Below are 288,358 nucleotides of genomic sequence, written 5' to 3'. Positions count from 1 at the left end.
TCAACAGGATAAAAATCTGGGCCAAGTTAGAGTAAATCTTGTACTCTTATCACCAAATATGGGAAGCGTTGAAGTTCAGTACAGAATTCATCCATTAACTCCTGAAGGTTCATTGGCTACTCATAATAATAATAATAATAATAATAATAATAATAATGTCATTCAGCAATAGCATGCATAATAATACCATAGTTACCTTGTGGTCTGGAATTGAGTGTCAGAAATTAAATATGATGAGGGGGTACACACTCTAAAAAGTTGTGCCCCCAGGGAGCGATGAACTGAAATAATTTGTAAAAGTGAGACCGTGGAGGGATGGAGTTAAGAGGTATATGAGGGAGGGGGGAGTGAATTGGGGGAAGGATAGTCAAATGGTGGGTGACAGAGCGACTTGGAGGTGTTTTGTCTGCGGCCACCCTTTGCGGGATTAGGGCGTCGGGCTATAGATAGATAGATAGATGGATAGAGAGATAGATAGAGGCCGTGTTCAATTGGTACCGGTAGTTGTTGAGAATCCTTGGTCCCTGTGTCATATTGTATCATATCACAAAAGGTACTGAATATTTTTTTAGTGGGTATACAAGGAGAGTTCTGTAAGGGGGTAATTCCTGTAGATATATGATGTTGCCTTTAGGGTGCCCAGTACCAACCTTGCCAACAGAGGAGGCGAGAGGGTGGGATGATTTTGTTCAGTTGGTGGGTGGGTGTGGTACAACTGAGGCAGAAAAAAAAACAGGTTAGTGTGGTATAGAGGTGGTGACAAGCTTGAGGCTTGAGGATGGGTGTGTATGGTGGATTTGTGGCAGAGAGAACAGATGATGAGGCAGAAGAGTGGGTCCGTGTGGAAAGAGATGGTAAGGGAAACTTTTGGGATGTTGTGGAACTGTGGCAGAGAAAATAGATAAGATGAAAGGGTGGGGAAGTGTGGTATAGATGAGACAGAAGAAGCAGATGGTGAGGCAGAAGAGTGGGTCAGTGTGATACATATAGTGTGGGAAATGTTAGGCTGATGTGTGTGTGTGTGTGTGTGTGTGTGTGTGTGTGTGTGTGTGTGTGTGTGTGTGTGTGTGTGTGTGGTAGATACAAGGCAGAGAAACAGATAAATAAGGAGGTGAAAGGGTGGGTTGTTGTTGTAGCTCCAGGATCATTTGGATGTTAAGTGTTGGCTAGGTCAGTGTATTGCCATTGATTTCACCTGATGGAACTGGGCCACTTCCACACCTCACATTCCAAGTTGTGGATGTGTGATTTGCCTCAGTTATGGGGTAGAAATTAGTCCCCTTTTTTTACTAGCAAAATTTTTGCTCCAGTCTGACGAGGCCATCAACTAAGCTGAAATTCGGTTACGGATCTTTGTCCAATGGGGTGGGGTGGTGTGGTACATATGTGGAAGAGGTAACAGAAGGGGAGGTGGGTAATGCGTGGATCTTTGTGGAACAGTTGAGGTGGATAAGAGTGTAATAAAAAATGCAGGAGCAGTAGGTGTGAGGTATGAGGTGGGTCTCTGTAGTGAAAGGGAAAGTCAGTGTAGCAGAGTTGAAGCAGAGGAAACATAAGAGGAAAGGGTGGGTTGGCTTGGTACAGATGGGTGGGTAAAGAAGGCAGTGTGGTGGGTCAGTCTGATGCTGTGACGAGTGGGTGAGTCAGTGTGGTACCAGTGAGGCTGAGGAAATGTAAGACAGTAGGGTGAGTCATGTTGGTGCAGACACATAGGTTGTTGGTGTTTGTTTGAAAATGTCAGAGAGTTTATAGAGTGGGTTAATGTGGTGAAAGGATGGATTATTTTGGTACATGTGGGTGGGTTGGTGTGGTACAGGTGGGTGCATTTTTGTGGTGGAAATGGATGAGTTAGCATGGTGTAGGTTGGTTGGTCTGTCTACAGGAGAAGAGGACCAGGTGTAGTAGTTAATATAAGATGTGTGTTTGTTGGGTGATACAGATGGGTGGGTTATTGTGGTGAGAGGGAGGGTCAGCTTGATGGAAATACAGTGGTTGGATCTAGTATAGTCAGCCAAAAAAGTCGTGTCTCCGTTCCGAACCCCGTAAATATTCGAACAGATAAGTGGAAGCAGCAGAGATAGCTTCACAAGTCTGGTAACTGTGTCAGACCAGACGGTGGTGGGGGTGAGTGGATTGGGGGTGGAAGTGGGATTGTGGTGTGTGTGTGTGTGTGTGTGTGTGTGTGTGTGTGTGTGTGTGTGTGTGTGTGCTGTAATTACTGTTGGCAGTGTAATCTGTAGTTTTTGTTGGCAGTGTAGTCTAGCGATGCACCGCACAGTAAAGGCGCTAAGTGTGATATTACACCTGATTTAATACCTGTAAATAGTGAAATGTATCGTTAACGTGAAATAATGCCCACAACTTGTAGCCAAACAAACGTTAGCAGAAATGACGAGGTGCTACCCCTTCCTGCCACACCCCCTCCGCCGGGCATCAGTTAACCACATAACATGGGAATACAGAACAAACAGCTGTTGTTTTACTGTATGTTTACCTTCTGAACATGACAGGATATATTATATGCCATTACCATGTGTGGTGTGGCACAGAGGCATGCGGTGCCTTCACAGTAATAACGAGAAAAGCATTTGTTTCCACAAGTGGTTAATGTTTTGGTACAGGGGTAAGGGAAACCTGGCCACAGGTATTACGCACGGTGATGACACCCAGATATACACCCACCAGCATGTATTCATAGCTTCACAGTCATTCAGTTATCTATATTGGGCGATAGGAAAATTAGAGGGGAGATTCATGTTGTCACTAATATATGTTTTATATTATCACAATCATGACGTTCCATTAAATTCCCAACACTCGTTATGAAACGTATTCCACAGTTATTCCGTCCTCTGAAGTATTCCTTTTTTTTTTTTTTTTTGCCTATCGACCATTGAGGCCGGAGCCCCTGGTCATTAAGGCAAAATATATAAATGTATATACATTTACACATATATACATATATATATGAACATATATATATACATACATACATACATACACACATCCATGCATATGAACATACACACTTTCATGCACACGTACAGTCATCAGCATAAATTCTCTGCAAGTCTGCTCGTGTGATGTGAGTCCTTTTGTCTGGCAACAGTGTAAGGGGACTAGTTGCCACGTAGACTTTTATACACTTTAACGACGTGTTTTTTAGAAGTGGTACTAGAGGCTGGCTAGAGTACAATATTATGTATACCGTATTTAATTAGTATAAAAAAAAAAGTGCAAGAGTTGACAGAATGTTATGAAACGACGTGCGAGCGTAATACTCTGACATTCCTCATAACCGTGTCTAAACTCCCTTCCCCTCTCTCACCCTTTCTCCCCCTGATGTCCCCCCACCCCTCCTTCCCCCTCCTACTCCCCACTTACGTTCATGCCTCTCCACTTTCTCCTCTCCCCACTCTCTCTACCCTCATTCATTTATCCACGGCACTAACCCGACTGGTGCATCACAATTCTCTCTTGACTGTTTACTAAACTAACACTGTCCTGTTCTCAAATGCTCGAAATGCTTTAATAAAATGTATCCAAGGCTAATTACCAATATTCCTTCCTGTCCTAATCCCATTCTCACCCTCCCCGTCTGATTCCCACCCTTTTTATTCCAGTTGTCATTCTTTTCTCCACCCCTTGTCACCACCGACAGCCGCTAGATACAGAAAATTTGAGGTCTCGTTCTTGTGATGTATTTCTTACTGTGTGTGTGTGTGTGTGTGTTTAGTGAGCCTGGCAGTTGGTGGCTATCATTTCAGTAGGCGAAATTAAACAAACATTTGTGCCCATTCCTCCTACTTCCTCTCTCTCTCGTTCCAAGGAAAATGTTCCAATCCTCCTCATACTGTTTACTGATTCATGAAGCAGGATCAGAACCCATCATGTTTAGAACTATTGCATCACGTTTGGAGTAAAGAGTGGGTGAAAAAGACTGAGGCATGGCAAGATACTCTAGAATGTAAGGAGCTAAAAGGTTACAGAAATACACAAGAAATGGAGAAGAGTGCAGTTCATTGTGTAGATCTGCGCCGTGGTTAAGGTAGACAGGGTGCGGAGAGAGGGGAGTGGAAATGAAGGAGTACGGGGAGGAGGGTTGAGAGGTAGGGTGGTGAGGGACATTGGGTGGGTACGGGGGAGAGAGCAGAAGTTTTATCACGCTACAACATTCTTCTGTCGTCTTTTGCTGATTTTTATGTTAATCAGATATAAAGACTACTGCATTCTGGGCGATTTACTCCTCTAATTCTTACAAACACGTCTTTAAAGCGTATTAAGCCTGTGTGGCAACTAGTTCCCATACACTATTGCCAGACAAAACAACCACATCACACGAGCAGGCTTGCAGCGAATTTGTGCTGACGACTGTACATATATATATAATAATTTTTATTTTATTAATTTTTTGTAATTTTATTTTTATTATTTTTTTTTAACCCTACATTACTTATAAACTAAAATGCCTAATGTAAAGACCCTAAAACTAATCACCTAACAGACAAATCGCTAGCCTATACTAAATCCTAAGAGACAAATAACTAGACCTACACTAATGGTAAAAAAGCCTCGACCAAGAGATCACCATCGACTGCAGATATGTAATGCCTTTCTACATTACATACCTGCACTCATCACCTGGTGACTGTCAGTCGAGGCACAACCTAATATAGGGGACATCAATATATGAAAGGGAACCAGAGGAGTCAGGAACATTTCCATATACGTCAGCTGTCGTCCCTAATTAGAATAACTTAAGCAAGATGGTATAATGTATTTACATAAATTGTACAAAAAGTGAAGAACCTCGGCCAGCAGACCACCATCGACTGCAAGTGCCCAATACCTTTCTATATTGCACACTTGCACTCATCAGCTGGTGACTGTCAGGCGAGGAACTTGGCTTAATGTAGGGGACATCTATATTAGAAATAGATCAGTGAGAGGAGGAACTATTTCAAATATGTCAACTGTCAACCCTAATTAATATTACAATATATACATATTTACCGTTGATAAAAACCATAACCACACAGTAAAAAAGTCACATCACTCTGATCAGTCCGGTCTCTCTCATGAAAGCCATCAATTTATCAGTCATAACAATGTCCCCATCACCCAGGATGGTGGAATGGGTGAAGGGGACGTCTGCTGCGCCGCAGTAATTTATAAGTGGAGCACGTTCACGAATAAATCGCCGACAGTGCAGGATGATATGACTGATAGATAACACCGCATCACAGATGTCACAGTGCGGTGGGAAGCGTCTTTCCATATAAGGTTTCATATGTGTTAAAACGGTGGCATTAAGCCGTAATCGTGCCAACACTTTTTCTTCCAGGCGACTGGGGCGGTTGGCGGTGTCCCAGTCGCCCAGGTACGGCTTACAGGTTGGAATATTTAGTCTGGTCCACTGACCTTGCCACAGAAGATTTATTGATTTCTTTCCGAGAGAGAGACTCAACCGTAGATCACGAGGAACGTCCCAAGTCTCCTCGAGCTCTACAGCCGACTTTGCAAGTAAGTCAGCCTGCTCATTGCCGTAGATACGACAATGACCAGGCACCCAGATCAGCGTGAATGACTTGTTGCATGAATGCAACTTATTAACGATGCGGCCCTGGATCTCGTGAGAGTCCGTAGTACAAGATGCAATTGCCTGAAGGGCTGATTTTGAATCTGAAAATATGACAAATGAGTCATGCCTAGAATTGAGAGCATAGTCTATGGCTTTGTCAATAGCAAAAAGTTCTGAGGTAAACACAGATGTATGAGTTGGCAACCGATACCTGAGGGCACATTCAGTCGACAACACACTTGCACCCACACATTCACTCGATTTGGAGCCGTCGGTGTACAAGTGGTGGGACCCCAAGTGACGAATGATAATGTTGCGAAACAAGTGGTGGACCTCCGCCTCCGGCGCCTTGGCCTTTGGTGCTGGGAGCCATGTAACATCAACAGTAAAGGCAGGTGGCTCCCAAGGCGCTATATTTTTTAACACCAACTTGTCACAGTCACTGGGGTCCACACCAAGCTCCTGAGTCAGTAAGTGGAGGCGAACGGCAAGTGGCCGACGCACCCCCCACAGAAGGTGGTGGTATTGACGCAGGGGGGTACAGGCCACATTGCCGATATTACTTTTCCTAAATGTCCTTACACTATAGGACAAGGCCAGGTGGTCACGGCGAATACGGAGGGGAGGCACATTCGCCTCCACTTCCATACGAGTCACATGGGTACACCGGACGGCTCCAAGACACATTCGCAAACATTTATTCTGTAGCACATCCAATCCTTTCAGCGTGGCATCGGATGCCGAGCCATACACCTGTGCGCCATAGTCTAGCTTTGATCGAATAAGGGACTTATACACCATTAATAAAGATTTTCTGTCGGCACCCCAGGTAGTACCCACTAGGTACTTGAGGACATTTAACGATTTATCACAACGAGCAAGCAAAGTATTATCGTGAAGTTTAAAATTCATTCTTTGATCAAAATGTATTCCTAAAAATTTTACAGAATTTTGAAAAGGTACTGCCTGATTATCCAAAGTTAAGCACAAATTAGGTACGTTACGATTAGTGAAGACTATAGCGGCACACTTACGGACGGAAAACTTAAATCCCACTGCAAGGCCCATTGGTGGACGGAGTCAAGGGCTGCTTGAATCTGCCCAGCCGAAAATTGTGCATTACAGTAAGAGTGCCATATTGCACAATCGTCAGCGTAAAGTGAGTATTTAAGATTCCTCGGGATGGGAGCTGATGACAGAATATCATTGATCATAATGCTAAATAAAGTAGGACTAAGCACACTTCCCTGTGGCACCCCGTTTTCCTGGATAAATATATCTGATGTTACGTTACGGGTCAATTTGACAGAGAAAGTTCTGTCCCTTAAGAAATTTGAAATAAAAACAGGCAAATTTCCATAAGCATAGAGCTTATACCATAAGCATAGAGCTTCATTAGTATACTGTGTCGCCAGGTCATGTCATAGGCTTTATGGATGTCCAAGAACACCCCTATCATGAATTCTTTATTGGCAAATGCCTCTGCAATACAATGCTCCAAATTCATTAAATGATCTAGTGAACTTCTGTATTTACGGAAGCCACATTGTTGATCATTTAACAAATTCTTCGACTCTAAAACAAAAAGAAGCCTATTGTTAACCATACGTTCCATGACCTTACATAGACAAGAAGTCAACACAATAGGACGAAATGAAGTGGGATTCATAAGACGACCAGCCTCTTTGGGTATCGGTATGACGTGCGCAAAGTGCCATGAGTTTGGGAACGTTCGAGACGACCAAATCTCATTGTACAATGCTAACATCTTAATCAGGTTGTCCTGATTAAGATGCTGGATCATACCGTACATGATGGTGTCTGGTCCAGGGCTGGTGTCTTTACAGGATTTAAGGGCAAGGAGCAGTTCATCTAGCGTAAACTCTTGGTTGTACGGGGAGTCTACGTCTTCTGTGGCAAAGTCTAATATCTGTAGCTCAGCCGTGCGTTTATGATGTTGGAAACGCGGGTCATAATTGGCTGAGCTACTTACATGAGAAAAACTCCTGGCGAGGATGTTAGCAACGTCCACGGGCTCGTCAGAGGTGGTGTTATTCACCTGCAAGGTGGTGACAGGGAAGTATGGGCGTTTATTATTTAATAATCTTATAGTGGACCAGACTTTATGTAATGGTGTTGTACGAGTCACCGTGGACACAAAGGACCGCCAGGAGTCACGTTTAGCCCTTCTTATTATTCTCCTTGCCTCAGCCCATGCCAGTTTGTATGCAATAAAATTTTCCTCAGTGGGCTGACTATCAAAAATCCTGTATCTCCTATTGCGTTTTCTTAATGCTTGTCGGCAATCCGGCGTCCACCAATGTGCTCTATGCTTCGCATGAACTGTAGAAGTCTTGGGAATAGCAGCCTCAGCTGCGTGTAATATGGAAGTAGTTATATTTTCGACCTTAACATCTATGGTCTCCCCAGATATATCTAAATTGACGATCCTTGAGAAGGATCCCCAATCTGCTTTCTTATAGTTAAATTTTGGAGGTGGAGGGTCCGAAATGATGTCGCGTGTATAAGAAAGACAGATGGGTAAATGATCACTTCCCAAGGAGTCGTCGTAAGGGTCCCATGAGAAATCTTGATGTATACCAGGGGAGGCCAAAGATAAGTCAATGGCCGAAAAGTTACCAGTACGATCATCTACACGAGTCGCTCTACCATCGATCAGAAGACAGAGGTTGGACCGTAGTATTAGGTCGGCTACTTGCTCCCCACGACCATCAATCCTCAAGCTACCCCATTGATAGTGATGGGCGTTAAAATCGCCCAACACTAACATATTGCCAGGGAGATTTTCAAAAAGTGAATTTAAAGCATCACTATCAATGGGGCCATGTGGAGGACAGTACAGAGAGCAAATAGACAGATACGTGTTATTACATTTTACTCTGCACGCGACAGCTTCCAGAGTAGAATTTAGAATCACTTCCGTTTGTGGGTGTGATTTGTGGGTGTATATGGCAACTCCGTGACCTTCATATCTTCTATACGAGTGATAGTGTTTGAACTGTGGAGGATCAGGATGATCCTCCAGGCGCGTCTTCTGTAAACAAACAACATCTGGCCTGTGTATTGACAGCAAGATTGCTATATTGTGTAACTTATTCCCGACACCTCTACAATTCCACTGTAATAGAGTGAATGCGGCAGTTTAAGATTTACGAGGGTGGCCAGTATGCTTAGTTTTTTTATGCCCCCCGCGTCCAGGCGAGTGGCTACCGGGGGACCTTTCCCAGTTCTTGTTCATGGAGACTTCCATATTGTCGTCAATGATAAGGCTCCCAGACTTCACCGAGGAAGAGCTATTCTTTCTCTCCCTCGTTGGACCAGGAGTGGGAAGGACATGAGGACGTGACTGCTTAGTGAGGGTGGTCAAATTAATTTTGTCAGACTTGTCAGGCTTCTGTTTTGGCCGCACTGACTGCGAAGGAGCAGCAGCAGCCTGAGAGTATGATGTAGCAACAGGGATATCCGTAAGAGAGTTGGAACGTACAGGAGGCTTAGACTGAGAGGTAGGGCGTGGGGCACGAGGAGCACATCACGGGACGGGACACAACCACCGATGCATAGGAGATATTAGGCTTGGGAGTTGAATGCAACTCCTTCACCTTCTTCCTTGCATCGTAAAAGGAAATGCCCTCAGTTGCCTTCACTGTGCAGACCTCTTTCTCCTCCTTCCACTTGGGACAAACCCTCGAGGAAGTGGAGTGAGCATCCTTGCAGGGAAAGCAGCACTCAGTCTCGGATGTACAGTTGTCAGCAGAGTGACCCACAGCCGCGCACTTGCCACACACGATGTTGGAAGCCCAACAAACCTTTTCATGGTGTCCATAGAGCTGACATTTTGAACAACGAAGGGGATTGGGGATGTACGGTCTTACATTTGCAATTTCATATCCTACTTTGACATTTGTAGGTAGAGAAACTTTGCCAAAAGTGAGGACAACAGTGGCTGTCTTCATCCTTACGCCTTCCTGAAACCGAGTGATGAATCTGGCATCAATGATATCCTGCTGAGCAAGTTCCTGTATGATCTCTTCCTCACTCATCACCATGAGATCCCTGCAAGTGATAACACCCTTGCAGGAATTCATGGATGTTGGGATCTTGGCCTCGATATCATGGCAGTGAAACTTACGCAGCTTCAGCAAGTCTTTAACTTGAGAGGAGTTGAATGTCTTAACCAGGAGGTCTCCATTTCCAAGTTTTTTTTACTTGTTCCACCTCTCCCGCACAGTGGTCAATCACCTTCTTGACAATGAAGGGATTGAGTCTGGACAGGGGAGTGGAACCTAAAGCATGAAGTGTCACGTAGGTCGCATTCTCAAGGGGAACGTCAAGTGGGGATCGAGTATGGCGTCCGTCAGTCTGGGGCCGGTCTGTCACGGTAAGGTGATTATCGTCAGGACTACCTCCCCCCCTGAAGGGGGGGAGGCAGTAGGGGCGTCCTCCATAGGTACCACTTCCCCCTCGCGGGGGAAGTGGGAAGAAAGAGAAAAACGAGCAAGGGACAGAGCACCTGGGGAAGACACACCTAGTCCGAGATTACCCTCTCAAACCACTCTCGGGAGGACGCGCCTGTGTGTCACTCACACCCCAGAGCCATCAGTGGGGGGTACATTCCAGAGGTGAGTAAGCAGAGGCAATCTCAGGAAACAGATATAGACACTTACTATATCTCTAAAGGGCTGGGAGGAAAATTAGTACTAGCTAACTTAACTCTTAATCGCTTTATTTACAAAACTAATGCCGGTGGGGCAGCCCTGAAAGCTAGAGGAGAGCCAGAAAAACACGTCCGAACTCCCCATGACCATGCATCAAAGTCCCCGAAGTATTCCAAATATCAAAGATGAATTAAACATAACAGCCCATGTATATGAAACTGCAGTATATTTTGATATGTAAATTCATGATGATGCATATGTAGACATTTAGCGACATATTAGTGATAAAAATTGACTATAACCCTATTACCCAGTATCTTATTCCCAACAGCTTCCACCCTTCGGTAATGCATGGTATAAACATGACTGTTACTGACAGAGTTGCTGTGAATTCCACACTGGCTGTGACGTCATTATTTCACACGTTCTCGTTTAGTAACCAGGATAAAAGAGGATGTGTTGTTGGTATAACTACCATAAAATTTGGTATACTGTACTGTTAATAATGAAGGACAGGGTATTAATAATCTATCTATCTATTTTTTGCCAAAAGCCTTAACATTGATGTCAGAAATACTATGATTTAAGTGTAAGAACGTTAAAAGATTAAGTTAGTTAATAATTCAGCAAATGTTGATTAATAACCAATCAAGAGACGAGAAAGTTTATCCACGTCCAAGTTTTCTAGTAGGTGAACTGTACACGATTCACAGCATTCTTTACTAGTACAAAGTAAGTGTGAAATGCTACTGTTTGGCATGTATCTTGTAAATATTTGTTAGGTAATTTTTTCAGTAAGAAGTAATGACATCTCCGGATGGGTGCAGGTAGCCTGTGTTCCACGACGTATTATTCCTTATTTATAATGACAGTATTACAGACAAATACTACATATTCTTTGGTTTAACAGTGAAAGGTCTGAATAACAATACGTTAATGTCTACCAACCATGATAAAATCCCCCATATTGCTAAAAAAATCACGAACGAGTAGTGTGGAAAAAAAATCCACACTAGTGTGGAATGACGTCCACCTGTCCATATCGATGCTCGTCTTTCATTTGTTTTTCCACATTAGCAGACGAAATTCTACAAAACGGCAACACTCCCCCAATCCACTCACCCCCACCACCGTCTGGTCTGACACAGTTACCAGACTTGTGAAGCTATCCCTGCTGCTTCCACTTATCTGTTCGAATATTTACGGGGCTCGGAACGAAGACACGACTTTTTTGGCTGACTATACCAGCGAAACTGAGACAGCAGAAGGAGAAACGGACAAGGAGACGTACCAGTTAATATAGGGTGTGTACGTTTGTTGATTGGCTTCACTGGTGGTCTACAGGTGTACCCCTCCTCCCACGACCCCCCCTGATCCAGCCCCCCCAGATCGTGAATGTGTGGAGAGGCCGCCGCGCCGCTTTGTGAAGGCCACAAACGCTGCCCACACCCACCCTGCACTCGGCTGTCTCACGCACCTCGCTCGATGACCTCACATGTAACATACATTATAGTGCGTTTGCCTCACATCACCTGTTACTTATTTACCTTACTTGACCTGTTAGAGCTTAGAATTTTTCCCAATGATCGTATGTTATTTTGTCTATCCGAGCTGTTATAGCATAGAGTGCAGAACCCTTAGAGCATTCATTTATCTCTCCTTACTCGACCTGTTAGAATTTATGGAGCATTTGCCGTAGGTCACCCACATCTCCGTTACCTTACTTGACGTGTTAAAGTGTTTCCCTTTGATTATATGTTATTATGTCGACCTAAGCTGTTACAGTTTACAGTACAAAATGCTGAGATCATCCTTTTCTCTGTTTACTGGAGTTGTTGTAGTTACCCTTCTCCTGCTTCTCCATGTGTTGTGGATCCTGCCTTAATCAGTCCTTAGGCAGGGGAAAAAAGTCAGGGAAATGAGCTGGTATTGCCAGCCATCATTCCAACTCATGTTTATAGGGTCGGTCAGCCAAACCAGGTATGAAATTGGTCTGTACGAGGTCACATCAAAATCAGTCGTATAGTTTTTATTATAGTTGTCAGGAGATCATTAGTCTAATCAGTAATAGGTCTGTAGAATATGTATTAAATTGTCTAAAAGAATTGTTTATTAAATTGGCTAAAAGATGAAAACCAAATGCCTGACCAACTTCGTACACTAAAAGGAAAATATAAAGGGTAGACATGGACCTTAATTTCACTAGCTTATGAGGCTCGCTAGCACCTGTACCATAGCAAATTATATTGTTACTTAACATTATTATTTTCATTATTTATAGTGAGCTAACTTTACTTCGGCTAATGCTGCTACCTTCAGATGCTTTTTATTTGATTTAGAGAGACCTTGTACTGAAGAGAGGATTAAAGATAGTTTTCAGTCCCATGACTTTAAGATCTCTCTCTTAAGATGAGTAAAAATCTAATGGAAGCAAGAATAATATTTAAGAGACGCCATTATTCACAATGGGTTTACACTCTCATGTATATTATTTGTTTTCTTATATTGATCAAGGTTGTATAAATTATGTACAGGGGAATATTTTTGTGCCTTATGCAGAGATAAACCAATAGGGAAGAGGTGTTAAGAACCTTTTAAGCTTATGGTACTGTCACGAATCAAATTCGCGACATTTTCCTTTTGTGAGAAACCACGAACTTTAGTGGAAAACTCACTGTGTATCGTTCAGTTAACCGTTTCTCTCTCCATTTCGATGGTATACTTTTTTCAAAACATTCGTCACTGTTTCAAAAGTGACCGTTCTAATGCACGTCATTAAGTGCTCTACTGAGCGATATTATTGTTTCTATATTGTTCGCCCCTGCTTGCCTCAACCGTTGGCCACGCCCTTCTTTCGACTGGCCTGGGCATCCTACCCCACGCATCGAATTTGGATCAGTCTTTGATATGTCGCGACGGAGTGTGGTTCTGTGTTCCAATAGTGAGAGTGAGAGAGGTCTTCCAGCACCCAGACTCCACTAGATCTACAGTTCTCCAGGCTCCCACCCTTCCTTGGTGATACGCTACATTGACCAGTATTTCTTTAGTTTTTTTTTTAGTTTTAAAATAATTATTTTAGCTGGCTTTGTGAAAGAGTGAGTGAGTGCATTCCGTTTAATATTTGAATTCAGCTTGCTCTATGTAACGTAAATTTATTTATTGTAATCAATAAATTTACAGTTCTTTCCTTTGAGCTTAATTGTTATTCGTGTTTTATTTCACCACGAGCTTCTTTAGTCTGCTTATCTTAGCTCGCACAACTTACTTATTTATCATAACTGTACTTAAAGCAGTTCTTTCATATTACCTCTGAAATCCGTTGTGCTAGCTAGGGGTTAAGCTTCAGCAAGAACCTGTCTGTTATTAATATTAAATATTGATTGCAGGGGGTAAAAACTCTCAGGGGCCTGCAGTACCGACTGTACAACATTTGTGAGTAATTAATCTCCGCTGTGTACTGTAGAGAGAGACAGCGTTAATTCTCATCTTTTGAGAATCGGCAGTCAGCCGGAATAAAATGGCGATCTATTTGCCATAAATTTATTAATCATTAAACTTCCATTAAATTTTGGATTACACACATTCATAAATTACAAAACCCCGTTGACAGGTACCCTGGATCCAGACATAGGATTAGTTTTGTGTTAGTTCCTCTTTTGGTGCCTGCAAGTGTTTTTATTTTGTTCATTTAGTTGTTTTCCTTGTGATTTATGTTGAAATATGCAGTGTGGTTCTTGTATGGTACCCCTCTAGCTTGTGTGTTGTGGTGATGGCTCAGTCTGCTGGTGTGGGGAAGACGGACATTTTAGATGCGTGTGAAAATAGTAATCAACCATGCAATCGGGGGGAATGAAGAAGAAGCAAACACTACATTATTAAGAATGAAGAGAGCAGTATGAACAATAAATAAACATGCAATCAGTGCCTGTAAAAATGCAAACACTATAAAGCATGAAATGGGTTATGGGCAGTTGAAAATGATGCAAAGTAGGTACAGATAATGCTGACTAAGTTGTTTGAGTCATGCTTGCAACAAAAAAATTCTGATGTAGTAGAAAGGGGTGTGGAATATATGGACAACCCTGTATATAATGAGAAGCGATGACAGAGACCAGGAGATTGAAAGGATGTGAGTTAGTGTGTGGGAAACTGGTGACATTGGAGCTCTTGGCTGAAATCACAAACTACCTTAACTTCTTCCAATCCGTGGACAGACATTATTTCATTCCTGCTGCTGTTGAGTGTTTTTATTCAGTTTAGAAGAGTACCCAAGCAGTGAAGGGGTTAGTGAAGGCTGTATCTAACCCCGTCAGTTGATAAAGTCAGTCCTGAGCTGAATAAAGTCACCTCAGTAGCAAGACATGAAAAATACATCATTGGATTCAAAGAGTTACTCATAATTTGTGAAACTCAGCCCTGGTTACTGGGGAACTTCCTAACCCAGACACAGTACCACGATACAATACACCATTCTCATAGCCTGATTTACCAGGAGTGTTGTGGCAGGGTTGTCTTGTAGAGGAAAGAAAAAAAAATCATCCTGATAGCTATAGCAGTGTTAAAATTAAATCAGTTTATATATGTGTAGTACAGTATTTAGCTTGGGGAGATAGGAAAGGTATGGTACTCCACTTTCTTCACCCCAGCATGGCAGTGTGGCCATGCCTCTCGAAAGGGGTTTGGTGCATATTAGTGAACAGTAGATTTGGAGGTGCCACAAATCTGAAATTGTCTGTGGTATTTTGATGCCTTACTTTCAAAATCTTTTTTTTTTTTTTTTGTTAAGAATGAGATGCCTAGTTATTGCAGTCTTTCAGCTGTGGATTTTTTGCTATCTTCAGGTTATCAGAATGACAGCACAGTAAATAAAGAAAGTTTAGAACCTGAAGTGTATGATATAAGTGTAAGGCTTGAATCTCTTTTCTTTTTACAATTTACCAAGGAATTTTGAATACATTGAAGGATCATAACGATTCTTGAAGTAGTTAACCCCTCCACTATGATAGCTTTTTTTTATTTCTATTTTATTGTTGGGATTTTCGGATGATACGGTTTGGGTTAGGAGGGTTCTTGAACAGGTATTGTTATACGAAAGACTGCATCAGCCACGTCTTATAAATCCTTCGTAATATCAGTCTAATCATCTGGTGGTGGCATCAGTAAAATTAAGATTGTCATATTAGTTGTTGCTTAACCCTGGTCTGTTTGGCTGAACAGACGTCGAAATCGCAAGTAAGCAACTGTTTCTGTGGGGTCATCTAACAGGTATAGTACAATACCAACACCGTGCAGGGATCCAGTCCCACCTTATGATAGACAGCACCTCACCAGGGTAGGACCAGGGTCCTTCCCCATGGAAAGGTGCAGGGAAATATGAGAAGGTTTGGCTCCTGGGTGGATGCCACAGCACACCTTTTTACATAGCTACAACTGGTACAAGAACTGTAAATTGGGAGAAAGTAGCATGCCAGCTTTTTAGGTGGCTACCAGTGGAGATTCATAGCATAAAAGGCAACATATAAGTGAATTACTATATGGCATTGTAAGCTTACATTTTATACACAGGTCTGTGAAAATCATCCATTTGGTGAACAAGGGACAATTGAGGAAGGCATGTTGCAGATAGGCCAGGACAAGGTGCGGATGGAGTGTGGTGTCACTGGGCTAGTTTGTACTGTACTCTGCTTCCTTTCCATTTACTAGATAAAAGAATTTAATGCCTGCAGTGTTGTGTTTCTGTTCAGTGCCAATATGAGGGTCCCCTGTCTCCTAATCACTGTTGTCAAAATCACATTGATGTCGATTAACTACATTACCCAGACACTTACAATACCCTTGGAGTGAACATTGCCAATCATCAGAGCATCCATGTAAGCTAGACTTACCAGTGCAACTTGTATATCATCTGCTTCTGAATCACTTCATCTCTAGTTTACCTTTAGAATGTGGATTCATGATTTGGGAAAAATTTCTTTCAGGGGGAAATTTGGGCATTCTCTGGAGGTTGTTGTGTGTATTATGATCAAAGTGAAAAGGGAAAAATCATTAGAACATTTGCTCAAAACGAAGAGAATCTTCCGTCTCTCCTGTGTTGTGAGTCAGCATAATAAACATCTGTAGTAAGACTTTGTAACACTGAGGAGTTTGTAATGGTGCTTGAGCTGTTAGGTATAGTACCAGTGCCATTACCATCCCTGGCCTCAGTTGTGCAAGTGTATTCATGAATAAAAGCTAGTAGTTCCTTGTGTCTCTGATATTCACATTGGGAGTGAGAAATGTCATGAGCAGATGGACTGGATGAAACTGGCCAGTTTTAGAATAAAACATTATGTATTGGCACAAAGAGTGTCGTGCTGTATGCCTGAGCATGGCCTAGAATATTGTAAGCTTTCTGTACTTTACATCGCTCAGCAGGGAAGAGAATTGTCAGTGTAAAATCGTTGGCAATTCATATACTTCCTTGCCATTAACCTCCTCTGGGATGGTCTTGTGCATTCCAGCACAGCCATGAACTGTAGGTGCATAGCATTGTTCACTTATATGTTGTGTTTGCATCTAGTCCTCCTGCCATTGTTCTTTTCCATTTTTTTTTTTTTTTTCAGATCCATTTCTTGGTGGGTTTCTTAGTTTTTTTCTTGTGTTAGGATATGCCTGACATTTCAGAGCTTTCTTTTATCTTTTTTTTTTTTTTTTTTTTTAAATAGAAATAGGACAGACTGCTTGCCCTTGCTGATTTAGCCCATACACTATGCTACCTCATTTACTTTTGTCGGGTTGGTCTCCCATTCAGTGATTTCTTTTCCTTTGTATTTTGTTATATTTTCTGGTTGTTTTCCATGTGTTTGCCTTGTTTTTCTTGCATCACCCTTAGTGATGTTAGTTTTGCTGCTTTCACTTGGGTTTTAGTTTTGCCATCAGTGTCCTTTTCCAAAGACTGTCTGTTAGAGAAATGGACGCCAGTTGTAGATTCTCCATGCTTCTTTCCCCGTGTGTGTTTTGGGTTAAGTCACATCTTCCTGTGTCATCTCCCTGGTGTAGGTCTCCTTAGATGTCGGTCTCCAAAACACCTCGGTTACCCTCAGAAGGATTCTTAAATCCCAAACTGGTGTAGGACATACCAATTGAGAGGAAGAACTGCTCTCTCACAAATATTAGGGATTCATTACACTAGTACGTCCCTGGTGACTTGACTCACTCATTGGCCTGACAGGTTGGCAAGAAACTCCGCTTTGAGTTTTTTTTTTTTCGTTAGGTACATCATGTCAATTAGGAGGCAGCATCGCAGTTGGCACATTATGGACTTATGGCACAAGTCACCATGAGGTGTCACATAGCATCCTGTCGGCAGCTGCCTGAAGCTTTCTTTCATTTCTCTTTGATTTCTTGAGGCATGCTCAGCTTTTCTGGTGTGTTTTGTTGGAATACAGTGCCTATTATGAGGAAGGCAACATCATGTATAGTGTATCACTGACACCTCACACTGGCCTCAGTTCTTATGATGTGTCACATCTTACCAAGCATGCCTGGTGCTCTCCTTCACTTCTTGAATTCCAGAGCTGTTTTTTTTTTTTTTTTTTTTTTTTTTTTTTTTTTGCCTCCCTTTGACAGATTGCAGCGTCACTTCCGCAGAACCTATTGTCACACGTGCTACATTATGGTCACCTCACTCTAGCCTTGATGTATATCAGTGTGACATGAGTTACCACAAGGGTCCTAAGCAGAAGACAGAATGAGGGAACTTGGTTGGTAATATTTATGAATGTCTGCTCCAGAAAGAGAGATGGGATGCATAGGAAGGAGGGTAGACTAAAATGGGCTGTAGAGGCATAAAAAAGACATTAAATCTGATGAGCTAGTGAATGGAGGATTTTATCATAGTATCCACCAATTTACTGGCCACTCAGGATTTTGTGCTCGTAAACCTGTGAGACCCAGTTGATGGACGAGGTTCACAGCCAAAGGGACATGAGTTCCTAGAAACCACTGTAGTGAAACTATGCATTTCTGCATAATACAAAAAGTAATTAGCTGAAAACAGTAAAACTGAAATATGTAACATGCTGCTTTTCATAAGACCACCATAAGTAGCTCCAGTCAACATAGGTATCGTATCAAAAGGCGCTACAGAATAGTACAGTTTAGTCTGCATTGTCCACGTGTTCCCATGGTTCACAGACTCTCTCCATATGTATGTACAAAATGAGACCGACCACACAAGTGTCCTCTTCATCTTTTCTGGGATTTTATATGCTTTCTTCAGATTAAGTTGATAGTTGGCTTATTCTTGCATGTGTGAGATGGTGTTTTGAGAAGTTACCACGCGTATTTTGTACCGTATTATTTTCCACTAAGTCTCCCCCATGCCCAGGCTTTGCTAACGCAAGTAATGTAGCTTTAATGCTTGTCAGTGAATGTTCTTCTCTGATGGGGTTGTAGTGGTGTCACATATGTTATTTATTTATTATTATTTATTTTTTTATAACCTGTTAGCTGTTACTGGGAAGATGAAAAGCCTTTATGGTCATTTTTTTCATAATTTTATGTAAAAATGTTACAGGGAAGATGAAAATTGTTTAAGGTCACTTTTTTCATAACACTGTAGAATAATGCCTAACCACTTGGCCACAATGGCTTAGTGGTTAGCTTTTGTAGCTATGAAGCTGATGGCCCAATGGCACCAACGTTCAAATCCTGGTGTGAGCAGTTGGTGCCACTCAACACAGGTGTCCATTCACCCATTCTGGGTTGGTAGGTAAAACAAGTACCATCCATCCATCCGTCATCTACTCCTGTGTTGCCCCATGAGGGGCGTAGGAGCCTGGGGCTAGGCAAGTTGGTCCTGACATTTAAGATGAGAGAAAAAAATAAGTACCCAGGGAAGATAACTGTGGTAACCTGAACGGTGCAGTGGACTTGAATCCCAGGATAATAGGTGAATAACATGTCACAGGCTGAGAGGCACAAGTTACTGAGATGAGCAGTGCAGATAAGTGCCTCACTGCAATTACTCCCACTTACAGTAGCGATATAATTTAAGAAGATGGAAGTCTGCAGAGATAATGACGGTGTAGTACCTCCCAGTGTTGATGTTATCCAGACACACAGCTTACATGTTGTTAGCTGATTGCTTACAGTATTATGTTTGTATTATGTCAGTGACCTTACTGCATTAAGCGCATAGTTTCTGGTTAAATCAATGAAGTTATTGTTGGGTCTGGTTAGTACATTACTTGGATTGGTGTCTGCTTGGAAGTTTAGGAACAGCAGATACTGTTGGCATTCCTATATGCTCATGATGGAGTAATACAGGATTGAATGATGGATTTTTGCCATTACCAGAATGTTTTTATTCAGGTTAGGGGAGACCCAGCGTATTAAAGTCTTGTATTTAGAAACCATTTGCATTGACTAGTTGAGGAGTCTGGTTTTCCCTTTGCAAAATGAAATAACCTGATGTGAGGTTCAGTGTAATAATTAAAAAATTGTAACACTACTGCTGAATGATAACTGCGTGAGTAGAAGGACGTTATTAAATTTGGGTAGTCAGATTTATTAAGCTTAGGGGAGACCCTTTGTAATAGGGAATTCAGTTATTTGATGGGATCATTTTTCGGCACAAAATTAACGAGTTGTTTCATGAAAAAAAAAAAAAAAAAAATTGGTATTGCATGTACAGAGGATGAGAGAGGTGAAAAGCTTAGTAAGAGAGAGGAAGAAGAGAGTGGATGAGGAATTTGTGAGGAATTTGAGTGTAAAGTGGAAGGAATGTAAGAAAATATTCTGAAAAGAGGTAAACAGTGTAAGACAGGGTGATAAAGAAGTAAGCTGGGGAGTGAAAGATAATAATGGTGGATTGCTAGTGGAGAAGGGAGAAAAAGTGAGCAGAGGGAGAGAACACTTTAATTAAGAAATTGATGAACACAGAGAATGAAAGTAATGGGAGTACAAGTGGCTGGGAGAAGGAGGGAGGTGAGAAGAGAGGAAGAAATCAGTAGGATGGAAGTAGTGGAAGCAATGAAGAAAGTCAAAATGAGGAAAGTCCCAGGAATTGATGGAGTGTGTGGTGAAATGCTGAAGCATGGGGGAGAGGTAGTACAGTAGTTGAATGGATATGGAAGATGTGCAGATTGGCCTGGGAGGAAGGTATAGTCCCAGAGGATTGGAAGTCTAGTATAATTATTCCCCTGTACAAAGGAAAGGGGGAAAAGGATGTGAGTGGTAATCATAGGGGCATTTGTCTTCATAGTTAATAGGAAAAGTATATGGTAGGAGACTTATTGTCAGAGTTAGGGAAATAACAGAGGAATTAATTGGAGAAGAACAAAGGGGCTTTAAGAAGGGAAGAGGTTGTGTAGTTCAGATTTTCATACTTAGGTTTTAGTAGAAAAGTTTCTATAGAAGGGAAAGAAGTTGTTTGCAAACTTCATGGATTGGGAGACAGCATATGACAGAGCAAATAGACAAGGATGTGGAAAGTATTAATATATGGAGTAAATGGGAAGTTGTTGAATGCTGTGAAGAACATGTATGAGGGTGCTGAGGCTGCAGTGTGTGTGGACAGTGAACTGAGTGAATTTTTCTATTTGAAGGTTGGATTAAAACAAGGATGTGTCATGTCCCTGTGGTTGTTCAATCTGTATATGGATGGGATTATTAAGAGGTACCAGGTAGAGCAGTGGATGTTGGTGGCAGTCCTGGCCCTAGTGAGAGAGGGTAGTATTTGGAAACTCCCTGTACTGTCGTTTGCAAATGATATTGTATTGTTAAATGAAGACGAAGGGGAACTGCAAGGCTTGATGAACAAGTTTGGGAGTGTGTATAAGAAACGGAATCTAAAGGTGAATGTAGGAAAGAATAAAGTTATGGTCTTCGAGAGACTGTAGTCAGTGAATGTACAGTGAGGCTGGATGAGGAGGATATTGAAAATGTGTGTTTAAGTATTTGGTTAGTTTGATGGGTAAGGATGGAAGTTTAAAGGATGAAGTGCTTGAAAGGGTACAACAAGGAAAGAAGGTTGCTGGTTCCTTGAAAGCAGTGATACGAAACAAGGAAGTGATCATGGAAGTAAAAGAGTCACTGCATGACAGTATTGTGATACCAACTCTAACGTATGGAAGTGAAATTTGGACCTTGTTGGAGGGACACAAGAGTGAGAACAGTGGAAATTAGTTATTTGAGAGGAGCATGTGTGGTTACATGGAGAGACAGACTGACAAATGAGGAATTAAAGGAGTTTTGTGTTGTGAATGTGGATGTGATAGAAAGCATTCGGTGAAATACACTGAGGTGGTTTGACCATGTGGAGAGGATGGAGAGCGAGAGACTATATTGAGAAGGGTGTATGTGAGTGAGATGGAAAGGGGGAATGGGAGGGGGAGCCCAAGGATGAGATGAAGGGATGGATTGGAGAGGAGTATGTGGGCAGGGAGCGGGGCAGTGAAATGGCAGGGAACTGGATGACATGGAGGCGATTTGTTTGTGGCCACCCTTTATGGGATTAAGGCGTCTGGCAGTAGGTAGATAGGAAATGGTGTTTGTCTGCATTAGGTACGATCTTGTGAAATTTCGGTGTATGCCTGTCTTTGTTGGTGATGGGTATGCTGTTTATTGTGCTGAAGTGTTGTTCTGTTTCTTTTGTGAAATTTGTCCAGTTTCTGTTCTTGTAGTTTGTGTAAAAAAATGTGTGATTGCTATGGCTTGGAGCGTATTCCTTTGGTAATAATGATAGGGAGGTAATGTGAGGGGAATTTGTGTTCTTTCAGCCTGATAGTGGTGAGTGAATCGTGGGCAAAGAGAATATGATGTCTACGGAAGAGGGAGAGTGATGTGCTTGGTATGGTAGGTGCATTTGAGGTGTCACGGATTATTTACATGTTAGGGAAGGTTGAGGCCTTGGTGGTTATTTCCATTGTTGTTGTCATTATTAGTCCTTTGAGATGCTGCTGCATCATCCCTCACCAAAGTTGTAAGTTGTAACTTTGATGGCCTCTTTATTTCCATTCTGCTTATTACGATGATTGGGTGAACTGAGGTAACCACCATTTGTTTGTGGTGACTGCCCCCGACTCTACTATTCCCATTCCCTTTTCACTTGACGCTTTGAGGTGCTGTCCTCGTGGCCACTGTTGTCAAGAGCGTTGATTGTAAACCCTGTCACTTGGGGGTATTAAACTTTTGGCAACTTTTTTTTTTTTAATAACAGAACAGAGGAAGGAAAAACAAATGAGTAAAAAAAATAATCCATACACCAGGTTACTGGTGTCCTTCATTTATAATATACCTGTGACAGTTGGACTTCAACCGCTGTTGGTTGAAGTTTGGAAGGAAACGACTCTGGAGAAATGAGTTCCAGAGAGATGCAGTTCGAGGAATGAAAGGATTCTAATAGGCAGAAGTTCTGCAGTATGGCTGAGTGATGTTCTGGTCATGAGCGCTGCCAGATGCCCGTGTAGCACGAGGGAAGGCATGGAGAGGTGGCACAGTGGACGCAACTCCGTCTGAGCATTTGCTATGAAAATACATGTAAAATAATGCAGGGGAGACAATATGCCTTCTTACTTGTAGAGGAGGTACTTCATTTATAATGGCATGGTTATTAATAATTTCAGAAGCATTGTTCTGAATTTTGTCTGGTTGTTTTAGTGCAACCTCTCCACATCCATTCCACAAGGGTGGGCAATATTCAAGCTGAGAGCGCACATGACTCTTATAAATTATAGCTCACTGCTCGTCAGTGAAGAAGTCACAGACTATTTACAATAATCCAAGTTTCTTTGAGGCGGTTTTAGCAAGTGATCTGACATGAGAGGTCCAGCTGAGGGCATTGTTAAGTGAGACACCGAGAACTTCAATACTTTTGGAGATAAGAATATTTGTAGCACTGAAGATAATATACGAATCTGGCAGTACCTGTCTATTAGTAAATTGTATATATTTAGTTTTACTAGCATTAAATGAGACAAGGTTGTTTTGTCCCCATTCGCTGATCGTAGATAAGTCTTGATTTATGGAGATGGCTGTACTGAGTTGAGAGTTAGAGATATCTAATTTTGTAAATGGGTGTCTGAATATGAATGAACTATGAAGTGTTGAGTCATCTGCATATGAATGGATGGGACTGTGGGTGTCAGAAGAGATCATTAATATGAATAAGGAACAGGGTTGGTGCCAGAACTGATCCATGTGGCACGGTAGCTTTAACTAAGTGGAAATTGGAATATACATAATCTACTTTTACTCTTATTTTTCTGTCGCTGAGATATGAGGAAAGCAGAGGAACAAAAGACGTTAGTCCATAACAGGGGAGTTTGGACAGCAGGGAACGGTGCCATACTCTGTCGAAAGCTTTAGAATATCAAGGGCTACTGCATGAGTTTCTCCATGTAGGTCGATTGATTGATGCATGGTATGAGTCAAGTGATTAAGTATGTCAATGGTGGATCTTTCGTGGCGAAAACCATATTGTCTATCACTGGTTAAGTTGTTGGATTCAAGACGTTTAACTATGTGCTTATTAATTAAAGTTTCAAATACCTTACTAAGAGAAGATGTGACAGCTATTGGTTTGTTATGAGAGGGGTCAGAGGAACTTCCTTTCTTTGGAATTGGGTGGATATTGGCTTCTTTCCTTAAATTTGGGAATGAAGAAGTACACATGCATAGTCTGAATAATTTAGCTAGAACAGTAGCAAGTTCAGGGGAACACTTTTTCAGAACAGTTGGAGGAATTCCATCTGGGCCTAGAGCTTTATTGGTAGGTATATTGTCTAGGATGGATTTTACGTGTCTTGTCTGAATTTTAAGTGGAACAGTTTCGGGAGAGTCATGTTCTAGTACTGGGACATTCTGGCTGGCTTCCTCTATGGTAGAATTTCTGGCAAATGTACTGGTAAAAATATCTGCTTTCCCATGCGGGTCATTTCTAACGTCTTAAGATTTTAGTGGGGGAATGGATGATGCCATGTTAAAGTTATTATTAAAAGAATTGAGAGTTGACCAGAATATTCTATTGTCATTAGGGTTGTTAAGTAGTTTTGATGCTTGATTTTGAAGAAAGTTTGACTTAGCAAGATTTATTACAGCTTTTGCATGGTTTCTAACAATTTTAAATTGGGAGAGTGATTCAGCTGTTTTTGATTTTCTGTAAGAGTTATATGCTAATGACTTTTGGGCTGTTGCTCTGGCACAGTTGCTATCAAACCACTTTGGAGAGTTTGATCTTTTAATGAACTGTTGACTTGGTATGAATAAATCCATACCAGCTAGTATAAAGTCGCAAATGTGGGACTGGGTGGAATTGGAATCTCTAGAGAAGAAAGACTGCCATGGAATGTCAGCAAGATAATTTATAAATCAATCCCAATTTGCCCTACTAAAGTGCCATCGGGTCACCCTGACAGGTTCAGAATGTGGAGGTCTGGGGGAAATGACTAATGTGGCTTTGATGAGATTGTGGTCAGAGGATCCAAGTGGTGACAGTACTTTTATCCTGTATTAACCCGCCCCGTCCCGACCACTTTTTGACCACTGGTACCCCCCAATCCCGACCATTTTTCGACCCTTTTTTTTTTTTGCTAAATCTTTCGCTTTTGGTGAGAAACATCGAAAATTCATAGAGAAATCGCTCACTTGAGGTTTAAAATACTCATTACAGGTAGGAGAGCCTCCTTACCTTACTGGGTTTTCTATCAGGCTGGCACCAAAGAAAACGAGTTCTATGGGAGGATAACTATTTCACACCACTCATAAACGGTATTTATTTATTTACTGTTACGAATTTATATGTAGTACAAGAGTATATTGGTTTTCAAGCAGTAATATAGGCATTATAAGCATTGTTTCACTCACTAATACCTGACCTTTTTTTGCCACATTACCTGATGATCATTTCTAACTGTTTCTTCCTCTAATGCTATGTAAAGTTTGTCCTCCACATTGTCATTGATTGGGGAATCACTCTGGCCCTGAATTTCGTACCGTGGCATGACATGGCTATACTGGCCAGGTCACTGATAACAGGTGAATTGCTGAGAAAAGGGCATGCAGGGGGGGGGAGGAGGTCATGCTGGGTAAGGCATTGTCTCTGCCTGGCATCTTGTTGAGGCAGGTGTCCCGTGTATACGTACCAAAAATGACTCGCGAAAATTGAAAATTGTGGAAATTATGAACCTTGCAATTGCAGGACGTTGAAGTACGTCCTCGGGATTAGCTGTGACAAAACGTGAGGACGTGGAAGTACGTCCTCAGGACGGCGCGGGTTAAGCTGGATTAGTAGTCAGGAATAGATCCAAAAGATAGGTGTTATGGTCTGGGTTATCTGGTATTTTGGTTGGTTACCATACTAATTGTGTGTGATTAAACGATTCTGCAATCAGCTCGCACTCTAGACCGTTATCGGCAGTCCTGGCAGAATGCAATAACCATTTTATACATTATCCATCCATCCATCCATCATCCAATCCTACGTTGCCTCATGAGGAGCATAGGAGCCTGGGGCTAGGCAGTTGGTCCTGACATTTAAGATGAATTCCTGAGTGAGCAATAAACCCCAACCATCCCTTGGATACAAACCTTCATGGGCTCAATCCGATTGGAGCACAACGATTACCCACTCAACCACCAGGCGCCCAAAATTTGGTTATATGGTTACCACCCAGTGTAGTAAATGGTTTCCTGGTGTACAGGAAACCATTTGGCATGTCACTCAGTCCAGAGTCACCCACATGAACGTTAAAATCATCCAAAATGGTAATTTCAATGGTAAGGGCGAGGTTAAGGTTAGCCAACTGTGTGGATATGGAGTCAAATACACTGGGATCTGAAAAGCATTGGAGGAGCGATAGAGTACACAGATATATTTGGTAATATTTTGACAATTTAGTGTATACAGTGAATAATCAAAAATTATTTGAAGTGAAGTTCAAAACAGTGTCAACTGCAAATTCAGTTTTGATATAACAACAGGTGCCACCCTTGTTGCGGAAGTTTGTGAGATGGTAACCAGGAAAACAAAACGGGGATATTTCGGTAGAGGAAGAGAGTAACTTTATTAGAAAGCTAATCCACTGATGTTAACAAGTCATGCTGAGTGATGATGAACATTTCAGTTATCTTGACCTGTTCAACATATTGCCTGTAATAATAGAAGTCTAAATCATTTCCTAGGTCATGAAAATGCCTTGTTATGGTAAATGCTGAATTAGTTGCACCTACAGAATGTTTATCTGTTTGGGATGTGATAGTAAATTATTTATTCCGATATGTGATAATTTTTATCTGTTTATTTTCACTGTATGTACTAGGCCTTTTGGTCATATCTGACGTTTTATAATTGCAGGAAATATTTTTTTGAAATCCTTTTTAAATGATCAATATGAATTTGTATCTTTTCGTCACTCGATAGTGACTTAATCAATAGCTTATTGGCTGTTCTCTTAATTACACTGTATGGGCCTTCAAATTCCGGTAACGGTTTATTGTCTCAGTGTGAATTATATATCCCTTAGACAGTGTCGCCTGTGTTCATATTTGATTCGTTTGCCTTCTCATTAAATGATTCCCTGATTTTTTCCTTGTACCTCGTTAATTATTTTTTTAACTTTGTGTGTACTTGTTGGAAATCACATAAACAAAGTTTAGAATAATCATCATAATTATAGGCATTTGCTCGCTCCAGCATCTCGTATGGGAGACGTTTGTCTGTCCCGTATATAATAAAATGAGGTGTGTCTCCTATAGACTTATTAATTGAACAGTTAATTAATGATTCAACTCTGGGGATCCAATCATCTCAATTAGCATAATTCGCACTGAGAGTGTGACGTAGTACATGTAACAGTTTAATAATGTGTCTCCACCAATCTATTGGATGTTGGATGGTAGACTAAGACATTAACCTTCTTTATATTGTATTGTTTACATATATCTCGTAAAATTTCAGAGTTAAATTCTCCTCCATTGTCACTTACTAGCACCTTTGGTGTGATGAACCTACAGATAATATTATCTCTAATTGCTCGCATGACTGTTTCTGCTGTCTTATCCTTAATTGGGACCAAAATCACGTGTCGTGAGAAATGATCGTGTAGCAACAAAAAGCTATTGATTATGATTGTTAGTTAAGGGTAGCTTATGTCAACCACGACAACGTCGCATGGTTGGTTTGGCACAGGATATTTTCCTATGAGTGCAGGCATTGACGTGTGACCTTTGTGTTTGCCACATGATCCACATCTGTCAATGTGATCATGTATATCTTTGCGTAACAATGGCCAATAATGTGATTGTACATTTTCATCGTACTTTCCCCTCAGAGAGAAGTTTTTCCTGAATGTTGCCCAATAGAGGCATATGATCAGTATAGAGGTGAATTTCGTAACCATATATCAGATCACAAAAATTTTTATAGAGCTGATATTACTGCTAGAACTTCTAAGTCTGTAGTACAAATATTTTTCTCTGTTCCTTTTGTCTGTTTACTGGCAAATGCAATTGGATGGTACTTTCCATGTTTATCTTCTTGCATCAATATAGTACCTAAGCCTTTAAGAGAGGCATGTGTGCAAATTATGAAAGGTTTATTAAAGTTTGGACATGTCAAGGAAGGTGCACATATAAGCTTGTCATTTAAATAATTAAATGCTAACTTTTATTCCCCTCCACACTGAAAAAAAAAAGCTCTTTTCAGTAGGTGGAATAATGGCTCTGCTAAATTGGAAAATCCTTGTATAAAAGATCTGTATTAACCTTCTAGTCCTAGAAACTCATATTTCATCCACATTTGTGGGTTCAGGGAAATCCCTTACTGCTCTTGTTTTCGCGTCAGAGGTGTGGATACCCTTTGCATCAAGCCTGTGGCCAGGAAATTTCACCATGATTGTGTATTAGCATAGTAGACAGGTGACTGGAAACAATCTTCTTGCACACTGGCTGCCTTGGATCCTTGATATTTTTTGTCGGTGCTATCAATCAGCCTTTGGATTCCCTCTGGCCAACCCACCCACAGTAAAATTTCTGGTTGTACGATTTGGCGCTCTTTGGAGCAGGTGAAGGTTCCTTATCACTGGATGAAGTTTGTTGTGAAAGCTGCTATGCTGCCATGGCATCCTCATAACAGCCTAATCAGGCATCAACCCATGTAAACATAAATAACAGACTTAGCAAACATAATCAGATCCAGCCTTAGGTTTTGTTTTCATATAACATTGGTCTACAAATGTTTAAAAGTTATCTGCTGTGGAGATAAAATTTCCTATATCTTATGGATTTTAATGCACTGAATTCATATACAGGTATGACAGTAAAAGCAGCTTCTGTTTCTAAATTATTTCAATGCAGACAGTACAGTATTAATCAAATGTTAAAACCAGTGTATTTCCATCTGTTTTTGATAGTTTTTCATGAATATATTTGAAATCCCATGTAGTTAAACACTTATGTATCAGTACAAAATTCAATCATTACTTAACATCCACACTGGCCTTATGGCTTTGTCTCTTGTATTCATGAAATGGAGCATCTCCGGTCACTGCCTGGCAATAGTCTGCAAGCACTGATGGGTTCCATTTGTCCTGATTCCGTTTATCCACCAATGTCTCAGTGAAATCACTCGCCATGCCCGTCGCTCACAGCCCCGTAGTTTTGTGGAAAGAAATCTAGATGAGAGTGCAAAAAATGTATCTTAAGCAAAGTCCTGCAACCATGCTTATTGTGTGCCGTAAGGTGGTTGTCCACCACCTCCCTGTAGTTGTATGCTGTGCTGTTTCCGAGAAACTACTGTGCTGAAAGCTTGCCATACATCGTTTTCTTTGCCACACAGTGCTTTGTCAAATGCATCATCTTGAAGAAGTTCACGAACCTGAGGACCAACAACAACCCCTTCATTATTATTGCTTGACTTAACCAGGGGAATTTCACACAGAGATACTTGGAGGGTTCTTAGGGTTTGTCCATTACTTTAACAAAGTTCTTCATCATACCTAGCCTGATGTGCAGGGGTGGCAACAAAGTCTTACTTGATTCCACAAGTGATGAATGATGAACATTTTTTCTCTCTGACTCTAGGACTGTTGAAGCAGCCAATCTCTCTTGGTGTTGCGAGACTCATTTGCACGACTGTCCCATTCATAGACCAAGTCCCAAAGGGGGGGGGGGCCTTGACCTGGTGGCGGGGCTTGAAGCATGGGTGGCCTTGCCACTTATTTAGGAGGCCTGCCTATCTTTGTAGAGTTCGGCATTTGTAGGCCTCATGGACCAAGCACCCTCCCCTCCACATCGATGGTAGAAAAGGCCTGCTGGTGATGTTGTTCATCTCTGCTCATTTTCCATCTTGGGTGGGGTTTTTGTCTCCCCACGTATTTATCGTGCATGGCATCCTGTGCTGCTGGGAAACTGGAGTCCTGCGGGTTGAACGATGCTGCACGACACGCCCTGCAAGTAGCAAAACACCTCTTTCGTCCCCTATTCAGGCTAAATGGGTGGCCTGGTTGGGCCCGACCAGGTCGATCAGATGGTCACTTGTTGGCTAGGATCAGATGGGCACTGAGGGGCCTGGTGGCTCCTATCGTCCTTAAGTCACCCTTGTCTGGGGCCCCCCCTGGTCACCAGTGTATACTCCCTCGTTACCTCTGGGGTCGCCAGCAATGTTGTCCCTGGCATATAACCTCCCCTTGTTGGGCTTTGTGGTGGGTGGAGGGGTGAGGGAATGAAGCATAGTTTGCTGTACATGGCACTGGAAAATTTTTCTGTTGACAGCTGTGCATCTGTCCCTGGCTGTGCCGACACTCTTATTGCCACTATGGAGTCTTACCAAACCCATAGGGACTATCCTACTTTGCCCCAGCGTCGAACTGGGACTGCAAGGAGTACCCGTAGGGCTGGTGCAGCTTTGGGATCAGTCTTGAATGAGAAAGGACCTGATAGTAATGTAAAATACAGTATCTTGTGGTGAAATCCTCTATTGGCAGGTCAATATTAAATATCGACATTTTTGAACGGTACTATGCCATCGTTTCTGCTTGTGGTCGGGAACTTAAAATCTGTTCCCGAGTTCATGGAAGTATCCTTGTTGAGGCGTCCCTTCCAGAAAAAAGCACCCAATTAATGGCTTTGACCTCTGTTTTTAGTGCAGATGTTTCATGCATTCCTCATGCAGCTTTTAACTGATGTAACAATGTCATTTTTCTCATGATCTCCTCCAGTATTCAGAGGCACAGTTGCTAGAGGAAATGCTTTCTTCTGGTGTGGTGACTGTTGAGTGCCGGCAGAAGAAAATAGATAATGTTTTAACTCCTACCATGACCTCGTTTTTGACATTTGACAAGTTAACCTTACCTACTTCTGTAAAGCTGGCATGTGAAGCCATACATGCCAACCCCAAAGAGATGTTTCCACTGCCCTGGCTATGGACGTGTTAGCCAATTTTGCTGCCGTGCACAGGCTGGCCTTCCTGTGCCGGACCAAGTCATACCAGAAACTGTCCAGGACCCAGTAAATGCTATCACAGTGGGGATCCTCATGCTGTAAATTACCGAGACTCTCCTCAATACTGGTGGAGAAGATTTTGTCCATTCAGACACATGAGAAGGTTTACTTTCCTGAACATAAGAAGAGAGCCCAGACTTGCTTCTTCCAGCCCGGGGTATTTATGGTGCTCTCCTTTCTGGAGTGCCTGTGTGCTGCCCTGTGTCTCAGAAGTTGTCTCGACCCATTCCAGTCCCAGTTCTCGATCTGGTGATTTGCCAGATGCAGTCCACAAGGTTTGTACTGCTTGTGAGATTGATGTTTCCCCACTCTTTACATCAACTATTTCTGTCCCCACTTCGGTGGCTGAGGGTTTTGCTCACTTCCATGGTCATGGTGGATGTCCACGTTGACGTGTCTCCTTGTTCTGTATTGTCCAGCATGCCAGAAGCTCCGTCTGTACCTGACAAACGTCACCGTTGTTCTCCAGAGTTCTCTGAGCCTGAAAACCTTCCACCTAAGGTCTCTGTTGTGGAACCTTTTGTCGACCTCTCTTCTGTTCCCTATGCCCTAGAGGCTGTGGGGTCTAGCCAGGAGATGGCTGAAGTTGACAGTTCACCAATGGTCCAGTCCTTAACTAGGGGGGATGGTGCTGCATTGACCATTGGAGCTTCAGTTATGTCGCATAGCATATAATCCTCACAAGGTTCTGGTCCTGTGGACTCTGCTCCTACATCTGGGGCTTCTGGTGAGTGGTGGTGGCACTGGCAATCGTACATCACCCAGGGTGGCCTCCAAACCACCCTCCAAGCAAACTGTTTTTCTAACTCAGAGGAGTGTTGTAAAACATTCTTCTTCTTCGTCTTCATGTTTGCCTTTGGATGTTTGGTATAGGTTGTGGGTTCCTGGTGCTGGGCAGTCTCTCCTAGAGCCCTTTCTAAGCATCAGTCCAAACCCACTCACTTGCCAGGAGTTGTATAGTCCCGCACCTTATCCTGATCCTTCCTCCACTATGGGCTCTATCATTCAGTGGCATTGTCGGGGTTTGGGTGCTAGCTATGAGGAACTGTGTCATCTTGTTTCACAATTTACTCCTATATGTATGTGCATCCAGGAGACTATGGTTTGTGATTCTGTCCTCTCAGGTTCTCCTGGCTACCATGCCTTTTATTCTGAACCTGTGCCAGGCCAGGGTCGACAAGGAGGTGCTGCTATCTTCCTTCGCTAGGATATTCCATAAACTTGTCGGGAGATCTCCATTCCCCTGCAGGCTGTTGGTGTCCAGATGTTTTTACATCGTAATTGTACAGTTTGTAGTCCTAATCTTCCTCCTAGTGCTACTGTCAAAACGGCAGATCTGGAACACCTTAGTTGTCGCCTTCCTGCTCCTTTCCTGTTACTAGGAAATAGGATTGGTCATCATCCACTGTGGGATGACAGTGAGGCCAACCTTCGGGGTGTTGTGCTGGCATCTTTAGTGGAAAATGAGGATTTGAGCAATTTAAACTGTAACATGATGATTTATTGCCATAGCCAGGCGGAACTTTTACTGCCATTGATTTGTCCTTGTGCTTAGCTGATGCTGTTTTAGATGTTAACTGGGATGTGTTGCCAGGCCTGTATAGCAGCGACCATTTCCCATTACTCTCAACAGCAACTAAACGTGGACCTCAGCCTTGTTTTCCTCTCTGGCATATGGGAAAGGCTGATTGGCCACTTTTCATGGAACTGAGTTCTGTTGCTCGTTCTGTTAGTGAGTTTGGCTGTCATACTGAGGCGGTGTCATATTTCACTGACATGTTGCACTCAGCGGCCATATAATTTTTTCCAAGAAAAAGGGGTCAATCTCCTAAACATCCGGTTCTTTGGTGGAACTCTGAGTGCAGTTCCACAGTGAGGGTAAACGAGTTGCCTTCTGTCGACTTCATGGCCACCGTGGGGATCATCAGTTTTTGGTGTCGTATCGGAGAGCATGAGCTCATATGAGGCAGGTTTTAAAGGAGGCCAGGTACTCATCCTGGAAGAGTTATATTTCCTCCATCGGTTTGAGGATTTCCCTCACTCAGGTGTGGAACCGTGTAAGGAAAATTTCAGGAAGCAGGTGGAACCGTGGCTGATCCTTTTGCTGTTGCAGAGCTGCTTGTTGATCATTTTGCCAGTGTGTGACAGAAGGATACAGAGTCGCCTTCGGTTTGCCACTGTCGGTGCCTGGCGTCTCATGGTCTCAGTTTTGTCTTTATGCGGGAGAGCCTAATAATGTCCCCTTTTCTATTTGTGAACTCCAGGCGGCTCTGTTGCAGTGCCATGATTGCACTCCCGGCTGTGATGATACTCCTTATGCCATTTTACGTCACCTGTCTGATGAGTCCCTTTTGTTTTTCTGTCATTGTTTAATAAGATCTGGTGTACTTGTTTCCAGCTTGTTGGGATATTGCTGTAGTTATTCCCGTCCAAAAGCCAGGTAAGGACCCCCTACTGGCGACGAATTATCGGCCCATTTCTCTGAATTTTTGTATGTGTAAGGTCTTGGAAAAGATGGTCAGTGTTTTGCTTGTGTGGTTTTTGGAGAGAGGTGACTTCTTATTCCCTGTCCAGTATGGTTTTCCTAAAATGCGATCTACTTCTGGCATCATGTCATTTTCTCTTCATGAGTATGGTCTTCGTGAGCGCCTGCCTATTTTTATTCAGCAGTTTTTATGTAACTGTTTTTTAAGAGTCCGAGTGGGAAGAGTGCTTTCTAATGCCTGCACACTTGCCAATGTGGTACCACAGCGGAGTATCCTTAATGTTACTGTCTTTGCTGTGGCCATCAACAATTTAGTCAGTGCACTTCCTGATGGCTTTATATGTAGATGACCTCTCAATTTCCATCACTGCATCTAGAATGTCTCTGATAGAGAGGAAGTTGCAGCTGACTCTTAATGGACTTTCTGAGTGGGCTGAGCCTCGTGCGTTCTGTTCTTCTTCAATGAAGACAGTGGCTATGCATTTTCATCATCTTTGGGGGGTTCACCCAGACCCTGACTTTCATCTCTATGGTCAGAGAATATTCTAGGTGGAAGAGACTCGGTTTCTGGGTCTTCTGTCTTATAGGCGACTAACTTCGGTCCCTCATATTTGTTATATTACGGCAGCTTGTAATAAAACTTAGAGTCTTTTGAGAGTTTTAGCTCATACCTCTTGGGGTGCTTGCCGTCAGATCCTCCTCCTCTTACATAGTTCCCTTATCCTTCCTCAACATGAATATGGGTGTGAGATCTACTCCTCTGCAACAGATGCCCGTCTCCAGACGTTAGATTCAGTGCATCATGCTGGTGTACATCTGGCGACTGGGACATTCAGGTCACCCCTGATTTTGAGTTTGTTGGTGGATGCTGATGCCCTCCCTTTGAATTTACATCGCCAGTTGTTGATGATGAGGTGTTGGTGTCGACTTGACTACCTTCCGCACTCAGTTCCTTGTGCCATGGTCTCTCAGGATTTGTCATCTTCTGTTTATGACACTTGCCCTATTTTCCATAAGCCCTATGGCCACAGGGTCTGGTCTATTATGTTAGTCCTCTCTGTTCCAAGTCTTGCAGTTTGTCCACACCGGATCCCAAGGGTGGGTTTTTGGCTACTTCCTCATGTGACATTTTGTAGGTCCATTGTTGGTAAAAAGGGCACACTTCCCTCTCAGGTATTCTTCTCTCTCTTTATAGAACATGCTACAGCTCATGAGGGCTTTGTCCCTGTCTATATTGATGGATGCAAGACTGAAACGAAAGTAGGCTTTGGTGTAGTCTTCTCTCCTGGCTCTGTCTGATACACCAAAAACATTCACCATGTTCTGTAGCTTCACATAAACGTATCCGATAGAGTCAGTCAGGACGCTGTCACGTTTAAAAGGGGTGCCAAATCCCTGGTCATGCACTTATCCTCACAGTATTCATCCAGCCAGCTCGATCTTTTGTCAGTCCCCTAGCCTCACCGACCTCCATACCTCTCTTCCTCACACATTCATCCACCATATCCCTCCACCTTCTCCTTGGCCTACCTCGCCTCCTCCCTCCTTCAAATTCGCTCAGGTATACCTTTTTCACCACTCTATTGTTATCCATTCTCTCCACATGACCATACCATCACAGTACACTCTCTTCGATTCTGGTGTCCAGAAACTTCCTCACTCCACATCTTTCATGAATCACATTATTTCATATCCTCTCCACCCTCTGTACTCGACATACATTCCTCAGCAGTTCCATCTCCACTGCTCTTACTCTTGACTTTTCATTTTCATGCCACACCACAGTCTCACATCCATATGCTAATGTTGGCACTAACGCTCCTTCATGTAAGCCTCGTGCAGCTGCAACACTGAAGCCTCTGTTTCTTATGAAGGCCTTTGCAGCACCAGCTACTTTCCTTCTTTGTACCACTCTACTTTCCACTTTTGCACATTTTCCTCTCTTCTTTATCACTGTACCCGGGTATTTGAACTCTTTCACCAATTCCAGTCTCTCTCCATTCACTGTAACATCGCACTGGGAGTCACCTTCGCTCTCAATAACCATCACTTTACTCTTTTCTGCATTTACCCTCGAGGCTCGACACTCACAGACATCAGCAAAACTCTGCACTAGCCTACGAAGTTCTTGTCCGGTAGTACTGCATCATCAGCATACAGTAAATTGGAGATATTATCTATCACCATTCATTGCCATCGCCATCCCCCTCTCCATTACTCGTGCTTTTACTTCTCTCATCACCCCATCCATGTACAGTATATATTGAACAACCATGGGGACATCACACAGGTTTGTCGTCCGTCCACGCCAGTCGTGAGCCATTCGCTTAGATGTCCATTAACCCTTCCACATGCTTCACTATACCTCATACCAATTAATCTGGCCAGGCATGTATGGCAACACTGTTCCTGCCGAGATTCTGATTGGCTGGAGGTGTTTGTTCGATTTCCTTGTCGCTTAAACCGATACTGTCTTTATTATCAGATAAGATACTGAGTTTGTCGACAATACAATCGTCAAAAGCAATAAGATATCCGTTATATACTTAACAATGATGAAATTTTCATAGGAAGATAGAGATATGAGTCAACAAAGTATTATAACCGTCCAAGTCAAGGTCAGCATTCAAACAATTCCTTTATGTCTCCAACACTCCGTAATATAACAGAAAACTAAGGAACCCTGCTTAATCTAAGCGGTGGGTGAACACACATTTAAATCATAAGATCAGTCCGCACCCTGAAATCGTGCCACAACTCCGAATAGTTAAAAATTCTAATGAAAAGACGAGTTCTGTGGGGAGGGAGGTTTGAAAAAATCGCGGAAATCAAAGTAGGCTAAAGGAAAACTATATCATAATATCTCCTCTATTATCACAGCACTAACTGATCTTAAAATTTAAATGTGTTATACCTATGCTTAGATTAAGCAGGTTTCCTTAATTTTCTGTTGTATTACGGAGTGTTGGAGATATAAAGGAATTCGTTCGAATGCTGACCTTGACTTGGACGGTTATAATACTTTGTTGACACATATCTCTGTCTTACTATGGAAATTTCATTGTTGTTAAGTATATAACGGATTTCTTATTGGTTTTTGACGATTGTATTGTCGACAAACTCAGTATCACATCTGATAATAAAGAGAGTATCGGTTTAAGCGACAACGAAATCGAACAAACACCTCCAGCCTATCAGAATCTCGGCAGGAACAGTGTTGCCATACATGCCTGGCCAGATTAATTGGTATGAGGTATACCGTCATAAAAACTCTTGACAGCACCTAGCAGCTTACCATCTACGCTGTAGATAATAGTAACAATAATGATAACAATAATAAATAAAATAATAATAATAATAATAATAATACACCTCTGCCCCAATATTCGACAGGGATGCATGTCTTAGAATGTGGTTGAATAACGAATTGGTCAAATAATGAGCCTATTTTTTCCCGTAAGATTGTTATGAAACAGGGGGGTAAGGTCCCTGACCACCTTTGTCATTCAAAAAATATTCAATAAAGATGGAAAAAATGCCGGTAGATATGAACGAAAGTGACACAGAGATTTGAGGTGTTTTCTTATAGACCTGTGTCATCAAGGAAAATTATTTTAGTACTACATATATCTCCTGTGATTGGCATTTGATTTTTGGTCAGAAAAATATTGGAGAAAAAATGAAATATACCTACTTGGCGATATCAAGGAAAGCCGCCTGGACGCCTTAGCCTGTGACTGCACTTGACAGGGGTAATAGTAGGGGTGTTGGGTGGAGCCCTGGTGGTGCTGTAGTAATCCACATAGTCAGATAGCAATGCAGACGGATGAAGAGGCAACCAATCAGCAGGGCAGAGCGCAATAAACTGAGACAGCTGATCTGGTCTGTCTGGCAGTTTGAATTGTCAAAATGATGGGGATAACCATGTCGAACAATGAAAAAGGGTATAGATTTATAAATGTGGAGACAACGAATTGTTGAATAAGGATTGGTCGAAAAACGGGGGCTTCGTGTAATAACACCGTAATAATAATAATACTGTAATCATCATCATCATTATTATTACTATTATTATTATTATTATTATTATTATTATTAATGGTGGGTGAGAACGCTCACCATCCGCTCACTGAATGTAGTGCTGCTGTCGGGTGTATGCCCTTGCCTCTCCTCCATCCATCTTTCCTTCCATCCTCTTCTGTCTATCTTTCTTTCATTCTTTCCCTATGCTTCTGCCTACAGGGGACTTTACATTCCCTCTTCTTTCTTTTCTTCATTCTTTCCCCTTCCATCGTGCCTGTGGGTGACTCTACATTGAGTGACAAGCCAAATGGTTTCCTGTACACCAGGAAACCATTTACTATGCTGGGTGGTAACCATATAACCAAATTATGGAACTTTTTTTTTTTTTTTTTTTTAATAACAGAACGGAGGAAGGAAAAACAAATGAGTAAAAAAAATAATCCATACACCAGATTACTGGTGTCCTCTGTTCATAAAGTACTTGTAACAGTTAAACTTGAATAGCTGTGGGTTGAAATTTGGAGGAAAACAACTCTGGGGAAGTGAGTTCCAGAGAGATGCAGTTCGGGGAATGAAAGAATTCTGATAGGCAGAAGTTCTGCAATATGGCTGAGTGACATTCCAGTCATGAGCGCTACCAGATGCCCGTGTAGCACGAGGGAAGGGATGGAAAGGTGGCACCATGGACGCAACTTCGTCTGAGCATTTGCCAAAAAAAATCTGTAATATAATGCAAGGGAGGCAACATTCCTTCTTACTTGCAGGAGAGGTAGTTTATATGTAATGGCAGGGTTATTAATGATTCTAACAGCTTTATTCTGAATTTTGTCTAGTTGTCTTAATGCAACCTCTCCACAACCATTCCACAAGGGTGAGCAATATTCAAGCTGAGAGCGCACATGACTCTTATAAATTATAGCTAACTGCTCATTGGCGAAGAAGTTACGGACTCTGTACAATAATCCAAGTTTCTTTGAGGCGGTTTTAGCAAGTGATCTGACATGAGAGGTCCAGCTGAGGGCACTTACTGTAAGTGAGACACCAAGAATTTCAATACTTTTGGAGATGGGAATATTAGTAGCACTGAAGGTAATGTACGAATCTGGCAATATCTGTCTATTAGTAAACTCTATACATTTAGTTTTATTATCATTAAAGGAGACAAGGTTGTTTTGTCCCCATTCACTGATTGTAGATAGATCTTGATTTATGGAGATGGCTGTACTGAGTTGAGAGGTAGAGATATTAGACTTTGTAAATGGATGTCTGAGTGTGAATGAACTATGTAGTGTTGAATCATCTGCATATGAATGAATGGGATTGTGGGTGACAGATAAGAGATCATTTATATGAACCAGAAATAGGGTTGGCGCCAGAACTGATCCCTGCGGCACGCCGGCATTAATTGAGTGGAAATTGGAATATACATCATCTACTTTTACTCTTATTTTCCTGTCACTAAGATATGAAGAAATAAGAGGAACAAAAGACGTTAGTCCATAGCAAGGGAGTTTGGACAGCAGGGAACGGTGCCATACTCTGGTGGTTTAGTGGGTAATTGTAGGGCTCCAATCGGATTGAGCCGGTGAAGGTTTATATCCAAGGGATGGTTGGGGTGTATTGCTTACGTAATGCCACTCAGGGATGAGTGAGGCTGGTCACTGTCATCTCAAATGTTAGGACCAACTTGCCTAACCCTGGGCTTCCACACTTCTCATGGGGCAACACGATTAAATGATGATGATGATATAATTATTGTCTTCGAGAGAAGTGAAGTCAGTGAATGTACAGTGAGGTTGGATGAGGAGGAAATGGAAAAGGTACGTGCATTTAAGTACTTGGGGAGTGTGATGAGTAAGGATGGAAGTTTAGAGGGTGAAGTGCTTGAAAGGGTGCAGCAGGGAAGAAAGGTTGCTGGTTCCTTGAAAGCTGTGATAAGAAACAGGGAAGTGAGTATGGAAGTGAGAAAGTCACTGCATGACAGTATTATGATGCCAACTCTAACGTATGGAAGTGAAGCTTGGACCTTGCTGGGGGACAGAAGTCAAGAGCGAGAGCAGTGGAAATGAATTATTTGAGAGGAGCCTGTGGAGTCACGTCGAGAGACAGACTGACAAACGAGGAAGTGAAGGAGCATTGTAATGTGGATGTGGATGTGATAGAAAGTGTCAGGAGAAATACACTGAGGTGGTTTGACCATGTGGAAAGGATGGAGAGTGAGTGACTAATGAGGAGAATGTGTATGAGTGAGGTGGAGGGGAGGAGAGGGAGGGGGAGGCCAAGGATGAGATGGAGGGTTGGAGTGGAGAGGTACATGAGAGAGGGAGGTGTGAGCTGGGGGGAGGACAGTGAAATGGCTGGGGACAGGGTGACATGGACGGGATTTGTTTGTGGCCACCCCTCGCAGGATTACGACGTCTGGCGATAGATAGATACATTAATATTATTATGATTATTGTTATTATTATTATTACTATCATTTTCATAACATCTATCTACAGCCAGGCACCATAATCCCATAAGGGGTGGCCAGTTGTCTATGAGTTAGTTGTTTTACAAGGAAGGGCACTAACCCTCCGCCAAGCCACGTTTTGACACGTAGGGAACTCGTATTGGTTGGTTATATGGTTACCACCCAACATTATAAATGGCTTCCTGGCTTACAGGAAACCATTAAGCTTGTCACTGAATGTAGAGCCACCTGGAAAGGAAATATGAGCAATAAAAAGTGACAGGAAAGATGGGAGAAATAGGAAGAAAGGAGGGCAGGCACAGAAAAAGAACGACAAAGGTGAAAGAAGTAGGCAACACTACATGAAGTAAGTGGATGATGATATTATTGGTATTATATATTTTATAATATATTAAATTGACTAAGTTGTTTATTATTATTCTTATTATTATTATTATTATTATTGTTATTATTATTATTATTAATTATTATTATTATTACTACTACTTCTCTTAAAAGATATTGTATCTTATTTATTTATATATTTATTGTTATGCCTGGGAGGTGTAGTCAGGGTTCTGGGTGCCTGCCTGATGGGTGAACGATTGTGTGGCCCATTTCACTATGTAGCCTGTTATAATTATCCTACCTTTGTACACACACACACACACACACACTCTCTCTCTCTCTCTCTCTCTCTCTCTCTCTCTCTCTCTCATGACTGTATCATAGGATGCCGTGGTGTTGATATGGATGTGGTGGAAAGCATTAGGAGCAATACTTTGAGGTGGTTTGGACATGAGGAGAGCATGCAGAATGAGAGACTGACAAGGAGAGTGCGAGTGAGTGAGGTGGAGGGGGAGGGGAAGGCTGAGGATGAGACAGGGTGACATGAAAGCAATTTGTTTTTGGCCAACTGTTACAGATTTTTGTTACGAGTGGAGGACACCTGTAATCTGGTGTATGGAGTATTTTTTTCCTTATTCATTTGTTTTTCCTTCCTCTCTTCTATTATAAAAAAAAAAAAAAAGAATTTAGGCATCTGGCAGGAGAGAGAGAGAGAGAGAGAGAGAGAGAGAGAGAGAGATAGGCATCAGAGATGATGATGACAATGACAGTAATGATCATAATGATCATGGTGATGACAATGATGACTATGATGATGGTGATGACAGTATCATTGATGATGATCATGGTAACTATGGCGATGTTGCTGATTATCATCAGTCATTGTGGTGATGACCATAGATGATGAGGATGGTGGTGGTGGTGATGGTGATGATGACCATAGATGATGAGGATGGTGGTGGTGGTGATGGTGATGGTGACCACAGATGATGAGGATGGTGGTGATGGTGATGATGACCATAGATGATGAGGATGGTGGTGGTGGTGATGGTGATGGTGACCACAGATGATGAGGATGAGGATGGTGGTGATGGTGATGATGACCATAGATGATGAGGATGGTGGTGGTGGTGATGGTGATGGTGACCACAGATGATGAGGATGAGGATGGTGGTGATGGTGATGATGACCATAGATGATGAGGATGGTGGTGGTGGTGATGGTGATGGTGACCACAGATGATGAGGATGAGGATGGTGGTGATGGTGATGATGACCATAGATGATGAGGATGAGGATGGTGGTGATGGTGATGATGACCATAGATGATGAGGATGGTGGTGGTGGTGGTGATGACCATACATGATGAGGATGGTGGTGGTGGTAATGGTGATGATGACCATAGATAATGAGGATGGTGGTGGTGGTGATGATGATGATGACCATAGATGATGAGGATGGTGGTGATGGTGATGATGACTGATGATGAGGATGGCTATGACAGTGATGATGATGATGTACTATGGTATTTCCCTTATAAAACTTTTTGTACATAACTTCACTGTATGTGTGCAGGGTGGTGGCTGCGTGCCGGGGCAGCACTGACGTAGCCTGGCAGGTGCCGAGGGTTATGCAGCAGAGACGACATCCGGACATACGCAAGAGCCTCTCTGAGCTGCTGCCAATCCCTGATGTGGAGTAAGTATATCAGCACTGATTTTTACTTAACACTTATTAACCGTTTCATGTGTAATGGTTGCGGTGCAAATTTCACCCACTCATCACCATTCGACGCAGGCTGCGTCTGTGCACGTATCAACCACTCGTCACCATTCAACGCCGGTCGTGTGGAATGGAATGGCCCCATTTATTTTGGGGTGTTATGGAATGATTATGCATCTATTTCTGGGCAAGAACAAAGCACTACTGGTGTGCCCATGTATTCCTTCGCCGCGCTCAACCCACACCGCACCCAGTGTCGCCCCACTGCCCCAGTCTGTGTGCTACCAGCATTGCTCCGGTTTAAGATAATTTCCTTTTGTGTTCCATAAAACTGGCCCTAATTGACCTACGGTAATTCGTTATACACCAAATAAATTCCCTATAACTCTTTCTGTGTAACATTTACCATAAAAATTATATTTCAATGAGAAAACTGAAGTAAAAAAAAAAAAATTAATTAAGGCTTAGTTAACTTTCGGCTGATCTTTTTTACATCACTAGAAGCAAGTACACTTATTCATAATTACGGTAAAAAAAAAAAATTACGATTATTGAAACATAAATAAGGGTGTGAGGATAAATTGTTTATGAACTATCAAGTGCACGGGAATAGTGCGGTGACAGGGGGGGGGGTCTCTCAGTGTGTGGCCTTCGGCGTCAAGGCCTTATTCCCGAGTACTCGGTCACAGTAGGATGCAGCCTGCGTCGAATGGTAATGCAAGGGTTAACTGTAGGTAGTATTACCATGTAACTGCGTCTGGATGTAGTTAGATATAGAGAGAGATGTGGAGAAGATGGATGATGAAAGTTGGATGAGGAAGGTGAGAAGTATGAACATCGGGGGTAGGGTTGTGAAAGATAGATGTTACATAGCCTATGATTTCATCATCCCTTGTTTAATTCTAACTTATCATACAGTTTTGTTCATGATTGCATCATCCTTTGTATGATCCTAATGTACAGTATGCTGCATGTTTGTTCACGATTCGCCACGTGGCTTCCATAGTGACCAGGCTTGCATGTTCTACCTCACTCCCCTCTTCTCCCCTTATAGTAGAGTAAGTCGTTCTTTCTGTTGTTCAGAGCAGGATTGTCAACTCTTCGTTCCCTATGCCTTCATTTGCGCGTCCTTCTTACAAGTTGAATCAAGCTCTGCCGGCCCCTATATAATGAGCTCAGTCTCTGCATTAGTTGCCACTTAGATCTACTCCTCATTCTGTTCACATCTCTGTCTTCCCCTGTACAGTATATTATTATTTTTGTGAGTGCTCAGGAAGTCTCCAGCCATCTAACTGCTGTATAATTTGAGTATAAGTGTTATTACCATTTTTCTTGTACTGTATAGCCTAAGGCGTTAATTCGTAAGCCTGGTAAAGTTTTTATGATTCATATTGGTTCCATACTGTCAGCCAGCATTAGTAAAATTTTGTATCTGTACTAATATTATATCTTGCTTTAACTCAGCATTATCCGGTTTTCTCATTTTATCAGGGCTGACTTAGATAAATTTGCTCTTGCTAAATTCGTGTTAATAGAGGCTATTGCAGTTAACCATATATGTAACCTGTTTTGCCATTACATTATCCTTATGAGTCCTGAATGTTTAGTTGTTAGTTTGAGCATTAAACTTTAACTTGTAATTTTACCTAAACCTGGAATTTTGCGGGACAGTAGTGATTTTAGTATTCTCACTTGAAGTGTTCATTATCTCTCTCTGTTCTGTAACATTAATTTGGCGACCTCTTATCAGGATATTCAGGATATTATCATAAGGATATTGCTTGATATTTTGTGACTGTGATTTTTTCATGATGTCTACTATTACTACTCTTGATGAAGCCAAAGATTTTTTGTCAAATGTGCAAACAGTGTGTGAAGTAGAAAACAGAACAAAGAATGAACTTAAGCTTGTTGCTCAACAACTGGGAATTGATGTTCACTCTCATCATTCTAAAGATCAAATTGTTGGCATGATTAATAAAAGCTTGTTTAATGTAACTCCTCCAGATGAGCAAACGCAGATTGAAATAGCTAAGTTTCAGCTAGCCCTGCAGGAGGCTCGTGCTAAGGAGGCTGAGTTTCAGGCACGTGCTAAGGAGGCTGAGTCTCAGGCTTGTATTCAGGAGGCACAGGCACAGGCTCAGGCACAAATTGAACTTGCTAGGATTCAGGCAGACCATGAGTATCGCATGAAACAAGGTGGAACTGGATCATCTAGCTCTGATGATTTTGATGTGGCTAAAAATGTTAAACTTGTCCCTCCTTTTAATGAATCTGATTTGACAAAGTATTTTCAGTTGTTTGAGATGGTAGCTACAGGTTTTAATTGGCCCAAAAATTATTGTCCAGTACTCCTTCAGAGTGTTCTCACCGGTAAAGCTCAAGTAACTTATGCATCTTTGCCTCAGGATCAATCTGATAATTATGATGTAGTTAAGAGCTTGATTCTTAAGGCCTATGAGCTTGTTCCTGAAGCCTATAGAGTAAAATTTAGGACAACTTATAAGCAAGATAAGCAATCCCATGTTGAGTATGCAAAAATCAAAGAAGATCTGTCAGAGCAGTGGTTAATTCTAAGAATGTAAATTCTGATTTTGATAAATTTAAGCAGATGATTTTGCTGGAAGACTTCAAAAGGTGTATTAATAAAGATGTAAGCCTATATCATTGATGAGAAAAGAATAGATAATTTGTCTGATGCTGCACTTTTAGCTGATGAATATGTTCTCACTCACAAGACATATTCTAAAGAAAAAAGAAAAGCTGAGAGTAAGTACGTTGCCTCTACTCAGAGTACAGGTAACAGGAAAGAGAATAAAGATGATGTTTCTCAGGAAGTAAATACCAGCTCCACTTCTAGATTTCAGAAAAGTAAATGTACTTACTGTAGTAAGCTTGGTCATACTACGGAGAAAAGTTTCAGGAGACAGCGTGATGTGAACAAAAAGGAGTCTTTAAATATTCAGTCAATTGGTCTAGTGTCCACCCTTGAGAGTTCCCAGAATTCTTTAACCGAGTTAACTGAACCTGCTTTGAGGGGTAAATTAAATTCTCATGATGAAGCTCCTCTTTTGAGCAGTAACGTGGCTGACACTCTCAAGAGTTCATGTGCTAATTTCCTGTCTGATGGTTTTGTCAGTCCTCTGGACAGTAATGACAGGAAATCAGTTAAAATATATCGTGATACAGGTGCTTGCCAATCCCTTATGCTGACCAGTGTTCTAGGCTCTAATGTTAATTCCTCTGATGAAACTGTAATCTTACAAGGTGTAGGGAATAATTACTTCGCTGTCCCTCTGTGCAGAGTGAATTTAGAGTCTGGTTTTGTTAATGGTCGGTTATGGTTGGGTTGGTTGAGACACTCCCAATGTCAGGTGTAACATTCTTACTTGGAAATAATATTGGTGGAAGTCAAGTGCATCCAGCTCCTCAGTTGTCTAGTCAACCAGTGACTGCGACCCTGGATTTCATGTCCCTGATGTGTTCTCTGCATGTGCGGTCACTAGGGCTAAGTCTAAAGTTACTGGTGACTTAGAGGATAATGATGATGATGATGTTATCCTAGCTGACACTTTTCTTGCTAATTTGGACCACTCACCAGATGAGGCAGTACCCCGTAGTGTTGATAATTTGTCTCGTCAAGAGTTGGTTGAGTTTCAGGTTGCTGACCCTGAGTTGAAAGGTCTAGTTAACTCTGCTTGCAGTGAGGAAGAGTCACCTGGTGCTTCTACTTGTTATTATATAAAGTCAGGAGTACTTATGAGGAAGTGGAGACCCCCAACAGCATCAGCCGACTGTGAATGGGAGGTTGTACATCAAGTTGTCATCCCTCGTGTTTGTAGGCAGGATATCATTAGAGTGGCTCATGATTCCCGTTTGTCAGGACACCTTGGAGTGAGGAAGACTGTGGCACGCATTTTGAAACACTTGTACTGGCCAGGTATCTTCAAGATGTTTCCTGGTATTGTAAGTCTTGTCACACCTGTCAAGTTGTGGGGAAGTGTAATCAGACTGAAAAGGTTGCACCTCTAGTTCCCATTCCTCCTTTTGAGATGCCATTCACCCGTGTGTTGGTGGATATTGTGGGCCCTCTTCCTAAGACTTCTTCAGGATTTCCTTATGTGTTGACCCTGATTGATATGGCTACTCGTTATCCTGAAGCCATTCCACTTAGAAATATCTCAGCAAAGAACGTGGTTAAGGAAATGCTAGGGTTCTTCACCAAGTTTGGTCTGCCCAAGGAGGTACAATCAGACTGGGGAAGTAATTTCATGTCAAATGTTTTCAAGCAGTCTCTGAAAGAGTTGGGCATCACCCAGATCACGTCTTCAGCTTACCATCCCCAGACCCAAGGAGCGTTGGAGAGATATCATCAAACACTCAAATCGATGCTCAAGAAATACTGTTTGGAACATCAGAAAGATTGGGATAAAGGTCTTCCATTCGTTGTATTTGCCGCAAGAGAATCTCCAAATGAATCACTGGGCTTCTCACCCCTTGAACTACTGTTTGGCCATGAAGTAAGAGGACCCCTTAAGCTACCCAAGGAATGCTGGCTGTCGGAGGAAGATGATGTCAACTTGCTGGAGTATGTGATGAAGTTCAAAGAACGGCTGTCCACTGCTTTACAGCTGGCGAGAGAGAATTTAGGAGCTGCTCAGGAGAAGATGAAGACTTGGTATGATCAGAAGTCCAGGTTACGCCACTTTCAGCCAGGAGATCAGGTTTTGATTCTGCTACCGGTGCATGGGCAACCTCTTCAAGCCAAGTTTAGTGGTCCTTATTTCGTGAAGAAGAAACTCAGTGATGTCAACTATGTCATCGCCACACCAGATCGTAGAAAGAACAAGCAACTTTGTCACATCAACATGCTAAAGTTATATCACAGGCGGGACGACAATAACCCAGTCTGCACTGTAGCTATTCCACCCGAGTCTGGAAGTGAAGCTCTCCCATGCAGTATGAGCCTGAGTGATAGTTTGGGGAAGAATCCTGATATCATGAATGATCTCCAGACTAAGCTTTCTCATCTACCTCCCGAGGAAAGGTAGGAGTTTTTGGCATTATTGCAGGAGTACCCACTAGTGTTCCGTGACACTCCAGGAAGAACCACTGAGTTGATGCATGATGTCGATGTTGGAGACGCAAAGCCAATTAAACTGCCTTCTTACCGTGTGAACCCGGTGAAAGTTCCTCTCATCCAGAAGGAACTTGGCTACCTGTTGGACCACAAGATGATTGAGCCCTGTCAGAGCGAGTGGAGTTCTCCTGTCACTCTAGTCCCTAAGCCAGGTGGGTCACAGCGGCTTTGCATCAACTACAGACGTGTTAATCAGATAACCAAAACAGACACTTACCCTCTCCCTCGTGTGGAAGATTGCATAGACAAGATTGGAAAGGTTAGGTACATAAGTAAGTTTGATTTGTTAAAGGGATACTGGCAAGTACCTATGACTGAACGTGCTAGGGAGATCTCATGTTTTGTAACACTAGGAAAGACTTTTGCATGTTCTATAATGCCATATGGTATGAAGAATGCACCAGCCACTTTTCAGAAGCTCATGAATGTTGGAACAGAGGGTTTGGCAGGGTGTGTTGTTTATATTGATGATGTATTAATCTTCAGTGACAACTGGAAAGATCACCTATGCCATGTCAGTAAATTTCTTGACCGTTTGGTTCAGGCTAATCTTGTAGCTAATTTATCAAAGTGTGAGTTTGGTCAAGCTAAAGTTTAGTAACTTGGGTAAGTAATTGGTGATGGACACGTTGCACCACCAGGAGCTAAGGTTCAGTTTATAAGTGATCTTCCCAGACCTAAAAGTAGGAAAGAGCTACAAAGATTTTTGGGAATGGTAGGTTATTACAGGAGATTTGTTCTTAACTTTTCAATTCTTGTATCACCACTTACAGACCTACTGAAAAAGGGAGTTAAATTTGTCTGGACCGATAACTGTGAATCCTCTTTCAGCAAACTTAAAGCTATCCTATTAAGTCAGCCAGTGCTCGCTACTCCAAATTTTGCTAAGCCTTTTAAGATGGCTGTTGACGCAAGTGATACAGGAGCTGGGGCTGTTTTGCTGCAAGAGAATGATCAGGGTATTGAACACCCTGTATCTTATTACAGTAAGAAGTTCACTCCACCTCAAAAGAACTACTCAACTATTGAGAAAGAGCTTTTGGCCTTGATTTTGGGTTAACAGCATTTTTCATTTTATTTGTGTTCTGTGTTTTGACCCCATAGTCATTTATACCGATCATAACCCACTGAAATTCCTTAGTAAGTTTAAAGATAAAAATCAGAGATTGACAAGATGGAGTCTACTTCTTCAGGAGTATTCATTAGACATACAACATGTCAAAGGGAAAGAAAATGTTATTGCAGATTGCTTATCTAGACTTTAGACAGATTGTTTTAGAGTAATAAGAAATTTCCTTTGTTAATTTTTTTTTCTTTGTGGGGAGGTTTTACATAGCCTATAATTTCATCATCTCTTGTATAATTCTAACTTATGATACAGTTTTGGTCATGACTGCATCATCCTTTGTATAATTCTAATGTACAGTATGCTGCATGTTTGTTCACGATTCGCCACGTGGCTTCCATAGTGACCAGGCTTGCATGTTCTACCTCACTCCCCCCTTCTCCCCTTATAGTAGAGTAAGTCGTTCTTTCTGTTGTTCAGAGCAGGATTGTCAACTCTTCATCCCCTATGCCTTCATTTGTGCGTCCTTCTTACAAGTTGAATCAAGCTCTGCCAGCCCCTATATAATGAGCTCAGTCTCTGCATTAGTTGCCACTTAGATCTACTCCTCATTCTGTTCACATCTCTGTCTTCCCCTGTACAGTATATTATTATTTTTGTGAGTGCTCAGGAAGTCTCCAGCCATCTAGCTGCTGTATAATTTGAATATAAGTATTATTACCATTTTTCTTGTACTGTATAGCCTAAGGCGTTAATTCGTAAGCCTGGTAAAGTTTTTATGATTCATATTGGTTCCATACTGTCAGCCAGTATTAGTAAAATTTTTTATCTGTAATAATATTATATCTTGCTTTAACTCAGCATTATCCAATTTTCTCATTTTATTAGGGATGACTTAGATAAATTTGCTCGTGCTAAATTCGTGTTAATAGAGGCTATTGCAGTTAACCATATATGTAACCTGTTTTGCCATTACATTATCCTTATGAGTCCTGAATGTTTAGATGTTAGTTTGAGCATTGAACTTTAACTTGTAATTTTACCTAAGTCTTTTGTTTTGAACCTGGAACTTTGAGGGACAGTAGTGATTTTAGTATTCTCACTTGAAGTGTTCATTATCTCTCTCTGTTCCGTAACACAGACCAAAAAAGACCCGGGACAAGATCATAAAGTGTGGCCTCAGGGATAAGAGACTGAATAGGGAGGCTGCCAGAGATCGAGCAGTGTGGAGAGCCACCGTTAGGTGAACAAGGCTGACATATGCACGCATGTTGGAGCCATTATAAACAATACAGTAGATAAATTGATTGATTGATTTTCCTTGCATACAGTTTATTATGTTTATTATGGTACTTGAAGCCCTCTCACGTGACTTCACAAACGGACTTTCGTGGGAGATGTTGTATGCTGATGATTTGTTGTAGACTGCGGAGAATGAAAGGGAGACGGAGGAATGATTTAGGAAGTGGAGAGATGGTTTGGGGCACAAGGGCTTAAGAGTAAATGCAGGTAAAACAGTGATGGTATCTGGGGCTGGAGGCAGTATGGCTACTGTCCAAGAAGAGGGAAAATGGCCATGTGCAATTTGACACAAGGGCGTGGGAAGTAATTCGGTCTCGTGCAATGTTTGTGGTAAGTGGTTGCATAAGAGATGTAATGGTATTAGAGGTAGACTGTGAGATAATGCTGATTTCATGTGTGTGGTGTGTCGGGGAGAGCAGGTGGAGATTGTCATGCGTGAAAGGATTGAACTTTCTGGTGAGTCTCTTGAGTGTGTGGATGAGTTTTGTTATTTGGGAGACATGTTGTGTGCTGCAGGTGGGACTGGAGCAGGTCTGTGGCTAGAGTGAGGAGTGGTTGGAAGAAGTTCAGGGAACTGTTGCCTTTCCTGACATTGAGAGGACTCTCTCTTGGTGGTAAGGAATCTCTTTCTCTCTTGGTGGTAAGGAATCACTGTATGAAGCATGTTAGGAATGTAATGCTGTATGGTAGTTGTTAGTGCATATTGCTGTTAGTGTGTGTGTGTGTGTGTGTGTGTGTGTGTGTGTGTGTGTGTGTGCGTGTGTGCACGCACTTGTTACGGTCCGAGTGGTGACGTCATCGGAAGGGTCTTACGGTATGCAGGCGGAGCCCGTGCACTTGGAAGTGTGAGGCCGGTGAGTTCGGTTTTTTCCCATCCTAATAGTAGTGAGACCTGGACAGTAAGGGAAGAGGATATTCGCAGGCTTAAACATACAGAAATGACATTGATTAGAAAGATGTGCAGTGCGTCTCTGAGTGCAAGGCCTGGGGGGGCTAGATTTATGATGGAAGAATTGAGAGGTAGGATGGGACTGGAGTGTATTGGTGTTGTGTTGAGAAGTAGATTTGGGCTAGTTTGGGCATGTGAAGAGGATGGGGGATGATAATTTGGTGCAGAAAGTAAGAAGCGTTAATGTTAGCGGTAGGGCATCGAGAGGTAGACTGACATCACTCGGTAGAGAGGTGGCCTGCAGTCCTAACGGACCCACGTTCGCATCCCGGCTGGGGCAGGGAACAGTTTAAGGATTTGAATTTCATTACATCAGACTTTACTGATCTACCAGGAGACCCGCCAACATGTCGCAAAAATACCCCCGCTAATACCAATACACCAGTCCTGTATGAAACAGCCCTAGCATGTATTCAGTATGGACGGTGGGTGTTAGCGCCGAAGTGGTGACATGAAGAGGTGTATGGTATATAGGAGGACTGCTGGGCCTTGATAGCAGGCTGTGAAGCCTATGCTCAGAGTCGGACACATAAAAAAAAAAAAAAAAAAAAACTGTGATGTCAGGGATAAGGGACTACACAGGGAAGCTGCCAGAGATCAAGCAGCATGGAGAGCAGGGGCGTACCTAGAGATCTGGGGGCCCGGGGGGCTAGGTTCTTTGCGGGGCTAGCCCCCTCATTCTCAAAACTTATCTAATATCTCAGCCGGGATTGTCGGGATGATAAATAAATATATTTTTAAATATTAATAAAAAAGCTTATAAATTATTAAGGCTTTTTTGGTCCCCCCCCCCTCAATTGGGGGCCCTGGGGGCAGTTTCAAACAGCCCCCTCCGTCCCCCCCTTCATGTACGCCACTGATGGGGAGTCGCCATAAGGCTGACACATGCAAGCATGTTGGACCCTTCAAAAACGAAATGAAGCAATCCACCCTCACTCTGACCTACCTCAACTGCCTGATCATGTGTAATTACTGAAGAGGCATCTTATCAGTATGTATCTTGCTTGATGCAACTCGTATGAACAGTGCGAGTAGGTAGTATTAATGTATAGATGCATCTCACTGTAGATAGATAGGTAGATAGATTTTCCATGCACACAGTGCAACCCCACTCTGATGTTCTTCCACTGGCTGACCATAAGTAAGTGTAGTTTTGTTATTTACCTTATTTTGCATCACAGTTATAGCACTGAAGAGATGCCTACATGTGGTGGTGCTGTGTACCCTGGGTGGAGCAAGGCAGCTGCAGCATCCACCTAGGAGCCAAACCTCCTCATATTTCCTTGCACCTCACCCTGGCAAGGACCCTGGTATGACCCTAGTGAGGCACTGTCTGGCACAAGGGGGCTCCGGATCCCTACACAGTGTATGTACTGTACTGTACCTGTAGGACGGCCCCACAGAACCAGTTGCTTACCTGTGCGTGATGGGTCTGCTTGGCTAGACAGACTGGGATGAAGCAACAACAGCAGCATGGCAGTTATGAACAGTACATTATCTTATAGTTTCCTTGCATGCAGTCTATCTATCTATCTGTCAATTACCAGACGCCTTAATCCCATACCGGGTGGCCACAAACAAATCGCCTCCACGTTTCCCTGTCCCCCGCCGTTTCACTGCCCTGCTCCCAATTCACACACCCCCTCTCTCATATACCTCTCCACTCCATCCCTCCGTCTCATCCTTGGATACAGTATAAATCACTTTTTCTGATCCTTCCACTGCCTAATTATGAATAAATGAAGTCTCGTTAGTAACCAAATGTAGTACTGTATTACATGATGCAGGTGGGTCCCATCATACCAGCATCCGCAGTACAAGAAACCAGCAATACAAGAATGGACAGTCTACACCCAAGTTCAGTGATGCCAGCAGGGTCAGTGAACCTAACCTTGTGTTCCCCATAAGTTATATACTTTGTTATATGAGTGTAGTAATCCTCCCCCCTCCCATATACAAGTACTGTACAGTATAGGCTATTCAAGCAGTCCTCTGTTAACCCATCCCACTTGTATAATGGAACTCTCCTGTACTTATGAAGAAATGCTGTATATCATCTGTCTCTTTTCTCACATACAGTGTAACTCCTCCTACAGTCTTGCACATTCCCTTTGATTCCAGGCAGTTATCATACATGATTGATGTGCACCAGAATACAGTAAAACCTCAATTTAACCTAGACTGGAAACGAGATTTAACAGTCACTACAAAGTTACTGGACTTCCTTTGGATATAACGAACAATGTCTGTCAAATGGGGCGGAATGGATCACAATACTGTACTGTACTTGTGTTTTATGAAGAAGTGCCATGACAAGAATGTGAAATAAACTGCAAAAAGGTGAAATTATCAGCCAAGTTAGTGTGAAGTGGGTATAGTTTTCATTTTTAAACGTTAAGATGCTGTTGTACTCATTTATTTTCAAACCTGTACTTGAAATCCCATCTCGGGGGACCATGAGACATACGGATTGTCAGTCAGGCCTCCCCCCCAAATTATTCCTTCACAGAGAGGTTCTTCTGAGGTGGCCTGTGGTCCTAATGGTCCCAGGATCGAATCCCGGCTGGGGCAGGGAACAGTTTAAGGATTTGAATTTCCTTAAAAAAGCAGACTTTCGCGATCTACCAGATGACCTGCCGAAATGTCGTAAAAATACCCCCGCTAATACCAATACACCAATCCTGTATGAGACAGCCCTAGCATGTATTCAGTATGGATGGTGGGTGTTAATGCCGAAGTGGTGACATGTGGAGGTGTAGGAGGGCTACTGGGCCTCGGAATGGGCCACTGCCCCCGAGAAATAGGCCCTGAAGCCTTTGCCCAGAGTCGGACACGTAAAAAAAAAAAATCATACTGATAGTACTAGAAGTGCGACAGAGCAGAGAGGTATATGAGAGAGGGGGGTGTGAGCTGGGGGGAGGACAACGAAATGGCTGGGGGTGGGGCAACATGGATGCGATTTGTTTGTGGCCACCTCTTACGAGATTAAAGCGTCTGGCTATAGACAGATAGTACTAGAAACTGAGGGACCTAGGAACTAATGGGTTGCATTCTCAAGCATATGTGCAGTTGATTCCCTACCAAAACTTATATTTGTTTTATAGAAATTACTAGACTATCTATCTGTCTATTGCCAGACGCCTTAATGCCATACGGGGTGGCCACAAACAAATCTCCTCCACGTCGCCCTGTCCCCTGCCATTTCACTGCCCTGATCCCAGCTCACACCCCGCTCTCTCATATACCTCTCCACTCCATCTCATCCTTGACCTCCCTCTCCCTCTCCCCCCTCCACCTCACTCACATACACTCTCCTCGTCAGTCTTTCACTGTCCATCCTCTCCACATGGCCAAACCACCTTAATGTGTTTCTCCTTACGCTTCTCATCACATCCACACCCACACCACATCCTGCAAATCAAAACCTGAGTTACAACATGGAATGGAGTGTGTGTTTGTGTAGCTCAGTATTGCTTTACTGGAACATTCATAGTCATTTTTATGCAATTTACTGAGGACATACAGGAGAAAAATAACATAAAAATGGGGGACATAAAGGGCCAGTAATTAGTGGTAGGTGGTGGCAACCATCGTCCACTCACTTGATGTGGTGCTGCCTACTTTTTTCTTCACCTTCATCATTCTTTTTCTGGCTAGTCCTCCTCTCTTCCTATTTCTCCCATCTCTCCTGTCACTTTTTATTACTCTTCTTTCCTTTTCAGGTGGCATTACACTGAGTGACAAGCCAGATGGTTTCCTGTAAGCCAGGAAACCATTTACAATGCTGGGTGGTAACCATATAACCAACTCATACGTGTTCCCTACGTGTCAACAAGTGGGTTGGCGGGGGGTTAGTGCCCCTCCCTGTAAAACAACTAACTAATGCAAATGGCCACCCCTTACAGGATTATGGTGCCTGGCAATAGATAGATAGATTTGAGGGAAAGTCAAAAATTACCCGCACTCTTGTTTCAGTAACTTATTAAAACAAAAGCAGAGGTTGAAAAATTACATTTTTCTACATAGGCTCCTTACTTTTCTATGCACTTCTTCCAGCGGTACACAAGCTTGCTTATTCCATCGGAGAAGGTTTTCGGCTGGTCGTGCAGCCATTTATGCACCACTTCCTGCACTTCTTCGTTCGTAGCAAATCGACGACCTCGTAAAGCATCTTTAAGCGGTCCAAAGAGGTGATAGTCGGAAGGGGCGAGATCTGGACTGTATGCAGGGTGTTCCAGAACCTCGAAAACCAATTTTTCAATGGTTTCAACGGTATGGGCGGCCGTATGTGGGCGTGCATTGTCGTGCAACAGCAACACTTGCGTTGACAATAGGTCTCAGCGTTTGGTGCGAATTGTTGGTTTCAGTTTGTTGGCCAGTATTTCACTGTAGCCTACACTGGTGACTGTAGACCCATTTTCCGGGTAATGTTTCAGTATAGGCCCTTTTGAGTCCCAAGAACGGTTAACATCACTTTTCCTGAAGAAGGTTGAGTCTTGAATTTCTTCGTCGTTGGCGATCCCGGCTGTTTCTACTCCATACTCTGCCTTTTGGATTCTGGCTCAAAGTGATGGACCCAGGTCTCATTTCCTGTGACTATTCTCTCCAAAATAGTTTCACCTTCATCGCTGTAGCGGTCGAGTAAGCGTTGACAGATCTCCACACGATTGCGCTTATGCGCTTCAGTAAGCTCTCTTGGCACCCATCTCGCACGGACTTTATGGAAGCAAAGCTTGTCGTGGATGATTTCGTATGCGGAACCATGACTAATGTGAGAGAACATGCCACCTCATTGATGGTCACTCGTCGGTTCACCAGAATCATCTCTCGTGCTTGTTGAATCTTAACGTCAGTGCTGGAGGTTGATGGTCGTCCTGCTCCCTCTACCAGCTTCACGCTTGTCCGGCCGTTTTTGAACTTCTCGATCCATTCATACACACTTTTACGCGATAGAGCGCTGTCCCCATATTGCACTGAAAGCCTGCGATGAATTTCAGTCCCGACACACCTTCAGACCAGAGGAATCGAATCACTGATCTCTGTTCTTCCTTGGTGCACACTGCCAGCGGAGCGGCCATGTTTACTCTGTAACAGAAACAAGAAAAATGGAGCGATTAACATCAAACCTCGGTTACCTAACCACAATAGTACCAACTTTTAGCACGCAAGCGCTGAAGGCTGTGCAGCCAACCTAAAGAAACTTACGGCGAAAGTGCGGACAATTTTTTACTTTCCCTCGTAGATAGGTAGTCTTGTTGGTTAAGGAAGCTCCTTAACACCTTTCCTAAGTGATTTATTTTGCTTATGACACCATACTGTACTTTTCTGTGTTGTATAAATCATTCCAGTATCACCATACTCAGCATAAATAGCATTCTACTTTATATTAACCAGCCTTATCCAAAAATGAATAGCTAAGGAAGAGGTGCTAGAGAGCTTCCTTAACCAGAGGGGATGTGAACTGAAGTGTTGCTGTAGTGAGAAGTAGCATTCGATATCCAAAGAGAAAGACTCAGGCTGGACCAAAGGCAGAAGTCATATACCTCATCAGTTGAAGAAGGATAGCGAGGTGTATAGTTCTTTGGCCCAGATTTTTGTCTTGATCCAGCTTATTTCACAGCTGCTCATTCATATCATTTGTAAAGGCTCCAAGCTGCTTGCATGCGTCAGCCTTGGTCACCTAATGGCGGCTCCCCACACTGCTCGATCTCTGGCAGCCTCTCTATTCAGTGCCTTGTCCCTGAGGTCACACACTATAACCTCACTCTAGGTCTTTTTCAGTCATCCTCTCACAACCCCACCCCTGACGTTCGCACTTCTCACTGGCAGAATAAGACAATACGGTAAAAGCTTGATTAAACGACATCCGATGCATCGCCACATATTTATAACCGGAACGCAAATTCGATGCAGCATGGGGTCGAAAATATTCCGGATACCGGTCGACGCCGATTCAAATCGCCCGTGTTCTGCTATCTTTTCACCTCCTGCCACTACGCAAGCTCAATAATGGTGACAAAAGCTCAGAATGTGATAATGAAATAGAAAATCTAGAACATTTTATATTATTCAGTCCTGCCTACAGTGAAATAAGAAACAGAAATGAAATATTTGAAGAAAATATATTGAGAGACTTACTATTTGGAAAAGAAGACCAAAGAGAACACATAAAGTTGATAATATATGATATGTATATAAAGAGAGAAAAACTTAAAAGGGAAAGAGAGAAAAGAGCTCAGTCACAAAGAAACAATTACAGACACAATAAAGGAGGGGCCGTAGCTAAGGTATTCCCTCCGAATAAGCACCGAACCAAACCGCCACAACACCAGCTCCCAATTTCCCCAGTCATTCGCCGACGCCATTTTCTGTATGAGTGGGCTGCCTGTTCTGGTTAGAAAGAAGGTCCATTCTCTATCTGATATGTCTCAACCAGCTGCAAAACTTAAAAGAGTTGTGTTGAATCTTTGCCAGAAGCTCGAGATACGTGAGCGTATGGCAAAAAGTGAAAGCAGGCATATTTTAATGCGTGAATTTGGAGTGGGGTCTTCAACACTGTGTGACATGAAGAACCAACACGAAGCCCTCAAGAAATTCCACAACCAGAGTGCGACAAAGCGTGCACCGGAAGGGAGGAGGACATTGAAAGCACCGAATCTACAGGAGGTGGACACTGCTTTCGACGAGTGGTTTCTCCAAAAGCGGTCTTCAGGGACTCCTATGTCTGGGCCCCTGTTGTGTTGAGAAAGCCAGGGAGATCCACAAAAAGATGGAGATCAACGAGCCTTGTTGCTTCAATGACGGATGGCTTGCAAGATTTAAAACGGCATGGTAAGCAGTAGTGAAAACAATTTTTGGTTTTTGGTTGGTAACTTCAGGATGCCAGCATAGTCTGTGATACTGTACAATTTTTTTGTTGCCTGTTTGCTGCACCTCATTTTTTTATGGTGATATGCTAGTGTATTGATTCTGACGTGTTTGTATGCATGTGGTAAGGTTAATTTGGTCACGCTGTGATGCTAGCATAATACACAAAAAATTACCTGTACAGTATTTGTGGTTAGTTTGCTTCATTTTTGAAATGCGTGAACTGCATCATAGTGCCGCCGGAAACTCCCCGACACCCTCACCAGGATCCCACAGAGGAGCCGCAGCCAAACCGCAAGACTCAGTGCAACAACAGCACGAGTCAGCCCAGGCCATACGTCCCTACGATACGCAGCCACCTCACCGTCGCCATAGCAGGAATCCGACACTACCTTCGGGGAGAGGTACCGCCGGATCAGATTGGGGTGGAGCTGTCTATCCAGTTCCGATCAGTGCCCCTCAGGAGTTGGCCTGTAGCCACTCCCGCCTTCAACAGGAGTGTGCCTGTAGCCTCTCCGAAGGTGTCTTCCCCTTTGGGACGGCTGGTAGCCGCCCGCCCCTCGTAAAGGAATCGGTACACCACCAACCTGAGGGTAATCAGGAGATGGCCTATAGTCGCTCCCACCTTCGTCAGAAGGTGTCCTTCCAGGAACGGCCGGTAGCTGCCCTACACCCCCTCCTGCAGGAGTCGGCCTGTAGCCGCTCCCACCTTCGTCAGACGGCCGGTAGCCGCTCCGAAGGTGTCCAGAGGCATGCTGATTCCCCCTCCCAGGCCACGGCCAGTACCCGGGCCTTGGCCCCTCATGGTCACGCCCTTGGGAAGCCACGGCCAGTAGCTGGGCCTCACAGCCGGAGGCAGGCGAGAGCAGTCACGCCGCCCCAGCGTGAGACGAGGATCCAGACCCCTGACGCAGAGGACGCAGAAGAATTCCAGAGAGGCCCTAACGCCTCCCCTGGCCTCTGCTCCCTACGCCTGGCCCTGGAGAAGACCCACCTGATGGACCCTGATTCAGGTTGGTGCCGCAGCCCCTCGCTGACAGCGCCGCTTGGCTCTGGGGGTCGCAGCCCTCGGGTACTCCAGGCCCTCCCCAGGACGCCCGGGCGGGACCTCCCTACGCCCTGACAGCAGAGGACCTCCACCTCCGGCCGAGACCTGAGTCAGAGATTTCTGGACTTGTTTGGCCCCATTCCTGAGGGCCACATCCCTGTTCCTAGCCCGGAAAGTACGGGCCCCTCCGCCACCTGCAGCCCCGGACGAGAGAAGACGCCCCTGCGAGTCGTCCCGTGCCCTCTCGGCACGCCCTCCCCTGGCGGTGCCCCAGTCCCAGCAGAATTGTCGCCGGCGTGTCTTCCCGCCGCCCCCCACCGTATTGTGACCATGATAGTGTGATATTGCCCTAAGTTATAGTGTAACAGTGATGAAGTGACATAGTGCGCCCCGAATATCAGGTCAAGAGTTTACGAGTTGGAATGGGAATGAAATATACTACGGGGCGGAATAGTAATAACAAGTGCAGAGTCTGAGTGTTGGTGAACCAGACTCATGGTGTGACGCCCTTATATTTGATCAGTAAGACACTCAAACCGTGGGATTCATATTAGTAAAATATCCAAATGCCCCTTGCTACCAGGAAATAGCAAAGAGAAAGTGTAATTAATACCCTCCACCTTATATTACTATAAACATAACGAGACTCTCAGTGCCTTACACCCTCCCTTACTGAATCTCCTCTCGGCATTCCCCAATTACGTGAAAACCTAGAATCGGGTTATACTAAATTACCAAAACCCCTTGCTATCAGAAAATAATAAGTCGAACTCTCTAACATTAACTCCCACTTTATATTACTATAAGTATAATCGGACCCTCAGCGCGTCGCCACTTCCCCCTCCTTGTGAGACCTACCCCAACTTCCCCACGTGCACGGCGACCCTGTGTGCTAAGTAAACCTGTACACTACACCTAGAGTGTTATCATCAGTGCCTGTTGAACTATTATCCTGCGAGATACTGATTATCTAGTTGTAAGGATTATAATTCACCAAATACTGTGTGGTATTATCTGCTGTTTGTCTTGTGTCTGACTAAGGAATACACGTGTAGAGGTTATTGCCTGGAGTTTTTGTGTTCTGCCTTTATCTTATTTGCACTAAGCCCCGGTCTTGAAAGAGGACCCCGCTACACGTTAGGTGTTCTAGGACCGAGTAGTCGGGCCTTAAACACCTAGCATTACAATTTTATTTATTTTTTATTTTTTTAAAATGAAATGTCGTGGTACAGTGTGAGTGAAAACAGTTTTTTGTTTGTGGTTGGTAACCTGGGATACTGTTCTGTACTGTACAGCCTTTTTTTTTTTTTTTTGCTGCAACTCCTTAAATAATGATATGCTGGCGTACTGATTTTTGGTGTGTTTTGTGTGCTTGAGGTAAGTTTAGATTATCTGGTGTACAGATTTTTAGTGTTTTGTATGCTTATGGTAAGTTTTGGTCATCTAGTGTACAGATTTTTGGTGTGTTTTGTATGCTTGTGGTAAGTTTAGGTCATCTGGTGTACAGATTTTTGGTGTGTTTTGCATGCTTGTAGGGAGCGCGGTAGTTCGGTGGTAGGGTGTCGGGCTCGTAATCATAAGGTTGCGAGTTCGCGCCCCGCCCGGTGGCTGTCGTGCTGGGAGGGGTAGCGCGCTCCTGTAACCCTAGCAGGGCTATATGATCTGATGAGGTCTAGCTCGGGGATTAATCCCCACCCTTTTTTATATGCTTGTGGTAAGTTTAGGGCGTCTGGTGTACAGATTTTTGGTGTGTTGTGTATGCTTGTGGTAAGTTTAGGTCATCTGGTGTACAGATTTTTGGTGTGTTTTATACAGTATGCATCAAATCATTTACAGTACAGTACTGTAACTTCTGATGCATTATTCTCGAATGAGATACAGTACGTGTCAAGTGGGGTTGGTGAAGGATTAGTGCCCCTCCCTGTAAAACAATTAACTCTAAGCCCTTTGCCACCCCGTTTGGGATACATGGCGTCTGGCAATGAATGAATGAATGAGATACAGTACTGTTTGTAGGTATCCGTAAGCTTGATATCTGTGGAGAGCAGAGATCAGCAAACCCAGCTTCTGCTTAGGAGTTCAGCGATGAGTTCACACTACAGGAGAATAACCTCACTGCGGGACAAATATACAATGCTGATGAGACTGGGCTGTTTTGGTGTTGTCTCCCCAGTCTACCCTTGTTGGACCGAAGGAGAAGGTGACACTTGGATTCAAACAAAATAAGGAAAGGGCCACTGTTCTCTGTTGTGCCAATGCTGCTGGAACACAGACTGAAACCATTAGTCATTGGAAAATACAAGAAACCCAGGTGTTTCAAGGGTGTGGACAATAAGCCTGTTCTCTACAAGTCTCAAAGAAATGCCATGGTTGGTGAAATTTTCGAGTGATGGTTTCATAACTGTTTTGTTCCAGCAGTAAAGAAACGTCTTGCCAAGCTGGGGATGTATGAGAACACCAAGATTCTCCTCATTGTGGATGGTTTGCAAGGCTCACCCTCCTGAGGATGTTTTCCATAGTGGGAATATCTTCACAGCTTTTCTGCCACCTAACGTCACGTCCCTGATTCAACCTATGGATCAGGGCATGATTCAGAACTTTAAGTTATCATACAGGAGGAACTTCCTGAGGGATTTGGTGCAGGCAGAATGCAGCGTATTGGATTCCAGAAAAATTATAACCTCCTTCAAGCCATACAACACATTACTGGAATGTGGAATGGGGTTAAGACCCAAACTCTAGTTAGGAGCTGGAGAAAGTTGTGGCCTGCGATTTTGTTCCAAGATGAGGATGAAAAGGAAGAATTCTTAGGCTTTGGGCAACGTGGGAGGAGGGGTACGGATACAGCACAGGTCATAATGACAGAGATTGAGGAAATGGTAAAAGATTCCAGCAAAGTGAATATAGCATCTGGGGAGGTGAAGGAATGGGTGGATGTTGATAAAGATGTGCCTGTGACTTTTACCTTCACCACAGAGGAGATCACTGAAAAAGTGATCCACCCAGAAGGGTTACAGCCAGAGGATCATGAGGAGGAGGAGCCAGAGTTGCAGGTAAATAAAGTGATGTGGAAGGATGCTTCATGTTATTTATCCGAGCTGATGCGATTCGTTGAATGCAGCACCTACTTTGAGTCGTTTTATTTAATTCAGAGAATAAAATGTTAGATGAAAACCAAACAATTGTTGAAACAGGCTGGTATAAAAGATTTGTTCAAAAAAATTATGGTAAAGCAAGGAGAGAAAATTAATCCCTCCGCTTCATCTCCTGACCCAGTTCCTTCCATTTCAGCTTCTGACCCAGTTCCTTGCACTTCTTCAGCTCCTGACCTTATTCCTTCCATTTCTTCTTCTCCAATGTCTGAATCTTCATCTCATGATCCTGATGATCCCCCTGTAATTCTTGGTTAGTTCTATACAGTACAGGATAAAGTAGTGTACGCAGCAAAGTTTTCAAAATCATTTTGGCCTGTAACGTATGCTAAATTTTTCTGTAAATAATTTTTAGTAATGTTTGCTGGTTTGTATTCAGTCCTGTACAATTTCTCTTGCTGTCTTTTTTTTTGTGTGTGTGTGTGTATTGTAGTGTACATATACTGTATCTTACCTGTACTGCATCTAATACTGAATAATGTACTTATGAAATGAAGTCCCAAGTTTGGTTCTATTTCATTTGTTTGACCTCCCAGAAAATTTCTGAGAGTAACAGTCGGTTATCCAGAAAATTCCATATCCGGAATGGAAGCATCCCCGTGCATTCCGGTTAATCGAGCTTTTACTGTGCTATGGTTCCCTATCCCTTCTGTAGCATTTCTTCATGACTAGCATCATATCCAGGCATTAATCTCTTATTACAACTCCATGTTCAAGATGGAGGGATGCCCTTTTTAGGCCCGGTCAGAGTGAAAAGGTTGCAGTTTGTTTTTTCTGATTGTTATTAACTTTGTCAGGCATAACAAATGGCACTTCGATATTTGATGAAGAAATAGTAAAATGATGAAGCTAGATAATGGTGATGGTGATGATAATAATAATGATAATCATCACTTGTAATCCAGTGTTGCCTCACGAGAAGCCTGGGGCTTAGCAAGTTGGTCATGACATTTAAGATGAGAGTGACCAGCTCACTTATCCCTGAGTGAGCAGTAAACCCCAACCATCCCTTTGATATAAACCTGCACCAGCTAAATCTGATTGGAGCGCCTTAACCCACTAAAACAACAGGTGCCATAAATTGGTTATATGGTTACCACACAGCGTAATAAATGGTTTCCTGGTGTACAGGAAACCATTTGGTTTGTCACTTAGTGTAGAGTCACCCATAGGCAGAAGGAAGAGGATAGCATGAAGTTTAAAAAAAAAAAAAAAAGAGGAAGAAAGGAAACAAGGAGGGAAGAGAGGAAAAGACAGGCACCCAAGAACTGCACTACATCAAGTGAGTGGAGGGTGAACATCCCCAAATGTTGATGACAATAACGATGGTGTTGATGATGACGACAATGATAATGATGATGATGCTGTTTACTGTATTCTATGGATATTGCTGGTCTGGACACAGAAAGGACAGCACACAGAGGGCTATAGAAGGAGCATCAAGGATTCCACATGTTACCCTCCGCCCAGACCACATCCACACCCACGCACTTGCTCACCTCCACACGATGATACCTCAGGGTAATCCACTGCCTCACCTCGCCTACCACAACTACCACACATCCACCACAACCCACCAAAACCACTCTACCCACCACAGCTACAACTATGAACACGTCCACAACCCATCACAGCCACAACTACCCGAGTCTTGCACCACACACACACACACACACACACACACACACACACACACACACACAAAATGAGTTCCAGGTTCTGCTACGTAAAGTCCTAATACTGACGAATGAAGGCTTTTGTGTGTGGGAGGGGAGGAGGTGGGGGTGCTTACCATCCACTCACTCGATGTAGTGCTGCTCTCGGGTGTCTGCCCTTTCCTTTCCTCTATCCTCTTCTTTCTTTCCTTCATTCTTTCCTTCTCCTACTGCCTACAGGTGACTTTACACTCCCTCTTCTGTCGTTCTTTCCTTCTTTCTTTCCTCTTCCTTCTACCTGTGGATGACTCTACACTGAGTGACAAGCCAAATGGTTTCCTGTACACCAGGAAACCATTTACTGCACTGGATGATAACCATATAACCACATTTTGGCGCCTGGTAGTTTGGTGGATAATTATGGTGCACCAGTTGGACTGAGCAGGTGAAGGTTTATATCCAAGGAATGGTTGCTCACGTAATGCCACTCAGGGATGAGTGAGGCTGGTCACTCTCATCTTAAATGTCAGGACCAACTTGCCTGGCCCCGGGCTCCTACGCTCCACATGGGGCAATGTAGGATTGGATGATGGATGGATGGATGGATTATTATTACTATTACTATTATTATTATTATTATTATTATTGTTATTATTATTATTATTGTTATGCTGGTGTTTTTAAGGCGACTTCTCGTCGTAAAAACACTAGCTACTGAAGCGGGGTCCTCTTTCTAGACCGGAAGTAAAGCACCAACCAAGGAACAGGACATAAAAACCAGGCAGTATACCTTAACACATCTTTTACCTTAATTCTAACCGTAACAATAAACGTAGAGTGATATTTGAGATACAGGGGAACAGAGACACAGAATTAATATTCAGCACCACAAAATAGAGTTACACTTAGCACACACTACAATGCTCATACAGGGAGATCGTGAATTATTTATAGTATTGTTTATGTGTCACTTTTAGGCAGGATTTAAATAGAATGGTTCACATAGGGAATAAACAAGATTGGGAGTCTGTATGGGAAATATTACTATAAATGAGGTAGGGTGCGGATAGCGACACTTGACATCGTCACCTTGTCACGTCGACACTCACGCTCAGGCTTTTGGCGGGCCCGCGCACCCTCACCTCAGGTGTTCATAGAAAGTTCTCTTATATGGGGGGGGGGGACTGGTATAATTACAATAAAGTTCATTCTCTGCCCTGCCAACACTGAGTTCTTGTGGGCTACTATCAACTACACTGTTCTTCACTTAGTCATTGTTCACTGTTCTTTTTTCGACTTGTTCTTCACACGGGGGGGGGGGGAAGTCACTGTTTTCCTATATCTCCTAGGTAACGTTCACTCTGGGTCACACTCGTAGGTGGGGTTCAGGGAGGCTCTCCCATCTGGGGCCTCGACCTGATAGGCGGCCCTTGTGCTGGGGCCGCGTCGGAGTGGTGCAGGGAAGCCCTCTGGTCTGGGGGCCTCGACCTGATAGGTGGCCCTTGGGACTGGGACCAAACAGCCGGAGTAGTCGGGCCTGTCGTCTTTGGCTCCGTGGAGTGAGGGAGCCCGGATCGCCTTTGTCAGGAGCTGGAGAGTCTGGCCTGGGTGTCCTGGGACTGCGGGCACCAAGGGGTAGAGGCGCTGTCAGGACTGGGCTGCGGCAGCGTCTCCTTCAGGGCTCGGGCAGGAACAAGGAACTCCCGCGCTTAGGCGGTAAGTCCGATATTGGGCCTTGCCACCACTCTAGCGTCTCCTCCGGGGCTAAATTCCCGGGTGGTGACGAAGGGCTTCCACAAGGGAAAGAGGCTGGAGAAGGACTCACGTCACTCGTGTCCTCTCTAGTACGTCCTGAGGCCGGAGCCTTGGTCGCCTTACCCTGGTACATACTCTGGCTGTAGCCGTGAACTTGCCCGGCATACAAGGAACAACTGAAGGGCGTACTAGGCCGTCCCTTCCCCGCCACGTGTATAGACCGTTGGCGCGGTGTTGCTCTCGTAGCAAGGGACAAGCCGGAGCGAGGGGCACAGAGGCCACACTCTCTCCAGTACGAACTGTAACTACCTTCAGGGACTTCTCTACCCTGGTATGTGCCCCGTCCGGAGCCAAGTGCCTACCTGTTTTACTGAGAACAACTGAAGGGCGTACTAGGCTGTCCCCTCCCCGCCGCATATATAGACCGTCGGCGCGGTGTTGCTCCCATAATATGGAAGGGCTACATGTATGGTAGCAGGGGCTCTTTACCCTGGTCCGTACTCTGGCCATAGCCGGAAGCTGATCTGTCCGATCAGGAACAACTGAAGGGCGTACTAGGCCGTCCCTTCCCCACCGCGTATATAGACTGTCAGCGTGGTGTTGCTCCTGAAGGGGAGAACAGCAAGAGAGGGATGCACTGGGGCAACTCTCTCTCTCTGGTGTACTAAGGCCGGAGCCTTGGGTCGCCTTACCCTTTGTACACTTTGTTAGGCCGTAGCCTTGGGCCTCCTGCCCTTGGGCCTCCTGCCATAGAGGGCGTAACAAAGCCGTCAATACGGTGCTACCTGGGACTGAAACTTGTTCAGTCCCACCCTTATTCTGACGACCATTGCTCCGCCCGCAATGTAGTTTCCTTTCCCTGGTCACCTGGGGTTGGGGCAATTGCGGGGAACAAGGGCCCAGGATCGTGATGTCCTGGTGACCCTCTTGATCAGGGTCACTAACCCTACTGTTGTGTCCTCCTGGGGTGGTGGTGCGGTGGCGGCCCGGTGGTGGGGTGGGGGGCGGTGAGGTGGGAGGTCCGACGGTGGTCACAGAGGGCATTTTACCACCCTCCGCGTTGTAGAAGTCACGACCCCGTGACTGGAGGTGGTAGGTGGTGGAGGTGGATGTCTGGTGGACCGGGGTGAGGTGTTGGATGAGGCTGACCCAGTGGGTGGTGAAGGTGTTGGGCTCCTGATGGGGGTTGAGAGTGAGCCGGAGGGAGGATAGATGGTCGGTCCGGCGTAGGAGTTGGAGCAGGTGGTGGGTGTTCCCGATTCTGGCATGTGGGCGGTCGTGGGGTCGCCAATGCACTCTCGTCACCTTCATTTCGGGGAATGGTGCCTTGTGGAGAGATGAAAGCTGAATGCTGGAGAGTGACGGGAGGTTGGTGGTTTTATGGGGGATGATTCGGTGGGAGGAGCGTTGTCCTTTGGGGAATTGGGACTTGGGAAGATTCTATCGTGCTTGGTGGAGGGGGAGGGTTATGGAGGTGTTTGGGGCGGGGGGGGTATGTGGAGGTGGTGGGTGCCGGGATAGGCGTGTGATGGGCGGAGGTGTTGGGGTGTACCTCAAGGGTGGGCGTGAAAGGCGTCCTGATCTGGTGGTGGTGGTAGTGATGGTGGGCGTGGGTGGCGATGGTGGTTGTGCACGTGGTGGTGGTGAGGGCGTGAGGCTGTTGGGGGGTGCGGGGGGGGTGCGGTGTGGCGCGTATAATGAGAATGGTCAAGGGGGAGGGGGGGGTGGAGGTGGTGGGGTGGTGAGTGGTGAGGTCTGCGGGGGTGGTGGCTTTGGGCAGTGGTGGTGATGTGGGCGGTATGGGCGGTGTGGGTCGGGAGGTGGTGGGTGGACAGGTGTTACGGAGGTGAGTTGTGAATTGTGAAGGGGTGGCGGTCTCGGCCGGTGGTGGTGGGGTGTCGGGGGGTGGGCTGGTTGTTGGTGAGGTGGAGGGAGGGGGTGAGGAGTAGGGGTAGGAGTTTGGGGGGTAATTCTGAGAAAGGTCAGGATGGACAGGTGTGCGGGCAGGGGTGCAGGTTGACCGGGCGCGTGGGTGGTCAGTGGTGGGTGGGTGGAAGGGTCGCACATGGCGATTCTTGTATGTGCGGTGTTGTCCCTGTTGATCTATTATGACTTGCTATGGGTTGGGTACTCGAACGATTTTGAAGGGTCCATTAAATCGGGGGGAGGTTTTGGAGGGGGTGGGCAGGTGTGCAACGACTACGGACTGACCAGGTTTGTATGGGTTGGAGTGGGTCATGTCGGGTGCCAGGTCTTGTTGAGAGTGTAGGTGGTGGAGGTGGCGTTTGAGGTGGTGGGGAGAGTCGGTAGTGGAAGGTGGGGTGGGTGGCTGTAGGTGGCGGCGGAGTGGCAGGAGTAGTGGCGATTCCCCCAAAACTCTTTCATGTGGAGTTATCCCATCTTCTCGTGGGCATGTGTTAAAACCCCATTGGATAATCTTGACGTGGGCAGGCCAGTCTTCGTTCCCTGTTTGCATAATGCGTGTGCGGACCTGGTTCATGAGGGAGCGATGGCTTCTCTCGCAGATGCTGTTACCTTGGGGCCAGTAGGGGGATGAGTGGGAGATGTGGTATCCGAATATGTTCGCCAGTTCTTCCCAGACTTTTCCAGTAAATTCTGGGGCATTATCTGAGTGCAGTGCTTGGGGAATACCAAAATATGGGAAGACATGGCGGGTGAGGGCATCGGCAACTGATACTGCACTGTGATCTTTGGCGGGGCATGCGATGATAAACTTTGAATATACATCCACGAATGTGATTATGTATTTGTACCCTGCTTTAGGTGTGAGGGGGCCGACGACATCTAAGGAAAGTAGTTGCCACGGTTTCTGTGCTGTTAATTTTCCTGAAGGGCCGGGTGTACGGGTGGTCCTTTCCTAAAGCACAGGCTCATCAGGATTGTATAATGTTCTTGGCGATGGTGGATGGGTTAGGGGTCCAGTACATGTCGGTAAAGACTTGTAGGAGTTTTTTAGATCCAGGTGGATGCCGTTAAAGGCATGGAGGTGGAGCATGGTGTTGTGGGCAGTGGTGAGGCTTAGGACGATGTGTCCGTTTGGATCGAACAGGTGTTCGCCATGTGGATGGAGTTTAGCGAATGTGTTCGGTGGGATCCAGGTAGGGCGTTGTTTGTTGTGCCACATTTGGACTAGGTCTGGCTCTGTCGAGATTAAATTGATTGGTAGACGGGACAGGGCATTTGTGTGGAGTTTGCCTGGTCGGTATGAGATCTCGAAATCATACTCCTCGAGTGTTTCTCGCCTTCGTATAAGTTGTGCGTTGGTGGTGTTTGACTGACGTAACCATTGCAGGGATTGGTGGTCTGTAATGACTATTACATGGGTGCCTGAGATGTAGGAACAGAAGTATCCGAGGGACCAGATGATTCCCAGGCACTCGCGTTTGGTGGCCGCATAGTTTCTTTCTGCAGGATTTAGGGTGCGGCTGCCACAGGCGATGATATGTTCACGGCCATCTTGTACTTGTGCAAGGACAGCCCCTATGGCGATGAGTGATACGTCGGTATACAGGCGGAATGGGAGGTTGTAATCTGGGAAAGCGACTACTGGGGCAGAGGTTAACTTGGACTTGAGGGTGGTGAATGCAATTTTTCTTGGTTCGGTCCATACGAATGGCTCGCCTTTTTTTGTTAGGTCGTGTAGGGGTTTGGCGATATCTGCAAATCCTTTGACGAACCGCCTGTAATATGATGTTAGGCCTAGGAAGGCTCTAGTTTCGTACACGTCACGAGGTAGGGGAATGTTGGCGATTGCACGTAGTTTTTCTGGGTCCGGGGAGATGCCTTCAGCGTTGATTAGATGTCCAAGGAAAGAGACTGATCTCTTGGCCTAAAGGCATTTTGTTGGTTTTAGTTTTAGTCCTGCCTGGCGTATACGGTGGAACACTTGTTTGAGGCGGTGGAGGTGGTCGGCCCAGGTATGACTGAAAACTATGACGTCGTCCAGATACGCCAAACAAGTCTCCCAGGTTAGTCTGCTGAGAACTGACTCCATCAGGCGGGAGAATGTGGCAGGGGTGTTGCAGAGTCCGAAGGGAAGAACGTTGAATTCATAATGCTTCCCGTTTGATGTTGAGAAGGCGGTTTTGTGTTTGTCGTTGGGGTGTACAGGGACTTGCCAATAACCCGACTGCAGGTCTAGGGTCGAGAACCAGGTCGACCCACGTAGGGAGTCAAGCAAGTAGTCGATTCGGGGTACGGGCGTAGCGTCTTTGATCCTGCCAGTTTTCTTCTGCCCGGTGTTTTGGATTTTTTCGTCGTGATGGTTGGCAAATTGGAGGTCCGATCATGTGTATCTCATGGCTGAGATAGGTAGTGTGGCCAAGGTCGGTTGGGCTGGAGGAGAACAGGTCCTGAAAGTCCAGGAGGAGTTGTCAGAGGCTGTTGGTTTGGGAAGGGGATAGGTGTGATGGTAGGTTGGGGAGAGTGGGATGGTCAGGGGGTGGTGCTTGGCATGGTTCGGCTTCTTCTGTGTCGCCGATGATGAGTCCTCTTGGTAGGGTTAGTGGGGTTGTGGCGAGGTTGGCGATACGGATTTCATGGACATGTGGGGGAAGGAAGGTGGGGCTTACTAAACAGGAGGAGAGTGGTCCGGTGGGGATGGATGGCGAGAAGAGGACGGAGGTACCTGAAGGTCTGTTCAGTTTTACCCAAGCTTCATGGTGGGGTGGAATGGTGATTGAGGAGGCGATAGTGGCAGGAAAAGATGGGGAGGGGTCCAGATGATGTGTGGTGGGGGGTGGTGATGGAGGGGGATGAAGTGAGGCGCTATGTGAGGTTTGGTTGGGGTCAGATGTACAGGTGGGTTGGGGCAGGTGAGTGTTCGGGGGTTGTGTGTGTTTGCGTGGTGAGGGGGGGTGGTGTTCTTACTTTTTCTTCGATGAGATTTTTTTTTCTTGTTGATTGATGCTTGGTTGGGGCGGGCTGGACTGAAGTGGAGGCAGCGCTGATGGCAGTCAATGGTGGCGTGGAGTTTTTGGAGAAGGTCCAGCCCAAGATATCCATCATATTGATTGGATGTCGAGTTGAATATGATGAATGGGTGGTTAGTGGATACTCGTTGGTGGGTGTTGGTTTGAAGGGCCCATGTTTCCCCACGGATAGGCAGGGGGCCATCCCCCGCGTCGACGAGGTTGGCTGAAGTGGGGAGAAGGGGGCCGAATGCAGAGGTGTGGCGGGAGTAGAAGTGGGAGTAGAGGCACGATCTGGCTGCTCCCGTATCTACCAGTAATCGTGCCTTGACCCCGTTCAGCCAAATCTTGTTGTAGACTGGGGGTCTGTAGCTATGTGAGGTGGCCCCCGCCACCGTGGGGAGGTGCAGGGGCGGGCCTAAAAATCCATCTGTTGAGGAGTGGGGTCGTCGTCATCGTTCCCGAGTAGAGTGTTGGCGGTGCGTCGTCTTCCGGGGTGTCGTCGTCTAGGGAGGAGACTTTCTTGCGCTCTTGGTGAAAGTTTCTGCGCCTGCTAGCCTTTAGCTGTTCTCTTATGTCGTGCAGGGGGCAGGTGCGACTGCAGGCCGTGAACTCCCAAGGATTAATAGTGATGAGATTGCCTTGTTCCTTGGGGTTGGGGCGCTTTTTCTGCGGGTAAGCCCTGGGCACAGTAGGAGTTGGCTCTGTAGTTGGCTGGTGAGGCAGCAGCTTAGGTTTGGGTGGAGGGTTGTGTTTCATCGCGAATCTTGTCACCGCGTGGGGTGGTTGTGGTATGGGACGGGCGGCGAGGAGACATCTGATGAGTTGCAGGTCATTTTCCATGTCCCCTGAGGGATCATAGATTGAGAAGTGCTCCTTGACTGTGCTAGGGAGAATCCTCAGCAGGGCATTAAATGTATGTATATCTCGGGCACTTGTAGGTGCCTCGGGATAAGCGGCGTTGACGAGGCGCCGAGCCTGGACGAACATGTCGTCCAGGTTCCCGTCGTAGGTGAGGGCGTCGAGTTGAGAGAGGGCGACAACTCTGCCTATTGATGGCGTGAAAGCCTGTCTCACTATTTGTGAGAATTGATTCCATGACAGTTCTGGGACGATTTCTGGTGCGACAGTGGCAATTATTTTCCCAGGTTAGGTAATGTTACTGCAATTTTTTCTCTGAGTCGAACCCTATGTCTAGGAGGGGTTTGACCATATCTAAATATACTTCTATGTCGCATTGGTCCGGGTTGAATCTCGGTAATTGGATGTGCAGTTTGGCTGCCATTGTGCAAGTTTCCTTTTTATCATTCCTCCATGCTCTTACTCGGATCCAGAACCACCGCTTGCCACCAGTGTTATGCTGGTGTTTTTAAGGCGACTTCTCGTCGTAAAAAAACTAGCTACTGAAGCGGGGTCCTCTTTCTAGACCGGAAGTAAAGCACCAACAAAGGAACAGGACATAAAAACCAGGCAGTATACCTTTACACATCTTTTACCTTAATTCTAACCGTAACAATAAACGTAGAGTGATATTTGAGATACGGGGGGAACAGAGACACAGAATTAATATTCAGCACCACAAAATAGAGTTACACTTAGCACACACTACAATGTTCATACAGGGAGATCGTGAATTATTTATAGTATTGTTTATGTGTCACTTTTAGGCAGGATATAAATAGAATGGTTCACATAGGGAATAAACAAGATTGGGAGTCTGTATGGGAAATATTACTATAAATGAGGTAGGGTGCGGATAGCGACACTTGACATTGTCACCTTGTCACGGCGACACGCACGCTCGGGCTTTTGGCGGGCCCGCGCACCCTCACCTCAGGTGTTCACAGAAAGTTCTCTTATATGGGGGGGGGACTGGGATAATTACAATAAAGTTCATTCTCTGCCCTGCCAACACTGAGTTCTTGTGGGCTACTATCAACTACACTGTTCTTCACTTAGTCACTGTTCACTGTTCTTTTTTCAACTTGTTCTTGACACAGGGGGGGGAAGTCACTGTTTTCCTATATCTCCTAGGTAACATTCACTCTGGGTCACACTCGTAGGTGGGGTGCAGGGAGGCTCTCCCGTCTGGGGCCTCGACCTGATAGGCGGCCCTTGTGCTAGGGCCGCGTCGGTGTGGTGCAGGGAGGCCCTCTGGTCAGGGGGCCTCGACCTGATAGGTGGCCCTCGGGACTGGGACCAAACAGCGGGAGTAGTCGGGCCTGTCGTCTTTGGCTCCGTGGAGTGAGGGAGCCCGGATCGCCTTTGTCAGGAGCTGGAGAGTCTGGCCTGGGTGGCCTGGGACTGCGGGCACCAAGGGGGAGAGGCGCCGTCAGGACTGGGCTGCGGCAGTGTCTCCTTCGGGGCTCGGGCAGGAACAAGGAACTCCCGGGTGTAGGCGGTAAGTCTGATATCGGGCCTTGCCACCACTCTAGCATCTCCTCCGGGGCTATATTCCCGGGTGGTGACGAAGGGCTTCCACAAGGGAAAGAGGCTGGAGAAGGACTCATGTCACTCGTGTCCTCTCTAGTACGTCCTGAGGCTGGAGCCTTGGGTCACCTTACCCTGGTACGTACTCTGGCTGTAGCCGTGGACTTGCCCGGCGTACGAGGAACAACTGAAGGGCGTACTAGGCCGTCCCTTCCCCGCCACGTGTATAGACCGTCGGCGTGGTGTTGCTCCCGTAGTAGGGGACAAGCCAGAGTGAGGGGCACAGAGGCCACACTCTCTCCAGTACGAACTGAAACTACCTTCAGGGACTTCTCTACCCTGGTACGTGCCCCGGCCGTAGCCGAGTGCCTACCCGTTTTACTGAGAACAACTGAATGGTGTACTAGGCCGTCCCCTCCCCGCCGCGTATATAGACCGTCGGCGCAGTGTTGCTCCCGTAATAGGGAAGGGCTACACGTACGGTAGCAGGGGCTCTTTACCCTGGTCCATACTCTGGCCGTAGCCGGAAGCTGATCTGTCCGATCAGGAACAACTGAAGGGCGTACTAGGCCGTCCCTTCCCCGCCGCGTATATAGACCGTCGGCACGGTGTTGCTCCTGAAGGGGAGAACAGCAAGAGAGGGATGCACTGGGACAACTCTCTCTCTCTGGTGTACTAAGGCCGGAGCCTTGGGTCGCCTTACCCTTTGTACACTTTGTTAGGCCATAGCCTTGGGCCTCCTGCCCTAGAGGGCGTAACAAAACCGTCAATACGGTGCTACCTGGGACTGAAACTTGTTCAGTCCCACCCCTATTCTGACGACCATTGCTCCGCCCGCAATGTAGTTTCCTTTCCCTGGTCACCTGGGGTTGGGGCAATTGCGGGGAACAAGGGCCCAGGATCGTGATGTCCTGGTGACCCTCTTGATCAGGATCACTAACCCTACTGTTGTGTCCTCCTGGGGTGGTGGTGCGGTGGTGGCCCGGTGTTGGGGTGGGGGGTGGTGAGGTGGGAGGTCTGGCGGCGGGCACGGCGGGCATTTTAATTATTATGGTAATTACTATTATTAATGTATTATCATTCACACCTGTTTCTTTCATCCACTTTCTCACCATCAGTCAATAAAGACTCTCTCCATCAACACCATATACAGTACATTTGTCTATGCTCAAAAAGAGTATTGGCTTAAAATAGCACTGTTTCAGGGCACTTACAACCAAATCACCGTTCCATTTCACATCACACCTTAGGTGCTAGAGAGGGATGCCCTCATGTGGTGACAATGATTTCGCTACTGCAGGCAGCTCTGTGTCCCCGCTATACAAACATCCCCCAACTCTCTCTCTCTCTCTCTCTCCTTCTCAGGAGAATAGTGGACAGCATTAGTGGGGCAGTTCAGCACATAATCAACAGGATTCATAGCCAGATGAGCCTAGGGGTCCCAAAAAAAAAATTCAGATCCACCACTTATAAAAATACAGCAGGATGTCTATTTATCTGCTTACAGAGGTATGGAAAAATGGCATGAAATGCAAAGTTGTAAAAGTAAACAATATATCTTAAGAGGGCAATTAATTTGGAACTGAATCCTTTACTACTTGACCCTCATATACCCCAACAATCCAATAATCTACCCAGTCTTTTCAGGCAAAAATTATACCACTGACTGGAGTACTTTTTTACTTACTATATTTTGCATGACAGAAATAATACTGAACACACAAAAAAGAAACAGGTACAGGCATCAGTCATTCTCCTTGTGAGAAGCTGTGTGTATGAATTATGGGTGCTTGCCACTTTGAATACCCATATTTCAGTTAAAAAAAAAAAAAAAAGAGGACATCCTGATGAAAATGGTAGTGACCTAGTCTGCAACATTAAATTCTGGTCAGCTGAGTGAGCATTTACAAATGAAGGAGCAGCTCTTTGCACGATATACAGTATGCTTTATGCTTTCTGATAAGGAAAATGCAAAATAAAGCAAAAATTATAATTAACAAAAGAACAATTCAGTGAAAACTAACAACCTAATATTCCTACTTCCTTGGAATATTCTGTTACTTCACCGAGCATTAAAAAACTTCCAATACCAACAAATTAATACCTCTTAATATCACATTACTTCTGCAACTGTAAATACTGCATACAGTATAGAAAAGTTCATCATAAGTAAGATCAAAGCAAATGGCACCATGCTTCCCATTAAGGAATCCCCATACTATGGCTGGCAATGGTACAGCTCAAGTTTTCTATGGACTGGTAGTTACATAAAAACAAAGCAAAACAGCTAATTATTTCTCAACAGATGCTGGAAAACTGAGGGGGGGAAAAAAAAGAAAGAAAAGAAAAAAAGATGTATAATATGATACTGTATGTAACTGTGTGACATACACTGGCAAACTCCATATGCAATACACAGTCTAAATATTCTTGCAATTAATAAATCCTGTAATAAGCAAATTAAATACTGTACTCTGTGGTTAACTTAGACAGGTACTGAAATACATGCAATACAAACTAAAAAAAATACTTCTTCAATATATAACTAAGTAATAAGCAAATTAAAGGACATACATACACACATCATCCAAACCTGTGTCGCCTCATGAGAAGCATAAGAGACCGGGGTTAGCCTCACTCATCCCTGAGTTGCATTACATGAATAATAAACTCCAACAATCCCTTGGATATAAACCGACAAGGGCTCCATCCGGTTGGAGTGCCTTAATTACCCACTAAACCACCAGGTGCCATGGTTTGGATATATGGTTACCACCCAGGGTAGTAAAAGGTTTCCTGGTGTACAGGAAACCATTTGTCTTGTCACTCAGTGTAGAATCACCTGTAGACAGAATGAAGAGGTAAGAAAGAAGGAAAAAAGGACATAAAAGAAAGGAAGGAAAGAAGGGAGGAAAGGGCAGCCACCTGATAGCAGCACTACATTGAGTGAGTGGATGGTGAGCCCCCCCACCTAACACTAAAAATAAACTAAATATTGTTATTCTTTCTCTAAACTGAATAAACAACCTTATGATATCACCTTTGTGGTAGGTAGGGGCGCTCACCATCCACTCACTTGGTGTAGTGCTGCTCTCAGATGTCTGCCCTCTCCTCTCCTCTATCCTTCTTTCCTTTCATCCTCTTCTGTTTTTCTTTCCTTCATTCTTTCCTCTTCCCTCTGCCTGTGGGTGACTCTACACTGAGTGATAAGCCAAATGGTTTCCTGTACACCAGGAAACCATTTATTACGCTGGGTGGTAACCATACAACCAAATTTTGGCGCCTGGTGGTTTAGTGAGTAATTACGACGCTCCAATCGGATTAAGCTGGTGCAGGTTTATATCCAAGGGGTGGTTGGGGTGTAAAGTATTGCTCACGTAATGCCACTCAGGGATAAGTGAGGCTGGTCACTCTCATCTTAAATGTAAGGACCAACTTGCCTAGCCCCGGGCTCCTATGTTCCTCATGGGGTAATGTACTCGTAGGATTGATGATGGATGGATGGATGAGATCACCAATATAAGAAGAGGTTACTAAAGAAATTAAAAGGCACCTAGAAATCACAATCCAGATTGGCACAGTAATAGATAGGCTCCAAATTGTTTAATTCTGATTCAGTACTCCTATCTAAAATTTAAAGGACTCAGTGAAGAATGAATGGATGCATATCAAAATCATCTAGTCTTCTGTTGATAGCTTCTGCTACTGAACATTTTCCTTTCCCTATTTCTGGATCTCATCTGATCTCACCAATTCAACTGTAACTGTAAATTTAAGTGAGTGATGAAACTAATAGTCATAAATGTTGCACTTCTTTGGTATTACATTACTGTGTTCATTCCAGGGTCAGCAAGGAGCTGTAGTAATTCGGGCCTTAACTGTTTTAGGCATTAGTGGTTAGCTCTTAGCTGAATAAAACTGTCTGGTGGTAGAATTAATAAAATACTGCACTGTTCTTAAGGGGTCATCTCTCTAAACATCAGGTACATCAGTGTATTTCTTCTTATGAGGCATGAACTCATCAATGAAAGGGTAGACTTTGATGTTGTATCTCTTGACTCCGCAACTGTTGTAAAAGAAAAGCTTGAGACAGCGGTCACATGTGTGCATGTAAGGTAATGTGATCCGGGGGTCATCCATCACAATCCAGCTGTAATAAAATACAACGAGCAAAATGTAAGAAAAATAACCTGCAACTTTACTGATAATGCAGTACAACAATACACGAAAGAAACAGAGAAAAGTAGGGACATCCATAGCAATAACAGCAAACAACACAATCCTGCACAGATGTACCATCACAGAAAAAGTTTCCTGACCATCCCCTGCCAGTACTGCACCCTGCCTTTCCATTCCTTCTCAAACATCTGAATGTCCTTTCTTCTCATACTCTTTTATTGTCAGCTTCATATGCTATCACGAAAAAATTTTTACGTAAAACATTCTATCACCATAGCAGGCAAGGAAGTGGGGCTGATGTTTTGCTAATGATTATTCGAGGTCTGTCCAAAAAGAAACGGAACTTTTTAAATACCACACCAACTAGCCAGTGTAGCATGATCGTGATGGGAGAGCTGTGTAGTGACAACTTTGAGCTTTAGTCTAATGCTAACCGCATCATGCCACGTCTCTTAGTCATCGAGGTACACATGCTCAAGTGAACGTGCATTTTGTGCACCTGGCAATTTTCTTTTATCTTATCTATCATCTGAAATCGGTGACCTTTTAGGGTGGATTTCAACAAGGGGGATGGGAGAGTCCGCAGGGGCCAAATCCGGAGAGTAAGGTGGCTGAGGGACAACAATCATCTAGTGCTGTACCAAAAAGTTATGGGTAAGGAGCGATGTGTGAACAGGTGCAAAGTCATGGTGCAGCATCCAGATTTTGTTTGTCCACACCTCCGGCCTCTTCCGCACTGCCTCCCTTAAATGCTTCAGGATGTCCAAGTAAAACTCTCTATTGACCGTCTGACCACATGGAACGAACTCATGATGAATGACGCCCTTCCAGTACAAACAGACAATCAACATCACTGTTATGCTGAGTGTTTTTAGGCCGACTCCTCGTACTAAAGACACTAGCTACTGAACGGGGTCCTTTTTCCGGACCGGAAGTAATGCACTAACAAGGGAACAGGACATAAAAACTAGGCAGTCCACCTTTAACACATCTATTACCTTAATTACAACACCTTAACAATATCACATAGGATGGTATTATAAACAGAGGATACAGACATACAGAGTTACGTTAATGTAATATGGGATATTCACACACTCCTTAATTATGCTTTATAATAGGTTAAGAGTCCGTAAGTGGATGGGATTCACTTGTATCAAAGTCCAAAAGGCCTTAGCGTGTCGGGGCAATGGAGATGTCTGGGCTTGATGAGCCGAGGAGGGATTATTGCTATAAGTTAGCAAGGGAGGTAGAGCACTAGAGTTCACTGTTTAGGCTCGGCGCGGCAACTCTCGCCCGTGCGTACACTGACAATGGGGGGGGGACTACTCTAGATTGGACTTTGGGATAGCACTGTTCGGATGAACCCAGAACTTATAGTCTTTGTTAGGGGAAGGTATTTACGGACACTTTTTGGTGTATTCCCGCTGGTTCACTCTGTCACTGGATCAGTACAGGGAAGGGGAAGTCACTATTCTTGCCCGAGTTTCTGGGGCGATATCACTTTGTCACTGTAAGGTGTAGGTCCCCACTCTGGTCACGGTGCAGGGAGACCCTCTTGCCTGGGGTCTCGACCTGTTGTAGGTCCTCCTCTGGTCACGGTGCAGGGAGACCCTCTTGCCTGAGGTCTCGACCTGTTATAGGCCCTCCTCTGGTCACTGTGAAGGGAGGCCTGTCTGTGTTGGCCCTAGGGACTAGGGCCAAACGGGTGTAGCAGACGGGCCTGACGTCGTAGGGTCTGCGGCAGGGGGAGGTCGGCGTTGACGGGTTGCCGGGCTCGCCTAGGGGTCCGAGGACTGCGGAAGTCTACCGGGGAACGCGCCGTCAGGTGTGGGCTGCGGCCTCGTCCCCTGCTGGTACCTGGGGAAGACAAGAATTTCCCCGGGGGTAGGAGGTAGGTCCCGACTGGGACCAGGCCTCTGTTCAGGTGACACTTTAGGGGTAACTCCCCCGGGTGGTGTCCGGCTACTCCTGCAGGAGTTAGCTGGCTCTAGAGGACACACGGAGGCCGTGGTCTGTCTTACACTTATGGAGGGTAGCACAGAGGCGACTCTTTCTCTTGTCTTTACAATTGCCGTGGCACCAGGTTGATCGGTACTGGGACCCACTTGTGGCGGTGTGTGAGGGTCTCTTACCCTTAGAGTGGCTAGGGGCGTGAGCCCCGTACAATCCACTATTGGGCCTCCTGCCCTATTTGTTATAGAGGGCTCTCTTCCCTCGTCAAAGGACCTCCTGTCCTGATAGTGGCAGAGGGTATTACGCCCTCGTGGCTCACTGTGGCAGAGGAGACAAGCCCCTCGTGGCTCACGTGGGTTACTGCGGCAGAGGAAGGGACTTCCTCGTGGCTCGCGGTGGCAGTAGGTGGAAACACCCCGTGGCTCACCTAGGGACCTCCTGTCCCGTTGGGGTGAAGTTGTGGTCGTCACCACAAGACTACGAGGGACTGACGTATCAGTCCCACCCCACTGCTGTCGAGGGTTAACCCGCCGTATAACTTGTTGCGGGTCTGGGCTCACCTGGTGTTGAGGTAGTTGCGGGGAGAAGGGGCCCAGGTCAGAGGTGGTCGGATGACCCTCTTGTCCCAGGTCACTAATCTGACCGTTATCTCCTCCTCGGGTGGTGGGGTGGTGGTGGCCCGGTGGTGGTGTGGGGGGTGGCGGGGCGGAAGGTCCGGTCGCGGGCATTTTACCACCGTCGTTCGTGAAAAAGTCACGACCCCGTGACTGCAGGTGGTAGGTGATGGTGTTTGGTGTCATGTTGACTGGGGTGAGGTGATGCAGGAGGTTGGTCCAGTGGTTGGTCATTCTGGTTGTTTCGTGGGCTGGGTTGATGAACAGCCTGATGGAGGATGGGTGGTTCGTGCGGCGTAGACGGCGAAGAAGCTGGTGCGTCTGTCGGATTCTGATGGGCGGCTGGCCGTGAGATAGCCACTGGACGCGGGTGATATTCATGCTGGTGGTTGCTGCTTGGTGGGGCGGCTGTAGCTGAATGCTGGCTAGGGTTGGCGGGTTGGTGCTTATATGGGGGATGGGTCGGTGGTTAGGGGATTTGACTTTGGGGAATTGGGACTTGGGGTTTTTCCATCGTGCTTGGTGGAGAGGGAGAGTGATGGGGAGGTGTTTGGGGTAGGGGGTCTTTGTGGTGGGGTATGGTTGGTTGGCTGGTTACCGGGGGGTGGTGTTGGTGTATATCTGGGTGGTGGGCGTGAAAGGCGGCCTGATCTAGTAGTGGTGGTGGTAAGGGTAGGTGTGGGTGGTGAGGGTGGCTGAGCACGTGGTGTTGGTGAGGGTGTACGGGTGGTGGGAGGTGAGGGGGGTGGCCTGGTTGTGTGGCGGGTATAGTGAGCATGGTCGCTGGGTAGGGCGGGTGCGTTTGCTTGGGTGGTTCTGGGCGTGGTGCGGGCGCAGGTGGGCGAAGGTGGAGGAGTATGGTTTGAGGAGGCAGTGGTTTGGGTTGATGGAGAGGTAGGGGATGGAGGAGGTGTGGTGTGAGGGGTGGTGCGTGAATGGGTGGGGGAGTGTGGTGTGGGCGTTGTTGAGCATGTGGTGGTGGTGGGTGGTGGTGGTGGTGTAGGCGGCGGCTGAGGTGAGTCAGGATCTGGGGTGGTGGGGGTGGTGTGATTGTAGGTGAGGTGCTGGGTGGGGGTGATGGTGAGGGCGGCGGTTGAGTCGGGTCAAGGTCTGGGGTGGTGGGGGGTAGTGAGGTGGTAGGTGAGGTACTGGGTGGGGGTGAGAAGTAGTAGGCGTGGTAATTTCCGGAAGTGTCGTCATGGCCAGGTGGTCGGGTAGGGGTGCTGGGCGTGTGGTTATTGTTGGGTGGGTAGAAGGGTCGCACGTGGCGGTTGCGATACGTGCGCTGCTGGCCGTGTTGATTGATGATGACTTGATACGGGTTGGGGACTTGAGTTATGGTGAAGGGTCCGATGAATCGTGGTGCCATTTTGTTAGGAGTAGGTAATTGGGCGACGACGACGGATTGTCCTGTTTTGTAGGGGTTGGTGTGGATGGTATCGGGTGTCAGGTCTTGTTGTGCTTGTAGGTGGTGGAGGCGTCGTTTGAGATGGTGGAGGGGGTCAGTGGGGGAGGGTGGGGAGGGTGGCTGGAGGTGGTGGCGGAGCGGGAGGAGGAGCGGGGTTTCCCCGAATACTCGCTCGTGTGGTGTTATGCCGTCTTCTCGCGGGCATGTGTTCAAGCCCCATTGAACTATTTTGACGTGGGCAGGCCAGTCTTCATTTCCTGTTTGTGTGATGCGAGTGCGGACTTGATTTAGGAGGGAGCGATGGCTTCTTTCACAAATGCTGTTGCCTTGTGGCCAGTAGGGGGATGAGTGGGAGATGTGGAATCCGAATATTTTAGCTAATTCCTGCCAGACTTTTCCGGTGAATTCTGGTGCATTGTCGGAATGCAATGCCTGGGGAATGCCAAAATATGGGAACACGTGGCGAGTCAAAGCATCAGCGACAGATACTGCACTGTGATCTTTAGCAGGACAAGCTATGATGAATTTTGAGTAGACGTCGACGAAGGTGATAATATATTTATATCCTGCCTTGGGGGTGAGTGGTCCGACGACGTCAAGGGATAGCAGTTGCCAAGGTTTAGTGGCCATAAGTTTTCCGGATGGGCCTGGTGTGCGGGTGATATCTTTTCCTAGTGCACAGGCTCGGCAGGATTGCACGATGGTTTTGGCGATGGTGGTGGGGTTCGGTGTCCAGTATATGTCGTTGAACACTTGGGTGAGTTTCTTGGTGCCCAAGTGGATTCCGTTGTTGGCATGGAGGTGGAGCATGGTGTCATGGGCGGCTGTGGGGCTTAGGACTATGTGGCCGTTAGGGTCAAACAAGTGTTCGCCATGCAGGTGGAGCTTGCTGAAAATATGAGGCGGAATCCAGGTAGGGCGTTGGTTGTCTTGCCACATCTTAATCAGGTCGGGTTCTGGTGTGATGGCATTAATGGGTAGTCTTGATAGGGCGTCGGCGTTCGTGTGGAGCTTGCCTGGACGGTACGATATTTCAAAATCGTATTCTTCTAAGGTTTCGCGCCACCTAGTGAGCTGGGCGTTCGTGGTGTTGGACTGGCGCAACCATTGTAGGGACTGGTGGTCCATGATGATGATCACATGGGTGCCTGAGATGTATGAGCGGAAGTACTCCAGTGACCATATTATCCCTAGGCATTCACGTTTGGTGGCCGCGTAATTTTTTTCCGCCGAGTTGAGGGTGCGGCTGGCACAGGCGATGATGTGTTCGCGGCCGTCCTGTACTTGTGCAAGGACTGCCCCTATTGCGTGGAGGGAGACGTCCGTGTACAGGCGGAATGGTAGGTTTTAGTCCGGAAAGGCGACGACTGGGGCGGAGGTGAGTTTGGCTTTGAGAGTGGTGAATGCGATGTGTCGGGGTTCAGTCCAGGCGAAAGGTTCTCCCTTCTTTGTCAGATCGTGCAAGGGTTTTGCGATGTTCGCGAAGCCTTTCACGAACCGCCGATAATAGGATGTTAGTCCTAGGAAGGCCCTGGTTTCGTGCACGTTGCGGGGTGGTGGAATGTTGGCGATTGCACGCAGCTTGTCGGGGTCGGGGGAGATGCCTTCTGCGTTGATCAGGTGTCCGAGAAAGGAGACTGATCTTTCAGCTAACACACATTTGCTGGGTTTTAGCTTCAATCCGGCCTGTCGTATGCGGTGGAAAACCTGTTTGAGGCGGTGGAGATGGTCGGCCCAGGTATGGCTGAAGACAATTACGTCATCCAGGTAGGCTAAACAGGTTTCCCAGGTGAGTCCGCTCAGCACTGATTCCATTAGGCGGGAGAAGGTCGCAGGGGCGTTGCAGAGTCCAAAGGGGAGGACGTTGAATTCGTAGTGCTTCCCGTTTGATGTAGAAAAAGCGGTTTTGTGCTTGTCGTCGTGGTGAACTGGAACCTGCCAATAGCCTGATTGGAGGTCTAAGGTAGAGAACCAGGTGCATCCATGTAGTGAATCTAGGGAGTCGTCGATCCTGGGTAGTGGCGTAGCGTCTTTGATGGTAACGTCATTTAATTTTCGGTAATCGACGCAGAACCGCATGGTTCCGTCTTTTTCCGCACGAGTACTACAGGTGATGACCATGGGCTGGTGGAGTTTGATATGACACCGGCATCTAGCATTTCTTGAACCTGCCGGTCTTCTTCAGCCCGTTGTTTAGGATTTTTTCTGCGAGATGGTTGGCGAATGGGAGGTCCTGTCGTGTGAATTTCGTGGCTGAGGTAGGTGGTATGGCCGAGATCAGTGGGGCCGACGGAGAATAAGTCCTGGAAGTCCAGGAGTAGTTGGTGGAGGCTGTTTGACTGGGCAGGGGAGAGATGTGGTGGTATGTTGGGGAGGGTGGGGTGATTGGGGGTGGTGTTGGGCATGGTTCTGCCTCTTCTGTGTCGCCGATTATGAGGCCTCGGGGCAGGGTTAAAGGTGTTGTGGCGAGATTAGCAATACGTATCTGGTGGGCGTTGGGAGGGAGGAAAGTGGGGGAGACTAGGCAGGATGATAAGGGCCCGTTGGGGATGGATGGTGAAAAAAGGACTGATGTACTTGAGGGTCTGGTGAGCGTCACCCATGCTTCGTGGTGGGGTGGAATGGTAATGGTGGAGGCAATAGTGGCAGGGAATGAGGGGTTTTGTGATGGCAAGGGTGGAGTGGGGGGTGGTGGTGGGAGGAAAGTTACTGAGGTCCTTGGGGAGTGTAAGCTTGGGTTACAGGAACAGGTGGGCTGGAGGTGGAGCGTGTGGTGGTGTGTTGTGTGGGTGGGAGGTGTGGGGGTGGTGATGGTGTTTTTTTTTTTCTTTTTTTTTTGTCGGTGAATGCTTGGTTGGGTTGGGCTGGACCGAAGTGGAGGCGACGTTGATAGCAATCAATGGTCGCGTGGAGTTTCTGCAGCAGGTCCAGGCCAAGGTAACCATCATATTGGCTGCAGGAGGAGTCAAAAATGATGAATGGGTGGTTGGTGGAGACTCGTTGGTGGGTGGTAGTTTGTAAGGCCCTGGTTTCCCCACGGATGGGTAGGGGCCATCCCCGGCGTCTACGAGGTTGGCTGAAGTGGGGAGAAGTGGGCCGAATGCTGCGATGTGGCGGGAGTAGAAGTGGGAGTAGAGACAAGATCTGGCTGCTCCCGTGTCCACCAGTAATCTTGTCTTGACCCCATTCAGCCATATCTTGTTGTAGACTGGGGGTTTGTAGGTATTTGAGGTGGCCCCCGCCACCGTGGGGAGGTGCGGGGGCGGACCTAAAAATCCATCTGCTGAGGATGGGGGTAGTCGTCGTGCTCGTCTTCTTCCGGTCCTTGGTAGAGCAGTGGTGGTATGTCGTCCTCCTGGGCGTCGTCTTCAAGGGAGGAAACTTTCCTACGGTTTTGTTGAGGGTTATTTCGCCGATTCGCCTTGAGTTGTTCCCTTATGTCATGAATGGGGCAGGTGCGGCTGCAAGCCGTGAACTCCCAAGGGTTTATACTGATTAAGTTCCCTTGTTCCCTGGGGTTGTGGCGCTTCCTGTGCGGGTAAGCCCGGGGTACTGTGGGGGGCGGGTCTGCAGGCGTCTGGTGGGGCGTCGGCTTGGCTTTTGGTGGGAGGTTGTGGTTTGTGGGGAACTTTGTCACTGCGTGAAGCGGTTGTGGTGTGGGACGGGCGGCGAGAAGGCGCCTGACGAGCTGCAGGTCTTGGTCCATATTTCCTGAGGGATCATATATGGAGAAATGTTCCCTGACTATGCTCGGGAGGATCCTCAGCAGGGCGTTGAAGGTATGAGTGTCCCGAGTATGTACTTCAGCTTCGGGATAAGCGGCGGTGACGAGGCGCCGAGCCTGGGTGAAAGTATCATCCAGGTTACCGTCATAGGTGAGGGCGTCGAGTTGTGAGAGTGCGACAACTCTGCCCATGGAAGGCATGAAAGCCTGTTTCACTATCTGAGTGAACTGGTCCCATGACAGTTCTGGGACTATTTTGGGTGCGACATTTGTGATGATTTTTCCCAGATTCGGTAGTGTGACTGCAATTTTCTCCTTATCTGATTCAAATCCTATGTCTAAAAGGGGTTTGATCATGTCCAAATAAACATCTATGTCACATTGGTCCGGGTTGAATTTTGGTAATTGAATGTGCGGTTTAGCTGCCATTGTGCAAGGTTTCCTTTAACGTTCCCCCGTGCGCTACTCGGATCCAGAACCACCGCTTGCCACCAGTGTTATGCTGAGTGTTTTTAGGCCGACTCCTCGTACTAAAGACACTAGCTACTGAACGGGGTCCTTTTTCCGGACCGGAAGTAATGCACTAACAAGGGAACAGGACATAAAAACTAGGCAGTCCACCTTTAACACATCTATTACCTTAATTACAACACCTTAACAATATCACATAGGATGGTATTATAAACAGAGGATACAGACATACAGAATTACGTTAATGTAATATGGGATATTCACACACTCCTTAATTATGCTTTATAATAGGTTAAGAGTCCGTAAGTGGATGGGATTCACTTGTATCAAAGTCCAAAAGGTCTTAGCGTGTCGGGGCAATGGAGATGTCTGGGCTTGATGAGCCGAGGAGGGATTATTACTATAAGTTAGCAAGGGAGGTAGAGCACTAGAGTTCACTGTTTAGGCTCGGCGCGGCAACTCTCGCCCGTGCGTACACTGACCCCGGGGGCGCCGACTACTCTAGATTGGACTTTGGGATAGCACTGTTCGGATGAACCCAGAACTTATAGTCTTTGTTAGGGGAAGGTATTTACGGACACTTTTTGGTGTATTCCCGCTGGTTCACTCTGTCACTGGATCAGTACAGGGAAGGGGAAGTCACTATTCTTGCCCGAGTTTCTGGGGCGATATCACTTTGTCACTGTAAGGTGTAGGTCCCCACTCTGGTCACGGTGCAGGGAGACCCTCTTGCCTGGGGTCTCGACCTGTTGTAGGTCCTCCTCTGGTCACGGTGCAGGGAGACCCTCTTGCCTGGGGTCTCGACCTGTTATAGGCCCTCCTCTGGTCACTGTGAAGGGAGGCCTGTCTGTGTTGGCCCTAGGGACTGGGGCCAAACAGGTGTAGCAGATGGGCCTGACGTCGTAGGGTCTGCGGCAGGGGGAGGTCGGCGTTGACGGGTTGCCGGGCTCGCCTAGGGGTCCGAGGACTGCGGAAGTCTACCGGGGAACGCGCCGTCAGGTGTGGGCTGCGGCCTCGTCTCCTGCTGGTACCTGGGGAAGACAAGAATTTCCCCGGGGGTAGGAGGTAGGTCCCGACTGGGACCAGGCCTCTGTTCAAGTGACACTTTAGGGGTAACTCCCCCGGGTGGTGTCCGGCTACTCCTGCAGGAGTTAGCTGGCTCTAGAGGACACACGGAGGCCGTGGTCTGTCTTACACTTATGGAGGGTAGCACAGAGGCGACTCTCTCTCTTGTCTTTACAATTGCCGTGGCACCAGGTTGATCGGTACTGGGACCCACTTGTGGCGGTGTGTGAGGGTCTCTTACCCTTAGAGTGGCTAGGGGCGTGAGCCCCGTACAATCCACTATTGGGCCTCCTGTCCTATTTGTTATAGAGGGCTCTCTTCCCTCGTCAAAGGACCTCCTGTCCTGATAGTGGCAGAGGGTATTACGCCCTCGTGGCTCACTGTGGCAGAGGAGACAAGCCCCTCGTGGCTCACGTGGGTTACTGCGGCAGAGGAAGGGACTTCCTCGTGGCTCGCGGTGGCAGTAGGTGGAAACACCCCGTGGCTCACCTAGGGACCTCCTGTCCCGTTGGGGTGAAGTTGTGGTCGTCACCACAAGACTACGAGGGACTGACGTATCAGTCCCACCCCACTGCTGTCGAGGGTTAACCCGCCGTATAACTTGTTGCGGGTCTGGGCTCACCTGGTGTTGAGGTAGTTGCGGGGAGAAGGGGCCCAGGTCAGAGGTGATCGGATGACCCTCTTGTCCCAGGTCACTAATCTGACCGTTATCTCCTCCTCGGGTGGTGGGGTGGTGGTGGCCCGGTGGTGGTGTGCGGGGTGGCGGGGCGGAAGGTCCGGTCGCGGGCATTTTACCACCGTCGTTCGTGAAAAAGTCACGACCCCGTGACTGCAGGTGGTAGGTGATGGTGTTTGGTGTCATGTTGACTGGGGTGAGGTGATGCAGGAGGTTGGTCCAGTGGTTGGTCATTCTGGTTGTTTCGTGGGCTGGGTTGATGAACAGCCTGATGGAGGATGGGTGGTTCGTGCGGCGTAGACGGCGAAGAAGCTGGTGCGTCTGTCGGATTCTGATGGGCGGCTGGCCGTGAGATAGCCACTGGACGCGGGTGATTTTCATGCTGGTGGTTGCTGCTTGGTGGGGCGGCTGTAGCTGAATGCTGGCTAGGGTTGGCGGGTTGGTGCTTATATGGGGGATGGGTCGGTGGTTAGGGGATTTGACTTTGGGGAATTGGGACTTGGGGTTTTTCCATCGTGCTTGGTGGAGAGGGAGAGTGATGGGGGAGGTGTTTGGGGTAGGGGGTCTTTGTGGTGGGGTATGGTTGGTTGGCTGGTTACCGGGGGTGGTGTTGGTGTATATCTGGGTGGTGGGCGTGAAAGGCGGCCTGATCTAGTAGTGGTGGTGGTAAGGGTGGGTGTGGGTGGTGAGGGTGGCTGAGCACGTGGTGTTGGTGAGGGTGTACGGGTGGTGGGAGGTGAGGGGGGTGGCCTGGTTGTGTGGCGGGTATAGTGAGCATGGTCGCTGGGTAGGGCGGGTGCGTTTGCTTGGGTGGTTCTGGGCGTGGTGCGGGCGCAGGTGGGCGAAGGTGGAGGAGTATGGTTTGAGGAGGCAGTGGTTTGGGTTGATGGAGAGGTAGGGGATGGAGGAGGTGTGGTGTGAGGGGTGGTGCGTGAATGGGTGGGGGAGTGTGGTGTGGGCGTTGTTGAGCATGTGGTGGTGGTGGGTGGTGGTGGTGGTGTAGGCGGCGGCTGAGGTGAGTCAGGATCTGGGGTGGTGGGGGGTGGTGTGATTGTAGGTGAGATGCTGGGTGGGGGTGATGGTGAGGGCGGCGGTTGAGTCGGGTCAAGGTCTGGGGTGGTGGGGGGTAGTGAGGTGGTAGGTGAGGTACTGGGTGGGGGTGAGAAGTAGTAGGCGTGGTAATTTCCGGAAGTGTCGTCATGGCCAGGTGGTCGGGTAGGGGTGCTGGGCGTGTGGTTATTGTTGGGTGGGTAGAAGGGTCGCACGTGGCGGTTGCGATACGTGCGCTGCTGGCCGTGTTGATTGATGATGACTTGATACGGGTTGGGGACTTGAGTTATGGTGAAGGGTCCGATGAATCGTGGTGCCATTTTGTTAGGAGTAGGTAATTGGGCGACGACGACGGATTGTCCTGTTTTGTAGGGGTTGGTGTGGATGGTATCGGGTGTCAGGTCTTGTTGTGCTTGTAGGTGGTGGAGGCGTCGTTTGAGATGGTGGAGGGGGTCAGTGGGGGAGGGTGGGGAGGGTGGCTGGAGGTGGTGGCGGAGCGGGAGGAGGAGCGGGGTTTCCCCGAATACTCGCTCGTGTGGTGTTATGCCGTCTTCTCGCGGGCATGTGTTCAAGCCCCATTGAACTATTTTGACGTGGGCAGGCCAGTCTTCATTTCCTGTTTGTGTGATGCGAGTGCGGACTTGATTTAGGAGGGAGCGATGGCTTCTTTCACAAATGCTGTTGCCTTGTGGCCAGTAGGGGGATGAGTGGGAGATGTGGAATCCGAATATTTTAGCTAATTCCTGCCAGACTTTTCCGGTGAATTCTGGTGCATTGTCGGAATGCAATGCCTGGGGAATGCCAAAATATGGGAACACGTGGCGAGTCAAAGCATCAGCGACAGATACTGCACTGTGATCTTTAGCAGGACAAGCTATGATGAATTTTGAGTAGACGTCGACGAAGGTGATAATATATTTATATCCTGCCTTGGGGGTGAGTGGTCCGACGACGTCAAGGGATAGCAGTTGCCAAGGTTTAGTGGCCATAAGTTTTCCGGATGGGCCTGGTGTGCGGGTGATATCTTTTCCTAGTGCACAGGCTCGGCAGGATTGCACGATGGTTTTGGCGATGGTGGTGGGGTTCGGTGTCCAGTATATGTCGTTGAACACTTGGGTGAGTTTCTTGGTGCCCAAGTGGATTCCGTTGTTGGCATGGAGGTGGAGCATGGTGTCATGGGCGGCTGTGGGGCTTGGGACTATGTGGCCGTTAGGGTCAAACAAGTGTTCGCCATGCAGGTGGAGCTTGCTGAAAATATGAGGCGGAATCCAGGTAGGGCGTTGGTTGTCTTGCCACATCTTAATCAGGTCGGGTTCTGGTGTGATGGCATTAATGGGTAGTCTTGATAGGGCGTCGGCGTTCGTGTGGAGCTTGCCTGGACGGTACGATATTTCAAAATCGTATTCTTCTAAGGTTTCGCGCCACCTAGTGAGCTGGGCGTTCGTGGTGTTGGACTGGCGCAACCATTGTAGGGACTGGTGGTCCGTGATGATGATCACATGGGTGCCTGAGATGTATGAGCGGAAGTACTCCAGTGACCATATTATCCCTAGGCATTCACATTTGGTGGCCGCGTAATTTTTCCGCCGAGTTGAGGGTGCGGCTGGCACAGGCGATGATGTGTTCGCGGCCGTCCTGTACTTGTGCAAGGACTGCCCCTATTGCGTGGAGGGAGACGTCCGTGTACAGGCGGAATGGTAGGTTGTAGTCCGGAAAGGCGACGACTGGGGCGGAGGTGAGTTTGGCTTTGAGAGTGGTGAATGCGATGTGTCGGGGTTCAGTCCAGGCGAAAGGTTCTCCCTTCTTTGTCAGATCGTGCAAGGGTTTTGCGATGTTCGCGAAGCCTTTCACGAACCGCCGATAATAGGATGTTAGTCCTAGGAAGGCCCTGGTTTCGTGCACGTTGCGGGGGTGGTGGAATGTTGGCGATTGCACGCAGCTTGTCGGGGTCGGGGAGATGCCTTCTGCGTTGATCAGGTGTCCGAGAAAGGAGACTGATCTTTCAGCTAACACACATTTGCTGGGTTTTAGCTTCAATCCGGCCTGTCGTATGCGGTGGAAAACCTGTTTGAGGCGGTGGAGATGGTCGGCCCAGGTATGGCTGAAGACAATTACGTCATCCAGGTAGGCTAAACAGGTTTCCCAGGTGAGTCCGCTCAGCACTGATTCCATTAGGCGGGAGAAGGTCGCAGGGGCGTTGCAGAGTCCAAAGGGGAGGACGTTGAATTCGTAGTGCTTCCCGTTTGATGTAGAAAAAGCGGTTTTGTGCTTGTCGTCGTGGTGAACTGGAACCTGCCAATAGCCTGATTGGAGGTCTAAGGTAGAGAACCAGGTGCATCCATGTAGTGAATCTAGGGAGTCGTCGATCCTGGGTAGTGGCGTAGCGTCTTTGATGGTAACGTCATTTAATTTTCGGTAATCGACGCAGAACCGCATGGTTCCGTCTTTTTTCCGCACGAGTACTACAGGTGATGACCATGGGCTGGTGGAGTTTGATATGACACCGGCATCTAGCATTTCTTGAACCTGCCGGTCTTCTTCAGCCCGTTGTTTAGGATTTTTTCTGCGAGATGGTTGGCGAATGGGAGGTCCTGTCGTGTGAATTTCGTGGCTGAGGTAGGTGGTATGGCCGAGATCAGTGGGGCCGACGGAGAATAAGTCCTGGAAGTCCAGGAGTAGTTAGTGGAGGCTGTTTGACTGGGCAGGGGAGAGATGTGGTGGTATGTTGGGGAGGGTGGGGTGATTGGGGGGTGGTGTTGGGCATGGTTCTGCCTCTTCTGTGTCGCCGATTATGAGGCCTCGGGGCAGGGTTAAAGGTGTTGTGGCGAGATTAGCAATACGTATCTGGTGGGCGTTGGGAGGGAGGAAAGTGGGGGAGACTAGGCAGGATGATAAGGGCCCGTTGGGGATGGATGGTGAAAAAAGGACTGATGTACTTGAGGGTCTGGTGAGCGTCACCCATGCTTCGTGGTGGGGTGGAATGGTAATGGTGGAGGCAATAGTGGCAGGGAATGAGGGGTTTTGTGATGGCAAGGGTGGAGTGGTGGTTGGTGGTGGGAGGAAAGTTACTGAGGTCCTTGGGGAGTGTAAGCTTGGGTTACAGGAACAGGTGGGCTGGAGGTGGAGCGTGTGGTGGTGTGTTGTGTGGGTAGGAGGTGTGGGGGTGGTGATGGTATTTTTTTTTTCTTTTTTTTTCTTGTCGGTGAATGCTTGGTTGGGTTGGGCTGGACCGAAGTGGAGGCGACGTTGATAGCAATCAATGGTCGCGTGGAGTTTCTGCAGCAGGTCCAGGCCAAGGTAACCATCATATTGGCTGCAGGAGGAGTCAAAAATGATGAATGGGTGGTTGGTGGAGACTCGTTGGTGGGTGGTAGTTTGTAAGGCCCTGGTTTCCCCACGGATGGGTAGGGGGCCATCCCCGGCGTCTACGAGGTTGGCTGAAGTGGGGAGAAGTGGGCCGAATGCTGCGATGTGGCGGGAGTAGAAGTGGGAGTAGAGACAAGATCTGGCTGCTCCCGTGTCCACCAGTAATCTTGTCTTGACCCCATTCAGCCATATCTTGTTGTAGACTGGGGGTTTGTAGGTATTTGAGGTGGCCCCCGCCACCGTGGGGAGGTGCGGGGGCGGGCCTAAAAATCCATCTGCTGAGGATGGGGGTAGTCGTCGTGCTCGTCTTCTTCCGGTCCTTGGTAGAGCAGTGGTGGTATGTCGTCCTCCTGGGCGTCGTCTTCAAGGGAGGAAACTTTCCTACGGTTTTGTTGAGGGTTATTTCGCCGATTCGCCTTGAGTTGTTCCCTTATGTCATGAATGGGGCAGGTGCGGCTGCAAGCCGTGAACTCCCAAGGGTTTATACTGATTAAGTTCCCTTGTTCCCTGGGGTTGTGGCGCTTCCTGTGCGGGTAAGCCCGGGGTACTGTGGGGGGCGGGTCTGCAGGCGTCTGGTGGGGCGTCGGCTTGGCTTTTGGTGGGAGGTTGTGGTTTGTGGGGAACTTTGTCACTGCGTGAAGCGGTTGTGGTGTGGGACGGGCGGCGAGAAGGCGCCTGACGAGCTGCAGGTCTTGGTCCATATTTCCTGAGGGATCATATATGGAGAAATGTTCCCTGACTATGCTCGGGAGGATCCTCAGCAGGGCGTTGAAGGTATGAGTGTCCCGAGTATGTACTTCAGCTTCGGGATAAGCGGCGGTGACGAGGCGCCGAGCCTGGGTGAAAGTATCATCCAGGTTACCGTCATAGGTGAGGGCGTCGAGTTGTGAGAGTGCGACAACTCTGCCCATGGAAGGCATGAAAGCCTGTTTCACTATCTGAGTGAACTGGTCCCATGACAGTTCTGGGACTATTTTGGGTGCGACATTTGTGATGATTTTTCCCAGATTCGGTAGTGTGACTGCAATTTTCTCCTTATCTGATTCAAATCCTATGTCTAAAAGGGGTTTGATCATGTCCAAATAAACATCTATGTCACATTGGTCCGGGTTGAATTTTGGTAATTGAATGTGCGGTTTAGCTGCCATTGTGCAAGGTTTCCTCTAACGTTCCCCCGTGCGTTACTCGGATCCAGAACCACCGCTTGCCACCAGTGTTATGCTGAGTGTTTTTAGGCCGACTCCTCGTACTAAAGACACTAGCTACTGAACGGGGTCCTTTTTCCGGACCGGAAGTAATGCACTAACAAGGGAACAGGACATAAAAACTAGGCAGTCCACCTTTAACACATCTATTACCTTAATTACAACACCTTAACAATATCACATAGGATGGTATTATAAACAGAGGATACAGACATACAGAATTACGTTAATGTAATATGGGATATTCACACACTCCTTAATTATGCTTTATAATAGGTTAAGAGTCCGTAAGTGGATGGGATTCACTTGTATCAAAGTCCAAAAGGTCTTAGCGTGTCGGGGCAATGGAGATGTCTGGGCTTGATGAGCCGAGGAGGGATTATTACTATAAGTTAGCAAGGGAGGTAGAGCACTAGAGTTCACTGTTTAGGCTCGGCGCGGCAACTCTCGCCCGTGCGTACACTGACAATGGGGGGGACTACTCTAGATGGGACTTTGGGATAGCACTGTTCGGATGAACCCAGAACTTATAGTCTTTGTTAGCGGAAGGTATTTACGGACACTTTTTGGTGTATTCCCGCTGGTTCACTCTGTCACTGGATCAGTACAGGGAAGGGGAAGTCACTATTCTTGCCCGAGTTTCTGGGGCGATATCACTTTGTCACTGTAAGGTGTAGGTCCCCACTCTGGTCACGGTGCAGGGAGACCCTCTTGCCTGGGGTCTCGACCTGTTGTAGGTCCTCCTCTGGTCACGGTGCAGGGAGACCCTCTTGCCTGGGGTCTCGACCTGTTATAGGCCCTCCTCTGGTCACTGTGAAGGGAGGCCTGTCTGTGTTGGCCCTAGGGACTGGGGCCAAACAGGTGTAGCAGATGGGCCTGACGTCGTAGGGTCTGCGGCAGGGGGAGGTCGGCGTTGACGGGTTGCCGGGCTCGCCTAGGGGTCCGAGGACTGCGGAAGTCTACCGGGGAACGCGCCGTCAGGTGTGGGCTGCGGCCTCGTCTCCTGCTGGTACCTGGGGAAGACAAGAATTTCCCCGGGGGTAGGAGGTAGGTCCCGACTGGGACCAGGCCTCTGTTCAGGTGACACTTTAGGGGTAACTCCCCCGGGTGGTGTCCGGCTACTCCTGCAGGAGTTAGCTGGCTCTAGAGGACACACGGAGGCCGTGGTCTGTCTTACACTTATGGAGGGTAGCACAGAGGCGACTCTCTCTCTTGTCTTTACAATTGCCGTGGCACCAGGTTGATCGGTACTGGGACCCACTTGTGGCGGTGTGTGAGGGTCTCTTACCCTTAGAGTGGCTAGGGGCGTGAGCCCCGTACAATCCACTATTGGGCCTCCTGCCCTATTTGTTATAGAGGGCTCTCTTCCCTCGTCAAAGGACCTCCTGTCCTGATAGTGGCAGAGGGTATTACGCCCTCGTGGCTCACTGTGGCAGAGGAGACAAGCCCCTCGTGGCTCACGTGGGTTACTGCGGCAAAGGAAGGGACTTCCTCTTGGCTCGAGGTGGCAGTAGGTGGAAACACACCGTGGCTCACCTAGGGACCTCCTGTCCCGTTGGGGTGAAGTTGTGGTCGTCACCACAAGACTACGAGGGACTGACGTATCAGTCCCACCCCACTGCTGTCGAGGGTTAACCCGCCGTATAACTTGTTGCGGGTCTGGGCTCACCTGGTGTTGAGGTAGTTGCGGGGAGAAGGGGCCCAGGTCAGAGGTGGTCGGATGACCCTCTTGTCCCGGGTCACTAATCTGACCGTTATCTCCTCCTCGGGTGGTGGGGTGGTGGTGGCCCGGTGGTGGTGTGGGGGGTGGCGGGGCGGAAGGTCCGGTCGCGGGCATTTTAATCACCTTCACATTTGAACAACTCTGCTGTGCTTTTTTTGGTTGCAGTGACGATGTTCCAGTCCGCTGTGATGACTGCCTCTCTGTTTTGACATAGTAGCTATACATGCACATTTCATCACCTGTTATGACATTTTTCAGAGAGTTCTCATCAGCATTCGAACAATTAAACAACCCCTGACTGACTGTGGCAATGTTCTCTTTTTGCTCATTTGTCAACAGACATGGCACAAATTTTGTGACAACACAATGCAACTTCAGTTTTTCAGTTAAAATCATGTGGCACAAAATTTACAGATGCCTACTTCTTTGGAAACTGCATGGACAGTCAGGTGATGATTTTCACAGATCACTGCATGCACTTTCTCAACATGATCATCGTCTCTTGACGTGGAAGGCCATCCATATTTGGGATTGTATCCTATGGATGTTCTTCCCAATTTGAACTGCTGGAACCATTTGTGACATTGCATACGGCTCAAACAATCCTCCCTACATGCCTGTTACAATATATGAAAAGCCTCCATAAAAGTTTTTCCAAGCTGAAACAGAATTTAACACAAACACTTTACTCTTCAAGATCTGTCATTGTTCAACTTGGAACAAATCACCAAGAGCACTAAACACATGTTCACTCAAGCGTGTGTACCTCGATAACTAAGCGACGTGGCATGATGCGGCCAGTGTTATACCAGTATTAAAGCTCAATGTCGCCGCTACACAGCGCTCCTGTCATGATCACACTATGCCAGCTAATTGATATACTATTTTAAAAAATTTCTTTTTTTCTTTTTTCTTTTTTTTTTTGGATAGACCTTGTATAATGCATTGCATTGATGAAGGTACAAAATCAACATTTAATCACACAGCTAACTCCAGCTCAAAAAGTAACTATTGTGACCAGACTGAAAACTTTTTTGCAAAACTATAGTTTATTCACCACAACTTGTCCCAGAGTATCATTCTTTTAGCAGCTTATTTCATACAGTTCAATGGCAGAAAAACAGTGCTATGGCTGTATATAATTTTTATAACACCATACTCTAGTGTTAAACTGTTGTTACAAGTAAACCTTCAAGAGGGAGAGAGGGAAAATTTTGGCCAGGTTAAAATGAAAATAGTATACTTTACCACAAAATCAATGTGAGAGAACTCACTTGGCAAGACACGACTCACAGATGCAGCACTTGACAGAGAACTTAGAGGCCTTTCCACGGAGGAGGGGATACTTTGTTAGGTCCTGTACATCATCTTGGTGATGCAACCTGCAAACAAATAAGCCTACTCTAACTACTACTTGAAAATGGCTACAATAACATAATTGTAAGGGAATGGGTGGGGCACATAGTCCTTCCCCTTTTTGTACTGGGAAGAGGGTGTGACTATCCAACACAAAGTATAAAAATTAATGAAGTAGGTACACAGGAAAGTTTTGAAAATTGTCATATATGATCCTCTGCAAGTACACTAACACTAACAAAAGAACCATATGAGGTAATGAGTTCTTGCAAATTGTCATATATGATCCTTTGCAAGTACACTAACACTAGCAAAGGAACCATATGAGGTAATGGGTTCCTAAGATATGCTGCCTCCCAAAACTGCTTATGGCATCTTTCCATGAAGTGTAGGGTCATCAGTTGACCATGAGCAGTGCTATATACTAAATAAAAAATGGTTCCCCCATCTTTAGATGGGAAAAAAGGATGATGATGATGATGATGATGAAACTGCTGCACTACTTATATATGTAGCATCTACTGATGACTATGCATCACTGGAAACGGAATAATAGCATGAGGGAAATGTGGACTGAAATACAAGAGAATGCATAATGTAGCTTTTATTATGCATGCATGACCAGGATAGCAAAAAATCAAGTTTCTTTCAGTAAAATAGTGACCAAGGGGATTTTTTTATCTTTTTCTAAAGGAAATGACCAAATTTTGTACTGTATGTTTGGCATCAGATCTTTCCTTCACTAGAAGTAGGCACAGATGAATTTTCATTCTCTGAAATCACATAAAACTTACTCAGTATAGAACTCTCAATGGAATTAGGTCTTTAGGCATGAGAAGAAGACATAAGCTTGTTGTGATTAATATTTAAGTACTTCTATCTATCTATCTATAGCCCGACGCCCTATTCCCGCAAAGGGTGGCCGCAGACAAAACGCCTCCAAGTCACTCTGTCACCCACCATTTGACTCCCCTCCCCCCAACTCACCCCCCCCCTCCCTCATATACCTCTCAACTCCATCCCTCCACCTCATCCTCGGTCTACCCCTCCCTCTCCCTCCCTCCACCTCACCTACATACACCCTCTTAGTCAGTCTTTCATTCTCCATTCTCTCCACATGTCCAAACTACCTCAGTGTATTTCTCCTAATCTTTTCAACCACATCCACATCTACCCCACAACGTTCCTTCACTTCTTCATTCGTCAGCCTGTCCCTCCCCGTCACTCCACGTGCTCCTCTCAAGTAACTCATTTCCACTGCTCTCACTCTTGACTTGTTCCCCTCTTGCAAGGTCCACGCCTCGCTTCCATACGTCAGGGTAGGGATCACAATACCATCATGCAGTGACTTCTTAACTTCCATACTCACCTCCCTATTTCTCATCACTGCTTTCAGTGTACCAACAACCTTTCTTCCCTGCTGTACCCTTTCACGTACTTCATCCCCCAAAGTTCCATCCTTACTCATCACACTACCCAAGTACTTGAATGCACTCACATTCTCCATAACCTCACCATCCAACCTCACTGCACACTCTATGACTTCATTCCTCTCAAACACCATAACTTTACTTTTGTTTACATTAACTTTCAGCTTCCTCCTCCTACACACTGTCCCAAATTCATTCACCAAACCTTGCAACTCCCATTCATCTTCACTCAACAATACTGTATCATCAGCAAACAGCAACACCGGAAGCTCCCAAATCTCACCCTCATTCATTAGGGCCACCCCCACATCCACTGCCCTACCTTGCACCTCCTTTACAACCTCATCCATATATATATTAAACAGCCATGGAGACATCACACACCCCTGTTTCAGTCCCACATTGAGATCGAAGAACCCACTCAGCTCACCATCCACTCGCACCGTAGCCCTAGCTCCCTCGTACATACTCTTCACAGCACTCAACAATTTCCCCTCCACTCCATATATTCTTAATACCTTCCACATACCTTGCCTATCTATTCTGTCATAAGCTTTCTCCAAGTCCATGAAGGCAGCATACACTTTCCTTCCCTTCTCTAGATACTTCTCCACTAAACATCTTAGAACAAATATCTGATCTACACACCCTTTTCCCTTCCTAAATCCCCCTTGTTCTTCTCCAACTAGCTCCTCTGTCATATGCCTAACCCTATCAATGAGTATTCTACTTGGGTTTCATTAGAGTTAAAAAAGGACCATTAGCAGTGAAGAGGTTTATGAAGATTTCTGGTACGGCACAGTAATGACTTGGTATACGATTGTTTGGTACTTACTCCAGTTTTAAAAATCTGCAAAATAAATAATCATGGATGCAGACTGGAATCAGTACTGTGCAGGTATATAAAAATTCAGCAAATCAAATATGATGTCCTAGTTTCCTGAATGACTGGTTGATGAACCCCTTCACTGTGATGATGTATTATATCATTTTACTTGGGTTTCATTAGAGTTAAAAAAGGACCATTAGCAGTGAAGAGGTTTATGAAGATTTCTGGTACGGCACAGTAATGACTTGGTATACGATTGTTTGGTACATGACTGACTGCTAAAACGACTGATGAAAACTTGTACAGTACCCAGTCTTGGGTTAAGAATCATGAAAATCACTTATACGATTTGTGCAATGGCCATGTAGGACAAGCCCATAGAGATGCACTGCCATCTGTGCATGCCAACGGTCATACATTTGAGCCAAGATGACCAACCCATACGTATATATACAGAACCTCCTTCTGAGGCCTCTACACATATGTCCTTCCCACCACCCCTTTGTTGCTCATCCACTCACTCCCCTGTCTCGCTCCTGTGATCATCTCCCTTGCATTCCCCATGTTGTATAACCATCTCACGTGTACAAGGCCATCGAAACACCATCACTATCGCAAAATAACAGTGTAAGTACGTGACAAATAGTACAGCCTGTAACAATAATTGGAGAGAGAACTTTTTTGTGTGAAACCCTGAAACCTGTGACTTGGAAAACATGTCACGTAAGGGTGAAACCCCATCAGAAAGTGTGGTGCTACTGAGGACACCATGGACAAGCCTTGAAGGGCAAGGTGTAGCCTCTCCTTTGATGTTCAACAGGAGTTTTAAGCACCACAAAGATGGGCACTGGGTGAAAAAGATCACACACACACCCTAAAGCTGCCCCAGTTCACAGTCTCTACCATTAAAACAAAAAAAAAAAAAGGGCTGTCCTAGTTGCAGCGCAGGCTGTGCCCACCCTGAAAGCTAAGTGCCTAAAAGATGCTAGAGATCCCATTATGGAGGAGATGGAGCATCTCCCAGCACTGTGGGTTAATGAATTTAACTGCATGGGGCAGCCCCTGCACTGTAACTCCATCTGCACAATGGTGCTTGATCTGTACATCTGAAGGTGAGGAGGGGAGTGGAGGTAAACGAGCAGTTCAAGGCCAGCACAGGGCGGTTCGAGCAGTTTAAGGTTCGGGCTGGTCTTAGTCATGTGACACTGCACGGACAGGTTGCTAATGCTGACCTTGTGGCAGTGGAGGCCTTTCCTGTCCAGCTGAAAGTGATCAAGGAGGAGGACAGTCTCCAAAATAGGTCCTAAACTTTGGTGAAACTGGACTGTTTTGGAAAAACATCTCCCAAAAGGTTTACATCTGCAAGGAAGAACAACATGCACCTGGCTTTAAGGCAGCCAAGGTCCATCTCACCCTTCTCCTTGGGTCGAACCTTAAGCTAAAACCCCTGCTTGTCTACCATGAAGAGAACTCTCGGGTACTGGCAGGACATAGTAACCCCTTAACCGCGGGGCGTCACTTTCGTGACGCTTGGGAGCAAGGGATCATACCGCGGGGCGTCGCTTTTGTGATTCTGTGTTATTTTGAATTCACCCGGGCTTCCAAGTGGGGGCTTGTATCATCTATCAGTACTGCCAATGTCCAACACTAGTCAGCACTCCTAATCTCATCTGTACTCCCATCCATTGTTGACAATTTAGCCATTTCTCCCCGTTCTTGACTCCCCTCCCTACCCCCCCTCCATTACCCTAGCCTCTCGCCTGCCCGGCCGTGCTACGCTAAGTAAATCTTCCCTGGAATTTTTCACTGATTTCATCCATTGAAATAAGCCCTATGTCCTATTCTTATACCAAATAATATATACAAGAAAGAAATAAGGTAAGTGAGAGTGCCATGTGGAGAGGATGGAGGGCGAAAGACTGACGAAGAGAGTGTATGTGAGTGAGGTGGAGGGGGGAAGAGGGAGGGGGAGGCCGAGGATGAGATGGAGGGATGGGGTGGAGAGGTATATGAGAGAGGGGGGTGTGAGTTGGGAGCAGGGCAGTGAAATGGCGGGGGACAGGGCGACTTGGAGGCGATTTGTTTGTGGCCACCCCAAACGGGATTGAGGCGTCTGGCAATAGATAGATAGATAGAGTGCCATACACCTGGAATTGGCTAATTATCACCTGACAACACCTCACGTGCACTCGTTCGCTAATTTTCGCTGTTTTTTTCCCCTTGAAATATGCCGTATAATCTATTTTCGTAATAAATATACATGTAAGAAGGGAAGGGAGAAGCCTAAGTGATATTTACATTCACCTGGAACTACCTAATTTATAATGTATTGTCTAGATTTCCTGCCAATCATTTCAGTGCTAGACAAAGCTGTTTCAAGATCTAACATTGGTAGCTCTGAATATATATCTCCTAAGTAGGCCTCTAATCTATTTTCGTAATAAATATACATGTAAGGAGGGAAGGGAGAAGCCTAAGTGATATTTACATTCACCTGGAACTACCAAATTTATAATGTATTGTCTAGATTTCCTGCCAATCATTTCAGTGCTAGACTTAGCTGTTTCAAGAGCTAATATTGGTAACTCTGAATAACCCCTAAGCAGGCCTCCACCCCGGCCCTCCGTTATCAGCTTACTCTCATCTTCCGAAGCGAGGGTACGTATGTTTCTTCTTGCTGACTTCAAGGCCTTTTTTCACCCCCATGCAAAGGGCCCTGTGACCTTTACCCCCTACTAAACCTCGTGTGGAAAGAGGTAAAGGACTGACAATTGATAAAAGAGTGACTACGATCTTTCTATTGAGTAAAACAGTGCAAGTGGAATTGTAAATAATGTGTAAACAGCAAGTGAAAGTAATGAATGTAAATATACGTGAACAATGGAAAATAGTTTTATAAGTTATTTCAAGTGACAGTGCATAACACAGTGTAAATAAAATAGAAATGTAAATAACGTAAATAAAATAGAGAACGTAAATAGAAATGTAAATGAGTAGTATTATAAGAATACGAGTATATACCCTAGGAGTAATTAAAGTGAAAGTTTCACTCTAGCATGTCTTAATGCTATGAGTTATGAGAGTGAAGATGAAAGTGACATTCACTCTCAATGCCAGTATACAGGACGAGAAAGTGAATGCTATGTATTTTACTGAAAGAAATTGAATCCCTACAGTGACAATAAACTAATACTACTGAAGGAAACTTATGGATAAAGACTGTAGATATATATAAGTGTTATATAGTAATAGAAATATAAAGTGTGAGGGGTTTTATGAATAATAAATGACAGAGTACCAAGAGCGAACTAGTGCCAGTGCGACGATCAGACGCGCTCGTAATTTCCATTGCTTTCACAGTGGGTTTTTTTTTGGAGTATGGATCCCAAACTACTTGAAAATTGTAGAATAGTGTTTATAGTGTTTGTATCTGGCTGTGGTAATCATATTACGGGTTGTCGGGAAGTGTAAAGTGGAGACTTCGTTACCCTACTTCAGAGGTCTCCACAAGTCCTACGGTAACCGACAAAGGCTCAACAATCATTCCAAGAGAAAGCTGAAGGTATGTGCCATAAGCATATGTAATTTTATTATTCTCGGACTAATAACTGATTTTTGGCAAATATTTATTGAGAGTCTGTCGGAGCCCAAATAACCCCGCGGGACACGCAAGTCATTGGTAAACAAGCCCGCGGTGTAGGTGTTAAGGAGAACCTGTGGGTTATTTGGAAAAATAATCTCAGGGCTTGGTTGACCATCACATTCTGCTGATCCTATGTGACAGGTTATTTTTCCCCCTGGCTGCATGACTATACCAGCCAGAACAATCTGGCGAACTGCTTTCTCCTTCTCGTGGACAATGCCTCAAGCCACCCTAAAGGCATGGAGGACTGGGTTGACAACATCAAGGTGGTGTACTTGCTCCCAACACAACATCGTTGCTCCTGCCCCTGGACTAGGGAGTGACTGTCACCTACCTTCGTCACACCTTCGAACAAAAGGTAAGGGCAAGCGACTCTGAGAAGACTGACACAGAGCGTCTCTTTTGGAGAGAGAGAGAGAGAGAGAAACACTGTAAAGTACATCACGGAGGTGTGGAAAGAGGAAGGTATGGGCAGGGTGTGCCCATTCCCTCACAGAGTTCTGAAGAATGGAAGGGATCCATAGTGAAATCATCAACCTCTCCAACGACGCACGGTTTGACAAGGTCAATGAGGCTGATGTCCAAGAGATCCTGGAAAGCCACAGTGAACAGCTATCGACAGAGGAGCTCACTGAGCTAAAGGAACAGGCAGTGGAGGTGCAGGAGGGTGGCACTGATGGTGGGGTGGAAGATGAGCTGGTTTGTGTCCTAGACAAAAGAGTTCCTGGCCAACACTGACAATGCCATTGTCTACATCCAGGACATGGACCCAAACTCGGTGAGGAGTGATGCAGTAAAGCACAGCACAGAGCAACAATTGAAGCAAAACAGTATGCTCCTGGCAACTGAAAAAAATGCAGAATGGCAGACTACCATCACCTCCTTCCCCAATACAACAATCACCAGAATTAAGGAAGAGCTGAGGCCATCAATTAGTGGGGTGCAAATGCTACACCCTGCCTCAGCTGCCTCCTCATCTTAATCACTGCCTGGCTCATCCCTATTCTCCTCCGCTGCCTCTTAGCACATACTGTTCTTTATCTCACCACACCACTCTCCCACTGCCTTACTGCATCACCTTCCTGCTGCATCACTGCATTGCCCTCCTACCACTTTACCACATCATGTTCCTGCTGCCTCATCGTATTGCTCCCCACCCATCACGTCACTATGTCCTCCCTCAGCCTCATTGCTTCACTCTTCCCACCGCTCATAATGTCCAAATGACCAAGAGTAATCGCCCCAACCCTCCAGCTGTCCCCCAACCTAGGGGGGGACCCTTGGTGATGACTCGGATTGGTCTATGACATACATCAGGTGGGTGGAAGAAATGTTTATTGAGATATTAGGCTACATGGTCCTTGACCCCCGGTATATCCCCACTGAGCCCACATTAAATCAGCAATGATTTACAAACAACTGTTATGCGACTGGATCTTACTTGACGTAACCTTATCATAAATCAGGTCATTACTGTACAGTGTGTACAGTATATTCCCTCCAAATCAAAATTTCTTCCTTAACCCCTTAACCGCGGGGCGTCACTTTCATGACGCTTGGGAGCAAGGGATCATACCGCGGGGCGTCACTTTTGTGATTCTGTGTTATTTTGAATTCACCCGGACTTCCAAGTGGGGGCTTGTATCATCTATCAGTACTGCCAATGTCCAACACTAGTCAGCACTCCTAATCTCATCTGTACTCCCATCCATTGTTGACAATTTAGCCATTTCTCCCCGTTCTTGACTCCCCTCCCTACCCCCCCTCCATTACCCTAGCCTCTCGCCTGCCCGGCCGTGCTACGCTAAGTAAATCTTCCCTGGAATTTTTCACTGATTTCATCCATTGAAATAAGCCCTATGCCCTATTCTTATACCAAAGAATATATACAAGAAAGAAATAAGGTAAGTGAGAGTGCCATACACCTGGAATTGGCTAATTATCACCTGACAACACCTCACGTGCACTCGTTCGCTAATTTTCGCTGTTTTTTCCCCCTTGAAATATGCCGTATAATCTATTTTCGTAATAAATATACATGTAAGGAGGGAAGGGAGAAGCCTAAGTGATATTTACATTCACCTGGAACTATCTAATTTATAATGTATTGTCTAGATTTCCTGCCAATCATTTCACTGCTATATATTAGCTGTGTCAAGAGGCTAAACATTGGCAGTACTGATTTCCCTAGGTAGGCCACGACCCCGGCCCACTCTGATCAGTTCACTCTCATCTTCCAGTGTGGGGGTACGTTTGTTTCCTCTTGCAAACTTCAGGGACTTTTCACCCCCATGCAAAGGGCCCTGTGACCTTTACCCCCTACTAAACCTCGTGTGGAAAGAGGTAAAGGGCTGACAATTGATAAAAGAGTGACTACGATCTTTCTATTGAGTAAAACAGTGCAAGTGGAATTGTAAATAATGTGTAAACATCAAGTGAAAGTAATGAATGTAAATATACGTGAACAATGGAAAATAGTTTTATAAGTTACTTCAAGTGACAGTGCATAACACAGTGTAAATAAAATAGAAATGTAAATAACGTAAATAAAATACAGAACGTAAATAGAAATGTAAATGAGTAGTATTATAAGAATACGAGTATATACCCTAGGAGTAATGAAAGTGAAAGTTTCACTCTAGCATGTCTGAATACTATGAGTTATGAGAGTGAAATTGAAAGTGACATTCACTCCCAATGCTAGTATACAGGACGAGAAAGTGAATGCTATGTATTTTACTGAAAGAAATTGAATCCCTACAGTGACAATAAACTAATACTACTGAAGGAAACTTATGGATAAAGACTGTAGATATATATGTGTTATATAGTAATGGAAATATAAAGTGTGAGGGGTTTTATGAATAATAAATGACAGAGTACCAAGAGCGAACTAGCACACATGCGACAGTCAGACGAGCTCGTAATTTTCATTGCTTTCACAGTGTTTTTTTTTTTTTGGAGTATGGATCCCAAACTACTTGAAAATCATAGAGTAGTGTTTATAGTGTTAATATCTGGCTGTGGTAATCATATTACGGGTTGTCGGGAAGTGTAAAGTGGAGACTTCGTTACCCAACTTCAGAGGTCTCCACAAGTCCTACGGTAACTGATGAAGGCTCAACAAACATTCCAGGAGAAAGCTAAAGGTATGTGCCATAAGCATATGTAATTTTAATATCCTAGGACTAATAACTGATTTTTGGCAAATATTTTTTGAGAGTCTGTTGGAGCCCGAATAACCCCGCGGCACACGCAAAACATTGGTAAACATGCCCGCGGTGTAGGGGTTAAACTAAATAAAATTACCCAGTGATAGCAGTAATGAAATAAAACACACATCATCAGACTGAAGGGTTAAACGATTAGCCACTACTGACCTGATATCAATGGAAACAATAATGTATATACAATTGCCCTGGTGCATGAAGAGGTATAACATGCTCTTGTGAGTATCCACCTATTACGTATGTGAAGACTATTGTTTTTGCTGGTATTGTTAGTATTCCAGCCTCAGAGATTCACGATGATTCCAGAACCAGAGGCTGTGGAAGGAATCTGAAGGGCCCAGGTTATGTGTCCTAGCATGGGCCATTGATGATAGAAAAAAAATCCAAATCTTTTACATGCAGTGGCAAAGAGTTCTATCAGTATTATGAGTAAACAAGATAAGGTGGTCATTTCTATTGGAAATTTCAACGGGACCTGAGCAAGTAATCTGAAAATGAAACTTGGTGAACCGATTCCTAAGAGTTTATTTTGTTTTATTCAAAAAATTCCAAATCTCCCCAATGGGGTCATGGTCATTGTAATAAACAGAAGGTGGAGACAAGTGACTGTCCACAGGACAGTTACAGTTCTAGTTTTATAACTGGGACGTATTTTTGACAACTGATATTTTAATGAATATGGCACTAGCAAAAAAAAAAAAAAAAAAAAAAAAAAAAAATGTTACAACTATATAAGTGAAAATTCACATAATGGCCGATTTATTGCATCCAGAATGAAAGCAGTGTAGTGCGGGAAATAAAACTACAGTATGCAATGACAAGGCATATTGAATAGCTGCCTGACTGACCATTCTACTGTCTTGCCACTCCAAACTGACCTGACATCAGTGAAGACAATAATGTGTTCACAGCTGCCCTGGTGCATATAAAGGTACGGGTAACCCAGATGCAGCTCAAGGTCCTGGAAACACGTGTCCTCCATCTTAGCAGTTGTGATCGGTCCTGATGGAGATGAGAAATTAAACCCATTAAGGCAAAAGACAAAGAAGGCATATGATTAAATGACTATAAACTAAACGAAGGTCGACAACTCCTTCAATATGGTCATATACACTCGTGCTATTAAGCTACGTCAAAAATTCACTGGAAATTAAGAAACTGTGACATCACTTCCCAGTGTGATTATATAACATTTCTTAGCATATACTTGCTGATGAACTATTTTCAACTTCAGAAAGGCCTAAGATAATGAAAGAGTTAGCAGCAGCAGCAGCAATAGTAGTAGTAAAGTAAGTAAGTAATAAGGACTAGCACCAAGACCACAGGGACTATATGGCACTAAAGCCACTGCATAAAAAATGACAGGTATGCTATGGTGGAAGAAAGGTAGAGGGGAAGGCGGGGAAGACACTAAATGTGAGGCAAGATACAGGTTTGAGATAGGAAGCGCATGAGGTGTGTGATGGAAAACACAGGGGATTCACCAAGAAGAGCAGCTACGGTAGGGGGACGTCCAAAGGAGTTAAGGAACGGGAGAGTCCTTCTGCACACGGCGTGGAACCGACGGGAGTCAAGCAAAAAATGGTGGACTGTGAGAGGGACCTGACAACACTGACAGATCGGAGGAGTGCCTCCTGACATGAGAAAGCCATGTGTGATCCACGTGTGACCAAGGCACAGACGGGCTAGGGCTGTTTCCCAACGCCTGTTGCGACAGGAGGACGACTGCTAGGGAGTGACAGTATGTTTGATGGAGCAGAGTTTGTTATCAGTTGTAGACATCCATTCTGCTTGCCACCACTGGCCAAGGAGACGGGTAACAATCGGGAAATAATCAGTTGTCGGGATAGGATGAGGTGTGACAGAGCGAGAGGTGACAGCTGTATGTGCTAAGCAGTCAACCCTCTTATTACCCGGTATTCCAACATGGCTTGGGACCCAGCAGGAGACAGACTTCAATCTGGTGTTAATACGGAACAACCATCCCTGCATCTTCAACACTAACGGGTTGCTGGCCAGGATAGACTGAGTACCATGTAGTGCACTAAATGCATCTGTGAAAATTACAAAAGTTTGTAACCTTGATTGGTATATAACACAAAGGGCCAGTAAAATAGCCAGCAGTTCAGAAGTGAAAATACTGGTGACTGGTGGAAGACAGATCTGATAGGTATGGTCTGGGAAAAGAGCAGCAAAACCCGAGCCCACAGAAGACTTAGAACCATCTGTGTACACTGGGGTCGCTGAGGAGTGACAACGCATATGATCCATTAAAATATGATAGAGTTCCTGTGAGGTGGAAGAGGACTTTGGACGAGAGAGCAGGGCATCAGAGACAGTAGGGCGAGGAAGAAACGAAGGCGGGAACATAGAATTTCGCAGAGGAAGAACTGAAATAGCAGGGAAAGAAAGGAATGCTAGTAAAATGGAGACCCAACAAGGAAAAGATGAAGCTAAGAGGACGGAAAAGGAGGGGAGAGGTGCATAACAGAGAAAGGGAAACCTGCAGATGGGTGTTGAAGAAGGTGAATGTTGTAACGGAGAGTTAACCTGTTACGTCTGGAGAATAGAGCGGACATACCCGACTCAACATACAGGCTCGTAACCGGGGTGGAGCGAAAAGCACCCAATGCCAGATGTAAACCATGATGGTGAACAGAATCTAGGCACCAAAGGGAGGAAGATGAGGCCGATGCATAAACCTGACAGCCATAATCAATCTTTGACAAAACTAAGACAGTATGGAGTCGGAGCAGATTTGTACGGTCTGCACCCCAGGACATATGACTGAGAGTTTGTAATAACTGAAATCTGAGGAAAGCTGAGATCTTAACCCCTTAACCGCGGGGCATCACTTTCGTGACGCTTGGGAGCAAGGGATCATACCGCGGGGCGTCGCTTTTGTGATTCTGTGTTATTTTGAATTCACCCGGGCTTCCAAGTGGAGGCTTGTATCATCTATCAGTACTGCCAATGTCCAACACTAGTCAGCACTCCTAATCTCATCTGTACTCCCATCCATTGTTGACAATTTAGCCATTTCTCCCCGTTCTTGACTCCCCTCCCTACCCCCCCTCCATTACCCTATCCTCTCACCTGCCCGGCCGTGCTACGCTAAGTAAATCTTCCCTAGAATTTTTCACTGATTTCATCCATTGAAATAAGCCCTATGCCCTATTCTTATACCAAATAATATATACAAGAAAGAAATAAGGTAAGTGAGAGTGCCATACACCTGGAATTGGCTAATTGTCACCTGACAACACCTCACGTGCACTTGTTCGCTAATTTTCGCTGTTTTTTTCCTCTTGAAATATGCCGTATAATCTATTTTCGTAATAAATATACATATAAGGAGGGAAGGGAGAAGCCTAAGTGATATTTACATTCACCTGGAACTACCTAATTTATAATGTATTGTCTAGATTTCCTGCCAATCATTTCAGTGCTATACATAGCTGTTTCAAAAGCTAACGTTGGTAGTACTGAATATCCCCTAAGTAGGCCTCCACCCGGCCCTCCCTTATCAGTTTACTCTCATCTTCCGAAGTGGAGGTACGTCTGTTTCCTCTTGCTGACTTCAGGGACTTTTTCACCCCCATGCAAAGGGCCCTGTGACCTTTACCCCCTACTAAACCTCGTGTGGAAAGAGGTAAAGGGCTGACAATTGATAAAAGAGTGACTACGATCTTTCTATTGAGTAAAACAGTGCAAGTGGAATTGTAAATAATGTGTAAACAGCAAGTGAAAGTAATGAATGTAAATATGTGAACAATGGAAAATAGTTTTATAAGTTACTTCAAGTGACAGTGCATAACACAGTGTAAATAAAATAGAAATGTAAAAAACATAAAAAAATAGAGAACGTAAATAGAAATGTAAATGAGTACAGTAGTATTATAAGAATACGAGTATATACCCTAGGAGTAATTAAAGTGAAAGTTTCACTCTAGCATGTCTGAATACTATGAGTTATGAGAGTGAAGATGAAAGTGACATTCACTCTCAATGCTAGTATACAGGACGAGAAAGTGAATGCTACGTATTTTACTGAAAGAAATTGAATCCCTACAGTGACAATAAACCAATACTACTGAAGGAAACTTATGGATAAAGACCGTAGATATATATAAGTGTTATATAGTAACAGGAATATAAAGTGTGAGGGGTTTTATGAATAATAAATGACAGAGTACCAAGAGCGAACTAGCGCAAGTGCGACGGTCAGACGCGCTCATAATTTTCATTGCTTTCACAGTGGGTTTTTTTTTGGAGTATGGATCCCAAACTACTTGAAAATCATAGAGTAGTGTTTATAGTGTTAATACCTGGCTGTGGTAATCATATTACGGGTTGTCGGGAAGTGTAAAGTGGAGACTTCGTTACCCAACTTCAGAGGTCTCCACAAGTCCTACGGTAACTGACGAAGGCTCAACAAACATTCCAGGAGAAAGCTGAAGGTATGTGCCATAAGCATATGTAATTTTAATATTCTAGGACTAATAACTGATTTTTGGCAAATATTTTTTGAGAGTCTGTCGGAGCCCAAATAATCCCGCGGCACTTGCAAAACATCGGTAAACATGCCCGCGGTGTAGGGGTTAAGGGAAGTGAGATGTGGGGACCAAGTCAGTCAAGAATCAAAGTCAAGGCCAGGGAAAGGGGCTGATAATCAATATGGCAGGGGGGTACCATGTAGTGTAAGAGGGGGTTGGGGGATTGAATGACAGGTCATAAAAGTTATAGCACAGGATTTCATGGGAGAGAATTTAAAGCCAAGATCCAAGGCCCACCCTGATGCTGCATCTACAGCTGATTGAAGTAGGGCTCGTAAGGCCAGGACATCCGCTCCAGCTGCATATATAGCGAAATCATCTACAACAAAATCTCAAATTTCAACAGTTTAGAATTCAATGAATCAAATTTCGATGCATTTTAGAGTGGTCTGCCTACCTTACTTTTCTATGCAAATTCGTGAATTTCGATGCTCTCAGGGCCAGACTCCAACCAAAACAAGCAAAGATAATGTTCTTGATGTGAACAAAAATGCTAGAAGTGAAGGAAAATTATGAGAAAAAGTATGAACCTAACCTAATATCGTATGTAACATGTGCTCTCAGGGCCAGACTCCAACCAAAACAAGCAAAGATAATATTTTTGATGCGAACCAAAATGCTAGAAGCGAGGGAAAATTATATGAAAAAGTATGAGCCTAACCATATGTGGACATGCATTTCACTGTAATTTAGTTGTTTGTATTTTCATTGTATTTTTGTCGCAACTTACCTGTTTCAAAATGGCAAGCAAGTGTTCTTTGGGTAGCAATGGTAATGTACAAGAGCAGCCTGGCACCTCTAAATCTTCGCAGCCAAAGGAGAAATGGCAATACAGGAAAGGGCAGAAATACACAAGTATACACTTGCTGACAGTATGGCAATACAATGCAGAACTACAGTTACTTAACCACAATTATAGTTCATAAAGTTTACAAGGGGTGTGGGCAAAAAATCATGATTTTAGGTAGATAGGTTCGGAGGCCACGGACCCAAACTAATTTTTCACATTAAAAGTTTAGTTTAAATTTTGATTATTTGAATTCCGCAGTGATATTTAGGTACATATGTCCATCATAAAAAATTTCACTGTACATATAATGAAGCACGAACACCATGCGGGAGAGATGAAACGATATCATTTATTGCAAGGGTAAAAAGTGTAGTACTAAGAACACATCCCTGTGGGACATCCTCATGCTGTACATAACACCGGGATAAGACATTCTGAAGGCATATACGGAAGGTCCGGTCACAAAGGAAGTTCTGTAAGAAGACACCCATATTGCCATTAATTCCAGAGTGTTGTAGAACACACCATGTTATACCTCCAGACTGTATCATAAGGCTTTTAGAGATCAAAAAACACAGCTATGACCACCTTTGAGTTAGTGAAGGATTGTCGGATGAAGGTTGCTAGCCTCATCAGGGGATCTAGGGTACTCCGCCCCTTGAGGTAACCATATTGTAAAAGCGAGTTTGCCCCACGATTCTAAATGCCACCTTAGGCAAGAGTTTACCATACGTTCCATCAGTTTGCATAGACAGCTAACAAGAGTGACAGGGTGATAATCTCCAGGTGACGAACCAAACTTGCCTGGTTTAAGGAATGGTAGGAGGTAGGCCTGTCCCCATTCATTAGGGAAGTTCCCAGTGGACCATATAGTATTATATATTCTCAGCAGAAAGTGAAGGGCTGTCTGGGACAGATGTTTTATCATGTTGTAGTGTACACCATCAGGTCCCACACAGGTAGAACCGCAAGCAGTTACAGCAGCTCTGAGTTACGAGCTGAAGAAAGGGGCATTGTACGCTGCATCTGATGACAGTGTGAACTGTAAGGGCATCCATTCTGAGTCTTTTGATTGTTAAAGAAGTAGGGGGGAGATGGGATCCATTGCTAATCTGGCTAAAATGGTGACCCAAAACATGGGCAACCTGAGAAGCATCGACTATGGCTCCATCATTGGTGGTGAGGACTGGAGTCAAGGTAGGTGACCAATTACCCGCTATTTTCCTGATACGGGACCATGTACATTGAATGAGTGTGTCCGAGACGATAGTAGAGACGTAAGACATCCAGCTGTCCTTTTTTGCTTGACGGATTGTAGGATGAAGGAGAGCATTAGCTTGTTGAAAAAGTATAAAAGCTTGGACCTCCAACGCAGTGCCCATTTTCCTGTGGCAGCTCTTCCACCTGGCCCTCTTGACCCGCAGGGCTGAAGTGCATTGGTTATTCCACCATGGCACACATTTCGATGACACGGGTCGGGAGGTACGCGAAATACTGTAGAGGCTCAGGCAGCCGTCAGGAGAAAGGCACGGAAACAGGAAAGCAAAGCAGTTGGATCATGGGAAAGCGGAAGAGGAATGGGGGTAACAGCCTGGGACGTAAAAGTCGCCCAGTCTGCCCTATTGAAGCGTCATCGAGGAGGGTCTAGGACCAGATAGTAAGACGTGGGGGTTAGGAGGATTGGGAAATGGTCCGTGGTACAATAATCATTCAGGACTGACCAAGTGAAGTCCAAGGAAATCACTGGGGTGCAGACGGACAGATCAATGGCAGAGAAAGTTCGAGTACTGCTGTCAAAATGGGTTGGGGAATCAGAGTCAAAAATGTAAAAATCATGGGCAAGGAGGAAATCCTCCAAGGAGTGCCCACGTGCAGTTAAAACACCAAGAGGGGGTTACGACAGTTAAAATAACCTAAAAGCAGGATAGGAAGGGGAAGGTCAGATAAAAGTCGATCAAGGTCAGTAAAACTGATAGTCACTGAAGGGGAAAGATACAGTGAGACCACTGTAACCCACATAGATAGAAACACTCTGGCGAAGGTACATTTGATAGTATTCGTGACAGAAAGGTTTTGAAAAGGAATGTCAACATGTATCAGGAGACAGGTATCATACTGGGAATGGGGTAGACTCAGATATGAATAAAAAGGAATTGGGGGAGGGTTGGTGAGGCATGTCTCTTGTAGGCTGAGAATCGGTGGGTTATACTGAGAAATGAAAAACCGGAGGTCTGGCCGATGTTTAGTAAAACTGCGGATATTCCATTGTATGATGGGAGCCATCGTGTAAAACTAAAAACTAATAACAGTTAGGAAGATCAAGGTCTAGTTGGGAAGTCTGCGATGGGCCGTAAAACAACGTATATTCCAGTATATAAAAAAAAAAAAAAAAAAAAGACATACTAAAACTTTAAATAAAAATGAATTTATGGCGGACGGGTGTCACACAACATTGAGTTGGTCGGATAGTAGGAATAGGAGCAGAGGGTGGAAGAGGCAAATGAGCAGGACGGACACTATAGCCCGGTAGCATAGGGATGGATAAAGGAGAGGGATTAGAACAAGAAGAGAGGGGGGGCAGAAGGGGAAGGAAGGAGGGATGGGAGTGGGAGGGAAATCTGGAGCCGAATGGACTTCTGCCGTATGGAGTATTTTTGGGGGACTCAATGGTTCCAGTAAAGGAGTCACAAGAAACTCCATAATATCAGCGAGGGTTTCACTCTCAGCACCTGTTGGAAGTGTCGCTTGTAGTGTCAGTAGGGGATTTGGAGTCGGTTGTGGAGTGACTTGTGGAGTTGGGATAAGGTTGGAACCAGATCGTTGAGTCAAGACAGGGATCTTTGTTGGAGTACATGCCGCGGAGGGCGAGGGACGAGCAGTACGCATTTTGCGAGTTGGGGGAGAATGTGTGGGTTTTGTGGAACCCCTGGCATCCGATCCAGTGGGGGGGAGTCCACGTTTGCCAGAGGGAGGCAGATGGCGGGCACCACGTTGTGGCAAAGGGAGTGATCGTTGAAGGAGAGAAGAGGAAGGGCGAGGGGGAGCAGCAGAACAAGAAGGGCGATGAGGGGGAGACAGGGGCGTCATTTGGGGGTGGCAGCGAGGGGCACTCCCCCCCCCAAGCTTTCTGAGGGGGCCTCCAATCAATTACAATTAATGAAAAAAATATAAGGTTAACGCCGTGACATAAAAACTAGTTTGCATTTAGCCTCAATACATTTTGAGTGAAATATATCGTGTGTGTGTGTGTGTGTGTGTGTGTGTGTCTGTTCTAACCTAATTGTTCTTACCTAACTGTATCTTTACAGGAATGAGTCAAGCTCGTACTGTCCCGTGTCTTAAACCATATTTATCTTACATATCCTTAAATTTGTGAATTGTTTTGGCACACACTATTTCATTCGGTAGTGCATTCCATTGATCAATTGCTCTGTTTGGGAAACTGAATTTCCTTACGTCTTTATCACCTCTCTTCTTATGCAGTTTTTTGCAGTGTCCTCTTCCTGATGCTTCTCCATATGTTAAGTAATCATTTATGTCTATTTTCTCCTTCCCTGATATGCACTTATATAGCATTACCATGTCACCTCTTTTCCTTCTCTCCTGTAGTGTTGGTAGATTCAGTTTATTTAGTCTTTCTTCGTAGCTTAGGTCCCTTAAGCTTGGTATCCATCTTGTAGTGGCCCTTTGACCTTTTTCAATCTTGTCTATGTGCTTTTTGAGATGAGGACTCCAGACTACTGATGCATATTCCAGGGTTGGTCTAATGAAAGATGTTATTATCCTTCTTAGCATGTCTTCATTTATGTATGTGAATGCTATTCTCATATTTGCAAGCAGTGTATATATGTTCCGTACCTTCTCGCTGATGTGGTCAGCCGGAGATAGTCTGTTATTGATAATCAACACCTAGGTCTTTCTCTCTTTCTGATGTATATACGGTTTTATTTCCTAACTTATAATCCCAATCAGGTCTTTTTCCACTTTTACCAAACTTGATTACATGACACTTGTCCACATTAAATTCCATTAGCCATGTAGTACTCCATTCATGAAGTTTATTTAATTCTTTTTGTAGCTCTTTACAAGAGTCTGTGTTAGTAATTCTCCTATCTATTTTTGCATCATCTACAAACATTTTCAGATAGCTCTCATTTCCAGTGTTATTGTTTATATCATTTATATACACTAAAAACATGATTGGTGCAAGCACTGAACCCTGTGGTACTCCACTAGTCACTTCTTTCCATGATGAGTAGTTTCCTCTTAGTACTGTTCTCATTTCTCTTTTTATGAGAAATTCTTGCATCCAACAAAACAGTTTGCCTCGAATTCCTCCTTGATGGTACAGTTTCCATAAAAGTCTTTGGTGTGGTACTGTGTCAAAAGCTTTCTTGAAATCTAAATAGATACTGTCCACCCATCCTTCTCTTTCCTGTATTGTGTTTGTTACTCTGTCATATTAGCTCAACAGATTAGTAACACATGATTTTCCTTTTCTGAAACCAAACTGTCTTTCTGTTATCATACTGTGTTCTTCTAGATGATTTACCCAAGCTTTTCTTATAAGCTTTTCTAATACCTTGCTTACAACACTGGTCAGTGATACTGGTCAGTGGTTGAGTGGATTTTGTCTATTTCCTTTCTTGAATAAGGGGACAATATTTGCTTTTTTCCAAATATCAGGTAGTTTACCTTGACTCAAGGATTTCTTGAAAATTAAAAATAATGGTTTACTTAACTCCTTTGCATATTCTCGTAGTACCCAACATGAAATTTCATCAGGACCACTTGCTTTTCCTCTGTCTAATCTACTTAACTCCTCCTGTATTACTTTTTCTGCTATTTGTATATCTGGTAGTGTGTGTGGACATGCATGTTCCACATAGTCCCTCTCAAAATTTTTTTCTTCTGTAAAAACTAATTGGAAATTCTTATTTAGTGCTTCACAAATATCTTTCTCTTGTGTCTAAGCGATTCCCTCGTCCGTAATTGATTGCATTATATCTTTTACTTTGGTTTTGCTTCTGATATAGCTGTAAAACAGCTTTGGTTGATCACTACTTTTATTTATTATATCCTCCTCAAACTATTTTTGGGCTTCCCTCCTTATTCTTGTATAATCGTTTCTTGCCTGTTTGTAATTATTATATGCCCTTTCACTATTATGTCTTCTGTATCTATTCCACAACAAATCTCTTCTTTCTTTTGATTTTTTACATTCTGTATTGAACCATTTCTGTATTTTCTTATCTGCTTCTTTGTGCTGTGGGATGTACTTCTGGACTCCTATTTCATAAAATTCACAGAATTTTTTATATACAGCATTTAAATCTTGTCCTCTAAGCTCATTTTCCCAATCAACTTCTAAGAAATACTTCTTTAGGTCTTGATAATTTCCCTTTTTATAGTTTAGGCTCTTTTTGTAACTGTCATTGCTGTTTACTATGTCATATGCTATCCTGAAGTTATAATTTAGTACTGCATGATCGCTTTTGTTGAGTGGAGGGTGATATATTAAACTGTCAATATCATTTTCTTGCCTAGTAAATATTAGATCTAGCACTGAAGGTACATCGAGTCCTCTTTTTCTAGTGGTTTCCCTCACATGTTGCGTTAGGAAGAACTCTTGTACGAGATCCAGGAGCTTTTGGTCCCAACAGCTTTCTTGGCTAATTATATCTAGAGTATTCCAATATATATTTGTATTGAAATCCCCAGTTAGTATAATTCTTTCTGATTTCTCTTCCATTTCATGTAGAAATGATCTTAAACTCTGAATTGTACTCTCTGCCAAGTCCTCATATTCATCTCTTTCCCATGTGTTTGATCTGGGTGGCATGTACAAATTGGCTACAATTATTTTCCCTTCAGATGTGTTGATCTCTACTACAATCAGTTCTACTTGTGATGGTATATCTAGTTTTATTTCATTGACTTTTAGATTTTTCTTAGTTAATATTATAATTCCTCCTCCTTTTTTTAAATTTCTGTCTCTTCTCCATATATTGTATTCCTCTAAGTTTAGTATGTCACTGGATATCCTTGGTGTTAATTTTGTTTCAGTTAGGCATATTATTTGTGGTTCATTTTCTCTGACATAATCATTCATCTCTAGTAATTTAGATACCATTCCATCCACATTTGAGTACATCAACTTTATCATCTTGTTTATATACTTATCATGACATGGTTCTACTACCTTCCTCCTTTTTATTCCATCCTGTTTGTGTACCACTTTCATACCTGTAATCCTATTACTTGGTAAAAAAATTTCTTCTTCTCCTCTTCTGATCTTCCCTCATTTTTTTTTTTTTGCTTCCTCCCTTTTCTCTTTCAGTAATTCCAGTTCCTCTTGTGTTAGGCATCTTTTTATCCATACATTTTTGAACTCCTCTTTTTCCATAAGATTCTTTGCATTTTTTAGTATCTCTTCCACAGTGTTTATACTCTGGAAAGTCACCTTTAGAGGTCTTGTCTTGCTTTTCTCATATTTCCCTAACCTTTTGTGTTCCTCTATGTCTTTACTACAGACTTCCTCTGATACTTCGTTCAGTAAGCTCATTACATTTGCCATCTCCTTTTTGTCTCTTGTGATCTTGTTTTTTACTTCTTCCTCTTCTATACCAGTGATTACTATAGATTTGTTTATATCTACTGAATCTTTGACTAACTTCGGATTGTTTTGAATTATTCTTTTCACCTCCTTTTTAATGCTTTTTTCCTCCACCCTTGTTTTTAAGTCTTTCTTTACTTTCACCATTTCAGCATACGTGGTTTCCACATCATTTTTGTAGCTTTGCACAGCTTCATTCACTTGTGTTATTTTCTCCTCAATATGACTGCTCTGGTCAATGAAGACTGCTTACTTGCCTAATTGTCTCTGTGTCATTTTTGAACTCTTTCATAACACTCTCGTGATTGACTACTGTACTTGCCATTTCACTCATTTTCTTCCTAAGTGTACTCAGTTCCACTGTTAGTTCACTGATGGTTGTGTCTTTCTTATTGGCCTCCCTTCCTAGTTTTTCTATTTCTTCCTTTTGCAAGTGCATCTGCTTCTTTATTTGATCAATTTCATTTTTGAAAGTCATTTCTAGTTTGTTTACACATTCAACCAGTCTATTGTGAGTCTCCACTTCAACCAGTTCTTGGTAGAAATCATCATTTTGCTTTTTACCTTTATCCCTTTTCTTTTCCAAATTTGCTTTACTAAAGTATGTATCCATTTTGCAATAATAAAAGTGCAGAGTATGTACAGTAACCCCTCCAATATCCGGATCAATAGAGCCATCGGTAGGTTCGGATATTGGTTTCGTCCGGATATTGGGCCCCAGCTTATGGACTTGTACTTATGGACCCTAACTCAGAGAAACACCTATACAACTCCCTCCGGACATGCATAGCACCTATTTAACACCCAAATCACACCAATAAGGCACATAAATGACTGAAATAAATGCAAAAGAAACATAAAATGAGGGTTTAGAAGTATGTTCATACATTAATAAACATTCTGGTACTTATGGACTCTAACCGAACCTAACTCTGAAAAACACATTCCTACTGCACATGCATGAGGTAAGTATAGTATGGAAAAAAGTACAGTATGACACATTCTGGTAAGTATAGTATGGGAAAAAGTACAATATGAAACATTCTGGCTACTTACAGCAAGTCCCTGGCCACCTCGATGAATAACCGCCTCCTCTCGGACTATGACAGTAAGAACGATTTCCTGAAGCACTTGCAGTACACTCTTCCTGAAGTCTTGCACTGAACTTAGTCAATAACACACAGAAGTCCGTTCTCTTCACAGTGTTCACTTTAGTCCAAATAATGTTCCATTAAAATTTAGTGTTGCACATTAGTTAACTTTTCCCAAGTTTTTTTTATTTTCCAAAGCCAAAACAAAGAAGGTTAGTTACGTTAAATTCCTTTTCTACTGAGTCTTTTCTCTCATTTCGAAAACCTTAACACAACACACCGTTTTTTTCACTGCACAACACTCAAAATTCCCGTGTGGTCTAGTGGAGAAGTTCTTGCTGTTTATTCACTGTCAGAGTCCGAGAGTATCACTGGCAGGCAACCAAGGGGTGCATCGGTGGGTCGTGGTGATGGCGTACCGACTACAGAAGACTCTGAAGATAGCCGCAAACTCACATCGAGCGGTGACTCCACTGTAGCTGATGTGCTGGGCTGTGGCTCGGAGCATGAGGGCCTGTCTTGGGGAGGCAACGGAGTGGAACCAGGGCTTGGCACAGCGGGAGTCACGGGCCTGAAAAAACTGTCAATCGTTGACTGACGCAAGGACCGACGATTCTAGCGATTGATGATGCGCTGCCGGAAAGCACGCACTTCCTCCTCGAGTCCCAAGGGCCCCATCTCCCTGTCGCAGTCCGGGTGTTCCAGGTAGTCTAGGACGAACTCTAGATGTTCCCGGAGTGCGCTCAGCTTGGGGATGGCTGGAGTAGTGTCCTGCTGAGAGAAGTCCGCATCATCATCGCCTTCGTCGTCAGAATCTTCAAGTTCGGGACTGACACCAGCAACCGAAGACGCGATCTCGATATCAGACAACGTCTGATACCCAGGATCGCCCTCGTCGTCGTCCAACCACTCACGAACATTGTCCACATCAACATCGTCGCCGTGCGTACGTAGCCGTGCATGGAAGTCATCCACGTCAAACCCTAGGAAATCGTACTCCACATCTGTTCCGAGAAGCAGATGAGACCAACCATTTTCAAGAGTTTTCACAGGGACTTCCTTCCATGCACTAGCCCAGTTGTACAGCGCAGACTTGATGTTGTAGCGGCGAAGGTTTTCCAAAGTCAGCTTGCCTCGAGTGTCACGCCCTTCCCTGCGCTCGTCCTCGTCCTCGAGAACAACCATCACCTCGTCCACGAACTTCTGACGGTACAGGCGCTTTGTTGCCACGATCACTCCTTGGTCCATGGGTTGAATGAGAGCAGTCGTATTAGGTGGCAGAAACATGCACCTAATACGGCCATTCTCAGCAACCAAGTCCTTGTCGCACGGGTGGGCAGGTGTATTGTCGAGGAGAAGGAGAGCCTTTACCTGGTCGCGAGGAATTCCCAGTGTCTTCGTCTGGTACTGGATGACCTCCTTGACGAAGTGACGGTGAAACCAGTCTTTGAAAATCACAGCTGTGAACCATGCTTTCAAAGAATGGTACCATACGACAGGAAGGACATCCATCACCCCACGAAGGCACCGAGGCTGCTTTGCACGGCCAACAATAATGGTCTTAAGCCGGTGCATGCCGTTAGCATTGGCACAACACAAAGCAGATATCCGTTCCTTAGAAAGCTTGCGGCCAGGTACACGCTTCTCCATCTCACCGGCTAGAGTGTTCGTTGGCACCGAGCGATAGAATAGGCCAGTTTCGTCAGCGTTATAGACTTGACCGAGAGTGAGGCCCTCCCTGTCGATCAAGCATTTCACCTTGTGCCGAAAGTCGTCAACTCCATCCTCGTTAGCGTCCAATGCTTCGCCATGTGCTTTACGGTTAGTAAGGCCATGTCGCAACTTGAACGCGAAGAGCCAACCCTCGGATGCCTTGAAGTCTAGGGCGTCGTGAAGCCTTGCAAACTTCTCAGCAGCAGCCTTCAGCTCCGTTCCACGTACCATCACACCAGCTGCACGTTGCTGTCGATACCAAATCAACGTGGAGCGGTCGATTTCTGCATACTTGGGGGTAAACATAACCTTCCTTTCCACGTTGCGTTTGCTTCTCGACGAGAAGTCAGCCGTGTACTGCATGAGCTTGTCTCGGGAACGCTTGATATCAAACAAAGTCGACCGGGCCAGGTTGAACTCGCGGAGAATGCGTGAAGAAGACCAACCCGCATCAACTTTCTCCAGTATCTCCCGTTTCTTCTCCAGAGTCAACACCACTCTCTTCCTTTTCTCAGGAGGTGGGGCCATCATCACACACACTAAGAGGAGGGCAGAGAGCAGCAGGAGGCCTTGCAGCAAGTACGGCACCACCACAAAAGCGAGCACGTGGGCAGCCATGGCAAAGAGCATAGGTCCAGTTGCGGTGAGAGACAGGCGGGAAGTGGGGAGGATGCAGCGGCGCTCTATCGGACGTCGGAGGAATGACGAACCAAAACAATGCTCTCACACGGCGCGCGCGGCAAGTTCAAATTACGGACGGCAAAAAAGTTTTTTTTTTTTTTTTTGGGGGGGGGGGGATTTTCGGACCATTATGGGAATGTTTGATCCCAGGACGATAAGGTTCGGTTAGTGGGGATGTTCGGTTATTGGGCGTCCGGATATTAGAGTGATTACTGTACTTACAATCCCCGTGTTGTTGTAGTCTAAACAAACCTCAGATGACTCAGCGTATTCTTTGGTCTTGGTTCTCTTTCCTGTCTGAACAAGTCTTGTTTAAACTTATTATTTTTTTCCTTTTGATAATGAAAAATCATTTAGTCTAACCTGGTACAGAGCTTGACTCATACAAAGATACTAATTTAGGTAATGCCACTGGCCGTGTTGGTTCGGTACGGAGCGCCGATGTCTCACGTCCGCCTCGATTGAATCCCTGTGTGTGTGTGTGTGTGTGTGTGTGTGTGTGTGTGTGTGTGTGTGTGTGTGTGTGTGTCTTTACCTAATTGTGATATACAGGAAATGAACTACACTCGTGAGGTCCCGTCTCTGTTTCTCAGTAAGTCAAATTTTGCTTTAAACTCGTTTAAGTTTTTGACTGGACAGTATCTTTGTCCAGGCTATTCCACTGGTCTGTGCATCTATAAGGAAAACTATATTTCTTGATATCCTTCAAGCAGCTTGGCTTCTTCAGTTTCATTCAGTGTCCTCCTGTTACTCTCTTATCCCATACAAACAGATCTTCTCTGTCAATTTTATCTACTCCCATCATGATCCTGAAAATTTCAGTCATGTCGCCCCTCTCTCTCCTTTCCTCTAAGGAAGGCAAATTCAGCTTTACTAGCCTCTCTCTGTACGACAGAATTGCCAGACTGGGGACCATCTTTGTTGCTGTTCTTTGTATTCTCTTGTTTATATCTTCATTTTTGTGTGGGGACCACATGACTGCTGCATATTCTAACCTGGGGCAGATCATGGCCACTATCAATTTTTTCATCATCTCCTCATCCATGTAAAGATATGCTACTGTTATGTTAGTCAAGAGTTTATATGTCTCTCTAACTGTCTTGTTTATGTGTTTTTCAGGTGACAAACTATCCTGGACCAGCACTCCCAAATCTTTCTCTTCTCTCGCTTTTGTGACGTGTGTGTGTGTGTGTGTGTGTGTGTGTGTGTGTGTGTGTGTGTGTGTGTGTTTTCTTACCTAATCTTTCTTACCTACTTGTATCTTTACCGGAATGAGTCAAGCTCGTAGTGTCCCGTGTATTAAAACATTTTTATCATACATATCCTTAAATTTATGAATAGTTTTGGCACACACTATTTCATTCGGTAGTGCATTCCACTGATTAATTGCCCTATTTGGGAAACTGACTCTCCTTATGTCTTTATCGTCTCTCTTTTTATGTAATTTTTTGCAGTGTCCTTTTGCTGATGCTTCCCCATAGGTTATGTATTCATTTATGTCTATTTTCTCTTAGCCAGAGATGCATTTATATAGCATAATCATGTCTCCTCTTTTCCTTCTCTCCTGTAGTGTTGGTAGATTCAGTTTTTCTAGTCTTTCTTCGTAGCTTAGATCCTTTAAGCTTGGTACCTATCTTGTAGCTGCCCAGAGTACTTTTTCAATTTTATCTGTGTGTTTTTTGAGATAAGGATTCCAGACTACTGATGCATACTCCAGGGTTAATCTGATGAATGATGTTCTTATCTTTCTCTGCGTATCTTCATTTATATAGGTGAATGCTATTCTCATATTAGCATGTAATGTATACATGTTACATACCTTCTCACTGATGTGGTCAGCTAGAGATAGTCTGTTATTGATAATCATTCCTAGATCCTTCTTCTTTTCTGGTATATGTAGGGTTGATCTTCCTAACTTATAATCCCAATCTGGTCTTTACTCGCTTTTCCAAACTTAATACATGACTCTTGTCCACATTAAGTTCCATTTGCCATGTCTTGCACCATTCATGAAGCTTATTCCTCCTGCAGCAGCTGCAAGAATCTGTTAGTAATTTTCTTTTGTATTTTTGCATCATCCGCATACACAGATAGCTTCCATTTCCAGTGTTACTGTCTATGTAATTTATATATTCTAAAAACATAATTGGTGCCAACACTGAGTCCCGTGGAACTCCACTAGTCACTTCCCTCCATGATGAGTGATTTCCCCTTAATACTGTTCTCATTTCCCTTTTTCTGAGAAAATCCTGCATCCAACAGTACAGATTGCTTTAGATATCACCTTGATGGTACAGTTTCCATAAAAGTCTTTGATGCAGTACTCTCAAATGCTTTCTTGAAATCTAGATAGATACTGTCCACCCATTCTTCTCTTTTCTGTAATGTTTCTGTAACTCTATCACAGTAGCTTAATAGATTAGTAACACATGATTTTCCCTTTGTAAAACTGAACTGCCATTCTGTTATCATACTGTGTTCTTCTAGATGGTTTACCCAAACTTTTCTTATCAGCTTTTCCAGTGTCTTACTTACAACACTAGCCAGTAATACTGGTCGGTGGTTTAGTGGATTCTGCTTATTCCCATTCTTCAATAGGAGAACAATGTTTGCTTTCTTCCAAATATCAGGTAATTTACCTTGACCTAAGGATTCCTTGAATATTAAATACAATGGTTTGCTTAAATCTTATGCACATTCATGTAGCACCCAACCTGAAATTTCGTCAGGACCATTTGAGTGTGAGTGTGTGAGTGTGTGTTCTTACCTAATTGTTCTTACCTAATTGTATCTTTACAGGAATGAGTCAAGCTCGTATTGTCCCGTGTCTTAGACCATATTGATCGTACATATCCTTAAATTTATGAATTGTTTTGGCACACACTATTTCATTCGGTAGTGCATTCCATTGATCAATTGCTCTGTTTGGGAAACTGAATTTCCTTACGTCTTTATCACCTCTCTTCTTATGCAGTTTTTTGCAGTGTCCTCTTGCTGATGCTTCTCCATATGTTAAGTAATCATTTATGTCTATTTTCTCCTTTCCTGATATGCACTTATATAGCATTATCATGTCACCTCTTTTCCTTCTCTCCTGTAGTGTTGGTAGATTCAGTTTATTTAGTCTTTCTTCGTAGCTTAGGTCCCTTAAGCTTGGTATCCATCTTGTAGAGGCCCTTTGAACTTTTTCAATCTTGTCTATATGCTTTTTGAGATGAGGACTCCAGACTATTGATGCATATTCCAGGGTTGGTCTAATGAATGATGTTATTATCCTTCTTAGCATGTCTTCATTTATGTATGTGAATGCTATTCTCATATTTGCAAGCAGTGTATACATGTTCCGTACCTTCTTGCTGATGTGGTCAGCCGGAGATAGTCTGTTATTGATAATCACACCTAGGTCTTTCTCTCTTTCTGATGTGTATAGGGTTTTATTTCCTAACTTATAATCCCAATCAGGTCTTTTTCCACTTTTACCAAACTTGATTACATGACACTTGTCCACACTGAATTCCATTTGCCATGTACTACTCCATTCATGAAGTTAATTTAATTCTTCTTGTAGCTCCCTACAAGAGTCTGTGCTAGTAATTCTCCTTTGTATTTTTGCATCATCTGCAAACATATTCAGATAGCTCTCATTTCCAGTGTTATTGTTTATATCATTTATGTACACTATAAACATGATTGGTGCCAGCACCGAACCCTGTGGTACACCACTAGTCACTTCTTTCCATGATGAGTAGTTTCCTCTTAGTACTGTCCTCATTTCTCTTTTTATGAGAAAGTCTTGCATCCAACAAAACAGTTTGCTTCGAATTCCTCCTTGATGGTAAAGCTTCCATAAAAGTCTTTGGTGTGGTACTGTGTCAAAAGCTTTCTTGAAATCTAAATAGATACTGTCCACCCATCCTTCCCTTTCCTTTATTGTGTTTGTTACTCTGTCATAGTAGCTCAACAGATTAGTAACACATGATTTTCCTTTTCTGAAACCAAACTGTCTTTCTGTTATCATACTGTGTTCTTCTAGATGATTTACCCAAGCTTTTCTTATAAGCTTTTCTAATACCTTGCTTACAACACTGGTCAGTGATACTGGTCGGTAGTTGAGAGGATTTTGTCTATTTCCTTTCTTGAATAAGGGGACTATATTTGCTTTTTTCCAAATATCAGGTAGTTTCCCTTGACTCAAGGATTTCTTGAAAATTAAAAATAATGGTTTACTTAACTCCTTTGCACATTCTCGTAACACCCAACATGAAATTTCATCAGGACCACTTGCTTTTCCTCTGTCTAATCTACTTAACTCCTCCTGTATTACTTTTTCTGCTAATTATATATCTGGTAGTATGTGTGGACATGCGTGTTCCACATATTCCCTCTCAAAATTTTTTTCTTCTGTAAAAACTAATTGGAAATTCTTATTTAGTGATTCACAAATATCTTTCTCTTGTGTATAAGTGATTCCCTCATCCGTGATGGATTGTATTATATCTTTTACTTTGGTTTTGCTTCTGATATAGCTGTAAAACAGCTTTGGTTGATCACTACTTTTATTTATTATATCCTCCTCAAACTGTTTTTGGGTTTCCCTCCTTATTCTTGTATAGTCGTTTCTTGCCTGTTTGTAATTATTATACGCCCTTTCACTATTGTGTCTTCTGTATCTATTCCACAACAAATCTCTTCTTACTTTTGATTTTTTACATTCTGTATTGAACCATTTCTGTATTTTCTTATCTGCTTCTTTGTGCTGTGGGATGTACTTCTGGATTCCTATTTCATAAAATTCACAAAAATTTTTATATACAGCATTTAAACGTTGGGTCTGGTTAGTACTTGGATGGGTGACCGCCTGGGAACACCAGATGCTGTTGGCATCCCTACGTCAAGTGGGGTTGGTGGAGGATTAGTGCCCCTCCCTGTAAAACAATTAACTCTAAGCCCTTGGCCACCCTGTCTGGGATACATGGCGTCTGGCAATGAATGAATGAATGAATGAATTTAAATCTTGTCCTCTAAGCTCATTTTCCCAATCAACTTCTAAGAAATGCTTCTTTAGGTCTTGATAATTTCCCTTTTTATAGTTTAGTCTCTTTTTGTAACTGTCATTGCTGTTTACTATGTCATATGCTATCCTGAAGTTATAATTTAGTACTGCATGATCGCTTTTGCCGAGTGGAGGGTGATATATTATACTGTCAATGTCATTTTCTTGCCTAGTAAATATTAGATCTAGCACTGAAGGTATATCAAGCCCTCTTTTTCTAGTGGTTTCCCTCACATGTTGCGTTAAGAAAAACTCTTGTATGAGATCCAGGAGCTTTTGATCCCAACAGCTTTCTTGGCTATTTATATCTAGAGTATTCCAATTTATATTTGTACTGAAGTCCCCAGTTAGTATAATTCTTTCCGATTTCTCTTCCATTTTATGTAGCAAGGATCTTATACTCTGAATTGTACTCTCTGTCCTCATATTCGTCTCTTTCCCATGTTTGATCTGGGTGGCACATTTGAGTACATCAACTTTATCATCTTGTTTATATACTTGTCATGACATGGTTCTACTAACTTCCTCCTTTCTCTTCCATCCTGTTTGTGTACCACTTTCGTACCTGCAATCCTATTACTTTGTAAAAAAATTTCTTCTTGTCCTCTTCTGATCTTCCCTCATTTTTTGTTTTTGCTTCCTCCCTTTTCTCTTTCAGTAATTCCAGTTCCTCTTGTGTTAGGCATCTTTTTATCCATACATTTTTGAACTCCTCTTTTTCCATTAGATTCTTTGCATTTTTTAGTATCTCTTCCACAGTGTTAACACTCTGGAAAGTCACCTTTAGAGGTCTTGTCTTGCTTTTCTCGTATTTCCCTAACCTTTTGTGTTCCTCTATGTCTTTACTACAGATTTCCTCTGATACTTCTTTCAGTAAGCTCATTACATTTGCCATCTCCTTTTTGTCTCTAGTGATCTTGTTTTTAATTTTTTCCTCTTCTATACCAGTGATTACTATTGATTGATTTATTTCTACTGAATCTCTGACTAACTTTGGATTGTTTTGGATTATTCTTTTCACTTCCTTTTTAATGTTTTTTTCCTCCACCCTTGTGTGTGTGTGTAATATTCACAATAATTTACTAGATATGATAAAGGATTGGAAGTCAGGTATAATTATTCCCTTGTGGTAATCATAGGGGCATTTGTCTTCTTAGTATAATTGACAGAGTTAGAGAAAAAACAGAGGAATTAGTTGGAGAAGAACAGGGAGGCTTTAGGCAGGGAAGAGGTTGTGTAGATCAGATATTCATTCTTAAATCTTTAGTGGAAAAGTTTCTAGAGAAGGGAAAGAAGTTGTATGCGGCTTTCATGGATTTGGAGAAAGCACATGACAGTGTGGATAGACAAGGATTGTGGAAAGTATTAAGAATGTATGGAGTAGATGGAAAGTTGTTGAATGCTGTGAAGAGCATGATGGTGCTAAGGCTGCAGTGCGTGTGGATGGTGAACTAAGTGAATTTTTCTCTTGGGGGTTGGGTTGAAACAGGGATGTGTCATGTCTCCATGGTTGTTCAATCTGTTCATGGATGGGGTAATAAAAGAGGTACAAGGTAGGGTAGTGGATGTTGGAGTGGCCCTGGTGAGAGAGGATAGTGTTTGGAAACTCCCTGTATTGTTGTTTGCAGATGATACTGTGTTATTGAGTGAAGATGAAGGGGAGCTGTAAGGCTTGGTGGATGAGTTTAGGAGAGTGTGTAAGAAACGGAATCTAAAGGTGAATGTAGGGAAGAGTAAAGTGATGGTCTTTGAGAGAAGTGAAGTCAGTGAATGTACAGTGAGGTTGGATGGTGAGGAATTGGAAAATGTGAGTACGTTTAAGTACTTGGGTAGTGTGATGAGTAAGGATGGAGGTTTGGAGGGTGAAGTGCTTGAAAGGGTACAGCAGGGAAGAAAGGTTGCTGGTTCTTTGAAAGCAGTGATAAGAAACAGGGAAGTGAGCAAGGACGTGAAAAAGTTACTACATGACAGTATTGTGATACCAACTCTAATGTATGGAAGTGAAGCTTGGACGTTGTTGGAAGGACATAAGTCAAGAGTGAAAGCAGTGGAAATCAGTTACTTGAGAGGAGCCTGTGGGGTCACATGGAGAGACAGGCTGACGAATGAGGATATAAAGGAGCGTTGTGGTGTGGATGTGGATGTGATAGGAAGTGTTATGAGGAACACACTGAGGTGGTTTGGCCATGTGGAGAGGATGGAGGGTGAAAGACTGATGAAGAGAGTGTATGTGAGCGAGGTGGAGGGAGGAAGAGAGAGGGGGAGGCCGAGGATGAGATGGAGGGATGGGGTGGAGAGGTATATGAGAGAAGGGGGTGTGAGCTGGGAGCAGGGCAGTGAAATGGCAGGGGACAGGACAACGTGGAGGCGATTTGTTTGTGGCCACCCCAAATGGGATTGAGGCATCTGGCAATAGATAGATAGATAGATAAAGGATGTCAATGTAAATATGTTCATAACCTGCTGTTCAGTTAACTTTAGTATCGAGCTGCCTTTTTTTTTTATTGTATTTTGGCTATCTTAGGAAGTACATACCTGTAGGCAGAAGTCTTAAGGGTTCATTTAGATCTGTGGTTCCCAAAGTGGACGGTGGTCTGGAAAGATCCAGTGGGACGGTGAGGTACGGTTGGACCGTGAGGAAAAAGGGCACAGTAGGGGGTGGCAGGGTGGCATCAGAACCAAGTAAACATTCTTATTTTTTACATAATCTATATGACAAAATCTAAGTCAAAAACACTTAAGTTATATGTATGCTTTACAAAAAAAAAAAAAAAAAATTAACAGAATTGTACACGAAAGCATGGTTTTATTTTATTTTGTGGTTCGAAGTCAGAGTTTAAAGTTCAAATGTTTGCCAGTGCTAGAATATCCATTAGTGTGTGTGTGTCAGGAAGTAATTGGTTTAATAAATATTTATATACAGTATATGTATTTGTTAACTGCTTTAATCCACTACACATAGTTTTGCATGTGACTTCAAAATGCTTGCTCGCCACCCCACTCATGTGGGGAAGTGGGAGTAGGGGGGGCCTCCTAAATAGCCTATGCCCCCCCCAAGGAAAATTGAAATGACGCCCTTGGGGGAAGAGAGAGGAGTGGACAATAAAGGGGACAGGGAGGAGGTAGGAGTGGAAGAGTCTAGAACAGAGAAAGAGTTGGAAAGAGAAACTGGAGGGGCCTGACAGTAGGAAGTAGAACAAGAAGAGGGAGAAGGGGAGGTGGAAGAGGGGAGAACAGAGATAGAGGTAGAGGAGACAACAGTGACAGTTGGAGGGGTAGGTGAGGAGGAGGTATGACTGGAGACCGGAAAAATGGTCGAGACAGTAGAGGAGCCGGAGACTGATGATACCAAGGGGGCAGGTGTGTCGGCAGAGGTAGTGGAGACAGGACGGGCCACTTGAGCATAAGTGAGACGGGAAGAGAATCCTAGGCCATGGGCACGTTGACGGGCTGCACGAAGGGAGAGACCTTCTTTCCAACGAATCCTAGACTTCAGATTCGAAAACATATACCGGCCAGTTCCAGGATGAAGCAGCATGAGAGCCTTGGCAGTTCAGGCAGACTTGGATCTTTGCTACGCAGGCTGAGGAGGTGTGGCCGGGTTGGGTGCAGGTAGGGCACACTGCCTCTGACCTACAGTATTTGGCTGGGTGGCCATAATGCCAACAAGAAGAGCATTGTCGAGGACGAGATATGTACTCTTTGCCCCGGAGTTGTATGCCACCAATAATTACAGAGGTGGGAAGATTGCTGTCCTTGAAGATAATTTTACCGATGTTAGCTGAGTACTTGCAACGCCCTTAAGGGGGAAGCGTGTAGCACTGGACAGAAAGTATTGGAAGATGTTGGCCAGACAAGATTGCTTGTATGTCAGTAGAACATTCAGAGAAGTTGCGGTCTCCTACGGTTATGTATGATGGGATCAGAACAGTTCCGGTGGTAGAGTTTAGCTGGATATCTGGAACTGCCGAGATAGGGAGACCAGAGGGATCAGTAAGTGACAATGCCTTCTCAGTCTGCACAGCAGTTTGAACGGTCAACAAGCGGTCTCCATTTGGACGTGACATGAATGTGACGTCGGGACCTATTTGTCAGAGGAGAGATGGAAAGTGAGGTCGTTCGTCGTTGCTTGGATGTTAAAATATTTGGGCCACATCTGGCGACCGAAAATTGATGTCATTGATGGAGGATTTGGAAAGAGGGGTGGAGGAAGGAGGGGGGGGGAGGAGAAGAAACAGAAGGATAGGACGAGGAGGAAAGAGGCAGAAAAGTAGGGGGGGAAGGGGATCCACCTGACTGGGAGAAGGTTTTGGAGGAGCATCTCCCATTGCTCATTGAATAAATGATAAAGATTCATTATCGGCCATGGTGAGCTTACTTATAAAAAACAGGAATTAAACTGGTCCACTCCCGAGAGACCAAATCAGGAGTAAGGGCGAAAGATACAAGGGCTACTGTACCCATGGTTCCCTGAGGCCGTTCGCGACTGACACAAAAGGGACAGCCTTACATCCCATCAGCAAGGCTCTGACACCTCAGGAAGGTGAGAAGAAAAGAAGATAAAAGAAGAGAAGGGAAGGAAAAGGACCAAGCAAAATTAGTAGGGTCAAGGACTGGGACCCAAGGGCGGGGGCAGCAGGGCATAGTGACACCACCCCCACCATCAGGCCCCAGCCCCAGACCCGTGAGCCCCCCCACGACTGCAACGGGCTTGGTATTGGTGGGGTAGTAGTAGTAGAGGTAGTAGGTTAATTTGAAACGTGAACCTAGTGGACTGCAGGCTGAAGCTGGCCTTCGGCAAGCCATCATCCCCCTTTCGGGAGATAGAATATGAATTAAGGGGTGTTCTTATAACTGGACAGTAGAGCTGCTCTGCTATATTGGTACCACTATATCAAGGGGTCCCTCTTCAGCACCAAATGGACTGATTATGGCTACACCAAACCTCTTTGGTATGAAGAGCATCTCTAACTATCTATCTATTAATAGCCAGACGCTCTCTTCCTGTACGGGATGGCCATAAACAAATCGCCTCCACGTCGCCCTGTCCCCTGCCATTTCACTGTCCTGCTCCCAACTAACACACTCCTCTCTCATTTACCTCTCCACTCCATCCCTCCATCTCATCCTCGGCCTCCCCCTCATGCTCCCCCCCTCCAACTCACTCACATACACTCTCCTCGTCAGTCTCTCACCCTCCATCCGCTCCACATGGCCAAACCACCTCAGTGTGTTCCTCCTAACGCTTCCTATCACATCCACATCCACACCACAACGCTCCTTTATATCCTCATTTGTCAGCCTGTCTCTCCATGTGACTCCACAGGCTCCTCTGAAATAAATCATTGCCATTGCTCTCACTCTTGACTTGTGTCCTTCCAACAACACCCAAGCTTCACTTCCATTCGTTAGAGTTGGTATTACAATACTGTAATGTAGTAACTTTTTCACTTATATGGTCACTTCCCTGTTTCTTATCACTGCTTTCAAAGAATCAGCAACCTTTCTTCCTTGTTGTACCCTTTCAAGCACTTCACCCTCCAAACTTCCATCCTTACTTATCACACTCCCCAAGTACTTGAACATACTCACATTTTCCATTTCCTCACCACCCAACCTCACTGTACATTCACTGACTTCACCTCTCTCAAAGACCATCATTTTACTCTTCCCTCCTTTAGATTCCATTTCTTACACACACTCACATACACATCCATCAAGCCTTGCAGCTCCCCTTCATCTTCACTCAACAACACAGTATCATCTGCGAACAACAGTATAGGGAGTTTCCAAACACTGCCCTCTCTCATTAGGGCCACTCCAGTATCATGTGCCCTACCGTGTATCTCTTTTATTACCCCATCCATGTACAGATTGAACAACCATGGAGACATGACACAGCCCTGTTTCAACCCAACTTTCAAAGAGAAAAATTCACTCAATTCACCATCCACACGCACTGCAGCCTTAGCACCATCATACATACTCTTCACAGCATTCAACAACTTTCCATCTACTCCTAAGCTGAATACAATTGCTTGGGAATAGCAAGAATAAAAGACAAGAGACATCACTGCACTGAAGGGGTTTGCTAATGTGTGTGTGTGTGTGTGTGTTCTTACCTGCCTAATTGTTCTTACCTAATTGTATCTCTACAGGAATGAGTCAAGCTCGTACTGTCCCGTGTCTTAACCCCTAGGCGCCGGTCCACGTCACATGACGTGTTGGTGGAGGCCTACGGTCCACATCATGTGACGTTTTAATTTTTTGTGGGCTTGTTTGAATTTCATAGCACGCCATATGGACTCAGAGTAATGTCCTGGCATGGCTGGTGCGCGGGGTCACGCTGGCTGGCCGGGGGAGGGGGCGGGGGTGGGGGTTGAGGAGGGGTGGTGGGAGGCCGGCATAGGGAGAGTATGGCCTTGGAACCAGCTGATACTGGTTCGGGGTAGGAGTAGGGGTTGGGAAGGGTGGAGTAGGGTGGGGTGGGGTGGTGGAGAGGGCTACTAAGGGGCCATGAGGGGTGTGTGGGAGAGTGTATGGGTGCTTGAGTACACTTGTACTGACTACCATAGCCAGCCTTTAGGGAGTATCGCATTGTCAAGAGGTACTAAAAACAGAGAAATAATGTGTAAATAGTGTGTAAATAATTGTGAATACCTAAACAGACAAAAGTTTGTTAGAAAATAAATATCATGGGAAACAAAAAATAAACTGATCTTTATTAGTTACTTTCTTATGTTTTTTTTCAATTTTAGTTGTAATATTGTGTTCATATGGCATTATGAATTAGTGAGAGACACAAAGACACACTCCATCACTTATTTTGGTGCAAAATAGTCATCCCTTCTCCCTCCACCACCACCAGCAAGACACCACCGCGACCTTGAACATGCTCAGCCCAGCCGCCACGCACCTGCTCCCTCACACCACACCACCACCTCCAAATCGCTAACAGAGAGTAAGTACGCGCGTTTTGTGTGTTTTTTTTGTTATTTGTGATTGATTTGTAATGAAAAATATATATTTTGGGGACAATCGATTTTCTTGTAAATAACCCGGTTCTGGGACATGGATAGGTCTACCCATGCCCGGTGCCTAGAGGTTAAACAATATTTATTGTACATATCCTTAAATTTGTGAATTGTTTTGGCACACACTATTTCATTCGGTAGTGCATTCCATTGATCAATTGCTCTGTTTGGGAAACTGAATTTCCTTACGTCTTTATCACCTCTCTTCTTATGCAGTTTTTTGCAGTGTCCTCTTGCTGATGCTTCCCCACATGTTAAGTAATTATTTATGTCTATTTTCTCCTCCCCTGATATGCATTTATATAGCATTATCATGTCACCTCCTTTCCTTTTCTCCTGTAGTGTTGGTAGATTCAGTTTATTTAGTCTTTCTTTGTAGCTTAGGTCCATTAAGCTTGGTATCCATCTTGTAGCGGCCCTTTGAACTTTTTCAATCTTGTCAATGTGTTTTTTGAGATGAGGACTCCAGACTACTGATGCATACTCCAGGGTTGGTCTAATGAATGATGTTATTATCCTTCTTAGCATGTCTTCATTTATGTATGTGAATGCTATTCTCATATTTGCAAGCAGTGTATACATGTTCCGTACCTTCTCACTGATGTGGTCAGCCGGAGATAGTCTGTTATTGACAATCACACTTAGGTCCTTCTCTCTTTCTGATGTGTGTAGGGTTTTATTTCGTAACGTAAAATCCCAATCAGGTCTTTTTCCACTTTTACCAAACTTGATTACATGACACTTGTCCACATTGAATTTCATTTGCCATGTATTACTCCATTCATGGAGTTCTTTTAATTCTTCTTGTAGCTCTTTACAAGAGTCTGTGTTAGTAATTCTCCTTTCTATTTTTGCATCATCTCCAAACATATTCAGATAGCTTTCATTTCCAGTGTTATTGTTTATATCATTTATATACACTAAAAACATGATTGGTGCCAGCACTGAACCCTGCGGTACTCCACTAGTCACTTCTTTCCATGATGAGTAGTTTCCCCTTAGTACTGTTCTCATTTCTCTTTTTATGAGAAAATCTTGCATCCAACAAAACAGTGTGCCTCGAATTCCTCCTTGATGGTACAGTTTCCATAAAATTCTTTGGTGTGGTACTGTGTCAAAAGCTTTCTTGAAATCTAAATAGATACTGTCCACCCATCCTTCTCTTTCCTGTATTGTGTTTGTTACTCTAACACATGATTTTCCTTTTCTGAAACCAAACTGTCTTTCTGTTATCATACTGTGTTCTTCTAGATGATTTACCCAAGCTTTTCTTATAAGCTTTTCTAATACCTTGCTTACAACACTGGTCAGTGATACTTGTTGGTAGTTAAGTGGATTTTGTCTATTTCCTTTCTTGAATAAGGGGACAATATTTGCTTTCTTCCAAATATCAGGTACCGTAGTTTACCTTGACTCAAGGATTTCATGAAAATTAAAAATAATGGTTTACTTAACTCCACTGCACATTCTCGTAGTACCCAACATGAAATTTCATCAGGACCACTTGCTTTTCCTCTGTCCAATTAACTTAACTCCTCCTGTATTACTTTTTCTGATATTTGTATATCTGGTAGTATGTGTGGACATGCATGTTCCACATAATCCCTCTCAAAATTTTTTTCCTTTGTACAAAACTGATTGGAAATTCTTGTTTAGTGCTTGACAAATATCTTTCTCTTGTGTATAGGTAATTCCATCATCTGTAATGGATTGTATTTTATCTTTTACTTTGGTTTTGCTTCTGATGTAACTGTAAAATAGCTTTGGTTGATCACTACTTTTATTTATGATATCCTCCTCAAACTGTTTTTGGGCTTCCCTCCTTATTCTTGTATGATTGTTTCTTGCCTGTTTGTAATTATTAAACGCCCTTTCACTATTGTGTCTTCTGTATCTATTCCACAACAAATCTCTTCTTTCTTTTGATTTTTTACATTCTGTATTGAACCATTTCTGTATTTTCTTATCTGCTTCTTTGTGCTGTGAGATGTACTTCTGGACTCCTATTTCATAAAATTCACAGAATTTTTTATATGCAGCATTTACATCTTGTCCTCTAAGCTCATTTTCCCAATGAACTTCTAAGAAATACTTCTTTAGGTCTTGATAATTTCCAATTTTATAGTTTAGGCTCTTTTTGTAACATTCATTGCTGTTAACTATGTCATATGCTATCCTGAAGTTGTAATTTAGTACTGCATGATCGCTTTTGATGAGTGGAGGGTGATATATTAAACTGTCAGTATCATTTTCTTGCCTAGTAAATATTAGATCTAGCACTGAAGGTACATCGAGTCCTCTTTTTCTGGTGGTTTCCCTCACATGTTGCGTTAGGAAAAACTCTTGCACGAGATCCAGGAGCTTTTCGTCCCAATAGCTTTCTTGGCTAATTATATCTAGAGTATTCCAATTTATATCTGAATTAAAATCTCCAGTTAGTATAATTCTTTCCGATTTCTCTTCCATTTTATGTAGTAATGATCTTAAACTCTGAATTGTACTCTCTGCCAGGTCCTCATATTCATCTCTTTCCCATGTGTTTGATCTGGGTGGCATGTACAAATTGGCTACAATTACTTTCCCTTCAGATGTGTTGATCTCTACTGCAATCAGTTCTACTTGTGATGGTATATCTAGTTTTATTTCATTGACTTTTAGATTTTTCTTAGTTAATATTATAATTCCTCCTCCTTTTTTTAAATTTCTGTCTCTTCTCCATATATTGTATTCCTCTAAGTTTAGTATGTCATTGGATATCATTGGTGTTAATTTGTTTCAGTTAGGCATATTATATGTGGTTCATTTTCTCTGACATAATCATTCATCTCCAATAATTTAGATACCATTCCATCCACATTTGAGTACATCGACTTTATCATCTTGTTTATATACTTATCTTGACATGGTTCTACTACCTTCCTCCTTTTTATTCCCTCCTGTTTGTGTACCACTTTCATACCTGGAATCCTATTACTTTGTAAAAAAATGTGTTCTTCTCCTCTTCTGATCTTCCCTCATTTTTTGTTTTTGCTTCCTCCCTCTTCTCTTTCAGTAATTCCAGTTCCTCTTGTGTTAGGCATCTTTTTATCCATACATTTTTTAACTCCTCTTTTTCCATAAGATTCTTTGCATTTTTTAGTATCTCCTCCACAGTGTTTAGACTGTGTGAGTGTGTGTGTGTGTGTGTGTGTGTGTGTGTGTGTGTGTGTGTGTGTGTGTGTGTGTGTGTGTGTGTGTGTGTGTTCTTACCTAATTGTATCTTTACAGGAATTAGTCAAGCTCGTACTGTCCCGGGTCTTAAACCATATTTATCGTACATATCTTTAAATTTGTGAATTGTTTTGGCACACACTATTTCATTCGGTAGTGCATTCCATTGATCAATTGCTCTGTTTGGGAAACTGAATTTCCTTACGTCTTTATCACCTCTCTTCTTATGCAGTTTTTTGCAGTGTCCTCTTGCTGATGCTTCTCCATATGTTAAGTAATCATTTATGTCTATTTTCTCCTTCCCTGATATGCACTTACATAGCATTATCAAGTCACCTCTTTTCCTTCTCTCCTGTAGTGTTGGTAGAATCAGTTTATTTAGTCTTTCTTCGTAGCTTAGGTCCCTTAAGCTTGGTATCCATCTTGTAGCGGCCCTTTGAACTTTTTCAATCTTGTCTATATGCTTTTTGAGATGAGGACTCCAGACTACCGATGCATATTCCAGGGTTGGTCTAATGAATGATGTTATTATCCTTCTTAGCATGTCTTCATTTATGTATGTGAATGCTATTCTCATATTTGCAAGCAGTGTATACATGTTCCGTACCTTCTCGCTGATGTGGTCAGCCGGAGATAGTCTGTTATTGATAATCACACCTAGGTCCTTCTCTCTTTCTGATGTGTATAGGGCTTTATTTCCTAACTTATAATCCCAATCAGGTCTTTTTCCACTTTTACCAAACTTGATTACATGACACTTGTCCACAATGAATTCCATTTGCCACGTACTACTCCATTCATGAAGTTTATTTAATTCTTCTTGTAGCTCTTTACAAGAGTCTGTGTTAGTAATTCTCTTTTGTATTTTTGCATCATCTGCAAACATATTCAGTTAGCTCTCATTTCCAGTGTTACTGTTTATATCATTTATATACACTAAAAACATGATTGGTGCCAGCACTGAACCCTGTGGTACTCCACTAGTCACTTCTTTCCATGATGAGTAGTTTCCTCTTAGTACTGTTCTCATTTCTCTTTTTATGAGAAAGTCTTGCATCCAACAAAACAGTTTGCCTCGAATTCCTCCTTGATGGTGTGTGTGTGTGTGTGTGTGTGTGTGTGTGTGTGTTTACCTATTTGTATTTACCTATTTGTAGTATACAGGAATTGAGCAATGCTCGTGTTGTCCTGTCTCCATATCCACATTTATCAAGTTTACCTTTACACACATGAATGTTTTTCTCATGCACCACCTCTTTGTCTAAGTCGTTCCAAATATTTAAGTATTTACCTAATATAAACAATTGTGGTATACACGGAATGCACTATGCTCGTGGGTTTCCGTCGCTGTTTCTCAATAAGTCGAATTTAACTTTAAACTCGTTTAAGTTTTTAGACTGGATGATCTCTTTGTCCAGGCTATTCCATAAGTCTATACTTCTGTAAGGAAAGCTATATTTCTTGATATCCTTCAAGCAGCTTGACTTTTTCAATTTCATTCCATGTCCTCTTGTTGCTCTCTTATCCCATACAAACAGATCCTCTTTGTCAATTTTATCTACTCCCACCATGGTCCTGTCTCCTTTCCTCTAACGAAGGCAAATCCAGTTTTTCCAGCCTCTCTCTGTATGACAGGTCCGTCAGACTGGGGACCATCTTGGTTGCTGTTCTTTGTATTCTCTCAATCTTGTTTATATCTTTCTTTTTGTGTGGGGACCACACTACCGCTGCATATTCTAACCTGGGGCGGATCATGGCCATTATCAATTTTTTCATCATTTCCTCATCCATATAATGAAATGCTACTCTTATGTTAGTCAAGAGCTTATAAGTCTCTCCAACTATCTTGTTAATGTGCTTTTCTGGTGACAAACTATCTTGGACCAGCACTCCCAAATCTTTCTCTTCTCTCCTTTTTGTGATTAATTCATTACCCAAAAAATAATTCAGTGATGGTCTCCTGGTACTTTTACCCATTTCCAATATTTTACATTTCTTTACATTAAATTTCATTTCCCATGTCCGACTCCAATTGTGTATCCTGTCCAAATCCTCCTGCAGTATTTTACAATCCTCCTCAGCCTCGATCTTCCTCAAGATCTTTACATCATCAGCAAACAGACTTGCATAACTGTTCACTCCATCTACCATATCATTTACGTAAATCAGGAACATTACTGGCGCCAACACTGAGCCTTGAGGGACTCCACTTGTTACTTCCCTCCATCCAGACATCTTTTCCTTTATTACTGTCCTCATTTGTCTGTCTCTCAAAAAGTCTCTCATCCATTCCAGAAGTTTCCCCTTTAGTCCTGCAATATATTCTAGTTTCCACATTAGTCTCTTATGAGGTACCTTGTCAAAGGCCTTCTCTAAGTCTAAGTACACACAATCCACCCAACCATCTCTCTCCTGTACCACATCAATCGCTCTTGAGTAAAAGCTCAACAAGTTTGAAACACATGACCTTCCACTTCTGAATCCAAACTGACATTCAGCCAAAATATTCATCTCTTCCAGATATCTTATCCATCTGTCTTTCAGGATTCTCTCACACAATTTTGCGACCATGCTGGTTAGAGACACTGGTCTATAATTCAGGGGCTCTTCCCTGTTTCCTCCCTTGTAAATTGGTACCACATTTGCCCTCTTCCATTCTTTTGGCACTTTCCCCTCTTCCAGTGAGCATACAATTAAGCTGTGAATTTTATCTGCCAGTTGTTCTCTGCATTCCTTCAGTACCCAATTAGAATTTCCATCAGGTCCTGGGGCTTTCCTTACATCTTGAGTTTCCAGTAATTTATACACTTCCTGTACCTCCACTTTTATATCTTTCATCACCGGAACATTTCTAATCACTCCCTCCCCTTCCACAAGCTCCTTTTCTTTAGTGAAAACTGACTGGAAACGTTTGTTCATTATTTCTGCTTGCATTGCCACATCCTTAAAGACCTCTCCTTCTACTTTCAGCTTGGTGATTCCTTCCTTTTGTTTCAGTTTGGCATTAACAAATCTATAAAACAGTTTGGGTTCATCCTTGCATTTGTCAATTATACCTTTTTCAAAGTTCCTTTCTTCTTCTCTACGTATTCTTGTGTATTCATTTCTTGTTCTTTTATATTCTTCCTTTGTTCTGTCGTTACCTCTCTTTCTCCAATTGTTCCACGCCTTATCTCTCTCTTTTTTTGCTATCATACACCTTCTATTAAACCACTCCTTTTTCCTGTTTTCTTTCCCTCTTACTCTTGGTACAAATTTATCCACTCCCAAATTATAGAGGTCTAGAAAGATATCCCACTTCCTCTGTATCTCTCTTGTTTCTCTGAATTTTCTCCAATCTGCCTTTTCAAAAAAGTTTCTCAATCCTGTAAAATTTGCTTTGCCAAAGTTGTATCTTCCCTGTCTATGAAGCTCGTCTCTTGGCTCGACGTTTCCTATTAACATCTGGAACTCAATGACCACGTGATCACTTTTTCCCAAAGGACAGAGATATTCTAATGATTCTATTACATCGGGTTCTTTGGTGAACAGTAAATCCAACCTTGCTGGTGTGTCCTCACCTCGAAACCGTGTCTCTTCTTTGACCCATTGCGTCATCACATTATTCATTATTATATTTAATAACATAGTGCCCCACGAATCCTCGCCGCCTCCCGAGTACCATTCCTCCCAGTTCACCTCTTTACAATTAAAGTCACCCACCAAAATTATATTATTGCTTTTCTCAATTATTTTTTGCAAGTAGCTAGCCATATCTGACAACATCTCATGGTATTCATCATCCTTCCATGCTCTCGTCTTTGGGGGAACATACACTACCGCCATATCTCTCTTAACATTCTCTCCAGTTTCTAATTTCATATATATCACTTCAGCCCTGCCTTCTCCCATTTCCACAGTATCTACATTTATGTTGTTCTTCACTGCTATCATCACTCCTCCTCCCTTTTTTTCTTTTCTGTCTTTTCTCCATAGTTTGTATTTACCATCTCCCAAATGAACATCAATATCTTCTCTTAATTTGGTCTCTACAAAGCACATGACATCAGGTTCATGTTCTCTCAAGAAATCATTAATTTCGATCCTTGTCGATATGAAACCATCAACATTAGTATACATCGCCTTCAAATTATTTTTGACGTTTTTAATACCCTCTTCTCTCCTACTCTCTGTCCGTACCACTTCCTCAACTTCTGATCTTTCACAACCATCCCCCGTAGTTTCCTTCACTTCTATTTCCTTAAATACCATTTCCTTACTTTCATATCCAATACTCTCCAAAAAAAAGTATTGCGCTCTTCCTCTGTCCTCTTATCATTTTTTTCCTTTACTTCTTCCTTTAATGATTTTAAAACTTCTCTTTCTTCTTCATTCAGATCTTTTCTTATTATACTATTTTCCATCCCCGCCTCTTTGCTTAATTTCCAGGTCACTTTAAGTATCTCATTTATTACACTTTCTGACGTAAACTTGACTCTCATTGGTCTTGTTTCCCCTTTCTTATAAGGCCCTATCCTCCTTACTTCCTCAATTTCTTTTACCCACTTGTCTCCTTCGGGGTCAATATTGCCTAATATTCCTCTCACCATGTTCGTGTCTCTCTCGAGTCTTACGAACCTAACCTTTTCTTCCTCTTCCCTGTTTCCAAATACTACCACACATCTGTTCCTTTCTACAGTTTCTCTCACTATTTTCTCTTTTTTCTTCAGTATTTTCACTACATTTTCTTCCATTTCTTTCTTCCTGGATGTGTGTGTGTGTGTGTGTGTGTGTGTGTGTGTGTGTGTGTGTGTGTGTGTGTGTGTGTGTGTGTGTGTGTGTGTGTGTGCGCAACTCACAAGGTAAGGTCCATATTTCAGTTCTAGATATAAAATAAATAAATAAGTAAATAAAAAATATAAAAAATGGGGACAAAAGAGACCTTGTTGAAGAAGCCCCTAGATTTTTTGGATGCCAAGTATGTTTCTGACTACATAACTGACACCCCTGGGAATTAATACAGTGCAAGACTGAATTGTAGCTGCTGGCTTGCACACAACCAGCATGGGTAGGCAGCTTAACCACTTCAACGTAACAATGCTCTTTCCAATTTAATCAACACTTAGTGACAGGCCAAATGAATTTACTATGCTGGGAGGTAACCATATAACCAGATTATGGCACCTGGTTGTTTAGAGGGCAATTAAGGCACTCCAATTAGATTGATGCAATGAAGGTTTATATCCAAGGAATGGTTGGGGTTTACTGCTCATGTAATGCCACTCAGGGATGAGTGAGGCTGGTCACTCTCATCTTAAATGTCAGGACCAACTTGCCTAATCCTGGTCTCCTATGCTCCTCATGAAGCAACACTGAGATTAGGTGATGAATGAATGATGAACTTACAACCAAGCCCAAATGTGGGCGATTTTGTGTGTGTGTATGCGCCAACGCAAGATCATGCTAGAAGAGTGAGAGAAGAGTTCTGGACAAATGTAGAAGTGTGCACAGAAAAGTTTGGAAGGAATGAGAGTGTTTTTGATCGGTGATATGAATGGTGAAGTTGGGAATGTGAAGGTGGATGGAATAGTTGGTGAGTAGTGTGTGCCTGCTGAGATAGATGAGAATGGGAGTGCGTTAGTGGACATTTGTGCTGGGAGGGGGTTGGTGATAGCCAATACCCTCTTCAGGCATAAAATGATCCACAGGTATACATGACAAGTGATGAGAAGGGTAGGTGGTGAACTGAATGAGAGGAAGGCAATGATTGATTATGTGTGTGTGGATGAAAGGATGCGAAGATGTGTAATGGATGCAAGAACGTATAGAGGTTGGGGGAGTGGACTTTCTGACCACTACTTGGTGATGGCCAGAATTAAAATTCAAGTAAGATGGAGGAATAAAAGAAGGGAAAGACGAGAGGAAGGAGTAGTTGCAAGGAGAGTGGAAAGGTTACAAGAGGATGAGAAAAAGGCAGAGTATAAGAGAGAAGTGGAGGAACGATTGGGCAAATATGAATTGGAGCAGATGGGAGACGTGGAAGGTGTGTGTAAGATATTTACAGAAGAAATATGTGCAGCATGTGATGTCGTGTGTGAAAGGAAGAGAAGACGGAGGTGGGTGCAAGGAACAGCGTGGTGGACTGAAGAGGTGAGACAGGCTGTGGCACAAAAGAAGAAAGCATACAATGAATGGATGAGAAATAGGGGCGTGGAAGAAGTTGAGAGGCGGAAGAGAGAGTTATATGTAGAAAGAAAGAGAGAGGTGAAAAGATTAGTAAGAGAGAGAGTAAGAAGAGAGTGGATGAGGAATTTGGAAGAAATTTGAGTGTAAAGTGGAGGGACTGTAAGAAAATGTTCTGGAAAGAGGTGAAAAGAGTAAGACAGGGTGGAAGTGAAGTTAGCAGGGGAGTAAAAGATAAAAATGGTAGATTACTAGTGGAGAAGGGAGAAAAAGTGAGCAGATGGAGAGAACACTTTAAGGAATTGTTGAACATAGAGGATGGAATAATGCGAGTATAAGTGGCTGGGGAATGGCTGGGAGAAGGAGGGAGGTGAGAAGACAGGAAGAATTCAGTAGGATAGAAGTTGTGGAAGCAATGAAGAAAGTTAAATCGGGGAAAGCCCTAGGAATTGATGGAGTGTGTGGTGAAATGCTGAAGCATAGGGGAGAGATAGTAGTAGAATGGATGTGGAAGATGTGCAGATTGGTCTGGGAGGAAGGTAGAGTCCCGGAGGATTGGAAGTCAGGTATAAATATTCCCTTGTACAAAGGAAAAGGGGAAAAAGAAGTGTGTGGTAATCATAGGGGCATTTGTCTTCTTAGTATAATAGGAAAAGTGTATGGTAGGATACTTATTGACAGAGTTAGAGAAAGAACAGAGAAATTAGTTGGAGAAGAACAGGGAGGCTTTAGGAAGGGAAGAGGTTGTGTAAATCAGATTTTCATTCTTAGATCTTTAGTGGAAAAGTTTCTAGAGAAGGGAAAGAAGGTGTATGCGGCTTTCATGGATTTGGAGAAAGCATATGACAGGGTGGATAGACAAGGATTGTGGAAAGTGTTAAGAATATATGGAGTAGATGGGAAGTTGTTGAATGCTGTGAAGAGTATGTACGATGGTGCTAAGGCTGCGGTGCGTGTGGATGGTGAACTAAGTGAATTTTTCTCTTTGAAAGTTGGGTTGAAACAGGGATGTGTCATGTCTCCATGGTTGTTCAATCTGTACATGGATGGGGTAATAAAAGAGGTACAAGGTAGGGTAGTGGATGTTGGAGTGGCCCTGGTGAGAGAGGATAGTGTTTGGAAACTCCCTGTACTGTTGTTTTTAGATGATACTGTGTTGTTGGGTGAAGACGAAGGGAAGCTGCAAGGCTTGGTGGATGAGTTTGGGAGAGTGTGTAAGAAATGGAATCTAAAGGTGAATGTAGAGAAGAGTAAAGTGATGGTCTTTGAGAGAAGTGAAGTCAGTGAATGTACAGCGAGGTTGGATGGTGAGGAATTGGAAAATGTGAGTACGTTTAAGTACTTGGGTAGTGTGATGAGTAAGGATGGAGGTTTGGAGGGTGAAGTGCTTGAATGGGTACAGCAGGGAAGAAAGGATGCTGGTTCTTTGAATGCAGTGATAAGAAACAGGGAAGTGAGCATGGAAGTGAAAAAGTTACTACATGACAATATTATGATACCAACTCTAACGTATGGAAGTGAAGCTTGGACGTTGTTGGAAGGACACAAGAGTGTGAGCAGTGGAAATGAGTTATTTTAGAGGAGCCTGTGGAGTCACATGGAGAGACAGGCTGACGAATGAGGATATAAAGGAGCGTTGTGGTGTGGATGTGGATGTGATAGGAAGCGTTATGAGGAACACACTGAGGTGGTTTGGCCATGTGGAGAGGATGGAGGGTGAAAGACTGACGAAGAGAGTGTACGTGAGTGAGGCGGAGGGGGGAAGAGGGAAGGGGAGGCCGAGGATGAGATGGAGGGATGGGGTGGAGAGGTATATGAGAGATGGGGGTGTGGGTTGGGAGCAGGGCAGTGAAATGGCGGGGGACAGGGCGACTTGGAGGCGTTTTGTTTGTGGCCACCCCAAACGGGATTGAGGCGTCTGGCAATATATAGATAGATAGACTCTGTTCAAATTTTATGCTGTAGTAGAGATTTATTAACCTAATAACTGCAATGTAAAGTCACAGCCTTTCCAAGATGCACTACAATGTACAGCTCCAGCATCGGCTTGAAAATGTAATTTTCTGCATCTGGAGTCTTTTCAGTCACTCACAGCCTACCCCCATGTGTGCCTCATCAGTCAATGTTTAGTATGATGGAAGGTCAAGGTCCAGTCCACCAAATTTTAAAAATTCAACATGACTATAGGAAGGTAGATACTGGGCTGATTTTGTGCTGCATAATATTTTTGCATGTATTCATTCTTGTGGTACTAAAAAAATTTATTTATGGTTAATATTCCTGGTATCTGCATTTTTGACTGAGTCCCACCCTTAAAACTGATACAATATCAAAGCTTTTTACATCCAAACTACTGTTAAATATTGACCTAAATATTCACATTCCCAAAATGATGATTGCTCTCTGCAGTATTATACCCAGAACAATGGTCTCTGGGAATAATAATATCTATGCACATTTATTTTCGTGGTCCAAAATTACCAAACTTCAAAACACTGTAGCAGCTAAACTACGGCACATATTGGCCAGGACATTGGTAGACAGTATCTGTACTTATATAGTACAGGCATACCCCGGTTTAACGATGCAAATGGCTATGTAAAAACCGATTGCTAGGTGAAGTATCATATCTCAAGGTAGGTTTAACATGTAAAGTACAGGGATGCATTTTTGAGCCTTGGGTTTCCCCCCCAACCAAGTCCTAAAACCACCCAAATGAGTCCAAAAACAAGCTTCAAGCTAACCTAAACCCCCCAGTTGCTTTAAAACAAGCTAAACTATGCTTAAATGCAATTAATAACTCACCTAAAACCAAAAATAAAATCTGAAAATCATCATAAATAGGTTTGGAAAAAATTAAACTTAGTAAACTGCATCCCAAAATGACAATGTTCACCCCACCTATGACTAAAACACATAAATCTAACACAGTATATAACTCAACCTAAACACAAAATTTAAGTCTAAAACATCATCAAAATCGGTAAAAAAAAAAAAAAAAAAAAAAAAAAAAAAAAATCCTTATACTGGGGTTTGGCCATCGTTCGGCAGGGGCTTCACATCTAGGGGTATTGTATCTCGGGGTCTGCCTGTACTTTGCCGCATCCTCTGTCAATCAGAATGACAAGAAAACAAATATGATGAACTTTTTTTTTTTTTTCACATGGTAAGGCAGATGGATATGGTGGTGTAGGTGTGTTGGTTAAGGAGAAATGGGTGTAATATGTCTATCTATCTATCTATTCCCAGACCCCTTAATCCCATACGGGGTGGCCACAAACAAATCGCCTCCACGTCACCCTGTCCCCCGCCATTTCACTGCCCTGCTTCCAACTCACACTCCACTCTCTCATATACCTCTCCATTCCATCCCTCCATCTACATATGTCTGGAATATAATAAGAGTAAGTGAATGGATAATTGCAGTGAAAATTTTGTTTGGTGGGATAATGTTTTAATTTATATCAGCATATACTCCAAAGGCAGGCTTGGATGAGGTAGAGAGGGACAGATTCTGGTTTGACTTAATACATGTAATAAGTGGTGTGGGGGATGATGAGATTGTAGTTTTGGGAGGATACTTGAATGGTCATTAAGTGAAGCAGATTAGGGATATGAAGGAGTACATGGGGGATGTCCATATGATACAAGAAATGAGGAAGGGGAAAGGATACTTGAGTCTGGGGAGGCAATAAGCATGACCATGTGCAACACACATTTTAGGAAAAGAGAGAGTAGGTTGATTACATACGAGTCTGGAGGAAATAGCGGCCAGATAGACTATTTCCTGGCCAGGAGGGCTGATAGGACATTAATGAGGGATGTTAAAGTTATAGGGAGCGAGGAGTGTGTGCAACAACACAAATTATTGATATGTGACATGGTGCTTAAGGAGTGGGTGATAAAAAGAGGATCCATGCACCTAGGGGGAAAGAGTGGAAGTTGAAGAAGTAACCAGTGTGGGATGCCTGCTATAGCGACATGAGTAGAATGGTGGATGAACAGGGAGCTGATGACAGAAGTGCAAATGAACAGTACACAACTCTCAAGAACAATCTCCTGAGAGTTACTTAATCAGCGTGTGGATGGACAAGGCCCCCCCCTCAAGACATAAAGTAACTTGGTGGTGGCATGAGGGTGTAGAAGCTGCAGTTAAGGAGAAGAGAAGTCTTTTCTGGGAATGTAAAAGAGGTGATAACAAAGAGGATTACTTGGCTGCCAAGTGCTAGGTAGAAAAGACGTTTACAGGGCAAAGTCTGAGTCGCAGTGATTTTTACTTCTATCTATCTATCTATTGCCAGACGCCTTAATCCCATGAGGGGAAGCCACAAACAAACTGCCTCCATGTTGCTCTGTCCCCTGCCATTTCACTGCCATGCTCCCAGCTCACCCCCCCCCCTCTCATGTACCTCTTCACTCCAACCCTCTATCTCATCCTTGGCCTCTCCCTCCCTCTCCCCCCCTCCACCTCACTCACATACACTCTCCTCGGCAGTCTCTCACTCTCCATCCTCTCCACATGGCCAAACCACCTCAATGTATTTCTCCTAATGCTTCCTATCACATCCACACCCACACCACAGTGCTCCTTCACTTCCTCATTTGTTAGTCTGTCTCTCCATGTGACTCCACATGCCCTAATGAGAGAGGGCAGTGTGTGGAAACTCCCTGTACTGTACTGTTGTTTGCAGATGATACTGTGTTGTTAAGTGAAGACAAAGGGGAGTTGCAAGGCTTGGTGGATGAGTTTGGGAAAGTGTGTAAGAAACAGAATCAAAAGGTGAACACAGGGAAGAGTAAAGTTATGGTCTTCGAGAGTAATGGAGTCAGTGAACGTACAGTGAGTTGGATGAGGAGGAAATGGAAAATGTGAGTGCATTTAAGTACTTGGGTAATGTGATGAGTAAGGATGGAAGTTTGGAGGGTGAAGTGCTTGAAAGGGTCCAACATGGTAGGTTGCTGGTTCTTTGAAAGCAGTGATAAGAAACTGGGAAGTGAGCATAGAAGTGAAAAAGTTACTGCATGACATTATTGTGATACCAACTCTAACGTATGGAAGTGAAACTTGGACCTTGTTGGAGGGACACACGTCAAGAGTGACGGCAGTGGAAATGAGTTACTTGAGAACTTTTACTTGATAACCTACATAGTGTGGCAAGGAAGAATATCATATTTATGGTGGCAAATCAGATGAAGAGGGAAAACAGGGATATCATAGGTGAGCAGTGTGTGAAGAATGATGAAAGAAATGTAGTGGTGAACAGTGGGAATGTTAAAGATGCCTAGGAAAAGCATTATACCTGGTTGTTGAATGAGGAGTTTGACTGGGATGGGGAAGGCTTGGAGCCAGCATCTCCAGTGTTTGGCCCTTGGCCTTTGATTGACACTGCTACTGTGAGCAGGGCAATAGGCAGGATGCAGGTGGGAAAGGCAGCAGGTGTGTCTAGGTTGAATGCTGAAATGTTGAAAGCCACAAGAGATATAGGAGTAGGGTTAGTCACTGACTTGATAAATATGATTAATGATGAGCACGTTGTCCCAGATGATTGGCTGAGGAGTGTAACTGTAAATGTGTACAAAAGGAAGGGCGATGTCCTGAGGAAATTATAGAGGCATAAAGCTTTTGGACCAGATAATGAAGGTAATACAGAGAGTTCTAGAAGGTATGATTTGAGGAAATGTGAATATTGATGAGATGGAGTTTGGGTTTATACCAGGCAAAGGGACCACTGATGCCATATTCATTGTTTAACAGCTTCAGGAAAAATATATATGAAAGAAAAGATATCTGAACTTTGTTTTTATTGATCTGGAGAAGGCCTTTGACTGAGTCCCCTGAGAGGTGGTGAAGTGGGCAATGAGAAAGCTTGGGATTCTCAACATTCACACCTATTATTCTCTGCAAACAAGTGTCTTCCTCCATCCTTTCCACATGCCTAAACCATCTTAATCTACCCTTCTCATCGTAACATGAATACACGCAAGTCCCATCCTTTCTCTCACATCATCATTCGTAATTCATACCCTCCAGGTCTGTCATTCAAGGATGCACTACATAACCATCTAATCATTATTATCTCTGTACATTTAAGCTTACAAATATCCTCTTCCTTTACTGATTAGGTACCTACCATACAACATTACACTCCAAACAAATGCTGCATACAATGACCCCATAGCACAGAGGGAGAGCTCTCAGGAAAGGCAGCAGCTCCTTGAACTTCTTCCAACCATTGCTTACCCTTGCCACATTCCAGTCTCATCTCCAGCACAAATCATGTCCCTTAAATACCAAAACTCCTTCACACACTCAAGAGACTCTATAACAAGAACAATCCTTTTGCTCTGTTCTGTCTCTGTATGCTCTCCTCTAACAATGTACATAAGCAAACAGCATTATCTCACAGCCTACCTCTAATACCACTGCATCTCTTATGCACCCACTTATCACAAACACTGCACAACATGGAGTTACTTCCCACACCCTTCATCTAACTGTACATGGCCACACTCCATTTGCTTTGACAGTATCACCACTAGCCCTAGACACAATCACTTTTGTTTATGTTTGTTTTATCTGGGAGAAGTAAAAACAAGAGGAATGGAGAGGGGGATGGCATTGGTAATGAATGGTGATAGATGGTATATCTAAAATTTGTTGTATGCTGATGATGCAGTACTACAGTATTTGCAAATACCAGACAAGAACTTGGTAGGATAGTGCAGAGTTTTGCTGATGTCTGTGGGCGTCGTGCCTTGACAGTAAATGTCGAAAAGAGTAAAGTGATGGTTATTGAGAGAGAAGGTGACTCCCAGTGCGATGTTACAGTGAATGGAGAGAGATTAAAATTGGTGAAAGAGTTAAATACCTGGGTACAGTGATAGAAAAGAGAGGAAATTGTGCAAAAGAAGTGAAAAGTAGAGTGAAACAAGGAGGAAAAGTAACTGGTGCAATGAAGGACTTGATAAGAAACAGAGGCTTGAGTGTTGCAGCTGCACGAGGCTTACATGAAGGAGTGTTAGTGCCAACTTTAACATATGGATGTGAGACTATGGTGTGGCATGAAAATGAAAAGTCAAGAGTAAGAACAGTGGAGATGGGACTACTGAGGAATGTATGTGGAGTATAGATGGTGGATAGGATACGAAATATTGTGATTTGTGAAAGGTATGGAGTGAGGAAGTTGGCAGACACCAGAATCGAAGAAAGTGTACTGAGATGGTATGGTCATGTGGAGAGATTGGATAACAATAGAGTGGTCTATCTATCTATCTATCTATATACCTAGGCTGCTTCCCCCAAGGAAAGGGAGGTAGCCGAGACAGGACGACTCACTCTCCATTTACTCATCCATTCAAACACATTTATTCGCATCTTAGCCCCAAAGGGGAGAACGGACAGATCCTCACTGCATCACAACGCACAAGGGTCAACTGCGCAATGCAATCAGTGACATCCACAGCAGGGCCCGACAGCAGAACTGGTTTACCCCTGCCACATCATAACAGACCCATCCCCTTACCCGCACCTGACCTGACTAGCTGATCAGACCAAAAGCGGGAGAATATCCCCTCAGGGCTGCGTCATCACTTATTCATTCACAATTTCTCTCCATTTATTTCTGTCACGCACAGCCACTCTTCCTTGCTCAACAGACATCCCTCTCGCATCCAGCGCTCTCTTCACACTGTCCATCCATCCTATTCGTGGTCTTCCTCTCAGTCTTACACCTCTCACATCAGATCTAGTTATCTTTTTCACCAATCGCTCATTATCCATTCTCTCCATATGCCCAAACCATTGCAACACCCTCTGCTCAACTCTACCAGCCATCTCCCGAACAACTCCAGTTCTCCTTCGCACTTCATCATTTCGCACTCGATCCATACGCGTCACTCCACACATACTCCTCAGACATCTCATCTCCATTACATTCAAACTTTTCCTCTCTGCTACACCCATATTCCATGTTTCAGCCCCATATAATGCAGTCGGTACCACAACACCCTCATACAGCCTTCTCTTTACATCCATTCTAAGCGAACGACATTTAAACACTTTTTCATTCCTCCCAGCACCTTTCCTACTTCATTTATTCTAAACTTCACTTCTGCATCTATTCTTCCATCCACAGCAACATGTGACCCTAGATATTTAAAACAATCTACCTCCTCAAGCAACTCACCATTCAAAACTATATTCATCCCCCTACCATCTATCAACCTCGTACACTTCATCACTTTACTCTTATTCTCATTTACTTTCAATTTCCTCCTTTCACACACCCTTCCAAACTCCTCTACCAACTGTCTCAATCTCTCCTCTGAATCAGTCACCAGTGCAGTATCATCTGCAAACAGCAGCTGCTTCAGATTCCACTCTCCTCCATCAACATTTACCAGACTCAGACCACCTAAAACTCTTGCATTCACCTCCCTTACAACACCATCCATGTAAATATTAAACAACCAAGGCGACATCACACATCCCTGTCGCAGCCCCACTCTCACGGGAAACCAATCACTCACAGCATTTCCCACTCTTACACACGCTCTACTATTTACATAAAAACTTTTCACCCCTTTTAGTAACCTACCATCAAGTCCATACAATCTTAAACAGTCCACAAAGCCTCCCTATCAATTCTATCATACGCTTTCTCTAAATCCATAAATGCCCAAAACACATCCTTGCCTTTCGCTAAATACTTTTCACACACTTGTCTCACAGCAAACACCTGATCAACGCATCCCCTCCCTCTCCTAAAGCCACACTGCTCATCACTAATCACTCCCTCTGTACCCTCTCTAACTCTCATAATTAACACTCTACCATACACTTTACCTACAACACTCAACAGACTTATACCCCTAAAGCTAGTACATTCATACTTATCACCCTTGCCTTTATACAACGGGACCACACAAGCACTTGCCCAGTCAACTGGCACCATACCTTTCTCAAAGCACACATTCAATAATCTTACTAACCAGTCAACAATATTCACTCCACCACCCTTCAGGCATTCCACAGCACACCCATCCATACCTGCAGCTTTCCCTGTTTTCATCTCCCTTTACTGCCTTCTCCACTTCCTCCTTCGTGATCAAAGAATCATTCAACTCTCCCAACACATTTATTCCTTGCACCCTTCTATCTGCCACAATCTCAGCCACCCTTTCCTCCTCTACATTTAACAATCTTTCAAAATACTCTGCCCATCTCTTCCTTACTGCATCCATCTCAATTAACATCCTTCCATCCTCTGCTTTTACTCGTTCTTCCTTCCCAGACTCTCCCTTTCGCACCCTTTTCACCTCCTTCCAAAACATTTTCTTATTCTGTTGAAAATTCTCTGTCAGCCGCCTACCCCACCTCTCATCTGCTGCCACTTTAGCATCACGCACAGCCCTTCTCGCTCTATTCCTCTTTTCCTTATACCTTTCATATGACATCTCATCCTTCCTCTGCAGCCACACTTCATATGCACGTCTCTTCTCAGCCACAGCCATACTTACTTCCTCGCACCACCATTCACTTCCTTTTCTTACACCACCACCCACTGAGTGGTGAAAAAAGTATATCTGAGCAAATTTGAAGGAGGGAGGAGGCAAGGTAGGCCAAGAAGAAGGTGGAGGGATATGGTAGTTAAGCGTGTGAGGAAGAGGTATGGAAGCTGGTGAGGCTAAGGGACTGACAAGAGACCAAGCTAGCTGGATGAATTTTGTGCGGAGAAATGGAAAACCAGGGATTTGGCACCCGTTTTTAACATGACAGCATTTAGACTGACTCTATCAGATAGGCATATGTGACGCTACAAAACGTGGTGAAATTGTTTTGGCCTATCTGATGAAGCCAGGATTCCATGGGCTTGAATGATGAGTGAATGGAAACGTGGCCCACTGAACTGGTCAAACTTAGGGTCTGGACACTGCTACTCCTCACCCTGCCCTGGGATGGGAAAGGAGGTCCAGATGATGATGATGATGCTCAGAATATAATAATATTCATTCATTCATTCATCATCTAATCCAATGTTGCCCTATGAGGAGCATAGGAGCCCGGGGCTAGGCAAGCTGGTCCAAATAAGATGAGAGTGACCAGCCTCACTCATCCCTGAGTGGCATTATGTGAGCAATAAACCCCAACCACCCCTTGCATATAAACCTGCACAGGCTCAATCTGACTGAAGCAACTTAACTGCCCACTAAATCATCATAATTTGGTTATATGGCTACCACTCAGCATAGTAAATGGCTTCCTTTTGTACAGGAAACCATTTGGCTTGTAATCAGTGTATAGTCACCTGCAGACGGAAGGAGAAGGAAAGAATGAAGGAAAGAAAGACAGAAGAGGACAGATGGAAAGAAGGAAGAAAGGAAAGGGCAGGCACCTGAGAGCAGCACTACATCAAGTAAGTGGATGGTGAGTGCCCCCACCACCCACTAAAATAATAATAATATATAAATAAAAAGGATACTTGAAATAAGAGATATATACCCAGTATACTGTATGACACTTCACTAATTCCAGCTAGCAGGTATTTTTGCAGAATTCAAGACTAAGGGTTGCCCATAAACTTCATATTATATATATTTAAAATAATAGTCAAAACATGTTAACAAAAGAAATTGGCACAGGCAATTCTCAATATAAATCTGGGATGTGTCCAAAATATCAAAGCTTTTTCCACAGAACTGGGATTATGAATTGTGGGAGTAGGTAAATCAGCGTTACAAGTAGCAATGTAACTTTATCCCCTTCAGTATCATAATCTATCTATCTATCTATTGCCAGATGCCTCAATCCCGTTTGGGGTGGCCACAAACAAATCGCCTCCAAGTCGCCCTGTCCCCCACCATTTCACTGCCCTCCTCCCAACTCACACCCCCCTCTCTTATATACCTCTCCACCCCATCCCTCCATCTCATCCTCGGCCTCCCCCTCCCTCTTCTCCCCTCCACCTCACTCACATATATTCTCTTCGTCAGTCTTTCACCCTCATCCTCTCCACATGGCCAAACCACCTCAGTGTGTTCCTCATAACGCTTCCTATCACATCCACATCCACACCACAACGCTCCTTTATATCCTCATTTGTCTGCCTGTCTCTCCATGTGACTCCACAGGCTCCTCTTAAATAACTCATTTCCACTGCTCTCACTCTTGACTTGTGTCCTTCCAACAACGTCCAAGCTTCACTTCCATACGTTAGAGTTGGTATCACGATACTGTCATGTAGTAACTTTTTCACTTACATGCTCACTTCCCTTTTTCTTATCACTGCTTTCAAAGCAGTACCATAAAGTCTTTTGTATTTTACTTTTGCTACTGTCAGAGGTAACACCATTATAACTAAGTGGCTCAACTGCCTGGGTATACAAATGTCTCTCAACAACTTCCCTGTCTCCCCAAAAGGTGGATGGTACAATGCAGGAGGAGGGCAGCTTCTGCAGTCCACTGGGATCACATTTCAGATGAACCTGGGGCTACAACTACTACTATAATGCTACCATTAGATGATTTTAGGCAACTTAGGAAAGGTCTCTTGTACTGAGAGGGTTAAAAGGAAGCTGATTCTGACTCACTACAAGTTGTCTTCCTTATGATGAACATAATTGTCTTTTTTTTTTTGAGTGTGTGTGTGTGTCTGACTCTGGGCATGGACTTCACAGCCTGCTCCCAAGGCCCAGTAGTCCTCCTACATACCATACACCTCTCTACATGTCACCACCTCAGCGCTAACACCCAACGTCTATATTGAATACACACTAGGGTTGTCTTATACAGGACTTGTGTATTGGTATTAGTGGGGGTATTTTTATGACATTCCAGCAGGTCTTCTGGTAGATCAGTAAAGTCTGATTTTATGCAATCCAAATCCTTAAACTGTTCCCTCCCCCAGCGGGGATTTGAACGTGGGTCCAGTAGGACTGCAGGCCACCTCTCTACCGACTGAGCCACCACCTCCCCCATAGGGGGGAGGTACAAATGACACCATCATACAGATAGAGATAATTAAATCACATGAAAAAATGCTCATCATCATCATCTAATCCTGTGTTGCCCCATAAGGAGCATAGGTGCCTGAGGCTAGGCAACTTGGTCCTGATATTTAAGATGAGAGTGACCAGTCTCACTCATCCCTGAGCACTGCGTGAGCAATAAATCCCAATTACCCCTTGGCTATAAACCTGCAGAGGCTCAATCTGACTGGAGTGCCTTAATTACCCACTAAACCTCCAAGTGCCATGATTTGGTTATATGGTTACCACCCAGCATAGTAAATGGTTTCCTGATGTACAGGAAACCACTTGGCTTGTCACTCAGTGTAGAGTCACCTGTAGGCATAAGGAAGAGGAAAGAATGAAGGAAAAAAAAACAGAAGAGGACGGATGGAAAGATGGAAGGAAAAGAGCAAAGGGCAGTCACCCGAGAGCTGCACTATATCGAGTGAGTGGATGGTGAGCGCCACCACCTACCACTGAAAAAATGCTACATTTCATTAATGGCATCTCAAGTTAATTTTTTTTAGCTTCAGGATAAACTGTTTCAAGCTGGTGAGGTTAAAGACAGCCTTCATTAACCCCTTCAATATGAGAAGCCTTTCCTACAATGAATAAAATAATTTGAAGACAACAGGAAAAAATGATAAAAAGAAATACATCAGTGTGCTGAAGGGGTTGTCAATTGGTGAAAACACAAGGTCTAAAAATGCCATTTGTAAATGTGACTTAATGTACTGCAGGTGATCCTCGTTATATGTCATGGATGGCTTACAAAATATTACTACATTTTCCATACATTTAATATTTCATGCGTGTCATCACTTATTTAGTTTTGATGTTACTTGATGATTTTATTCACCTTAGGAAAAGACTGTTGTATTGGAGGGGTTTATTTAATAAAGACAGTGTTTGAGAGTGATGCCTTTACGTGGTGACACCAATACACATGGCCAGCTTCAATGGCCAATGATACAAATGCCCCTCAACTCCCCCCTCCCTATCTCTCCAAAAGGATGATGGTGGATTGCAGGGGAGGAGTATCTTCAGCCTGCAGTCCACTGTGTTCACACTCAGATGAAAATGGGGCTACAACAACTACTACAGTATTAAGGCTTTATCTAAATGTTCTGGTTATAAAAGGGGAAAAAAAAATGTCTTATGCTGCATAAAAAAGGATAAAAATACATCCCTGGGCTCTACAGGTTCAACTAGGTGAAACTGCAGGTAACAATGAAACTTTAATCCTCTGAATCTGTGATATATTTTCAAATTTATTCAGGCTACATATCCTGACAGTAAAATTCAGCTTCAGAAGAAGACTTTGATCTGGAGGGGTCAGGTATAGCCTTCAATAATTCCTTCACAATCTGATTTCTCTCCCTAAACAGAAAAAAAAATCATCTGATGGTTAAAAAAAAATAAATAAATAAAGTCACCCATCTGTACAGACTGACAGGAAATATATCTGTAACTTCATGAGAAATTAACAGTAAAATGAGAACATTAAAAGGGCCACATATCATGAGCAATAGTTGAACTCAAATATCCTCACCTATTTCTCCATTCTTTTCGGCCCACTTGATGATAACCTCACTGTATTTCTTATGCTCAGGATGCCTTGTGTCATCGTAGATCACTCCATTGATATACATGATGCCAGATGGGAATTCTTTCTGGAAAGTTATAATATGTGTTACAGATATTCAGAAGAAGAATTACTGATATGGGTACTGACAGCAGTATACAAAAGCAGTAAGTACATTACCGTACTAAAAACAAAAGCTAAACACAGTAAGGTAGCATGGAACTGAACTTACACTAATGGAATAATACAGGGGGCAAACAAAGTAAAATTTAACTGATTAACTACACTGTCATGCAAGGGTATCACTGAATAAGGATACTGGAAAAACCATGAGAAAAGAATGAATACCTGTATATCAGTAATGACAAAAACAAAGTAAAATTTAACTGATTAATTACACTGCCATGCAAGGGTATCACTGAAAAAGGATACTGGAAAAACCATGAGAAAAGAATGAATACCTGTATCATATCAGTAATGACAACATTATATTGAAAGCTGATGACCTGAATAAAAAAATAAAAAAAATGTAAGAGCACTAAACTTATGGCTATAGAGATCCTGTGCTGAGCAGGTAAGAGCAGAATATAACACAAATACAGTACAGTATACCAGAATCAAAAACAATTTTTTTTAAAGGTATAAGCTCATTACTGGGCATACTGACAGCATTATTCCGCAGGTAAGCAAGCTGGCTTAACTCAGGGTCATCTGTGAGGTCCTGATTCACTGCTAGATCATTGATACAGACGATGGCGTCACGCAGCTTGGTTAGTTTCTGTGAGCCTAGTACTAACATCTCCTGGCTATGAGTAGGGAATCGGCTAAGGAAGAAAAAGTAAGAATAAATTTAAAACTAAAAGTCTAAACTTTACCTGAAAAATAACATATAACATAAGTTGTAATTTCAAACTTTGGTGCAAAGATCAAAAGTGTTGAAATTAATATAGAACATGAGAAAGATTCTAATGTCTGTAAGTCTGGAATCCAATTTAAAAAATTTTCCCTTTACTCAGCTACAGTGTATGAAGGGACGATCTTGAATAGAAAGAAAACTACTGGGGCCGGATGCACTAACGCAGATGCGGTCCTGTAACTTGCTACGGGTGGGGAAAAAGGAAGCGGTGTCAGATGCTGGTATGTACTTAATACTTTCGGGGACATCATGGGAGCCGGAGTTACAATCGTATTTACGGGAGGGCCCGACCACCCTTATGTCTCCTGTATCTTTCAGCCACCCAGAAATAAACTGAATAAAGCGTTCTTTCTTATGTAAACAAATTATTTCACTATAGTGGGTCATTAATAGAGGTGTTATACAACAATATATGGTGCGGTGCATTGTACAATAGTGTAAATTAGTGGTTTCGTTATTAGTGTACATTAGTCTTCTACTGTATCATGTATACATTAGTGTTGGACAGTATTTTAGTGTACATTAGTGTTGTGTCGTATTATAGTGTACATTAGTGTTTTAAAGTATTAAAGTACAAGTATGCTTTAGTGTTGTACAAAATTATAGTGTGCTTTAATGTTGTAGCCTACAGTAGTATAATGTTAGTGTGTAATACTGTAAGGTGTAATGATGTACAGAAGTATAATGTGTCATGCTGTACAGTAGTGTACATTGTCAGGACGAAATCCCCTGGGAGAATAGCCTTATAGGTCAAGCCCTTAGAATATAAGTCCCTTCAGAAGGTACTGTTTCAAGATAGGTTAATTTAAGATCAAGGTTAGGTTAGGTGAGTTTCAGTTTAGGTTAGATTAGGTAAATTTTTGTTAGGATAGAGTTTAACTTTTTAGGCCAATTTAAGGTTCGGTTAGTGTTGGGTTAGATTTTACCACTATTAGTTTAAGAGTTAGGTTTGGTTAGGTTAGTTTAAGTTTAGGTTAGATTAGGTAAATTTTTGTTAGGTAAGGTTTGTTTAGTTTTGGACTGGGTTACTGCGAGGTTAGATTTGTGAAACTCTGGTTCGGCTAATCTAGGCTAGGTTAGTGGTGGGTGAGATTAAAGAATTAGACTAGGTTAGGTTAAGCTTTGGTGACTCTTAGCTTAGATTAGATTATTTTAAATGGGTAATTTAGATTATGTTAGTTTATTTTGGGGATGGGGTAGGTTAAAGTTAGTATAATTTGTTAGGTTTGACTAACTTTAGTTTAGGGTAATGTTGAGTCAGTTTAAGTTAGGGGAAGGGGGCAGGGGGAATGTGGACATTCCAAGGTAGGAATAAGTAGAGAAAGCCAAAACAGTCATAAAAGCCTTTTATGTGTTGGTTTAGAATTGATGGTTTTTGCCTTCTACTTTGTGCTTTTTAAGAGTGATGACAAAATTTGGGTCCTCAAATAATTGGCATGTCACATATAAGTACAAAATCTTAATACACCCAGGACATACCAAAAATTTCCACAAGACCACAACATTCCAAGGCAATAAATTTCAAAATTAACTCAAGTATTTATTTATTTAAAATAACTCCCTAGGGGGTATTCCATCCCCCCTAGGGAGTTAGAGAGAAATCATCCAGAGTCTTCTGGTAAAAGTAGAGAATGACCAAGAAAGTATGTTGAGTCTTTGGCCAAGGTTAAGGTTTGATAAGATAAATTTATTTTTTCTATTTTTTTTTTTTTTTTTTTTTGTGTGTCCGACTCTGGGCAAAGGCTTCAGGGCCTATATCTTGGGGGCAGTAGCCTATCCCAAGGCCCAGTAGTCCTCCTCCACCTCCACATGTCACCACTACGGCGCTAACACCCACCGTCCATATTGAATACATGCTAGGGCTGTCTCATATAGGACTGGTGTATTGGTATTAGCGGGGGTATTTTTGCGACATGTCGGCGGGTCATTTGGTAGATCAGGACACTCTGCTTTATGAAATTCAAATCCTTAAACTGTTCCCTGCCCCAGCCGGGATTCGAACCTGGGTCCATCAGGACTGCAGGCTGCCTCTCTACCGATTCAGGTTAAGATTAGCTTGTTCTAGTAGCTTAGGTTGGCTTGCTCAGTTTGGTTGCTATGTTTGTTGAGCTACGTTTATGTTAGGTCAGATAATCTAGTTAGGTAAGGTTAGATTGTTCGATAAAGGTTAGGTTCAATTAGGGTTAGGTTAGGTTAGCTTAGCCTAGGTTGTTCAGTTGCCTTAGGCTAGGTTATTTTAGGTTGTTAGGTCAGGACAGGTTACCGTTAAACAAATAAGGGAAAAATACACAAATTTATTTTCCTTGCTGGAGCTTTTATTCCAGGTGCTCGTGTACTAGGGGCCTTTTTTCTAGATACAGCATAATGTCATGTACAGTAGTGTACAGTGTAGTGTTAGTTTAGTTATGTACAACAGACATTAACATTGTAGTAGTGTTGTATAGCTGTAATGTTACATATAAAAGAAATTCAGTCTCTACAGTATACTGAAAGTAATGTACAATGTTGTATAATTGTACAGTAATGCAGTAGTAATGTACAGTGCTGCTGCACAACATGCAGCAGTAGTTGTGCAGTAATGCTTTCTGCTCACTCAGCACTTCCTAAACTGATAAACATTTGACATATTTCATTCAAATGTGAGAGGGCCTGTCCTCTGTTTTGTTTTTTATTTCTCGTGACCTGAGAGAGGAAGTCTCCAAACATGATGACCTGAAGCTTCTAGACAGAGAAGTATTCTGCACTGTGATTGGCCAAAGAGAGCTGGGCGGGAAAAAATTCCACCATACACAGCGAGGTCTTCCCTGCTATTAGCCTTCCGGTCACTATATGATGGTGGGAGAAATGTTGGTGCATGGCAAAACACCGACCATAATATGGGGACTGAGCGGCGGTGGCCTTAGGGTAACCTCACAGGGACACGTTAGTGCATCCACCACTTGAAGGTCTACTGATGTTCAGCTTAACTGTATAACACTACTGTAGAGTACCTGCCATAATGGTTACATATTATTTAGGTATTATTCTTCATATACAAAGAGAACCTCTGTGTACATACTTGCAAGCCTTCTTCAGGTGTGTTTTCTTGTGATAAGGTCTCTGTATTCGTACGTTTAGAACAATGTCCCTCTGGCACTCACATGCCATGGGTTGATCACAAGAGATATGCTCTGGGCTGTTGTCTTTGTCAGTCACCTGGACAAAAATTATAATGGAAGTCAGTACAACACATATGTGTGCAAATTTTCAATCATGAACCAAATACAGGTTGTAAATCATCACCATCATCATGTTACAGTATTCTCTAAAATCCCACAACAACTGGGAAGGGACAAATGCAAAAACAAACACATTCATTACTGGTATCCTGTCAGTCTATATGGAGCACCAGAATATATTATTATTCTTAAAAAAAAAAAAAAAAAAAAAAAAAAAAAAAAAATGCTTAACCCTATCACTGCAATGACACTTATTTTACTTTATTCCTGCTACTTCCTGATAACTAAATTCAGCTTAAAAAAGACAGACCTCTTATAATGCAGCCATTAATTAGGGCTATATCAACTTCTGCAGCTTGAAACATCTCGCTTAGCTAAATAAAGTCATATGGTGGAAGCAAAAGTTGAGCACAAAGAATGAAATTGGACAGAGGGGGTTAAAGAACCAGATGTTTATGATTCAAAGAAGATTCAGACACACTCTCTGTAATAAACAACTCATTATAGCTCCCAGAGCTAATTTCAAGTTAGGCTAAGTAAGAATCGGCATAAACCTAAACTTGCCCTCTAATGTCATCTGGGGAGGAAGGAAGAGAGATTATGGGATATTTATAAAAAGCTCTTGATTCCCTTTCATAACATTAACTAAAGAAGAATGTCTCAGTGCAATTACTCTCCCTCCAAAGTCATTGGAATTATAAGAATGATGGCATCACAAGTGGTGGGCCTATCACCAACACTACACAAAGGAATTTCCAGTCCCTTGTTTTCTCCTCTTCCAGTCAGTATCCTACATCATCATCATCTATGGACAGCTAGATTAAAGTGAAAGCTACATCCTGTGACTGATGGGATTAATTCACATCACACACTTACCACACGAATCGTTGAGAAGTACTTGAGCTGGCGGTTGCGAAGCTTGCCATAGTCTTGCACGATTTGCCTCAACTCCAGCTCCTTTGCCTGGGCCTTAAGGGTGCTCAAGATTTCATCTCCTCCTGGTGGGATCACTCCATCCTGAAATGAGCCTGTACAAAAATGAGCCAGGCAGAGATCATGAGAAAAATTAACTTTGGGGGATTAGAACTATTTTCCTAATCCTAATCAGTACCTTAGCATGATTTATTCTACATCTTATTTCTGAAACTTCCAAACTATCTTATTTTCCTAGAGAGAGATCTTGGGTACTAAATGAGATAATCACCAGCACCAAGACTAAGCAATTTAAGATGATATACCGTAAGTTATGTACTGTATTTTTTTTTTAATGACTACAGGTTAATGGTCAGAATTCTCTCAAAAACTAAAAAGGCTTGAAGCTGCTCCCCACAATCAACATCATATGATTCTCGCTGAACGCTCATCCATTTTAATATGCAAGAATAGGTGCGTATATTAGGATGCACACTGGGAAAAGCAATCTTTTCCCCTTAACTGCGGCTTCTACCCTCTCATCCCACCACCATGTGATCTTATGTCTTGATTAGGCCCCTTGTCTCTCCACATGCTGAATCTGTATCTTTCAAGTGACTGTTCTTGAGAGCTCATAAACACTTTTGTCTACAGCTCCCTGTTTGGCCACCACTCTTTTCATCTCATTACAGATGGCATCCCTAATTGCTTGGGTGAACATCTGTATTTTCCTGCTGAGTGCATAAGTCCTTTTCTTCACTACCAGCTCCATTAGTGCCACGTTACATTTCAGTAAACTGTGCTGCTCCACACACTCTTCACTCCCTATAGCTTCAATATCCTTCTCTACCCTCATATCAGCCCTCCTGACCAGGAAATAGTCAATCTGGCTACTATAGATATATTGTGGCAAACAAAGCGAATTTAAATAACATAAACCCTTCAAACACATTTTCAGTTATCTACCTCAAGCCACAACTAAAAACACTGTAAGCAGGCCTACCCTATTTACAGCATTGTATGGCACCTATCCATTCTCACATCTAAAACTATATACAGTAAAGTATTCTAGATCTATTATTACTTGAACATTATTCATACAATAACAAATGAAGGTCTGATTTTCCTCTTACCAGTTCTTATTAAAACAAATTCAGTTACACAGATATCTGACTGTAAAAGTCTGATCATCAAGGTTACTAATCAGGCATCATTTTCAAGTATTTTTAAATGGATATTCAAATTTTGCTACACTGTACTTGTACCTGTACCATTACTTCATCCCATGCACCTGTGCTTACATTGTAATGCTTGTTGATCCACTCATCCATCACCCAATCCTTTACTGTCCCATCAGGAGCACTAGGGCATGGGACTACTGTAGGCTATTCAGTCCATACATTTTATTCAAAAATGATCAGGTGATTCCATGAAGGCCTAACCAACCCTTGGACTCAGATTCATAAGGAATACATCCTTAACCCTCCAAACCACTAGGCATTCATGAATGTTTTCAGTAATTCCTTTTGTTGCAATTTCATATGAAGGGATATATCATTACAGGTCTAAAATGAAATGTCAGCAATTGATCAGACATGAACAGTTGTGTCAGATTATCCACAAAAAGCTTGCATAATTCTATGTGGGTAATCAAAAGCTCCACAGTACGAACATCTTTTTCATCATGTTGCTATAAAATTTTGGGCACAAACAATAACAATAACAAACAAACAACACTCACCTGCATACCAATTGGTGAGACGGCCTAAGTGTTTGGTAGGTTCTTCTGCAATATCATGGGGTGCCAGTTCATCATTAACTGTAAGCAGCTCAACACTGCCAACATAAGAGGAAGGAAAGTGTGGTTGTGACGACTTGGTACAATATGAATGGAGATGACAACTTACAGTACTTGTATACAAGTAGTCATATGTACAACAAAATCTCCATGGAACAAGATACTCGTACAGTACATACTGTACAGTATGACCTCCTTAAGTTGGACTACCTGGGGCTTAAGCCTGTCTAACACACCTGCAAATCTGACTTAACTGTCACCACCCCATCCTTAGGGGGAATTAAAACCATTTTGCTATTAAAAAAAAAAAAAAAAAAAAAAAAAATTGCAAAAAGCTCTGAAGCCCCTCCTTGGTAGCTTTTTGATGAAGATTTGTAATTCTCCTTATAGAATGGGCCTATACTATGCAAACAACAAAAAATTACAAGAAATACAGTACATGCAAGCCAAAATTGCACCTGAGTTTAGGTAGTTTCTGACTTATAGAAGTCCAACTTAAGGTCTTACTGTACTGTAATTCATAACAGTGAAATAGTGTGGTGATAGCCAGAAAACAAACTTAAGATATTTCAGCCAATGTTGAGGTGCTAAATGCAACAAGATTTTAATTCTTTATTGAAGAATCCATCACGCAGTACTCAGTACAAAATCCTAATCTCTAATTGGATCTTTGGGGTTAACAGAAAAAATGAACCAATACTCAATTGGTTACAAATTACATGAAAGATATTAAATAACAGTACTGTAAGTACAGAAAATGGCACAAACATCAATGCAATATAGGAAACTGTGCAATATTGACCTGGAGTGATGGTGTCTTCATCATGGGTCCACCCCCCAGAGACTGTCGAAGTGGAGGAGGACAGCACGGGGAACAAACCACCGCAAATCCCCCCCAGCCCCTCACGGGGACTGAGAACCTGGGAGTGGCTTCGGTCATCTGCGTAAGTACAGTACCACATCTCCCAACACAACACACACAACATTGTTTTTTCGACACCAAGAAATGACTCTCCAGCAGTCATATCTAGAAGGCCTTCTAGCTAGTAACACCGAGAGCAATCTAGGAACCATCGACAAATACATTTCTAGAAGACCTTTTAGCAAGTGACACTGAGAGCAATCCAGGAACCATCGACAAATACGTCCAACATGCTCAAAACCCATCACTTTGAGTAGACAGACAAAGGGTTCAGTTCAGTGCAATTCTTGCAAGAACTGGATTCATTTCACCTGCACAACACTTGCACCCAGAGAACATTACACCAACACATGAATTTGCTCCTTATGCTCCTTCCTCCCCACCCTCTAACCCCCCACCAGCCCCTCTCTTACTTCCTCCACACCTCCTCAGCCTAACCAACCGATCCTTCACACACCATCCACTCCCCCAACCCCTCCTGTTCCACCCCAATCTAATCCACCCAACCCTTATCTCTATCACAACCTTTTCCTACCCTTTCCCCTCCACTCACACCCTCACCTCCCCCCCCCTGTGCTGTGGCATCCAACACACATCATGCACACAAAATTAATATAAACACAGATGACACAAAAAAAAATAAATAAAACATGATTCATCAAACAACAAAACATACACATTGCCATCTTACAAGAAATAAAACTATACAGAACACAAACAAACACCTACATTTCATAATTTCACCAACATTAGACAGGCCGGGTCGATGGCGGTGACGGTGGACTCATCACCCTGGTACACCAATCCATCAACTTTTCAGATACCAGTGCACACACAAAATTACTTCTCCCTCCACATGACACCACAACAGAAATACAATCAGTTATAATATGAACTTGCAACAAATCACACATAACAATCGCCAATACATATATTCCCCCCTAATCGTCCCCCACAATTATTCTCCTCAAATACACTGCATCACCAACATACCCAACATCATCCTGGGTGGTAAATTCAATGTCAAAGCATCGACCTGGCATGTAAACAACCCTCTGACACAAACAGAGGGCTGGTACTACAATCCCAAACAGTTAATCTTTTCATCCTCAACAATCTCCAACACACCCTTACCCCACACCAAGCCCTCTGCCTCCCATCATCCCCAGACATCAACTTTTGCTCCCCAAACCTCGCTCCCACAACATCCTGGAGGGTGGTCAAAACCCTTGGCTCTGACCACCTCCCAATCATCACTAACTACCAAAACCAGAATCACCCCAGCTGGCCACAGACACATATACTATTTATAAGAAAGTCAACTGGGATGCCTCACAACTGAAACAGAACAACACTCTGAAACATTCAACAGTACACCCATCACAAACATCAACACTGTTAAGCACACTTACAATACAATTTTTCACAATGTAGACATATGACACATCCCTAGGTGCAACAGAGAGACACAACCCCAACTTCACATAAGAAATTCAAGGCCTCATCAGTCAAAGCGACACACTACAACACTCCCCAACACCCCCATACACAAGACACCGTACAACAGAAATGACGATATCTTGGGCTGGTGGTGCCACTGTCAAAACAGAGGCAGTGTGGCCATGTGCAGTTTGCCACAAGGGTATGGGATGCAATTCCAACGTATGTGGTGTTTGTGTTACATGGGTGCATATGTGATGCAGTGGTATTAGAGGATGGTTGCAAAATATGCTGAGTTCATGTGTGCAGCGTGTATGGGATAGCATGCAGAGACAGACAAGCAGGAAAGGACAGATCTTACTGGAGTCTAGAATAGGTGGAGTTTTATTATTTGAGGTCCATAATATGTGCTGGAGGTGGAGCTAGAGGTAGCTCTGTGGCTAGGGTAGGAAGTGGCTGGAAGAAGTTCAAGAAGCTGTTGCCTCTCCTGACACTGTGAAGTCTTCCTCTCTGTGCTAAGGGGTCTTCGTATGTACGTAGCGTTAGGAGTGTAATTCTGTATGATAGTGAGACCTAGGCATTAAAGGAAGAGGATATTCACAGGCTCAAATGTGCAGAGATAATAATGATTAGATGGATGTGTAATGCATTCCTGAATGACAGGCCTGAGGGGGTTAGGACTGCAAATGGAAAGCTGAGAGAAGTATGGGAACTGAATGTACTACTGTTGTGATGAAAATGGGTAGACAGATGGTTTGGGCATGTAGAGAGGATTGGGATGATAACTGGATGAATAGGGAGAGGCATAAATGTTGAGGGTAGGGTTGCAAGAGGCAGATGAAAATGATCTGTGATAAGGGCACTGAGTTTGACCTCACGGAAGGGATTACATAGACAGGATGCTAGAGATCAAGCAGTGAGGAGAGCCACAAGTACAGTATGTTGGAGCCTTTATAAACAAATGAATGACTCAGCAAAAGGTAAAAATGTCTGGGTGCTGCAAGAAAATATGGCACAAGAAACAAGAATATATGGTACCTGTACAAGAAGACATCACTATACAGAGTTATATGAACAGTGTCTGTTCATCTGAACATAACAGATCTGTCTTAAGTTTATTAAATCTTCTTGGAGAAGCAAGAACAAATAAACAAGGTCCCACAAAAAAAGAAGAGGTTAACCAATCACTTCACTTAAAATGATATCCCCAAATTCCTGGACTTACCCTGGATACAAACATGACTTTCTGAACAAACATTAACTCACAGGTTCCTCATAAAAGCAATGTCCTGAAAACACACAAAGACACCACCATCAGACAACAAAACAGGTATAAAAGTACATGTGGGAGCTTCAGGGTCCTTTGGCTAATAGCTTTGGTGTCACATGGGTAGGTGAATTTGTTTGGTGTCGTGTGAGAAGGTGGAAGAGTGTGGCTTTGCTAAGTCACTAAAATTGTGAGTTGGGGAGAGCATGTGGAGAGTGTCAGGCGTGTGAGGATTGATCTTGCTGGCGAGTCTCTTTAGTGTGTGGAAGAGTATTGTTAGGTACTTGGGAGCCTGTTACGTGCTGGAGGTGAGGCTAGAGTGAGGAGTGGCTGGAAGAAGTTCAGGTGACTACTGCCTCTCCGGACAATGAAAGGGATCTCCCTCCATGCTAAGGGATCTTTGCATGTGGCATGTTAGAAGTGCAATGCTGTATGGTACTGAGATCTGGGCTGTAAAGGAAGAGGATATTTGTAGGCTCAAACGTAAAGAGTGACAATGATTAGGTGGATGTGCAATGCGTCCTTGAATATGAGGCCTGAAGGGGCTAGGTTTACGATTGTAGCGTGAGGAGGAATGATGGGAATGGAGTGTATTGGTGTTGTGATGAGGAGAGGCAGCTTGAGATGGTCTGCTTATGTGGAGAGGATGGGAGATGACAATTGGGTGCAGAAAGTGGGAGGCATAAAAGCTGGGAGTAGGGCTGTGAGAAGTAGACTGAAATAGACCTGGGATGAGGTCATGAAGTGTGACCTCAGCGATAAGGGACTGAACAGAGAGGCTGCCAGAGGCTGAGCAGCATGGACAGCCACCATTAGGTGACCATGGCTGATACATGTAATCATGTTGGGGCCTTTAAAAAATATATATATATAAAAGATGCACCTCATGTCTGAAATCATTAGTGAGAGACAGATGGAGAGAGCCACTTCTAGAAATGCTCCTAAAAATAAAATCTAAGGTACTCTTATGGACCATATGACCTACACTGCACCAATGAGCAAAGAAAATAAGCAGCAAGATGCTACTGTACATAGTTTGTCCTTTTCAATGTGGTAGTCGATCATACACTACTAGTACTGTATATACCTTCAGTACTTGTAATTGTTGTATGCGGCTTTCATGGATTTGGTGAAAGCATATGACAGGATGGATAGACAAGGATTGTGGAAAGTATTAAGAATATATGGAGTAGATGGGAAGTTGTTGAATGTTGTGAAGAGTATGTATGATGGTGCTTAGGCTGCTGTGCTTGTGGATGGTGAACTGAGCGAATTTTTCTCTTTGAAGGTTGGGTTGAAACAGGGATGTGTCATGTCTCCATGGTTGTTCAATCTGTACATGGATGGGTTAATAAAAGAGTATAAATGTAAATTTATTTCACTGTAATTAATAAATTTACAGTTCTTTTCTTTGAGCTTAATGTAATTAGACTCGTGTTTTATTTCTCCACATTAAGCTTATTTTAGTTACCGCTCCTAGTTTGCACAAACTCTTTACATTATCCTTAACTGGTACTTAGGCCAGTTCTTTTGTATCAAACTTAAATCCGTTGTTCCAGCCAGCAGTTAAGCACCAGCAGGAACCTGTTTATTATTATTAGCATTAGTTATTGATTGTCAGGAGTGGAGTCACTTTCTCGAGAGGTTAACAGTACTACAAACAGCACTCGTGAGTAATTAGTCTCTGCTGTGTACTGTTGAGAAAGTTTATAAATTCTCGTCTTCAGAGAATCAACGAAGTAAGCCGGCATAAAGTAAAACTTACTGCTAGATTTTCACAAGTTAATTCCTTGTCTCTATTTTCAAGTAACATCCGGCATTTTTAATTTCTACATTCACATCCCCCTGTGACATCTGGAGACCTCACTCCAGGATATTAACTCCTAGCTCTAAAGTTATTAGCAAGATAATACTCACTCACTCACACCTAGGTATTTATCATTAAAGTCTATAGGCACTATCTTACTGGTGGTTATTGATTTATTTCTATTAATTTTACATAATAATTTTCCCAATCAGTTGCATTTTTAAAATTTTCTTTCTTTACCAGTTTAACTAGACAAAACTGGTCACCACCAACCTGTGCCTATATTCTTTACTTTTAATTACTGGCATTTCTCTGCAAAATAGCAGTTAGTACTCAAGTCTACTCAGCCTTAGTTGAGTTAGCATCAAGGCTACTAATATGTTTGTACAGGAAGCCAAAGATATGGGGCTTAGCGATCCCCAACAAATAAAAGAATATGTGCTCTCTCGGTTCAGTTACGAGCAGGAACGTGAGAATGATGCTCGTGAAGAGCGTCGAATTCAGCGTGGGGAACGTGAGAGAACGTGAACACGAATGAGAACAATGTGAACACGAGCAAGAACAACGTGAACACGAGCAAGAACAACGTGAACACGAGCAAAAACAGTGCCAACAACGCGAGAGAGAACGCGAACACGAGCGAGAACAACGAGAAAGAGAACATGAATACGAGCAAGAACAACGAGAGAGAGAACGTGAATACGAGCTAGAACAACGAGAGAGAGAGAACGGGAACACGAACGTGCCAAGTGTGAGGCACATGAGAAACATGAACTTGAGATGCTGAAGCTCAAGCAAGACTCCTTGGCTTCAGACACATCTGGTGCAGCTAACCCAAGCTACACAGGCACTTTCCCTGCACATGTTCTGTAGACCCCACGCATCAAGCTTCCTCCATACAAGGAAGGCGAGCGAATCGAGCCATTCATAGCTCATTTCGAAGACATGGCTCAGCTGTACCAGCTGGATGAGGCAGCTAAGCGGCTCCAGTTTCTTAGCTTGTTTGAGGGCCCTGCCCTCGATGTTCTCCACAGAATTCGTGGAGACAATCTCACACATGAGATGATGAAGGCTGCACTCATCAAAGTGTACGGTCTCACAGTTGACGACGCCAGGAGTCAGTTTATGAGGGCACGTCTGCAAGAAAAGGAGACTGCTGCTCAGTTTCTTGATCGACTTACTGCTTACTTAGATGAGTGGATGGAGAAAGATGAAACCCCTCGCACGCGAGAGGGGATAAATGACCTTATGCTGCGCACGCAGCTAGAAAAGTCATGGCCTGCTGAGCTTATGGCTCAGCTTAAGATCTGCCAGGCAAGGGATGCCAGCCAAATGGTGGAGAAGGCTGATGCATTCTTCACTGCGTACAGGTATCAAACTCGTAAGCAACACACCTGGAACAGGAAAGCTGACAAATCTGGGAAACCGTCTCAGACTAAGCCCAAGCATCAAGGCCGTTCTCAGAATAATGGCCAAGGTCCAAACAAACTGCAGAAAAAGGACCAGCAGCAAAATACCCTGAAACCTGAGTGGAAGCGGCACGACAGCTACCCTAATCAGCAGCAGTATCAGCCACGCAATCGACCGTCGGGACTATCCTTTTCTGCAACAGCCAAAGTGTATCGGAGGCAGGAGGCAAACGCAGCCTTTATTCCTCAACAGCAGTACGGTGGTGTCGTCCCTAGCAGCACATGTACCTCTCCACAGTTCACTAGTCCCCCAGTGACATTGAATCCTCCGCCACAGGTGGTCAATGCTCCATCTCCCCAGACGTTGAGTACGATCCCTCAGGTATCTAATTCTCAGGGCACCACGTTTGCCGCATCATTCATTCAGCAGCCTCATCAGTGGCTGGCTGCTTCCTCAACAGGCCCTCCCACAGGTAACAGTGCTTTCCTTGTTCAGCCAGGGTTTGTGGGAGGCATTCCTGTGAAGGTCCTGAGAGACAACGGTTCCTCAGGTTGCTCTGTCAGGTAGAGTCTAGTTCGGCCTGAGGAGTACACAGGTCGACAGATCCAAGCTCAGCTTATTGATGGATCAGTGAGATTGTTCCCTGAATCCAGGTGGCATCTCCATTTTACATTGGTACGACATTTGCTGTTGTTATGCCAGAACCTTTATTTGACCTTATTATAGGCAACATAGCAGGTGCCAAGTATAGTTGCACCATAGATGACACTACTCAGACTTCGGCTGCAGTAACACAAGCCATGGCTGAGGCTCCAAATTGCATCACCCCTGTGACCATTGCATCGCCGCAAGATCTGATTTGTAGTTAAGGTGTTGTCCAAGAGCAACAGTCTGACCCGACACTTGCTGCCGTGCGGAAGAAACAAAAGGGTAGAGCAATTAAGTATTCACGGGGAGGTCAAGCCAAGTTCCTTCGTAAACAAGACGGCTGTACCGTGAATCACGAACACCCCAGGGCGAGGTTCGACTGCAGTTCATCATTCCTGCTAAGTATCACCAGGCAGTGTTAGAATGGGGTCATTGTTCAGCCTCAAGAGGCCTCCTGGGCAAAAGGAAAACCCAGGGCTGTATCCGTGCTGACTTTTTCTGGCCAGGAATGGGACCGGAAATAGTCAGCTTTGTGCATTCCTGCAATGTGTGTCAATGTACCACCAATCTGGGACATGTCATTCCTGTGCCATTTGAATCCACACCCATAATCATCTCAGAGTCAGTCGAGAGAGAGGGCAGTGGTAATATAGGCGCAGACCTGATGCCTTACCTGCTAACTGATGACGAACACGGGCAACTGTTGTACATTGGGTTCCGTAAGACAGGCGTCCTCAGAGATTTATGCAATCCAAAGACCAACATGGTTCCCAGTTAACAGTGTACCTGTAAGACCTGATGTCTTGCCCGTTGGTCCCACAAGACACATTACATCCAGGACCTGTAGATACATGTATACCGTAGGTTGAGGAAGTTCGAGACCCCCAAAAGGACAATCCGAGGCTGTGTTTGAATTACCTTGTAGTGTATCAAGCTGTGGGCCTCTCTGAGGACTCCTGGAGAATATACATTATCCACAGGAGTGTTCACACCCATGTTGGATGTTAAAATGTGACCAGCCCGAGACTGTGTAGGGATTCTCAGCTTGCCGTTATTAATCGTAAGTTTAGTGATAGATTTAACCAGTAAACTGCCTGTTCTTAGAGATATGAGCAATCCAAGGACTGGCACATCTCCTGGTTAACAATGTAGGTTTAACCAGTAAACTACAGGGGTCCTCAGAGATTTGAGCAATCCAAGGACTACGTTTCCTGGTTAATAATGTATCCATTAACAAAATAATAGTGCACTTTTTGTAATATAAGTACTGATTACTAGGCAGAGAGAGAAATTGTATTTTAATAAAAATTATTTGTCGCACTGACACTTTTGATGCTCCACCTTGATTGCTTTCGCAGGTGCAGCTGGCGGATGTAGCAATTTTGTCGAGAAGATCAGCTGATCGTCTCTGCCACATGCTGCCGCCTCTTCTCTTTTGCCTCGTTGTCTCTACTATTGATTTGTATTAAATCACTTGACACGTAGGCACAGTTACACCACAACTGTCACACCTACACCGTGTATTACATAAATCACACTACATAACAATTAGTTGTTAATGTAAATGAAGCGAACTTTTCGCTCAGTTTGACCTAAATACAGGATTTTTCACGGTCGTCACGGAGTTATTTCCTCAAGCTTGCTTCTATTAATGTAAATACGAGGTTTTTAGGCTCATGGGCAACTGTGATTTTCTCTTGTAGCAGGACAGTACACACACCATAGTGTGAATCTTGTGTGACTGAGTTAAGATTTATATGTATGTACAGTAAACCCTCATTATACGATGGGGTTCCATTCCTGAAAACCCCATCGTATAGCAATCCATTGTATAGTGAACCTGTTATAACATGTAGTCAATGGGGATACGTTCCCAGACCTGCCTAAACTCGCACATTCACACACCTTAACACTCACATACATGAAATATCCTTATGTTTAAACATGTAAAGTAACACATTTATAATGAATAAAGAGGGGAAAAACATGAAAATAACAGTATACAGTAGTTCTTACTATTACTTAAGTAAATAGGATTGTCGATGTCCCCTCCGAGGCTAAGGGACAGTTAGGGCCTCACAGCCCTCACTCATCACTGGCAGAACTGGCTGACTGGGCAGGGCTGGCTGGCTGCACGGGGCTGGCTGATGAGTCTGGACTGGCAGATGAGACTGGGCTAGCTGGCTGGGTGGGTCTGGCTGATGGGGCAGGACCAATCGATTAGACTGGGCTAGCTGGCTGGGCAGGGCTAGCTAATGAGGCTGGACCGGTGAACAAGTGTGTGTGGTCTAATGCCGACAGTGTGAGGACGTTTTTGTTGCGTTTGCACATTCGCTGTTCACTGAGCCGCGGATGATCCATCATTGTTGCAAATCATTCCCATTGTATAGTGGGCATAGGGTACTAAAATTTTGACATTGTATAAGCGAAATATCGTACAATGAGGCATTGTATAATTGAGGGTTTACTGTATATCGAAAATTTTTCTGAAGAAAAATTTGATTTTGATGGGGCGTAATGTCACGAATTCACGCGAGCGTATTTATATAATTTCATGACATTGTACTCTGATGAGAAAACCATGAACTCTAGTGGAATTCCCACTAGGCATCACTCAGTTCAACCATCCTCGTATTCACTTCAATCGGGATAGTTTTCAGAACATTTGTCACTGTTTCACAAGTGACCATTCTTATCCACGACATTAGTGCTTTCACTGAGTGATTTATTGTGAGCCTATATAGTTCACCTTCCTTCTGCTGACCGCTGAAGTTAGCCCATACCTATTTCCAGCGAACACGACTATCTCTCGCCCACCTTTCATAGTTTGAAGTCAGTCAGGTCGGGATTGTCGTGACGATAGGACTGTTTTGTGCCCAGCATAAAGCAGCGTCTCTGTTGTACAGCGAATTCCTGAACCTCCACCTAGACGGTGATTGGCGAAGCGGGCTTGGAGCGAATAGCAGAGTTGGTGTTCATCACAGGTGCCCAGACTTTCGTTTTGGCTCCCCTCCTCTGATTAGTATTTCTGTTCACTTTTGAATGAGTGAGTGAGTGTATTCTCTTGTTATTTGAATTCATGAGTCCACTAGTGACTGTGAAATTCTCCTTTTGAATTCATTTTGAGATTCATATAACGTAAATTTCATTGTAATCAATAAATTTACAGTTCTTTTCTTTGAGCTTAATGTAGACTCGTGTTTTATTCCTCCACATTAAGCTTATTTTAGTTACCGCTCCTAGTTTGCACAAACTGTTTACAATATTCATAACTGGTACTTAGGCAAGTCCTTTTCTATCAAACTTAAATCCGTTGTTCCAGCCAGGTGTTACGCACCGGCAAGAACCTGTTTATTATTATTAGCATTAGTTATTGATTGTCAGGGGTGGAGTCACTTTCTCGAGAGGCTAACAGTACTACAAACAGCACTCATGAGTAATTAGTCTCTGCTGTGTACTGTTGAGAAAGTTTATAAATTCTCGTCTTTAGAGAATTGGTGAAGTAAGGCAGCATAAAGTAAAACTTACTGCTAGATTTTCACAAGTTAATTCCTTGTCTCTATTTTCAAGTAACATCCAGCATTTTTAATTTCTACATTCACATCCCCCCGTGACAAGGACACAAGTCAACAGTGAGAGCAGTGGAAATGAGTTATTTAACGGGAGCCTGTGGAGTCACTTGGAGAGATAGGCTGACAAATGAGGATATAAAGGAGTGTTGTGGTTCTTACCTAATTGTATCTTTACAGGAATGAGTCAAGCTCGTACTGTCCCGTGTCTTAAACCATATTTATCGTACATATCCTTAAATTTGTGAATTGTTTAGGCACACACAATTTCATTCAGTAGTGCATTCCATTGATCAATTGCTCTGTTTGGGAAGCTGAATTTCCTTATGTCTTTATCACCTCTCTTTTTATGCAGTTTTTTGCAGTGTCCTCTTGCTGATGCTTCCCCATATGTTAAGTAATCATTTATGTCTATTTTCTCCTTCCCTGATATGCATTTATATAGCATTATCATGTCACCTCTTTTCCTTATCTCCTGTAGTGTTGGTAGATTCAGTTTATTTAGTTTTTCTTCGTAGCTTAGGTTCCTTAAGTTTGGTATCCATCTTGTGGCGGCCCTTTGAACTTTTTCAATCTTGTCTATGTGTTTTTTGAGATGAGGACTCCAGACTACTGATGCATACTCCTGGGTTGGTCTAATGAATGATGTTATTATCTTTCTTAACACGTCTTCATTTATGTATGTGAATGCTGTTCTCATATTTGCAAGCAGTGTATACATGTTCCGTACCTTCTCGCTGATGTGGTCAGCCGGAGATAGTCTGTTATTGATAATCACACCTAGGTCCTTCTCTCTTTCTGATGTGTATAGGGTTTTATTTCCTAATGTATAATCCCAATCAGGTCTTTTTCCACTTTTACCAAACTTGATTACATGACACTTGTCCACATTGAATTCCATTTGCCATGTATTGCTCCATTCATGAAGTTTATTTAATTCTACTTGTAGCTCTTTACAAGAGTCTGTGTTAGTAATTCTCCTTTCTATTTTTGCATCATCTGCAAACATATTCAGATAGCTTTCATTTCCAGTGTTACTGTTTATATCATATATATACACTAAAAACATGACTGGTGCCAGCACTGAACCCTGTGGTACTCCACTAGTCACTTCTTTCCATGATGAGTAGTTTCCCCTTAGTACTGTTCTCATTTCTCTTTTTATGAGAAAATCTTGAATCCAACAAAACAGTTTGCCTCAAATTCCTCCTTGATGGTACAGTTTCCATAAAAGTCTTTGGTGTGGTACTGTGTCAAATGCTTTCTTGAAATCTAAATAGATACTGTCCACCCATCCTTCTCTTTCCTGTATTGTGTTTGTTACTCTGTCATAGTAGCTCAACGGATTAGTAACACATGATTTTCCTTTTCTGAAATCAAACTGTCTTTCTGTTATCATACTGTGTTCTTCTAGATGATTTACCCAAGCTTTTCTTATAAGCTTGGTGTGGATGTGGATGTGATAGGAAGCATTAGGAGGAACACACTGAGGTGGTTTGGCCATGTGGAGAGGATGGAGGGTGTGAGACTCACGAGGAGAGTGTATGAGTCAGGTGGAAGGGGGAAAGAGGGAGAGGGAGGCCGAGGATGAGATAGAGGGATGGGGTGGAGAGGTATATAAGGGAGAGGGGTGTGAGTTGGGAGCAGGGAAGTGAAATGGCTTGGGACAGGGTGACGTGGAGGCAATTTGTTTGTGGCCACCCCATACGGGATTGAGACTCTGGCAATAGACAGATAGATTGACTTGTAATTGTGATAATAAATAATTCCCAACAGATGGCACTACCTACTGCACATCATGTTCTTTACGTGGTAAATAACACTAGGGGGTACCATAATCAAAGCCCAAAACAAAGTACAGTACAATGTAAAAGAGTTAATACCGGTAATTCTCTTGTGTTTAAGAATGATGATTAAGGAGACACCAGCCCTTACCTGCAGTCCTTTTCAAGTTTAACAAGGCTAAATGGGTCACTGTCTGTCTTGGCCTCTTCTTTGTTGACAACACGAGGGAAAAACTGTCGAATAGCTTCATCACGATCAATCTGCATGAGAAAAAAAAAATCACATTTTATTTTCCTAGTACATTAAACCATAGAAACTGCTCTATACTGTACTGTACTTTCATTTTCTGTACCTAAAAAACAATTATCTAAAATTATTCATCTTAACATCTCACAATGAGAAGTTAAGGCTACAAAGAAACAAACCATAATTATGCAGGTACTCTGCAGATTGATGCATAGTTGGCTGATGTGTGTGAGTGCTATGCCTTGAAAGCAAATGTAGATAAAAGTAAAGTGAGGGTTCTTGAAAAGAAGGTGACTTCCAGTGTGATGTTCCGGTGAACGGTGTGACTTAAATTTATGTGAGAGTTTACATACATGGGTGCTGTGACCAAGAAGAAGTGAAAATGTGCAAAGGAAGTGGAAAGTACTGTATAGTGGCACTGGAAAAGAAAGTGGCTGGTGCTATGAAGGCCTTGATACAAAACAAGATTTATGCATGGCAGATTGGCAGGCACAAGAAGACTGCATGAAGGCATATTTGTGTCAATGCTAATGTATGGATGTGAGACTCTGGTGTTGCATAAAAACAAAAAGCCAAAGATTTACAGCAGTGGACAAGGGAATCTTGAGAAACTTGTTTGGAGTGCGAAGGATGGACAGGATAAGAAATAATGTGATTCACTGGTTCAAGGACTGTGTGGGTAAGATTGAATGTGGGAATACAAACATAAGTGATTATGTGTGTGTGTATGCGCCAATGCAAGACCGTGCAGAGTGAAAGAAGAGTTCTGGGCAAATGTGGAAGAGTACATGGAAAAGTCTGAGAGGAATGAGAGAGTTACTGACTGGAGATGTGAATGGAAAAGTAGGGAAAGTGAAGGTGGATGGAATAATTGGTGAGTGGAGTGCGCCTGCAGAAGTGGATGTAAATGGGAGTGCACTAGTAAACATTTGTGTGGGGAGGGGATAGGTGACAGCCAATACCCTCTTTAGGTACAAAATGATTCACAGGTATATGTGGTGAGTGATGAGAAGGGTGAGTGGTGAACTGAATGTATGAAGGGCAATGACTGATTATGTGTGTGTGGATGACATAATGAGAAGGTACAGTATATAAAGGATGCAAGAGCATACAGAGATTGGGGGAGTGGACTTTCTGACCACCATTTGGTGGTGGTGAATGTTAAAATTCAAGTGCAGTGGAGGAACAGAGGGAGGAAAGTCCATACAATGAGGGTAGAAAGCTTTAACAGGTTGGAAAACAGGCAGAATATAAGAGAGAAGTGGAGGAGCGATTAGGTAAATAGCTATGATTTGAAGCAGATGGGGTAGGTGGATGGTGTGTGCAAGAGTTTCACAGAAGAAATCTGTGCAGCATGTGAGGTGGTGTGTGAGATGAAGAGAAGTCGAAAGGGGGTGCATGGAACAGCATGATAGAATGAAGAAGTTAGGCAAGATGTGGTGCAAAAGAAGAAAGCATACAGTGAATGGATGGGAGCCAGAGGCATGAAGGAAGTTGAGAAACAGAAGAGAGTTTAATTATATGTGGAGAGGAAGAGTTGAAATGATTAGTAGCTAGGACAGCAAGAAGAGAGTGGATGAGGAAGTTGGAAGGAATTTCAGTGTAAAGTAGAGGGAATGAAAGAAATTGTCCTGGAAAGAAGTAAAGCAAGTTAGACAGGGTCATAAAAAACTTAGTAGGGGAAAGATAAAAATGGTAGACTGCTAACGGAGATGGGAGAAAAGGTGAGCCGATGGCGAAAACACATTTAAGAACTGTTAAACACAGACAATAAAAGGAATGTGAGTAAGTGGCTGGGGAATGGCTGAGAGGAGGGTGGTGAGAAGGGAGGAAGAGATTAGTAGGATGGAAGTAGTGGAAGCAGTTAGGTACAGTGACTATTCTTTGTGGTAAATATCACTGGGGGTCTGGGGGACAAAGCCTTCCAGTTAGGTTAGGTTGGTGGGATTGTCAGTAAAGAAGTTGCCGAGGGCATCCAGGCAGCTTCCTAAAATACGGTAAGTAAAATTTGTTTCCTCTACATATGGTTTGTAGTCTGATATCAACAAGCAGTTATTTATGTTGCATACTGTACTAAAGGAATAGTACAGTACACTCGCATAGTGCGCAAGAGATTGGACGGTCCACGACCTCGGACAGTGTGAATTCGTGCACTGAGAATACATAATCTTATGGGAAAAATTACATATGGGCGGTACCCTCTCATACCTGGACCTTTTTTGGCCCTTAGAGACATAATCCATCTATCTATCAATAGCCAGACGCCATAATCCCATAAGGGGTGGTCGTTTGTCTTTGAGTTAGTTGTTTTATGGAAGAGGAGCACTAACCCTCCACCAACCCACTTGGTGACAAGTAGGGGGACACGTATGGGTTGGTTATATGGTTACCAACCAGCGTTGTAAATGGTTTCCTGGCTTACAGGAAACCATTGGGCTTGTCACTCAATGTAAAGCCACCTGGAAAGGAAAGAAGAGTAATAAAAAGTGACAGGAAAGATGGGAGAAATAGGAAGAGAGGAGGTCAGACACAGAAAAAGAATGATAAAGGCTAAGGAAGAAGTAGGGGAGCGCAGTGATAGTTCGGCCAGGAGGATGGTTCGGCCACTGGCCTTCCTGAATAATGTAGGGGACCTAGATCATTGAGATTTCACATGAAGTTGCGTGATTTTGCCGACAAATGGCACATGTGTTTTTGTTTTGGTTGGCTGGGAAACAGCAACAGCAGGTTAGATTTTATGATTTTTCATGACCCTTATGTACTTTTTCGGTGATCCAACGTAAGCAGTAGCTCCATTAATACTTCATGGTTGTTATCCATATATAGTGCAAATATCATTTATTGTCTATAGGTGACGTGAGAGTAGATAACACTCGAACAGCTTATGAACTCTGGGTTTCGGGGCGCCATGTGTACATCTTTATACATGGGGGATGATTCGGCCACTTGAAGTGAGGGATGGTTCGGCACGGTTGCCAGGTGGCCGAACCATCTCTCATAATTATCTAATGATTTATTTTCTTTATTTAACAATTTTTTTCCATCTATCTATCTATCTATATACCTAGGCTGCTTCCCCCAAGGAAAGGGAGGTAGCTGAGACAGGACGACACACTTCCCATTTACTCATCCATTCAAACACATTCATTCGCATCTTAGCCCGGAGAACGGACTGATCCTCACCGCGCCACACCGCACAAGGGTCAACTGCGCAATGCAATCAGTGACATCTGCAGCAGGGCCCGACAGCAGAGCTGGTTTACCCCTGCCACATCATAACAGACTCATCCCCTTACCTTTTTTTCTATAAAATTACATATTTCTCTCTCTCTCTCTCTCTCTCTCTCTCTACTTTCCCTCAAAAATTGATGAAGCTTCTGTTTCAAGAAACGCTATAATTGGAGTATTACCTGAACCAGTTTCACAAAACACTAAGTGAAGGCAAAGGTATTACAACTTTGGATTTTTGTTTCACTGGATTTAAAATGCATTAAGAGCAAACAGCATGTAAGAGAAGTAGCTTTCATTTGACTCGGATATTTTCTTTCACAAAATTATAGTTTCATTTTATCTGAGATAGGCAAGAGTAGAGCCATTTAATTTCATTATAAGGAGATTGTTTGTTCGTTGTTTCATTAAAAGGATATTGTTTAGGTAAAAATAAATCCAATAAATCATGTCAGCACAGATGAAAATTTTATTCTTAATTTTCCTACTGTATTTAATTCTTTAATTGAGCCCCAGAGGCAAGTGGCCAAGTCATCCCACATGGTGGCCGAACCATCCAACGCCAGTGGCCGAATCATCCACACCAAGAGGGATGGTTCGGCCATTTTGGAGACCTTAAGAGTTTGGATTACTGCCAAGAAATGACGTAAGTTTAAGAACTGACAATAGCACACAAAAGAGCCAAAAGATGTGGCTTCCTCTTGGAATAAGCAGATTTTAAGAATTTCTTAAACTTTATTTATTATGATTTTTTTTCGAAAAAGTGGCCGAATCATCACCGCCCTCCCGTACCACTACATCAAGTGAGTGGATGATGTTCTCCACCACCTACCACAACCGAGACGTAACAAATGTCAAAATTTTCAGACACTGTACTACAGATATAGCTAAAATAACAAAAATATGGGCAGTCACCTTAACAACAGTAGACAACAGGCCTGATGGACTTAAATAACAGGGGTTCCAAGGCGCTGCAAAGTGCCTTCGTCACCACCCCGGCTGCACCATACTTGTTTAACGGTTGCCAATGTTGTATTATTCCAGGCTTTGACGAAGAAATTTACAGCCTGTTGAATGTTACATTTTCCAGAATGCGGCAACAGTCACTATGGTAGGGGTTGCAGGTATGCCAGGTGAGTCAGGTTGGGCTGTGGAGGTGCAGGGGAAGGCGACTGGTGACTCTGGTGAGTCAGGTGGGTAGTGGAGGAGGAGGGGACGGCGGCAGGCGAGTCAGGGGAGGTGGTGAGAGGAGGATCCTCCATCTCCTCCTCGCTACTGCTCACATTCTCGGCAATTTCCATCGTCTCTTTTTGTTTGTCTGTGTAATGCTGGGTAGAATTAGGCTCGACTTCTTGTACCTATTTCACCCAACGTGGAGCGGGGTCCTCTTTCGAGACCGGAGCTAGTGCAATAAAGAGAGGTAGGACATAAAAACCTTCGGCAACACCATACACGTATATTACTACAGTCGGACACAGGACACTTCAGCAGACATTACATCACAATATAGAGCAATACAAAAACCTTATCTAAAATACTGTGTATCTCGCAGGATACTAGCTTTCTAGATACTAATGACAATACAACAAATCTTTTTAGTACTAGGAGTGCAGTAAATACAGGTGCGCGCGGAGCGCGTGAGGAGGGAGGGGGGGGGGGTTTGTGATCCAACAGGAGGAGGTAGGGGAGACACGGAGAGTGACTTAAAACGGCGAGGAGACAGTTATGGTAATATTGAAGGATGCCCGATATTAGCAAGGGAGTTTAGGTGTTTTCTGTTGGCGAAGATTCTTTGACAAATAACTCTGATTCTTACTTTGGCTTTAAGAGCGGGAGCGAGGAATGGAGAGAGTTTTTAGGAATAGCGTGCGGAGGAGGGGAATATCGTTAATACTCGCCTTCCTTGATATTTTGGTGGAAATACAGTAGGTTTCTGTAGGCACAAACTTATTCATTACACATCTCCTAGATATGATATGTAGACTCTCGCTTCACAACGCGTAACAAAGTCGGAATACTCGTAAATACTATTCCACCATATTACTTAAGAGACTAGCCAATAGAACTCCAATAATATTTTAGTCTTTCTTCGGGTTCTAGAGATATGTCTTTAGAAAGATTCGGGGTGCCACTCGCACGTATTTTCACTTTAGGTCTCAACCTACATTCTCGTCCTTCAACTGGATATTGTGTTCTGATTTACCCCAATGGAGATTACATAAAGTTACTGCACAATACTTATTCTAAGAGAAAGGGAGTCACACTTAACCTACTTCACGATTGTTACAGGGTCACTCGTATTTCCTCATGGAGAGAAACAAGGACACGTCATCGGCGATCCGGTCGGACTGAGGGCGTCGTCAGGGCGGGGCGAGCCGAGAGGGCACGGGGCGACTCGCGAGGGCGTCCTCTCGCGTCCGGGGGTTTCCGGACTGGGCTCCGGCGTAAGGCCCGTAGGACTGGGGCCGAAGAGGTCTAGGAATCTCTGGGTCAGGTCCCGGCGTCGCGGGGGCGTGGTGAGGTCTCGCCTGGGTGTCCTAGGGCGGGCCGGAAGAGGCGACAGACTGCGGTCTACGACCAGGGGCGCCGTCAGGGGAGGACTGCGACAGCGGCTGTCACGGGGGCCCGACAGGTGTGTCTGCTCGAAGGCCACGCGTAGGGAACAGAGGCCGGAGGAAACAGGGAGGTCTCTCTGAGATATTCTGGAGCGAGACCCCTGGAGTTCAACCTCCGGTTGTGGAGACGTCCCTCCTCACTACACCCTGGGAGCGACCATCGATCGTCTCCACCTGGACATTGGGGGAGCGACCATTGATCGTCTCTACCGGAGTGCTGAGGGAGCGACCGTTGATCGTCTCTACCTGAGCTTTGGGAGAGCGACCATTGATCGTCTCTACCTGGATTTTGGGGGAGCGACCATTGATCGTCTCTACCTGGATTTTAGGGGAGCGACCATTGATCGTCTCTACCGGGGGGCCAAGGGAACGACCATTGATCGTCTCTACCTGGGCTTTGGGGGAGCGACCGTTGATCATCTCTACCCGAGTTTTGGGGGAGCGACCATTGATCGTCTCGACCGGAGGGCTAAGGGAGCAACCATTGATCGTCTCTACCTGAGCTTTGGGGGAGCGACCATTGATCGTCTCTACCTGGATTTTGGGGGAGCGACCATTGATCGTCTCTACCCGGATTTTGGGGGAGCGACCATTGATCGTCTCTACCCGAGCACTGTGGGAGCGACCGTTGATCGTCTCTACCGGAGGGCCAAGGGAGTGACCATTGATCGTCTCTACCTGGGTGTTATGGGAGCGACCATTGATCGTCTCTACCGGGGTTTTATGGGAGCGACCATGGATCGTCTCTACCGGGGTTTTATGGGAGCGACTATAGATCGTCTCTACCGGGGTTTTATGGGAGTGACCATAGATCGTCTCTACCGGGGTTTTATGGAAGCGACCATAGATCGTCTCTACCTTTTCACTGTGGGAGCGACCATAGATCGTCTCTACCTGAGGGGCGCTGCCTGGAGTATGGTTTCTGACTCCACCCCTAGCTAACTCGGTGATTCCGCCACGCGAAGGTAGTGTCTTTCGCCTACGGTGGCGGCGGCGTGGTGGTTGAATGTCACAGGGGCGCACGGCCCGGGCTGACATACGTCGTTGTTGCCCGGAATGGTGGTGGCTGGTGGCGGCTACCCTGTGGGGTCCGAGTGGGGGTGTCGGCATTCTTGTGGGCGAACTCCGTTGTTTCTGGTTCGCCTCGTTGTCGGGATACTATGGTATTCTCCGGAATATTCCGGAGTACCGTACCGGGTATGTGTGTCCGTCAAAGCCACGCATTTCAGTCTGTTTCATTCCTCATCTTGTTATGGATGTATTTGCTGTATAACAACTCGGCATTCGCGAAATAACCGTCATTAATATAGAAACTGGGTATCTATTCTATCTATCTTGCCAGACGCCTTAATCCCGTACGGGGTGGCCACAAACAAATCGCCTCCACGTCGCCCTGTCCCCCGCCATTTCATTGCCCTGCTCCCAACTCACACCCCCCCTCTCTCATATACCTCTCCACTCCAGCCCTTCCTCATCCTTGGCCTCCCCCTCCCTCTCCCCGCTTCCATCTCACTCACATACACTCTCCTCCTCAGTCTCTCACCCTCCATCCTTTCCACATGGCCAAACCACCTCAGTGTGTTCCTCCTAACGCTTCCTATCTCATCCACATCCACACCACAACGCTCCTTTATATCCTCATATGTCAGCCTGTCTCTCTATGTGACAACAGGGGCTCCTCTTAAATAACTCATATCCACTGCTCTCACTCTTGACTTGTGTCCCTCCAACAATGCCCAAGCTTCACTTCGATACGTTAAAATTGGTATCACAATACTGTCATGTAGTAACTTTTTCACTTCCATGCTCACTTCCCTGTTTCTTATCACTGCTTTCATGACTGCTTTCAAGGAACCAGCAACCTTTCTTCCTTGTTGTACCCTTTCAAGCACTTCCCCCCCCAAATTTCCATCCTTACTCATCACACTCCCCAAGTACTTCAACGTATTATCTATTCTAACTTACTGTTATTGCCGAAAACGTTATTGTCGAAGCTGTTATTGGCGAGATCTTACTCTAGACTCCTCTTGCGCACCTTCTCCAAGAACCTCTAGGTCACTACTGGCGCGTTGTGCGGGGGTGGGGGTCACGTACTCAGGGTAAAAGGCGTTTTTGTGCCACTCCTTGCCTCTGCCTCGTGTTTTGTGGGCTAAATTCGTGCAATCAAGGATTTTTGGTTATTTTTGGTCACTCACGCACTCTGAGCTCGTGCAGTAGGTGGGCCTACTGTACTTTCCTTAAGAACGTGAAATGTAAGATTAGGGGAACCGCCACACCCATGTGGTGCAAGTAAAGCTTTATGGCAGGCTACCCTACTAAAAGTTAGTGCAAAGTAAGACCTATAAACTGTCAAAAGGAAATTTACTAATCTGTGGGTGTCTGAAATGGCAACTGTCCAATTTGTGACTGGATTAAAGGATAAATTCTACTGATTCACATAAAAAGAAAGTCATAATTACATTTCCATGGTTAACCAAAATGGCTAACTGACCCTATTTTGATGAAAAAGATGTCACGGTATGCACCAGAAAACCATTGGGTGTTTGAATGCCAAAAGAAAATCAAATTTCCTGCTCTCCTAATTAAACAACAGCCATCGTGGAGTGAAGTTATGTATAAATCCAATGGTATTATTTTACAATATGCAGTTCAGGAATATTACCACCATAATGTATGTGTTGTCCCAGATGATTGGTTGAAGAGTGTAATTGTAAATGTGTACAAAGGGAAGGGTGATGCCCTCGAAAGAGGAAACTATAGAGGTATAAGTTTAGATCAGATAATGAAGGTAATGGAGAGAGTTCTAGAAGGTATGATTAAAGAGTGAATATTGATGAGATGCAGTTTGGGTTTATGCCAGGCAGGGGGACCACTGATGCCATATTCATTGTTCGACAGCTAGAGGAAAAATATATTGGGAAGATGAGCGATCTGCATTTTGTTTTTGCTGATTTGGAAAAGGCCTTTGACAGAGTCCCTACAGAGGTGGTGAAGTGGGCAATGAGAAAGCTTGGCTTGGAGGAGTGGCGTGTTAGAGTGGTTATGGCTAGGTATGTGGGTGCTCGCACCCAGGTAAGTGTGAATGGAGATTTGAGTGATGAGTTTTCCGTGAATGTTAGTGTGCATCAGGGGTCAGTTTTGAGACCCATGTTGTATATCATGGTATTGTACTTGCAGCCCTCTCACGTGACTTCAGAAATGGACTCCCGTGGAAGTTACTGTGTGCAGATGATTTGGTGTTGACTGCAGAGAATGAAAGGGAGAAGGAGGAAAGATTTAGGAAGTGGAGAGATGGTATGGGGCACAAGGGCTTTAGGGCAAATGCAGATAAAACAAAAGTGATGATATCTAGGGTCGGTGGCAGTACTGTCAAAGACAAGAGAGAGTGGCCATGTGCAGTTTGTCACAAGGGCGTGGGAAGTAATTCCATCTTGTGCAGTGTTTGTGATAAATGGGTGCACAAGAGATGTAGTGGTATCAGAGGTAGACTGAGAGATAATGCTGATTTTATGTGCGCGGAATGTCGGGAAGAGCAGGTGGAGATTGTCAGGCCTGAAAGGATTGGACTTGCTGGTGGGTCTCTTGAGTGTGTGGATGAGTTTTGTTATTTGGAAGACATGTTTTGTTATTTGGAAGACATGTTATTTGGAAGACATGTGCTGGAGGTGGGGCTGGAGCTAGCTCTGTGGCTACAGTGAGAAGTGGTTGGAAGAAGTTCAGCGAGCTGTTGCCTCTCCTGACATTGAGAGGGCTCTCCCTCCGTGCTAAGGGGTCTTTGTATGCAGCATGTTAGGAGTGTAATGCTGTATGGTAGTGAGACCTGGGCAGTAAAAGAAGAAGATATTCGCAGGTTCAAACGTACAGAAACGACAATGATTAGGTGGATGTGCAGTGCGTCCCTGCGTGCAAGGCCTGGGTTTACAATGGAAGAGTTAGGAGGTAGGATGGGAATGAAGTGTATTGGTGTTGTGATAAGGAGAGGTAGATTGAGATGGTTTGGGCATGTGGAGAGGATGGAGGATGATAACTCGGTGCAGAATGTGAGAAGTGTTAATACTGGAGGTGGGGCTGAGAGGGGCAGACCGAGAAAGACGTGAGACGAGGTCATTAAGTGTGACCTCTGGGTTAAAGCACCGAACTGGGAGGCTGCAACTGATCATGCAGCATGGAGAGCCGCCATTAGGTGACCAAGGCTGACGCATGCATGTTGAAGCATTCAAAAACGAACGAAACGAACGAAATAAACGCATAGTATATTACCCAAGAATGATAATGAACCCTCATAATTCCATTCAGAAACTGATATTTACAGAGATAATGAATTTAATTATAATTTCCCAAAAAAAACAAACCTTGGATCTTCACTCGCCCAGTCCGTGTAAAAAATGCATGCGTTCGTACGTGTGTTTCTCTTTTCTTCGACTGTGCGTGCGTCTGCAAGGTCTGTTTCACCCACTCATAGGCATACTTCAGGTCACGTGATGGTATTCTACCAATCAATTTGAAGCGAGGTCTTTGATTCCTTCTGGGTGGAAAATGCTTCTCGCTGTGGCTTCCGAAAAAGAAGGACGTGAACTGTGCACCGGGTGTGATACTGATTAATTACGCATTAATAAGCGTTTCCAGTCGGTGGTTTTTGATGCAATCTGAGTGATTTGTGCCTTCGTTTTCTGTCGAAAATGCTTCATTTCAGCTGCTCATCCAAAGTTCATGATTGGAAAAGAGGCAAAATGAAGCACTTTCGACAAAAATAAAGGTCCTCAAATTTCGTCAAAAACTACCAGAAAAATATACCTGTACTGCACAACCTGGACCATCTTATCTCTAAGGTAAACATTCCACTGCAGCACGTTAGGTTTGGTTAGGTTAGGTTGGTTAGGTTTGATTAGGTCTGTTTGGTTAGGTTATCCGGTTGTGCAGCACAGTTTTCTGGTGGTTTTTGATGCAATCTGAGTGATTTTTGCCGTCATTTTCTGTCGGTTAGGTTAGGTTAGGTTAGGTCTGTTTGGTTAGGTTAACTGGTTGCGCAGTATATTTTTCTGGTGGTTTTGGATGCGATCTGAGTGATTTGTGCCTTCGTTTTATATTGAAAATGCATCATTTCACCTCGTCATCCAGTCAAAGTTCATGATTGGAAGAAAGGCAAAATGAAGCATTTCTGACAAAAATGAAGGTCAAAAACACTCACATCTCATCAAAAACTACCAGAAAAATATACTGCACAACCTTGGGGGGGGGGGCAACTTGTAAAAATTTACCAATGCAATCTGATTCCCATGTATATCACTCTATTTGGTAAACACTCTTAATTTAAATGGTAGAAGCACTTTACCAAATCAGTTCTTTTTCTGCCAGATAGTCTGTTATATTTTTCTGATTATTTCTGAAGTATTTGATGAATGAATGAATCGTAAAAACACGTTTCTGGATAAATGTTTCCCCATTGTTTTAAGCTACGTTCCGCTGTGTCAATTCTTGATTCGTCAGCATAATGGAGAAAGGGACTGTCCTAACCAGTTTAACTAAACTGAACCAAGCTTAACTGTGCCAATAATGTAACCCAACCTAACCTAACCTCCTGCTGGGAAATGGGGAACAAAATCAACCTTTGAGTACTGGTAAGATTCTTCCATTACACCGGAAAGAAACAACCGTAGAAGGGACGTAAAAGGCAACTATAAACTGTAAACGTGGAGAGGATGGAGAGTGAGAGACTGACGAGGACAGTGTGAGTGAGGTGGAGGGGGAGAGAGGGAGGGGAAGACCAAGGATGAGATGGAGGGATGGAATGGAGAGGTATATGAGAGAGGGGGGGTCAATTTTTACACGTATAGGGCCTACCTCATGCGATTTTCAACTTTTCGTTAACAGATTCGGTCATTCTAAGAATCTTTTCTTCTATGACATTTCTCTCGGAAACTGATAATAAACAAGAAACTGAAAACAGTCAGGTTGGATGCCTGTTACCATGTGAAACGTCCTGTTTTTATTGCTAAAGGAAATTAACCAAACCTATCAAAATTACTTAACCTAACCTATCAAAATTACCCAACCTAACCTAACTGAACCTATGAAAATTACCTAACCTAACCTATCAAAATTACCTAACCTAACCTAACTGAACCTATGAAAATTACCTAACCTAACCTATCAAAATTACCTTATTATCATCTTCGTCAAGGATGAATTTCATTGGCTGATGTAATGCGCACTCGTCTGTGTTTGGCAATAACAAGTCACGTGCAACTCGTTTATTGTCAGTTTCCGAAAGAAATGTCATAGAAGAAAAGATTCTTAGAATGACCAAATCTACTATACTGTTATTTTTTTTATTACTGAGGAGAAGATGCACTTCACAGGCTGACGATGACTGGCTGAATGCAACGTCCAAAAAATATTTATTAACCCTAATTTCCCGCTCAGATATTTGTTGTCAGTTAATAATGCTAGATTATGAAGTAATGTTGCATTCAACCAATAATCACCAATCTGTCAAGTGCATCTTCGCCTCAAAAAAAAAAAAAAAAAACGGATTATAGAAAATGTTAACGAAAAGTCGAAAATCGCATGAAGTATACGTGTAAAGTTTGACCAGAGGGGTGTGTGAGCTGGGCAGTGAAAAGGCAGGGGGCAGGGTGACGTGGAGGCCATTTGTTTGTGGCCACCCCGTATGGGATTAAGGCGTCTGGCAATAGATAGTCAGTAGCATTTGCCTTCCACCCGAAAGGTACCAGAATCGCTGCAGTTCTTACCTTTTCATCGTAAGGCTTGCCACAAATTTTGTCCAATGATTCCTGATAACGCTGAAAATACTCCTTCAGCTTGACTGGCTCAGCTGTAAACCACGAACAGAAGTCTACATTGTGAATGTTTTCCATTTTTACTGTTTGTATACCTTTTATTAAGATCAGTGAACCTTTTGGAAGGGCCTGGCCGCAGGCGAAAATCATCCAAACTGCGCATGCAGTCTCATCCCTGATTGGCCCGTATTTTCTCTTAGCTGGCGCATGTAAACAAAACGATGGAGCAGCTGAAAAGTGCAAAGACAAAAATACGTGACTCCTACAAGTACGACTGTTTCCCGATGTCACTTACCAAGGAAAAATGCCACTCTTCACCAGTGACCAGATTATTTAATTTTCGACATCAAAGTCGGTCTACCAAACTCCGTTCATTTTATTTGCCCTCTGTGTCACCAGAAGGGAGAAATTATAACAACATTATTTTAGTCACTGTTACAAGGAAGAGAGGCTGTTATTATGGTAAAGAAAAACAAAGAAATGGTGAGCTGAGTCTACCACCTCGGTTTGGGGACGGTTATTATTCTTTCCTTCCTTAAATATAGATAAGCTTTATTTTACATCTTTTTCAAGTATTTATCAACCAAAACAATAACAAACAGTGTTATGAGAAACAAGTAACGATTCTTCATTAAAAATTAGTAGCACGACACGGCTGAAGATCGTACTTTAGGATTATAAACAATAACAAACTCAGGTGTGTCTACTGCCCCGGTGGACCTACTGTACAAAGATAACTGAAAACCGTTGCAGAGAAAAATGGACAGTCCCTAGACTGAAGTATTTCCTGAAGTCTAGAAGAATACCCTGTTCATGGTACACCAATGGCGTGTTGTTTTGACTTTTTTTTACGGTATTTTGGAGCCCTCGGCATTGCCAGATTTCGGCCGGCGGTCTCGTCTCTGCACGATTTCGACTCTAAACATGTACAATTTTCATATGAAAAACTTTGTAGATTTTCTTCAGATGAAACATTGTTTTTTTTAGAAAGCTAAATGATATGGGCTTCAAACAAAAGGTGCAGCTAGAGACTTGTAAATATGTGATGAATGTTGTCACACCCGATGTGCTTTCAGAGCTTCTATAGCAACGTTTTCCTGCCTTTACCGCATTAAAGCATATCTAGGAAATTAGTAGAACTACTAAAGAATAATTTCATGAAGAACTTACGTACGGTATATCATTAAATATCATGGGAGAGATTTTTAAAGATAATGCGATCTGTGGTCTCTGCATGAGTAGCCCGACTTCCATATTGAACTAGCTGGCGATCAATGGCAACTCTTGAGTTAGTGACGGTGGGAAATCATTCTCTACAGTTAATAACAAGAGGAGACATGAAAAGGCTGCCTGAGGGCTGAATACACAAGTTAATATCATATTACAAAACAAACAAAAATGTTCATATTTCCACTAATAACGAAATTTCTAAATGATGCTCATTTCTCATGCCTTTACCCCTGCACCAAGGCCTGCTCACTTAGCCTTCTGCAAAGGCAAGTCGTTACTGTAGGTGTGAATATATCAGTATATAGGGTAAAACCTCATATTCCACAGATTAGACACTAAAACCAGAATAACAAAAACAAGTCCCAGCTCCTGTAGGTAAGAGAAACTCAAGTCCAAACCTGTTGTTTGCAACACGATTATCAAATTCGTTCATAAATCATCTATCTCTATCTATAGCCCGACGCCCTAATCCCGCAAAGGGTGGCCGCAGACAAAACCCCTCCAAGTCGCTCTGTCACCCACCATTTGACTACCCTCCCCCCAACTCACTCCTCCCTCCCTCATATACAGTACCTCTCATCCCTTCACCTCATCCTCGGTCTACCCCTCCCTCCACCTCACCTACATACACCCTCTTAGTCAGTCTTTCATTCTCCATTCTCCACATGCCCAAACCACCTCAGTGTATTTCTCCTAATCTTCTCAGTCACATCCACATCCACCCCACAACATTCCTTCACATCCTCAATCGTCAACCTGTCCCTCCATGTCACTCCACATGCTCAAGTAACTCATTTCCATTGCACTCACTCTTGACTTGTTCCCCTCTTGCAAGGTCCACGCTTCGCTTCCATACGTCAGGGTAGGGATCATAATACTATCATGCAGTGACATCTTAACTTCCATACTTACCTCCCTGTTTCTCATCACTGCTTTCAGTGAACCAACAGCTTCCCTTCCCCGCTGTACCCTTTCACGCACTTCATCCCCCGACGTTCCATCCTTACTCATCACACTACCCAAGTACTTAAATGCACTCACATTCTCCATATCCTCACCATCCAACCGCACTGTAGCCTACATTCTGTGACTTCATTCCTCTCAGACACCACAACTTTACTCTTGTTTTCATTAACTTTCAGAATCCTCTTTCTACACACTGTCCCAAATTCATTCACCAAACCTTGCAACACCCATTCATCTTCACTCAACAATACTGTATCATCAGCAAACAGCAACACCGGAATCTTCCAAATCTCACCCTCATTCATTACAGCCACCCCCACATTCGCTGCCCTACCTTGCACCTCCTCTACAACCCCATCCATGTATATATTAAAACAGCCATGGAGACATAACATAACCCTGTTTCAGTCCCACATTGAGATCAAAGAACTCACTCAGCTCACCATCCTCTAGCACCGTAGCCCTAGCTCCTTCGTACATACTCTTCACAGCACTCAACAATTTCCCCTTCACTCCATATATTCTCAATACCTTTCACATTCCTTGCCTATCTATTCTGTCATAAGCTTTCTCCAAGTCCATGAAGGCAGCATACACTTTCTTTCCCTTCTCTATGAATACTTCTCCACTAAACATCTTAGAACAAATATCTGATCTACACACCCTTTTCCCTTCCTAAATCCCCCTTGTTCTTCTCCAGCTAGCTCCTCTGTCATATGCCTAACCCTATCAATGAGTAGTCTACCATAATTATATTTTTCCAGTCACACTAAGAAGGCAAATACCCCATTGGTTACCACATACTTCTCTCTCCCCTTTTCCTTTGTATAAAGGAACAATTATACCTGATTCCAGTCCTCGGGAACCCTTCCCTCCTCCCAAGCCAATCTACACAACTTCCATATCCACTCCACAACAATCTCACCCCCATACCTCAGCATTTCACCACACACTCCATCATTTTCTTGGGCCTTTCCCATCTTGATCTTCCTCACCTCTACTTCCGCCCTACTGATCTCTTCCCCCCTTCACTCATCTCTTCTTCTCCCAGCCATTCCCCAACCACTTATACTCGCACTGCTCTCACTCTCTACATTCAACAAATCCTCAAACTGCTCCTTCCATCTCTTCAATTTCTCTCTCTTCTCCACCAACAATCTATTATTTCTATCTTTCACTCCCCTACTATTACCTTTTTCACACTACCTTACTTTCTTTACCTCCTTCCAAAACAATTTCTTACTCTTTCTCCATTTCACATTCAGATTCCTCCCAAATTATTCATCCACTTTCTTCTTACTCTCCTTCACCAGTCTCTTCACCTCCCTTCTCCTGCTCACATATACCTCTCTCTTCTCTCTCTTACCTTCTCCCCTACCTCTACTCGCTAGATGCATTCACTATATGCCTTCTTTTGTTCCACAGCTCGTTTCACCTCATCATTCCACCATGCTGTCCCTTGCACACCCTTGCATCTCCTCCTCACTCCACAAACCACCTCACACGCTGCGCCTATCTCTTCCAGGGGTACACCAAGGAATTTTCTAAGGAGGGGGGCCGTAGTGAGGTGAGGTCAGGTAATCCGATAATTACTGGGAGGTCATATGTAGGTTTAGAGTCAGAGAGCTGCTGGCTCATGTGTTACTCTTTGTTTGTACTTGCCAATTTTTCATGTTTTGCTGTTATCGAAATATATATAAATTGCCCCCCCCCCCCGGGTGCGCCCCTGATCTCTTCCGTGAATATCTTACATACGTCTTCCACCCCTTCCAGCTGCTCTAACTCATACCTTCCCAATCTTTCTTCCACTATGCTCTTATACTCTGCCATTTTCTCACTATCTTGCAACTTCACTCTTCTCACGGGAGCTGTTTCCTCCTGTCTTCCCCTTCGTCTCTTCAACCATTTTCTTTGCAGCTTTACCTTGGCCATCACTAAGTGATAGTCCAAGACTCCATTCCCCCACCCTCTCCACACTCTTACATCCAACACTTGTCTTCTCATTCGCTCATCCACACACACATAGTCTATCATTGCCTTTCGTTCAACAAGTTCACCATCCATCCTCTATGTATAGCTGTATACCTGTGGATCATCTTATGCCGAAGGTAGGTGTTAGTTATTGCCAACCCCTTACCAGCACAGATGTCTACCAAAGCACTAACATTCCCATCTACTTCAGCTGGCACACCCCACTGACCAACCACTCCATCCACTCGTACATTCCCATCTTTGCCATTCATGTCTCCAGTCAAAAGAACTACACCCAACTCACTTTGAAGCTTTACTTTTATCATTGTTTTATAATGTGATTAGTTCAAAGCTGGCATTCATTTCTGTCAGAAATTATAAAAATATTACTCTTATACTAACCTAACTTAACCCTATGTAACCTATTGTAGGAAACATCCGAATACACAAGAAAATATCATAGAATGACTTAAAAACATATATCAGTATAAGCCTATAGGGTAAAACCTCATATTCCGCAGATTAGACACTAAAACCAAAAAAAAAAAAAAAAACAAGCCCCAGCTCCTGTGGAATAAGCTAGGCTAAGAGAAACGTGCATAAGGTATTTAGCCTAAGACAATTTTTGTCGCCAAGAAAAAATACATTTATTTTTAGGCCAGTCTGACAACTCAAGTCCAAACCTGTCATTTGCAACATGATCATCAAATTCGTTCATAAATCGTCGATTACTAAAGGAAATATATTTTCAAGCTTCCAAAGCTGTGTGTGAGTGACAGACAGTACAATAATATTATAATAGCCTACCCATCTAAAGCTGTGACAAGCAAAAGGTGCAAAATTTTGTTAGTTTCTACTATTGTATTTGCTAATTCTGTTGTTTACATCTGCCACTGAGAGAAAACATTGGCTAATCAGCGACGAGACTCTGGCGCATGCGCAGTTTAGATGATTTTTCGCCTGCGGGCAGGCCCTTCCGAACCTTTCCAGCGACCGACTTTACAAATTACCCAAATTAATCAGCATACGTTCTCACATATTTACTTAATAACTTTTCATTTTAAATCATCATTAAACTATGGACTGGATGATAGATAGATAAACAATGAAACAATGGGTTTCTTTATCTACTTTTGGCGCTATATCGATTTCGTTTAGCATTTACACCCCATATTCGTTTCTATTACTGTCTTGAAAGAGGGAGGCCTGGTTGATGGTCGTGTACAAATTACATAAAGTAATACAATGGTCACTCGAAATCATCAGAATATCATTAATTTTTCTCTCCGAGGCCATCCCCAGAAGTGGCTGTGACTGAAGGGCGTACGGTGGCCGCTCCCTCCCCCTCACGTACGGTGGCCGTGATGGCGGTGTCACTGGGGGAAAACAACTGAACTGAAGGGCGAACAGTGACCGCTCCTTCCCCGGTACGTACAGTGGCCGTACCGTGGTGTTGCCTGGGACTGACTGGATCAGTCCCACTCCGAACCTGGTGAAGGCTGCCCCGCTCGCAGGGTCGTACCAGGTGTTGTGACAGTTGCGGGGAAGAGGGACTCCGGACAGGAGTGTCCTGGTGACCCTCTTGTTCTGTGTCACTAACCCCGCCGTGGTGTCCTCCTGGGGTGGTGGTGTGGTGGTGGCTTGGTGGGGGGTGGCAGGGTGAGTGGTCCGGCGGCGGCGGGTATTTTACTACCCTCCGTATTGAAAAAGTCACGGCCCCGTGACTGGAGGTGGTATGTTGTGGTGGTGAATGTCTGGTGGGCCGGGTTGAGGTGTCGTAGGAGGTTGGTCCAGTGGAGGGTGGTGGGGTTTGGCTCTCGGTGGTGGCTGAGAGTGAGCCGGAGAGAGGATGGGTGGTTGGTCCGGCGTAGGAGACAGAGAAGCTGGTGTGTCGCCCTGATCCTGACATGGGGGAGGTTGTGAGGTTGCCAATGAATCCTCTCGATCTTCATCACGGGTGGTGGTGCTTGATGTGGAGGCAATGGCTGGATGCTGGCGAGTGTGGGGAGTTTGGGGCTTTTATGGGGGACGGGTTGGTGGGAGGAGCGTTGTACTTTGGGGAATTGGGATTTGGGGAGATTCCATTTTGCCTGGTGGAGAAAGAGGGTGATGGGGGATGTGTTTGGGGTGTGGGTGGCATGTGTTGGGGAATGGGGAGCAGGATGGGGAGGAGATGGAGGTGTGGGGGTGTATCTAGATGGTGGGCAGGAGAGGCATCCTGATCTGGTGGTCGTGGTGGTGAGGGTGGGCGTAGGTGGTGATGTGGTTGGGCACGTGCCGGCATGGGCTTCCCTTCATGGTTGTGGGCGGTTGTTGGTGGTGTGGGGTGTCTTGTGTAGTTGGCATGGTCGGTGGGTAATGGGTGGCCAGGAGTGGATGAGTGGGTGGAGTTGGTGGTAGATAGGGTTGGTGCACGTGGGGAGTTGGTGGGTGATGTGTTGCATGGGGCGGTTTGTGGTGGGGTGCGGGTGGGGTGTGGTGGGAGTTGTGGTGGTACGGTGGTGGTGGTTGTTTCTGTGGCGATGAAGGTGGGAGTTGGTGATGGGTGGTGTGGTGCGGTGTTGGTGGTGGGCGTAGCGGGCGGTGATTGAGAGTGGTGGGTTGGAGGAGGTGGGTTGGAGGAGGTGGGGTAGCCGGAGGAGATGCAGGCGGAGGTGAGGTTGGTGAAGGATCAGAATCGGAGGAAGGTGGTGGTGGGTCAGGTAAGGGTGAAGTGGGGGAAGGGGTTTGTGGGTATGGTGAGGTTGAGGGTGGGCTGGGGGAGGTGAGCGAGGAAAGAGAGGCGGGTGAGAGTGAGGAGGAGGATGGTGTGATAGGGAAAGCGAATGAGTTGGCCATGTTGGCGGGGAAGATGAGTGGCAGGGAAGTGATGGTGGTGGGTGGTGCGGGATGGTAGGTGGGAGGGAGTAGACAGGAGGAGGTGGTTTTGGGAAGTAGGTTAGGGGATGATGAGGTAAGGGTTCTAGGAGGCCTGGGAAGGGGTAGGCAGGCTTTGTGTTGGGGAGGAATAGGAAGGGGGTAGGCGGTAGTAGTGGAGAAAGTGGTGTGTGAAGTGGGAAGATTAGGAATAGGGGTAGGAATAGGGGAAGGCAAAATAGAAGAGATAGTAAGAGGAGAGGTTAAGGAAACATGACGTTTACCCCTGTCGTAGACTGGGGGAGGTGTGAGGTGGCCCCCGTCATTATGGTGGGATGTGGGGGCAGTGGGGGGGCGCCTTCTGTGCCTTCCTCGACTTATTTTCCTTCTCTGAGGCTTGGGGCAATCGACGTATGGTGAGGAGGCTTGTAGACGCTCTTGTGTTGTTTTGCTGTGCCGGGCAGCTTTAGCTGCTCACGGATGTCGTGGATTGGGCACTCGGGGCAGCAAGGAGAAACTTCCCACAGATTTACAGCGATGAGATCTGTGGGGAATTGCTTGATTTCGCCAATGCGTTGGGGGGAGGAGTGGACGGCTAGAAGGCTCCTTATTAAATTGATTTCATTATTCAGGTCTCTCATCGGTTCATGTATTACAAAGTGTTCTTTAATGAAATCGGGGAGGATCCTGAGGAGTTTGTGGAATATAAGTTGTTCCCGGGTTTTTGCGTCTGTGCCCGGGTACGCAGCGGTGACGAGCCATCTAGCCTGGATAAATGTGTCATCGAGGCTTCCATCGTATTTGAGGGTGTCTAGTTGCGATAAGGCTATAACTGTGCCCAGAGATGGCATCACTGCCTGTTTCACAATTTGTCTGAATTGATCCCATTTTAGTCTCGGGACGATTTTCGGAGCTATAGTAGCAATTATTTTGCCCAGGTTTGGTAGTGTGATGGCTATCTTTTCTCTCTCGGTGTCGAACCCGATGTCAAGGAGGGGTTTGACCATATCCAAGTATACGTCAATGTCATATTGCTCTGGGTTGAATTTTGGCAATTGGATGTGAGGTTAGGCTGCCATTGTGCAAGTTTCCTTTATTGTTCCTCCGTGCTTTAATTGGATCCAGAACCACCCCTGGCCACCAGTGTTATGCTGGGTGTTTTTAGTCCGACCTCTCGTCCTAAAAACACCAGCGACTGAGCGGGGTCCTCTTTCCGGACCGGAAGTAAAGCACCCACAAAGGAACAGGACATAAAAACCAGGCAGTACACCTTTAACACATCTATTGTCTTAATTCGTACACCGTTACAATATACACAGAGAGATATTGGATATGCTTGGAGACAGGAACACAGAGTTAGCTTTCAATACAAATGATTATAGTTACACTCAAAATATGTCACTCTTCACTGCTACATGAATATTGGGTTTTAATATTACAATACCCATATGCTGTTTCTAAGCAGAGTTGGCGTTTTATATATCAAGTTCGATACACCAGGAGAGGACGTGACCAAGAGTTAGGGGAATGAATATTATCATAAGTGGGTAAGGTGCGGGTCGCGACACTCGAGAAAGTCACTTAGTCACAGTAACACTAGTTCACAGGTTTTTGATGATTCCCGCACACCACTGATCTTAACCCACGATTTCTACAAGTTCTCCTGTATATAGTTATTGATCTTTTCTACTCTGCCAAGTATCGGGTCTCCATACACTATTGGTAACTTGTCACTTATATATTATTTGGGCCTTCACTCTGTCACTTATCACTGTGCACTTCTATCGACTGTTCACGGCACTAGAGTTATTAGGGTCACTGTATACCTGTATTTTCCTGGGCATCACCTGCTGCGTGTCCAGGGCGTGAGAGAGGGGCCCTACGGGGAGCCCTCCTGCAGGGGGCAACGCACTGCTCGCAGGGGCGTCACTGCCCGGGTCGTAGTCGTCGTCGGGGTGCAGGGAGGCCCTCCTGCCTGGGGGCCTTGACCTGAGAGGAGGCCCTCACACTGGAGCCTCGTCGGAGGGGTGCAGGGAGGCCCTCCGGTCTGGAGGCCTCGACCTGAGAGGTGGCCCTCGGGACTAGAGCCAAATAGCTGCAGGAGGTGGGCCTGGTGCTTCTGGCTCCAAGGAGAGAGAGAGCCCGGGTTGTCTGGGCCTGGGGGCTGCTGGCCAGGCCTGGGAGTCCAGGGGCTGCGGCTGTCTACAGGAGAGGCACCGTCAGGGGTGAACTGCGGCACCGCCTCCATCGGGTGTCCATCAGGGACAGGGACCTCCCAGGTGTAGGTGGTAGGGCTTGGACTGGGCCTCGCCACCACTCCGACAGCACCTTGGGGGAACCGCTCCTGTAGGGAGACAAAGGGCGTCCCATGCAGCCGAGAGGAAAGGGGTCGGCCGTGCAAGGGACTTCCTGCTTCGGGAGGGCCTTTGGAATCACGAATGAGGGGCATATGGTGGCCACTCCCTCCCCATCACGTACGGTGGCCGTGAACGCGGTTTTGTGACTCCTAGGGTTCACAGCTGAAGGGCGTATGGTGGCCGCTCCTTTCCCCGAATGTACTGAGACAGTGCTGGCAGTGCTGCTCCCGAAGAGGAAAAGGCAGGAGAGGGGTCACGGGGGGCAGCGCCCTCTCTGGTGCATGCTGAGGCCGTAGCCGAGGGTCTACTTACCCTGGCACACACAGTGGCCGTAGCTGTGGGCCTGCCTGCCTGCCGGGAAGTAACAGAAGTTCGTACGGTGGCCGCTCCTTCCCCGTTACGTACGGTGGCCATGAACGCGGTGTTACTCCCATAGGAGGAAAAGGCAAGAGAGGGGTGCACAGGGGCAGCTCCCTCTCCGGTACGTACAGAGGCCATAGCCGAGGGTCTACTTACCCTGGTATGTACAGTGGCCATAGCCGTGGGCCTGCCTGCCCTTCGGGAAGTAACTGAAGGGCGTACGGTGGCCGCTCCTTCCCTGTCACGTACAGTGGCCGTGAACGTGGTGTTACTCCCGTAGTAGGAGGAAATAGTGAATGAGGGGCGTATGGTGGCCACTCCCTCCCCGTCACGTACGGTGGCCGTGATCGCGGTTCCACTACTCCTCTCTCTGCCAGTCGGGGCGCGTTCAATAACTAACACCCCGAGGCCATCCCCAGAGGTGGCTGTGACTGAAAGGCATATGGTGGCCGCTCCCTCCCCCTCATGTATGGTGGCCGTGATGGCGGTGTCACAGGGGGAAAACAACTGAATGGCGAACAGTGACTGCTCCTCCCCTGGTACGTATGGTGGCCATACTGCGGTGTTGCCTGGGACTGACTCTGGATCAGTTCCACCCCGAACCTGGTAAAGGCTGCCCTGCTTGCAGGTTCGTTGTCTCTTCCCGCTTACCTGGTGTTGTGACAGTTGCGGGGAAGAGGGACTCCGGACAGGAGTGTCCTGGTGACCCTCTTGTTCTGGATCACTAACCCCGCCGTGGTGTCCTCCTGGGGTGGTGGTGTGGTGATGGCTTGGTGGTGGGGTGGGGGGTGGCGGGGTGAGTGGTTCGTTGGCGGCGGGTATTTTAGTCCTTATCATTATTCATTCTGAACACCGATTTTCGACATGACAGTCATTGTGGGAAATATTTTCCCCCAGAGCAGTTGTGCTCTCTACTTTTATCATAATTGCCCTTGGTTAAAGGCAGAGGAAAACTTGAGACAGTTGTTAATTGTTCAAGCGGTTTTAATAACCCTGAAATTACGTTCGCTTTAATAATTCTTGTTACTGATAATTTAATGCTACTGCGTTTAACCCCCGTGGACAACTATACATTGTAAAAACATGTAATTATGTGGTATTTTCCACTGACCTAAACTGCGTCTGCGCGTTAGATGACGTGGCGAGTAGGGAAAGATTCTCGTGTTAGGCAGATGTGGAATTAAGATATTTACACAGTTTAAGGGATTACTTGGTTTAACTTTAGTTTAAGTAAAACTAAGATTAATTTGTTAGATTCACCCTGTACATATCATGATGTAATCTTACTGTATTTAGTACTGTAATTAATTAATAGTTGGCAACCTACCATTCTACAACTGATGTAGATCCTGCTGCACACCTCACTCTGTTCCCAGACTTACTCAAGCTAGCAATGTTGTACATAAGCACCTAAAGGACGCTTGATGGCTCAAGCAATTACACTAAGCAGCCCATTGTCATCGGATATCGATCACTCCCTCTTCACTAGCTAAGTAACCTTTACGAATTGGCCAATTCAAGGGGGGATTAGCTATGAGATAGAAGAGAAATAATTATTGTAGGTGAGTTAAGGTTAAGTTACGTTTCACCTAACTCTATGAGACTTGTTTGAATTGCTTAAGAACAACCTTATAGATGAGTAACGACCTACGAGTTGTTTATTAGGAAATACAAGAAATTTCTTGCATAGCGGTGCCCCGGCAGGGATACTGACTTGTATACATTAAATATTTTCACATTTTGGTGCCCAGAAAGATGGCCCCGATTTGTTTACCAGAACTATTAAACATTTTTCACATTTTTGGTGCCCCGACCGAGTGAGGAAAGCCGATGTGTGCAGAGGCGCTGAATGTTTAAAGTTGCTTTCGTGAGGCACAGTTTACTACCACGTTTGGTTGAAGTGGAAGAAGTGGACGTACGTGTCTATAGAGCTCCGGGAGGAAAGGCAAGCTCTTTCTCTGAAGATGAAAGGCTGAATGCCGTACTAGACTGGGAGCATGACCGTACGGTCCTGTTCCTTGGAGGAAATGATATCCATGAGGACGTGGAGGTCAATGAAGTAGTGGAGAATATTTTAGCTGTGGTGGGAGCCATAGAGGGCTCTTGTAAATCCTCAGTAGCCATAACTCTCCTCGAGCCAAGGACCCTGCCATATGGCTCTCCAGTTTGTTATGGAACATATGAATTAATTAGCAGAGCTGTAAACCGAAAGTTGCAACGGATCAGGAAGGGAAGGGATTTCATACATTTTAATGCCAAGCCCTTCCAAGCAATGTTGAAAGCTGATGGTATACATTGGAACCGTCATGGTAGGGAAGCGGTTCTGCAGAAATTTATAAATTATGTAGAACATAAGAAAGGAGAGTTTTATGCTGTACAAGCTATGGGTGGGCCTATGGAGTATTGAGGTAATTCTGAGCTCGGGGAATATGGGTGTTTTGGCAATTCAGTGTGGGGATGAAATAGAACCCTAGAGGTTATTATTAATAACCCTGGGGGATAGGTTGCAATTATAGACCTAATCCCTACACTCCTCAAAATTAAATGAATAATTAGCTGAGCTGTAATGAATATTTCGAAATTGGGATGGGGGATTAATGCAACCTTAGAGGTTTAATAACCCAGGGGGATAATTTGCACAAAGAGGACCTAATCCCTACCCTCTTCAAGACTTAAAATAAGCAGATCATTATTAAGTTGGGGTAAATTTGTGGTTGGAATTCATAATTAAATTATTAAATTAGAGTTCAGTCAACATGTCTGTTTCTTTATTGCAAAGATCTTCTAGTAGTAAGGCAGGATGGGTAACTAGAGCCATAAATGATTGTAACCAGTCGTTGGACCAAATACCTCTGTCCAAGGAGAAAATAAATGGTCTCCTAAATATCCTGAAAGATCAATGGCATAAGTACGAAGAGAGTTACATAACTTTAAAAGTGGCTATAGTAAAGGCTGAGAATAAGGAACTCTTAGAGTCAGAAACTACAAAATTTGAAAGCAAATTAGAAGAATACTTAACTGTAGTAAAGACACTAGAGTCAAAATTAGCTGACTGCCGCGGAAACACAAGTTGTGGCACAGCAGAGTAGAGCTGTCTTACCACAAATAACACTTCCGGAGTTTGATGGGGAGCAGAACTGGAAATCCTTTTGGGACCAGTTCAGATATTTGGTACACGATAGAACAGATCTCCCTAAAGTCAGCAAACTTACGTATTTGTTAGGACAGGTCAAAGGAACACCATATCAACTGATAAAGGAATTACCAGTAGAAGAAAATAATTATGAGGTGGCTTTGACCATCCTTAGACAAAACTACGAAGACAGGGAGCAAGTTATAACTCAATTGCTGAAGGCTTTAATAGAATTACCCACGCCTAGGAACGATTTTGATTCCTTGCAAAAATTTAGAATTGCAATAAGTTGTAAATTAAGTGCCTTAGGTACTTACGATGATATTAAGACATCGGATTGGGTGCTTTCAAGAATTGTGTCCTTAAAGCTACCACCGAAAACCAAGGATGCTTTGTATGGTAGGTACCAGAAGGATAATTTCTCCTGTGAAGAGATTGAAGAAGGCTTGATGCAACTCTGTAAACATTTGCAAGGAACTGTAAAAACTACCGAGATCAAACAAAAGACTGAAATAAAGAAAAAACCCACTAACCACCTGGTTGGGAAAGCTAAGTCAGAGAAGACTAAGTGTGTGCCTAAAGAAGAAATAGGTACTTTCCTTAGCACCTTAAAGGCTGAGGATAAAGTATTAAAGCCAAGGAATAGACATGCTGAGAATATTAAAGAAGTAAAACCTTCCATGGTAAAAGAAAGGAAAGTTTGTGTCTTTTGTGGTGAGCAACATTCCAGTGCATCTTGTCAACAGTATCTTGATTATGCTTCTAGAGTAGGAAAGTTTCAGGAACTGGGGTGTTGTATAATATGTAAGAACTCCGAACATACTGCCGCGGACTGTAAGACTAAATTAAATCTTTGCTTTAAATGCAAAAAAGATCATCATCATATTGCTTTATGCCCTAGGATGAAAATTGAGGTTCCTAAACCTGCAAGCGTCAATATGACAATTGCAAAAGGGAATGCTCCATCAGTAATGCCAGCTGCAGTACCAATAGCAGATGTGAAAGTATTGTTTGAGAATAGAAATCAGTTAGTATGTTCCCTGTTTGATACGGGTGCTCAGAAAACTTTCATTTCTGCAGACATTGTGAAGAAATTAAAGTTACCAGTTATTGGCAAGGTAAATCTAGCCATTACAGGATTCTTAACAACTAGGAAGGCTCAGTCTTTTGATTTAGTAAGACCTGTAATACAATTAGGCACATATAAATTTCGTATAACAGCAGCTGTGCTTGATAATATGGGGACAAGTATATACATAAAGGGATTGAAGGAAACCTCTGATCATCTACAAAGCTCAGGGATAAAGTTGGCTAAACGGAATGTGGAATCAGATACTGTGGGTCCCATAAAAATAATAATTGGTTCTGATTATTGTGGAAGATTCCTACATAGGACTTTCAAAAGGAATAAGGTACAGTTGTTCAAGAGTCCAGGAGGTAACCTTATTATGGGTCAGTTGCCTTTTCCAAAACAAGTTAAAGGAGAGGCCAAACTAGTAGACTCAGTCTTTGTTACCCCCACACAGTCATTGATGGTAGCTAGAATAGGTGCAGAATTAGAACCTACTCAGATAAATGACTTGTTGGATGAAAATATTGAACCTGTACACAAACTGTGGGACCTAGACAGTGTAGGTATACACTCTGAGGAACCAACCCCTGAAGATAAAATAACATTGGACTTGTATAATCAGTCTGTGGAATTTAAGGATGGAGAGTACTGGGTAGGATTACCATGGAAACTAAACCATTCAGAGTTGCCAACAAATTACCAAGCAGCTAAAGCTCAGTTAAATTCTCTTCTAAGAAAGTTGAGAGATAAACCAGAACATCTGACCCTATATGATAATATTATAAGGGATCAATTGAAGAATAAATTTATAGAAGAGGTAGAATACCCTGTTAACCACAAAGAAGGACACTACTTACCACATCATGCTGTAAGCAAGGATTCAGTAACTACTCCCATAAGGATAGTATTCAACTGTAGTAGTAAAGCGTCCAAGGGATTAGCTAGCTTGAACGATTGCCTATACTCTGGACCTACACTAACAGAGAAGTTAGGGAATGTGTTACTAAGATTTAGAGAGAAACCTTATGCTTACACAGGGGACATTAGTAAGGCTTTTCTCAGAATAGGACTGAGAGATGAGGATAGGAAATTTACAAAATTCCTATGGCCTCATGATCCTCAAAATGAGGATAGTCCATTGAAAACTATTACTGTTTCCGATCGGTGCTCTTTGGCTCTTGTGCTAGTCCTTTCCTACTTTGCAACACTTTAAAGCATCATTTTGAAAATGCCAAATGTCCAGAAATAGGGCAGGCTTTTAATATGGATAATTTGCAAGATGTTGCTGATACAGAGTCGGAAGCCTCGAAGGCTTATGAAATAGCCAATTCCGAATGTGAGAAGGCAAATTTGGCGTTACAGAGCTGGAATACAAATTCACCGCTTTTGAGGAATAAAATACAAGACTATCCAGATTCGACATTCCCAAAATTCAAAATGTGTTAGGTCTTAATTGGGATACAACAGCTAATGTAATAAGTCTGAAACCAATTAAGTTCTCTGATGTCACTCTCACCAAGAGGTCCTTGTTAAGTCAGGTTTCAAAGCTATTTGACCCAGTAGGGTTGGTCAGTCCTATAGTTATTAGGGGCAAATGTTTAGTACAGGAGGCTTGGCGAGAAAGTTAGACTGGGACACTGAATTAGGTGAGACATATGTGGAACATTGGGAACAGATTAGAAAGGAGTTTGAAACCACATCAAGCATATGTATTCCCAGGAGAATAAACAGTAATGAGAAGTCGCACTTACACATATTTTGTGATGCTTCTCAAAGGGCCTATGGAGCAGTAGCTTATTGCGCAACAGGAGAGGATAATAAGATTATTATGTCCAAGGCCAGAGTTGCGCCAAATAAAGGAAGAACCCTACCTCAAATGGAATGGCTTCCATAGAAGTAGGAACTAAATTGGCCAGGTATATAACCACTACTCTTGATACTCAGTTTGAGGATATTTACATATGGACTGACAGTGAGATTTGTCTTTACTGGATAGGAAAGGAAGACAGTAAAATTCCTTTCGTCCGTAATAGAGTGAAGACTATTAAAGAGCTGTCTTCCAAATTTAATTTCATGCATGTGTCCTCCAAACAAAATCCAGCTGATCTGCTCTCGAGAGGTTCGACCGTAAGGAGACTGGTCAAAGATAAATTGTGGTTTAAAGGTCCTAAAAGGTTACTCACTAAGGACTGGCTTGAACAGAAACAGTGCAGTATTGCCGAGCTTAGTGTAGTGAACTTGGATCCTGTAGTACCTGAGCCAGAAGTAATTGATATCAGACGATTCTCGTCAATAAGACGACTTATAAATACTACTAAATTGGTTGTTGAATTTTTGAATAAGAAGGTGAGGTTTCAGAAATTAGATCCCCTAAAATACTGGCTGAAAAGAGTACAAAGAAATTCTTACGGGGAAACATATAAACTTTTAGGCCAAGACACTGGAAAAGGGAATAAGCTGATGAAGAATTTAGGCTTGTTCTTAGACGGAAAAGGTCTGATAAGATGTCGAGGCCGATTGGTAAAGGCTGACTTGCCCATCCAAACCAAACATCCCATTTTATTACCCAAGAGCGGATGCTTTGTACAACTTATTAGAAAAGAAGCCCATGATTCCACTCTCCATGGAGGTGTACTGCAGACCTTAGCCCAAATTCGGGAAAGGTGCTGGATTCCTAAGGGTAGACAGGTTATTAAAAAATATCTCAAAAACTGCATCATTTGTAGGAGGTATGAGCAGCGACCTTTTAACTACCCAGGACCACCAGCCGTACTGAAGGATAGGGTGAACATAAGTCGGCCCTTCCATATAACAGGAGTGGACTACACAGGGGCTATAACTGTTGCGGGTGAGGAATCTCCCCATAAAGTTTACATTTGTTTATTTACTTGTGCCTACACAAGGGTAGTCCATCTAGAATTAGCGGAAGACCTGAGCTTAGAGACGTTCCTCAATGTCTTTCACAGATTTGCCGCTAGAAAGTCTTGTCCTGGCAAGTTAATAAGCGACAACAGAACTAATTTTGTTGGAGCAGCACCCTTACTGTTGAACCTAATGAACGACCCAAAGGTTAAGTCAGCGCTGGGAATCCGAAATTGTATTTGGCAGTTCACAGCTCCAAGAGCTCCATGGCAAAACTGATTTACCGAAAGAATGATTGGTATTATCAAGAACTGCCTGAGGAAAACATTACATAGAACTAAGATCACGAGAGAAGATTTGTTGGCATCCCTATGTGTCTAAGTGGGGTTCGTGGAGGATTAGTGCCTCTCCCTGTAAAACAACTCTCAGCCCTTGGCCACCCCGTTTGGGATACATGGCGTCTGGCAATGAATGAATGAATGAATAACTGAAATTGAAACCAGGATTAATAACAGACCCTTGACTTGTCAAGATGACACCAGCGACTTGCTAGAGGCCTTAACACCGGCTCATATGTTATATGGCAGGAAGCTCCATCTGATACCTTGTGTGGATATCCAGGAAGAAATTGATGATCCTAACATAGAAAATAATGATTTAGGACAACATCTGTGGGAGGGATATCAATGTCTGAAAAGGGTGTTGGATACTTGGAAGAGACATTGGAGTGATGAGTATCTTTTGAGCCTACAAGAAAGTTTTATGGAGCTCAGGCCACCAGCAAAAATCAGTTATTAACACAGGAGATGTGATCTTAGTGAAGACAGAACAGCCAAGATCCCAGTGGCCATTAGCTAAGGTGATGTCCACACACCCAGATTCTGAGGGGGTACTGAGACTCGTAAAAATAAAATGTAGGGGACATACAAGCTTAAAAACTATTGATAAACTGGTACCCCTTGAGTTAGCAGCCACTCCGGATCCAGGGGATGGTGAAGATCAAACGGGTCAGGATGCGCGACCTAGAAGGGCCGCAGCACAGGGTTCTCAAGATCTATGGAGGGAACTCTTGGCTAAGGGTCATATTACTTGATACAGCATATCATATTCCACCAGCCCCAAAACTGTGGGAAATATTTTCCCCCAGAGCAGATGCGCTCTCTACTTTTATCATAGTTGCCCTTGGTTAAAGGCAGAGGAAAACTTGAGACCGTTGTTAATTGTTCAAGCGGTTTTAATAACCCCAAAATTACGTTCTCTTTAATAATTCTTGTTACTGATAATTTAATGCTACTGCGTTTAACCCCCGTGGACAACTATACATTGTAAAAACATGTAATTATGTGGTATTTTCCATTGACCTAAACTGCGTCTGCGCGTTAGATGACGTGGCGAGTAGGGAAAGATTCTCGTGTTAAGCAGACGTGGAAATAAGATATTTACACAGTTTAAGGGAATACTTGGTTTAACTTTAGTTTAAGTAAAACTAAGATTAATTTGTTAGATTCGCCCTGTACATATCATGATGTAATCTAACTGTATTTAGTACTGTAATTAATTAATAGTTGGCAACCTACCATTCTACAACTGATGTAGATCCTGCCGCACACCTCACTCTGTTCCCAGACTTACTCAAGCTAGCACTGTTGTACATAAGCACCTAAAGGACGCTTGACTGCTCAAGCAATTACACGAAGCAGTCCATCGTCATCGGATATCGATCACTCCCTCTTCACTAGCTAAGTAACCTTTACGAGTTGGCCAATTCAAGGGGGGATTAGCTATGAGATAGAAGAGAAATAGTTATTGTAGGTGAGTTAAGGTTAAGTTACATTTCACATAATTCTATGAGACTTGTTTGAATTACTTAAGAACAACCTTATAGACGAGTAACGACCTACGAGTTGTTTATTAGGAAATACAGGAAATTTCTTGCATAGCGGTGTCACGGCAGGGATACCGATTTGTGTACATTAAATATTTTCACATTTTAGTGCCCAGAAAGATGGCCCCGATTTGTTTACCAGAACTATTAAACATTTTTCACAGTCATTGTCTTACATGTAATTTATTAGTTTGTAAATTTTACCTCTTAATATTTCTCCAATACACTTGCACATGCGCACCAGAGGGACAGTCCCGGATTTGAGAAAAGGCCACCGAGAGTGTTTACAAAAACAAACGAAGGCTAAACATGGTTGGAGAAGAAGTAGAATGTGGTTGGCGAAGGGTCAGGTTCTTAATGTGCTGCTACCTAACGTTTACAGGAAACCATTTGGCTTGTCACTCAGTGTAAAGTCACCTATGGACAGAAGGAAGAGGAAAGAATGATGGAAAGATAGATAGAAGAGGAAATGTAGTCACCCGTAGAAAAAAGGATGAGGAAGGAATGGTGTAAAGAACGACAGAAAAGAAGGGAAAGAAAGAAGGAAGGAGGAAAGGAAAGGATAGACACCCGAGAGCAGCACTACATCCTGTTACCTAATAAATGCTGAATATTGTTAAAATACCCGCCGCCGGACCACCCACCCCGCCACCCCCCACCCCACCACCGAGCCGCTACCACACCACCACCCCAGGAGGACACAACGGTGTGGCTAGTGACCCAGGTCAAGAGGGTCACCGGGACACTACTGTCCTGAGTCCTTTTTCCCCGCAACTACCCCAACACCAGGTGATCGGAAAAATGCAACGACCTTGCGGGCGGGACAGCCGTCAGCAGAATTGGCGTGGGACTGAACAAGATTCAGTCCCAGGTAACACCGTGTTGATGGCTATTGTTACACCCTCAAGGGCAGGAGGCCCAAGGCTACAGCCAGAAGTGTGTACCAGGGTAAGGAGACCCTCGGCTACGGCCTTAGTGCACACCAGAGAGAGAGTTGCCTCCGTGCATCCCTCTCCCGCTGTTCTATCGTACGGGAGCAACAACACACCGATGGCCACTGTACGTGGCGGGGAAGGAGCGGCCACTGTACGCCCTTCGGTTGCTTCTCTATGGTAAGATCAGCTCCCGGCTATGGCCAAAGTATGCACCAGGGTAGAGAGGCCCTTCGCTACAGCCTCAGTATGTGCAGCTTTTCCCTACTACGGGAGCAACACCGTGCCGATGGCCACTGTATGTGGCGGGGAAGGAGCGGCCACTGTATGCCCTTCAGTTGCTCCTCGTACGACGGGTAGGCTTACGGCCACAGCCGCAGTACGTACCGGGGTAGAGAGACCCTTGGCTACAGCCTCAGTACGTACGGGAGTGAGTGCGGCCCCTGTACACCCCTCTCCTGCTTTTCCCTACTACAGGAGCAACACCGCGCTGATGGCCACTGTACGTGGCGGGGAAGGAGCAGCCACTGTATGCCCTTCATTTGCTCCTCATACGACAGGTAGGCTTATGGCCACAGCCGCAGTACCTACCAGGGTAAGGCGACCCGAGGCTCCGGTTTCAGTACGTACCGGAGAGGACACGGACTCCGTGAATCCTTCTCCTGCCTCTTCCCCCTGTGGGAGCCCTTCGTCACCATCCGGGAGTGTTGCCCCGGAGGTGTCGCCAGAGTGGTGGCAAGGCCCGATACCGGACCTACCTCCTATGCCTGGGAGATCTCTGTTCCTGCCAGACACCAGACGGAGATGGTGCCGCAGCCCAACCCTGTCGGCACCTCTCCCTATAGGCGACCGCAGTCTCAGGACCCCCAGGCCCGACCAGCAGACTCCAGACCAGGGCAACCCAGGCTCCCTCACCCCACAGAGCCAGAGACAAGAGGCCCGCCTCCTCCAGCTGTTCGGCCCCAGTCCCGAGGGCCACCTCTCAGGTCGAGGCCACAAACAAGAAGGCCTCTCTGCACCCCACCAACGAAGCTCCAATTCGAGGGCCACCTCTCAGGTCGAGGCCCCCAGACAGGAGGGCCTCCCTGCACCTCACCGACGAACAGGACCCGGGCAATGACTCCCCTGCAGGTAGTGTATTGCCCTTTGCAGGCCGGGTCCCCCTAGGGTTCTCCCCTCACGCCCATACTACGGAGTGAACAGTATCCAGGAAGTACAGGTAAATAGTGACGCCCCTTGTACTGAGAACAAACCAGGGGAAATAACAGTGAACAGTGACCGGGTGAAGACCAGTGTAAAACCAGTGATAGTTACTATTAGTCTATAAGAACTCGATACCCGGCAGAACAGAAATTGACTTAAACCCTCAGTAAGAAAACGTATAGTAATTGTGTGAGTCCCCAAGTAAAAGAACTTTCAGTAACTGTGAACGGAGACTAGGGTGTGCGGACGAGTCAAAAGTCTGTGTGTAAGTGCCGCCGCAACTAAGTGACTACATCAAGTGTCGCGATCCGCACCCTGTCTTTTTTATAGTAGTATTTCACCCACGGACTCTTAATCTTGTTTATTCCCCTTGCTTCCAACTAAATATATATTCTGCCTAAAGGTGAAATACGGGTATCAATACATATAGTTCAGGACATTAGTGTACATGCATTATACTGTGTATTAAGTTTGAGTGTGCATTGTGGTGTCAAAGGCTAACTCTGTGTCCCTGTCTCCTGTATCTCAAACATCACTCTGTGTTGTATTGTAACGGTGTTGAATTAAGGCAATAGATGTGTTAAGGTATACTGCCTGGTTTTTATGTCCTGTTCCTTTGTGGGTGCTTTACTTCCGGTCCGGAAAGATAACCCCGCTCAGTCGCTAGTGCTTTTAGGACGAGAAGTCGACCTAAAAACACTCAGCATAACACTGGTGTCAAGCGGTGGTTCTGGATCCGAATAAAGCATGGAGGAACGATAAAGGAAAACTTGCACAATGGCAGCCAAACCTCACATTCAGTTGCCGAAATTCAACCCGGACCAATGTGACATTGATGTGTATTTAGATATGGTTAAACCCCTCTTAGACATAGGGTTCAACTCAGACAAAGAAAAGATTGCAGTCACATTATCTAACCTGGGTAAAATAATCACCAATGTCACTCCGAAAATCGTCCCAAGACTAAAATGGGATCAATTCAAACAAATTGTGAAACAGGCAGAGACGCCATCTCTGGGCACAGTTGTAGCCTTATCGCAACTAGACGCCCTCACATACGACGGAAGCCTCAATGACACCTTCATCCAGGCTAGGCGGCTCGTCACCGCTGCGTACCCAGGCACAGACACAAAATCCTGGGAACAACTCATATTCCACAAACTCCTCAGGATCCTCCCTGGTTTCATTAAAGAACACTTCATAATACATGAACCGATGGGAGACCTGGATAATGCGCCTTCTAGCCATCCACTCCTCCCCCAAACGCATCGGTGACATCAAGCAATTCCCCACAGATCTCATCGCCGTAAATCCGTGGGAATTTTCTCCTTGCTGCCCTGAGTGCCCATATCCATGACATTCGTAAACAGCAAAAAGCTGCCCGGCGCAGCAAAACAACACAAGAGCGCCTACAAGCCTCCCCACCATACGCCGATTGCCCAAAGCCTCAAAGAAGGAAAGTAAGACAAGAAAGGCACAGAAGGCGCCCCCCCACTGCCCCCACATGCCACCATAATGATGGGGGCCACCTCACATCTCCCCCAGTTTGCGACAGGGGGAAACGTCATCTTTCCTTTTCGTCTCCTCTCTCTATCTCTTCTATTTTGCCCTCCCCTAGTCCTACCCCTATTCCTACCCCTATTCCTAACCTTCCCACCTCATACACCACTTTCTCCACTACTACCGCCTCCCCACTTCCGATTCCTCCCCAACACAAACCCTGCCTCCCCCTTCACAGGCCTTCTAGAACCCTTACCTCATCTTCCCCTAACCTACTTCCCAAAACCGCCTCCTCCTGTCTAATCCCTCCCACCTACCACCCCGCTATGCCCACCACCAATACCGCACCACACCACCCATCACCAACTCCCACCTTCACCGCCGCGGAAACAACCACCACCACCGTACCACCACAACTCTCGCCACACCCCACCCGCACCCCACCACGCACCGCCCCACGCAACACATCACCCACCAACTCCTCACGTGCCCCAACCCCCCCTACTACCAACTCCACCCACTCATCCACTCCTGGCCACCCATTACCCACCGACCATGCCCACTACACAAGACACCCCACACCACCAACAACCGCCCACAACCATGACGGGAAGCCCATGCCGCCACGTGCCCAACCACCATCACCGCCTACACCCACCCTCACCACCACGATCACCAGATCACAACGCCTTTCCCGCCCACCATCTAGATACACCCCCACACCTCCATCTCCTCCCCATCCTGCTCCCCATTCCCCAACACATGCCACCCACACCCCAAACACCACCCACATCACCCTCCCCCTTCATCAGGCATCGTGGAAACTTCCCACTTCACCACCAGAGATGAAAATTGAGAGGGTACTATGGCACCCCCATGACCGCGCCACCATCAGATTAAGGGCAACACACCAACTCCTCCGGCTCCTATGCCTGACCACCCAACCATTGTCCTTATGCCTCACCCTCAACCCTCACCAGGAGCCAAACCTCACCACCCACCATTGGACCAACCTCCTCCAACACCTCAAGCCGGCCTACCAGACATCCACCACCACAACATACCACCTCTAGTCACGGGGCCGTGACTTCTTTACCACGGAGGGTGGTAAAATACCCGCCGCCGGACCATCCACCCCACCACGAAGCCGCTATCACACCACCACCCCAGGAGGACACAATGGTGGGGCTAGTGACCCAGGTCAAGAGGGTCACCGGGACACTACTGTCCTGAGTCCTTTTTCCCCGTAACTACCCCAACACCAGGTGACCGGAAAAAGGCAACGACCTTGCAGGCGGGACAGCCGTCACCAGAATTGGGGTGGGACTGAACAAGATTCAGTCCCAGGTAACACCTTGTTGACAGCTATTGTTACCACCTCAAGGGCAGGAGGCCCAAGGCTACAGCCAGAAATGTGCACAAGGGTAAGGAGACCCTCGGCTACGGCCTTAGTGCACATCGCAGAGAGAGTTGCCTCCGTGCATCCCTCTCCCACTGTTCTATCCTACGGGAGCAACACCGCGCCGACGGCCACTGTATGTGGCGGGGAAGGAGCGGCCACTGTATGCCCTTCGGTTGCTTCTCTACGGGAGATCAGCTCCCGGCTACAGCCAAAGTATGCACCAGGGTAGAGAGGCCCTTGGCTACGGCCTCAGTACGTGCAGCTTCCCTACTACGGGAGCAACACCGTGCTGACGGCCACTGTATGTGGCGGGGAAGGAGCGGCCACTGTACACCCTTCAGTTGCTCCTGGTACAACAGGTAGGCTTACGGTCACAGCCGCAGTACGGATCAAGGTAGAGAGACCCTTGGCTATGGCCTTAGTACGTACCGGAGAGAGCGCAGCCCCTGTACACCCCTCTCCTGCTTTTCCCTACTACGGGAGCAACACCGCGCTGATGGCCACTGTTTGTGGCGGGGAAGGAGCGGCCATTGTATGCCCTTCAGTTTCTTCTCGTACGACGGGTAGGCTTATGGCCACAGCCGCAGTACGTACCAGGGTAAGGCGACCCGAGGCTCCGGCTTCAGTACGTACCGGAGAGGACACGGACTCTGTGAATCCTTCTCCTGCCTCTTCCCCCTGTGGGAGCCCTTCGTCACCATCTGGGAGTGTTGCCCCGGAGTTGTCGCCAGAGTGGTGGCAAGGCCCGATACCGGACCTACCTCCTACGCATGGGAAATCTCTGTTCCTGCCAGACACCAGACGGAGACGGTGCCACAGCCCAACCCTGTCGGCGCCTCTCCCTATAGGCGACTGCAGTCCCAGGACCCCCAGGCCCAACCAGCAGACTCCAGACCAGGGCAACCCAGGCTCCCTCACCCCACGGAGCCAGAGACGAGAGGCCCGCCTCCTCCAGCTGTTCGGCCCCAGTCCCGAGGGCCACCTCTCAGGTCGAGGCCCCCAGACAGGAGGGCCTCCCTGCACCTCACCGACGAACAGGACCCGGGCAGTGACTCCCCTGCGGGTAGTGTATTGCCCTTTGCAGGCCGGGTCCCCCTAGGGTTCTCCCCTCACGCCCATACTACGGAGTGAACAGTATCCAGGAAGTACAGGTAAATTGTGACGCCCCTTGTACTGAGAACAAACCAGGGGAAATAACAGTGAACAGTGACCGAGTGAAGACCAGTGTAAAACCAGTGAGTTACTATTAGTCTATAAGAACTCGATACCCGGCAGAACAGAAAATGGCTTAAACCCTCAGTAAGAAAACTTATAGTAATTGTGTGAGTCCCCAAGTAAAAGAACTTTTGGTAACTGTGAACGGAGACTAGGGTGCGCGGACGAGTCAAAAGTCTGTGTGTAAGTGCCGCCGCGACTAAGTGACTACATCAAGTGTCGCGATCCGCACCCTGTCTTATTTATAGTACGGTAGTATTTCATCCACGGACTCTTAATCTTGTTTATTCCCCTTGCTTTCAACTAAATATATATTCTGCCTAAAGGTGAAATACGGGTATCAATACATATAGTTCAGGACATTAGTGTACATGCATTATACCGTGTATTGTGTGACTGTGCATTGTGGTGTCAAAGGCTAACTCTGTGTCCCTGTCTCCTGTATCTCAAATATCACTCTGTGTTGTATTGTAACGGTGTAGAATTAAGGCAATAGATGTGTTGAGGTATACTGCCTGGTTTTTATGTCCTGTTCCTTTGTGGTTGCTTTACTTCCGGTTCGGAAAGAGGACCCCGCTCAGTTGCTAGTGCTTTTAGGACGAGAAGTCGACCTGAAAACACTCAGCATAACAATTGTTTTCTGTGATAAAAGTGTTTTCTTATCCATTTCTTTTTTTTATAAACTCTTACCATTGTTACTACACAATTATTTTGCAGTTGCTACAGTTTCTACATTTCTTAATCCTAGCTACCTCTTAACCTGTAAGTGCATACTCCCAACAAAATACACATTCAGACACGAACAAACTGCCTTCCCGGTGGCATGTGGAATATAGACAGAAGTCGTACCAAGTCTCCCGTGTCATTTAGACTCCCGTGCCATTTAGAATCATGTATGTTCCTTTAATTTTTGGAAGGGATGGTAAAATAAATCATAAAACATGTACCAAATGATCAGGTAAGCCTTTGAGCCTCTGAAAGAAAAAGTGGTGTCAGAAGTCTAACTTTTTCAGTCCGATGATATACAGTTTTATTCTTGCTGCCAAACGATTTACCATTTAGAATACTCATACTGAAAGGGGTTAATGAAACTTTATCATCCAGTTCAGTCTCTCCGGAGCTGAACAAAGTCATTGGAATAAAGAATAAAAGTATTTACGTCCTCATAGTGAAGAAAGTAACACGCTCATGTAGCAGCACTACGCTAACTTATAATTGTCTTTTTTGTATCCTCATTGTATAAATCAAGGTACATCATACGAATCATGCAAAAATTGGACTTCAAAACCTTGGTAAATCGCCATAATGGTCTAGTAAATGAACCATGTACACATCCGCCTTCACCTAGTGCTAGCGAAAAGTGAGCTATGTTTTATCCCGCCATGGGGACGGTCGCCTATGGCGTATGGAAACAGATGTCAAGTGGCGGTATTTGGCAAATATTAAATTTCAGAAAACTGAGGCAATGACATGCTTCAAGAAAGCACTATTTGAAATACCTGCCGCCGCCGGACCGATCACCCCACCACCCCCCACCCTACCACCGAGCCGCCGCCTCACCACCACCCCAGGAGGACACCACGGAGGGCCGGATCACCGAGAGGTCAACCCGGGACAAGAAGGGTGCCGGTGCTCCCCTGTCCTGAGTCTCTCTGTCACTCAACCGGTCCGACAGAAGCTACGCCGGCAGAAGACACAACTCTGCGGGCGGGGCAGCCTTCATCAGGTTTGGGGTGGGACTGAGCCAGATTCAGTCCAAGCAACACTGCGGTACGGCCACTGTACGTGCCGGGGAGGGTACGGCCACCGTATGCCCCTCAGTTGTTTTCCCACTGTAGCGCCGCCACAATGGCCACTGTACATGTGGGGGAAGGAGCAGTCACTGTACACCCTTCAGCTACAGCCACATCTGGAGATGGCCTCGGAGTGTTAGCTATTGAGCGCACTCCGACTGGCAAAGAAAGGATGAGTGGAACCGCGATAACGGCCACTATACGTGTCAGGGAGGGTACGGCCACTGTATGAACCTCATCCACTATCTCCTCCTCCTACGGGAATAACACCTCCGGAGGGTTAGCTATTCAGCGCACTACAGGTAGCAAAGGAAGGAGTGGAACCACGATAACGGCCACTGTACATGGCTGTGGAGGGAGCGGTCACTGCATGCCCCTCGTCCACTACCTCCTCCTCCTACGGGAGTAACACCGCGGTAACGGCCACTGTACATGCTGGGGAAGGAGCGGCCACTGTACACCCTTCAGTTACTTCCTGTGGGGCAGGCAGACCCACAGTAACGGCCACTGTACGTGCCAGGGAGGGAGCGGCCACTGTACGCCCCTCGTCTGCCTCTTCCTCCTCCAGGAGGAGCACCGCCACAACGGCCACTGTATGTGTGGGGGAAGAAACGGCCACTTTATGCCCTTCAGCTGTGGACCCTGGGGATTTTGGAACCGCCACAACAGCCATTGTACATGTGGGGGAAGGAGCGGCCACTGTACGCCCTTCAGCTGTGGACCCTGGGGATTACGGAACCGCAACAACAGCCACTGTACGTGTGGGGGAAGGAGCGGCCACTGTTCGCCCTTCATCCGTGATTCCTGAGGTCCTCCCGGAGAAGGAGGTCCCTTGCGCGGCCGGCCTTTCACCTCTCGGCTGTGTGGGATGCCCCTCTCTTACTCCCTCCAGGTGTGGTTCCCCAGAGGTGCTGCCGGAGTGGTGGCACTGCCCTGTGTCGGTCCTGCCGCCTACCCCTGATCGGCCCCGGTCCCTGACGGACACCAGACAGAAGAGGTGCCACAGTCTGCCCCTGACGGCGCCCCTCCCTACAAGCGACCGCAGCACCCAGGCTCCCAGACTGGACCGGCGGGCCCCAAAGCCAGGCCGTTTGGGCTCCACTCCCCTGTGGCTCTCCGCCCGGAAAAAGAGGCGACAGGGCCCGTCTCCTGCAGCTGTTCGGCCCCAATCCTGAGTGCCGCCCTTCAGGTCGAGGCCCCCAGGTCGGAGAGCCTCCCTGCACCCCACCGACGAGGCTCCAGCACGAGGGCCTCTCAGGTCGAGGCCTGCAGACGGGAGAGCCTCCCTGCACCCCCCTGACGAAGAAGGCCCGGGCAGTGACACCCCTACGGATAGTGCACTGTCTCCTGCAGGAGGGCTCCCCAGTAGAGCCCCCTCCCACCACTGGGCGCTTCCTATGTTAAGTCCAGGAAACAAGGGCAAGTAGTGACTTTAACGCATCTCGTGTGCCTTGAAATACCACAGAGACGGGAGTGAACAGTGACAGTGAAAGAGTGAGGCCAGAATAAAATAAGTGACACACAGTGAGACAAATACCCAGGCAAAACAGAAAAAGACTGTTGAGCACAGACACAGAGACATACGGAAACGGTAAGAGCGCGAGGAAAAGACAAAAGTCTGTGAACACTGTCTCCACGACTAAGTAACTATCCCGAGTGTCACGACTCACACTCTGACAAGTTATAGTAATATTCACTCTCTCGACCCCTGGCCCCCTTTACCCCTAGTGCATCTGGTTGAGACTGTTAAATACTAATTCTGCCTATGGACATAATACGGGTATATAGAAATTACAACTCACCATTGATGTATAATTGCAGAACTCCACTCTCTGCCTGTGCTGTGTGTGATACATTATATTGGGGAGCTAACTCTGTAAACCTGTCTCCATCATATCCTGTAACTCTTTGTTTATATATTGTAACAGTGTACTGAAATAAGCCAATAGATGTGTTAAGGTGTACTGCCTAGTTTTTATGCCTTGTTCCTTTGTAAGTGTTTTCTTTCCTGTCCGGAAAAAGGACCCCGCTCAGTCGCGGGCGTTTTTAGGAGGAGAAATTGGACTAAAAACATCCCGCATAACACTATTCTTACTCAAAAAGACGATACGAATGTAGATATGAAAGCCAATTCCACTGAACTCATCAGTAACACAACGAAATGACTGTGTGTGAGGAATTGCCGGATGGAAGCTCAATGTACGCATATACATAATAGCCAGTCAAAAGTATTCATGGGCATAATATTTTTTATCAACAAGTATTTTAGTGACTTTAATGGTCTATAGTGTTGCTAACTCTTGTAAGTTTATCCAGACATATAGAATAGTCACAATAGTTATTTTACTTTTCTAGGTCTGGACCGAAATAGGGCTCACCAGCTAGACAGCAGATGGCACCTGAAAGTCCCTCACTGTAAAAGTTTGCTTGATGCTGTTTTTACTGTTGAGAAAGTATGATTATGATTACTGGATAACTGAGGGTCCTAGATCAGGCCTGGATTGGGTGATGTGTGACAAACCAGCCTCTCGGGTTAAATATTTATGTGGTAAAAAGTCGTATTCAAGCGGTGAGAACATACGTGCATCAGGTCTGGATGAGCTGTGATTTTATTATCATGGCATGGAATGATATTTCTGTGGAAACAGTCATCAACTCTTTCAAGAAATGTGGAATATCCAGTTCAGTGGATGATGATGATGATGGTGATGAGAGTGGTGATGATGATTAAAATGCAGTATAGTGCCCCCGGAGGAGCCCAGACACCTCCACAAGGAGCCCACAGAGGAACAACGACAGCGTGGCGGGACTCGGAGCGACAACGGCATAAGTCCGCCCGGGCCGCGTGCCCCTATGACCCGGAACTTGCCCGCCGCTACCATACCAGGAATACTATACTTGCGACAGCGAGAGGTGGCGGAGAAACCCGTCCCACTCTCTTCCCACCGGAATGCCTGTGATTGGTGGATGGTGTGATGGGAGGTGTGTGGGTGAGGTTAGGAGTCCATTTGATGACCAGTACAAGTGTATCGTCTAATGAGGAAAGACTTCTTTGCTTCTCTGGTGCTACTGTCTCTTTCTCACTTGGTATGTATATATGTATGTATGTACTTTTTTTTCCTAAAATTTGTTATTTCCATTATATTTTCTAATCCCTTTTTCATGGCATTGAAATACAAAGGAAAATATTATTTTTATCAAAATGTACTTATACCGGTCAGTATCTCTTTATAAGGCTCATTAAGTAATGCATGATTCATCGCCGTATTTAATAACCTTAAATGTACTGTGCCAGCCTTCCCCCTTCAACCACTCTCTCTCTCTGTTGAGCGAAAAAAGGAAACATAAGACGGGTATTAAAATACCTGCCGCCGGACCACCCACCCCGCCACCCCACACCCCACCACCGAGCCCCTACCACACCACCACCCCAGGAGGACACAACGGTGGGGCTAGTGACCCAGGTCAAGAGGGTCACCGGGACACTACTGTCCTGAGTCCTTTTTCCCCGCAACTACCCCAACACCAGGTGATCGGAAAAAGGCAACGACCTTGCTGGCGGGACAGCCATCACCAGAATTGGGGTGGGACTGAACAAGATTCAGTCCCAGGTAACACCGTGTTGACGGCCATTGTTACCACCTCAAGGGCAGGAGGCCCAAGGCTACTGGAGCAACATCGCGCTGACAGCCACTGTACGTGGCGGGGAAGGAGCGGCCACTGTACGCCTTTCAGTTGCTCCTCGTACAATGGGTAGGCTTACGGCCACAGCCACAGTACGTACCAGGGTAAGGCGACCCGAGGCTCCGGGTTCTGTACGTACCGGAGAGGACACGGACTCCATGTATCCTTCTCCTGCCTTTCCCCCTGTGGGAGCCCTTCGTCACCATCAGGGAGTGTTGCCCCAGAGGTGTCGCCAGAGTGGTGGCAAGGCCCGATACCGGACCTACCTCCTACGCATGGGAAATCTCTGTTCCTGCCAGACACCAGACGGAGACGGTGCCACAGCCCAACCCTGTCGGTGCCTCTCCCTATAGGCGACCGCAGTCCCAGGACCCCCAGGCCCGACCAGCAGACTCCAGACGAGGCCAGCCCAGGCTCCCTCACCCCAAAGAGCCAGAGGCGACAGGCCCGCCTCCTCCAGCTGTTCGGCCCCAGTCCCGAGGGCCACCTCTCAGGTTGAGGCCCCCAGACAGGAGGACCTCCCTGCACCCCACCAACGAGGCTCCAGTACGAGGGCCTCCTCTCAGGTCGAGGCCCCCAGACAGGAGGGCTTCCTCTCAGGTTGAGGCCCCCAGACAGGAGGGCCTCCCTGCACCTCACCTACGACCAGGACTCGGGCAGTGTATTGCCCCTTGCAGGCAGGGTGCCCCTAGGGCCCTCTCCTCACACCCGTACTACAGAGTGAACTCTACCCAGAAAACACGGGTAAATAGTGACGCTCCTTGTACCGAAGAGACCAGGGGAAATAACAGTGAACAGTGACCGAATGAAGACCAGTGTAAAGCCAGTGACAGTTACTATTAGTCTATAAGAACCCGATACCCGGCAGAACAGAAAATAACTTAAACCCTCAGTAAGAGAACTTATAGTAATTGTGTGCGTCCCCAAATAAAAGAACTCTCAGTAACTGTGAATGGAGACTAGGGTGCGTGGGGCAATCAAAAGTCTGTGTGTAAGTGCCGCCGCGACTAAGTGACTACATCAAGTGTCGCGATCCGCACCCTGTCTTATTTATAGTAGCATTCCCCCCACGGACTCTTAATCTTGTTTATTCCCCTTGCTTCCAACTAAATATATATTCTGCCTAAATATGACATACGGGTAACGATACATATAGTTCATGACATTAGTTTACATATATTATACAGTGTGCTAAGTGTGACTGTGCATTGTGGTGTCAAAGGCTAACTCTGTGTCCCTGTCTCCTGTATATCAAATATCACTGTGTTGTATTGTAACGGTGTAGAATTAAGGCAATAGATGTGTTAAGGTATACTGCCTGGTTTTTATGTCCTGTTCCTTTGTGGGTGCTTTACTTCCGGTCCGGAAAGATAACCCCGCTCAGTCGCTAATGTTTTTAGGACGAGGAGTCGACCTAAAAACACTCAGCATAACACTGGTGGCAAGCGGTGGTTCTAGATCCGAATAAAGCACGGAGGAACGATAAAGGAAAACTTGCACAATGGCAGCCAAACCTCACATTCAATTGCCGAAATTCAACCCGGACTAATGTGACATTGATGTGTATTTGATATGGTTAAACCCCTCTTAGACATAGGGTTCGACTCGGACAGTGAAAAGATAGCAGTCACATTACCTGACCTGGGTAAAATAATCGCCAATGTCACTCTGAAAATCGTCCCGAGACTAAAATGGGATCAATTCAAACGAATTGTGAAACAGGCAGAGACACCATCTCTGGGCACAGTTGTAGCCTTATCGCAACTAGACGCCCTCACATATGACGGAAGGCTCAATGACACCCTCATCCAGGCTAGGCGGCTCGTCCCCACTGCGTACCCGGGCACAGACACAAAAACCCGGGAACAACTCATATTCCACAAACTCCTCAGGATCCTCCCCAGTTTCATTAAAGAACACTTCATAATACATGAACCAACGGGAGACCTGGATAAAGAAATCAACTTAATAAGGCGCCTTCTAGCCATCCACTCCTCCCCCAAACGCATCGGCGACATCAAGCAATTCCCCACGGATTCATCGCCGTAAATCCGTGGGAATTTTTTCCTTGCTGCCCTGAGTGCCCAATCCACGACATTCGTGAACAGCTAAAAGCTGCCCGGCGCAGCAAAACAACACAAGAGCGCCTACAAGCCTCCCCACCATACGCCGATTGCTCCAAGCCTCAAAGAAGGAAAGTAAGACGAGGAAGGCACAGAAGGCACCCCCCCACTGCCCCCGCATCCCAACGCAAAGACGGGGGCCACCTCACATCTCCCCCAGTCTACAACAGGGGGAAACGTCATCTTTCCTTTTCCTCTCTTCTCACTATCTCTTCTATTTTGCCCTCCCCTATTCCTACCCCTATTCCTAACCTTCCCACCTCACACACCACTTTCTCCACTACTACCGCCTCCCCCCTTCCTATTCCTCCCCAACACAAAGCCTGCCTCCCCCTTCACAGGCCTCCTAGAACCCTTACCTCATCATCCCCTAACCTACTTCCCAAAACCACCTCCTCCTGTCTACTCCCTCCCACCTACCACCCTGCACCACCCACCACCATCACTTCCCCGCCACTCATCTTCCCCGCCAACATGGCCAACTCATTCGCTTTCCCTATCACACCATCCTCCTCCTCACTCTCACCCGCCTCTCTTTCCTCGCTCACCTCCCCCAGCCCACCCTCAACCTCACCATACCCACAAACCCCTTCCCCCACTTCACCCTTACCTGACCCACCACCACCTTCCTCCGATTCTGATCCTTCACCAACCTCACCTCCGCCTGCATCTCCTCCGGCTACCCCACCTCCTCCAACCCACCACTCTCAATCACCGCCCGCTACACCCACCACCAACACAGCACCACACCACCCATCACCAACTCCCACCTTCACCGCCGCAGAAACAACCACCACCACCGTACCACCACAACTCCCACCACACCCCACCCGCACCCCACCACAAACCGCCCCATGCAACACATCACCCACCAACTCCCCACGTGCACCAACACTATCTACCACCAACTCCACCCACTCATCCACTCCTGGCCACCCATTACCCACCGACCATGCCCACTACACAAGACATCCCACACCACCACCAACAACCGCCCACAACCATGACGGGAAGCCCATGCCGGCACGTGCCCAACCACCATCACCACCTATGCCCACCCTCACCAGCATGACCACCAGATCATGACGCCTCTCCCGCCCACCATCTAGATACATCCCCACACCTCCATCTCCTCCCCATCCTGCTCCCCATTCCCCAACACATGCCACCCACACCCCAAACACCACCCACATCACCCTCCCCCTTCATCAGGCATCGTGGAAACTTCCCACTTCACCACCAGAGATGAAAACTGAGAGGGTACTATGGCACCCCCACGACCGCCCCACCATCAGAATAAGGGCAACACACCAGCTCCTCCGGCTCCTACGTCAGACCACCCAACCATCGTCCCTGCGCCTCACCCTCAACTCTCACCAGGAGCCAAACCTCACCACCCACCATTGGACCAACCTCCTCCAACACCTCAAGCCGGCCCACCAGACATCCACCACCACAACATACCACCTCCAGTCACGGGGCCGTGACTTCTTTAACACGGAGGGTGGTAAAATACCCTCAGCCGGACTACCCACCCCGCCATCCCCCACCCCACCACCAAGCCCCTACCACACCACCACCCCAGGAGGACACAACGGTGGGGTTGATTGATTGATTGATTTAAATAAGGCGCCGCAACAGCACAGGTCATATGGCGCCGTTAAAACAATACGGTAAAATCAGAAGCACAGAATGATAAAAATACTAAAAAGAGCCAACTAAAAGAAAAGAAAAGAAGAAGCTACAACTTACTCAACAACCCAGCCTCCTCCACAAACAGGAGGACCTCATGTCCCGGGGAGAGAGCCCTCTCTCCAAGTATCAACGACATCTCATAAGTACCATGAACACCCCGACAATGAAATAGAAATCGCTCACGCAGTTCCACCAGGCTGGGACACTCCACTAAAATGTGGTGCACAGTAAGGGGAACCAAACAGTCATCACAAAATGGCCGTGGCCCCCGGGACATGAGATAACCATGTGTGAGACGCGAGTGACCCGTACGAAGACGGGCCAGTGCAGTCTCTGAACGGCGTCCCCGCACATGGACATACGTCCACGGACGGTATGTCGTAGAGGTTACCTCCCCCATCTTGGTCGTAGCAACCAAAGCTTCCCACTGTCCCTGCCAACTAGCAAGAACTGCCACCCGAATGGAGGAGTACAGGTCACGAAATGGAACTGGGAGGGAAGGAGCAGCCCGGGTCGACGCCTCCTTAGCCAGCCTGTCTGCCCGTTCATTTCCCAGAACAACGGTGGGGCTAGTGACCCAGGTCAAGAGGGTCACCGGGACACTACTGTCCTGAGTCCCTTTTCCTCGCAACTACCCCAACACCAGGTGACCGGAAAAAGGCAACGACCTTGCTGGCGGGACAGCCATCACCAGAATTGGGGTGGGACTGAACAAGATTCAGTCCCAGGTAACACCGTGTCGATGGCTATTGTTACCATCTCAAGGGCAGGAGGCCCAAGGGCAGGAGGCCCAAGGCTACAGCCAGAAATGTGCACAAGGGTAAGGGGACCCTCAGTTACGGCCTTATGTACACTGGAGAGAGCATTGCCTCTGTGCATCCCTCTCCCACTGTTCTATCCTATGGGAGCAACACCGCGCCGACGGCCACTGTACATGGCAGGGAAGGAGCGGCCACTGTACGCCCTTTGGTTGCTTCTCTACGGGAAGATCAGCTCCCGGCTATGGCCAAAGTACGTACCAGGGTAGAGAGGCCCTTGGCTACGGCCTCAAAACGTACCGGAGAGGGCGCGGCCTCTGTGCACCCCTCTCCTGCTTATCCCTACTACGGGAACAACACCGCGCCGACGGCCACTGTACGTGGCGGAGAAGGAGCGGCCACTGTACGCCCTTCAGGTGCTCCTCGTACGACAGGTAGGCTTACGGCCACAGCCGCAGTACGTACCAGGGTAAGGCGACTCGAGGCTCCGGGTAATGTACGTACCGGAGAGGACACGGACTCCGTGTATCCATCTCCTGCCTTTTCCCCTGTGGGAGCCCTTTGTCACCATCCGGGAGTGTTGCCCCGTAGGTGTTGCCAGAGTGATGGCAAGGCCCAATACTGGACCTACCTCCTACGCCTGGGAAATCTCTGTTCCTGCCAGACACCAGACGGAGACGGTGCCGCAGCCCAACCCTGTCGGCGCCTCTCCCTATAGGCGACTGCAGTCCCAGGACCCCCAGGCCCAACCAGCAGACTCCAGATCAGGCCAGCCCAGGCTCCCTCACCCCACGGAGCCAGAGGCGACTGGCCCGCCTCCTCCAGCTGTTTGGCCCAGTCCCGATGGCCACCTCTCAGGTCGAGGCCCCCAGACAGGAGGACCTCCCTGCACCCCACAAGCGAGGCTCCAGTACGAGGGCCTCCTCTCAGGTCGAGGCCCCCAGACAGGAGGGCCTCCCTGCACCTCACCGACGACCAGGACCCGGGCAGTGACTCCCCTGCGGGCAGTGTATTGCCCCTTGCAGGCAGGGTTCCCCTAGGGCCCTCTCTTCACGCCCGTACAACAGAGTGAACTCTACCCAGAAAACACGGGTAAATAGTGACGCCCCTTGTACCGAGAACTGACCAAGGGAAATAACAGTGAACAGTGACCGAGTGAAGACCAGTGTAAAGCCAGTGACAGTTACTATTAGTCTATAAGAACCCGATACGCGGCAGAACAGAAAATAACTTAAACCCTCAGTAAGAGAACTTATAGTAATTGTGTGCGTCCCCAAATAAAAGAGCTTTCAGTAACTGTGACAGAGACTAAGGTGCGCGGGGGAGTCAAAAGTCTGTGTGTAAGTGCCGCCGCGACTAAGTGACAACATCAAGTGTCGCGATCCACACCCTGTCTTATTTATAGTAGCATTCCCCCCACGGACTCTTAATCTTGTTTATTCCCCTTGCTTCCAACTAAATATATATTCTGCCTAAAGATGAAATACGGGTATCGATACATATAGTTCATGACATTAGTGTACATGTATTATACCGTGTGCTAAGTGTGAGTGTGCATTGTGGTGTCAAAGGCTAACTCTGTGTCCCTGTCTCCTGTATATCAAATATCACTGTGTTGTATTGTAACGGTGTAGAATTAAGGCAATAGATGTGTTAAGGTGTACTGTCTGGTTTTTATGTCCTGTTCCTTTGTCGGTGCTTTACTTCCGTCCGGAAAGAGGACCCCGCTCAGTCGCTAGTGTTTTTAGGGCGAGGAGTCGACCTAAAAACACTCAGCATAACAAGTATTAATAAAGGAGTTGATATAGATAAGTTTTATAATATATAAGGAAGAGGGAAGCCAAAATTGAAGGTAGCCAAGAGCGTGTGTGACCTGAGGAGGGAGGCTAATTCTTAAGGGACAATATAATCTGCTGTGTGTGTGTGTGTGTGTGTGTGTGTGTGTGTGTTTCATACTCCAGGACTTGCACACTCTGCTCCACGTCAATAAAGTCATTACCGGTATATGCTATCCCTCCACTTCCACTGTTCTTTCACTCAGTTTTTATTTTCCCCCAGTTTTTCACTCCTTTCATGTCTCTTAAACGTAGCGTACCAGCGTACAGTGCCTCATTCCTTTCGTCCCGTCATCTCCCAACACTCCTCTCTTTCTGTCTGTTTGTCTGTCTGTCTGTCTGTCTGTCTGTCTGTCTCTCTCTCTCTCTCTCTCTCTCTCTCTCTCTCTCTCTCGAGAGAGAGAGAGAGAGAGAGAGAGAGAGAGAGCAACGGAGGGAAGAAAGGGATTTTGGACTGGCAAGCATGGCCAGGTAATCTCTTCAGCCCTCCCATGAACATCCTCAGGGACGTGAGCGTATAGCCTGAGGGAATGTTTGCCTTTTGTTTCCTCTGTATTTTGTACCATGCTTCTACACCTCAGCTTCCAACCGCTTTGTCTGCTTGTCCGACGGAATGCTTTGCTTTTGGCTTGGGGTGTATACTGTATGTCCTTTCTAATGCTTTGCTTCTAAAAAATTAACTTAGCATACCGGCGTCAGTACACTCGGTCGAAAAAAACAAAAAAATCTTGACACCGGCGAACAATGTTTTCACACTGAGCAATGTTCCTGTTCGTGTTGGTTTAAGCCAGTTTATTCTGAATGAATATTTCCCAGCCATATAGAACATAAATCCTTCTTTATGGTTTGTTTAGAAAAACAGTTGAGATTCACAAAGATGAGAATTTTACCCAAGAATAATTTCAGAAGTTTCGTCCACTGTTAAAGTGACAAGACAAAGCTTACAAAGATTATTATATGATCGTGTACACTCATTGCACACTCATTCTTAACTCTCTCCTCTCTCTCTCTCTCTCTCTCCCTTCCTGATTTTGGTTTATGTTGAGTACTATACTGTCCTTTCTAATGTTTTACTCGTTATACATTTTTACTAGTCTTTCATATTCTAGAATATCAAAATGCACACCTGTATGTATTGTAATATAACATAGGTAATATTCTATGTAAGCATGTTAGTTGTTGTAACCAATAAATATAGCTTCGAACAATGGCGATCAATTTGGTGACAGTACTACAGGGAAGTATAAGCACTGTCACACCTCCCCATTCTGCTCATCTTCGTAGACCAATCAGGGACGAGAGAAAGAAAGCGTTTTCCTCACTCCTCCCTGAGGGAGGCGCTTCTCCGCCACCTCTCTCTGTCGCGAGTATAGATTACCTTCCAGGCGAGCTTTCCCCAACCAGCTTCGGGGTGGAGCTGTTTCTCCAGCTCTTGCCAGCATCCCTGAGACGGCCTGTAGCCGCTCACCCCTCGATAAGGAGACGGCCTGTAGCCGCTCTGAGGGCACTAAGGAGACGGCCTGTAGCCACTCCCACCTTCGTCAGGAGATGGCCTGTAGCCGCACTGAAGGTGTTTTTCTTGAGACGGCCTGGAGCCGCTCACCCCTCGATAAGGAGACAGGCTATAGCCACTCTGAGGGTAATAAGGAGACGGCCTGTAGCTGCTCCCACCTTCGTCAGGAGAGGGCCTGTAGCTGCTCTGAGGGTAATAAGGAGACGGCCTGTAGCTGCTCCCACGTTCGTCAGGAGAGGGCCTGTAGCTGCTCTGAGGGTAATAAGGAGAGGGCCTGTAGCTGCTCTGAGGGTAATAAGGAGACGGCCTGTAGCTGCTCTGAGGGTAATAAGGAGACGGCCTGTAGCTGCTCTGAGGGTAACAAGGAGACGGCCTGTAGCTGCTCTGAGGGTAATAAGGAGACGGCCTATGGCTGCTCCCACCTTCGTCAGGAGAGGGCCTGTAGCCACTCTGAATGGGTCATTCTCGAGACGGCCTGCAGCTGCTAAATCCTCCTGAAGGAAACGGCCTATAGCAGCTCTGAGGGCAATAAGGAGATGGCCTGTGGCTGCTCCCGCCTTCGTCAGGAGACAGTCTGTAGCCGCTCCGAAGGTGTCTTCTCTGAGACAGCCTGTAGCCACTCTGAGGGTAATAAGGAGACGGCCTGTAGCCGTTCCCGCCTTCGTCAGGAGAAAGCCTGTAGCTGCTCTGAAGGTGTCTTCCCTGAGACAGCCTGTAGCCACTCACCCCTCCAGGAAGAGACAGCTAGTAGCAGCTCTGAGAGCAATCAGGAGATGGCCTGTAGCCGCTCCTGCCTTCGTCAGGAGATGGCCTGTAGCTGCTCCCACCTTCATCAGGAGACGGCCCGTAGCCGCTCCGAAGGTGTTCTTCTTGAGACGGCACATAGCCGCTCAACCCTCCTGAAGGAGACGGCCTGTAGTCGCTCTGAGTGGAATCAGGAGACGGCCTGTAGCCGCTCCGAAGGTGCTCTTCTTGAGACAGCCTGTAGCCGCTCCGAAGGTGCTCTTCTTGAGACAGCCTGTAGCCACTCTGAGGGGAACCAGGACACGGCCTGTAGCCACTGCCACCTTCGTTAGGAGACGGCCTGTAGTTGACCCGAAGGTGCCTTTGGGTCTGCTGGTAGCTGCTCACTCTCCCAGGCCACGGCCAGTAGCCGGACCTTGGCGACAGCTGGTAGCCGAGCCCCCAGAAGACCACAGCCAGTTGCAGGATCTCGGCGACAGCCGGTAGCCGCGCTCCCAGAAGACCACGGCCAGTAGCCGGGCCCTACAGCAGGAGACGGCCTGTAGCCGCTCCTCCATCTGAAGCTGACGCCTGTTCCCCAACCCACGACCCAGAGGGAGTCTCGGGGCTAGAGGAGTACTGGAAAGGTCCCTTGGTCTCCCCTGGCCTCTACTCCCTACAACCATATCTGGGGGAGACCCACCTGATGGACCCTGACGCAAACCGGTGCTGCAGCCCCTTCCTGACAGCACCGCCAAGCCCTGGGGACTGCAGCCCTCGGGAACCACAGACCACCCCCAGGACTCCCGGGCGGGAACTCCCCACACTTCGACGCCGGAGATTTTCGTCCTCCATCAGAAGCCTGAATGAAAGGTTCAGTCAGTTATTCGGCCCCAGCCCTGAGGGCCGTACTCCCGCCCCCAGCCCTGAGAGTGCGGGACCCTTCGCCACTCACAGCCCTGGACAAGAACGGAAACCCCTGCGCGTGATCCCGTGGCCTCTGGATATAGAGGCCCCCGGTGGAACCCAGCCCCGTCAGTAGCGGAGCTGTGACACCTCCACCGCCCTTGTACCTGACTGCCATGACACCCGGACCCGAAAGGAGTGACAGTGATAGTACAGTGTCTGTGACCTAGTAATATAGAGGCAGAACAGTGAACGAACCCTCTATTGGAAGCCAGTGATGGTACCAAAGTGGTAGAGTGAGTAACAGTGACAGTGCAACCACAAATATGGCCACCCAGTGAAAGTCGGGTCTATCAGAGTGGATACACTACCACCGGAAAATACCTCCTGATACTAAGACCATATCCAGACCCCAGTGCCAAAGAAACTCTTACCAGCAAGACATAATATTAGCAGCTTCACAAATATAGAAAAACCTGACTTCCCATAGTTAATAATATTCTGCCTCAAGTGCTATTCACTGTGATTTGAGCAGTATCCTGCACGAAACTGATAACCCATATCTAGACGTAAGAGTTGTAATTGTCCAATGTATCTGTATCAGTGACATCTACTCGTTCTCCTGTCCAACTTAGTAATACACGTGTAAGGTTGTTGCCTTGAGTTTTTGTGTCCTACCTCTCTCCTATTTGTCTAAGCTCCGGTCTAGAAACAGAGCCCCACTACACACTAGGCGTTTACGGGACGGGAAGCCGGACTTAAAACACCTAGCATTACACTGGCGGACAGCGGTGGTTCTTGACCTGGGCATACGACAGAGGTAATTAAGAAATGCTGGAAAAATGGCAACCAAACCGCATGTGCAATTGCCTAAGTTCGACCCCAAACAGTATGATGTTCACATATTCTGACAATTGTTAACCCGCCGCGTCCCAGAGACGTGAATTCACGTCCTCACATGATGTGCACTCATATCCCAGAGACGTGAATTAACGCGGCAACATTGCAAGGTCTCTAATTTGCACAATTTTCAATTTTCGCGAGTGATTTCGCGAGTGATTTTTGGCACATATACATGGGACACCTTCCTCTATTCCTCTACAAGATGCCAGGCAGGGACAATGCCTTACACTGCATAACCTCTCCCCCCCCCTTGCACGCCATTGTCTCGTTAATTCACCTGTTACCAGTGACCTGGCCAATAAAGACATTCAGGGCCAGAGTGATTCCCCAATCAATGACAATGTGGAGGACAAAGTTTACATAGCATTAGAGGAAGTAACAGTCAGAAATGATGATCAGGTAATGTGGGAAAAAAAGGTCATGAATGGTGATGAGATAGTGAGTGAAACAATGCTTATAATGCCTATATTACTGTTTGAAAACTAATATACTCTTGTACTACATATAAATTTGTACCAAGTAAATAAATAAATACTGTTTATGAGTGGATAAAATAGTTACCCTCCCATAGAACTCGTTTTCTTTGGTGCCAGCCTGTTAGAAAACCCAGTCAGGTAAGGAGGTACTCGTACCTAGATCGAGTATTTTAAACCTCAGGTGAGCGATTTCTCTATGAATTTTCGATGTTTCTCACCAAAAGTGGATGTTTGAGCCAAAAAAAAAAAAGGTCTAAAAATGTCGGGACTGGGGCGTACCACTGCCCAGAAAACGTTGGGATGGGGCGGGTTAAACCTTTGCTAGATATCGGTTTCGAGGATGACAAGCAGATAATTGCAGTCACACTCCCACTGCTGGACAAAGCGACAGCTAATATTGCACCCAAGATCATCCCGGGGCTCACCTGGCAGAATTTCACAAAACTCATGATCCAAGCCATCACCCCATCACTAGGTAAAGTGGTGGCGCTATCCCAGCTGGATCGAGTAACTTTCGATGGCAACTTGGACGATACTTTAATCCAGGTGAGATGCCTGGTCACTACTGCCTACACGGAGGCAGATGATGAAACCTGGGAGCAACACACCTTTAATACTCTTCTGATAGTGCTCCCCAGGATAGTTAAAGAACACTTTATGATCCATGACCCAACTGGAGACATGGACAAGGACGTTCAACTGATACGACACCTTCTGACCTCCTGCCCTGCACCCCAACAAATCAATGTGGTAAGGCAGTTTCCCACAAAGATTCTGGCTCCTCCATTGAAGCCATGTCCGTCTATGCCCCATACCAGCCCCATCCCAGCACCCAGCCCACCTAGGGCACACCCCACCCACCAGCACCCCAACATCTTAGTGAATCCCTGGAAATTCTCTGCGTGCAGCTCCAGGTGCCCACTGCATGATATCAGAGATCAGTTAAAAGCTGCACGACGGAAAACTAGCACCCCAGGCCAACGCAAAGTTTCCTCTCTAGAGGATGAGGTAACAGAGGATGAACCCGCACCTATGGAGGAGACCGACCCCAGGGAACAGGAGCTGGAGCACGAAGAAGGAGGCTCCAGACAGTTGGAGTTTTAGGACCACCCCCGCACCTTCCCACGGTGGTGGGGGCCATTTCCCCCAAATACTGTCCCCCAGTTTACCACAAGATGAAGCTGAGCGGGGTGAGAGCCAGACTTCTGGTCGATACGGGAGTGGCCAGATCCTGCCTATATAGCCACTACTTCTCTCGTCACAAATCGACCTTTGGCTCGCTATGCCCAATGGTTACTCACCTTGTGGATGCGGGAGATGGTCCCCTGCCTATCCATGGGGAAACACGGGCCATGAGAGTTGACACCCATCAACCGGTGTCGACCCAACACCAGTTCATAATATTGACTTCCTGCTGCAATTACAACGGATACTTGGGGTTGGACCTGTTGCGGAAGTTAGGAGCCACCAATGATTGCCGCAACAGACAGCTCTAGTTCCGTAAATCACCTAACCTCCCCCCCTCGGGCCATCTGCACCTGCACGCCCCGGCCCTGGCTGGAAGACTCTACCCTCACCCTTTCTCCTCCCCTCCTCCCCCCCTTCTCTCCTGCCCCTCCCCTCCCTTCTTTTCCTGCCACCATTTCATCCGCTGTCACCATTCCTCCCCACCATGAAGATTAGGTGCCCCTCAACTGGCCCTCTGGCACCTCTGTCCTGTTCTCCCCACTCCTGCCGCCCAGAAGCCTCTCGGCATGTCTTCTGCCCCCAACTTTCCTTCCCCCGCATCACATGGCAGTCTGGATTGCCAACCCCGCCCCCCACTCTCCCTAAAGGGCTCATAATCGGAGAGATGGAGGAAGCCGAGCCCTGCACCCCCTCCCCCTCCCACTTCCCCGCCCCCCTGCCCCCTATCCCCGTCCATCTCTCCGCTCACCAATCAGACACCCTCTGCTGCCTACTCCTGGATTTCCAGGATCTGTTCGAGGCAGGACCAGCCGACATTGGACACACCACCTACCTGGCTCTCAAGATTCATAAGACAGGCCTGCCGATTCGACACCCATCCTGGCGGAAGAACCCCAAACAGCGGGAAGAGGAAGACTGCCAGGTACAGGAGATGATCGAAACCTGAGTCGTCTTCCCCTCCACCAGCCCATGGTCCTCCCCTGTCATCCTTGTGAAGAAAAAGGATGGCATGATGCAATTCTGCATCGGCTACCGCCGGCTTAATGACGTAACCACCAAGGATGCCACTCCACTCCCGCGTATAGACGACTCCCTGGATTCCCTATACGGTGCCTCTTGGTTCTCTACCCTCAACCTCCAGTCGGGGTATTGGCAGGTCCCTGTGCTCCATGAGGACAGAGGCAAAGCCGCTTTCTCGACCAGCAACAGGAAACATTATGAGTTTTATGTTTTGTCTTTCGGCCTCTGTAATGCCCCCACCACCTTCTCCAGGTTAATGGAATCCATCCTCAGCAGTCTCACGTGGGAGATCTGCCTCGCGTACTTGGATGACATCATCATTTTCAGCCAGACCTGGGCCGACCACCTGCAGTGCCTCCGCCGGGTTTTCACCAGGATCCGACAGGCAGGCCACAAACTCCGACCCACCAAGTGCGTCCTGGCCACCAGAACCGTCTCTTTCCTGGGGCACGTCATCTCCCAGGTGGGCATATCTCCCGACCCAGACAAACTCCGCACCATCATGGACATACCCCCACCACAAGACATTCACGGAATCCGGGCCTTCCTCGGCTTGACGTCTTACTACCGCCGTTTTGTGAAGGGGTTTGCCCACAATGCCAAACTGCTCCATGACCTGACCCGTAAGAGGGAACCGTTCCTTTGGACGGACGAGAGACGAGCAGCCTTCCAACACTTAAAGATAAGCTCGCGTCCGCCCCCATCATGGCCTTTCCCGACTATGCCCTCCCGTTCCGGCTCTATACTGATGTCTCCCTAATTGGCATCGACGCTGTGCTTGCGCAAGTCCAAGAGGGCCGTGAGCACGTCATCACCTGCACCAGCAGTACCCTAAATCAGGCAGAGAAGAATTATGCTGCCACCAAGAGAGAGTGCCTAGGCATCATTTGGGCACTTGAGTCCTTCCAGGCATACCTCTCTGGGACCCAAGTCACTATCATTACCAACCACCAGTCCCTCCAGTGGTTGCAGCAGTCTGACACCCACAATGCTTAGCTCATCTGATGGTGCAAAACCCTGGAGGAATTCAGCTATGAAATCTCGTACCGCCCCGGCAAACTGCATACCAATGCAGACGCCCTCTATCGGCTCCCCATCCACGCCGCCCAACCGGAGCCAGACCTCTTCCAACAAAGGCATCGCAAAGAGCGACCAGCTTAGATCCCCCAGCACCTTTTTAAGAAACTGTATCGCCAGGGCAACCACCTACTTACCCTGTCAGGCCATATCCTCCTAGCTCCTGACACCGCCATCGACGCCCTATGACACCTGCACACCCACAACGGCTTTTACCTGGTACGAAAAAACTACTGCAGGTCTTCAATGACACCTACTGGGTGCCAAATCCTTCGCCCTTGCCAAGGAAATTATCTAAACCTGCCGTGCCTGCACCCTCAGTAAAGACATCACCAGTGCCACAGGTCCATCGAGCCATATTACCACCCACAAGCCTTGGCAGCTGTTGGCGATCGACATGGTGGGACCCTTACCTCCAAAATCAGGCTATAAGTACGTGATCACTTTCATCGACACGTACTCCAAATTTGTCATGGCCTGCCCAGCGAAGGAACAACACGCTGTTGCAGTGGTCGACGCCCTCATTCGGCACGTATTCCCCTACTTTGGCATCCCACATGCAATGCACTCAGATAACACACCCGAATTCACCAGTAAGATCTGGGAAGAGCTGGTCCATATCTTCGGTTACAACATCTCCCACTCATCCCCTTACTGGCCACAAGGGAATCCCGTATGCAAGCGCAGCCATCGCACACTGATGAATCAGCTCTGCACCCGGATAAAAGTCACCAAAAATGACAACTGGCCCGCCTATGTAAAAATCGTGCAATTGGGCATCAACTCCTGCCCCCGAGAGGATGGAATTTCACCATATGAACGAGTGTTCGGGGAAACACCCTTCCTCCTGCCCCTTCGGCAGCATTTGCAACCCCCCCTTCGCAACCCCCACAACAGACCCATTACACCACACCTGGACCTCACCTCCAACACAACCTGGACCTCAGCCCCAGCACTGCCTCCAACCCCTATAAGCCAGGTGACACGGTTATGATAGCCCAGCTTTCCACCTCCCACAAGCTCGCGCTGCTTTTCACGGGACCCCACACCATCATCCGCGTCCTTAACCCCTATCAGGTAATCGTTGAGTACCACAGCACTCCCCGCACCCTCCAAAACCGGCACGTGCATCCATTTCACACTCCTGCCCCCACCGCCCCAGCCCCATGCCACGTCCCACCCTCTACCACCGCGCCGCTCCCCCTACCACCTATGACTGCTACATCTCCTCCTCCTCCTACTCTCTGTCTCCCTCCCCCTCCCCCCCCGCTTCCACCTCGCCGTCTGTTACACCGCATCATGCCTCACCTGACAACCCACCGACACCACCAACACCCCGCCACTCCCCCACCTCTTCACTACCCACCACCCCCTCTCCCATGCCCAGCACCACGTGTCCCGCCCCAACCCCTACACCCCCACCCCAGCCACCGCCCACCACCGCCCCTGCAACTCCCAGCCCACCGCCCGAATGTGCCGCCCACGCCCCCACGAGACCACCACCCACTCACCCTACACCCCGCTCTCCACATCGTGCCCCCCACACCCCTGCCACCCCACAACCGCCCTTGCATGCCCCTCGCACTTCACACACACACCGACCCTGCACACCCACACCTACCCTCAAAACAACCGTCACACGTTCCGGGAGCCTCTCCCACCCACCTGCCCGATACATCCACTCTCCCACCCCACCCACCTCGCCGCAAAATCACACCCCTACTCCTTCCCTAAATCATCTCACACTCATGATACACCAAGCACAAATCCCGGCCACCTACACTCCCCAGAGACGCTACACCGCATTACCCTGGCATAAAACCCCACACTCACCGTCCATCTCCAGCATTCAAAACATTCCCCGCACCGTGGACAACAACCAGCACCATGAAGATTTGTCGGGCTGTATGGGCACCATCCCTTGGACGGAACCAGCGAGTCCGAGGACCTCACCACCTCCTGCAACTCCTCCGCTCCTCCACCGCCTCATCCACCCTCTTCCTCACCTGCGATGAGCAACAAGACGAAAACCTCGCCACCACAGCCTGGCATGCACTCCTCCAACACCTACAGCCAGTCTACACCACCTATGAACTCCCACAAGGAACCCACAGAGGAGCAACGACAGCACGGCGGGACTCGGAGCAACAACGGCATAAGTCCGTCTGGGCTGTGCGTCCCTATGACCTGGAACTCGCCCGCCGCCACCATAGCAGGAATACTAGATTACCTTCCGGGTAAGCCTTCCCCAACCAGGTTCGGGGTGAAGCTGTTTCTCCAGCTCCTGCCAGCACCCCTGAGATGGCCTGTAGCCGCTCACACCTCACTATGGAGACGGCCTGTAGCCACTCTGAGGGCAATAAGGAGATGGCCTGTAGCCACTCCCACTTTCGTCAGGAGATGGCTTGTAGCTGCTCTGAAGGTGTCTTCCTTGAGACGGCCTGTAGCCGCTCACCCCTCCAGAAGGAGATGGCCTGTAGCCGCTCTGAGGGCAATCAGGAGACGGCCTATAGCTGATCTGAAGGTGTCCTTCTCGAGATGGCCTGTAGCCGTTCAACCTTCCTGAAGGAGACAGCCTGTAGCCGCTCTGAGGGCAATAAGGAGAGGGTCTGTAGCTGCTCTGAAGGTGTCTGTCTTGAGACGGCCTGTAGCTGCTCAACCCTCCTGAAGGAGACGGCCTGTAGCCACTCTGAGGGCAATAAGGAGAGGGTCTGTAGCCGCTCCAGTCTTCATCAGGAGATGGCCTGCAGCCTCTCTGAAGGCGTCTTCCTCGAGACGGCCTGTAGCCGCTCACCCCTCCAGAAGGAGACAGCCTGTAGCTGCTCTGAGGGCAATCAGGAGATGGCTTGTAGCCACTCCTGCCTTCATCAGGAGACGGCCTGTAGCCACTCCAAAGGTGTCCTTCTCGAGACGGCCTGCAGCCGCTCTGAAGGTGTCCTTCTCGAGACAGCCTGTAGCCACTGTGAAGGGGTCCTTCTCGAGACGGCCTGAAGCCGCTCAACCCTCCTGAAGGAGACGGCCTGTAGCCGCTCTGAGGGCAATCAGGAGACGGCCTGTAGCTGCTCCCGCCTTCGTCAGGAGATGGCCTGTAGCCACGCCAAAGGTGCTCTTCTCGAGATGGCCTCTAGCCACTCACCCTTCCTGAAGGAGACGGCCTGTAGCCGCTCTGAGAGGAATTAGGTGACGGACTGTAGCCGCTCCCGCCTTCGTCAGGAGACGGCCTGTAGTTGCTCTGAAGGTGCTCTTCTCGAGACCACCTGTAGCCACTCTCTCCTCCTGAAGGAGACGGCATGTAGCCACTCTGAGGGGAACCAGGAGACAGCCTGTAGCCGCTCCCACCTTCGTCAGGAGACGGCCTGTAGCCGTCCTGAAGGTGCCTTTGGGTCTGCTGGTAGCTGCACACTCCCCCAGGCCATGGCCAGTAGCCGGGCCTTGGCGACGGCCAGTAGCCGCACCCCCAGAAGGCCACGGCCAGTAACTGGGCCCTACAGCAGAAGACAGCCCGTAGCTCCTCCACTGTCTGATGCTGATGCCTGTTCCCTGACCCACGACCCAGAGGGAGTCTTGGGCCCAGAGGAGTACTGGAGAGGCCCCTTGGTCTCCCCCGGCGTCTGCTCCCTACAACCGGATCTGGAGGAGACCCACTTGATGGACCCCGATGCAGACCGGTGCCACAACCCCTTCCTGATGGCGCCACCAAGCCCTGGGGACTGCAGCCCTCGGGAACCCCAGACCGCCCCCAGGACTCCCGGGCGGGAACTCCCCACGCCTTGACGCCGGAGATAGCCGGAGATCTTCATCCTCCATCAGGAGCCTGAACGAAAGGTTCAGGCAGTTATTCAGCCCCAGCCATGAGGGCCGTATTTCCGCCCCCAGCCCTGAGAGTGCGGGACCCTTCGCCACCCACAGCCCTGGACGAGAACGGACACCCCTGCGGGTGATCCCGTGGCCTCTGGATATAGAGGCCCCCAGTGGAACCCAGCCCCGTCAGTAGCAGAGCTGTGACACCTCCACCGCCCTTGTACCTGACCGCCACGACACCTAGACCCGAAAGAAGTGACAGTGATAGTACAGTGTCTGTGACCTAGTAATATAGAGGCAGAACAGTGAACGAACCCTCTATTGGAAGTCAGTGATAATACCAAAGTGGTGGAGTAACAGTGACAGTGTAACCACAAATACAGCCACCCAGTGAGAGTCGGGTCTATCAGAGTGGATACGCTACCACCAGAAAATACCTCCTGATACTAAGATCATATCCAGACCCCAGTGCCAAAGAAACACTTACCAGCAAGGAATAATATTAGCGACTCCACAAATATAGAAAACCCTGACTTCCCATAATTAATAATACTCTGCCTCAAGTGCTATTCACTGTGATTTGAGCAGTATCCTGCGCGATACTGATAACCCATATCTAGACGTAAGAGTTGTAATTGTCCAGTGTATCTGTATCAGTGACATCTACTCGTTCCCCTGTCCAACATAGTAATACACGTGTAAGGTTGTTGCCTTGAGTTTTTGTGTCCTGCCTCTCTCCTATTCATCTAAGCTCCGGTCTAGAAAGAGCCCCGCTACACACTAGGCGTTTACGGAACGGGAAGCCGGACCTAAAACACCAAGCATTACAATGATGATGATGATGGTGATGATGAGAGTGGTGATGATGATGATGATGATGATGGTGATGAGAGTGGTGATGATGATGATGGTGATGAGTGATGATGATGGTGGTGGCAGTGATGATGATGATCATCATCATCATCATTTCAGAGCAAAAAAAAAAAAATAATTGTACTTTTTGTCTTCCAGGAGTGTATGTGTGGTGATGACGATGATGACTACAGTGACGATGAAGAAACAATTATCTACCATCCACTCAGATACTGGAGTCGCTCATATTGGCAAGATCTGCAATAATAACAAGTACCGGTAACCACAGACAGAGAGGGAAAATTAATAGGTATGACAGAATGCGATAGAGGATGAGAGACTAACTAGGAGAGTGTGTGTAAGGTGGAGGTGGGGAGAGGGAGGGGGAGACTGAGGATATGATGGAGGGATGGAGTGGAGTGTATGGCGAGTGTAACTTGCAATACTTTGGTGATAGAAACTCCGTGTACAAACAGCTAGATAAGGAGTTTATTATGAGCTCACAACAAAATAGTCTGCCCTTCTTGAGTGTCTGCTCTGAACTGACGCAGTGGCGCCGTCTTCCCAGGCTTGGGGCCCTGGGAAAGCGTGATAGGTCAGCCAGTTTAGTGGGGGCATGTATGCATTGGGGGGGGGACATATACATCGGGGGTAGACATATTGTAGGGGGCATACACTACTACCCCGGGTAGCTAAGATGGTGTCTCCTGACACCAGGAGTTATATGGTGTTTGATTATATTATGAAGGCAAGGGCGGGGAGGTTTGTACAAGGGATAAGTATGATACAGGGGCAGTAGGGGAGACATGGCCATGTTGAGGGGAGGGAATTAGAAGGATGTATACAGATAAGATATACAAGGAATAATAGATATGTGTCCAGTAAGGGTCGAAGGGATACATTGATATAATGGGGATTATACAATAATATCTTGATACATGATAAACAAGGAGTAGATATGAGAGTTCTTTTGTTGTTCTTCGTTCATTTTTTTGTTGTTGTTGGTAGTTTCTATAGGATACACTGTCACTCAATAATGCATTAAAGAAATACCATCATTTTCTAGTAGGAAGAGTTCTGTTCACAGTTTGGTTAATTGTCAGATGGCATTGATAGTCACTGAATGTGAGGGCACTAAGTACGGGGAGTTTCGACGTCGTGTGTAGGGCGTACTATGCCTGTAGCGTCTCTGATTTCCTGGAGTCGGCGTTCCATTTTTCTGACACAACAATGCACTGCACATATGATGAGTAGAAAACCTATGAAAGCGATAACCACAGGGGGAAACACAACTGTTGGATGAACCCAAGAACGGCTGAAGGCCAGAGAAAATTGATCCATAATGAAGTCACTGTCATTGAGGAATGTTAGCATGCACAAGTTAGGGTAGGTGACGGTAATGTTGGCAGATGGTAGGGTGGAAGGCATGGCGATTGGTTGAAAGATGTCATAGGAGTGTTTACAGACAGCTTGGTGATAGCGAGTGGCGTAAGTGATGACGGACTCTGATTTGACGGTACCATAGTCTGGTGCTTTGTAGAGACCACTAGCAGGGACGGATCGAACCGAAGAACCAGGACACATGATTGTGACAGAGATGGGAACAGCAAAGAAGAAGTACTGGACATGGTTGAGGGGAGCATGATGGACCAGGAATTCAGGAGCTGGAACAAAAGAACAGGCTGAGTAGATGGAATGGTTGCGAACTAAAGCAGACTCACAGGGTGTAGCGCTTCTAGGGAAGATAACGAAAAGGTGGGCAGCACAGAGACGAGAGGTCGGAGTCAGGGAGGAACATTTCTGGAGGTCTGTGGAAGAAAGGAAGGTAACTGAAAGATGATCATGGGAGAGGAGGAAATATGTTGAAGGAACAGATACTTGTAACAAGGAGTTGTTGAGGCGGAAAGGGAAGGGAATGATGTGGAAAAGGTTAAAGGTTATGGCAGAACGGAGAGGAATATGGACGACGACGTATTTGGTGAGAAGAGTGGCTTCGAGAACAGGATAATAATATTCGAGGGAGGAGTAGGGGAGTACTGGGGATAGACCGAAAGTGGAGTGAGCCCATTCCAGGACAGAACGGAGAGCCGAGACAGGTAGGCTACTAAGTCGGCAGTGACACGTCCGTTTATAGCATCGACCAGGATACGAACCAAGGTAGAGACCTGAGAGAGGAGAGAGTCAATGGCCAGTTGGAGATTATCCATGTTGAGTTTGAGGTAGAAGAACTGAGATAACGTTGAGATCTGAAAGGCGTCGTTGCAAGATATCGGTGAAGTTGTTTAGAGTGGACATGACTTCATTTATGTGGGTCGTAAGCCTCTGTAACTTGGTGTGTTGGATTTTGATGACTCAGCGTTGGGAATCTAGGGCTGAAGCTAAATGAGCGAGATCAGATTTGGAGCCAGAAATGTCACGGGCTGTAGCAACGCCAAACAAGCCACTTAGAATCTCACCGCCAAAGTCGAAGAGACCTCATTTCACATGAGAATGACCAACGGGTGTCTGAATGGAAAATGTGTCATTGAGCTCAGTGAATCTGTTACTTATGTATTGCAATTGCCAGGAGAGTGGTAGGAAATGGTTATAGAGATACTCATTTGGGTTGTGTGTCCCCATGATGGCTGTGAGATGGGTCTTGATTCCGTGGAGCTGATGCGCGTAGGCAGGTAGGGCAATGGCTACGTCGGCCAGGGGCGCAAGATCGTAGCGCAGGGAGACTAGTTCCGCAATAAGCATTACCTCGCCTCCTGAGCCGACCAAGGCCCCGGGACGTACTCCACCATCGTCCTGACCTGACCCAGACCCCAGGAGGGTCAGCACTGCCAGCAGGGAGATCGCTAACATCGTACCTAGAAAATCAGGGTAGAGTTAATGGGGGAGGTCTTGAAGAGATTGATGGGCAGAGCGCAGTTTGGACCGATATTGATTGGTTGATGAATGAGCAGGTGGAGGTGGAGATGAAGGAGACTGAGGGATAGGTGGAGACAGAGTAGATTGAGGGATGTGTGGAGGGGAAGGGGGGTCAGGAGGTTGTGTAAGTGACTCTTCCAACACGAGTCCAAGGGGTGCTCGCTTTAAGTCATCGACGTGGACCCATCTGGTGTCCTTAGTGGACAGGTCCTGGAGGTGAAATTTGTTGCATTGTTGAGTGAGGACCCGGTGGGGTCCTGTAAATTTGTCATCCAACTTAAAGGAATGCGTATGGGAATGAGCAAAGACAAGATCGCCTACATTGATAGTGATAGGAGAGGCGGATTTATGTTGGCGCTGCAGCATGTCCTCCTGAGAGGAAGCCAAAGTGGATTGGACATACTGGTGGATTGTCTGGAAGTTGGCCAATTTTAGTTTAACATAATCATCCATGTTGTAGATGGGTTCTGGCTTTGAGGATAAGAGAGAGTATGGGAGGTCCTTGTCAAAACCAAAGAGGACGAAGAAGGGAGATTCAGCAATGGATGCATTGATGGAGCTATTGATTGAGGATGCCACTTGGGGAATCCAGTCATCCCAGGACGAACTATGGGAGCCTAGATGTCCAAGGCACTCTAAGAGTTTTCGGTTGTGGCATTCTACAAGGCCATTGGAAGCCGGCTGGTTAGGCACGACATTGCACTTACTGATATGAAAGCGGCGACAGATCTCATCTAGAAGGCTGTTATTGAACTCCGTACCGTTGTCAGTAAGAATGGTATGAGGGGTACTGAATGGGCAAATTACATGATCTACAAAGGCACGTGGAACGCTCTTCGCGGTCTTGTCGGAGAGGGGTACGAGGACACAGTAGCGGGAGAAGTGGTCGACCGCTACGAACAAGTACTCAGCGCCGGATTCCGTGAGAGGTAGTTTCAAGAGATCGATTGAGACAGTTTCCCATGGTCATGACGGGATTGGGTATTGTAAGAGAGATGCAGTTATGCCGGTTGATCCTTTGTGGCGGTGGCAGGAGAGGCAAGAGTCACAGTGGGCATTGATATTGCGGCGCATGGTTGACCAATAGTATTTGAGACGTGCTTGGCGCAAGCATTGGTCTTTACTTGGATGGGAAGCTTGAGGGGTATTATGAACAATGTGAAGAACCTTTGGTATCAGGGCAGTGGGGACAACAAGTTGGTGTACTTTGCGATTGGGCATGTCTTTGCCTGTTAGTAGTGTTTTCCTGTGCAAGAGATCATCATCTAGCATGAACTCATCTAGTGATACTGGCAGAGTAGGTAAAGTCGAGGGATCACCAGATTCTACGAAATAAATGACTTTGGACCATATGGGGTCTTGGCGCTGAAAGTTTCTAACAATTTCTGACATTAGTGTAGTGTTTTCAGTTACTTCGGGCTGCAGTGATGTTATAGCTGCTGCTACGTGACGTGAGAGTGCGTCTGCGACTACATTCAACTTGCCTGGTACATATTGAAAAGTGGGATTAAAGTCCTGGATGATGACGGACCATCTAGCTAGCCTACCTGTTAGATTGCAGTTCTTGAACAAATCACATAGTGGAAGGTGGTCTGTTTGGATATGCACTGGATAACCATAGACTATATCTCTGAAATGTTTCAAAGACCAGACTACCACTAGCGCTTCGAGATCTGTGACACTGTAGTTACGTTCAGCGGTTGTAAGGGTGCTACTAGCATACGCTATTACGCGCTTCCTTGATGCTTCATCGAGTTGCATCAAAACGGCACCAAGTCCAGTGCCTGAGGCGTCTGTGCAGAGAAGAAAGGGTTTGGTATAATCATGGAACGCTAGAACAGGGGCATTTACAAGAGCTGTCTTTAGCTTTCGGAAAGCCTGTGACTGGTCGTTAGTCCAAACACAGAGCACATTCTGCTTGAGTAAGCGGGTCAGAGGAGCGGCGATCTTTGCGTAATCTTGTATGAATCTACGATAATAGCCACTGAGGCCCAGAAAACTTCGTACAGCTTCGGTAGTGGTAGGATCTGGGAAGTTAATAATCGCTTTAGTTTTATCCTCATCCTCATCTACGACATGGCCTAGGAATTTGATTTTCTTTCACAGGAAGTCACTTTTACTGAGATTGATTTTCAGGCCTGCGAGCTGGAGGCTTTCAAAGACTTGCCGGAGCTTGGTGAAATGGTCAGGGATGGATTTACTCACAACAATGATATCATCTAGGTAAGCAAAAAAAGAGTGTCCCATCATACCGCTGAAGACTGAATGGATAAGTTGCATGAACACGGAAGGAGCATTTCTCAGACCAAAAGGGAGTCTCTTAAACTGAAAATGTCCAGAAGGGGTGCTGAAAGCTGTAACTGGGTGAGAGGACTCTTCCATTTCGACCTGCCAGTACCCGCTGAGGAGGTCTAAAGACGAAAAGACTACGTTATTTTCACCAAGGGATTCTAGCAAATCAGTGAGGACGGGTAATGGGAAATGGTCTGGAATGGTGACAGAATTGACCTTACGATAGTCGACTACTGGTCTAAAGTTGCCGTCCTTCTTTGGTACTAAGAAAAGTGGGCTATTCCATGGACTGATGGAGGGTTCAATAATGTCCTGGTCTAACATGTTCTGTACCATTTGATCTGTCTGCTTTCTCTGGCTGTGAGGAAATCGATACGCTGGTATGTAAATCGGCTGAGTTCCTGGTAGTAGTTCAATCGTATGTTTGACAAGGTCTGTTCTGCCCATTGGTTCACCAGGTAAGGCAACCACGTTTCTGTACGAGGTCAGAAGGTCGAGGAGTTGAGGCGTATTTTCTGGGAAATCCGTGCAAGTGAGATGTGAGAGCATATTGGGTGAATATGTTGGCGCAGATCCTGTAGAGTTAATAGTACATACACCATTTGGCGTACAATCACCAGTCTGAATAGTAGGAATTGAGGAATCCTGGCACACCTTTACGGCCGCTGGGTAAACTAGGAAGTCTCCAATCTTTACACCACTTTTAAGTTTTAGTGGATCATTTGTGACATTGAGCAAGTACAGGTAGCATAAACTGTCCTCTAAAACTGTACACCACGCTGACTCATAAGTCAAGCCATTCACACAACACGTCTCAGGTAGTGTTACTACATCCACTCCTTCTTTCACACCGGCAACACAAACGGAGACTTTGGTGAACTCATTCGGTAACAAAATTGTGCACGTATTCGTTACTGCACGTTTCGTCTCTGCGTGTCGGAGAAGATCATTCACACTGTGTGAGGTAGGTAACCGAGACATGTCTAAGTCAGCGATAGTGTTGTCGGGAGAGGAGGTAAGAGCCATGTCCGAAGGCTGAGATGATGTATCAGTAGACATTGAGGAATTTATGTCCTTGCTCGCAGTCAGTAAAGGAATGATCTCTGTATTCTCAGATGATGATGGCGGTGGTTTGGGCTGGTCTGGACTTTTTGGTAGTGATAGGGACAGAGGTAATTGAAGGACTGATTTGATCGTAAGAACAGGACGGGGACATTCCATACAGTATACTGGGAATCCAGAAATGTCTATACTACCACAGGCAGGTAATAATGCAATGGAGTGTTGTGCCATGGTGGAGAAACCAATAAGGGCATCTGTAGGATACTGCAAGTCATTAGTGACATGAAATTCAATTGGGATAGGGGGCAAATCTCTGTGTAGTTTGACTACTAGGGTGACTCTTCCCTTAACCTTAAACTCTGAGCCTTCGACATCACATAGGCGAATGTCTGGTGGTTCTAGGAAACTGACGTGGTTGTGATGTCGTTGAATAAGATGTAAGGAAGTGTCGGAGATCAGATTTACTATAGATCCTGTGTCCAAGAAGAATGACGTTGGTATGTCATGACTGCATCTGAGAATGACTAAACCTGAGGATGTTATGGGACCTACATGACGGATGGGGAGTTGGGTTTCTGGTTGTACGTGATATTGGTCCGATACGGGCGCGGCGCTTCCCCTGACTGTTGGCGGTTGAGGTAACGACATTCCTCAGTGGTGTAAGTCATGCTGGATTTGTGGTATTTGCATTTTGGACAACGTGAGCGGGAAGGCGTACGCTGTCTGGTTTGGGAGTGAGGACGTCTGTATGTACGGTCGCAACTGGATTCTCGATGTCCAGGATGACCACAGTACCAGCAAAGAATCGAAGATTGTCTGTTCCGTCAGACGCTAGATTGATCATGACCTGCGGTAGGAGAACGATGCGTGGCAGGTCTGCTGTGTGTGGTGGGACGGGAGCGAGATTGGTCTGAGGTAGTGGAGGTGTGACAGACTGAGGAGGTCAAGGGTTGGGTGGTGCCCTGACGCGTGTAGTTCGAACCTGTTCTTTCATGAATGGCTTTAGTGACCTGAATAATTTTATCTCCTGGATTGAAACCGATTTCCAAGGCTAGCTCTTGCTGTTTAGGAGTAAGCCAGTGATGGAACCTCAGGTAACCAATTAAGTCAGCAAAGATGGTGAGTGAAAGCACTGGAATGCCATTATTGTCCTCTAACCATTTCGTGCCTACCAGTAATTGGAGCATTTCATTACTAGTTGCTTTCATGGCGGCGGCAGCTTCGCGGAGCTTGGCATGTTGCGCTGGGACCCTCAAGTCCTCATCCATTTGGTTTAGGAGATTAATGAATCCCATGAGAGACGCGGTATTTGAATGCTGGCAACAAAGGCTGATGAGTTCCGTACGAAAATCAGCAAAGGTATGAATGCTATCGAAATGTCCTGCACGGATCGCGGATCCGATGTCCGATTTGCCGTGGTGCAAGCGACCCATGAGGTAGGCTACTTTGAGCGATTCATCGGTGATCTGCCGATTGTGGATGTCTGTTTCGACTTCTCTGAGGAAATCATAGATACACCAAGTTGGGTCCTGGCCGGTAAATTTGGGACGATTGGCATCGTCGAGACAGATAGACTGTGGAGGGGTGGCCATGGCTGGAAGAGCAGAAGTGGCGGTAGGAGAGGAGTGGGAGAGAGAGAAGGTAGTGGCAGTTAAGGGCGAGCAAGATGGGGTATGAAGGGAGGCAGGAGAGGGAACGATAGGGGAAGGAGTAGAGGAAGAAGAAGGGAGTGTAGAGGTAGGGGTAGAGGAGGAGGTATCTGGAGTTACGAGTGTAGGATGGGTAGTAAGTGGGTCTGCGGGAAGTGAAACGGAAGTGTCAGGTACAGGGCGGTGGTACTCTTTGCCACTTCGTAAATGAGTGATCATGTTAGAGTCGGCAGACGGTGTATGATCAGGTGATGTTTCCGGGTCGAGAGGGCTGGTGTTAAGCGGTTGATGTGGAAAGTATGACATTTAATGCGGCAATGGAAGATGAAAGGAAGGATGAAGATGGATATGTAGGTGGAAATGTATAATATAACAATTAGAGAATGTAATACACGAGTAGGTGCGAAAACGAATGAAGGTGAGGGGATGGATAGTTTAAATAAAAGGCGAAGGATGAGATGGATAATAAATAACGTAGGTGAACATGAAAACTGGGTATTGGAAATGAGATGGAATATTTACAAAAGATCCAATCTGTAGAGAAAATCGAGGATGATCTCTATAGAAAAGTAAGGTATACTATAGTTACACAGTAGAGACGGAATTGACGAGATGTATGACGTGCAGGTGTGGCTGGGCGTAGCGGGGCTGGGGAGGGGCGGGGCGGGGAGGGGCGGCGGTGGAGAGACAGCTGGGCGGAGAGGAGAGTGGCTGGGGACGAGACTGGAGCGAGATGTTGGATGAGTCTTAGAAGATGGGGAACTTCTCGCTGAGCTTAAGTCGAGACGGGAAGAGACACTGCGATGAGTCACCGGCAGGGAGTGGTGGTCTTAGGAGGCTCACGTAATTCAGACCACATGTGGCGGCGTCGGGGCCGGTGGCGGGGTGTGAGGGCAGAAGATGGTTCAATGCAGGTGTAGAGCTGCTGAGTTGCAAATGCAGAGAATGGCAGGGGGCAGACAGTGGGCAGACAGTGATAAGTGGCACCGTGGGGACAGGATTTATGATGAGTTCGGAACAGGTGTTGGGAACAGGTGAAACAGGTGTGTAGGTCGGCGATGGTGACACTTGCGGTCAGGAACAAGGTGTGTGGGTGGGGTTGTTTGAGAGGTGAGCACTGGTGAGAGAAATTGGACACCCGGAAAGCACAGCCGGTGCTTACACTATGAGAGGCACTGAGGAGGGGTGAGGCTGTGAGATGCAAGACGTCGTGTATCTGTTGGTGTCACTAAATATTTTAGGAGGCGGTCAGAATCTGATGGTCCGAAACACCGCTGCTACCAAATGTAACTTGCAATACTTTGGTGATAGAAACTCCGTGTACAAACAGCTAGATAAGGAGTTTATTACGAGCTCACAACAAAATAGTCTGCCCTTCTTGAGTGTCTGCTCTGAACTGACGCAGTGGCGCCGTCTTCCCAGGCTTGGGGCCCTGGGAAAGCGTGCTAGGTCAGCAAGTTTAGTGGGGGCATGTATGCATTGGGGGGGGGGACATATATACATCGGGGGTAGACATATTGCAGGGGGCATACAAGAGTGAGAGACAAATTAGGAATGTGTGTGAGTGAGGTGGAAGCCAAAAATGAGATGGAAGGATGGAATAGAGAGGATAGAAAGTAAGAAACTAAGTAGGAGAGAGCATGGGAATGAGGTGGGAGGGGGGGAGGAAGAGACTGAGAACGAGATGGAGAGATGGAGTGGAGATGTATATGCCCTATATGAGAGAGGGGGGATGTAAGTTGGGAGGATGGAAAGTGAGAGACTAAGTAGAAGAATGTATATGAGTGAGGTGGAGAAAGGGAGGAGAGGGGGAGGAGGTGACCAAGAATGAGGTGGAAGGATAAAATGGAAAGTTACAAGAGAGAGGGGGTGTTAGTTAGTGGGATGGCAGTCAAATGGCAAGGGACAGGGCATTGTGGAGGTAATTTGTTTGTGGCCACCCCTTACAGAATTAAGGCATCTGGCAATAGATAGATACTCTGGATTTAGAATACACTGTTGTTGTGGTGGTGGTGGTGGTGGTGTATCAGGATATGAACCCACTGGACTGCAGGCTAAAGCTACAGTACCTTTCTCCTGGGGTCGACCATCGTCCTTTTGGGGGATAGGGAGGGAGTTGAGGCACATATATATCACTGTTACCCGTCCACTATCATCCTTCTGGGGGATAGGGAGGAAGTTCAGGGACATTTATACACCTCTTCCCCTGTTCTTCCCACACCAGCACATGAAGCATAACCAACACCAAGAATAAACATAATAGATAACTGATAAACAACAGATAAACAAATAAACATAATGAATAACAAGTAAACAGGACAAATAACAAATTAACATAAATAACAGATAAACATAACAAATAACAAATAAACAATAATAAACAACAAAAAACATGAGATAAATAAACACAACAATGAGAAATAAACTTAACAAATAACAAACATAAGAAACATAACTAAATTGCAGTATAGTATCACCGAGGGCAACCCAACACCCCAAGAAGGAGCCCACAGAGGAGCATATACAGCGGGACTAGACTCCGGGAGACTGGGACATAAGTCTGCCTGGGCCGCGTGCCCCTATGACCCGGAGCTCAACCACCGCCACCATAGCAAGAAAGCGAGACTACCTTCTGGGCAAGCTGACCAAGGACAACCACGGGGTGGAGCTATTACTCTAGCTCCAGTCATAACCCCTGAGATGGCCAGTAGCTGCTCAACCCTCCTACAGGAGATGGCCTGCAGCCACTCTGAAGGTAATGAGGAGACGGCTGGTAGCTGCTCCTGCCTTCGTCAGGAGATGGCCAGAAGCTGCTCTGAAGGTGCCCTAGATGAGATGGCCAGCAGCTGCTTGACCCTCCTACAGGAGACGGCCTGCAGCCGCTCTGGAGGTAACAAAGAGATGGACAGTAGTCACTCCTGCCTTCGTCAGGAGACGGCTGGTAGCAGCTCTGAAGGTGCCCCTCAAGAGACGGCTGGTAGCAGCTCTGAAGGTGCCCCTCAAGAGACGGCCGGTAGCTGCACGACCCTCCTACAGGAGATGGCCTGCAGCCGCTCCGGAGGTAACGAGGAGACGGCCAGTTGCCGCTCCCGCCTTTGTCACTAGATGGCTGGTAGCCGCTCTGAAGGTGTCCTTGAGTTGGCCTGTAGCCGCTCCCTTCCCCAGGCCACGGCCAATAGCCACGCCCCTAGAAGGCCATGGCCAGTAGCTGGGCCCTATGGCAGGAGACAGCCGGTAGCTGCTCCTCCGTCAAGTGCTGACTCCTGCCCACCAACCTATGACCCAGAGGGAGACCCCAGCCCGGAGGAGTATTGGAGAGGCCCCGAAATTACCACCGGGCTCTTCTCATTACAACCGGTTCCCGAGAGGACCCGCCTGACAGACCCCGACGGAGGCTGACGCCACAGTCCACTCCTGACGGCATCCCCAACTGTCGGAGACCGCAGCGCCCGGGACCTCCGGACCTCCCCCAGGACCCCCGGGCGGGACGTCCCTTCACCCCAATGCCGGAGATCTTCATTCTCCATCAGGCACCTGAGCGAGAAGTTCAGGCAGCTGTTTGGCCCCAACCCTGAGGGCCAGACTCCAACCCCGATCCCTGAAAGCGCGGGACCTACGCCACCAACAGCCCCGGACGAGAGAGGACGCCCCTACGCGTGATCCCGTGGCCCCTGAATACGGAGGCCTCTGGCGGAACTCAGCCTCGTCAGTAGGAGGCTGTCATCTCCTCCGCCCTTGTACCTGGCCGCCAGTACGCCCAGTCCCGACAGTGAGTGACAGTGAAAGCACAGTGTTTGTGACATAGTGAAGTAAGGGCAGAACAGTGAGTTATAAGAATGTGGAAAGTCAGTATGCAAAACATTAGCAATAATATAAAAGAAAGGTGGAATAAATAAGGTAACAGTGCAACAGTGAACACGGCAAGGCAGTGAAATATGGGTCTGTCTCAGTGAACACGCTACCATATAGTGACAGCCTCCCATAAAGATCACACGGAGGCCCCAGTGCAAGAGTAATAATTAACGACCCGACCGACAAACCAGTTAGCCTGCCAGCAGTGAAAATAGTGCCACAAACTCCACCATTATACAGAACCTAGACTTTCCCCAAATAATAGTGTTTAGCTTCTCTGCCCTAAGTGTTATTCACCTTATCCGATCGTGTCCTAAACAGTATCCTGTGCGATACTAACACCCGATATCTAAGCCTTAGAATTATAGTTGTCCAGCATAACTACATTTGTGACATCTGCCCGTTCCACTGTGTTAATTAGCAATACACATATAAGGTTGTTGCCTTGAGTTTTTGTGTCCTGCCTCTCTCTTATTTGTCTAAGCTCCGGTCTAGAAAGAGAACCCAGCTACACACTAGGCGTTAGAGGGACGGGAAGCCGACCCTAAAACACCTAGCATTACACCAACTGTACGCAGCTTCCAGCTAAGATGAAATGGGGTTAGGAATTTGTCAGGTTAGAATGCACTTGAAAGGGAAACGAAAGAATCTGGAGGAGGAAGAGGAAAAAAATGACAGGGAAAAGGTATGGGGTGGACAAGAATATGAGTGAGGATGGTAGGAGTGGAGAGTATGGCGGAGGAGGGGTGAGAAAGCCAAGATGATGATGGAAGGGAGGGGAGAGAAAGAGAGGGGAGAGGAAAGGAGGGAAAGGAGAAGGGAAGTGAGAGGAGAGGAAAATGCGTGAAAAGAGGATGATGGAAAGGAGGAAACAGGATGACGATGATGATGATAATGATGATGATGATGATAGAGAGAGAGAGAGAGAGAGAGAGAGAGAGAGAGAGAGAGAGAGAGAGAGAGAGAGAAAGGGGTAGGGTAACTGGTGTAAATTTAGAGAGAGAGAGAGAGAGAGAGAGAGAGAGAGAAGGGTAGGGTAACTGGTGTAAATTTAGAGAGAGAGAGAGAGAGAGAGAGAGAACTGGTAGCCTACTTACGTCCAGCAGGTACTGCTCAGTTACGTACCTGAAACAAAGAAAAAAATATTAATTAGGCTAGGTTGCTTAGGTTATAAAGGCCAATTTGCGATAGGCTATGTGGGTTAGGTTAGATTTCTGAGACAGCAGTATATCCCAGGCCTAGCCTACTTATTGGCCGACCGTTGGCCACAACACGAAAGCACGTTGCCGGTATTCTCTACTTTCTCCCCAATAATTTGGAATACTTAGTATCGGCACCGGTGTCTAAACTGAACATAGATTATTGGAGGTTGCTAAAGTCTTAAAAACCATCATTATCGAATCACTAGACCATAAATTATCAAAGAAAATGCGTGGAAGAGGACCCAATGTGACACAGTTTTAAGCCCTTCGTCCCGGCCCGTCTCCCGAGCGCGCCAAGTTCAAATCGGTTTGTCTTTCCTAACCTCCGTGCCCCACTTATCTGTATCTCCTCTTTTTCCTCAAGCATTTACTAATCAGTTGTCGTTTTCGTATTGTTCTGTAAAGCGAAGCTTCTTCACTGAATATTTAGGTCCATGGAATAATACCTACTGGGAGTCGCAATGACGAAAAAATCACTACCATTTACTACACAAATTGGTGACTTCCTTCTCAGGCTGATGTTTCCAATTTATAGTCTTGTGTTGGTAAGCATCGATACTGTATATATATATATATATATATATATATATATATATATATATATATATATATATATATATATATATATATATATATATAGATTTATATATATTATTATAGTACTGTAATATGAAAATTACGAAATCATTCAATAATACAAATTACGTTAGCCATTTATTAAGACAAGTGGTTGCGATTTGTGACGAAATTTAAAAAAAAAAAAAAAAAATGGAGCAAATTTACTGGGCACGTAATGTAAACCCAGTCAGACACCCGAGCAATGGAGGACTTGGGTGTGCAGGCGTTTGTCCAGGGTGAATTTATGCGAATTCCCTTTGACTACGGGGAGCAAGAAGGGGACCAAGGGGCAGCAGAAGAAGTGCAACAGATGGAGATGACGATGGAGGCAGATGAAGAGCTAGCAGAGAGAGAAGAAAAGGGGAAAGAAGAAATAAGAGGAAAGAAAACAACTGGAGGAGGCAACCGAAGTGGTGCAGAAGACGAGATATTTTTCGAGGCACTGATGCTACTATCAATTTTGACTGGAGTGGCATATGGCATAAAAAAATATAATTGAAGAAATTCAGAGAATGTAAGAGAGAGAGAGAGAGAGAGAGAGAGAGAGAGAGAGAGAGAGAGAGAGAGAGAGAGAGAATTTTTCCCTTTTCCCTTCAGCTTCACTAAATTCTGTTCCTTTACTTTTCTACCACTTTTCTATTATTTTCAAACCTTCCTTGTCTGTAACCACTTTATTCTTTTCCTACACTTCTCCCCTTTCTGTATTTTTCCTGTAACAAAATTTTCCAGGAGAAGAAATAATAAATACATAGGTAATTAGCTTACATTTGGGTCAAACATTAGGTCTTCAGTAATTCAAAATAAAAAGTTTCGCAACAATTAGCAAGACGTACAGTGACGGCCACTGTAGGCACACCGACAGGCAAAGGCAGGAGTGGAACCACGACGACGGCCACTGTACGCGTCGGGGACGGAATGGCCACTGCACGTCCCTCAACCACCTCCTCCTCCTCCTACAGGAGTAGCACGGCGGTAATGGCCACTGTACGTACCGAGGAGGGAAGGGCCACTGTACGTTTCTCATCTAGTTCCCGTTGGGCAGGCAGACCCGCGGCGATGGCCACTTTATGTCCCTCATCTGCCTCTTCCTCCTTCAGGAGCAGCCCAGAGGCGATGGCCACTGTACGCGCCGGGGAACAAACAGGCACTGTACGTCCTTCTGCTGCTACCCCAAGGGGCTGTGGAATCGCAACAACGGCCACTGTACGCGTCGGGAAAGGGATGGCCACTGTATGTCCTTTGTCCACAGTCCCGAGGGTTCTCCCAGAGGAGAAGGTCCCTTGCGCGGCCCACTTTCCACCCCTGGGCTGCATGGGACGCCCTTCTGTCTCTCCCTCCAAGTGTGGTTCCCTGGAGGTGTTGCCATTCCGGGAGTGGTGGAGAGGTCCTGTCGCTGAAGGAGGGGTTCATGCACTCCAGCCTGCCCCTGGATGACGCCAGATCCTGACGGATGCCCTACGGGCAAGGTGCCACAGCCAACCCCTGATGGCACCCCCACCTAGAGGCGACTACAGTCCAAAGTCTCCCAGGGCCAGCCCCCGGACCCCAGGGCGGGACCACTCTGGCTCCACTCACTGTCATCCCTCTGCCAGGAGCAAGAAGCAGCAGGCCCGACTCCTGATGCTGTTTGGCCCCAGTCCCGAGGGCCCCTCACAAGGTCGAGGCCCAAGCAGGAAAGGGCCTCCCTGCACCCCAGAACAGACGCACCTGGGCTGCGACGCCCCCGAGAGCTGTCTCGTGCCTCCTGCAGGAGGGCTCCCCAGTAGGGCTCCCTCCAACCCCTGGGCACCACTTCAGTTAAGCCCAGACCTCAGCAACCCAGTGATGACGCCTCAAGACCCCAGTGTCGTGCTAGAGACTTAACAGTGACAGTGACTGTATGTGGTATAGAAACAGTGAGACAGGAACACCACCCATAAAGTGTCTCTACCCCAGTTTATCCAGAGTGCCGTGTTAATGCCTAAGCACCCTAGAACCAGAGTAATATACTAGTGCATGGCCAAGAGACCAATATACCATGTCGAGTCCAAAGAGACCAAGTGTATGAACAGTGTCACCTTATCTATGTGATATTCTCCTGTGTAGTAACTCAGGTGTAAGCACACTGCCCATGTGATATATCGTACCAATATTAACTGACCTGTCACTATGCCCCATCCACATTCAGTTTACGATTGTATGTATATTGTAAGGAAGTTGGACTAAGGCAATATAGGTGTTAAGGTGTTTTGCCAAGTTTTTATGTCCTGTTCATTTGTAAGTGTTCTTTATCCGGTCTACAAAAAGGACCCCGCTCAGTCACTGGTGTCTTTAGAACGAGAAGTCGGTCTAAAAATATCCATCATAACATTGGTGGCAAGCGGTGGTTCTGGATCCGATTAGAACACGGAGAAACAATAGGGAAATCTAGCACAATGGCGGCCAGACAACATAGCCAACTGCATAAATTCAAGCCCAAACAATACAACATCAATGTGTTCTTGGATATGGTAAAACCCATATTAGACATTGGGTTTGGAAATGATGGGGAGAAAATTGCCGTCACACTGCCTCACCTGGGCAAAATCGTGGCAACCATAGCCACAAAAATCGTTCCCGAACTAAAGTGGGACCAATTCACACATATCGTGAAACAGGCAGTTATGCCTTCCTTGGGCAGAGTTGTCGCTCTCTCACAACTAGACTCCCTCACATACGGTGGTAGCCTCGATGAGATATTCATCCAGGCTCGGCGACTCGTCACCGCCGCCTATCCTGAAGCCAGCACAGCCACTCAGGATCAACATATATTAAATACACTGCTGAGGATACTCCCGAGCACAGTAAGGGAACACTTTACAATTTATGATCCACCAAGGTACATGGACCAAGACCTGCAGCTTGCACGACGCCTCCTCACTGCCTGCCCCACACCTCAACCAATACATGCAGTCGGTAAGTTTCCCACAAACAAGGCGGCGCCGCAAAAGCAACGAACACCCCCACTACAACCCACTACAGAGCCGCCACCTGCCATACCCAGGGCACACCCTCCAAAGAGACGCCCCAACCCCAGGAAAAACTCCAACTTGATTTCTATAAACCCGTGGGAATTTTCTGCCTGCAGTCGCAGCTGCCCTTTGCATGACATACACAAGCAGCTGAAAGCCACATGACACAGGGCGGCCCCACAAAGGCGCCAGAAGGTGTCATCTTTGGATGACGATGCACCAGAATACGATGCTCCACCTCTCTCTTATACAGACCCAGGGGAAGTGGAGCCTGATGAAGAAGGCACTGTACAGCAGATGGATTTTTAGGTCTGCCCCCGCACCTCCTCACAGTGGCGGGGGCCACTTCACATAAATACAGACCCCCAGTCTACAACAAAATTAGGCTAATGGGGTCAAGGCAAGACTATTGGTTGACATGGGAGCAGCCAGATCCTACCTCTACTCACATTTTTACTCCCCCCACAGCTCCACCGTCGGCCCCCTTCTCCCCACCTCAGCCAACCTCGTAGACACAGGGGACGGCCCCCTGCCTATCTGTGGGGAAACCCAGGACCTGCAGACTGAAACCCACCAACAAGTAACCGCAAGACACCCCTTCATCATCTTTGATTCTACCTGCCGTGTATGTGACGACTACCTGGGGCTGGACCTCCTACAGAAACTTCACGCCAACATCGACTACCACAAGCACAGTCTCCAGTTTCGTCCAGCCCCCCCCCCCTTTTGACCACCCATGCAGCACGTGCTCACCTCCACCCCACACACACCCTTTTCCTCACCACCCTCAACCACTCTGCAAGTGCACCTCTCCTCCACCCTCACTCCTCACGTCATCCACCACTACACCTTCTCAACCCCATTCTTCTTCTTCCTCTCCCTCCTCCCCTCCCCCTCCAACTTTTCCTGCCGCCACTGCTTCTGCCATTACTTTTCCCCTCCACCACAAGGCTTGGTTACAGCTAAACAGGCCCTGCGGTACCTCTGTACTATTTTCACCCACTTTACCATCCGGGCCCCTTTCATCGTGTTTACTGTCTCCCACATTCCTTCCCCCCTACATCCGAGAAGTGCGAATCTCCAATCTCGCCACCACACCATTTATCCTCCCTCGAGAGTTAGTAGTAGGCAACATGGAGGAAGCCGAGCCTCGTGAAACACCCTCCCCCTTTCCCACCACGCTACCTACTCTACCTAACCACCTCTCCACCCACCAAGCAAACAGCCTCCAACAACTCCTCCTAGACTTCCTAGACCTTTTTTCATCTGGCCCAGCGGACATCGGGCACACCACCTACCTGAACCATGAAATCCATACCACAGGACCACCCATCCGCCAACCCTCACGACAAAAGAACCCTAAGCAGCGGGCAGAGGAAGACCAGCAGGTCCAGGACATGCTCGATGCCGGCGTTATTTCCCCCTCCACCAGCCCCTGGTCCTCCCACGTCGTACTCATTAGGAAAAAGGATGGCACCATGCGGTTCTGTGTTGACTACCGCAATCTCAACGATGTCACCACCAAGGATGCCACTCCCCTACCCAGAATAAATGATTCCCTCGACTCAGTACACGGTTCTTCATGGTTTTCCATCCTTGACCTGCAGTCGGGGTACTGGCAAGTCCCCCTCCACCCAGAGGACAAACAGAAAACAGCCTTCTCTACCAGCAACGGCAAACATTATGAATTTAACGTCCTCCCTTTCAGACTTTGCAATGCCCCAGCGACATTCTCCTGTCTAATGGAGTCAGTCATTAGTAGCCTGACCTGGGAGATCTGCCTGGCGTATTTAGACGATGTCATCGTGTTCAGCCGAACCTGGGCTGACAACCTCTGTCACCTCAAACAGATATTTACGCTAATACGCCAGGCCGGACTTAAACTCAGACCTTCAAAGTGTGTCCAAGCCAAAAGATCCGTCTCCTTCCTGGGACACGTGATCAGAGCCGAGGGCATATCTCCCGATCTCTACAAATTGCGCACCATCGCTGACCTCCCTTTACCTAAGGAAGTGCACGAAACGTGCGCCTTCCTTGGACTTACCTCCTACTACCGGCGTTTTGTCAAAGGCTTTGCAGACTTTGCCAAACCCTTGCACGATCTCACAAGGAAAGGTGAGCCATTCGTCTGGACAGATACCCGAGTTGCAGCCTTTAACACCCTCAAAAACAAACTGATCTCAGCCCCGATTGTTGCATTCCCCAATTACAACCAACCTTTCCGTCTATACACCGACATTTCCCTGATTGCCATCGGTGCAGTACTTGCCCAGGTGCAGGATGGACGAGAACACATCATCGCCTGCGCCAGCTGCACCCTCAACCAGGCAAAGAGAAATTACGCTGCTACTAAACGTGAGTGCCTGGGCATTATTTGGGCTTTAGATTACTTCCGATCCTATAATTCAGGCACCCATGTAGTCATCATCACTGACCATCAATCTCTCCAGTGGCTACGACCATCCAACACCACCAGCGCTCAACTCATTTGATAGAGAGAAGCACTTGAGGAGTCTGATTTTGAAAGATCATACCGACCCGGGAAGCTGCACACAAACGCCAACGCCCTCTCCTGCCTACCCATCAACTCCATCCGCACAACACAGACCTCATCCAAATGTGGGAGGCTGCCACACACCTTTGCCCAATTATACCAACACGGTGAACACCTGTTTAACCAAGACAGCCACATTGTCCTAGACCCCAGTGCTGCACACGATGCCATGCCTCACTTCCACGCAGACAACGGCATCCACCTTGGCTCACAAAAAATTTACTACAAGTTTTCAACGACATTTATTGGACACCCAACCCCTCCACCATTGCCAAAAACATCATCCAAACGTGCCGAGCCTGCTCCTTGGGTAAAGACTTCACGCACACAGCAGCACTTGTGGGAAAAATCACCGCACACAAACCATGGCAATTACTGTCAGTTGACTTAGTCGGGCCCCTAACACCCAAAGCAGGCTACAAATGCATCATTACTTTCGTTGATGGATATTCCAAATTCCTCATCGCCTGCCCTGCAAAAGAACATAATGCAGTGGCAGTAGCTGATGCATTGGTCCGCCACGTTTTCCCTTATTTTGGGATCCCCCAGGCCCTACATTCTGATAATGCATCAGAATTCACCGTCAAAGTCTGGGATGAATTAGCCAATCTATTCGGCTACCAAATATCACACTCCTCGCAATACTGGCCCCAAGGAAATAATGTGTGCGAGAGAAGTCATCATTCTCTCCTTATCTAGGTACGGGCCCTGATTATACAAACAAGCAATGACGACTGGTCAGCCCATGTGAAAATTGTTCAGTGGGGCCTAAACACATGCCCTAGGGATGATGGAATCACCCCTCACAAGTGAATCTTCAGGGAAGCCCCGCTCCTTCTGCTTCTCCGCCAACACCTTCAACCCCCTCCCCCGCCCACCACCACCGACCCCCTACACCACCTCAAGAGGCGTCTCCACCACCTTCAACAACAAGATTTACAGCCAGACACAATCACCTCCAACCCCCACAAACTAGGAGACTGTCGTCGTGGCACGCGTACATCTATCTATATCTATATACCTAGGCTGCTTCCCCCAAGGAAAGGGAGGTAGCCAAGACAGGACGACACACTCCCCATTTACTCATCCATTCAAACACGTTCATTCACATCTTAGCCCCAAGGGGAGAACGGACAGATCCTCACCGCACCACACCGCACAAGGGTCAACTGCGCAATGCAATCAGTGACATCCGCAGCAGGGCCCGACAGCAGAGCTGGTTTACCCCTGCCACATCATAACAGACCCATCCCCTTACCCGCACCTGACCTGACTAGCTGATCAGACCAAATGCGGGAGAATATCCCCTCAGGGCTGTGTCATCACTTATTCATTCACAATTTCTCTCCATATATTTCTGATGCACAGCCACTTTTCCTTGCTTGACAGACATCCCTCTCGCATCCAGTGCTCTCTTCACACTGTCCATCCATCCTATTCGTGGTCTTCCTCTCAGCCTTACACCTCTGACATCAGATCTAGTTATCTTTTTCACCAATCGCTCATTATCCATTCTCTCCATATGCCCAAACCATCGCAACACCCTCTGTTCAACTCTACCAGCCATCTCCCGAACAACTCCAGTTCTCCTTTGCACTTCATCATTTTGCACTCTATCCATGCGCGTCACTTCACACATACTCCTCAGGCACCTCATCTCCATTACATTCAAACTTTTCCTCTCTGCTACACCCATATTCCATGTTTCATCCCCATATAACACAGTCGGTACCACAACACCCTCATACAAACTTCTCTTTACATCCATTCTAAGCGAACGACATCTAAACACTTTTTTAATTCCTCCCAGCACCTTTCCTACTTCATTTATTCTAAACTTCACTTCTGCATCTATTCTTCCATCATCAGCAACATGTGACCCTAGATATTTAAAACACTCTACCTCCTCAAGCAACTCTCCATTCAAAGCTATATTCATCCCCCTACCATCTACCAACTTCATACACTTCATCACTTTACTCTTATTCTCATTTACTTTCAATTTCTTCCTTTCACACACCCTCCCAAACTCCTCTACACGTACATACCCTGGACAAAATATCTCCCCGATTCAAAGGCCCCTTCACCATCGTCAAAGTCCCCAACCCTTACCAAGTTATTATTCAGCACCATGGGCATACACACACATACCGTAACCGCCACGTGCGCCCCTTCCAACCCACTAGCAATATAATCCCGCCAAACCGTGTGCTACACACCTCCTGCTGTGCAGCACTACTCTCCCCTCCTTCCAAGAATCAACCCACTGATTCATACTCCTACTCCTTCTCACCCTCCCCCTCCACCTCACCTGCCACAACCCCCTCTCCCACTGCACCCTTACATGACCCACCACCGACTTCCTCTGATTCTGGAACATCACCAACCTCCTCCCCTAGTACACCCCACACGGATGCCTCGCCATCACCTCCTCCAACCCACAACTTCCAATCACCGACCCATACCCCTAACAACACACCAACAACAGATTAATCCACGACAAGTCCCGCCCTGACCACCGTGGAAACAACCACCCGCACCTTACCGCCACGACACCCCCCCCACCCAGCCTCACATTCCTTCGTCACCACCCCTCTCACCACCTCACCCGCAAACTCCCCACGTGCATCAACACCACCCACTATCCGCACTGCCCAAGCATCCACGCCTTTCCACCCTTTACCCACCAATCACGCTCACTACACGCGCCACCCCTCACCACCACCCACAACCGCCAACACCCCAAACAGGACGCCTACACCACCTCGTGCCTCCACAGCTTCACCTCCCACGCCCGTCCTCACTACCATTACCACCAGATCCGGACGCCTCTCACGCCCACCAACCAGGTACACCCCTACACCCACTCCTACCTCACCAATACCACCACCTTCACCCTCACATGTGACAAACACCCCCAATACTAGCCCCATCACACTCAGCCTACATCAGGCAAGGTGGAAATTTCCACCGACCCAATTCCCTAGGGGGAGCTGCCTCTCCTATCCTAACCTCCCCCATAAAAGGCCGAGGACCTCACCCCTAGCCAGCATACAGCAACCAACCCCGCACCATGGACCACCACCAGAGATGAGGATCCAAAGGATTGTATGACATCCCCGACACGGACCGGGGCTGAGAGTATGAGGGACACACCAGCTCCTCCGCGGCCTCCGCCACACTTGTATGCAACATGTGTTAGGAGTGTAATGCTGTATGGCAGTGAGGCCTGGGCAGTGAAGGAGGAAGATATTCGCCGGCTCAGACGTACAGAAATGACAATGATTAGGTGGATGTGCAGTGCGTCCTTGCGTCCAAGGCCTGGAGGGGCTGGGTCTACAATGGAAGAGTTGAGAGGTAGGATGGGACTGGAGTGTATTGGTGTTGTGATGAGGAGAGGTAGATTGAGGTGGTTTGGACATGTGGAGAGGATGGGGGATGATAATTGGGTGAGGAAGGTGAGAAGTGTTAATATTGGGGGTGGGGTTATGAGGGTAGACCGAGAAAGACATGGTACGAGGTCGTTAAGTGTGACCTCAGGGTTCAGGGACTGAACAGGGAGGCTGCAATGGATCGTGCAGCGTGAAGAGCCGCCATTAGGTGACCAAGGCCGACACATGCAAGCATGTTGGAGCCTTTAAAAACGAAATGAAACGAAATCACACTCGACCCTCACCAAGAACCCAACCACATAACACAACACTGGACCGTCCTCCTCCAACACATTACACCTACACACCAAACCTCCACTACAAGCACGTACCACATCCAGTCACGGGTCCGTTAATTCTTTACCACGGACGGTGGTAAAATGCGCGCTCCTGCTGCTGGACCCCCCACCCCGCTACGGAGCCACAGCCCTACCCTCATCCCAGGAGGACACCACAGTGGGCCAGTGAATGCAACACTGGCCCAGAGCGAGACGGGCTCAGGTGCTCCCCGACCTTGTGTCCCTCTTCCCCTCAACCTGCCCAACCATGAAGTTGTAGGAATGCAAAACTACTCGGCCGGACCAGCCCTCGTCAGGATCGGGGTGGGACTGCTTCAGATACAGTCCCAGGCAGCACCGCTGTAACGGCCACTGTACGTACCGGAGAAGGAACGACCACTGTACGTCGCTCAGATGTTTCCCCCTGCAGCCCCGCGATGACAGCCACTGTACGCGTCAGGGAAGGAACGGCCACTGTACACCCTTCTGCTGCAGCCACATCTGGAGCCTGCCTTGGTGTGACGGCCACTGAACGCACGCCAACAGGCAAAGGCAGAAGTTAAGCCGCGACGACGGCCACTGTACGCATCGGGGAGGGAACGGCCACTGTACATCCCTCGTCCACCTCCAGATAGTCCCAGATAGCCGTTGTAGTTTCGGCAGGAAGAGTCGAATACAATAAATTTGTGCATCACCAATGCTGGCTGATGAGTGTCAACGCGCAGGGCCCGTGTTTCCCCACGGATCGGCAGGGGGCCATCCCCTGCATCCACCAGGTGAGTAGCCGTCGGGAGTAGCGGTCCAAAGGTCGACTTGTGACGGGAGAAGTAGTGGCTATATAGGCAAGATCTGGCCGCTCCCGTGTTGACCAGCAATCTGGATTTTACCCCGTTCAGCTTCAGCTTGTGGTAAACTGGGGGGCGGTATTTGGGGGAAGTGGCCTCCGCCACCGCGGGAAGGTGCTGAGGCAGTCTTAAAAATCTAACTGTCGGGGGCTTTCTTCTTCTTACTCTGGCTCCTGCTCCCTGGGTTTGGCTTCCTCTACAGGGCCAGGTTTGTCATCCGGCTTCTCATTATCTAGGGAGGGGACATTACGCCTGCCCGAGGTGGTAGTTTTTCATCTGGCAGCCTTTAGCTGGTCCCTGATATTGTGCAGGGGACATCGGGAGCTGCAGGCGGAGAACTTCCAGGGGTTGACTAGGATGAGGTTGGGGTTCTCCTTGTGACTTGGGCGTCAGTGGGCAGGGTGTGCTCTAGGTAGGCTGGGCGCCCGGGTGGGGCTGGTGTGGGGCATGGGTGGGCATAGCTTGAATGGGGGAGCCAGAGCATTTGTGGGAAACTTCTTTACCACGTTGATTGCTGGGGTGCAGGGCGGAAGGTCAGGAGGTGGCATATCAGTTGGATATGCTTATCCATGTCTCCTGTAGGGTCATGGATTGTGAAGTGCTCCTTCAGCATACTAGGGAGCACTCTCACAAGGGTATTGAGGGTGTGTTGTTCCCGGGTGTCATCATCTGCCTCCAGGTAGGCAGGAGTGACCAGTCGTCTAGCCTGGATTAGGGTATCATCCAAATTTCCATCGAAGGTTAGGTTATTCAATTGGGACAGCACTACTACATTCCCTAGTGAGGGAGTGATAGCTTGAATCATGAGTTTCATGAAATTTTGCCAAGTGAGCCCCGGAACGATTTTCGGTGCTATATTAACTGCTACTTTGCCTAGTAATGGGAGTGTGACTGCGATCTTTTGCTTATCGTCCACGAATCCAATATCCAGCAAAAGTTTAATAACTGCCAGGTATGTGTGAACATCATACTGTTCGGGGTCGAATTTTGGTAATTGCACATGCGGTTTAGTTGCCATTTTGATAGTATTTCCTGATCACCTCTCTCGTAAGCCCAGGTCAATAACCACCGCTGTCCACCAATGTAATGCAAGGTGTTTTACAGTCGGCCTCCCGTCCCTAGAGCATCTAGTGAGTAGCTGGGTTCTCTTTCTAGACTGGAGCTTAGACAAGTAAGAGAGAGAGGCAGGACACAAAAACTCAAGGCAACACCTTACATGTGTATTGCTAAATCTTACCCAGGAACGAGCAGATGTCACAAATACAAACAAGCTGGACAATTATAATCCTTGGGCTGCAGATATGGAATAATAGTATCATGCAGGATACCGTACAGGACCAGATTGGTTAGGGGGAACAACACTTGAACTAGACACTTATGTTGGTGGGGGAGTTTAGATTTCCTAGGCCGGTGATGGTGGTTGTCTCGATTTCCCAGGGTAACATTAATAGTTTACACTTGGCCTAAGGGTGACCTTATTGAGACTTGCTGTCACTGTTGGATAGAGTGTTCACTGTACCTTGGCCTGTAGATCACTTTTACATTACTTTATTGTGTACCCGGGTGGAGCTGGCGGTACTGGAACTTCAACTCGGGCCTATGTATGATCTTCACTGTCTTATGGCGGCATTGTACACTATGGTAGGTCCGTCCTTCACTGTCTTACTATTGCACTATCTTTTCCACCACTTTCTTTTATGCTCTAACCACTGGCCCACTTTACTCTGTCACTCCTACACTGTCTGTATGCTGCATGTGTTCTCTTCCACTCACTGTCAGGTCGGACATGTCACAGTCAGGCGCAGGGGCAGTGGCGGAATCTCAGCCTCCCTACTGACGGGGCTGGGATCTGCCAGGGGCAGCTAGGTCCCGGAGGCGGGGGACAGCACATAGGGGCGTCCTCTCTCGTCCGGGGCTGCTGGGGGCATAGAGGCCTGAGGCTTCTGGGCTCGGGGTGGGAGTTCAGCCCTCTGGGCTGGGGCCGAACAGTCGCCTGAACTTCTGAGTCAGGCGCCTGACGGAGGATGAGGATCTCTGGTGTCTGGGTGCAGGGAGTTCCCGTCTGGGAGTTTGAGGGGTAGTCGGGATGCTGCTGTCCTCACAAACTGGGGACGCCGTCAGGAGTGAGCTGCGGTGTTGGCCAGCATCAGGGTCCATCAGGGGCCTCTCCACTGGCTGTAGGGAAAAGAGCCTGGTGGTGGTCACAGGGCCTCTCCAATACTCCTTCAGGCTGGGGTTCCCTCCAAGTCGTGGGTAGGTGGACCGGGTTCAGCACCTGACGGAGATGCTTCAGGCCGTCTCTGGTGGTAGGGCCTGGCTACTGGCCGTGGCTGTCTTGGGACACCTTCGGAGTGGCTACCGGCCACCTACTGCAGGAGGGTAGCGCAGCTACAGACCGACTCTCCGGGGACACCTTCAGAGCGGCTTCCGGCCGTCTCCTGATTGACCTCCGGAGCGGTTTCAGGCCTTCTTCTGTAGGAGGGTGAGTGGCTACCGGCCATCTCTCCAGGGGCACCTTCAGAGCAGCTTCTGGCTGTCTCCTGACGAAGGCGGGAATGGCTTCTGGCCATTTCCTGATTGACCTCCGGAACAGCTTCAGACCGTCTCCTGTAGGAGAGTGAGCAGCTACCAGCCGTCTCTCCAGGGGCACCTTCAGAGCGGCTTCTGGCCGCCTCCTGACGAAGGCGGGAGTGGCTACCGGCCGTCTCCTGATTGGCCTCCGGAGCGGCTTCAGGCCGTCTCAGGGGTGCTATTAGGAACTGGAGAAACAATTCCACCCCAGTCTGATCTGTGGGCAGCCCGCCCAGCAGGTCGTCTTGTATTCCTGCTATGGTGGCGGCGGGCGAGTTCTGTTTCATAGGGGCGCGCAGCCCGGGTGGACTTAAGCCGTTTCTGCCCGGAGCTCATTTGTGCCGCGTACACTCCTCCGTGAGCTCCTTCTGGTGGCTCGTTGCGGTCTGTTTTGATGTCCTGCTGCATTTTAGTAATGTCTTTGTGAGAATGTATCATTGAGGTTTTATGATAAGATAGGAGCGGGAATGTTATCTATAGTTAGTGTAAATTAAGGAGTATAAGAACAGGAGAAAATTTGCCTGAGGATACAGTAGGATAGAATAGGTTTGCGTCTGAAACCGTAAGCCAGAACACGGAATATGCTGGATGGTGGATTATGATATTAAACTGCAGATGATCCAAAAGTGAGAAACAGTGTGTTGTAGTCTCCACATCCTTTCTTTCCCCATCTCTCCCCCTCTCCCCACCACCTCACACTTAGCATTCAAGCAATAGCGAATTAATACATTGTCAGCGATGGCGCAAAAAGGCGACGAAAACTGTCAGCACGGAACTTCCCTTGTGTGTGAGCCGCGTATATGGCGTGTTTAATTACCTGTCTGGCCATGAGGATCCCAATTCAGTGTTTACCAGGTGGAGGGGGAGTCATTAGTGGTACAGGGTTACCAGGTGTGGAGGTTAAGGGGCAGAGGGACTTGGCATATTGAAGGGGAGGGGCTAACTATTTTCTTTTTTTTTGGGGGGGGGGTGTCGGGATGCTCACTTTAATACGAGTAAGTAACATGTTCAGTACACACACACACACACACACACACACACACACACAGAGTTGACTTTGCATCCTCACTCTTAATTGTTGAAAGCAAATCCACTGCCTGTCCTTCTTAAATAAACCTAACTACGAAGTCTGCTTTAAAGAAGAAAAATAAGTATTCTCTGGACTTTTTTCTTTTTCTCCCTTTTTCTTTGTTTTGTTTTGTTTTGTTTTTGTTTTTTTTGTCCATTTTCCTTTCATTCTCTCATTTTTTTTTTTTTTTTTTTTTTAAGGGGAGCGGGGACTAGTACCAGGATGGGCAATTATTCTACCTTTGAAACCTTTATAAAATGAAATCGTGTGTTGTTCGGTCTTTGGATAGACACCTTGATGTTGACTAAATATTTGCACACGTTCGAAGTCTGTGGTCGAAAAATGTGTGTACGTAAGCTTGATTGTGAGGACTTCTTTGTTAACAGTCATTTGGTATCTGCCGGGATGCTGAGTCTGCCTCCTGTCTCTTAATTGCTTACAACCCATCCTGCAATGTTGACTTCGGTGGGGACAGACTGACGCTGCTTAAATATACCTAGCCTCGTAAGCAGAAGTAAACACACACTAAATATACTGAAGTCGGACTATAAAGCACGTGCGCAAACTCTGTCCATACCTGCTGGGCGCCTTGTTATGTCTTCAGATTCTTACGTAGCCTGAAACTAAAACCCATTTAGTAATTAAACTTAATAGGAACAGATAGATATTTTTTAAATATGAAAAACTCTTCACTTAGCACTGAAAATATATATACGTAATTTACGCTTAGCTTTTGTGGTGAATTAAAGTGCCTGGATACGAGGTTATAGAATGGCCAGTGGCTGGAGATTGTGGCGGTGGTGGTGTATGTGTGAAACTGGCAGAAATGTGCAGGAAAAGGAAATGAGGTTTTAATGAGTTTAGGAGAGAGAGACAGACAGACAAACAGACAGACAAGGAAACACACACACACACACACACACACACACACACACACACACACACACGACCATCAAGTGATCCTGACCGACCCGGTGAATTACACACACACACACACACACACACACACACACACACACACACACACACACACACACACACACACACACACACACACACACACACACACACACACACACACACGAAATGTCATATTCATTTCCCCCACCTGCCCATTATCACACCTCAGGATTGTAGGGCCAGCCTGTCTGGGTTTCCTACTGTACCATATTCTCAGCTTGCATCTCTGGTTTTTCATAGTTCCTTTACTTTCTCTGCTTTGTTCGCTTTCCCTTCGCACTTTCCCTTTCCCCCCTCTTCTCTTCTCCTGTCTCTTTCCATTTCTCTTTCTTCCTTCTTCCTCTCTCCCGTCTTTCCTAATCAGTTCTTTGATCCGTTCATTTTCCTTGTCCTTCCATATCCCTCCTTGTATCTCTTGCTTTATATTCCCCTCTGTCTCTACAGCTTCTCTTTTCTTTCCTCTCGCTTCTTTCATCCCCTCCTCTTCTTATCTCTGCTTCCAGCATCTTCCATTGCCTGTTTCTTTCCCTTCTGCTTTTCTTCCCAGTCCCCTCCGCTTCTGTCCATGCTGTGTCTCATTTCCTTTCCCCTCTTCTCTCACTTTAGGTTACCTCAACAGATCTCCTATCCTTCCCTATCTTTATTGTACTGTACATGTTTCTCTGCCTCATCTGAAAGGTTAATAAATTCCTCACTCTGATGATGCGTGTCATCTCTGATCAGCTCTTGGTTTCTTTCAGTGTACCTTACCTTTTTTTTTTTTTTTTTTTTCCATTCTGAAGTCTCAATAATTCCCTGACACCCCGATCTGATTGCGTTGCCCAGGTGAGATAGAAACGTTATCCCTGGCTTGTGTATTTGTCGCACTCTATCACCATTTTCAGTTACCTTCTGTGGGTCTGTTTATGGATTTTGAGGCGGTGGTTTGGAGGCTGCTGGCGTGACCCAGCCCAACCACATTCTGGAGTCGCGTTGTTTGTGTCGATCCGGGGAGTAGCGGTAGTTATTAGTTTTATGCTACACCAGGCCATACCACACCATGTATTGCACACAGCCTGCATCATCATCATCATCATCATCATCATCATCATCAGTCGTTTGTTGCAATAGATTATACCATACAACGTACTGCGTTTTGTTTTCCTGCCTCACCATTGCAACACCATCATTATCATCGTCATTATTTTAATCATATAAGTCATCATAGTTTATATTTTCAAGATTATGCTGTCTCTCTCAGCCTGGGTTTTGCTCCGTTTGCTCATGACTTGTCCTTCATTTGTTCCTTAATTTGTGAACTGTAGTTGCTTATGTCTAATAAGATGTCTGATAAGAAGAACGGTTTCTCAGTTTGTAGATCTCTCTCTCTCTCTCTCTCTCTCTCTCTCTCATAGTCTCGTTATCCTGTCTCTTCGTTTTCGTCTTTCCTTTTTTACCTCATTTGTGTCCCCTCCCATTTTCCCTGTCTCCTTTTATCTTTCTTTAATAATGAAAGATATGAATAACAAATGAGGACGAAAGTGAGAATGTGCGTTGAGCATGAGAACCGGGAGTCAATAGTGTAATTGTGAAAGAGACTAGGGAGGGAGAGAGAGAGAGAGAGAGAGAGAGAGAGAGAGAGAGAGAGAGTTGAAGGTTGGAGGTAAAAATGACTGATGCAAGTTAGGCGTGTGGATGAAACCTGAGAACGGATTGTGAGGTAAAAGGCGACAGTATGGTGAGAAATGGAGAATGAAAATACGACTGAGTAAAATGTATGAAGATGCAAATGTGAGAGGGGAAAGGGAGAGGTGAGACTACATACAGATGATGAGGGTGGAGTAGGAGGAGGTGGAGTGTGAATGGGTGGAGTGGTGAGGGTGGAAGGGAAAAGTGCCATTTCTTGAGAGTGGTGGTGGTGAGTGGAGTGGCCAGGGTGGAGAAGGAAGATGTGTCTACTCTGTCTGGTGGTGATGGTGATGGTGGTTGTAGAGAGGGAGGAAGTGGAGTATGACTGGGTAGAGTGGCCAGTGTGTGGAGGTGGAAGGAGTGTTGAGGGTGGAGAAGGAGGTGGAGTGACAAGGATGGAGTTGGAGCGTCTGTTCTGCCTGATATTCGTGGTGGTGGGTGGAGTGTGACTGGGTGGGAGTGGCGTGGGTGGAGGTTGTTACGGAACAGAGAAAGATAATGTACACTTTAAGTGAGAATACTAATAATCACTACTGTCCCGTAACGTTCCAGGTTCAAAACAAAAGAGTTAGGTAAAATTACAAGTTAAAGTTTAATGCTCAAACTAACGACTAAACATTCAGGACTCATAAGGATAATGTAATGGCAAAAAACAGGTTAAATATATGGTTAACTGCAATAGCCTCTATTAACACGAAATTAGCAAGAGTAAATTTACCTAAGTCAGCCCTGATAAAATGAAAAATACACTGGGTAATGCTCAGTTAATGCAGGATAAATTATTACAGTTACAAAATATTATTAATGATGACTGACATGAAGAACCCTTACATAAATTACAAAAACCTTACTAGGCCTAAGAATCAACCTTATGCTACACAGTACAAGAAAAAATGCAACAACAGTTATACTCAAATTACACACAGCAGCTAGATGGTTGGAGACTTCCGGAGCACTCACAACAATAATAACGGTACAGGGGAGGACAGAGATGTGAACAAAATGAGGAGTAGATCTAAGTGGCAATGATGCAGAGACTGAACTCATTATATAGGGGCCGGCAGAGCTTGACACAACTTGTAAGAAGGACGCGCAAATGAAGCCATGGGGACAAAGAGCTGAAAATCCCTCTCTGAACAACAGAAAGGACGACTTACTCTACTATCTCCCCGTTCTTGACTCCCCTCCCTACCCCCCCTCCATTACCCAATCCTCTCGCCTGCCCTATGTCCTATTCTTATACCAAATAATATATACAAGAAAGAAATAAGGTAAGTGAGAGTGCCATACACCTGGAATTGGCTAATTATCACCTGACAACACCTCACGTGCACTCGTTCGCTAATTTTCGCTGTTTTTTTCCCCTTGAAATATGCCGTATAATCTATTTTCGTAATAAATATACATGTAAGGAGGGAAGGGAGAAGCCTAAGTGATATTTACATTCACCTGGAACTACCTAATTTATAATGTATTGTCTAGATTTCCTGCCAATCATATCAGTGCTAGACAAAGCTGTTTCAAGATCTAACATTGGTAGCTCTGAATATACATCTCCTAAGTAGGCCTCTAATCTATTTTCGTAATAAATATACATGTAAGGAGGGAAGGGAGAAGCCTAAGTGATATTTACATTCACCTGGAACTACCAAATTTATAATGTATTGTCTAGATTTCCTGCCAATCATATCAGTGCTAGACTTAGCTGTTTGAAGAACCAATATTGGTAACTCTGAATAACCCCCAAGCAGGCCTCCACGCTGGCCCTCCGTTATCAGTTTACTCTCATCTTCCGAAGCGAGGGTACGTATGTTTCTTCTTGCTGACTTCAAGGCCTTTCTTCACCCCCATGCAAATGGCCCTGTGACCTTTACCCCCTACTAAACCTCGTATGGAAAGAGGTAAAGGGCTGACAATTGATAAAAGAGTGACTACGATCTTTCTATTGAGTAAAACAGTGCAAGTGGAATTGTAAATAATGTGTAAATAATGTGTAAACAGCAAGTGAAAGTAATGAATGTAAATATACATGAACAATGGAAAATAGTTTTATAAGTTATTTCAAGTGACAGTGCACAACACAGTGTAAATAAAATAGAAATGTAAATAACGTAAATAAAATAGAGAACGTAAATAGAAATGTAAATGAGTAGTATTATAAGAATACGAGTATATACCCTAGGAGTAATGAAAGTGAAATTTTCACTCTAGCATGTCTGAATGCTATGAGTTATGAGAGTGAAGATGAAAGTGACATTCACTCTCAATGCCAGTATACAGGACGAGAAAGTGAATGCTACGTATTTTAGTGAAAGAAATTGAATCCCTACAGTGACAATAAACTAATACTACTGAAGGAAACTTATGGATAAAGACTGTAGATATATATATAAGTGTTATATAGTAATAGAAATATAAAGTGTGAGGGGTTTTATGAATAATAAATGACAGAGTAACAAAAGCGCACTAGTGCCAGTGCGACGATCAGACGCGCTCGTAATTTCCATTGCTTTCACAGTGTTTTTTTTTTTAGTATGGATCCCAAACTACTTGAAAATTGTAGAATAGTGTTTATAGTGTTTGTATCTGGCTGTGGTAATCATATTACGGGTTGTCGGGAAGTGTAAAGTGGAGACTTCGTTACCCTACTTCAGAGGTCTCCACAAGTCCTACGGTAACCGATGAAGGTTCAACAATCATTCCAGGAGAAAGCTGAAGGTATGTGCCATAAGCATATGTAATTTTATTATTCTAGGACTAATAACTGATTTTTGGCAAATATTTTTTGAGAGTCTGTCGGAGCCCAAATAACCCCGCGGCACACGCAAGTCATTGGTAAACAAGCCCGCGGTGTAGGGGTTAAAGAGTATATACTCTCACGGCATAATCAGGAGCAGCAGCGCGAGAATGATGCCCGTGAAGAGCGTAAGATTCAGTGCGAGTACGAGCGAGAACAGCGTGAGGAACGCGAAAAGGAGCGCGAATACGAACGAGAACAACGTGAATATGAACGTGCCGAACGTGAGGCACGAGAAGAACATGAGCTTGAGGTTTTGAAGCTCAAGCGAGATTCCTTGGCTTCAGATACATCTAGTGCAGTTGGTCAAAGCTCCACGAGCGTTCTCCCTGCACATGTCCTGGCGACCCCACGCATCAAGCTTCCTTCATACAAGGAAAGCGAGCGAATCGAGCCGTACATAGCTCGTTTTGAGGACATGGCAGACATGTATCAACTGGATGAGGCAGCTAAGCGGATCCAATTTCTTAGTTTATTTGAGGGCCCTGCCCTTGATATTCTCCACAGAATTCGTGGAGACAATCTCACATATGAGATGATGAAAGCTGCACTCATTAAGGCGTATGGTCTCACAGTAGACGACGCCAAAGTTCAGTTCATGCGAGCTCGTCTCCAAGACAAGGAGACAGCTGTTCAGTTCCTCGATCGTCTCACTGCTTACTTAAATGAGTGGATGGAGAAAGATTAAACTCCTTCCACGCGTGAGGGGATAATTGACCTTATGCTGCATGCTGCATACAGCTAGCTAGAGGTCGTGGCCTGCTGAGCTCATAGCACAGCTTAAGATCTGCCAGGTGAAAGATGCCAGCCAAATGGCAGAAAAGGCTGACGCATTCTTTACTGCATACGGGTATCAAACTCGTAAGCAAAACACCTGGAGCAGAAAAGATACTGCCAAGTCTGGGAAGCCGTCTCAGACTGAATCCCAGCACCAAGGCCATTCTCAGAGTAATGGCCAAGGTCCAAGCAAACCGCAGAAGGACCAGGGGCAAAACACTCAGAAACCTGAGTGGAAGAGGTACAACAAGTACCCTATCAACCACGCAACCGACCTTTGGGACAAACTTTTTCACCACCAGCTCAAAAGAGGCAGGAAGCGAATGCAGCCTTCATTCCTCAGCAGCAGCACGGTGGTCACGTCCCTACCAGTATGGGTACTTCCCCACAGTTCACTAGTCCCCCAGTGACAGTGAACCCCCCTCCACAGATGGCCAATGTTCCATCTTCCCAAGTATACAATTCTCAAGGCACAATGTTCGCCGCATCAATTCAGCAGCTTCATGAGTGGCTAGCTGCTTCCTCCACAGGCGCTCCCACAGGTGACAGTACCTTCCTTGTTCAGCCAGGGTTTGTGGGAGGCATTCCTGTGAAGGTCCTGAGAGATAATGGTTCCTCAGGTTGCTCTGTCAAGCAGAGTCTAGTTCGGCCTGAGCAGTATACAGGTCGACAGATCCATGCAAACCTTATTGATGGATCAGTGAGATTGTTCCCTGAGGCATGTATCCAGGTGGCATCTCCATTTTATACTGGTACAACACTTGCAGTTGTCATGCCAGAGCCTCTATTTGACCTTGTAGTAGGCAATATTCAAGGAGTCAAGGATAGTTGCTCCGATGATGACGCTACTCAGACTTCGGCTGCTGCGGTAACACGAGCCATGACTGAGGCTCCAGACTGTGTCACCCCAGTGATCATTGAATCGCCGCAAGATCTGATGTGTAGTCAACTTGTTGTGCAAGAACAACATTCTGACCCGACACTTGCTGCCGTGCGGAACAAACAAAAGGGTCGAGTGATAAAGTATTCACGGGGAGGTCGAGCCAAGTTCCTTCGCAAACAAGGACGGCTCTACTGTGAGTCACGAACACCCGAGGGCGAGGTTCGACTGCAGTTTGTCTTCCCCGCCAAGAACCGCGAAGCAGTGTTAGAATGGGGTCATTGTTCAGCCTCAGGAGGTCACATGGGCAAAAGGAAGACCCAGGGCCGTATCCGAGCTGACTTTTTCTGGCCAGGGATGGGACGGGACATAGATAGTTTTGTCCGTTCCTGCAGTGTGTGTCAAAGTAACACCACTAATCAGGGACATGCCCTTCCTGTGCCATTTGTAACCACACCTGTAATCTCTGAGTCAGTTGAGAGGCAGGGTAGTGGTGAAGTGGGTGCAGACCTGATGTCTCGCCCATTGGCCCCACAGGACACAGTATGTCCAGGGCCTGTACATACATATTATGTACCGTAGGTTAAGGGGGAAGCTAGAGAGAGAACTCCGCAGAGGCGACTTGAGGCTATGGAAGACCCGAGTTTGCACAAGGATTCTCAGCTCCCCGATACTAATATAAGTACTGTAGGTTAAGGGGGAAGTGAGAACTCCGCAGAGGCGACTTGAGGCTATGGAAGACCCGAGTTTGCACAAGGATTCTCAGCTCCCCGATACTAATATAAGTACTGTAGGTTAAGGAGGAAGTGAGAACTCTGCAGAGGCGACTTGAGGCTATGGAAGACCCGAGTTTGCACAAGGATTCTCAGCTTCCCGATATTACTATAAGTACTGTAGGTTAAGGCACAGGTTGAGGACCCATGTGCGGCTCGAGGCTATGGAAGACCCGAGTTTGCACAAGGATTCTCAACTTGCTGACAGTAATCGTGTGCTATAATTAATGGCGACCTCGAATGTACGAAGCTTAGGCTGTCACTCGTATTTTTCAGCCAGAGCGTACTTTTCGTAGCATGTACTGATTGCTAGGCAGAGAGAGTAATTGTAACGTAATAAGAATTTTGTCTCATTGACACTCTTGATGCTCCACCTTAATTGGTTTTGCAGGTACAGCAATGGGTGTAGCAGTTTTGCTGTGCGGGCCAGCTGATCGTCTGCCGCATGCTGCCGCCTCTTCTCCTCTGCCTTCGTCGTCGCCATGTTATTATTTACTATGTCATTTTACACGTAGGTACAGTTACACTACAACTGTCACACCTACACCGTGTATTACATACACCACGCTACACAACAATTAGTTGTCAGTGTAAATGTAGCGAATTTTTGCTCAATTTGACCTGAGTACAGGATTTTCACAGTCGTCACGGAGTTTTTCCCTCAAGCTTGCTTCTATTACCGTAAATACGAGGTTTTTTCGCTCACTGGCGACCGCGACTTTCTCCTGTAGCAGGATAGCACACACACCACAGTGTGAATCTTGTGTGACTGAGTTAGGATGTGTACATATATATATATATATATCCACAAATTTTTTCCCACAAGGAAAAAAATTAATTTTGTAGGGGCGTAATGTCACGAATCAAATTCGCGACATTTCCCTTTTGTGAGAAGCCACGAACTATTAGTGGAAAACTCACTGTTTATCGTTCAGTTAACCGCTCATTCGGATGGAAGCTTTGTCAAATCAATTTTTCATTGTCATACGTGATCGTCTCTGTGTGAGACATTAGCGCTTCCGCTGAGCGATTTGTTTTGGGCACGTTTCGCTCACTTGACCATTAGAAAAATGTGGCCTACTGCTCCCCCTTTTTTCCCACGACTTAGAAGTCCAGTGTTTGCTCTGATGGAGGAAGGATCTGTGCTCCAGAAGTGCGAGAGAAGAGGTCGCTAGCACCCAGACTCCACTGAGTACAGTTATCCAGTACTCCCATCCTTAGTTCAGCTTCGGGTGATACAAAGCATTCATCGACCAGTATTTCCTTTTTGTATTTTTCTAGGTTTAAGAGGTTAATTAAGGTGTTTTTTCCTAGGCGTAAGTATTTAGCTTCTGCGTGAGTGAGTGAGTGCGATCTCTTTATTTGATTTTGAAGTGTAACGTTAAATTTATTTTTGTAATCAATAAATTTAACAGTTCTTTTGCTTGAGCTTAATGTAATGTAAACTCTTGTTTCATTTCTCCATAATTAAGCTTATTTCCCACATAGCTCCTAGCTTGCATAGACGTTTTGCTATTCATAACTGGTACTTAGACTAGTCTTGTTGTATTAACATAATATCCGTTGTGCCACCTAGGAGTTAAGCATCAGCATGAACCTGATGTTAGTATTAGTTATTTATTGTCAGGGGTGAAGTAACTTTCTCCAGAGGCTAACAGTACAGTAACAGCAATTGAGTAATTAGTCTCTGCTGTGTACTGTTGAGAAAGTTTATAAATTCTCCTTCTTGAGAATCGTGCGAAGCGGACCGGTAAAGTAATCATTGCTTGACGTAGCAAGACAATCATTGTCCCTGCTCTGCAATATTATTGAATTTTATTATCAGTTAAATAATATTTAAGCATTTATTTAAAAAACCCCGTAATTTTTTAAAAAAACCCGTGACAATTGAAGCTCACCTCATTTGCCATGGCATCATACTTGTGCTTCATCACTTCACCTGAAAACTTTAGACTTCTCAAATTGGATGGTGTACCAAAGCCAGTCGTTCCTGAAGATGCCTCACATAGCTGGAGGTGTTTGTAGGCAGCTCTTTGCCAGGTGGTCTTCCCATCAACCCTTTCATGTTTATGGGTGCAGTGCAGATTTCATTTACTCGTTACCAGTTGATGCAGGCTGCATCTGCACACATTTCAACCACTTATTACCATTAGACTAGTTGCGTCGAACGAAGTGGCCCCTGTTTCTTTGGTTATGAAATGATTTTGTACCCATTTCTGTGCAAGGACAAGGCATTACTTGTGTCCCCATGTATCCTTCCGCTGCACTCATCCCACCCCGCACCCAACATCGCCCCACTGTCCCAGTCAGTGTGCTACGAGCCTTAAATAGACCCTAATTGACCTACAGTAAATCTTTATACACTAAAATCTAGCCAAATAAATTCGCTATAACTTTTTCTCAGTTTCATTTGCCATAAGAATTATATTTCTATGAGAACAAAGCTGAAAAATAACTGAAGTAAAAAAAATAAAGGCATAATTTACAGAATGCAAACTGGCGCTACTTTAATGGTCACTGCCTCTCTGAACTGTTTGCTTGCATTCCTCCACCTCTACGACGGGCGCGTAGCACCCGTCTGGCAGCAAACTCTCATCCCTTTTCTGTCTAACTCTCAAATGCAAGAGTTAATCGTTACTCCCAGTCTTTCATTTATGCAACAGGTCAGCTCTGGAACTGTCTCCCTTTGTCTGTATTTCCTGCTGCCTATGATCTCCAGTCTTTCAAACGCAGTGTGTCCAGGCATCTCAAAATGATCGGATCTTGAATTTGGCTCTCTATTGTATTTTGTTTTTCTCTTGGAGGGAACTGTATTACTGCAGGCTCATGGCCTTTGGTTCCTTCTTCCTCGCATTAAAAAAAAAAAAAAAAACTGGCATGGCGCAAGTAAGAACAGAATGTGCAGTGTTAAACTATTATAATTCACAGTGCAAAGGATTAAGTGCTGCACAACACTGGATTCCTCTACGTGCTTCAAGAGCATTTTCACCACTGTCAGAGTCTTAGAGGAGGTGGGGTAATATTCGTAATGGCCACAGATTTGTTGTAAGTACCCTGTACACTGGTAAATATTTTTCGTACTCACTTCTAATTCCTCATTCTCTGGTTCCTTTTCAATTATTTCATGCTTTCTGTTCCTTATTTGTGTGAATAGGGTCTTACATAGGTGCTATGCGTGTCCAGTAGGGAGTTATGTACGTGGTTTTCTGAGTTAGGCTGGGTCAGGGTCCATATGTACCAGTCCAGGAGTAGTTTTTCACGGGTATCACTATTCTATTTAATAATGTTTGTAAAATAATGATTTTGAAATGGTAAGAGAACCATTCAAGATAATGCAAAGAATATTATGTGTATAGTGGTGTGTGGGTGGGAGATGAAGTGTGGTGAGCGGCTGTGTGGGTGGTGATGCATGACAAGACAGCTACAACGATGCAAAAAAAAAAAAAAAAAAAGGCGTTACTTTCACCTTTCTTTATGGCATCATAGGAGCATCTAAACATTCACGGATGTGCTCATAGGTAAGGAAAAACGTTTCGCTTTCTTGTGTGTGTGTGTGTGTGTGTGTTTTTATTAATCTTGTGTCTTAATATGAAAATTATTGCATTGAATATTGGTAACTTTTGTGAAGTGCAGTGAGCGGCGGTGAGAGTGGTGGTGTGTGACAGACAGCTACACACACACACACACACACACACACACACACACACACACACACAAACACACACACACAAACACACACACACAAACACACACACACAAACACACACACACAAACACACACACACAAACACACACACACAAACACACACACACAAACACACACACACAAACACACACACACAAACACACACACACAAACACACACACACAAACACACACACACACACACACACACACACACACACACACACACACACACACACACACACACACAAACGAAAATTGCGTTGCTTCCATCTCTCTCTCTATGGCATCGTAGGAGCATCTAAACATTCACTGATGTGCTCATAAGAAGAAAGGTTATAATTTCTTGTGCATTTTTTTATCTTGTTTATTAATACCAAAATTATTGCATCGAAAATAGGTAACTTTTGTGTGGATTGCTGCAACAGGGGTATCGCTCTCAGCACCATAACCACAGTCAGGGGGTTAATCAGTTCTTGTCCCAGGGTCCAGTTGAATTTCTCCATCATCCCATCTGACTGGGGCCTTAGTGGAGTCGTCCAGGTCTTCTTGATCCCCAGTAACTTGTAGCGCTCACGGTACACAGCAGACTCGAAATTTCTACCCTGGTCTGAATGTAGCTCTTGTGGCATCCCAAAATGACAGAAGAACTGGTCCACCAACACCTGAGGAGTTGCATCTTCCTAATCTGGGATAGCATAGGCTCCTGGCCACTGTGTAGTAGTTCATGGCGACACACATACTGTATATCAGTTTCCTTTTTCAGTTTGTGGCAGAGGTCCAGCAAAGACCACTGCAACTCTTTCCTTTAGTGCACCTACATGGTACACCTGAAGAGGGGTGCACCCATGTTTCTTGGGTCCCCTCATCATAACATACCATACATCACAGGCCTGACACCACTCTTCAACATCCTGACACATGCCAGTTCAGTAGAACCCTTGTCACAGCCAAGGGTTTTCATCACTCCCTGATGCCCACTAATGATCCTGTTGTGAGACTCAGTTAAGACCTCAAATGTCATTTTCTTAGGAACTACTAGCTGCCAATACTTGCTGAGGCCAGTGGGTGTCTTCCAATGATGCTCCAGTAGTCTGTTGTTCAGATGAAAGTCCCAGTGACTCCAGTAGCTCTTAGTCACAGGGCTAACCCTGGAAACCTCTTCCCACGATGATCACACTGTATTCCCCTGCAGCCACTCTAGCATTGGTTGTAAATCCGTAACCTCCATCTCCATCCTCTTCAGTTCTTCTTCAGCTGACACTGGCCCTGTTACTGCAGTACATTTGCAATTCATACTAAGATTTTCTTTTCCTACTGCACTGCTTGGAAACTGGATCACAAGAGTGACGACTTGGGCTGTCAGTATTGCCATGTACCCACCATAAATGGTGCTGCACCTCATAGTTGTGCTGGTCCAGCTTTCCAAAGCCAGCACGCCAGTTGTCCTGGATTCTTTAACCCATGGCGTCTGGTGTTTATTTCTGCTAACCTTTCCCCCAGCCGGGGATTTCTGGAAAATCACTTTTATTTTTTACCAATATCTCAGCTAATACTTAGCCAAAAATAAAAATTTTGTGTCATAATACTCACCAATCATTTGACTTCAAGCTGATTGCCTCAGATTGTCCTGGTGGTGTGTAGAGTCTGAGAGGGAGCCTTTGGATGTGGGTTAACATTACACATTTTTTGTGGCTGTGTCTGTATGTGTGGCATAAGTAAGACTTATACTAACCCTCCACAAAAAAAAAAAAAAAAAAAAAAAATCAGACTACTTCAATCAATCACAAACACCTTTTCCATATAGGTTTTGAGAAGTGTGGTGTGAGTTTCCGGTGGTGTGAGCAGGGGAATGAGGTCACTATGGCAACGACCTTGAGGCACGCTGGCTGACATCACACCAGACACAGGGAAAGATTTTTGCATAAATCTATCCATGACGAAGGTATGCGGGTAACTGGAGCATGACTGGGATGCATGCAGGTGGGTTGCCAGTGTTTGCATGTGGTGGTATTACCTGCGAAATATTCAAACAATGCTGCGAAACACTAGATCATGTATACATGCTACTCGGACACCTCCAGGCAGTCATCTATACATGACACCAAGACACCATGGGATAATATATGTTCAGCCACTTGAATGCTGCATGGTCCATCCTGATGAAATGGGACCCATACAAATAGGGATGGAAGAAGTCGATGCTTTTTATCACTGCTAAGAGCTCCTCATGGGTCAAACAGTAGTTCCACTGTGGTGGGCTGAGCTTCTTGCTGTAATATGACCCCACCCTTCTTCTGTGACAATACTCCACCAATGTCATGGTCACTAGCATGACAGTCCAGGATAAATGGTTGGCTCTGATCTGAGTACAACAACACTGGAGAGCTTGAACTCATCAAAGGCCTTCTGAGTCACTGTAATCCACATAAATTTCTGCCTCTTTTCTAACAACTTGTGCAGAGGTGAAGCCATCATTGAAAAGTTCTTGACATAATGCCAGTAACAGGTACACAAACTCAGGAAACTCCATAGCTTCTTCACTCAAGTTGGAACTGGCCAGTTATTCACAGCGGCCACCTTCTTTGGGTCAGTATGGATGCTACCCTTGCCTACTTTGTGTCCCAGGTACTCCATTCCCTTCTGGAACAAATAGCACTTTTTAGGGTTCACCTTGAGATGCACTGTTCAATCTTGTTGACACTTCTGACAGCCCCTACAATTCCTGGTCAAAAGTTCATCCACACACAGTCACATCATCAGGATAAATGAGAGCTGTTTGTCAGAGCAGACTTTCCAGCACTCTATCCATGAGGCTCTCAAAAGAAGCCAGGGCATTACACAGGCCAAATGTCATCCTTCTGAACTGCCATAAACCCAGCCCGTATGAAAAGGTTGTTTTCTCTGTCATTTTCTCTGACCTGGACTTGGTGATATTCTGCTTTCATGGCTAGGGTGGAAAGCCACTTGGCACATGACAGAGCATCCAGTGTGTCATCAGTTCTTGGCAAGAGGTATTCATTCATCACTGTCACTGCATTTAGGGCACGATAATCCACACAGGATCTTGCCGAGCCATCCTTCTTCTTATCAGAACTACTACTGATGTCCAAGGACTGCTGAACTTTTCTATCACTCCTTACTGAAGATTCTCCATCACCCTCTACATTTCTTGCCACTGAGCTGGCGCCATTCTCCACGTAGGGTGTTTAATCAGGCAGTGATCCCCATGTTGGTACAATGCTCCACTAAATCTGTGCATCCCAGGCCTAGGTCTCAAATGGAAAAGACATCAGCAAGCTTCACCAGCAGTTGCCTTAATTGCAGCACTTGTGAGTCATCCAGACACTGGCAACTCCTTGAAAACAGGTCATGTAAGTGGTCTGGCAGATTCCCAACTTCTTTGACCACACTCTTTTTACAGACCTTCTGCTGATGCCACTCAGGGTCCACTGCCTGGCACAGTCCCACTATTTCTCCATTGTTGATCTGTATCTCACTGGAGAAATTGACCATCACAACTGGCACTTCACCTGCACCTGTTTCGACCAAGTCCTCCTCACCATCACTCCAGCCTTCATCTTGCACTATCCATCAGGCTACATCACCTCTAGACAGCTGTCAAAAGAGCCACTCACCTTAAACTGGAGCAATAGTTCTGATCTTGGAGGGTATCATTGTTGTGTGCAGTGCCCTCACCTCACCACCAGAACTGGTATGTCTCACTGTCATGATGGGAACCAATTATCCTTGGACCTTGAGCTTCATGGAGCAGAAGTCCAGCTCACATCCCATGGACATCAGATAGCCCACACCAGGAAGGCAGGGATGTTGACCATGTAAACTGGAAGCATAGCCTCTTGCCCTGCCACTTCAGTGAGGACATCCATGGATCCACTCAGTTCAGTGCTGTGCGCAGATCACCACAATAATTGTTCTGATGACTCGGGCAGGTACCAATGACGTAACTCATCAGGCCCCACAAAATTCTGTTCTGAGGCTGAATCAGTCATGAGGGAGTACCTCTCACTGACTATTCTTCTGTCTACTTGCACAGTCAATCGAAGTTCTCTTGTATTTTCTCTGTGGCGGGACTACTTCGGAGAAACCGGCTGGTTGTTTCCTCTTAACACCAGCCTGTATTAATTTTCCGCTTTTTTCTTGTCTTCTGCAGCCTACTTCTTATCTTCTTTTTTCTTCTTTGAACAATGAAAACTGAAGGGTCCCACCTCACCACAGATTCATCACTCTCTTGTTGCAATCGTAGGTTTACCTGCACTTTTCTGTTCTTGCTCCTTCTTCCATTTGAAACAATTCTCCTTGTGTGTTGGCTTCTCACAGAACCAGCAACCTCCTCTAATCTTCTCCTGTTCCCTCTTCCACTTGAAGCAGTCCTCTAACTTATGTTGTGACTTCTCACAATTCCAGCAACTTCAAATTTCTCTGTTACATGTACAGTACTTGTCCCATTCTTGCCTCTAATCCTGCACTAAGTCCTGCCTGCAAACTGGATGTACTGGACCTGACATAGGATTCAAATTCCAGAGCCCTGGCTGGTGCTCCTTGCATGCTTTTCGGTTGTGGATGCTTCACTTGCACATTCAACTCAGCACTATCAAAAACATCAATGACCTAGTCCCTCAGATGAATAGCCAGCATGTTAGGTGCTGCTTCAGGGTGCGCCTTGTGTGCCATACTCTCCAGGTCATGAGCAAGCTGCTAAAGGGCTTTGCCTCGAGCCCTTACATGGGTCCGGAATCTCGCTCTGTAAACCTCAGTCTGGCACATGGTCTTATATTTGTGCTCCAGCACTTCTACTAGGGACTGATAACTGTTCCTCTCCTCCACCGACAGCTGGCCAAGAATCTCCATTGCAGCACCCTTGAGGCTAATAGCAAGCTGCATTGCCCTCTGCTTATCATTCCAACCATTCTGATAATCAAGTAACTCAAATTGCACAAGGTAAATTCCTAAGGTACTTTACCATCAAATTCCTGAAGTTTCTTTTTAACTGGACCTCTGTTATAGCCATGCACTTAACTGGTTTAAGGCCTAAAAATTGGGGCATTATAATTAAGTCTAGGGCTCAAAACTTCTACATTCTGATAATTCATCCCAGTAATGTTTCCTCCAGATGTTTGGGATTCATCACGATTCACCATAAACTGTCCAATGTTAATATATTTTCCCTGTACACTACTCTGAGGCTCAGCAGTGGAAGATTTCTCTACAATCTCAATAATTCTTCCCCTAATTATCTTCAGCTGGTCGTCTACATGCTGTCTGCATTCCATCACATTATTGCTCACCTTGCACTTTTGCTGCTGTAGCTCAGTGTATAATTCATTCTTCAACTGTTGCTGTTCTTCCTTCAGTTCTCCCTTGAAAGCATCAAGTTGTCCCTGCACCATCAGTTGTAACTCCTCTTGCTCCTGTAATGCCTCTTGAAGCTATTCGTGTCGTTCTTTCTATTCTTCATTGTGCGCTTGTAGTTGCTCACTTTGTGCTTGCAGTAACTTCATGACTGCAGCCAGAAATGCCACCTCCTGCCTAGTTTGGCTTTTCGTCTGTACACTTTCTGGGCTCATGTCGTAGATTTGACTCACTGCAGCATTTTTCTCTCCCAAGTCCTGACACCACTTGTTACATCCTCATCACACACTGCCATAGGCTCCAACAGCAGTACCTCATTATTGGATGGACGTAGCCCAGCGAGTTCTTCGAAGGGTCTGGCTTTCAATGTACACAAGATCAGTTCAGGCTTCTTAATAACACAGGTTTATCACGTTAGTTCAGACGTCTTAATAACATAGGTTTCTCACGTTGGTAGTCTTTATTTTCCAAGTAATTACACTGTCTGCTTAACTAATTTCATAAATGCCAACGCTACACTAATTTCACGCGGCCACAAGTACGCTCGCCCTTTTGTTCTCTCCCCCATCCTTTTATAACATTGCCAGACATTCTAGGTACTCCTAGCGGCAAAGTTCCAAGTCAGAGACATCAAAAACATTCCAGAGCTTTCTTACAATATGTAGCATTAAATGCTTTAGCATACAAACTGAAAAATATGAGTATTACATAATTTAACAACCATTCAAATAAAATATTATAGAGACAAAAACAAGAATAAAAATCAATGCATAACTTCATAAAATACTTCCACTCACAACAGCAGGCCACCTGGCACCTCTGACTAACAACTGAAATTGCGAGAACTATCCAGAATTTTCCACTACCATCTAGCTAGCACTCCTGCTTCTCAATGCCTGCATATTATAAACATTTCTTTTTTTCATGTAACGAAGAAGGAACCGAAGGCCAGAAGCCTTTACGAGTGTTTCCTCCACACACACACACACACACACACACACACACACACACACACACACACACACACACACACACACACACACACACACACACACACACACACACACACACACACACACACACACACACACACACACACACACACACACACACACACACACACACACACACACACACACACACACACACACACACACACACACACACACACACACACACACACACACACACACACACACACACACACACACACACACACACACACACACACACACACACACACACACACACACACACACACACACACACACACACACACACACACACACACACACACACACACACACACACACACACACACACACACACACACACCGCTCGCTGGTGCAGTGGTAACGTTCTCGCCTGCCAACTGGTGGACGGGAGTTCGCGCCTCGCTCAGGTTGCGAAAAGTTTCACCGACGAAGTGGGTGGTTACTGTCCCCCTTGAGCAAGGGGACGGGTGTGTGCATGTGTGAAGGTCACAACCTTGCTCTTAGATCTGCCTATATGAGCTCTCAGCTCCCTTCCGGGAGGGTAAAAGCTGACGATCACGACCATCAAATGATCCTGACCGACCCGGTGAATTACACACACACACACACACACACACACACACAAAGATAACAGTGATAAGATGGTTTGCACCAGTTGCCTTCAAGATTATAAAAAGAGTGTAGGATAAGCTATTTTTTTTTTTTTTTTTATGTGAGGAAGAAGGAACGAAGGGCCACGAGCCCGCAAAATTGCTCCTTCCAAGAGAAAAACAAAATACAAGAGAGAGCCAAATTCAAGATCCGATCATTTCGAGATGCCTGGACACATTGCGTTTGAAAGACTTGAGATCATAGGAAGCAGGAAATACAGACAGAGGGAGACAGTTCCAGAGTTGACCTGTTGCATAAATGAAGGACTTGGATTAACGGTTAACTCTTGCATTTGAGAGTTGGACAGAAAAGAGATGAGAGTTTGTTGCAAGACAGGTGCTACGCGCCTGTCGTAGAGGTGGAGGAATGCATGCAGACAGTTCAGAGGAGCAGTGACCATTGATGTAGTGACAGAAAAGAGATAAAGATGCAACAGTGCCACGAAGAGACAGAGGTTGAAGGGAGTCAGTAAGAGGAGGAGAGTTAAGGAGACGAAAAGCCTTTGACTCCACCCTATTGAGAAGAGCTCTATGTGGAGAGCCTCCCCACACATGAGAGTTGTACTCAACATTGGGGCAGATAAAACCCCTGTATAGAGTAAACAATTGTGCAGGTGTAAAGAAGGAACGGAGTCGGCTTAGCACATCTAATCTCTTGGAAGCAGATTTTACAAGAGATGTAATATGATCTTTCCAAGATAAGTCCCGAGTAAAAGAAACCCCAAGTATGTTCAAGGATGATGCTGGAGTAAGCTGAATATTATTAAACATTAGTGGGTATACCTGTGGAAGATTTTGTCGGGTTGATAGGTGCAAAAACTGAGTCTTTGATGCATTAAAAACAACCAGATTATTTTTACCCCAGTCAGAGATACGAGCCAAGTCAGACATTAGGTGTGCCATAGCCTCATCCCTTGTTTGTTGAAGTAACTGCCGAGATGGACGCTGCGGGAACCGAATGGAAAGGTGAAGGGTGGAGTCATCAGCTTATGAGTGGATAGGGTTAGATGTACAGCTTAGATGGTTATTGATGAATGCAAGGAAGAGAGTTGGTGATAGGACAGAGCCCTGAGGAACACCACAGTTAATAGATCTAGGAGAAGAATGATGGCCGTCAACAACAGCGGCTATAGAACGACCAGAAAGGAAGCTAGAGATGAAGGCACAGATAGAAGGATAGAAATCGTAAGAGGGCATTTTGGAAATTAAAGATTTATGCCAGACTTGACTGTAAGCCTTTGAGATGTCAAGTGCAATGGCAAAGCTTTCGCCAAAGTCCCGAAAAGAGGATGACCAGGAGTCTGAAAGGTAGGTGAGAAGATCGCCAGTGGAGCGTCCCTGACGGAACCCATACTGACGATCAGAAAGAAGGCTATGATAGGAAAGATGCCTTAAAATTTTTCTATTAAGAATTGACTCGAAAACTTTTGAGATACAGGATGTTAAAGCAATTAGACGATAGATAGAGAGTTGGGAATGGTCACCCTTCTTTGGGACTGGCTGAATGAGAGCAAACTTCCAGCAAGAAGGAAAGGTACAAGTTGATAGACAAAGGTGAAAGAGTTTGCCTAGGCAGGGTGTAAGCACAGAGGCACAGTTCTTGAGAACAACAGGAGGGACTCCATCAGGCCCATATGCCTTATTAATATTGAGTCCTGTGATGGCAGAAAATACATCAGCTGAAGACATTTTAATGTCAGCCATGAGGAAGTCAAAGGAGGGGGGGAAGTGATGGAGGAACAGCACCGGAATCGTCTAAGGTGGAATTGGAGGAGAAAGTTTGAGTGAAGAGATCTGCTTTATTAGTAGAAGAATTAGCTACAGAGCCATCAGTAGAAAAGAGGAGGGAAGGATGATGAGGTAAAGTTGTTAGAAAGGTTTTTGGCAAGGTGCCAGAAGGAGCGGGAAGAATTCGAGTTAGAGAGTTGAGAGCATTTAGTACGGATGAAATTATTTTTAGCAGAGCGAAGAATAGACTTAGGATGATTCCGGGCAGAAACGTATGAAAGATGTGATTCAGGGGTGGGTTGGCTCCGGTATCTTTTATAGGCCCTCTCCTTGTTGCTGATAGCATTAGAACAAGCGTGATTAAACCAAGGCTTTCTTGCATTAGTCAAAGGATATGAGAAAGGAATGTATGCTTCCATGCCCGAGAGAATAACCTCTAATGCGCAAGGCACACCAGATGGCTCCCGGCCATGGAAGCAATAATCATTCCAGGGAAAATCAATGAAGTACTGCCTGAGGGCCTCCCAATCCGCGCTCCAAAGTGCCACAGACAACGTTTTTTTGGAGGGTCTGCAGGCGGTACCGGAGCGATAGGACAGGTTAAGGTGATAAAGTTGTGATCAGATGAGCCCAACGGAGAGAAAAGATTAACAGTGTAAGCAGAAGGATTGGTTGTATGGAAGAGATCAAGTATGTTGGAGCTCTCTCCAAGGCGGTCAGGGATACGGGCAGGTTGCAAAGGAAGGGACTTTACGGATCTCCAAAACTACTGATAATAAATGTAAGAGGGTACTGATATATAACGTGCAACGTAAACAGCAAAGGAAGAGGCGTTACGCATCTCCCTAGTCACTGAAAAAAAATACAAGAGAAAGGTGGTATATAACATGCAGAATAAATTGCCAAGGAAGAGGTGTTAAGAAATTCAAGCCACTTATAACAGCAAATAAAGAGGTGTTAAGTAGTCAAGACCACTTAAAATTTAGCCAAGAGTAATACGGTATTAAGCTTACCTGCACATTCTGGACAGTGTATACATCGTGACAAGCTTCTGAGTCACGTTGACCTGATGACATAAAAGAATGATGTAGTAGACTTTAGCTATAATAACTACGTCTATATTTATCCGTCCGTCCCTCCATTCGTTCGTCCTTCCATCCATCCATCTATTTGTCCATTCATCCATCTCTCCATTAATCCGTCTCTCCATTAATCCGTCTCTCCATTAATCCGTCTCTCCATTAATCCGTCTCTCCATTAATCCGTCTCTCCATTAATCCGTCTCTCTATTAATCCGTCTCTCCATTAATCCGTCTCTCCATTCATTCATCTCTCCATTCATTCATCTCTCCATTAATCCATCTCTCCATTAATCCATCTCTCCATTAATCCATCTCTCCAATCATCCAGTCATGCATCTATGTCTATCGTTATCTATGTCTATATATATCTTTATCTCTTGAAGCATCAATCTCGGAGCGTCCACATACGTATCTCTTTCTCGGCCATCTGTTTGTCCTCTCTCCAACTCACACCCCCTCATCTCATTTGCCCCTCCACCCCACCCCACCCCACCGAAGCGTCCTAGAGTGTTTCTCTATAGTAGCAATAGATTAACACTAGAATATGTTCCCGGTCACGAAGAAATGCAGTGGAAGAGATACTGCATCGTCGTACTGTATTATCTATTTTCCTGTCACTGAGTTATGTAAAATTAGGTAGAAATGGACGGAAATGTAGAAAAGTTAACATGAAAATTTGGATATGTTTCTGCTCTTACACCAGCACGAACCTTGCCTGCCAGGGACCAGAGTGTGACTGAGAAGACGGATTAAAAGACGAACAAAGGCAGCTGAGGCTTCGAAGTCTTAGTGTGTTCAACTAATTTTTTAGGGTAGAGGTGCGAACAAACATGAACATTACTGAACGTAGTAGTGGGCATACACGGCCAATCAGGCGAACAAAATCAAGCCTGAACGAACTTATATGGGTAGGCTGGACTTACATTTACCGAACGAAAGTGAACAAAGTAGAACTCGCAAATGTTCCCGCAACCGTCGCAATCTGGCGTGTGAGCTTTATTCTTTCATATCCTTGGACCTCTGTAGGCTTCAATATCCCCTCTACAATCACTCACGTACTACCATAGTGTCATGGGAAGAGGCGGTAGTTGCATAGACTGTAATTATTGTCATCCTTGGAGAACTGAAGGAAAAGATGATGTTCCGGCACCCATTCGAACATTCATCTAAGCTCGTTCAGGTTCGATTATACTCGCCAGGTCGGCCTTACATTCTCACTACCTACATTCCCTAGTGCTTGTTTTCATTCGTTCATCAGGTGTAACTCCACCCTTTGGCCCGGAACCATTCCCACGGCGGCCTTGAGAATAGTTGAGACCTTGTGATAGCGAAGAATTTTTACTCGATTTTAAAATCTGGTGGAGCTGTTGAAGGGTAGCCCATGAAGAACCTGACTAACATTCAGAAAAATAGGTTAAATATCAAGGTCAAAGGGGCAGGTCATATTGAGTTTGCCCTGTAACCTTGATCGTTGCCCTATTCTGCTCAAACATAATGGGCTGTGTTATGAGCTGAGATATAACGTGCAATCCTGGGCAAAAAATTTTAACTGTCAGTTATTAACAAGAAACATTTCCAACATGTTTTGGTACTAAATTTGAAGTGTGTGTGTAATTCACCGGGTCGGTCAGGATCACTTGATGGTCGTGATCGTCAGCTTTTTACCCTCCCGGAAGGGAGCTGAAAGCTCATAGTCCGATCTAAGGGCAAGGCTGTGACCTTCACACACGCACACACCCGTCCCCTTGCTCCAGGGGGACAGTAACCACCCACTTCGTCAGTGAAACTTTTCGCAACCTGAGCGAGGCGCGAACTCCCGTCCACCAGTTGGCAAGTGAGAATGTAACCACTGCACCAGCGAGCGGAGATTTCAATATTCACCACCACCTTTGCCTCTCCTATCCTTTCACTGATCCACCTTGTGAACAAGCCTACATCTTTTCTATCCTACCTGTATCTTTGGCTGCCCTGGCGAGAGTTCCAACATACTTGACCTCTTGCATACAACTAATCCTTCTGCTTACGCTCTTAATCTTTCCTCTCCATTGGGCTCCTCCGGTCACAGCCTTATTACCTTAAAATGCCGTATCACTCCAGTACGGCCTGTGGACCATCCAAAAAAAAAAAAAAAAAAAGTCTGTTATGACACTTTGGAGCTGCGGATTGGGAGCCCTCAGGCAGTACTTCTTTGATTTTCCCTGGAATGATTGTTGCTTCCATGGTCAGGAGCCATCTGAGAATGCTTTGTGCATTACAAAGGTTATTCTCTTGGGCATGGAAGCATACATTCCTTTCTCATATCCTTTGACTAATGCAAAAAAAAACTTGGTTTAATCACGCTTGTTCTATTGCTGTCCACAACAAGGAGAGGGCCTATAACAGGTACCAGAGCCAAACCACCCCTGAATCACATCTTTTTTTATGTTTCTGCCCGGAATCATGCTAAGTTTGTTCTTCTTTCTGCTAAAAATTTCATCCTTACTAAATGCTCTCAACTCTCCAACTCGAATTCTTCCCGCTCCTTCTGGCACCTTGCCAAAAACCTTTCTGACAACTTTACCTCATCATCCTTCCCTCCTCTTTCTACTCTGATGACTCTGTAGCTATTTCTTCTACTGATAAAGTAGATCTCTTCGCTCTGACTTTCTCCTCCAAGTCCACCTTAGACGATTCTGGTGCTGTCTCCATCACTTCCCCCCCTCTGACTTCCTCATGGCTGACATTAAAGTTTCTTCACCTGATGTATTTTCTGCCATCACAGGCCTCAATACTATCAAGGCATATGGGCCTGCTGAGGTCCCTCCGGTTGTCCTCAAGAACTGTGCTTCTGTGCTTACACCCTGCCTAGGTAAACTCTTTCGCCTTTGTCTGTCAACTTGTACCTTTCCTTCTTGCTGGAAGTTTGCTCTCATTCAGCCAGTCCCAAAGAAAGGTGACCATTCCCGACCCTCTAGCAATAGCCCAATTGCTTTAACATCCTGTCTCAAAAGTTTTAGAGTTTTTTTCTTAACAGAAAAATTTTGAAGCATCTTTCCTATCACAGCCCTGTTTCAGATCGTTAGTATGGGTTCTGCCAGGGACACTCCACTGGTGATCTTCTCACCTACATTTGAGACTCCTGGTCATCCTCCTTTCGGGACTTTGGCGGTAGCTTTGCCATTGCACTTGAATCTCAAAAGCTTTCGATCCAGTCTGACATAAATCTTTAATTTCCACACCGTCCTCTTACGGTTTCTCTCCTTCTTATTTTGCCTTCATCTCTAGTTTCCTTTCTGGTCGTTCTATAGCCGCTGTGGGAAATATTTT

At 45.6% G+C, this 288,358-nt stretch overlaps 1 protein-coding gene across 1 annotated transcript; it reads right to left on the bottom strand.

Moving 5' to 3' along the window:
* Positions 1–76,034: 76,034 nt before the first annotated feature.
* LOC145390695 (snRNA-activating protein complex subunit 3-like) lies at positions 76,035–187,146 on the bottom strand. Its single transcript, XM_080265486.1, has 10 exons — positions 187,021–187,146; positions 174,330–174,439; positions 161,275–161,369; positions 159,498–159,649; positions 158,462–158,598; positions 155,155–155,311; positions 154,455–154,575; positions 104,866–104,989; positions 94,774–94,881; positions 76,035–76,212 (listed from the first exon to the last, which is right to left on the bottom strand). Exons 1-10 carry the CDS (start codon positions 187,144–187,146, stop codon positions 76,035–76,037), a joined length of 1,308 nt encoding a protein of 435 aa, XP_080121612.1.
* Positions 187,147–288,358: the final 101,212 nt, after the last annotated feature.

Source organism: Coenobita brevimanus, chromosome 15 (genome assembly GCF_032717465.1).
Source record: "Coenobita brevimanus isolate Jiangsu-jjx chromosome 15, ASM3271746v2, whole genome shotgun sequence".
Lineage (NCBI taxonomy): Eukaryota > Metazoa > Arthropoda > Malacostraca > Decapoda > Coenobitidae > Coenobita > Coenobita brevimanus.
This window is presented reverse-complemented; position numbering and strand designations above follow the sequence as displayed.

Coding starts and splice junctions, on each gene's coding strand:
- LOC145390695 (XM_080265486.1), bottom strand. CDS start 187,146: ATGGAAAACATTCACAATGTAGACTTCTGTTCGTGGTTTACAGCTGAG. Junction 159,650..161,274: donor TCTCACCAATTGGTATGCAG/GTGAGTGTTGTT, acceptor ATTTTTGTACAG/GCTCATTTCAGGATGGAGTG. Junction 94,882..104,865: donor ATTGTCTTCACTGATGTCAG/GTCAGTTTGGAG, acceptor ATTTGTTTGCAG/GTTGCATCACCAAGATGATG.